General features: G+C 48.7%; 3 protein-coding genes and 2 long non-coding RNA genes across 8 annotated transcripts; 2 read left to right on the top strand and 3 right to left on the bottom strand.

Moving 5' to 3' along the window:
* Window positions 1-6,411: 6,411 nt before the first annotated feature.
* CEBPA (CCAAT enhancer binding protein alpha) lies at window positions 6,412-9,051 on the bottom strand. The gene has a single exon (XM_006173675.3). The coding sequence runs from the start codon at window positions 8,894-8,896 to the stop codon at window positions 7,820-7,822; it is 1,077 nt and encodes a 358-aa protein (XP_006173737.2). The 5' UTR covers window positions 8,897-9,051; the 3' UTR covers window positions 6,412-7,819.
* A 44,054-nt stretch (window positions 9,052-53,105) lies between these two features.
* Window positions 53,106-55,617, top strand: LOC116665712. The gene is made up of 3 exons (XR_004322360.1): window positions 53,106-53,281; window positions 53,632-53,764; window positions 55,562-55,617. It is a non-coding gene; the product is annotated as an uncharacterized LOC116665712 (long non-coding RNA).
* Window positions 55,618-82,809: 27,192 nt separating this feature from the next.
* CEBPG (CCAAT enhancer binding protein gamma) lies at window positions 82,810-92,407 on the top strand. 4 transcript variants are annotated; one of them, XM_032486196.1, is made up of 3 exons: window positions 82,810-83,009; window positions 84,344-84,440; window positions 88,869-92,407. In XM_032486196.1, exon 3 carries the CDS (start codon window positions 88,965-88,967, stop codon window positions 89,409-89,411), a length of 447 nt encoding a protein of 148 aa, XP_032342087.1. In that variant the 5' UTR covers window positions 82,810-83,009; window positions 84,344-84,440; window positions 88,869-88,964; the 3' UTR covers window positions 89,412-92,407. The 4 variants fall into 4 exon arrangements, with proteins under 4 accessions (XP_032342087.1, XP_032342086.1, XP_032342085.1 ...); XM_032486197.1 differs by lacking the exon at window positions 82,810-83,009 and adding an exon at window positions 83,432-83,804; XM_032486195.1 differs by lacking the exon at window positions 84,344-84,440.
* A 2,992-nt stretch (window positions 92,408-95,399) lies between these two features.
* Window positions 95,400-202,401, bottom strand: PEPD (peptidase D). The gene is made up of 15 exons (XM_032486193.1): window positions 202,268-202,401; window positions 194,067-194,250; window positions 192,086-192,213; window positions 183,759-183,822; window positions 177,550-177,597; window positions 176,119-176,180; window positions 169,415-169,459; window positions 159,928-160,003; window positions 158,956-159,002; window positions 119,280-119,348; window positions 118,077-118,154; window positions 107,798-107,946; window positions 99,781-99,965; window positions 96,335-96,526; window positions 95,400-95,940 (listed from the first exon to the last, which is right to left on the bottom strand). Exons 1-15 carry the CDS (start codon window positions 202,282-202,284, stop codon window positions 95,803-95,805), a joined length of 1,482 nt encoding a protein of 493 aa, XP_032342084.1. The 5' UTR covers window positions 202,285-202,401; the 3' UTR covers window positions 95,400-95,802.
* On the bottom strand, window positions 125,344-147,499 carry LOC116665711. The gene is made up of 3 exons (XR_004322358.1): window positions 147,489-147,499; window positions 146,481-146,483; window positions 125,344-129,211 (listed from the first exon to the last, which is right to left on the bottom strand). It is a non-coding gene; the product is annotated as an uncharacterized LOC116665711 (long non-coding RNA).
* Window positions 202,402-267,927: the final 65,526 nt, after the last annotated feature.

Raw genomic sequence — 267,927 nt, 5'->3', positions numbered from 1 at the left:
CCGACCCCCGACACACACAGCAGATCCTCCTGCTTCCATCCACCAGTAACAGGGGTTGGTCTCTCAGAGTTTGGGGAAGCTGAACCCCCCCTCCCCCACCGCAAAATGAGGATGCTTGTCCTCACTGACCAGGAATTGTCCTCTGGGATTCCGCATTTGTATCAAGAACCTCTTACTAACAGACTCACGGACATAGAAAACAAACTATGGTTACCAAGGGGGAAAGAGCGCAGAATAAATTAAGGGCTTGGGATGAACAGATACACATTGCTATATATAAAATAGATAAACAACAAGGACCTACTGTATAGCACAGGGAACTATATTCAATTTCTTGTGATAACATAGAATCTGAAAAGAATAGATATATGTATATGTATAACTGAATCGCTTTGCTGTACACCTGAAACTAACATTGTCAATCGACTACCATCAATAAAAAATAAAATTTAAGAAAAAAAGAACCCAAGGCAAGCCATGGGGCACCCTTGCCTGCTCTGCCGAGAGCAGGGGAGGAGGGCTTGACCTTGGGGTCAGCCTTCAAGGTCACTGGCATGGGGGCTCTGCACCCAAGGGGGACTCATTAAGGGCTTCCTAAGAAAACAGAAGACATCCTGGGGGGAAAGAAATCTAGACAACATTAAAATGACTTCAGAAATTGGGTTATTCTGGGTACAAGGATTTTGCCCTAAATTATTCAGACGGCTGTCTCCTTCCAGGAGAGTTTTTCAGGGACCAGGCGTGGCCTCCGCGCCCACTCTGCCTCCTGCCCTGGCCAAGTGTCTCACAAGTTTTGCCTGTTTACCTTTCACAACTCGATGATGTGGGGCTTGTTTTGCATACTTTTTGCATATAAGGAAACTGAAATTCAGAAAAATGAAGAGATGTGGTGAAGGCCCCACAGACGGTAAGAAGTGAAGTCTGGAGTCTGTTGGTGCCAGGGCTGCAGGCCCAACTTTGATGGCCCATTCCGACCGTGGGATGGGAGAAAGAGGACATTGCTATTTATAACCTGTGGACAAACTGCTTTCCTCCAGCACCCAGTTCAGCAGTGGGTGCATCAGGCCAGGACACCTGGGCTGGTTGCATCTGCTCAGTGAGGGCCGTTGACCTACTATGTGCCAAGGCTCTGCAGGAGGGCAGCTGTGGCCTTCAGCCCACACTCACTGTTACTGGCTCCAGGCAAGTGGCACTTGCAACGCTGAATTAGTCGTCTAGTTAAGCAGTGAGGCCACCAGCGCCTTCAGGTTGTCCTAGGATAAATCCTTCGTCCTGTGGCCTCCTGGGTTAAGGCCAATTAAACTGCTGCCAGGTAGGGCTTATTCCCTATAAATTAGTGGGATTGTGGTCACACGAATTTTAAATATCAGATTAAAATCAAATTAGTGGGAAAATTTGGAACAAATTGCCTTCAACGACAGTGAATGAGTCTATTTTTAAAATGTTGCCGCACCAGGCAAAATAGTGAAGCAAACACATTTCCTAACAGCGTGGAGACACCGTGTTGGGAGTGATTTGTCATGCTTAGTCACTGTAATTGCTCTAGCAAAACTGAGGGATCAAATAAAACGTGTTTGCAAATTGTAAATCACTTGAGGAGGCTACTTCAGACGGGTCTGAACCTGATGTTGAAGGTCACGGGTGGCTCCCTCTGGGGCAGGAACCCCATCCCTGACACCCCTGGCCCCCTGTTCTCTGAGCTGGGGCTCTGCTGCCACATTCAGCTGAGATGACTGCCCAACATGTGCGGGAAGGGCCGCCATAAATCAGCCACGTTTCCTTACCAGCCAGAGTGGCTCGGATTCCTGGGGGGTGCCGGGAGAGTGTTTGGGTTGGCTGGGGGAGGGGGAGGACTTGCTGGGGCTTCCGTGGCTGGGTAGGGTAGGGCCAGGGGCTGCTCAGGAAGCAGAGGCTTGCTTTCTGGTGAAAGTTTGGCTCCCACTTGCCAAGGAGCAGAAATAGCATCAGATCCAAGAGGGCTTGGAACAGGCCACGATGGCTCCTTTTAGACCCTGTCTGGGTCACTGGGTGACATAGCCTGGCCCTACGACATCACATTTGGCCACTGATACCCCGACTCTTGGGCCATTGTCCCTCAATAACAACTTTGCCAGTCAGCCTAGAAGAGACGCAAAAGGGGAAACAAGGGCTGAAAGACCTTTACAGCAGCAATGCCGTGACTCCAGCAGCCTAGAGCCCCGAGCAGCTTGGTCCGACAGCCTTGGGGTGCACTGCACTGCCTCTCCCCAACCCTCTCCCCTCCTCCTGGTACACTCCCCACAGAGCACCATCTCCTTGGGGCCTGGCTAAACCTGCTGGTAAGCTCATCCCATGGAGGTATTGAGGATTATCTAAAGCTGGAGAGATTACCTTTCTTAGGATTCTTGCATTTAAAACTGAACTTTGTAGAAGCAAAGACTCAACCTAGAGTGAGCCAGCACAGAGGGGCCTTATTTTCGGTGCCCTTCTGTTGCCTCTAAACCCTCAAACTTCTGCTTTGTGGACCTCAGGCCAACCCAACAGACCCCTGAATGGAGAGGAGAAGGTGTGGATGCTTTTTTAAAGGAGATGAATTGCAATGAGATCTGTGTGTTCAGACACACGTGTTGAAGACCTGCTGTGGACCAGACTCTGGATGTCCACTGGGGCCAAATCCAGCAAGAGGCCAAGAAAGGCAGGATCCCAGGCGAGTTCCTGTGATTTGGCTCCAGGAGCACATGGTGACCTTGGGGAGAACATTTTCCAGGGAGGGTGAGGGTGAGAGTGGAGGCTGGGGACAAGGAGACAGGGAAGATGGAGTCAGGGAGGATGAAGTTCAGCAAACGGCTCTCTGGGTGTGTAAGAATCACAGAGGATTTTTTTTAAACACCAATTCCCAACTCAACTTGTTGGAGATAAGGAAACCATGTCTTTAAGTCCACCCTAGGTGGGTCTTCAAATCATCGTCTGAAAAATGGGGCGATGGAAGAGTTTGACTTGTTGGCTCTGCCTAGAAAAGTCTTCGGAGCAGCAGAAGGTTCTTTTCCTGTGGGTCTCATTCAGCCCCTTCTGGGCCCCACAAGGCAGCCAGGCAGTGCAGACCCCCTGCTCCCTGCTCCCCTAGCAATCATGCCAGCTTCTGAGAGCTCAGCTGGTCTTGCCGAAAGTGTCTGCCATTCTGCCATCTACGGGGAAACTCATTGGGGCTCAGGCCTCCTTGGGGTCCCCAACACCATCTTCTGCTGTTCTCAGGGATGAGCAGTAGGCTTGGGCACAGCTAATGAAGAGAATGGGCATCTTGGAGAGACATGCACCCAGGGAGGCCTGTTTCAGGTGGGTGGGGCCAGAAACCTAGAAAAATAATAAATAATAAATAACAAAAGTGAAGAGACAGAAAGCTCTTGGGTGCCAGAATGGGGCTGGCTGAGGCTGTGGCTGCCTGAGTAATGGGTTCCACATTTGTCTGGCTCCGTCTACAGCGACCAGGATCCAGGGTGTATAGTGGGCCTTGCCGGGGCTGGAGGGGACAGCCCAGCTGTGGCCAGACCTAGGCATCCCTTTGTGATGGCCCCATCCCCAGCTGGCCACAACGCGGCTGAGACCTTGCTCTGAGCTCATGCTCCAGCACCCCAGCCTCCCCACACCCCCACCCCCACCCCCAGCTCCTGGGTCCCTGCCGGCCTGCACAGATTGTTCGAGTTATTAATGCCGTTTTCCCAGAGAGTCCATCTGGCTTTTTAATTGCTCTGGGATGGGGCTAGGATGCTTTGATATGAATTGGTATCTTTCCTATGTCTCCGCTTACGTCAAATCCTGTATCCACAGAAAGGGGTATGGGGGAGGGGAGAAGTGGAGGTGTTGAGAGAAGGCAGATAGCAATAGCCTTTCACAGAGACAAGAAAGGACTTTCAAAGGTGCTGGTGGTTTTTCTTTATTTAAAGAAAAGAAGAGAAAAGCCTTGACCCACCCATTGACATAGGGAAGGAACAGGTGGGATGCTGCCCTGTGTCTGTGGAAGGGCCGTGGGTGCCTGGAGGGTGAGGCCTTGTGGCTGAGCAAGGTCAGGGTTTCTGCTCCCCCTTGACCTGCTCCATGAGTGGCCTCCCACATCTCCCCCACCACTGCCCCCTCTCCTCCCATGAAATCAGCAGATCTCGGAGGAGGCCTGGCAGGTTCCTGCCTGGGAAGGAGGGGGCGGGAGACCTGGGAGGGGCAGACACTCCTCACCAGTCCCAATGGCTCATCACAGGTGTCATGGCCAAACCCCATGTTCACAGATTCCCAGGAGATCCAGGAGATAAGGGTGACATCGCTCAACCATCAGGAAGTATCTGGCGCAAAGGGGCACCACCTCCCTCTCTCCCTTCTGCCCTTGCTCCTTCCCTGGACGCTGGCTCCCCTGAACAGTTCTTTCAGGGGACACTGGGCTCAAGTGGCCTACTGAGCTAGGGAGGTCCCTAGTGCCTCTGGTGGGAAAGTGCAAGGCAGAGGCATCCAGGCATGTTGGACTTGGTCTGTGGCCAGGTCTTGGGTCAAAGCTACTGCCTCCAGGAAGCCTTCCCTGGTGGCCTCTAGTTCATACTTTGAGCTTCCCCTTATTGCCCCATCACCCTTGATGCACATCTTGGGGCCACCAGCCTGTGCACTCCCCTGGGACATAGTAGGCATCCAATAAATATTTGAGGTGTGTTTAGTGCCAGGATCGTGAAGTAGGTCTTAGCGAAGGCTGCCTGCAGGAGAACTGTGGGGGGCCTTGCAGTGGGTGGTGAGGAGCGGCATTCCCTGAGGGTCCCTCTGGCTGGACACAGAGCACGTGCTAGGCAGTTCACCCCAAGCTGCCACCTCCCCCTCAAGCAGGCTGCTCTGTCTACTGGGGGCCACACTGAGAACCTCGCCAGCCCCATCCCTTTCCTGGGGCTGTCTTGTCCCCAGCAAAGCCTGTCTTAGACCTCAGGATCTGTGGCAGGAGGGGTGCCCTTTTGTGCACTGACAGCTTTGAGAGAGGAAACCCCTGGAGATGGGACAGTGGGATGGGAGGGGGAGGGGTGAGGGCAAGAGGGGTGCCCCTCCCCCACTTGTCTTGGGATCTGTTCTGGGGGCAAAGGGGGAAGCCGAGGCTTGGCCCCCTCAAACAAGAAAAACTGGAATTAGCACTGAACTCAGAGAGGGTTTGCTGGGGCCTAGCAAGCTGTGGCCTGCCCCAGGCCTCTAGGCAGGCAGTGGGGCTCTGCCTCCTTGGTTCCCAGGTGGCAGGGCAGGCTGCCGCCTCCTCACTGGGCTGCTGTGGCCTTTCCTCCGCCAAGGGTGGCCATGGGTGAGGAGGTGGCAAGACACAGGACGGAGAGGGTGGGGGGGGTGTGGTGTGCGGGAAGGGGACAAGTCACCCCGTTAACCACATAGGCAGATAAAGCAAAAGCTTTCAGAATTTTAAAAGAATGTATAATTTCTCGAAACAGTCCCAGCCCACATTGGCATTTACTGTCCGCTGCTCAGGTGAACACTGTTGGGGTAAAAACAGAAGGTAAAGAGTTTTCTACCCTTAGAGAGAGTCAACTCTGACAGCCCTGCCAGCCTCCTAGGCTACTTCCTCCCAGGCCCTGTTCTTTCAGACATGAGGGTGTGCACCACTCCCCCCCAGGTGGCCATCACTGCTGCCAAGGGGGTGCCGGGTGCCTCTCCTCACCAGGCAGTCGTTGTGTGAGGGGCTTGGTCCAGGGTAGGCACAGTGGGGTGGTGGACACGGGACTGGCTCCTTGCCGGGCCGTAACTGTGGAAGGGCCGGATACCCAGTGCAGGCCTACCAGTGGGCCCCTTCTTGGGTAGGCCTGGGCAAGGTAGGTGGGGAGGGCCCCACTGAGGTTGGCTGCAGCCACGTGGCCCAGAGCAAGTGGGAAGGGATGGAGGGTGCTCCCACTTGTGGCCTCTCCCTGCCCGCCCACAGTCCTGCTGGAGGGCTGGGGCAAAGGCAGGTAGGTGTGAGTGAGGCCACTCCAGAGCTGGAGCTGTGAGTGATCTGGTTGAGTTTGGTCAAAGGGCCCCTGGAAACTGTAACTCCTGGGCCAGGCCTGCCAGAGTCCCAAAGAGGCCGCGGCCACTTCAGGCAGAGGGCTCCTTCTCTGAGTCCCTCTTCTCCTCCCAGCAGCTGATGAGAGGCCACACCAAGGCCCCGTCACACCCCTGCTGTCCACCCCCCCCCCCGGACACTCTTTCGGCTTTGGCATTCTCAGCTTGGAGCCTTGCCCTCCTTCTGCCATTTATTTGTCTTGATTGGGAGAAGTCACCCCCTTAATGTAAAGAGGGGCTCAGGATGGGTGGAGAGCTAATGAAAGTCAGGATCTCAGCCAGAGAATACGCTGTGATTATTTACAAATGTGACCTGGCCCACAGAAAACCTTGGACATAGCTTTTTTAGTTTCAAAAAGACACCAAAACTGACTTTGATATGTTTATATTATAGATATAATACATAAAACGTCTAGCATGAAACTCTCTGTTCTCCCCAAAGAAGCTGGCCTTCCCTGCTCCCAGGCCCAGTGATCTGATCTGTGTGTGCTGGCTGGAGGCCGCTTCCCTTTCAGACCGGGAGCCAGGGCCTCTTGGGGGGGACAAGCCTATGGGCAACCCGGGCCGGGGGGGGGCAGGTTGAGGCCCACAGCCACCCCCAGGGAAAGCTGAGGGGAAAGGGGAAGCCCACCTCGCCTCTTTGGTTCCCCTGGGAGCAAAAGCAATCCCAAAACCAAAAGGAAAGAGAGCCGCAGACCCTCCCTGCAGCTGCTGACGAAGAGTCTCATTTTGGCAAGTATCTGAGCAAAACCAAAACAAAACAAAAACCAAATAAAATGGTGGTTTAGCACAGACGTGCACATTCACATTGCACAAGGCACCGCTGGGACACAGAGAGGCCAGATACAAGTGTTGATATCGGCTGATAAAGCAAAATATTTGGAAAGCTTCTCATAACTTCGGTCCCTCCGGGATGGACTGATTGTGCTTCATGTTTGTACGGCAACGCTGGCGACATCCAGTACAGACAAGGCTGATGGTCCCAGTGTCCCTTCACCACCAGCCCTGCCTCCAACCCCAGACCAGATTTCTGCGTTCCCCTTCTCACATTGGGCCACCGCTCCCATGAGCATATGTCCTCATAGCTAACCCACACCTAGCTTTCTGATCTGACTGGGGGTGGGAGGCTCCCACTGGTCACCTGGTGACGCCTATCTCAATGAGTTCTTCGGGGAAGAGCCCAGTCGGTGGCAGGCTGGGAGTTAAGAGGCAAGGAACTCGGGACCCTCCACCTTCATGTAGAACTAGGGGAACAACCTTAGGTTCAAAGCCCCAAGTCCCTGTGTTGCCTCCCCTCCAAAGATAGGCACTGAGGAGTGGCTGGGGCTGGCTTATCGGATCTCTGCTCCCTGAACCCTCCTCCTACCGGGGGTCTGCATCCCTCCTTCTCTCACGGGGGACCTGCTGCAGCCTCGGGAGCGAGGCAGGAACCCACCAAATAAAATGACAAGGCACATATTTGCTCCCCCTACTCGGTAGGAATCGGAGCGGTGAGTTTGCGTTTCCAAGGCACAGGGTTATTCCTTTAATACTAGAGTTGCCGGGCTCGCGGCTCAGCCCCATGGCGCTTCCCCTCTATGCCTGACCCCTCTTAGACGCACCGTGTCCGGCGCAGAGGAAGGCAAGGGGCACGCGCGACAGGCCAGGCTCTCAGGCGGCTCCGGAATCTCCTAGTCCTGGCTTGCACGCCTCGGGCAGTCTTGAGATGCGGAGCCCCGAAACCACTCCCTGGGTCCCAGCCAGAGGCCGGCCCAGGGCGGTCCCGCCGCCGCGCGCCTCACGCGCAGTTGCCCATGGCCTTGACCAGGGAGCTCTCGGGCAGCTGGCGGAAGATGCCCCGCAGCGTGTCCAGTTCGCGGCTCAGTTGTTCCACCCGCTTGCGCAGGCGGTCATTGTCACTGGTCAGCTCGAGCACCTTCTGTTGCGTCTCCACGTTGCGCTGCTTGGCCTTGTCCCGGCTCTTGCGCACGGCGATGTTGTTGCGCTCGCGTCGCACCCGGTACTCGTTGCTGTTCTTGTCCACCGACTTCTTGGCTTTGCCCGCGCCGCCACTACCGCCGCCGCCGCCCCCTGCGCGGAGGTCGGGGTGTGCGGCAGCCAGCCCCTTGAGCGCGCCGCCGGGGCCTGGCAGGCCAGCGGCGCCAAGTGCGGGCGCTGGGTGCGGGCTGGGCACGGGCGTAGGCGGCGGCGTGGGGTGGCCTGGCTGCAGGTGCATGGTGGTCTGGCCGCAGTGCGCGATCTGGAACTGCAGGTGCGGGGCGGCCAGGTGTGCGGGCTGCGGGTGCGAGTGCGGTGGTGGCGGCGGCGGCGGCGGCTGGTAGGGAAAGAGGCCGGCCAGCGCCAGCTGCTTCGCCTCGTCCTCCTCGCGCGGCTCCTGCTTGATCACCAGCGGCCGCAGCGCCGGCGCCCCGACGCGCTCGTAGAGGGGCTCCAGCCTGCCGTCCAGGTAGCCAGCCGCCGCGCAGCCGTAGCCGGGAGGGGGGCCGTGCGCCCCCCCGGACATGACGGCGCCGCCGGAGCCCACGGGGGCGCCGGGGTAGTCAAAGTCGCCGCCGCCTCCCGCCGGGGCCGCGGCCGCCTTGGCCTTCTCCTGCTGCCGGCTGTGCTGGAACAGGTCGGCCAGGAACTCGTCGTTGAAGGCGGCCGGGTCGATGTAAGCGCTGATGTCGATGGACGTCTCGTGTTCGCAGATGCCGCCCAGCGGCTCCGGGGCAGCAGGTGGGGCAGGGGGCTGCGCGGGGCCCGCACCCCGGGGAAAGCCGAAGGCGGCGCTGCTAGGCGCGTGCGGGGGGCTCTGGAGGTGGCTGCTCATCGGGGGCCGCGGCTCCGCCTCGTAGAAGTCGGCCGACTCCATGGGGGAGCTAGAGTCCTCCCGGCATGGCGAGCCTCGGCGGCCTCCAGCCTGCGCGGGGCGCCGCTGCTGCCGCCGCCCACCCGGAGCCCCTACTCCCTCGCGCCCGCGCAGCTCCAGGTCGCGAATGGCCAGGCCCGCGGGGGCCCCGCATTTATACCGGGGCGGCAGTCGCCCTCTAGTGTCCAAAACGGCTTCGGATCTTCAGCTACAGCAGAGCGGAGCCTCCTGGGTCTTAGCGCCTGCGGTCTGGAGAGGGCGGCGTGTGAGGCTGGAGCGCAGCGCTGGCGGGGAGGGGCCACGGCGCAACGCCCACTACCCCCTGCACCGTGAGGCGAACTGTGAACAGCATGCGCGGTGTCCCACCCTCAGTGGAGTTGTCGCTCCTACGCACATGTGGTCGGTGGTGGGGCCCTTTCCTCTAGCCTCCGCAGAACACCTACCTCCAGCCAACGGCCGGGGAGCCCGGGAGCACCCAGACGCCGCGCAGGGGGTTGGTGTTGGGTGGGGGCAAGCCTTGGTCTCTGAGCTTTTGTGGCGCGTACTTGCTTTAAAAGCTAGAACCAGTGCTGTCCGGGTCCAGGCTCTCTGGAAGGCGGCGGTGTAGAGAAGGGGTCGGGGATGAGGTTGGGAGGGGCGAGGAGGCAGGGAACAGTTTGGATGTGTGGCCCCGTGCACACTGCCCAGCATGTGGAGGAGCCGAGGGGAGAGGCCCGGAGAGCGGGGATTTTGCCCTCTGATTTCTAGGCGCCCCAACAGATTCCGCGCAAAACTCTCTCTCCCCCGCTCCGCCTCTCTCAGTTCTCTGGGGTCCCATGGGCTACATACTGCTGGGCGCTAGGACCCTGCAGGGAACGGAGGGAAGGGCAGGCGCCCGCAGTCCGGGAGTTCAGAGAACTCGGCTGGTCCATCCGCCTGGGCTGGAAAACTTTTTCTTCCTAATTACTTATAGCCGGAGCTGTAGGTGTTGCTAGGCGCGCGGAGTTGGCTCTGCTGCCCGGCGCGGGGCCGCCAACTTTTTCCTGCCGGACGGGCCGAGCTGGATTCTAGGGCTGGGGTACCGGGACTAGGAATGACGCACAGAGGGAGGAGGCGAATTTGACTCTGGGACTGGGATCCTGAAGCAGGGCCGGCGGTCAACTGGATTGGAATCCATCGCCTTCTCCTCAACTTCCCATTCGGGTGGGCTCCAGTGCGGGAGCTGGGATGTCAAGGGAGCAGGGGCCTTAGAGTCTCGGCGGCCCAGTATTCAAGCACCTACTGGGAGAACCCTGCAGGATAGTTCGCAGGTCGCTGGGTCCCCGGAATCCTGGGCTACCCCTGGGCGCCGTGCTGCCTTTGCATTCACTACTGCTGGAGAAAGGGCTTGTGGCAGCGCATTTCTCCAGCCACGTGGCGCCTCGAGCGTTCAACTTCGGGATCGCGGGGACAGCCGGCTCCCATGGGGCCTCGTGGGACTGCAAGTTGCTCCCGCCTCTACCCCCACCGCCCCTTACGACTAAGTGCGCTGAAGCCCAAGGCCGCTTGGGTGCTGTTTGGAAATGTTCCTACTTGAGAATTGCCCGGTTTCGCGGGTCAAGACCCCTTCCCGGATAGCGGCCATCCAAAGGCTGGCAAGACGCCACAACCCGCCCAGAAGCCCTCAAGGAGGCGCAGCGCAAAAGCAAGGCCCGGGGAGGCCGAGCTTCCACTGTGGTCACAGTAAAGAAGCAGCTTCGTCTGGGGAACCCATACTGTGCTTTAATCAAGTTCCTATTCAACATAGTCCTGGTGATTAATGGCCCAGTTCATTTTTTTGGTCCAGAGCTCATATGTATTTTTAGCTTGATGCTTTTGGAATGGGAGTAAAAGTAGATATATTAAATAACCTATGTGAGCTGAGGAGCTGCTCTCTGGATGTAAATGCTGGATCATTTATACACCACGCACCCGTGGAGCCCTGGAGGGAAACCCAGAAACATGGATGGAGATTTTTTTTTTTTCTGCAGAGTTTAAAATAACAGCCTGTCTCAGTGCAGGAACAAAGAAAAGGCTACTGAAAGTGACCTGTTCTAGCACATACACCTGCTGTCCTGTGCAACCAGCAGGAATATCTCCTTTTAGTATCTGGGGAAACCACAGAGGCTTCTGAGGCTAGGGGAGCCTTGTTGGAATAAGGCCTTGTCATTAAGGGTGTGTGGAGGTGAGAGAGGCACCGAGGGGGGCCCACAGCCAGGGCTGCCGGTCTCCCACAGCAGAACCAGAAAGCTCTGATGTGCTCTGTGCAAGGTGCTCTGAACAAGTCCCCTAGTCTGTGGTATTTTGTAATGGCAGCCCGAGCTGACTGAGACAGGAGGTCGGAGAGAGCTTCATGCAGGAGTGGACTTTTGAGCCACACCTTGAAAGATGAGTAGGAATTTGCTAGAATGATAGGTGCAATTTGCAGAACGGCAGGTGCAAAGGTGGAGCTGCTATGAGTGCATGGCTTGTCTGGTGACAAAGGACAAGATGTTTGACAGGCTGGAGTGCTGGGATTGCCTGGGAGGGGCCTAGATAAGGCTGGATCCACAGACGGGGCTGGGTTCATGGCCAAGGCGGCTGCAGGTGAAGGAGAGAGCCTATCTCCCAGGTTTTTGCCATCTCACAGCATTTAGCAGGGGAGCGCCGTGATCCAGTTTGGATTCCTGAAAGGCCACTCTGGTAGGGACTAGAGAGGGAGCGATGGCCAGATGAGAAGCACTGGAGACCTGAGGCCCCAGGATGGGATACAGGGGGCAGGGATGAATTTGAACTAGATGTCAGGATTGGAGTCTGGGTGGGGGCTGAATGCCAGGCTTCTGGCTGGGGTTACCATCCCCCAGCATATGTAATGCAGGGAAAATAGAGGGTCCCCTCCAAGCCTTTGGGGGCCATGGGGCTCCCCTGCCTGATATGTGGTTCTGGAGGAGAGGACCATGACCTAGAAACAGCCACCAATATCCACCTCCATATTCTAGTTTTCCTTTGAGATCTAAGAGAACACCTTGGGATGAGGAGGAAGAGGTTTAGAGGGCAAGGAGTGGGTTTGTGGATGAGCTTTCCAGAGGTGAGGGAGAGTCCTGGTGCTGTCCAAGCTGTGAAACAAGAATTGGCTACAGAACCTGGGTGAGACCCCAGGGTTGGTGGATTCACTTTCCATGGGAGGTGCCCACGGCTGCAGGGGCTCTGTGGCCTGACAGGACACGTGGGCAGCCAGCCTTTGGCTGGAATCACTTGGGAAGGAGATGGTTCTGTGTCTCACGCTCAGTTAAGACAGAGCCAGTAATAAGAGCAGCTCATAAATCCTCTCTTACCACCTTTATGATCCCGCTTCATCTTGATTGATGGCACCTGGCAGTCCTTGAGGAGCACACGTGGAGGGAGGGAGCATTCCCACATAAGCCCTGGCCTCAGTGTGCTCGGTGGGGGCAGGGTGGGGTGCAGGGCACAGGGACCCCAGCTCAGACAGGCCACCAGCTCACTGGGGCTCACTTCTGCCACTGCAAGGGCCCAGGGAGAGGAGAGGTGTGCCCTAGCTCTACTTTTTGCAAAGGAGAAAATCAGTAACAGAAGTAAAAATGCATTTCATAGGTGTGAATTGTACTTGGACAGCTCAGGAGAGGAGGCTGCTGAGCTGGTGGGGAGAGGGTGGGCAAGGGCCCTCTCTTCCATGAACTGTGGTCCTGAGGTTTGGATGCTCCGGAATGGAGCCTGTTTCCAGGGTCACTCACAACGCCAACCATTTTGAGAAGGCAAACAGAGCGAGGAAGTTTTTATTTTACTTTGCTTCAATCTTCCTAATGCAATGCAGGCAAGAGAATTAGCATGGAAGTTTGAAACTCAGTCACACAGCTGGAATGAACACTTCGGATTTCGTTTCTAACTTTATCTACAGCTAAATGGATCTAAGACTGGTCACTTCAAAGCAGGACTAATTAAGATAAAAGAAAAGAGCTATAATTTTCAGGCATGATTTGTGTTCTGGCTAGAGGGCATGAGTATCTAATATAGTATATCTAATACAATGTATATCTAAAGTATATTTATCATACAGTATATCTAGTTCAACAAAATACTCTCAAAGACCTTCCTAAAACTTAAAACAAGAGTTCCTTTTTATTACAAATGCACTGGCTAATGGGTTTATACTAATTTGTTTTATGTTATGACACATAACGGAACAGTCAACCAAGAGTCTAGTGTTTCTTACCAACAGTAAGAGTGTCTGCTCCGGATACTTGGAGAAGACATTCTTATTACGCAATAAATTACATATTCTAGTTCACCAGGAGGCCTTGTGGGTGTGGAGGATTCCTCAGACCTATTAAAACCCTTACTTCCCCATTTACAGGGGTGACCTTGGGAAAGTTATTGAATTTTGCCGCTGAACCTCTGTTTTCTTTTCTGTAAATTGGGGCCAATAATTCATTGTAGGGAGCTCTCAGCTTGTCTAAGACAAAGCACCTAGAAGTCACACAGAACATTACAGGGCATAATTAATTCTGTCATCATGAGCTGGAAATGATTTAACTGTTAGGAAATCAGATGAAATCACAACCAGGAGTACTCAGATCTATAAGAAATCCAGAGGTAAGGGAGAGTCCTGGTGCTATACTTCAATCAACTATACTTCAATAACTATACTTCAATAAAAAGAAAAAAAAATTGTCAGATTCAGCTATTTCCAGTTTTCCCTCAATTTTCATCTATTCTGATGTGTGTATGGTTCCTTTTATGTGTGTGTGTTTCCTGTTTATTTTATGTGCTTGCCACTCCTCACAGATAAGTGGTAGCAGGTAGCAAAGATTTTAGAAAAAGAAAATTGAGTCAAAATTTCAAGTTCAGAAAGTTCTATCCATTATCTCAATTTCATTTAGCAAGTTGGGAAATGTCCTTTGTTCTATTTTGGTAGAAAACTCCTTTGGTAGATCATGGACCCCAGAACTGCCTATCCAGCATTTGGGGAACACTGCAGGAAGCAGTGGATGTGGGTGGACCTACCCCACATTTTTGTGGGATCTGGGATGAGATTATATATGGCAGCCCCCATACCATCTGTTGAAACATTAAAAGTTATCAATCAAATGAAGAAGCGGTTAGATAAAATATATTCTACCTTCCTGCCTTGACAAATGAATCTTCACAATGTCCTAGAATTTAGAATATGACTCTGGAACATGGTGATGTCAGGAGAGCCAGCCACCCCCTACTCTTCCCACCCCTGTGCCATCCCCCCAAGGATGGTTGGATGGTTCCCAGCACAGGGCTTCATTGTTGCCCACACCCCCGGAAAATTGCTTGTCCGTATCCCCTGAAAATTGTCCCATCACCCTGATCTTGTGCACACTGCCAAGTGCCTTTGAAAAGTGGCCTTTGTAGGCCCAGGAGGCTGGCTCTGGGATATTTGGGAAGGAAATTCCTTGGTCTGTAAGGTCCTTACCCTAAGGGAAGGGAGCAGCCTGTAATATGGGGGTCCAGCTCAGGGGCCCTCGTACCTGAGTTGAACGATGATATGGGGGGTCCAGCAGGCAAGGTCTTAGCTCCCTGGAGGGGCCAGCACTCATTCAGTGCCAGCAGGGGAGGAGTGATCCCACTGCCTCAGGCCTGCTTCTGGAGGACACGTCAGTCAGCAGTAATCCCAAACCTGTATCCCAGTTCATGGTTTCTCTCCGTCTCATGGCAAACGTCCTGCTGGCATGCTCTCTCACCTGGACCACCACAGCAAGCCTCTAACTGTCTCCCCTCTGCCCTCCCTGGCCCCCAACTCTCCCCACAGAGCAGGCTGTTACTCTTTAAACATGCACTCAGGTCAGGGCACTCCCCGACTTCACCCTCCCATGACGGCCCATCACGTGCGGAAGACGACACGCAGCGCCTCGGCCTGGGCTTGGCCGCAAGGCCCTGCGTAGGTTGGCCCTCGCCTCGCCTTACACCGCAGACTCTTCTTGGCTCCCCACTGAGCTCCCAGCCTCAAGGCACTCCCCTCTACTCTGCTGGCTCCCCAGAATGTTCTTCCCAGACGTTGGCATGACTTCTTCCTTCCTGCCATTTTAGTCTCACCTTCTCCAAGAATTTCCAGGTACATGTGGCACAACTCTCCCACCGCTTCTAAGGCCATTGTGCATTTTCTTTTCCTCACAGTGCTTTCTGGAAAATGGTCTTGTTTACTTATTTGACTTGTTCCCTGTCTGGCTTCCCCCACGAGAATGCCAGCTCCACAAAGACAGGACCTTGTCTGTCCTGTTCTGCCTATTTCCAGAGCTAGAACAGGCCTTGGCATATGGGAGAGCCTCAAATATTTGTTGAATGAACACAGAATGGATTCTATTCAAGAAAACTGCTACCCGGCCACCCTCCCAGAACTCAGTTTGTTCCCAAGCCTAGGAGGGCAGCTCAGGGGTGGCCCCAAAGGATGCTGGGGAAGACCTGACCCCCTGGGTCAGGGCTGTCCAGGACAGACCCATCCGGAGCCTCCTGAAACTGTGCCAGGCAAGGCTGCCAGGGCCTGGAGAGTCTGCTCAGTGCCTTTGGGTGAACTCGGAAGAAGCCCCCCTTGGGCACATGCAGCTCCCGGGGGCTTGGCTGAGCAGAAAGTGCCTTTGTTGAAAGGAAAAAGGGCCCCTTTCTCTGGAGAGAGGCAGCCCAGCCAGGGCACAAGGCTTGGTGAGTGGAGGCCTCCTGAATTGGGCTCGTTTGTGTTGTGCAAACTTCTCAGGCCTGCACGACAGCCCTGGAGCGCCCCCTCCACCTTGGCTCCAGAGCACCCCCTATCTGCAGGGCACTGCTGGGACCATGCCCCGAGAGAGCGCGACTTAATCCTCGGAGGTGACTGGACACCATCAGATCCACCCAGAGGAACAGGAGGCAGGGTTAGCTCCAGTGTGTAGACCAGACAGCCTCACTTCTCAAGAGATGGGGTGGGGCTCCTTGAAGCCCACTTCTGTGCAGCCACCATTTTGACCCCGTTCCCTCTCTTGTGAATTCCAAGGGTTTAGGCCTCAAGTTGCATCGTCCAAAACAAAAACAAAACTTAAATAAGGTAAGAAGCCAAATCTTTTGAAAATCAAAATGAGTTTTTAGGGTGCTGGCTCATGAAGGCCTCAATTCTAGCCCTCTTTCCTTGTGATTATACTCAGCCCCCCTCCCAAGTCTGAGCCCCTCCACCCTGTGTGTGAAACATCCCCCGAGGGCAGACATTGGAGCTACAGGAGAAATGATCTGCACGCAGTGGACTGCTTGCTATGTCTCCAAAGGCCTTATCTGTTCTAGTCCATTATTTGGGGTTAGATTACTCCCAAAGGAAGCCGTGGTGATATACTGTCAGCTTACGGAGTTTAAAAAAACTGATTTGCAAGGGTTACCATTCTTGACATGCAGGATTAATCCTTAACTGGAAAAAGCAAGTTACAGAACAGCATGTAGCTTCCACTTTTCGGGGAAACAATTATTTAAATACATATTGTTGGTGTCTATAAAGAAGTTAGGAGGAATACACACCTGTTAACAGAGGTGTTAACAGTGATGCTGCTTTGGTAGGAAGGGAGATAACTTGTACTTTTAAATTTATAATACGTCTATTGGACTTTAAAAAACCTATGAGTGTATATTTATCACTTTTCTAATTTTATCAACTATAAAAATATTTTGTTACTTTAATTTTATAGCTTAATAATTTTTATAGTTTTATAAGCTATAAAATGTTTCAAAGTTACTTGACTCTGCAAATATATAATGCTGTAATGATTTGAATAGTTTTGAAAATACTTCAAAATGCTTTTTAATGGCCCTGTTTTCCAAATTAAAAAAAAAAATCTGGAAACATGCTCTAAGCATGAATTGTTTCTGATTTGTGGATTTGCTCATATGAAGAACTACACCTAAGAGAGAAGCCACAGCCTTTACAACCTAATCTCAGAAATGACACACTGTCACTTTTCCTTATGCTATTGGTCACACAGACCAGTCCCTGGGAAGGGACTACACAAAGGTGTGAATAGCGGGAGACAAGGGTTACAGGTGGCCATCTTGGAGGCTGGTTACCACAAAAGGCATGGTCCAAATATTTGGCAAACTAGAATGCAGCATGAATTTGATTTACTGATGTAGTATAAGGAAAAAGGGCTCCATTAAAACTGCATTGTCACAGTAATAATCACAATTAAACTTTGAGAAAAAATGTAATTTTGGTACACTACTTGATATAATAATAATATTTACAGAGTCATAATAATATAAATGTTACAGATGATGTCTAATAAATTCCAGAATTGAAAATCAAAAAAAAAAGAACCACAATCTAGTTATAGACACTGAATCACATCTAGTTCTACATGTAATAAGTCATCTTTCCTTTAAATGAGAAAAGCTCATCTACTTATATATAAAGAACTTCTACAAATCAATATGAAAAAGAATCATAATCCAAAAGAAAATGGACATAGTCAGAGAGTTTATTTTTAAAAAATCAGTCAGTGCAAATGGACTTTAAACGTGTTTAAAAGGGCTAACACTCTGAATAAAAGAGAGACAAATTAAAACTACACCAGTTGGACAGGTGTAATGTGCTGTACTGATAAATGGGTAGGGCAAACAGGTAGGATTATATATTGATACCACCTCTTTTGAGGCCAATTTAGCAATGCCTATCTAACTTGAAAGCGTTGTTAACCTTTCACCTAGCAACTCCACTTACGGAAATTTAATCCCATAAACTCTTATATGTGCACATGGATAGTGACCAAAACATTGTTTATAGTTACAAACGACTGGAAACAACGAACTGTGTGTCTATTAATAGAAAGCTGGTTAAATAACCACAGGCACGCTGTTAAATACTCCTTTGTATCTCTGTTAAGAAGAAGGAGGAAAATCTGTCTATGAACAGATACGGAAAGAGCTCTGATATATTCATTCATACATACATACATATTATAAAATACACATACGCGTATGCATATGAATATATACATATATAAAGACACTGCAGAAAATGTGCTTCCATGGGTGTGAAAAAGAAGGAGGAGGGTTTACATATGTGCTATCTCTGCCTAGAACATCTCAGGAAGGGCATGTAAGCAGGGGAACTACAGAGGGAATGGCAGATGTTGAGAAATTTTTGTTATACATAAAGATAAATAAAAGAATTAAATGATGCATAAATAATAAATAATTGAGATTGCTCCAAAAATCCCAAAACATGTGATTGCTGAACATACCCGGAAAACACCAGCCTTACGGTAATGAGACAGGTTTGACTTCAGCTTTTATGTAACTGAACAGAACTAATGATCATAAAAGCCCAAATAGTACTTTATTTTTATTGTTGTCCCCGAGAAAATCTATAAGGCAGTCAGTTACAGTAAAACTCTTCTGTACAACAGGAGCCTATTTCCCCCAAATAGGGAATTGAGTTTCCTGTCCATATTGATTTAGCAGTTCAGGGACTGCAGGCAGGGCAGGGTTATGCCTCCAACTGGTTCTGTCTCTACCATTTTCAGTCAAAATTCCAAAGGTCACTTGGAAAGCACATAACCCACTAAGCTTTCCAGACACTCCCTTCTGGCTAGATAACCTCCCCCCCAACCCCCAAGGCCCCGATCCCAACTCAGAATCCTGGGAATCAGGGGAGTGCTGTGACACGTCCTTGTCTACTTGGCCCACAATTGGAAGTGACACTGAAATTGAAGAGTTTCAACACATATCTTTAGAATCCAGTTTTTATTGTAATAATTAGAAAATCTAGCTTACATTCCAAATGCAGTCATTTTTATCATAGTCAAGGTGCAATAACAGTTAAACGAAAACCAGCGTGAGTCATGCCCCCATAAAACCGTCTGCTTACAGAGTTTGGCTTTTCTCGAAACGAGGAAAACTCAAAGTCAAGCAGCCTAGAAAGGGGATGTTCTGGCCTCTTACTGGGAGACATTATTAGAAGAAAAGCAGGTCACAGGGCATCTGCCCGGTGGCTCACTGACATGGAATGCGCACATCAGGGGAACTCTGGTTGCTCAGCAGCATTTGAACCCTCTTCCAACTTCCAGAGATGTCCCATTTTGCCATTTAGAAGCCAGAAATGCTCCCTTACAGCTTCCTTTGCAGCTGGGATGAGGCAGGAGAGGAAGGATCTGACAACACACACGCTGGTGAGAGCCACCAGGGCACGAGCGAGAAGCGTGAGGAGCTAGAGCAGGGACCGGGTCTGGGGTGCCCTGGGCATTGTAAGTGGCTGCACAGCCCCCTTACTGGGTCCTCTGGCCCTTCTAGAGATGTTGCCAACTCCCTAACATACTCTCGAACTCTTCTTGGACCTCATTCTTGTTAGCTAGAGTCGATTCTTTTGGCTATACCCAGCTGGGATAAGCCTCTGACTTGGATGACTAATGAGGACTGGGCCAAGATCAGAGTCATAGATGACTCCTTCCACCTTCTTCTTCCAGCTATGGCCTTGGTCCTGTGAACTTGTCCTCCTTGCAAGCTGTGTCTCACAGCCAGACTGAGAAAGAAAATGGGCTGTAGAGTGAGCAGCCAGTTTGAATGCCGCTTGTGCCCAGTGACTTTGATAAGTGGCTTAATCCCTCTTGCTCAGTTTTCTTATCTGTAAAATGGGAACAATAAAGTCAACTTCCCCATAGTGAAGTTGTGAGAATTAAATAGAAGAACTCGTCAATTTAATAGCGCTTAGATAAATGTGGAGGATTAGCTGTCCTAGTAAGAAAATAAAATAAGACCAATGTGTGGGGAGTTAGAAAATCATATTATATGGATAAAAATAACAGTCCCTTTAACAATGAGAACAGGGATTCCTAGCCATTTTTTTCTGAACATAGGCTTCTTTAGAATCAATCAACAAAATCCAATGATATGCAACTATAAACTCTAGACAAAATCTAAAAATCAACTACCTGAAGATAATGGAGAATGAAAAAAAAAGTAGGCAGATGCTGGAGGGAAGTTGACACTTGGAAGAAAAGAACATCACAGAATGAGTTTTTTTCTTTTTAGGTAGCATTTAGCCTGAAGGCAGGCCCCAGCGTGTGCATGTAAGACAGCTAAAATTCTGATGAATTTTAGAAAAACCTGCTTCATTATTGGCTTAATGAACCAGAGGACACAGTTTAGGGCAACCACAGTCACTGAAGAGCAGGGAGAGGGGAATCCAAGAAAGGAGAGGGAGCCCAAATCTCTGGTTGACCCCTAACCTGCACACAGATGTGGCAGACACCAAACAGCCAGCTAAGGCTAACAGAACTGAACTTAAATTTGACCTGCCACCCACCACAGGGGAGAGAGAAAGTTTACAGTCTGAGTTCAGTCGGGTTAACTACAAGCTAAAATCTAAATCAGTTTTCTTCAGAAGAACCTAATGGAATCCAGAGACTCTGTAACATCCAGGGTACAATGAAAATTCCCTGGTAAACCGAAAAACAAGAACACACCACAATCTAAATTAAAAAGACAGCCAGTGAAGCCCAACTCCAAGATGACTCTGAGACAGGAAGAGGAGACAAGGACTTAAAAGCAGCTATTACAAGTGTGCCCCTGGACATAAAGGAAGTGCATTTGCCACAAATAAAAGAATAGAAAAACCTCAGCAGGATAGAAACAATAAAAAAAAAAAAAAACAAAACCAAATGGAAATTCTCAAAATTTCTCAGAAAAGTCAATGTCAGAAATGAAAATTGTAGTATCATAAATTAAAAATTCACTGAGTGGCTTTAAAAGCAGGAGAAAGATGACAGAAGGAACACTCAGTAAAGTTGAAGCTAGATCAATAGAAATTATCCATTCCGAAGGACATACACATTTAAAAAAAAAAGAGCAGCGTCTGAAGGACCTGTGAGACAATATCAAAATGTCGAACATACATATAATTGGAGTCTTAGAAGGAAAAGAGAAAAAAATGGGCCAGAGAATGTTTGAAGAAAGAGTTTGAAGAAATGGCTAAATTTGGTGAAGGCATACATTTATAGATTCAAGAGGCTCAGGAAACTCCCAAGCAGGGTTTTAAAAACAACAGCAACAGCACACCTAGAGACACTGTAGTCAAATTTCTGAAAACTAAATAAAAATAAAATCTTGAAAGTAGTCAGAGAAAATAACACATTTATACAGGGAGACAGAGGCAAATAACCTGGGACTTCTATCAGAAACAAAGGAGGCCAGAAGACATCTTTTTTATTTCTATTTTTTAAAAAAATTCATTTACAGGGAAGGTAATTAGGTTTATTTGTTTATTTATCTTTATAATGAAGGTATTGAACCCAGGACCTCATGCATGCTAAGCATGCACTCTACCACTTGAGCTATACCCTCTCCCACAACATCTTTAAAGTACTGGGAGAAAAAAACCCTGTTAACCCAGAAGCCTGTGTTTAGTGAATATATCCCTCAAGAAGAAAGATGAAATAAAGATTTTTAGATTAAAGGAAATCTAAGAGAATTTGTCAGCAGCAGACCTGCTCTATCAGAAAGTTCTTCAAACTCAAATCTACAGGATGGAATGAAGATGACTAGGAATGGTAAATAGGTGGGTAAATATAAATGGTTATTTTTGTCCTCTTAATAGCTTTAAAATACAAGTACTTGCTTAAATAAAAATTATAACATATTATGGGGTTTATAGTGTACATGGATATAATAATTATAACGACTATGCATAAAGGATAGGGGATGTAAATGGACCTACATGGTTGCAAGCTTTCTACATTTCAGGAGAAGTGGTGTAACACAAACTCTCAGCAGATTGTGAAAAACTAAAGGTATATCTTGTAACTTTAGACTGAAATATTATCACTCCAAAAAATAACCAAAAAATAAGGCAAAGAGGTATAGCTACAAGTGGACAAGTAAAAATGGAATTCTGAAACATACTCAATGAATCTAAAAAAAGGAAAAGAACTAGAAGAACAAAAAAATAAAAGGGACAAATGGAAAGCAAATAGTAAAATTATAGGCTTAAATTTAATTATATAAATAATTATATTAAATAAAAAAGATTAGGATTCTAATTAAAAGTCAGAGGTTGTTAGCATGGATAGTAATGCAAAGCACAATTACATGTTATCTATCAGCAGCGTACTTTTAATATAAAGACTCAAATAGGTTGAAAATCAATGGATGAAGAAAGATATATCATGAAAACCTCAAGCACCAGAAGGCTAGAGTGGCTATAAAAATATCAATTAAGTAGTCTTCAAAGCAGTGAGTATTACCAGAAAAGGGGATGCTTCATGATGATTAAAAGGTCAATACATTATAAAGATATGATAGTCATAAATGTGTATGCACCTAATAATAGAGCCTCAAAATACAAAAAGTAAAAATTGACAGAGCAAAAGGGTGTGGCTAGAGGTTGAGGGTGGAAAAGACATTATTTATTTTAATTTTATATACTTATTGTGGCTTAAATTTTAATACCAAATACCTGTTCTATCATTATTGTCATCAGTATCATCATTAACAAGAGTGGAAATGACGGTTGAGCCAAGTCTTGAAAGATGAAATAAGAGTTTTCCAGAGAGATGTGAGGGGAAGGCATTCTAGATGAAGGCCACCTGTGTGCCCATGCAGGGAGGCATAAAAGTGCCCGGTGTGTTCTGGGACTAGAGATTTTTGGCATGCCCGAAATAGAGGGTTGGTTTGGTATTACTGAGGAGGGATGTGCAATGGGCAGTAAGTGAGCAGAACCCAAACTTAGAAGGGCCTTTTAAGTATGCCAAGAAATTTGAACTTTACCTTGAAGACCATGGATAGTCATTGAAGTGTTTTTCAAAAGGAGGAGACAGGATCACGTTTGAGCTTTTGAGAGCTGATTTTGACTTCAAGTTAGAGGATGATTTAGAGGAGACCAGAGTAAAGGCAGAGTGACTTCTGGAAGATGCCTCAGTAATGCAGATCAGAAATGCTGGGGGCCTGAACTAGAAAAGCAGAGCAAGAGATGGAGAAGGAAGCGTGGTTTTGAAATGTACATAGGAAGCAAGATAGTGAGAATTTGGCAATTCTGGATCTAGATGATGACACACACTGACATTTATTAACTCCCGTAAGTTGGGTCTCATGAAACCACTTGATGAAATGCTACTTTATTTTTATTTCCCATAAAATAATAATAAAAATACCTACCATTTAAAAAGTTCGTTTTATTTAATTCAATCCCTATCAGACTCTCAGCTGTATCTTTGTAGAAACTGATGCACTGATCATAAAATTCACATGAAACTCAAGGAACCCAGAATAGCCAAAATAATCTTGAAAGGAAGAACAATGTTTGAAGGACTTACACTTTTTGATTTCAAAATTTACTATAAAGCAAAAGTGAGCTAGACAGTGTGGTACTGGCATAAGAATGACATATAGATCAATAGAAGAGAATTGAGAATCCAAAAATAAACCCATATCTCTATGGTAAATCGATTAAAAAAATTGTTGTTGTTGAGATTAAATTAGATTAATAATGAATGGGCTAATTATTAAGCATTATTCAGATTAAGCATTCTCCAAAGAAGATAGACAAAGGGCCAAAAGAACAAAAAAGCTCAACATCACCAGTAATCAGGTAATACAAATCAAAACCACAATGAGATACTTTACCATACCCACTAGTAATCAAAAAGACAAATAATAATTGTTAGTGAGGATGTGGAGAAATTGGAACCTCATACACTGTTGGTGGGAGTGTAAAATGGTGTGGCCACTTTGGAAAACAGTCTGGCAGTTTCTCAAACAGTTAAACATAGGTCTACCATCTGATCCAGCAATTCCACACTTGGATATATATATACCTAAGAGAAATGAAAATCTATGTCCACACAAAAACTTGTATACGAATATTTATTCTGATAGCCCAAAGTGGAACCAACCTAACTGCCCACCACCTGCTGAATGGATAAACAAAACATGGTACATATATCCATACAATGGAATATTATTTGGCTATAGAAAGGAATGAAGTATTGATACATGTGACAACACAGAAAAACCTTGAAAACTTCATGCTCAGTGAAAGAAGCCAGTTACAAAGGATGACATATTATGTAATTCCATTTATATGAAGTGTTGAGAACAGGCAATTCTTTGGAGACAGAAAATGGATTAGTGCTTTCCCAGGACTAGGGGGAATGGGAGAATTGGAGAGAGGCTGATAGCCAAAGGCTTTTTTTTGAAGGGAAAGAAAATGTTCTAAAATTATTGTGATGATGGTTTCACAGCTCTGTGAATATACTAAAAATCATTAAATTGTACATAAGTGGGTGAACTGTATGGTATGAGAATTGTATCTTAGTAAAGCAGTTACCAAAAAAAAAAAAGTTATACATATATATATAAAACAAGAAAAAAAGTTCATTTTGCTTTTAATTTTAAAAGTTATATAGCTAATATATGTATATTTTATGTTTAAGAAATCCAAAATATAGCAGGGTACAGAAGAAAAATTTTTAAATTACCTTCTTATTCCAAACTTTTAATCCTGAGAGGAAGCCACTGTTACCAGTTTAATGGATATCTTTCTTCCCACTTTTCTTTGTATTTGGATGTGTATGAACATAAGACATAAATATATAATTTAGTTCTGTAACTTAAAAACTAAGAGGGCTTGCGGTGTATGTATTGCTCTGCTGCTTGCTTTTTTCACTTAATGTTGTGTTTTGGAAATCCTTCCATATTGTTATACATAAATCTTCCTTCTTAAAAATACTGCACAGTATTTACATAGTACTGTATTCGTAAAGATGTATGTAGGCTGAATACTTAATCGTGAAATTATTGGGTCAAAGGGTGTGGGGTTTAAAATTTAACAGATTCTGAAAATTGTCCTAGAACTTCACACACCCAACAACAGTGAATATATATATACCCTCCCCTACATCCATGCAAGCAATGGACATTATCAATACTCTAAATTTTTGTTTGTTTGATAGCTGATTGTTGTTTTAATGTCTATTTTCTTGATTACCAATAATGTTGGTGGATGTGAAATTCCCTAATGTTTTCACCCTGAATTATTTTCCTGAAGATATCTGGTACATTTGTCACAGCCCTTTTTAACGTTTTAAAGTCGTTTCTATTTATCCTTTTATTTTTATTTTGTTCTGTCCATATCGCCTATGAATAGCAAAGAGTTAGATTTTCTTGATTGTAATTCTAATAGGTTTACCTGATCTAACAGCTGGTGAAAAAGGGAACTTGCAAAACTTAAGTTTGTTAGTGACAAATTGCTAAGACTAATGCTTAAAAATCTATCTGTAGAGCTGTATATTATCTCTGTTCAGTATATTATGTTTTGCTGTAGAATTAAAGTTCTAAGGTTTGTTTACTTAATACATTCTTAGTTTTATCATGAAGAATTCTATTTGGTTATTGTGATGGTTTTAAAAGACGTCCACCAATTCTTTGACTCTTCTCTCACCAAAGGTGGAGCCTAATTCTCCTCCCCAGGAATATGAGCTGGACTGACTGAGTCACCTCTAACAAACAAAATGGAGTGATGCTGTGTGACATTCCAGCTTCCATTTGGCTCTTCCTCTGCTGGGACGCTTGCCCTTGGAACCCAGCCACCATGTTGTGAGGAAGCCCAGGCCACATGGAGAGGAAATGAGGCCCCCGGTCAACAGCCAGCACCAACTGCCAGACGGCGTGAGTGAAAAGCTTTTGAGACTTTCAACTGAGGCTCCGAACACGGGGAGCAAAGACAGGCCATCTCCCGCCACTGTACCCTGTCCCAGTTCCTGCTCCACAGAACCCACGAGCAAAATAAACAGTTGTCGTATGCCACTGTGTTTGAGGGTAATTTATTATACAATCACAGAAATTAGTATATTTATTAATGAAGATAGTTTTAGAGATGGTCCTAGACACCTTCCAGTTGGGGTAGAAAAGAGAAGATAATCATGGTCAGAAATATTATGTTTTTCTAGTAACTCATTCTTCCACTTTCCTCAGTGAGATATGTTGAGAACTGTTTATACCATCTCTTTTGGGTTTTCTATTTCTGAATAGAATGATTTCTCCCCACCCCCATTTTAAGAATCGTTTATTTTCTTTGAATTAAAAGAGGTGTTTTTGTTCCATTCGTTCCCTCTGGGGATTAGAATATATAGAATGTATACATCGTCTATTCTTTTAAGATTATGATTACATTTAACAGACATTTTTCTGCCTATCAATAGCTAGAGGTAATCAGTAATTTTCCCCCCTGAATTAGACGAAGAACTTAGTGGATTTCCTGTCCCTTCCTCCTCCTCTTCCCCACTACCTCTCATGCTTCCATCAGCTGAACTGAAAAAAAAAAAAAACCAGCCAGCAATTATTCATACTACATTATAAGCACACCCTCTACCCCCATTTCTTTGCCTGTCATTGTTTTCAGTATCACATATATTTCTCACAGATTCATTTTCCAACTTGCTGGAATTCATCTCCTGGTAAGTTTTTCAGGGATGTCTGTGAGTGTCAACTATGAAACTTTTGATGGCTGAAAATGTGTCTGTTTTGTGTTTTCCATTTGAATTCTAGTTTGACTTGGTATAGTGCTTTGGGTTCAAAAATTGTATTTCCTCTCTGAACTATCTATATGGTGTTCCATCGTCTCCTAGTATCCGGTGTTGCCAATGAGAGATACAATGTTGATAGGATCATCATTCCTTTGTGTGTAATTTTGTTCTCTCTCTCTTTCTGTCTCTCTCTTTTTCTTGGAGAATTTTCTCTTTATTCTTGGCATTCTGAATCCTGAGCTGGGCTTTTTCTTCACTCTTCTTAACAATCTAAGAACCTCTTTCTTTTCTCCACTCTGTAAATATTATTCTCAGTCTCATTCTCTCTCTATCCCCATCCCCCCTCCCTTCCTGCCAGCACCCCCACTTTCCTCCCACCATTCAGGACCCCTCTCACCTTGCTGCCGTCTGATCTACAGACATGCCACATCTGCACCCATCTTCTCCTTTGCCCCTTCTGTTGTGACAAGGGAGCTGACCTCCTCCTGCCCGCAGTCAAGCCTTTCTCTCCTGCTCTAGACCCATTTGCCACCTTCTTAGCAGCCATGTTCTAGTATTCCCTGTACAACTCTCTTGACTCCACATCTTTTCCACCCACTTTCCTATTTCCTAACTCTTTATTCACAACTAAGTGTCTTGACAGAGTTGTCTCTGTGCCATCCCCACTTCCTCACCTTTTACGAATTTTCCAACTCAGTCCAATATACTCACCATGCCCCATGCACTTACTGAAACTGCTCTTGGTAAGGTGACTCCTGGGCTTCCAGATTCAATAGTCTCCTTTATTGGCACCTCCTCTCCCCTGGCTTTAAATACCATCTATCTGCTGCTTATCTCCAAATTTGTGTCTCCAACCCAGATGCCAAGACTGAGCTCCGTCCTCTAACATCTCACCTCTCTGTCTGGTGGTTTCACAGGTGGCTCAGAGTTGACAAGCCTAAGACTGAATCTTATTTTCCTTGTCAACTCCCCTCCCAATCAGATCCTCCTATCCAGTGAATCTCAGGAGCCAGTCTCCATCTCCATCTCACTGCTCCATGTCTGATCTCTCAGCATAATCTATTGACCATATTTAACTCTTCATTATGGCTCAAAACGTGTCCATCAACCTCTCCTTGTATCCACTGCCAGTACCCTCATCCAAACCACCACTGTCTCTCACCCGGACCACAACAATATCCTTTTAACTGGGCTCCTTGCTTTCAGTCCTGCTCCCTTAGTGCATTTCCCATCCAGCAGCTACAGGCATCCTTTCACAAATATATTCCAGCTCATACCTTCCACTTGCACTTATAATAAATCCTTCAAGGCTCTGTATGATCTTCATCTCTCCAATCTCCTTATGCCATTCCTCAGCCTACCCCCGACCCCCTCATTCATCCAGGGTCTCTGGTCCTTCACTTCCATCCTTTCTTACCAATGGAGACACTTAAGCATCACTCCACTTCAAAGGGAATTAGCCAGTTGAGGAGGAGATGGACAATGGGGCTGCCCAAGGAGGCAGCCAATTGGATGCATTCTCCTGTGATGTGATGAAGGCTATTTCATTTTCCGACTCAGGACTGAAGAGGGGCTGAGAAATCTATAAGGGGAAGGAACTTGCAATGCACATGACAGATGAAGGGTTAAAATCCTCAGTACACAAAAATCCTCAACTTGGGAAGGAAAACATACAATCCAATAGAAATAGGGAAGGGATTTAATAAGCTTTTCACAGGAAGAGAAATTCAAAGAGCTGAAAAACATGTGAAGAAACTGAGGTACTTTTCTTTCTACAAAAAAAAAAAAAAAAAAAAAAACCCTCATCAGATTGTCAAAAATGAAAGAGTGGCTGTTGAGAATGTGTGAAATCAGACACTCTTGTATGTTGCTGGTAGAAAGGTGAATTGCAGCAATGCTTTGGGGCACTGATCTGGCAATGTTACTAACAAGATAGAATAGTATTCAGTATATTATGTTAAGTAAAATAGGAAGATATAAAATTCTATCCACATCACTGCAAGTCTGCAAACATGGACTGAGCATATGGCCAAGGACTAGAGGACACTATGGTTGTATGCAAATGGAGACTGTGGGAAATTTTTGCCTTGAATTTTTGTTGTTAGAATAATATTGTTTTGCCAATATTGTAATTTTAAAAAACACAGATGATGAATATTGGAAGTGGTGAATGTTTATGGGGTGGAGGTTAATTTGCCTTGAAGGTCACTTGAAGGTTTTCGGACTACTCTTTGGGAAACCAGGAGTCGAAGATGGGCTTGGGGCTTGACCAGCTGTAGAGCAGTGGGGGGGTAGGGTGGCTTTGGGGCTTGGGAGTGCTGGAGGTGAGTGCAGAGGTGGAGGGGATGAGGATGGAGACTACAGGTGGGCTGGGAAGTTGCTGCCACACACTGTAGATAAGGCTAGGGAGAGGGTCAGATCTAGGGCAGCGGAGAATGATGCAGATTCAGAAAGCAAGTCAGAAGAAGAAACCACTGACCGGGTAGGTGAAGGGGAGGAGGAGTGAAGGCGATTCCAAAGGGCAGGAGGGGTGGCATGACTTCATCTACCTGGGCAGGGAAAGCTGTGCGGCCTGGGGAATTTGTCAGAGGTGGGGTGGGAGGGGCGGAAGAGTATGCGTTGGGTTTCAGACATGCTGAATGTGAACTTTGAGAGTTTTCTGAAATCAATTGGAAATGGAGAAATGTGAACATGACAAAGTTTAACAAATATATATATATCTCTCAAAGAAGCCAGAGACTGAACATTCTTCTGTTCCTTGATTGATCTGTAGAAAGATTGAACTTTCCCTCCAATAAGACAAACCTCTTTCAACAGAGAGAGTTCCAAAAATAGTACTTCCTCACTTTCTGGTAAAACTATTCCTCATTTTGCATAGCTTTATCTTCATATTTTTTTTTGTGTGTGTCTAATATTGAACTCAGGTGCTCCTTCTTAAGTCCTTGCCATATTGCTAGTAAATTTTCCCTACTTAAAACATTCCTTTTCTTTAAAAAAAAAGTCCCTTTCTGACTCTGTCCATCCTATTGTTGCACCTAGCGGACACCAATGACCCAAACTACCCCTTGGAGCTTTAGTCTTAGCTCTGGACCAATTCCTCCATTCTTTTAATAACTTTGGTTCCTCTTTGTACTGTGCCAGCCCTTTCTCTACATACTTGTGGTAGAAAGCAGCCCCAGCTAAGCACAGTTTTCTGGGTGTGGCTCTCCTGTACTTCCCTCATCTAGGCAGCCTGGCTCTTGCCAGCTCTTTCGGGTTCTCTGGCATTAGCCGGTCTGTGACCTTCTCCCGCAGAGACCTCTTTGATTCCTACTACCAGCTACGGCTACTTTCAGTACCCTCTGCCACAGGTTACAGATCTACATTTTCCAAACCAGATGTGAGCATCAAAACATCCAAACTCACCTATGAGAATGGCTAGAAAAATTCTGAAAAGGAAAATAACAAGTGTTGTTGAGGATGCAGAGAAATTGGGAGACTTATGCATTACTGGTGGGAAAGTAAAATGGTGCAGCTGCTGTGAAAAACAGGATGGTGGTTCCTCAAAAACTTAAAAATAGAATTACCATTTGATCCAGCAACTCCACTTTTGGGTATATAACTGAGAGAATTGAAAGCAGGGTCATAAAGAGATATTTCTATACCCATTTCATAGCACCATTATTCATAATAGCCAAAAGGTGGAAGCAACCCAAGTATCCACTGATGGACGAATGGATAACAATGTAAATGAATATGGTATATCCATTCAATGGGATATTATTCAGCCTTAAAAAAGGAAGGAAATTCTGACATATGCTATAACCTGGATGATTCTCAAAGATGGTTTACTAAGTGAAATAAGCCAGTCATAAAAAGACAAATGATATATGGTACCACCTACATGAATTACCTGATAACATATAGAGTCGTCAAATTTATAGAAACAGAAAGTAAAATGGTGGTTGCCAGGGGCTGGGAGGAGGAGGGAGTGGGGAGTTGTTTAATGGGTATAGAGTTTCAGTTTTGCAAGATGTAAGAATTCTGGAGACTGGTTGTGCAACAACGTGAATGTACTTAACACTACCAAACTGTACATTTTAAAATGGTAAAAATGGTAAATTTTATATTATGTGTATTTTACCAAAATGAAAAATTTTTTTGAAAAATTCTAAAAAGAAAAAAAAGTAGTGGAGCCAGGACCCAAACCCAGGTCATCTGAGGACAGTGTCTGCTCTCGACACTAGGCTACACTAGCCCTGCAGATAATGGGACCCGTGTGCCTTCGGGGGCAGATTATGTGTCACCCACTCTTGCCAGAACTTGCCCCTTGAAGGTCTCATCCCCCAACCTAAGCCGTTTATCAGTGGATTCCTTATATGTACATTCAGAGCACCACCCTTGCCCCGCCCCCTGCCCCACCCCTTGCTCCTCCCCTACCTGGAGGTGTTCTGGCAAACATGTTTCTCTATTTCTATTTGTCTTCTCATGGTTGGTGCCCTAGCAGCTAGCTGGCCAGGCCACACTCAATGAAACTGAACAAAAGTAGCACATCCTCTAACATATATTAAAGTTGAAGCTTGCAAGTGGTTAACACACAGCCTTGGTACCCACCCCGCAGAGTTCACTCACCTTTATTATTGTGTGCCTTTTGGCTTCCTGATGTCAGTACAAGTTCCTCTGAGATTTTCACGTGTATCTGAGGGACCCTTGTTCTATACCTGTGTTCACAAAAGTTTTTCTGCCTGGGCCAAGAGTTCTGTATTTTCATTCTTTTACCTTATATACCCTTTGAAGATAGGATCTTGTCCTGTGCTTCCCACAATATTGCCACCATGTTATACACCTGATAGGCATTTAAAAAAGAACAATTTATAGAAATTTTCGAACTTCACAAAAGTAAAGAGTATAATGAGTGCCCATGCACTCATCACTCTGTATCAATATGTTGCCATTCTTGTTTGCTAATAAGCCTTAAATAAATATGTAATGAGATAATAGCATTAAATGGATATAGTCCAAAAAGTGAAAAATTTAAATTAGATGAAGGAAGAACTTCTTGGCAGGTACACATGATTTTAATAGGTGACGTTATGGAACCCACTATTTCTGCTTAGCTAAGCCAGATTTTACTTTTCTGAGATCGTTTATACCTAATTTTGCCTAATGATAATCTACAGGTGGGCTAAATTTACCTCTTAATGTATTTTCTCTTTGTGTAAGACCAGAGTGCAGCAGAGTCTTCGTTTACAAGCAACAGAAACCAGAGTCTGGTTAACTTAAACCAAATAATCTGTTGAAAGGGTCTGGAGAAGCTCATGGAATCCAAGTAAAAACAGAATCACCTCGTAAAGGAGAGCAACCAGGGCAATTCCAGGGCTCCAGAGAGCGGGAACAGACAATCTATTCGGGAACAGCTGCTGCTGTTATGATGAGTTAGCTCCAATCACTCTCTGACCTTGTCACTCCTGTCACCATTCGAATTCCCAACAGACGACGTCAGTTGCTCCAGGCTGGGTCATGTGCCTGTGCAGATGTTCAGCCAATCACTGTGACTGATTCAGCCAGGCCAGGTTTGTTCCCCAAAGAACCCTGTACAAAAAGAAAAAACAAGGGATAACAAGAATGAGCAGAGTCCACCCCAAAGACCCAGGAGCACATCTTCTTGGCAGCACCTTCCAGCTTAGTGTCTTATGTAGCTTCAGACATGGCTCTAATTTTTTAAAATGTTAATAAGTTTTAAACTAACCCCTAAAATACCATCACTCTCTGTGATGTTGCCTCTCAGTCCACCTGGACCTTTTGCAGAATGCAGTGTCCAAAAGAGTGAAAATCCACTCCATCCATTTTTACCCCAGTTTCAGTTTACATAACTTTATGTAATCAACAAATGTTTGGACTCCATATGCAAGTAACTCTCTTTTGGCAAATCAAGTTGTATTTTCCTATTATCTTATTTATAATAAATAAGATAGTTTTGTCATCTTCATGTTTGACTGTTCTTTAGTAAGTGATGGTTATGACAATGGGATTTTCTTTTTGTTGTTGTAAAACAATGTTTTTTTTATTGAGTTATGGTCAGTTTACAATGTTGTGTCAATTTCTGGGGTACAGAACAATTCTTCAGTCATACATGAATATACATATATTCATTCTCATATTCTCTTTCACCATAAGCTACTACAAGATCTTGAATATATTTCCCTGTGCTATACAGTGTTAACTTGTTTATCTATTCTATGTATATCAGTCAGTATCTGTAAATCTTGAACTCCCAGTTTATCCCTTCCCACCCTCCTACCCTCTGGCAACCACAAGTCTGTATTCTATGTCTGTGAGTCTGTTTCTGTTTTATATATAAATTCATTTGTCTTTTTTTTTTAGATTCCACATATGAGTGATATCACATGGTACTTTTCTTTCTCTTTCTGGCTTACTTCACTTAGAATGACATTTTCCAGGGCCATCCATGTTACTGTAAATGGCATTATTTTATCATTTTTTATGGCCTTGTAGTATTCCACTGCATAAATATACCACAACTTCTTTATCTAGTCATCTGTCAGTGGACATTTAGGTTGTTTCCATGTCTTGGCTATTGTAAATAGTGCTGCTATGAACATTGAGGTGCAGGTGTCTTTTTGAATTAGGGTTCCCTCTGGATATATGCCCAGGAGTGGTATTGCTGGGTCATACGGTAAGTCTATTTTTAGTCTTTTGAGGAATCTCCATACTGTTTTCTGCAATGGCTGCACCAAACTGCATTCCCACCAAAAGTGTGGGAGGGTCCCCTTTTCTCCATACCTTCTCCAGCATTTATCCTTTGTGGACTTTTGAATAATGGCCATTCTGACTGGTGTGAGGTGATACCTCATTGTGGTTTTGATTTACATTTCTCTGATAATTACTGATATAGAGCATTTTTTCATGTGTCTATTGGTCATTCATATGTCTTCATTAGAGAATTGCTTTGGGATTTTCTTTATGTGAGTTAAGTGATGCTCTGTTGAATGACTATTCCATGTGAGACCCTAACCATGAGACCTTAGTAAGGAAAAGTTCTGTAAAGTGAAGCATTCTTCTCACTCTTTTTCCAAAAGAGTATTTGTTTGAGCTTCATGCATTTTTCAAAGAACATTTGTAAATAGATATTTTAGGGAAAGGAGGTAGAAGAAACTGAATTAGTAGGATAGCTACTAAAAATTTCCACTTTCCTGTTCTATGTCATTACTCCATTTGACTTCAGTCCTTTGGTTTCTAAAGTTACATGGTCTTTAAGGCAAATGTTTGTGGACTGGGTTAAACGCACACCTTCAATTATGATAAGCGTTCATTTACCCCATCAATTAAAATTGGGATTGTCCCAAAGATTTCAGGTTGCTGGTAGCATCTGTTCTTCAAAATTGTTTCTTTCCCATTGTTTCTTTTCCTTTTCATGCCTTTTTTAAAAAAAAAAAATTGAAGTATATTCGATTTATAATGTGTTAGTTTCTGTTGTACAGCATAGTGGTTCAGTTATTTATATCACTATATAAATATATATATATCTTTTTTCTTTGCTTATAGACATTTACTTTCAAAGTTTTTTCAAACCTTCTGGTTGTAGACGTTCTTAGGAAACATTTTACATGAGCTACTTTCTCCCATTGTGCCATCTACACATTGCCTGATAGAACTCAGTTCCTTTGCTTGATGAATGCATTCAGAAACACAGGCTTGGGCCACTCTAGACCAGTTGTTGTCCTACAGAAATAGAACATGAGCCACATACATAATTTAAAATTTTCTGATAGCTTCATTTAAAAAGTTAAAAGAAGCAACTGATTCACTTTAATTTAACCAAATACATAAACATATTTCAACATGTAATCAATATAAAAATTATTACTGAGATGTTTTACAGTCTTTCCACCTGTTTTATTGAGATATAATTGACACGTAATGTTGTATAAGTTTAGAGTGTACAACGTACGGATTTGATACATGGATATTTTGCGAAGTTTTATAGTCTTTTTTTGTACAAAGTATTCAAAATCTGGTAGGTATTTTACACTTAGAACACACCTCAATCTGGACACTAAATTTTTATTGGAAATAATTAGTCTATATTTAAAAGTTATAAAATTGACAGTTGAAAAATATATTCACATACCGAAGTATTTAAAAGATTTCCAGTAGTTGAATCAGGTATTAGATTTACATTTTAAATATAAATTAATTGAAATAAAACAAAACAAATGTAATTACTTAGTTGCATTAACCGTATTTCAAGTGCCAGTGTTTCAGACAGTGCAGCTCCAGACTGTTGTTACTCAAAGTGTGGTCCAGGGACCAGCAGCATCATCTGGGACCCTGTTAGAGATGTAACCTCACTCTAAATCTCAGCAGCTAGTTTCCCAGGATTCAAATGCACATTAAACCTTAAAAAGCATGCTCTACCAGTGGTCAGTAAACTTCCCATAATGGGCCTTATAGTAAATATTTAAGCTTTGTGGGTCACAGATAGGCTTGGTTGCATAGTCTTTTTTGATTTTTTTTTTAATAAACACTTAAACATATAAAAATCATTCTTAGCTCATGGGCCATTTAAAAACATGCTGCAGGCCACATCTGACCCATAGGCCATAGTGTGCTAATCCCCGTCTAGACCACAACTTTTAAAAGAACAAAAGAATCTGCAGCCCTTTCTGGTGGCCTAGTCACCTGGCATATTCTCATTATAACAAACAAACAAACAAACAAACGTAACTAAAAAGATCTCATGAATTTTACAGGGCAAATTTGTCATTACCTAACCGAATGTTACACATACCCTCTGACCCACACACTTCTACTTCTAGACATCCATTCTACAGAAACATACTATTATTCACACACACACACACACACAGAGCAATTATATATGTTTAAGGATATTTGTTGCAGCATTGTTTGTAAAGGCAAAATATTGGAAATACTGTAAATGTCCATTAATAAATGTTCTAATAAGGTATGATATCTCCTTTCTGCAAAGCACTGTAAAGTTGTTAAAAAAAATGACTTAGATCTATACACAATGACATGGAAGTATGGCCAGGATATGCTGCTAATTGGAAAAAAAGACAGTTACAGAACAGCATGTTCTCATTTCAAAAATTGAAAACACACATGTCAAACATGTGCACACACAACCCAAATTAGTTCAGTGATCACCCCTGTGGAGTGAGTCGAGGTAAAGAGGCAGAAGGGACAGTGAACTTTCACTTTTGCCTTATTAAGTATCTCTGTATTATAACAACATTTCAATAGATAGGTACCATCTCTGTCATAAAAATAATTTAAAAGGTGGTTTTGAATATATGTATGTATATGCATAACTGGGATATTGTACACCAGAAATAGACACATTGTAATTGACTGTACTTCAATAAATAATTAAGTAAATAAAATATAAAATATAAAATAAATAAATAAATAAATAAATAAATAAATAAATAAACAAAAGATGGTTTTGATTTGTGGGCATATGACTACCACCTTCCTTTATAGTCTATGCTGTTCTATTCGTAGTAAGCATATTGAGCATGTAACCAAAAATTAATCACTTCAGGCATTTCCATTTCTGGTAATGAGGGTCAGAATCTCAGAGAGGAAGAAAGTAAACTGAGATGTGCCCAACATTCTGCAGTTCTTTTCTCCTTGAGGCTTTTCCTGACCCAAAATAGTATAAGCATACCTCAGAGAGAGCAGGTTTGGTTCCAGGCTCCTGCAATAAAGCAAATATCCCAATAAAGCAAATTATGTGATTTTTTTTTTTTTTTTGGTTTCCCAGTGCATATAAAAGTTATGTTTATACTACACTGTAGTTTATTAAGAGTAAGCAATAGCATCATGTCTAAAAATAATGTTCATATCTTAATTTTAAAAATATTTTAGTGCTAAAAAATGCTGACCATCATCTGTGCCTTCAGTGAGTCTTTGTCTTTTTGCTAGCGGAGGGTTTTGCTTCAATATTGATGGTCGCTGACTAATCAGGGTGATGGTTGGTGAAGGCTGGGGTGGCTGTGGCAATTTCTTAAAATAAGACAACCATAAAGTTTGCTGCATCAGTTGACTCTTCCTTTTACAAATGATTTCTCTGTAGTATGTAATGCTGTTTGATAGCATTTTACCCACAGTAGAAGTTCTTTCCAAATTTGAGTCAATCCTCTCAAACCCTATTGCTGCTTTATCAACTAAATTTATGTGATATTCTAAATCCTTTGTTGTTATTTCAGCGATCTTCACAGCATCTTCACCAGGAGTAAATGCCATCTCAAGAAATTTCTTTACTCGTCCATAAGAAGCAACTCATCTGTTCAAGTTTTATCACGAGACTGCAGCAGTTCAGTCACATCTTTAGGCTCCGTTTCTCATTCTAGTTCTCTTGCTATTTCCTCCACATCTGCAGTTACTTCCTCTACTGAAGTCTTGAACTCATTCAAGTGAGGGTTGGATGACTGGAATCAACCTCTTCCAGACTCCTATTAATGTCCATATTTGACCTCTTTCTGTGAATCACCAATGTCCTTAATGGCGTCTAGAATGGTGAACTCTTTCCAGAATCTTCAATCTGCTTTGCTGAGATCCATCAGAAGAATCACAATCTATGGCAGCTATAGCCTTATAAAATGTACTTCTTAAATAATGACTTGAAAGTCAAAATGACTCTTTGATCCATGGGCTGTATTATGGATGCTGTGTTAGCAAGCACGAAAACATTAATTGTATTGTACATCTCCGTCAGAGCTGTTGGGTGACTAGGCGCATTGTCAATAAGCAGTAATATTTTGAAAGGAATTATTTTTTTCTGAGTAGTAGGTCTGAACTGTGGGCTTAAAATATTCAGTAAATCATATTGTAAACAGATGTTGCAGTTGTCCAGGCTTTGTTGTTCCATTTATAGAGCACAAGCAGAGGAGATTTAGCATAATGCTTAGGGGCCCTAGGATTCAGGGTCCTTGTAAATGAGCACTGATTTTGACTTACAGTCACCAAGTGCATTAGCCCCTAACAAAAGTCAGCCTGTCTTTTGAAGCCAGGCATTGACTTCTCCTCTCTAGCTATGAAAGTCCTAGATGGCATCTTTAAGGCTTTTTTGTCTATATTAAAAATTTGTTGTTCAGTGTACCACCTTCATTAATGACCTTAGCTAGATCTTCCGAATAACCTGCTACAGCTTCTACATTAGCATTTGCTGCTTCGCCTTGCACGTTGATGTTATGGAGACGGCTTCTTTCCTTAAACCTCATAAACTAACCTCTGCCAGCTTCAAACACTTCTGCTGCAGCTTCCTCACATCTTTCAGCCTTCACGGAATTAAAGACAGTTAGGGCCTTACTCTGGATTAAGTTTTGGCTTAAGGAAATGTTGTGGCTGGTTTGATCTTCTTTCCAGATCACTAAAACTTTCTCCATATCAGCAATAAGGCTGTTAAGCTTTTTTTTTTTTAATCATTTGTGTATTCACTGGAGTAACACTTTTTTTTTTCCTAATTGAAGTATAGTTGGTTTACAATGTTGTGTTAATTTCTGGTGTACAGCATAATGATTCAATTACACACTCATACACATATATATATATATCCTTTTCATATACTTTTTAATTATAGACTATTATAAGATATTGAATATGGTTCCCTGTGCTATACTGTAAGACCTTATTGCTTATCTATTTTATATACAGTAGTTAGTATCTACAAATCCTGAACTCCCAATTTATCTATTCACCCTTCTCCCCTGGTAACCATAAATTTGTTTTCTATGTTCATGAGTCTGTCTCTGTTTTGTAAATAAGTTCATTTGTGTCTTTTTTTAAGATTCCACATATCAGTGATATTATAAGGTATTTTTCTTTCTCTTTCTGGCTTACTTCACTTAGAATGATGATCTCCAGGTCCAGCCATGTTGCTGCAAATGGCATTATTTTGTTCTTTTTTATGGCTGAGAAGTATTCCATTATATAAAATATACCACAACTTCTTTATCCAGTCATCTGTTGATAGACATTTAGGTTGTTTCCATGTCTTGGCTATTGTATATAGTGCTGCTATAAACACTGGGGTGCATGTATCTTTTCAAATTAGAGTTCCCTCCAGATTTATGCCCAGGAGTGGGATTGCTGGATCATATGGTAAGTCTGTTTTTAGCTTTTTAAGGAATCTCCATACTGTTTTCCGTAATGGCTACACCAAACTACCTTCCCATCAACAGTGTAGGAGGGTTCCCTTTTCTCTACACCCTCTCCAGCATCTATTGTTTGTGGACTTTTTAATGATGGCCATTCTGACTGGTGTGATCTTAGCAGTGTTCTCCTAGGGCAGTCTACCAAGGCAACAGAAATAAAAGCAAAAATAAACAAATGGGACCTAATTAAACTTATAAGCTTTTGCATAGCAAAGGAAACAAAATAAAACAAAAAGACAGCCTATGGAATGGGAGAAAATATTTGCAAATTACGTGACTGATAAGGGCTTAATTTCCAGAATATACAAGCAATTCATACAACTCAAACAACAACACAAAACAACAAAAATCCAAAAATGGGCAGAAGACCTAACCAAACATTTCTCCAATGAAGACATAAATGACAAACAGGCACATGAAAATATGCTCAATATCACTAATTATCAGAGAAATGCAAATCAAAACTACAATGGAGTAACACTTTCAATTTCCTTCAAGATTTTTTCCTCTGTGTTCAGAACTTGGCTAATTGTTTGGTGCAAGAGGCCTAGGGTTTAGCCTACCTTGGCTTTCAACATGCCTTCTTTACTAAGCTTAATTATTTCTAGCTTTTGATTTAAAAGTGAGAGACGTGTGACTCTTCCTTTTACCTGAACACTTAGAGGCCATTGTAGGGTTATTAACTGGCCTAATTTCAATATTGTTGTATCTCAGGGAATGTGGAGACTGAGGAGAAGGAGAGAGATGGGGGAATAGCTGGTTGGTGGAGAGTCAGAACACCACATTTATCGATTAAGTTCACCATATTGTATGGTGCAGTTCTAATCCTAACCCCAAAACAATGACAGTAGTAACATCAAAGATCACTGATCGCAGGTCACCAGAACAAATATAATAATAATGAAAATGTTTGACATATTACGAGAATTTCAAAATGTGACACAGAGACATGAAGTGGGGAAATGCTGTTGGGAAAATGACACCAACAGACTTGCTCAGTGCAGGGTTGCCACAAACCTTCAGTTTGTAAACAACACAACATCTGTGAAGCACAATAAAATGAGGTATGACTGTATGGAGGTGAGACACTGAACAGAATGCAGTGGAAAACTAGGAAGCTGGAAAACCAAGCAGAACTTTTGACAAACAAATACATTTAAAAGCCACATACATTAGCATAAAACACCAAACTAGGAATAAATCTAATGAATGATTCCAAGTCCTAAAATTCTACACTAGAAACTATAAAACATTATTGAGAAAAATTAAACAAGATCTAAACATATGGAAAGAGGTGAGATATTCATAAATTGGAAGACTCAGTGTAATAAATATGTTAATTCTATCCTATATTGATCTACAGTGTCAATGTCATGCCAATTAAAATCTCAGGAGATTTTTCTGTTTTCTTTTTACTCAAATTGATAAGCTAATTCTAAATTATGTGGAAATGTAAAGGGCCAAGAATAGTCAACGTAATTTTGAGAAAGAACAAAGCTAAGAACTTACATTATTAAATATCAAAACTTAACATAAATCTATGGTAATTAAGACAGTGTGGTATTGGCCCAAGGACAAGCTGACTAGTGGAAAAATATGCAGAATCCAGAAACAGCCACACGTACCATCAACTGATCAACTGGATATCGATGTGGAAAAAAATGTGTATCTTTACTTCTGCCTCACCAACAACAAAATAAAATTTAGATGGACTGGATATCTAAATGCAAAATGTGAAACAATAAAATATCTTAATAACCTCAAAGTAAGCACAGACATAAAAAGTAGTAACCATAAGAGAAAACAATTTAGAAAAATGATAATACTAAGATTGGAAATTTCTGTTCCTCAAAGACAGTATTAAAGTGCTAAGACACAGCAGGGAGGGTATAGCTCAAGTGGTAGAGCACATGCTCAGCATACACAAGGTCCTGGGTTCGATCCCCAGTACTGCCTCTAAAAATAAGTAAGAAAACCTAACTACCTCTCTGCTCCAAAAAGTAAAATAAATTTTAAAAATTAAAAAAATAAAGTGTTAACACACAAAAATGAGGAAAGATACATGCAATACATATCTAGTCGTACACAAACTACGTCACAATCTCCTCTAAACCAATAAGAAAAATCCAGACAACTCAATAGAAAAAAGGGCAAAATACTTGAAAAACGTTATAAAAGATTATATCCAAGTGGTCAATAAACATATGAAAAGACGCTCTATTCCCTTAGTCATTGTGGAAATGCATATTAAAACCACAATGAGATACACTACATATGAACCAGAATGGCTAAAATAAAAAAGATGGAAAAATATCAGTGCTAGTGAAGATGTGCAACAACTTTCATCTTCAATTCACTACTGGTAAAAGTATAAATTATGACAACTACTTTGGGAAAATAGTTTGGCAATGTCTACTGTGGCCGAACATATGCATACCTGTGACCCAGCAATTCTGCTCCTGGCTATATACCCACGCATACAAATGTTCACCTAAAGGTATGTACTAAAATATTCCCTAATAGCACTATTTTTTAATAGCTCCAGGCTGGAAACTACCAAATGCCCATTAACCATCAAATGGATAAATAAATGAAATACTATACAGTGATAAGAACGAATTATCTGTAATCTAACAAACAATGTGGACAAATTTCACAAAAATAATATTGCACAAAGAAGCCAGACACAAAAGAAGACATTCATGGTAGTTAGAACCTAAGATGTCCTTCCATCATTTATGCCCTTCTTTAAAACCTTCTGCTTGAGTGTGGACTGGACCTCACGACTCACTTCTAATGAATAAAATGTGACAAAAGTGATAAAATGTCACTTCTGAGATGAGGCTGCAGACAGACTCTGGCTTCCACCTTGGGTTTCTCTCTCTGTCTCCCACATTCTCAATGTGAGGAAAGCCTGTTGCCATATTGTGACTTGCCCAATGGACAGGACTATGTGGCAAGGAACTAAGGCAGGCCTCAGTCCAACAACCTGCAAGGATCTGAATCCTGCCAACAACTGCGACCTGGACATTGATCTTCCCCGAGCTGAGCCTTCAGATGAGGCCAGAGTCAGAGCTGACAGCCTGACTGCAAATTCATGACAGGCCATGAGCCAGAGTTACCCATAAGCCATGTGCGGATTCCTGACCCACAGAAACTGTGAAGTAATAAATCTTTGTAGTTTTAAGCTGAGAAATTTGGGGTTGATTTTTTATGAAGAAATAGGTGACTAATATGCCATATGGTTCCAACTGACTGGCAAATACGAAAGCAGGCACAACTAAGCTGTAGTGTTAGAAGTCCTTATAGTAGTTACCCTTAAAGAGGGTTAATGACTAGAAGGGGGAAACAGTGGGGCTTCTTCGGTGCTGGTTATGTTCTGTTTATTGACCTGGTGCTGCATACATAGTTGTGTTCAGTTTATGAAAATTCACCAAGATGTACACTTAAGGTATGTATGCTTTTCTATAGCAGTGTGATGGCTAATTTTATGTGTCAACATGACTAGGCCACAGGGTGCCCAGATCTTTGGTCAAACACTATTTCTGAGTGTCTCTGTGACAATGTTTCTGGATGAGATTAGCATTTGAATCAGTAAACTGAGTAAAGCAGATCACCCTCCACAGTGTGGGTGGGCCTCATCCAATCCACTGAAGGGCTGACTAGAATAAAAGACTGAGTAAGAAAGAATTCTTTCTCTGCCCGACTGTCTTCAACCTGGTACATTGGTCTTCTGCCTTCAGACTCAGACTCAGGTCGGAATATAGCACTGACTCTCCTGGGTCTGGATTTCTCAGCCTCTGTGATTGCATGAGTCAACTCCTTATGATAAATCTTTATGTATATAAATCCTATTGGTTCTGTTCTGTGGAGAACCCTGACTAATACAGATTTTGGTACCAAGAGTGGTTCTAGAAGGACAGAATTACTAAGGTTGAGTTTTCTAAACTGGTTCTGAGGTTTCTGGAATTGGCTCTCTAATCTAATTAGATACAAAGATGCTAATGATTCTGTTTCCAGTGGTAAAGAGAGGACTTAGAGTCCATGCATGATCTGCCACTGGAGATATGCAAAATATCTCCATTTCATATTCCTAATCTACCACTTATAAGAAGTGAGGAGCTAGATTGACTGTGTATATGATACTTTACAACATTTAAAAAAATATAATATAATGAGGTTGACTAGTTGCTCCTAATGTCTCTGTATAAAGTGGTGAAAGAAAAGAAAGAGCCCAGGGATTCAAATTCCCAGCTCAGGAGCCACAGAAATGACCTGAAAGCTTCTATGCGTGCCCTGAAGGAGACCCTTAACTCCTGTAGCTGCAGGGCTGAGACTGTTGAAAATCAAGCACAGAATCTCATCCTATGATTGGCTCAATTAGAAAGCAAGTTGAACTTTCAGCCTGTACCTACGGCCTCATGGGGAGTTTCCTACCATCAGTTGACAGAGGAAGAGACTTGGGCTTGGTTTATAGACGGTTCTGCGTGATATGTAGGCACCACCCCAAAATGGTCAGCTGCAGCACTGCAGCCCCTCTGGAACATCCCTGAAGGACTGTGGTGAAAGGAAGTTTTCCCAGTGGGCAGAACTTTTAGCAGTGTACCTGGTTGTTCATTTTGCTTGAAAGGAGAAATCGCCAGACATGTGATTATACATTGATTAATGAGTGGGGTCCAGTGGTTTGGCTGTATAGTCAAGAACACAGAAGGATCATTGGAAAATCGGTGACAAGGAAATTTGGGAAAGAACTATGTGGATAGACCTCTCTAAATGGGCAAAAAATGTGAAGATATTATTATCCCATGTGAATGTTCACCAAAGGATGACCTCAGAGGAGATTTTTAATACTCAAGTAGATAGGAGGACCAGTTCTGTGGATACCAGTCAACCTCTGTGGATAGCTCTAGCCATCCTTGTCATCACCCAATGGGCTCATGAACAACGTAGCCATGGTAGCAGGGATGGAGTTATGCATGGGCTCAGCAACATGAGCTTCCACTCAATGAGGCCAAACTAGCTACTGCCAGCAGCAGAGACCAACACTCAGTCCTTGATAAGTCACTATTCCCCTGGGTGATCAGCCAGCTACCTGACGGCAGGTTGATTACATTCAACTGCTTCCATCATGTAAGGGGTGATGATTTATTCTTAATAAAAGAGACATTTTCTCTGGATATTGATTTTCATTCCCTGCATACAATGCTTTGGCTAAAACTACTATCTGTTGGCTAAACACTCACACAGCATTTCTTCTAATCTAGGAGCTCACTTCACAGCAAAAGCAGTGTGGCAATGGGCCCAAGCTCAAGGATTTCACTGGAGTACCTTATTTCCCACCATCCCGAAGCAGCTGGTTTGCCAAAATGGTGGAATGGCCTTTTGAAGACTCGATTACAGCACTAGCTAGGTGGCAATATCTTGCAGTGTTGTGGCAAGGGTTTCAAGAAGGGTATAAATGCTCTGAATCAAAATCCAGAATATGGCACTGTTTCCCCCATAGCCAGGATTCACAGGTCCAGGAATCAAAGGGAGGAAATGGGAGTGGCACCGCTCACGATTACCTCTGGTGACCCACTAGCAAAATGTTTGTTTCCTGCTCTTGCACGTATATGTTTGCTGGCCTAGAGGTCTTAGTTCCGTGGGAGAAATAATTCCACCAGGAGACACAACAATGATTCCATTGAACTGGAAGTTAAGACTGCCGCCTGGTCATTTTGGACTCCTCATGCCTCAGAATCAATAGGCAAAGAAAGGAGTTACTGTGCTCGTGCTGACTGGGGTGACTGATCCTGACTACCAAGGGGAAATTGGACTGCTACTCCACAACAGAGGCAAGGAAGAGTATGTCTGGAATACAGGAGATCCCTTAAGGCATCTCTTAGTATTACCATGCCCTATGCTTAAGGTCAATGGAAAACTACAACCCAATCCAGGTAGAGTAACTACTAATGGCCCAAACCCTCCAGGAATAAAGGAGCACCATGACCAGCTGAGGTTCTTGCTGAAGGCGAAAGGAATACCAAAAGGGCAGTAGAAGGAGGTTGTTATAAATACCAGACACAACCACATGACCAGCACAGACACGGGGACTGGAATTTCCATGAGAATTTCCTCCTTATTTTGTTAGGAATATGTCTGTGTGTGTATAGCAAATGTCTTTTTTTCTTTCCTCTCTTATACTGTTGTTGTGTGAACACAAGTACTGACTTTATATCATAGTATTTAAGCGTTGTTAATTTTAAATCATATCTTAAGCTAAAGGATATCAAGAAGAGTAAACATCACTCAAGTAATTTACGTCCTTTTCTGGGGAAGGAGTTAGTGTGTTTTCAGTTGTTCGCAGAATAGTTGTATCATGTGAGGTGGAATTACAACCTTATTATTATCATTATTTGGAGATTAAGTATGCTTCAAGAGATGCTTGTGGGTGACAAGGGTGTATTTGTGATTATTAATTTTATGTGTATGGAGAGAGAGAAAAAAATGGAAGATACAGAGAACAATGCGAAAGATATGTTAAAAATGTTTAACATCACATAATTAGGGTCCCAGGACATATACATAGATATATATAAAGAAAGCTTAATTTTCATGTATTATTAATTGCCTAAATGTAAAGGATTAAATTTTCCAATTAAAAGACAAAGATTATCAGATAGAAAAACAAAGCACAATACAACTGAACACTGTTTATGAGACACTTTCAATATGGGATACAGAAAAACTGAAAATAAAAAGATGGGATTTATAGACAAGGCAAACATCAACCTGAAGAAAGTGCGTACAGTTATATTAATGCCAGACAAAATATATGTTAAGACAGGAAGCATTACTAGGGCTAAAGAAGGATAATGAGGAAAGAGTCAATCACCCAGAAGATAGGATGATTTAAATTTATATGCATCTAATAACACAGCCTCACTACGTATAAAACAAATGAACAGAACAAAAAGGTGAAACACAAATCCACATTCATTGTGGGAAATGTTAGCACATCTCTCTCAGTAACTGACAGGACACACAGAACCAGTAAAGATATATAAGATGTAAACAACAAGATTAACAAACTGAATCTAATTAATATATACAAAATACTACTCCTAACATCTGCAGAGTACACATTCTTTTCAAAAATACTGTAACATTCACCCAAATTCGCCATATCTTGGGCCATAAAGCAAGTCTGGACAATTTTTGTGTGTGTGTGTGTGGTTCTAGGTAAATTGGGTTAGTGAGAAAGGAAGCAATATTTATGGAGCTCCAATCATGTTCCAGTTACTGTTCCAAGCCCTTCCACATACACTTTCAGTTATTCTGGTAGTCCATTAACATGGCATAAATTATTCTAATTTTACAAGTTAGAAAATAGATTCAATTGGTCAAGTAATTTAGTCAGTGTCAAGCCTAATCTAGCTCCAAAGTCCTGGCCTTCTCCACGTTCCACATTGCTTCCCTTGCAGCAAACTGTCCTATTCTAAAAATAATGTTGGTATTATTTATTGTACTAAGTGCTTTACATACCTATTCACCTCTTATTCTCAAAACAACTCTGGAAGTTTGGAATTACTATCTTCCTTTTATAGAGAAGACAAGCGAGGCTCAGAGAGGTAGTGTAAAGAACCTAAGATCATGGATACTTAGGCGATCAGAAGCCAGGTTTAATTCCAGATCTCCTGCTCTAAAGTCAAAACCACTCCCGGTTCAAAGGACAAAAGCAGGAACGCTTGCTGGGCTTGCGGGGAGGAGCGACTGGACAAATTTTAAAGTACTGAGATCGTACAGAATGTTTTTTTTTTTTAATATAATGGAATTAAGCTAGAAATCAATAATTAAAGAACAAACAGACAAAATCCCCAAATGCTGGAAATTAAGAAACACTTTTTAAAAATATCTAATGAGTAAAGAAGAAATTGCAATAAAAATTAGAAGATACTTTGAACTGAATGATTATAAAAATATGACAATGAAATTACTGGATGCAGATAAAACTGTGCTTTTTAGCACCTTAAATGTTTATGTTAGAAAAGAAGGCTGAATATCAATGATGTAAGTATAGGGAAAGAACAGCAAGTATGTAAACCCAAAGAAAGTGGAAGGAAGGAAATAATAAAGATTAGAATAGAAACCAGCAAAATTAGAAACAAGTGTATATTAAAGAAACAAAGACAAAAATTAGTTCTTTGGAAAGAATATTGAAATCTATAAAATCTTAGTAAGACGGATGAAGAGAAGAGAAAAATCACAAATTTTTGAGCCTGACAAAGAGGGTATCACAGCCGATCTTCAGACGTTAAAAAGATAGGAGTATAAACAATACATTTTTTATGCCAATGAACTTGGAAATTTGGAAAAAACCCACACCCTACCAAAAATGACGAAAGAGGAAATAGAAAAATCTGAATAATCTTACATTTATTTAATAAATTGAATCCATGATTAAAAACCATCCCACAAAGAAAACTTCAAGTCCAGTTGGCTTCACTAGTGAATTCTACCAAACAGTCAAGGAGAACACATATTTCTTTTTCTGGAACAGCTTAAAGAGGGAGCACTTCCCAACTTGTTTTGTGAGGACAAAATAACCTTGATCCTAAAACTGCCAAGGATACTATAAGAAAAGTATAAGCCAATATCTCCCATGAATTTAAATGTAAAAATCCTAAACAAAATATTATTAAACTAAACACAGCAATACAGAAAAAGGATAATATATAAAGACCAAGAAATAAAAGTTTGGTTTCATCAATTGATGTAATCTCACAGAATCAAAAATTAAAGGAGAAAATCATGGGAACATATCAATAGATGCAGAAGAATCATATAATAAGATTCAATACACTCATTGTAAAAATTCTTAGCAAACTAAGAAAACATGGAAACTTCCTCTTGCAGGGTATTGAAAAATACCTACAGAAAGGCAAAATACTAAAACCTCTATCAGAAATTGGTAGTAAGAAAAATATAAAATTTCCTTAACTTAGGAGAGGGTTACACCCCAATAAAACCATTGGAAGTTGAAAATATCGTATGTTGAAAATGCACTTAATATACCTAACCTGCCAAACATTATATCTTAGCCAAGCCTACATAAGATGTGCTCAGAAAACACATTAGCCTACAGTTGGGCAAAACCATCTAACACAAAGCCTGTTTTACAATAAAGTATTGAGTATCTCATATAACTTATTGAAAACTGTACTTAAAGTGGAAGACAGATGACTGTGTGGTACAGAAGGGTTGTAAGTCTACAGGGTGTTTACCCTTGTGACCAAATGGCTGACTGGGAGTTGCAGCTCACTAAAGATGCCTGGCGTCAGGAGTGAATATCAATCCAGTGTACCGTTAGCCCGGGAAAAGATCAAAATTCAAAACATGGTTTCTACTGAATGTGTATCGCTTTTACACCTTCATAAGGTAGAAAAATCATAAGTGAAGCCATGGTAAGTCAGGGAGCATCTGTATATTGGCTATCATGATTTATATTCAACATTGTAGTAGAGGAACTAGGCAATACAATAAGGCAAGAAAAGAAAACAAAAGGTGTAAGGATTGAAAAGGAAGAAATAAAACTGCTATTATTTTACAAACAACATGATTGTATACATAGGAAACCCAAAGAATCACGAACAGTTAAAATCAATAAGTAAATCTGACAGGGTTGTGGGATACAAAGTCAACAAACAAAAGTTAATTATATTTCTAAATTCAGCAATAGACAATTTGATAATGAAATTGTAAAGCACAAGTAACATTTATAATAGTATAAAGTAGCCAATAACTAGGTATAAATCCAATGAAAAGTATAGAAGACCTCTGCAGTGACAGTAAAAAAATCATTACTGAGATAAAAAGTTCTAAATAAATAGAGGGATACGCCATATTCATGAACTGGAAAACTCAATTTTGTAAATGTCAGCTCTCTCCAAATTCAAAGCAATCCAAATAAAAATCCCAGTAGGTGTTTAGGAAATTGGCAAGTTGATTCTAAATTTACATAATACAAGGTGCTAAAAATAACAGAGTTAGCTTTGAAGAATGAATGAATTTGGAAGATTTATACTGCCAGATGTTAAGACTTAAAATAATGTTGCAGTAACATGATAGTGGGATATTAGCACAAAGAAGGCAGACCAATGAACAGAACAGAGAGTCTGAAAATAAATCCACACACATACAGATACTTAATTTAGGATAAAAATGACAAATGCAGAGCAATATGGAAAGAATGGCTTTTTCCATAAATGGTGCTAGATTAATTGGATATCTTCAGGCGGAAAAAAATGAACATTGACCACTACCTCAGATCATACATAAAAATGAATTCCTGCCATATCAGTGATCTAAATGTGAAAGTTAGAACAACCATGGAAGAAAATACGGGAGAGGAGCTACATTAACATGAGGGAGGCAGGCCTTTTAAAAACAGAACACAAAACATAAAGAAAAAGATTGATAAATTGTATTATATTAAAATCAGGCACTTCTGCTCATCAAAAGACATCAGTAAAAGAATAATAAGACAAACCACAGAATGGGAGAAGATATTTGCAGACATGTCTGACAAAGGACCTATATACAGAATGTAATAAGAACTCTTAGAAATCAAAAAAGATATTTTAATAGAAGAAGATTTGAATTGGCAATTGACCCAAGAGGATCACTAAATGGTCAATAAACAGAAAAATTTGCTCTTTTTCATTAGGTATCAGGGAAATGCAAATTAGCAGAACAATGAATATCACTGCCCCCACCCCCCGCCAACCAGAATGGCCAAAATAAAAATGACTGACAATACCACGTGTTGGTGAAGATGTGGAATGGAGTAGATTAATTTGCTCGGGCTGCCATAACAAAGTAGCAGAGACTGGGTGGCTTAAACAACAGAAATTCATTTCTTCGCAGTTCCGGAGGCTAGAAGTCCAAGATCTAGGTGTCAATGGGTTTGGTTTCTTCTGAAGGCCTCTCTCCTTGGCTTGTAGGTAGCCGTCTCCCCCTTGCGTCTTCACATGGTCGGTCCTTCATCTGTGTGTACTTGTGTCCTAATTTCCTCTTCTTATACAGACACTGGTCATATTGGATTAGAGGCCACCATGATGACCTTATTTAATTACCGCTTCAAAGACCCTATCTCCCAATACAGTCACATTCTGAGGTACTGGGGAGTTAGGACTTAAACATATGAATTTTAGGAGGATACAATTCAGACCATAACCTGGAGCAACTGGGTCTTGCATATACTGGGAATGTAAATTGATATAACTGCTTTGGAAAATGGTTGAGCAATATTGACTAAAGTTGAGCAGACACACATCCTGTAACCCAAGGATGACTCATTTCTAAGTGGATAGACAACAGAAATGCAGACAAGTGCGCATCAAAAGACATGTACAAGGACGTTCATAGAAAAAAAAAAGAATGTTTATAAAGGTGCTCATAATTGCTCCAACTGGAAACAAACCAAATATCCACAGTGGATAAATGGATAGCTAAATTTTGGTATATTCATACAACAGAATTCTATAGAATAATAAAAATGAATTATCTATTGCCACTCCCAACATAGGTGAATGTCATGAACATACTGTTGGGTGGAAGAGGCCGGACGTGAAAATTTACATTCTGTACCATCTATAGAATTGCCTTAGCATTAAGTTGGAAGATAGGCAAAACTACTCTGTGGTGTCAGAAGACGAAGCAGGATAGTGACTGGGGAGTGGGAAAAAGGGGGCTTCCGTTCCTTGATCTGGAACCTCACCTTGTGCAATTTTCCTCAGTGTCTCAGTACATTAAGGAAAGTAAAGCACCTCAAGCCAGCCTGATACTAGTCTGCAACTGATTTTTAAAAAGCCACCTTGGCCAAGACAGTGCAATCAGTGTCTCTGTCGTCCGTCTATGCCAGGTAGGAGGCCACAAATAACAAATTGGCATCATTCTCTCCGAGTGCTGACAGCATTTGTAATTCAGCTCCTCAGCAACAGTTTGGAAAATTTCTCCCCAAAGACTACACTTCCCATGGTCAAAAGAACATTACGTGGACTATTCTTAGAAAGAGGAGCTTAGATAAGGGGCTTCTTTTCATTACAGAATTGAGAAGGGATTCGGGAGAGAAAACAACTTGCTTAAACAGAACAAGAATAGAGTCCAGCCATTTTACCCAAACACTGTCTTGATCCCAGAAGGATCAGAAATGAATTTTCAGCACAGATCTCCCTTAAGGACTTAGTTTCTTTATTCCCAACTGATTATTTAGCTGAATTTGGGCATTAGGTGTCCCCAGGCTAGCTGAGTTCTCAGTTACCATTCCCAAACCCCTGTCTTCCCTCTGTCTTCCTGGATACCATGGAGACCGGTAATCAAAAGCAAGTTTCCCCTCCTCTTCCATGTCCCGTGGGGCAGAGCTGAGCACTCAGAATTGCAGCTTTGTATTTCTCTAGTTTTGATGTAACAGGAAAAAAAAATTGAGCTAAGTAGAGAGTTACCCTTGGAATTCTGAAGATTTGGCATCTGTGTACCTCATGTGATTCTGGGAGAATTCTGTATCAAAAACAGAACTTTTTTTTTTTTTCATGACGATCTTGGTTTTTCGAATATCCCAGTAACTGCAGGTGGGGATTTCCTCCTACCCTGGTGCCTCGCTGGCCCAATGCCATAACTCTTTTGCTCTTTCAGGCTCAGGAGAGCAAAATTCTGGCAGGCTTCAAGGGAGATTTTGGAAATAGATGTGGTGGTTACTAAACCCATGCACAAGAGAACACACTCTATTCCCCGATGTATCCCACTTGCTCTTGTTTGGACTTGTTTTGGATCCATAGGCCCTCTTTTAAAAAAAATAATTCACTAAGTATGTAATTTGAGTGGGTTTCACTTAAATTTCAAATTAAAAAAAAATTTCCCTTCAGGAACAAATTTCTTGTTAAGAGAAAGGAACTTACTTTTTCCCCTAGCATATGTCTGGCTGCCTCTCTGAGCACAAACCCTATATATAATCCTTGAAAAGAAGGGCAGGGAGGAGGGGAGGAGACATTTCCCAAAAGAATAATTGTGACAATATCTACAACAGCATGTCCTAAGAGGAAAAAAAAAAAAAAAAAAAAAAAGAACCTGGCAGTTTTCAGAGTAACATGACACGTGGAGAAAACCATTCTAGATAATTTTCTTCTCATGGCACACTGCGGGTTTTAATTCTTTTGACTGAAACCCTATAAGTCTGCTCCCATGTGGAACATCTCACCGATGACCACCCTGTTTAAATGTACTGAATCCCATGTCCAGTTCTCCTTATATTTTTCCACTTTTTTCCCGACAATATTTACCACCTTTTAATATAGCGTTCAGTTTATCTCTGGTTTCTGTCTATTGTTGGTGGTCTGTCTTCCCCTGCTAGGAGACCCCAGGAAGGCAGTGATCTCCCTCTGGCGTGTTCCCTGGTGCATACCAAATGCCTAGGACCCTTCCTTGTACACAGTGAGCACTTAGTACCTATGGACAATTTGAAAATTCAGCACCTTAACTAACCAAGTGCCAACAAAGAGTTTTCATCCTCTTGCCGCAAATCAAACCAAAAGCTTTGATTAAAATTTCTCTGCTGTTATCCAAAAGGATACTTAACATATTTTCCAGACACAGGATTGGGTTACATTATCTTGTGTCATAATACCATTCAAAACAAATGATTAATGAATGTTAATCTTCTAATATCAAGGTATAAAAATTCTGGAAATTAAAAAAGTATGTATATCATACATACATACTCTATGATGTAAAGCAAATTTGGGGTTAATGGAAGATTCTCTAAGGAAGAACTTAAAGACACAACACATTTGTCTTCAATCAAGGCATGAAGTGTCTGAGGGACAGCCCATAAAATGTCCATGTCCAATTATAATTGTTAAAACTTGCACGTTGGATGCCTGGTACATGCCAGATGCTTTGCCTGCATTACCTCTAGTTTCCTCAACACCCCTTCAAGATCAGAATTATCATCCACATCCACAGATGAGAAACTGAGGCCCAGAAAGGAGAAATAACTGGCTCAAGGGCACACAGATCTCATATGAGAATATGGGTTTGCTGAGCCCCCGGGTTCATCCCCAGACACCATGCTAGTTCCCCAGAAAATAGTGCGATGTGACTTCATGTGATGCTCACATATGTCACTGGTTTCATATTCTTAGTCAACACATATGCTTCGAGTAACTGTTATGTTCACAGCACTGTGCTGGCTTCCTTGGAGATCTCTGTTAAGAAGCTTGCCATCTCGCTGGGAGGTGCTCCTGAACCTGGGGCAGAGGATGCGACATGGCATGTGAGTGAGATCCGCATAGATGCTATGGGAGCGCTGAAGAGGGAGAAGCCCTTACGGGCCGGGCTCCATGCACAGGCTGGCCCTTCACCCTCCAAGTGGGACAGGTGCCACCAGCTACCTAGGTTCTGCTGCCCAGCTGTCTGTCCGAGCACCACGCGGCAATTCTCGCGAGAAGTGACCTTTTCCCCCAACTGCGCAGTCTCCGTACAGGGCTAACCGGAGGGCGCTGCCTCGCACTGGTCCCGGATCTCCGTGGAAGCTGAAGAGGCGCCTCCTTCCTCTCTTGGATGATGAGGGGAAGTCGGGAGGCCTGGGACCCACACTCGGCCGATTACAGTCCCACTGCCGGGACCTTGGATCTCGAGTGAACGACACAAAGATGGCAGACTACCTGCCCTCTGCCAGGACCCAGGTGAGCGGAGGCCGGACCGAAGCAGCCACATCCTGATTGGGCTGCTCCTGGGATGAGGAAATGACTCAGGTCCCAGAGAGCAGGTTCATCTCCCATCAGTTCTGGGAGTCCCTTGAGACCGTCCCATAAACCTCACTGTAGTTGATACAGTCCTAAATTTATTGTCCAGTCTTTACTGGAAGAATGTATCTTTTTTCTTTACCTTCCGCCCCACCCCCTGAATTTAACATTGATAGATATAGTTCATGGAAAAAAAAAAAAAAAGACGTTTTAGAGACAATCATCAGGGAATCAGAAAGTGAAATCTGCTTTTAGGAAATTGTTTACCTGCTCTGATGCTTTCTCCACAGGCTGAAGAATGTCTGCTGCTTACTCAAAAAAGTTGAGAAATTTCAGTGTTTTCTTCATTCCTCTAAAGTTATCTGAAGCTTAGTAATCACACAAGAAGCCACTAGGAGTCATGGGAGACGTCAGCCCCTCCAGGTAGATAGAGGGGGCTCTGGATGAGGGGTGAAGGAGGATGATACCAGGGCACTGGGTGCCCTGCTGGTTTTGCTCTGTGGGATGATGCAGGGGGAACCTTCCTTGTATTTTGGCCCAGAGCACAAGATCTTATCTGCAAAACCGCATCACTGTGTCTGGTCCTGAAACTAGGAAAGAATTAAGACTGGGATGACCCACTTACTGGGTGCATGTTGTACAGCTCAACACCGTCATTATTTTCCACAGTGCGATGGGCTGATTCACAGAGTATGTTTTCAGAGCACATCCGCCCCTTTAAACTCTGCACTCAGAGTTACAGTGCAGAACTGGAACTTGAATTCATCAAAGCCAATTATTCCAGTTCCTTTATTTTTTTAAACTCGGAGTTTTTCGTTTAAAAGTTGTCATGGGAAAATAACTTAATAAATCCCTTTAAGCATAGAAAACTAGGGCAATTACTGACAGTTTAAGAATTACTGAAACATTTTTAAGTTTTTTGATTTATGTTCTAAAGGACGTAAGTAATCCTTTTTTCTTTTTTTTTCTTTTTGGAATGGCTTCAGTTAATTTCAAAGACTGACACTGGCAAACAGACAGTTCAAATCTAATTAATTATCTGGCTGTGCCCACAACGCTCACACCGTCAAAACATTGTGGTTGTAGCTGATTATCTGAGATTCTCCCCCACTGAAATAATTGCACACACCTTTTTGGCCATGACAGATACATGTACAGGGTGAATTACAAGAAGGGAAGGTGCCCCCTCCCTGAGGGGAATCAAGTTTTGTTTGTTTACTAGTGACTCATAAATTTAGTCACGCATTAAATATCCAATGTCTGATGTAAAACATTTAAAATCCTGAGGTCTTTCCTTGAAGCAAAAATACATGGGTCGGGTTAACCAATTGCCTTAGAAGCTTTGGACCATAAATTAGAAAATCCCACAGCTGGGGAAAGCAATGGGGCAACGATCCCAGGGATAGTGTGGCTCAGAAATCCATGGGTGAGCAAACCCAGTGAGGCTGGGTGGTGGGTTTCTTTTAGTTTATCATCAACAGCAAGCTGAAGGCCAATCACCTTCCACCATTGGAGAGAGTGACACGTGCCCAAGTGGCATTCACTTGGAGTTGATTAGTGTATTAAGGGGTGCATCCAAAAATGAGCACACAGTTTATGATTCATACTTACACTTAACCTAAAATTTTTATTTTTTTCCCCATGCACTGATAAACTTTAAAAATTGGAGAAGAGAAAAAAATATTTGACCCTGAAACTCCTCTTGGAACAGCTACTTAGGCAGAAGATAAAACAGGACGGCCACATGTATATCATTGCTAAGACCAAACCTTTTCAATTTACCCTGTGAAAAAGACATATTCTGCCACGTTTTAAAAAAATGCCACAAGCCTTATCAGAGTCACAACTGAGTAGTGGTATGTAGGTCTGGAGTACAAATACAAAAATAAGTGTTGGAACAGGCCACGACATGCCACGTGCCCCATCAGATGCATGTTTTCTTTCACACAAAAGTTTGGAATTCACCACTCCAGGGTGAAAACTGCTTGTCAGTCCAAACCCTGGACACTGAAACTAGGGGCCAGCCCAATGGTAACTTTTTAAAAAATTTACTTTTTTTAACGGAGGGCCTAGAGATTGAACCCAGGACCTTGGGCATGCTAAACATGAACTCTACTACCGAGCTATTTCCCTCCCTTGATGATAATGTTCATGTGTGACTCAGGTAGTTTCTAAAAGGCAAGGAGAGAGGCTCAAGTACTGTTGCCCTGTTTCCTATAGGTGTCAGCTGTGATCAGGAGAAGCTGGTTTCTTTGGAGGAGAAACCTGTGTGAGGTAAGACAGAGAAGAGCAGCTGAATTAAGGTGTATTAACAGAAAAGCTGGACAGAACAGGCCAAAGATGGACTTCCACGTGGTTATCATTGATGATTCAAGGGAGATTGGTGTTTAGACTCAAATGTCTGAGAATTACTGCAGTTCTGTCCACAGGGCCTGCGATTTGTCTAGGGCTGATCTTCTATCTTCCAGTGCCTGCTGTGCAAGGCAGAACTGAAGTTGGCAGTGTGTGCCTCCTGCTCGGAGGACTCTACCAGCACCAAGTCCTTTGGATGGGGGGCAATGCAACAGCTAACTCCATCGCTGAGTTGCTCCACTAGTTCCAAAATGCCCCCAGCTTTTTGCCTTCACCTTTTCAGCCATCAAAAAAGTTTACACTAAGGAACCAATTGCTGATGGAAGGTTAATTTGTGGGAAGGCCTCATTATCCTAGGAAAAAATAGTACCCCCCAAAAAGGGCAGGAGTGGAATTGGAGTGAATCCACTTAAAACAGGAACCAAAATTTCATAGTGCAGTGAAAAAAAGATATGATTAAGGCTTTGTCTTGAAAATTGAACAAGCATTTCAAAAAGTTAGTTTTATTTTATATTTCAGAAAATGGGTTATAATTGTAATTATCACAATTCTTAAAATGAACAAAGACTGAGTCAGGTATTAATGGGGGAGGTTCTGTTCATGGTGTGTGATGATTTCTCTTCAGACTGTCGCAGTCTGATGACAGAGAAGGCACTTCAGTTTTCCCAAGAGCCTCCCTTTACGGTTTAACGCATTCTCTTTCATGTCCATATCCTATATCCATCGATTTCCCTTCCTCAGTTGTTAACCTGTCTGAATTGTGCCCCATCCAGCTCTGTCAGTGGCTTTGCTTGTGATACAAGCAATCAATATGACTTACACAGATTGTGTGAAATCTAGGTTGGTTGGTTGGTTTCGAGTTCACTTCGTGGTAGATCTGTTGTGTTTGTATCCCACTCCATTGCCAAGAAGAGACGGACTCCTCAAAATGATAACATGAAAGGCAAAATGACTCCTCTCTTGAGTCAGGAGATATGGGAATGAGGGTTTATTTTAACCATGACTAGTCCATTTATCATAGCCATTCATATTGTTATGTTATGATTACCTTGGATTCCCTGAGCAACTTCATAAATACCAGATTTCAGATAAAGAAATCCCCCTTCTACTTCCCAGAACTGAATAATTGCCCGTTTATTCCTTTCCAATAAATAAGCCTTTAAAATTGTGAATTTTCTTGAATACCTAAAGCTATATCCTAAAAATTTAATATATACTATTCTCATAATTATTTTCTAAACATAACTGAAATGGACATTTTTTATTATATCCAAAGATTTATTATACCCAAAAGATTTTTAGGACTTTTATTTTGATTTATAAGTTTGATTATTATGTTGATCCTTTTTATTTATCATTTAGTATTATTGCACTGTGTACAGTAGAAGTTCTACTCTTCAAGAATATATTCACATTTCTTTTAGTACCTAATGTAAATTCCTTTTGTGTATGTGAATATTCTGTGGGCGTTTGGAAAGAATGCATATTCTTTGGCCAATAGAGCATTGGTGTATTTTTACCTATTAGATCACAGTTATATGTTATTATTCAGATCTTCCATGTCTTTTTAAAATGACAAACTTGTTGAGGTATAATTTAATACTATGAAGTTCACTGATTTATGGTATGCAATTCAAAAAATGTAATTTTTGGTATATTCACAGAGTTGTATAAAAAGTATCATATTCTAATTTTAGCTTAACATCAAAATCTACTTCAGATTTATAATGATTTAGTTCTAGTGAAATATAGAAATTTTATTTCTAAATAGCTCCATTCCACCTCCTCTTTATGCTGTTATTGTTATAAAAATGATGTCTTTAGTTGACCTAAAACAAATAGACTGCTACATATTTCTTTAGTAAAGATGGGTTCATTTGGGATCAGCAGGGAATTGCAATTGGGGTCAGCAACCACGGCAAGCCATGTGCAAGTCCCCATAAGGCAAGGGAGAGGGCATGCTTTTATAATGGGGAAAAGGAATTTGGGAGGGTTGTAATAAACAAAGAGTCTATGCCTTTTTACTGGCTGAGTCCTTACCAGGAAAGAAGAGTCTTTGTCCTTCCTGCTGGTCTCTGTATTGTCACAGGGCATGAGAGCTCCCCCTTCTGGTCTCCCCACTCTATTTAATTGAGGTTTCTGATTATTCTTTACACTTTATATGTTACAAATCCAACACTACATTATTATAATTAATTCATTATATACTCTTATGTGTTTTAAAGAAACAGAGAAGAAAAGAAAGCAAGTATTTATTTATAGAGTTGTTATCTCCTTATTTATCCTTTATTTTCTCTTCACTTATTACTATAGATTTGGGTTATCACCTTGTATGCTTTCCTTACCCCAATATAACTTTGTGCCCATCTTCCTTCTAGGTAACGTTATTGTCAAATATATTGTGTGCCTAAATGTTATAAACTCCAAAGTGCAATTATAGACACATTGTTTTATAAATCATTTTAGGGAATACAGGAGAAAAAATACACAGTTTTGTCTTGTTTTGAAATTACTGCATAATTACCTTTACCAATGCTGTGTGTGTGTGTGCTGTGTGTGTATGTGTGTTTGGGTGTGTGTGTGTGTTTGTATGCACATTCAAATTACTGTCTCAGGTTATTTGCTTTCTGCCTGAGTATTTCTTGTCATACAGGTGTGCTATCAATAAATTCTCTCAGGTTTTGTTTATCTGGGAATGTCTTTCTTTTGTCTTCATTTTTCAAGAGATAGTTTTACTGGGTAAAAGATTCACGTTTGCAGTATTTTAACTTCAGCACTTTGAATATATCATCCCAGTGCCTTTTGTTCTCCATTGTTCCTTATGAAAAATCTGCTGTTAATCTTTCTAGGGATACCCTGTATGTGATGAGTTGTTCTTTTGCTGCTTTCATCATTTTATCTTTGTCTTTGTCTTGCAATAAATTAACTATGATATGTCTGGATGTGAATCTCTTGGTTTATCATACTTGGAGTTGGTTAAGCTTTTGGCACTGTAGATTAGTATTTTTCATCAAATTTGTAAAGTTTCAGCCATTGTTTATTTTTTCTTTTTTTTTTTTTTTAGATTTTTTCAATGCTTTTTTCTTCTCTCGTTTTAATTGAAGTATAGTCAGTTTACAATGTTTCTGGTGTTTCTGGTGAACAGCATAATGTTTCATTCATATATATATATACACATACACATATTCATTTTCATATTCTTTTTCATTATAGGTTACTACAAGATATTGAATATAGTTCCCTGTGCTATACAGAAAAAACTCAAGCTCCCAGTTTATCCTTTCCCACCTCCTTTACCCTTGGTAAGCGTAAGTTTGTTTTCTATGTCTGTGAGTCTGTTTTCTATTTTGTAGATAAGTTCATTAGTGTCTTCTTTTTTCTTTTTTTAGATTCCACATATGAGTGATACCATATTTTGTGGTATTTTTCTTTCTCTTTCTGACTTACTTCACTTAGAATGATGATCTCCAGGTCTATCCATGTTGCTGGAAATGGCATTATTTATTCTTTTTTATGGCTGAGAAGTATTCCATTGTATAAGTGTACCATAGCTTCTTTATCTAGTCATCTGTTGATGGACATTTAGGTTGTTTCCATGTCTTGGCTATTGTATACAGTGCTGCCGTGAACATTGGGGTGCATGTATCTCTTAGAATTAGAGTTCCTTCTAGATATAAGCCCAGGAGTGGGATTGCTGGATCATATGGTAAGTCTGTTTTTAGTTTTTGAGGAATCTCCATTCTGTTTTCTGTAATGGCTGCACCAAACTACTTTCCCACTAACAGTGTTCCCTTTTCTCCACACCCTCTCCAGCATTTATCATTTGTGGACTTTTTAGTGATGGCCATTCTGTCTGGTGTGAGGTGATACCTCATTGCAGTTTTGATTTGCATTTCTCTGATAATTAGCAATATTGAGCATTTTGTCATGTGACTGTTGGCCATTTGTATGTCTTCACTGGAGACTTGCTTGTTTAGGTCTTCTGCCCATTTTTGGATTTGATTATTTGGTTTTCTTTTTGTTATTAAGTTGTATGAGCTGTTTATATATTCTGGAAATTAAGCCTTTATCAGTTGTATTCATTTGCAAATATTTTCTTCCATCTCATAGGTTGTTGTTTTGCTTATGGTTTCCTTTGCTGTGCAAAAGTTTGTAACTTTAATTAGGTCCCATTTGTTTATTTTTGATATTATTTATTTCTGTTGCCTTGGTAGACTGCCCTAGGAGAACATTGCTAGGATTTATGTCAGAAAATATTTTGCCTATGATTTCTTCTAGGAGTTTTATAGTGTCTTGTCTTATATTTAAGTCTTTAAGCCATTTGGAGTTTATTTTTGTGTATTGGTGTAAGGGAGTGTTCTGTCTTCATTGATTTACATGCAGCTGTCAGGTTTTCACAACACCACTTGCTGAAGAGGCTGTCTTTTCTCCATTGTATATTCTTGCCTCTTTTGTCAAAGGTTAATTGGCTGTAAGTCTGTGGGTTTATTTCTGGACTTTGTATTCTGTTCCATTGATCCATATGTCTGTTTTTGTACCAATACCATGCTGTTTTGATTACTTTAGCTCTGTAGTATTGCCTGAAACCTGCGGGGGTTATTCCTCCGGCTTTGTTCTTTTTCTTCAGCATTGCTTTAGCAATTCTGGGTCTTTTGTGAGTCCATATAAACTTTAGGATTATTTGTTCTAGTTCTGTGAAAAATGTCCTGGATAATTTGGTAGGGATCACAGTAAATATGTAGATTGCTTTGGGTAGTATGGCCATTTTAACAATATTAACTCTTCCAATCCAAGAGAATGGGATATCTTTCCATTTCTTTAAATCATGTTTAATTTCCTTAATCAGTGTTTTGTAGGTCTCTACATAGAAGTTCTTCACCTCCTTGGTCAGATTTATTCCTAAATATTTTATTGTTTTGGATGTGATTTTAAAAAGGATTGTTTTCTTTACTTTCTTTTTCTGATTTTTCATTGTTAGTGTAAAGAAATGCAACTGATTTCTGTATGTTGATCTGTATCCTGCTACTTTGCTGAATTCTTTTATCAGCTCTAGTAGTTTTTGTGTAGAGCCTTTAGGGTTTTCCATATATAATATCATGTCATCCACATATAGTGACAGTTTTACCTATTCTTTTCCAATTTGAATCCCTTTTATTTCTTTTTCTTGCCTGATTGCTATGGCTAGGACTTCCAATACTATGTTGAATAGAAGTGGTGAGAGTGGGCATCCTTGTCTTGTTCTAGATTTTAGCAGGAAGCTTTCAGCTTGTTACTGTTGATTATTATGCTGGCTGTGGGTTTGTCATAAATACCTTTTATTATGTTGAGATATGTTTCCTCTAGACCCACTTTGGTAAAAGTTTTTATCATAAATGGGTGTTGAATTTTAGCAAGTGCTTTTTTTGCATGTATTTGATCATGTGATTTTTGTCCTTCCTTTTGTTGATGTGATGTATCACACTGATTGATTTGCACATGTCGAACCATCCTTGTATCCCTGGATGAATCCAACTTAATCATAGTGTATGATCTTTTTTATGTATTGTTGGATTCTGTTCGCTAATAGTTTGTTGAGAATTTTTACATCTATGTTCATCAACAATATTGGTCTGTAATTTTCTTTTTTGGCAGTATCTTTGCCTGGTTTTAGTATCAGGGTGATGGTGGCTTCATAGAATGAGTTTAGGAGTGTTCACTCCTCTTCAGTCTTTTGGAATAGTTTGAGAAGGATCAGTATGAGTTCTTTGTATGTTTGGTAGAATTCCCCAGTGAAGCCATTTGGTCCTGGACTTTTGTTTGCAGGGAGATTTTTGTTATTGCTGATTCTTTTCACTTCTAGTGGTTGGTCTGTTCAAATGATCTATTTCTTCTAGATTCAGTTTTGATGGACTGCATGTTTCTAAAAACTTGTCCATTTCTTCTAGGTTATCCAATTTGTTGCCACATAGTTGTTCATAGTATTCTCTTACGGTTTTTTGTGTTTTTGTGGTGTTGGGTGTAATTTCTCCATTTTCCTTTCCTATTTTGTTTGTGTCCTCTTTCTTTTCTTCTTGGTGAGCCTGGCCAGAGGTTTGTTGATTTTGTTTACTCTTTCAAAAAACCAGCTCTTGATTTGATTGATTTTTTTCTATTTTTTAAAATCTCTATTTTATCTGTTTTCTCCCTGATCTTTATTATTTCTTTCCTTCTGCTGACTTTAGGTTTTGTTTGTTCTTCTTTTTCTAATTCTTTTAGGTGGCAGGTTAGGTTGTTTATTTGAGATTGTTCTTTTTTGAGGAAGGCCTGTATAGCTATAAACTTTCCTCTTAGGACTGCTTTTGCTGTATCCCATAGATTTTGTGTGGTTGTGTTTTAATTGTCATTTGTCTCAAGGTATTTTTTTAAATTTCTTCTTTGATTTCATCGTGGACTCATTGGTTTTTTAGTAGCATGTTGTTTAGTCCCCATGCAGTCGTTTTTTTTTTTTTTTTTTTTTCTCATTTGTTTTTCTGTGGTTGATTTCTAGTTTCATGCCTTTGTGGTCAGGAAAGATGCTTGAAATAGTTTCTATACTCTTAAATTTTTTGAGACTTCTTTTGTATCTGAATATGTGGTCTATCCTAGAGAATGTTCCATGCACACTTGGAAAGAATGTATATTCTGTTTTGGGGGGTGTAATGTCCTAAAAATATCAACCAAGTCCAACTGTTCTATTGTGTCATTTAGTATCCCCATTGCCTTATTGATTTTCTGTCTGGAAGACCTGTCCAATGATGTTAGTAGGGTGTTAAATTTTCCTACTATTATTGTGTTCCCAATCAATTTATCCCTTTCTGTCTATTAGTATTTGTTTTATATATTTAGGTGCTCCTACATTGGGTGCATATATGTTAACAAGTGTAATGTTCTCTTCTTGTATTGCTCCTTTTATCATTATATAGTGTCCTTTTTAATCTTTCTTTATGGCCTTTGTTTTAAAGTCTATTTTGTATGATATGATTATTGCCACTCCTGCTTTCTTGTCATTTCCATTTACATGAAATATCTTTTTCCATCCTCTCACTTTCAGTCTGTGTGTGTCCTTCACCCTAAAGTAGGTCTCTTGTAGGCAGCATATTGTAGGCTCTTGCTTTATTATCCAATCTGCCACTCTGTGTCTTTTGATTGGAGGATTTAGTCTGTTGACAATTATTGATAGATGTGTGTTTATTGCCATTCTTAAACTTTGTTTTCTAGTTGATTTGTTACTTCTTATTTGTTCCTTTCTTTTTGTGTGTGTGTGGCTTGATAATTTTCTGTTGTATTAGCTTGGTTTCTTTTTGGTTTTTGTGACTCTATTGTATGCTTTTGATTTGTGGTTACCCTGTTTTTCAAGTATGTTAACCCATTACTAGGTCTGTTTGCTTTAGACTGATATTTATATAGGCTCAAACACATCCTAAGAAGAATGAAAAGAAAATCTACATTTTCTTGCTTCCCTCTCCCACCTTTTATGATTCTGATGTCCTCTTTTCCATCTTAATGTTTATTCTTTTGCAGCTCATTGTAGTTTTTGCATTTCCAGCTATTTTTTTTTTTCCTATAGCTCCCTGCTTCTTTTCTATTTAGAGTAGACCTTTCAGTATTTCTTTCAGGATAGATTTAGTATTGCTGAATTCTTTCAGTTTTTGCTTGTCTATGAAATTCTTTATCTCTCCTTCTATTCTGAAGGACAATCTTGCTGGATAATCCTAGGTTGCAGCTTTTTCTCATTCAGGACTTTGAATATATCTTGCCACTCTCTTCTGGCCAGCAGTGTTTGTGTAGAAAAATCAGCTGAAAGCCTTGTGGGGGTTCCCTTGTAACTCTTTGTTTTTCTTTTGCTGCCTTTAGAATCTTTTCTTTATCTTTGTCTTTGGCCATCTTAATTATAATATGTATTGGTGTAGGTAGTATGGATTCTTCTCATTTGGGACCCTCTGTGCTTCCAGTATGGTTATCTGTTTCCTTCTTTATATGTGGGAAGTTTTCAGTCATGATTTCTTCAAATACCTTTGCAATCCCCTGTTCTCTTTCTTCTCTTTCTGGGATGCCTGTTATGCATAGATTGGCATGCTTTATATTATACCATAGGTCCCTTATATTGCTTTCATTAGTTTTCATTTGCTTTTCTGTCTCCTGTTCTGATTGGGTGATTTCTGTTATCCTGTCTTCTAAATCATTTATTCATTCCTATACATTATCTAATCTGCTTTTGACTGCCTTTAGCTTGGCTTTTATCTTCAGCCATTGAGTTTTCTCATTTTAATTGACTCCTCTTTGTAGTTTCTATTTTCTTTTTATAGTATTCTGCATTTCTATTGATAGTCTCTCTTATTTCCTTCAGTGCTTTTATCACCCCCCTTTTTGGGGTCATGATCTAGTAGACTGTCAAGGTCTGTTTCATTGTTCATTTTCTTCAGGGAACTTCTCTTGTTCTTCTAATTGGGAGTGGTTCCCCTGCTTCTTCATTTTACTTTATTTCTTGACTCTATGGATTATGGAGTTTCAGATATCTACTGTGGTCTTGAAGGGCTATTTTTTTTTTTTTAAAGTGGAAGCATTCTTTTGTTGATTTGTGTGTCTAATAATTTTGTTGCAAGAGCTGTTTTTAGTATGAATGGTTGCCATGTCTTTCTTCCATGTATGTTAGCTGTTATCCCTTTAATTGGGAGTGTGGTTGGTGTTGTGGTGATCAGAGCCTACCCTGGTTGTTGAGTGGGGCCTCCTTTTCATTCTGTGGTTGTCACAGCCTTGACAGAGTCCGGGTCTGCTCCTCTGTTGTTGGAATAGAGGCTTCCAGACCCATTGCTAAGCTGTGGTGTGTGGGAGGCAGGGTTGGAGTGCTTCAGCTGGAAGAGGAGCCACTGAGTATTCCTTCACAGGAGATGTCCCTCTGTGGGAAGTGCCTTCCGTGGTATTGTCTGTCACTTTGTTATTCAGGTTTACAAAGTACACTTTGTTGACACTACCCTTGTCCCTGCTTCAGCCACAGGAATGTCAGCAACCTGCTCTGGTGTCCCCCAGCCTCTGTGTCTGCAGAGCCACCAGTGCAGATCTGCCAATGTCAGGCATTTCAACCCACTGTAGTGAATGTGCAGTCACACACCTGTATCTATGGTGTGCCACAGGGTCAGTGCAGACCCCGGCCCCATGTCTACATACTGTATGCAGGCCCACTGTTAACACCAAACCTGTCCCCATCGTGCACCAGAACTCTACTCATTCGTCTTAGAGATGCGGGTCCATGAAGGCACCAGTGGAGCAAATCTATCACTGCTGCCTGGGGCTGGAATCAAATCTCCGTCCTGGCTGTGAAGTTGCAGGATCCCTGGGTATGGATTCAGGTTTCAGCCCCGCCTCCACCCGGGAGCCCCGCACCTGGGATTGTGTCCCTTCAGAACAAGCTGAGAAGATGGCTGTGTCTGAACCCCACCTGTCTTCTTGGGAGAACATGTGTCAAAAATAGTGCAGGGCAATACCCTTGGGCTAGCGGAGACAGCAGCTATGGCCCAGCTGTGCTGTGCCCCTCCCCATCCTGCGCATCAGCAGTGGCACAGATTATGTGGGTCCCAGGCTGTTCTGTTCTGCACACACTCATAGCCACAGCCCGCACCACACTCCAGCCCCCTGGGGCTGCCCCTGTTCAGTCAGTCCCAGTCCTCTCCCTGGGCTCATCCGAAGAAGCCCAAGCTCCAGCAGCCAGTCCCGTCCAACCCAGGCTGGATCACATCTCTTGCTAGGGATCGCAGAGACCCTCTCTGCTGGTTTCTCTCAGTTCTGGCTGCCAAGCATCTGCTGCTCTCTCCTCTGAGCTTCAGAAGCTCTCTCTCTGTCCCTGCTGACCTCCCCGCTGGAGAGGGGACATCCCAGAGAGAAGGCACTTTTCCTCCTTTGCTACTCCCTCCCCTCAGGACAGGTCTCGCATTGATTTCTCTCTTTTTTTTTTTTCCTCCTACCCATTTTTTGTAAGGAATCGTCTTACATTTCTGAAGTAAGAGATATTCTGCCAGAATTCAGTAGGTATTCTGTGCAAACTGTTCAGTCTGTAGCTGTAATTTTTGGTGTATTCATGAAAGAGAATGAGCTTTGCATCCTTTTGCTCTGCCATCTTGGCACTCCCCCAGCCATTTTTTTCTTTTAATATTTTTAATGCTCCTTTCTCTCCTCTATTTGTGCTAATCTCTTTATGTCTGTTTTGGTGCATATAATGGTGTCTTACATTTTTCTGAGGCTCTCTTAATTTTTCCTTTCCTTTTTTTTTTTTCACTCTTACTTCAGATTGGATAATCAGTATTTATCTGTCTTCACTTTCACTGATTTTACTTCCACCAGCTCAAATCTTTTCTTTGGCCTCTCTAGTGAAGTTTTTATTTTGATTATTGTACTCTTCAACTTCAACTCTTTATTGATGTTCTGTATTTAGTGAGACATTGTTATCATCCTTTCCCTTAATTCTTTAAGCATGCTTTCCTTTTGTTCTTTGAACATATTATAATAGCTGTTTTGAAGTTTTTGTCTGCTATTTCATCATCTCGGCCCCTTGACTCCATGTATTGTTCCTTGGCCTGTCAAATAATAAGAGGTATATTAAATTATCCCACTAAAAATGCGGTTTTGTATGTTTTCCCTTTATGTTTCTAACTTTTAAATTTATAAAATTTTAATGCTTCTACTATACTAGGCAATAAAAGTTTTTTTCCTATTTTGGTGTTATTAAGTATTAAGCAGCTATAAATTAATATTTGTAAAATATGAGTTATAAATAACAATGACATAACAAATATTAAAGTATGTATGCATTAAATTTAAGGAAAAGAATATTATCACCAATTTTTCACTTTTTATTTTGAAGATGATTTTGGAGGATTTAAACTACCAGATATAAAAACATATTTTTCCATAATGTGACAGTGTGATATTAGCACAAGGGTAGACAAACAGACCAATGGAACAGAACAAGAATCTGGAAATAGGTCAATACATATGTGGACACTTAATTTATGATAAATATGACAAATGCAGAACAGTAGATTTGATTTGTAGAAACATATATATTAATAGTAACCCTGTGTAATATATTTACAAATATTTTCCCCAATTTGTAACTTATCATTTAAATTTTTAGCTTAAACTTTTTCTTTTTTTGTCATACAGGCGTTTTTTGTTTTGTTTTTTTAACTTGTATGTGGTCAAATATGTTCATATTTTCTGTTTTTTGGATTATAGGTCTCATACATTATTTAGGAAAACTACAAGCTAAGCTTGTAAAAAATATTTTCCTCTAATGATTTAGAAAAGGATATAGTAGGCATCTAACAAGTAGCTGCTCATCACCTTCCTATTTGTTGAATGATCCTTTCTTTCTCCAGTTATTTAAAGAGCCATATTTTTCATCTCTGAAATTCCCTCATATAACTGTCTCAGCTTTGGGGTTCTTTATTTCCTTCCACTGGTCTATTTGTCTAACCTTGGGCCAATATCACACGGTTTTAATAGCTATAACTTAATAGTATATTTTGATTTCTGGTAAGGCAAGTATCTCTTCAGTGTATTTTCCCAAGCCTGTAGTGACTTCAGAGGGTACCCTTTAAATTCTTCTGAGTCTCAGTGCATAAGCTAAGGCCAGGCCACATAGATCAGATTCTAGAGAAATATCCTTGGTGTGAAGCTCTATAGAAACAACCATACAATCCACTGAGCAGAATTATGATCTTCAGCTTCTAATGGGCACCATATTGCTCTGAAATCTCATTCTTCTGGAGTCAATTCTCTTTCCTATTCTTAGCTCCAATTTACACACTTAAACCTCTCTGTAAACCACCATCCCTCCATTTATTCCTCCAGGATGAACTTCCCTTCCTTGTAATAGAACAAAAACAAACCATAATATGGGACATTAAAATGAGGGGAGATTCCCGCCCTCTCCCTCCCAAGCTCTATGAAGTGAGATTGGTCTCATCCCCACCCATCCCCTTAGGGAATAGCTCCTTTCTACCCTGTGTTTAAACATGCCTGCCCCTCTCACCTTAACACACACACACACACACACACACACACATATGCACACACCCTGTTTTATTCTAGACTTCCCTGTAGCTATCTTGCTATCTCCTCTTGTTCAAAGCCACATTTCTAGAAAAATTTGTGTAAACTCATCATTTCTTCTCCCACTCATTTCTCAGGCTACTGCAAAGATCGCCTGCACTTCCTTATTGTTAAATCTTTGCTAATATTCCTGCTTCTGATCACATTCTCCTTCAATCTGTTTCTCATTGTAGCAGCCAGAATAATCCTTTTTATATGGAAATTTGAATACACTATTCCCCTCCTTAAAAAGCTTTCATGACTTCTTATTGATTTCAAGAAAAGATCCAAACTCCTTGAGAGGCTTCCGTTTTCAGTCTTCTCAATCGCCCCTTCTCTCTCCAGCCCTAAACTCTGGTCACACCATGCTTCTCATTGTCCTGACTTCCTCACTATGCCTTCCCACATAGTCTGATCTTTCATTCTGCACCTTTGCCTGACTAATGCAGACTCACCTTCATTATTCCAGCAAGAAGATGAGAAGGCTTTCCTGACCACCACTCCAGGATTAGACGAAGACCTTACTCTGTATTTCCCTGGCACCTGGCACTTATCCCTACTATGTGAAGCCCATGTCACACTGTGTATTTCTCTCTGTCTCCAGCTAGACTGAAAACTCTTGAGAGCAGAGATCATTTTTTATTCATCATCTGACCCCAACATTAAGCAAAGAGCCTAGCATACAGCAAATGGACTATAGATGTTGAAATGAATGAATGAATACCTCCTCTATTAGCTTGAGAGCTCAACATCATTTCTTACTTATTTTTAACTAAAGAAGGCTGTTTGTTTAGATTATGGTAAAAAAGAAACACATGCATAAAATGTACCATCTTAACCATTTTTAAGTGTACAATTCAGAAATGTTAAGTATATTTGCAGTGTTGTGAAACAGATCTCTGGTATGTTTTCTCTTGCAGAACTGGAATTCTGTACCCAGTAAACAATAAATCCTCTTTGCCTCTTACCCCTGGCTCCTGGTACCCACCATTCTACTTCCCTTATCTATGAATTTGACCTACTTTAGATATCTCATATAATGTCCTTTTGTGACTGGCTAATTTCACATAGCACAATGTCTTCAAGGTTCATGCATATTAAAAAGAAGGGACACTTCTGAACTCATTCTGTGAGGCCACCATCAACCTCATACCAAAATCAGACGAAAGATATCAAAAAAAAAAAAAGAAAAAGAAAATTACCGGCCAGTATCACTGATGAACACAGATGTAAAAATCCTCAACAAAATACTGGCAAACTGAATCCAGTGATACATTAAAAGTGTCATATACTGCGATCAAGTGAAATTTATCCTAGGGATGCAAGGATTTTTCAGTATCCACAAATCAAGCAATGTAATATATCACATTAACAAACTGAAGAATAAAACCCATATGGTCATCTCACTAGATGCAGAAAAAGCTTTGGATGAAATTCAACATCCATTTATGATAAAAACTCTTCAGAAAATGGGCACAGAGGGAACATACTTCAACATAACAAAGACCATATATGACAAACCGGTAGCTAACATCATACTCAACAGTGAAAAACTGAAAGTATTCCCTGTGAGGTCAGGAAGAAAAGACAAGGATGCCCACTCTCACCACTTTTATTCAACATAGTTTTGGAAGTCCTAGCCACAGCAATCAGAGAAGAGAAATAATGGGAACCTAAATTGGAAAGGAAGAAGTAAAACTGTCACTGTTTGCAGATGACACAATACTATACATAGAAAATCCTAAAAACACCACCAGAAAACTACTAGAGCTCATCAATGAATTCAGTAAAGTTGCAGGATGCAAATTAATATACAGAAATCTGTTGCATTTCTATACACTAACAATAAAATATCAGAAAGAGAAATTAAGGAAACAATCCCATTTACCATCACTTCAAAAAGAATGAAATATTCCTATCTAAGGAGGCAAAAGACCTGTATGCTGAAAACTATAAGACACTGATGAAAGAAGTTGAAGATGACACAAACAGATGGAAAGATATACTGTGTTCTTGGATTGGAAGAATCAGTATTGTTAAAATGACCATAGTACCCAAGGCAATCTACAGATTCAGTGCAATCCCTATCAAATAATCAATGGCATTTTTCACAGAACTAGAACAAATAGTATTAAAATTTGTATGGAAACACAAAGATCCCAAATAGCCAAAATAATATTGAGAAAGAAGAACAGAGCTGGAGAAGTCATGCTGCTTGACTTCAAAGCTACAGTCATCAAAACAATACGGTACTGGCACAAAAACAGACATGTAGATCCATGGAACAGAATAGAAAGCCTAGAAATAAACCCAAACACTCATGGCCAATTAATCTATGACAAAAGAGGCATGAATGTACAATGGAGAAAATACACTCTCTTCAGTAAGTGATGCTGGGAAAATGGGACAGCTACACGTAAAAGAATGAAATTAGAACATTCTCTAACACCACATATAAAAATAAACTCAGAATGACTTAAAGACCTAAGTGTAAGACTGTATACTATAAAATTCCTAGAGGAAAACATAGGCAGAACACTCTTTGACATAAATTACAGCAATATTTTTTTGATCCATCTCCTAAGGGGAATAAAAGCAAAAATAAACAAATTGGACCTAATTAAATTTAAAATCTTTTGCATAACAAAGGAAACCATTGACAAAATGAAAAGACAAACTACTGAATGGGAGAAAATTTTTGCAAATGTCATGAACGGTAAGAGATTAGTATCCAACATGTATAAGCAGCTCATATAACTCAAAATCCAAAAAAATAAACCCAATTAAAAAATGGGCAGAAGAACCGAATAGAGATTTTTCCAAAGAGGAAATGCAGATGGCCAACAGGCACATGAAAAGGTGATTAACATTGCTAATCATCATAGAAATGCAAATCAGAACCACAATGAGATATCACCTCACATCCATCAGAATGGCTATCAGCATCATCATCAAATAAAAAATGTTGGCGAGGATGTGGAGGAAAGGGAACACTTATACTCTGTTGTTAAGACTGTAAGTTGGTGCAGCCACTGTGAAAAACAGTGTGGAGGTTTCTCAAAAAACTAAAATTACAACTACTATATGACCTAGCAGTTCCATTCCTGGATATATGTCCAAAAAAACCCAACCAAAACCAAACCACTAATTCAAAAGATACATGCACCCCAATGTTCATAACAGCATTATTTGCAATTGCCAAGACATGGAAACAACCTAAGTGTTTATCTGAAGATGAATGGATAAAGAAGACACAGTGGACACAGTGGAATAGTACCCAGCCATACATAAAAAAGAACAAAATTTTGCCATTTGCAGCAACACAAATGGACTTGGAGGGCATTATGCTAAGTGAAATAAATCAGACAGAGAAAGACAAATACTGTATGATAGCACTTAAATGTGGAATCTAAAAATACAACAAACTAGTGAATATAAGGAGGAAAAAGAAGCAGACTAACATATAGAGAACAAACTAATGGTCACCAGTGGGAGAGGAGGGGCAATATAGGGGAAGGGTAGTGGGAGGTAGAAACTATTGGGTGTAAGATAGGCTCAAGGATGTCTTGTCCAACGTAGGTAATATAGCCAATATTTTGTAATAACTATAAATGGAAAGTAACCTTTAAAAATTATGTAAAAAATTAAAAATAAAGGTTCATGCATGTAGCATGTTATAGGATTTCCTTCCTTTTTAAGGCTGTATAGTATTCCATTGCATGTATATACCACATTTTGTTTGTCCATTCATCCATCCATTGATAGACTTTTGGGTTGCTTCCATCCATCGGTGATTTTTTTATGATTTTCTAATAGTATTTATAATTCTGGTTTTTCACAAGTTTCTAATCCTACAACATTCAAATTCCAGATAATATATGCAGATATATGCTTTATAGAAATAAAAAGAGCTTTATTAAATATAAGCTTTTGTTACTATTATAAAGTTATTCACACTTTTTCTAATTAAAAAACTTATTAAAATGTATACATTTTAATATATTTCACTGTATAAATCCTCATTAAAAATAAACACTTAAGTTTTTATGTCAGTTTAATTTATACAAAAGAATGACTCTAATAAGACTGATCTTTATAAAGTCAGTTTTTAAACTTAGAAATATAAAAATCTTGAGTCTTAGACCATACACACACACACACACACACACACACACAAAATGTATATATATTTCCTTCAGAGCTAAGTGTATATCTCTTTTTTGAGAGAAAGAACACAAATAATTAATCTTGGTTTTGTTCAAACACTAGACAGCCCAGAGGAGAGCATTTTTAATCGACACCTGAGATCAGGTGGGATGGATAGTTCTGTGCACTAATGGTCTAATTACAGTGCAGTCCCTGCAAATAGGCTGTCAGTTCCTCAAGGGATAAGAAGACAAAAGAAAGGTGACAAAAAAAAAATCCAGTAATAATCCCGGTAATAATCCTGTTACTTTAAAGCAATTACCTACGTTAGGCATCGTTTCTTCCAAACATCTCCTTCCTTCCTTCCTACTGAATTTGAGAACTGGGTCAGTCAAATGGACATTTAGATGAATCTTCTCCTTCTGCTACCGTAAACAATGGTATCATGTACTTCCTTGTAACTTTGCACACATGTATATTGATCTTCTTAGAATAAACGACTGAATTGGAATGGCCGGGTCAAACGGTACATCAAATAACTTCTAGGGTTTTTATTGCAAATTGCCAAGTAGCCTTCCAGAAAGGTTTTACCAAACTACTTTCCCACTGGCCATCTATGAGGTGCCAGTTTCCTTACCTTTCCTTACTAGCATCATTTATTAACATTCTTTTTGATTATTTACAGTCAAAGACAACATTTGGTATCTCATTGCTTTAACTGCATTTGTTTGATAATAAAGTAATTTTTTTTTCATGTCTCAGGCTGTTATTATTTCTTTGTGAAATGCTTGTCCTGGTCCCTTGCCCTTTTTAATATTGTGATGTTCATGTTTTGATTATTGATTTTTAGGAGTTTCTTGTATGATAAGAATATTCATACTTTATTATATGTTTCTCCTTCAGTTTCTTCAGTTTCTCCTTTGTTACTAATTTTATTTATGGTGTATTTTTATATCCAAAAGTTTTAAATATTTATGTAATCGACCCTATGAATTATTTCCTTTGTCTTTTTTGATTTGAAAGGCAAGCTTATATAACCTCCATGTGGCAGGTTTCTATTCTGTAGGGGAGCAACTTGCTAACTTCTGTGTCAGCCTTGGGGCAAGGGTTGGGTGCTAGTCATGGATTTTTTTTCCTTTCTGTCCTGTGTACTTGGGGAGTTCTTGCCTCCTGCTGGCCACTGGCTCCTCTCTGGCCATGATAACCAGTGGTATCTGCTTAGAATGGGTGGTTCATCTGGGTGAGGCGGGGTGATGCCTGTCTCTTCACACAATGGCTGCATCCACTCCCAACTCCCCAGCAAAAAAGCTGATCTGACCACAGAACAATTGTCACATTTGGGAAATTAACATTGACACAATACTATTAGCAAACCTGCAGACCCGATATGATTTTCTACAGTCATTTCACAGATGTCCTTTTGCTGGTCCAGAATCCAGTGCAGCATCCCGTGTTGCCTTTAGTTGCCATGTCTCTTTAGTCTCCTCTAATCTGGGACAACTTCTCAGCTTTTCTTTGTCTTTCATGACATTAACATTTTTGAAGAATGCTGGCCAGTCATTTTACAGACTGCCCCTCAATTTGAGTTTATCTGATACGGTCTCATGATTGGATTGAGGTTATACGTTTTGGCAAGAATGCCCCAGGAGTCACATGCCCTTCACAGTGCATCATAACAGGGTGATGATGTCAGTGTGTTTTATTCCTGCTGATGTTACCTTTGATTGCTTGGTTATGGTGGTGTCTTCCAGGTTTCTCCACTGCAAAGTTATTTTTCTCATTGTAATCTTGTGGGAAGATACTTTGAGAGTATGCTGATATCTTGTTTCTCATTTTACTTTCACCCATTGACTTTATTATTATTTTTAAAGTTTTATTTATTTATTTGTTTGTTTGTTTATATTTTTTATTTTGTGGGGAGGTAAGTAGGTTTATTTATTTATTCTTAGAGGAGGTACTGGGGATTGAACCCAGGACCTCATGCATGCTAAGCATGCATTCTACCATTTGAGCTATACCCTCCCCCCCTTATCCATTGACTTTAATATTCATTGATTATTCATGCCTGCAACAGTTTTTACTACAGGGCTTATCTAATGGTGATTCTCTGTTTCAATCATTCTATATATGTTAATTGGAATTTGCTGTAAGGAAGAGCTGTTTCTTCTCTGCCATTTATTTGTTTATTCAATCATTTATGTCAGGATAAACTCATTTATTTTATTCTGTGAGTTATAATCTATTATTATCATTAATTTTGTTATTCAGATTGTCCCAGATTTGATCATTGAGAACCTCTTCAAATTAATACCTATGTTCTTTTGATATGCTCCCATCATTTTTTTCCCCCAGCGTTTCTTTACTTCCTGCCACCACAAGATGTGCCAGATTCTTCCTGTCTTTTCCCTGTGCAACTCTGGCATCACCCACTTCTCCAGTGAGCCCTAGTTCCTCTCAATGAAGAAAGATACTTAGTAACAATGTTTTGGCCTCTAAGTGGGATCATTGTTACTGGGGTGTCATTGCTTTTAGGTCCTCTGGGTGAACAAAGCTAAAGAATATATATAAAGAATATGTATATGTATATATTCTCACACACACACACACACACACACACACCTACACACACATCTATATTTCTGTGTCTGTCAGTCTGTGTGTAAACTACAAATCATAAATTCATTCTCATAACCTCTGGTTCCAATCCAACACCACAGGGTTCACTTCTAGTCTTCCTATTTTCTTTTTCATAACTCCGTTCTCCGAAGTGAGAAACCTGCTTTCATTACCCAAATGTATTACTTACTTGCTCAGTCCCAGCATACACATAAAATCGTTTCAGAGTTGCTAGCCCATACCCCTTTGAAAAGTGTAGTAATCAGCGCATATTGTGTCCAGTTCTTTTTGTATTTAGCCTATCCAATCAAAATACTATTTTCTGAAGTTACTCAGGTTAGTTCCTTTCTTTGCCACAGTGTGGTTATGTTGCTCATTTGTAGTACTGTTAGGTTATTGGTTACTCTTTGTGTTTCATTTGGGGTTCCTCCCGCATCCTGATTGGTGTTAACTATTTGTTTCTGGGGTTTATGAAATCTCACCATGGTCCTCAGAGTCAGAGCTATACAAAAAGTTATCACAGAGGTATCTCTTATTCCCTCATCCCTTCTACTCTCTTCCCACTGTCCCATTCTTTCTGTCTCAGTCCCATCCACCCCTCACAGGTAACCAATGTCTTTAGTTTCTGGTTTATTTGTCCCATATTTCCTTCGCATGACTGATCCCTTGCTAGTCTTGATGGTAAACAGACAAGTGCAGCGACCAAAACCTTAAAAGGGCATGGTAATGAAGGGTACAGATTTCTCAAGGATGAAAGTTTGGGTTACCCCAACAGGTATGCTTCTTAGACCAGAAGGGGTGCTGGCCAGGGGTGAGGGGGCCTCTAAACAGGGTACAGAGGAAGCAGGCAATGCATATTGCTGTAGCCTTGAGGCCAGCTGCAGCAGTAGGGGCTGTGCTCCACCCACTAGCTACCTTCTGGCCAATTTCTCCAGGAAAAGAGACCATGCAGAATCCTGGAGAGGCTGTTCACAAATGGCATTAACTTACCAAAAGTAATCAGCGGATTCAAGCAGTGCAAGAGGTGACTTGTAGTGGATACTGTGGTGTGCTCCCGAGGCCCCCCCATTCAGGTCGGAGACACCCATTTTCCCAGGTGTGTTTTCTGAAGCCTTAAGAGTACACGGCAAAACAGTGTATAAATAAAACACAACTTTTCCTTTCTAGGTAAGAATAGAGTATGGCAGATAAAACAAGAGCAAAAAACATGACAGCATGTATTTTAATGTTAAATTGGGTGTCACTGTGAAGAAGGAGTGAGATGAGCAAGAACTGGAATAGCTAGCCAAGGCTGGGAGTTGAGACTTGGAATGGGGCTTGAGGAATGGGAAGGATTTGGATCTGTGGAATTGGAAGAAATGGCCCACCAGATGGCATGCCAGAATTATGGGGCATTTCTAGCTTTCCTCTGTCATTCTCCACTTTTTTATGTTTATTATGCCTTTTGCTCTGCCCTAGGCAAACTCTGATCCCACAAGCCACACCTTTGATTTCATCCATGGTTGAGCCAAGATAAAGCTGGAATTTTTTTTTAAACAAAACTTACTATTTTGGATCCCAAGTTTGCCCAGTCCTCGCCACCTGTGCGTGCAGTTGGGTCTTTTTACCAATAATAGAACAGATCTCCAACCTCCATCACCAAGTAATTCTCAGCCAGCTCCAGGGCCCCACCATGATGGACGGCACCGTTAGTATCTCCTGTCATCATAGTCTCTTGAGGACAGGCCCCTCACCACAGCCTTCCCCTCAGCTTCTTCCTCACAAAGTTGGTCCCCACATGCCAAGGGGGCTGATTCCTGACTTGTACAAACACACAAATCCTAGGGGCATCAAAACAATTATTCATTCACCCCTTTTCCCACTGGGCAGAAGAAACGAGATCATTCACGATGGTGAAGGAAAAGTCACTCTCTTCATCAGGACCACAAAATAGTGCTGGTCCCTCCAAATCCCAGCTTTTTCCTCAGAAACCTTTGCAAAGAAAAAGGAAACCAACAAACCCCCACCTTTCACCTCTAGCCAAAAACCCAACACTTCTGCACACCGAGATTGGTGGCTCCACCCACCAAGCTCACACAGGAGCTGATAATTACTACAGCAGGTATCTGAAAGAAAAAGAAAATGAAAACAGAAGAAACAATGACAAAGGCCTAAAAGTGGACACAGGTTCCTGTCTGTAACCCACAGGCCCACCTGGCCTGGCTGTGCTTCCTCAGCCTCCTTCTCATCTCTTGGGCCCCAGCTGCCTGCCGCCCCAGCCCCAGCGCCTTGCTTTATAGGACTGCCAGCACCTGGGACAGTGCCTGGCACAGAGTGGGGACTCAGTAAACATCCACTGATTGAGACAGATGAAAAAGAACGAAGGAAGGAGTAAATGGGACAACAACCTCTCTCTGCCTGGGGAGATTCTCTTCCCTTCTCATTGCAGCCTTGCACTCCCAGAGACTGACCTGGCATCCGGACCTTAACGTGAGGATAGGGCTTCCTCAATGGCCCAAAAATGGCTCCCAGGGCTTTAGCATCATCTTGCAGCACCAACTAGTCTCTCTTTACCTCCTCTTCCCTCTTCATCACTCTCCTCCCCTCCTGGAGGACTCTTGTAGTTCTGTTTCCTCTCTCCGGCTCCATTTCTCTGTGTCTTGGGTTTGCCTAGCGGTCAAGGTAGGAAGTGGGGCTCAAGATGTTTGCTGATCTCAACTTCATCAATCTGGCTAGAGTCTGGGCTTACTCTGATTTGTTAATATTTTAAAGTGTCCTATGTTAAGTTAGTGTTAACACTGCTGTGCACCTCAAATGCTCTTTTCTAAATAGACTTTATTTTTAGAACAATTTGCAAAATACTGAGATCATATCAAGATTTCCTGTTTACCAGGCACCCAGTGTCCCCTATTAACATCTTACATTAGTACAGTTTATTTGTTACAATTAATGAACCAGTATTGATACCTTATCAAATAAATAAAATCTGTACTTCATTTGTATTTCCTTAGTTTTTGCCCAGTGCCCCTTTTCTGTTCCAAGATCCCATCCAGGATACCACGTTAATTTAGTTGTCACGTCTCCTTAGGATTCTCCAGACTGTGACACTTCCTCTGGCTTTCCTTGTTTTTGATGACCTTGACAGTTTTGAGGAATACTGGTACGGTACTTCGTAGAATGCCCTCCTAATGGAATTTGTCTAGTGTTTTTGTTACAGTTAGACTATCATGAGTACTTGGGAGGTCAAGTGCCATTTTCATCTCGTTATATCAACATGGTTTATGACTACTGATGTTGACCTTGGTTGCCTGGTTGTAGTAGTGTTTGTCAGGTTTCTACACTGTAAAGTTCCTCTTTATGTTTCCCTTTCATACTCTGCTCTTCAGAAGGAAGTCACTATGTGCAGCCCACACTTAAGGAGTGAAGAATTATGCTCCCCCATGTGAGGGCAGAGTATCTACATAAATTATTTGAAATTCTTCTGCATGGGAGATTCATTTCTTCTCCAACACTTACTTGTTTACTCAACAGTTTATTTACATCAACACGGACTCGTGGATATTCCTTTTATCCTTTGGGTTATAATTCAATACTACATCATTTATTTTGCCACTCAAATTTACACTGTGGCTCTTTGGGCACTGGGGTCTATTTCATTTGGCTCCTCAGACTCTTTGACACACTATTTTGCACTGAATGTTCGTGTCTCACCCCTGCCCCCCACAATCATAGGTTGAAGCCCTAATCTCAAACATGATGGTATTTAGAGACGGAGCGTTTGGGCAGCCATGAAGGTTAGATGAGTTCACGAAGCCCTCTTATGATGAGATTAGTGTCTCTTATAAGAAGAGACATCAGAGAATGTGTTTCTCTCCCAGCATCCACACAAAGAAAAGGTCATGTGAGCACACAGCGAGATGGTGGCTGCCTACAAACCAAGAGAAGAGGCCTCGGAATAAAATCTACCTTGTTGGCACCTTGATCTTGGACTTGCCGGCCTCCAGAACCATAAGAAAAATTTATTTAAGCCACCCAGTCTGTGATGCTTTGTTACGGTAGCCCGAGCTAAGATACTCATCCCCACTGTTTTGCTTTTGAGTACTTCCTTATTTTCCAGCATTGCAAGATGCTCCAGGCTCATCTTGTGTATTTCCTGCCTCAGCCCTAGAATCAGCCATTTCTGGAGCCCAGTTCCTTTTATTGGAGAATGTTATTAGAAACCAAGAACTGGGTCATAGGTAATAAATTCTTTTTGGCTGGATAGATTATTTTGTGCCTTTTATGTGCCAGGCACTATGCTAACTTCTTTTCATGTCAGTTTACTTACTCATAACAACTCTGTGAGGGATTGACTGTTAACTTTCTCTACAGATGAGGAATAGAGGTTTAGCTAGGTAAATGCTAGCCAGCATCACCCTGTTCTGTCTCCAAAACCCATCACATTGCTACGATGGAGACTGGTGTGACATACATCACAAGTAAACAAACCAAAAGAACCCACCATTTATCTTCAGTTTTCTGCTTCATAGACACTGGAATAATTTGCATTATAATCATTATGTAACAGGCAATCAGTGCTTATTCAGTGGGGTGAAGACATAACAATAATACCCTCCTGCACCCACAAGTAGATACAAAAGACCTGTCCTGATATGTAGATATCTTATGTGTGCAGATACATGCATGCTCCTCATGTGTGCAGACATCCTGCACCTGTCTTCATGTGCTCACAAGCTACACACCTATTGTGTGCACAGATGACATGTACTATTCTTAAACACATGGATAACATGTCTTAACTCATGGGATAATGAAATCTGACACGTGGAAAAGTGCTTTATAATGGACAGTCACACTCTTTGCTAACTATTCAACTTTAAACTGTGGGCAGATTTTTCTCTTTCACGCATAGGACATGCTTATGAAATCTGAGGATGTTTTAAGACAACCATTTAGCATCTTAGCTGTCATGATTCCCAATAGTGCTTCAAAAGTGAAATTGGAGGTTGAAATTTTGCCCTCAAGGATGGGGATCACATCGTATGGGACAGAACATTATCAGTCAACCAGAGTGACTAAGTCTCCATCAGAGTCACCACAGTGTGAGCTGGCATTTGAAGTGGATATTGATGGATTTGTCTGCTCAGTATCCCTTTTCCCCTGGGAAGTGTTTCTGCCATCCCCTCCATAGCTGCCAGGTTAGTACATCATGACCTACTCCTAGCCTTTTGTTCGTTCCAGGGAAGAACCCTTGACCCAGCTGGACCAGCCCGAGTCCTTGCCTAGGACTTTTCGTAACAGGAACTTAAAAGAAGAGTGAGCCTTTCTTTAGTGACTGAAGCTGTGAACACTGAGGCTCTTAGTGGCCGTGTGAAGAAAGAATAATGCCCTAAAATCTTTGACCAAATCCTTCATTACGCTAAGCCTAGTCAGCTATAGTTTTCAGTTACTTCCTATCAAAAGAGCCCTAACCAGTGTGGAATGATTGCCAATCACTGTCACGTCATTGCTGATATACCACAATAAGTATCTGCTGAGACTCAAACCTGTGACAAACATTATCTCCATTCTCAAAATATAATTGTGGTCCAGATCTGTTAAAGGTAGTTAATTTGATATATTAACTTTTCAGAAGCTTTCCAAATCATAAGTATTTACGACACATTTAAGGTAAATACTTAAGTTTGCATAGCAAACTTCTGTTGATCTGGTTTTCAAACAATAAGAGATTTCAAGTTACTAAACTTTTTCACCACTCTGTGGAAAGAAATGAAATGATAAGAGGTGGTAAGTAAGGGAACTGTTCTAAAAAACACCTTTTGAGATACCCTTACAGAGTCAACAACATCTTGAGTATTGTCTGTATTTCAGTGCCTGAATCGTCAAAGCAGTATTAAAATCAGCATGACCTAGTTTTAAAGTGTATTATAGTGTACCATAATTCTATGGATATAATTTGTTTATAATTCATGTATGAGCAACGTGGTCATAATAGCTAATACTTTTGTGCTCCTACCATGTACCAGGCAAGCACTGTTCTAGGGGCCTATGTAAATCAACTTATTTAATCCTAAAAGAATCCTATGGGGTGGGTACTGTTGTTATCCCCATTTGCAGATGACTGAGAGGTTAAGTAATTTGCCTGAGGTCACACAACCAGTAAGAGGTGGAGCTGTGAACTAGAACAGCCTGACACTAGAGTGCATACCTGTTAGATAACTAAGTAGTTAATCATAGTAGCTCTCAAGTAACAAACCTATTCAAACAACAGGAGATCCTACTTCTCAAGTCCTTTGGAGGGGATTTTAATGTACTACTTGTTTACATATTCTTTGGATTTGTAGAACATGTATTGGGTATCAGTGAGGCAGAGATCTATGCAGGAAGTTTTTCTTTGATTATAGTGGCTTGGGTCCCTGTGTCTTGCAAGAAACAACATGGTGAATCTTCTCGATCTAGAGGCAGCCTCTACCAGGCTCTCCTCATTTGCTTACAGTGAGAGGGAGTCCTTCAGAGGCTTCCCATCTCTCTTAGGGTGAAAATCAGAACCCTTCTTGCCTATCTCATCCGTTTCCTCTGGGGCACTGTGCATCAGCCACTCTGGCCTTAAATTCTGCCATCTCAAGACCGTTGGCTAAGACATTCCCTCCGACTGGCACATTCACTTCAGTTGCACCACCGAGGCAAATCCTACCATCTTATAAGGGCTTCCCTAACCCACAGACCAGGTGTGATTCCCTTCTTACAATCTCTCCCAGCATCTTGTACTTCTTGTAATAGCTGTGAAAATGGTCAATAGAAAACTGTGTGAATACTAAATGTCTGTCTCCCTGGCTCTAAGTGTAAGCTCCATGTGGGCAGGGACTGTTTGTTTGCTGCTGAATCCCCACAGCTTAGCACATAGTTGGTATGAAATAAATATTTGTAAACTGAGTAGAAGGAAGAATTGCCAGCTACCAGCTGAAGAGGAAATAAATACTCTAGTCTCCTTGGCACTGATTAGACCTGCTGAGTGTGAAAAAAGGCCTGCCCAGACAGATGTAGGGAATGCTGGAGCACCTTGGCAGAGTGGTTAAACAAACCAGGGGATAAATGAACATATCCATAGTTTCCCCCCACCCCCTTTTTTAAGTGATTAGGAAATGGTGAGGGAAAAATTATGATTTTGTGAGCAATAACATGGAACCCAGTTTTAATAGTGCTGAAGTCTGGATCAAAGAAATTTCAACTCAGAACACTGAGGGCCAAAGTGAAAGAAACATACTGATTTTGGTGATGTGTCATTCTATGAAGTGTGCTTCTATGGTTACCCGTGTTCACTTTTAGCCGCGACCCTTTTTATTTTTATATCTTTTTTTTTTTTTTTGGAAATGTTTTATCATCACTTTACTGATTCCTCGAAACAGTCTCATGCAGAGAGCTGGTGCCATGGTCTAGGTGATGAAGAAACGTTTCCTCTTTCAAAGACTCTAATTTTTGGGACGATAAGAATTGCTAAAGAGGAAACAATCAAACCTATCTGCCTCCAACCAGCACACTGCTTCCTGGCTGTAACACGCTTTCAGATCCTCCAGTGAATTGTCTCAGATAAATAAAACTGGATTGCCATTCACTTTTTGAGATCCCGTCTCGCAATCTGTTCACCTCGAAGAATGCAGAAGGGAATCGATCGTGGAAATTCAGTCCATTTCCCCGTAACCACAGTCAACACTCCTCCTACGTTGGGAAAATTTTGCTTCCTTCGTTTTTCCACAAGTTTGCAGTTGCCTTCACGGCCTTGAGATCCAAGACTTCTCTCCAGGCCCCAATGGACGGGCGCGGGCTGTCGGCGGTGAGGCGTTCGTCGGGCGCCCCGCGACCAGGGAGGCGAGTCTTGGGGGCCATTCCGGGAAATTGTCCCAGTGAGCAACGCCGAGGCGGGGCTCCCCGAGGACGTGTGGAAACCAAAACAGAAATCGGAGATTCAAAAATAATCATCTCAGAAAATTGTGCTTTCCAAAGAAATGTATTGCCTTCCCAAGGCTACGGTTCTCCAGCGCCTCCGACTTTTACAGAACCTTTCTCGCGGCGTGTTGCGCACAGTTTGGGGTGCCGCCCCGCGCCCTCCGCGGAAGAACCCCGGGCGCTGCCAAGAGCGGCAAGCCGTTCCTGCCCGCCCTGCCGCGCCGTGGGCAACGCCTCCGCCACGTGCCCGCCTCCCGCTGCCAGGTCGCCCGCGATTGGCTGGCGATGCTGCCCGTCGCGGGGGGGAGGGCGTGTCCCCCGCAGGCAGGCGCTCCAATTGGTCGTGACCGCAGCGGCGGTGCGTGCGGCCCCGGTGAGGAGGGGAAGCCGGTGGTGGCGGCGGCGGAACTGGCGGAGGCTGCGGGTTTCATAACCGTCGCTCCTCCTCGCTGACTCGCGGGCTGCGAGGCCTGGGTCGGGTCGGGCTGTGCCGCGCGGGGCCGCTCGGAGTGGAGGCCGCCTCGGGGCGGGCGGGCTGGAGGCGCAGGTAAGGAGGCCGCGGGCGGGCGGGCTGTGGGAGGAGGAGGCCGCGGCGCTGCTGACCTCTCGCGTGGACGCGGCCCGTGTCGAAGGAGACCCGGTCGGGCCCTAGGCGGCCGGCTCGCTGGGAAGGCCCCGTGCGAACCGCGGCGCGGGCGGCGGCCCCGCGCGGCGTCTGATGCAACCTGCCGGCAACACCCGACGGGGCTGCTGAGCTCATGCCTGGCGCCGGTCCAGCGCCGCGGCGCCACCCGCCGACCCCCGCGCTCCCCCGGCGCCCCTTCTGCCGGCCCGGGACGCGATGCGCGCCGGCTATGCCCCCTCCAGAACCCGGCCCTCTGTTTGTGCAACGTGCAGTGTGACACGCCAGGTTCGTATTGGCCCCTAGGGATAAAGGGTGTTCCCAGAATAGCAGAAGGTGGACCGTATCTTACTCGAGTGCCACCTGGATTATTTCCTGCCCCTCCAGAACTGCCCGGTGTCGGGTAGTCGGGAATCTTGTTGAGGAATTAATAGAGAAGTAGTCAGAGAAAAAAACTTGGTTTTTAAATACTTTACGGAAATAATATTGTGCTTTTTTTTTTTTAATGGAGCTGTACTTTGTATATCCTATAGTTTACTGTTGGAATTACGTTGGATGAAAGTGCAGCAACCACGAGTTGAATAGAAAAGAGGAGGGCAAGAAATGAGGTGCTTTGATAGCGTGCTTGGAGGGAACACAGTAAGGAAAATTGCCAGCAGAGGTGTCTAGACGGAGAGGATGGAAACGCATGTTTGAGGGGAGGATGATCTGGTCTTCCGAGTAAGCGTGTGTGCTTTTATCCTTCAGAAGGTTTAATTGTTTGACTTTCCTCTTGTCTAAGGTTTATGCTGTAATCTGTCATCTTAAAGTGGGTCAGTTTTCAGAAGGATTGGGTTTGGTGGGTTACACAAAAATTGTTAGTTGTCTCTCCCAGCCTACACGCAGTTGGATCCTTATTTGAAGAGATTGTCTGTTAATTCAGATAGGATATGGGACACTTAAATACATTCTTGAAATAAGATACTGTAAAGGCTTGCTTTACCAAGAAATCGTGCATCGAAAAGTCCTTGATATTTAAAAGGTAAAACCTGTTCAACTATTACCACTTGAGTGGTATTTGGGATAAGCTATTCTTAAAGTTGATTTGCTGTTTTGGAAAATTTAGCGTAAACAAGGCTAAATAATTACAAGATGTTAGTGAATTGAAGAATTTTTCAGTTTATTGATTCCTGCTTCTGGTAGGCGCATTTGGCTGATTCAGTCATTTTAATATCTGCCTAAAAAACATGGGTGAAAGCAAAACTTCATTTTTTTTCCAGAATATCCTCTCAGTTCTCAGGAGCACATCATGACTATCAGCATGGTTGTGTGATCTTGAAGAGGTGGTTTCATCCCTAGGGATTTAAACAGCACCGGGTGAGCCCTGGGTAAAGATAAATAGGACCTCATGGAGCTGAACTTAGCATTATGGCCTAAGATTGCCTCACCTGATCACAGAAATGGTAAATGCAGGTGGCCGCAATTCCAGGTTTATTATGTATTCTTGGGAGGGTGTGTTTCCATGGGTTCTTGTACTGATAGTTACGTAGGTCTGGAAAGCCAAAAAGGCAGGAGACCAGTCAGTTAAAAAGAGAAAGAATTGAGCAAGACTCCCTGATAAATGTATATTTATAAACAGTGTGTGTGTACTATTTGTGTGTGTGTGTGTTGTAAATGACACCAAAAGTAGATTAAAAAGTGACATTTAAGAAGGACAAATGAGCATACATTTTCTTCTCATACTCCCATGGACCACTTACGTACTCCTTGAAGGGTTGTTTGGGTCATGAAGTCTGCAGTGGCAGATAAATACAGATCCTGCTCATTTAGGTGCTTATTAACTTTGACTGCCTGCCTTGACTTCACTTGTAGTAGAGTTGTCAGGCCCTGGCAGCACATGCCTAAGAACTTGTGGTTATGGAAAACGTAACTGGGCAAAGTGGAAAATAAAGGTTCTCAACTAAAGTGAAGCAAAGACCAGACAAGAATGATGTTCATTGTATAAGCTGGAGACTAGAACTAGCCAGTGGAACTGCGTTTTTCTTTTCCTGTACACCTTTAAGAAAGACAAAAAATTTTAGGTATTAAAACCATATGGAGTAACACTCTTGATTTAATTATGGTTGTTTTAAGAGATTTTAATGTTAGGGAGCCTCATTTTTATGTTAAGACATTTATAAAACAATGTTTTCTCTTATCCTTTTGAACCTGTATTCATTCAACACATTTCTTGAGCACCACCCCTAGATGCTGGGCACGTGGAGCTGAAGACAGAGTCCTGTCTCCAGCTCATTCTATAGGTTAGCACACTAATGACCTGGCTTTGACTAGGAAACAATTGGACAGAAGCACAAAGAAAAGAGAAAGCACGGACTTTTTAGGGGACTGATAGTGGTTCAGTATTGAAGTGTGATGTGAAAGGGAGCAGGGGCTGGAGGGAGAGAGGATTAACACCTTTGGATGATCCTGTATGCTGGAGCCACAGAGGAATTTCCAGTAAGAGGGTGTGACGCACTCAGGTTTGAGTGTTAGATGGCTCTGGGGACAGTGCTTGGAGGGAACACTGCTAAGGCAGAGGAGACTGTGCCCCTGAGAGATGATGTCAGCCTAAGGTAATTCTGTGACCTTGGGATGGAGAGGGGTGATGGATGTGAGGTGTTTTGTGGGGGTTGGTAGAACTGTCAGCTACCAGTGATTGAACAGATTTGGTATAAGGAATAAGTATCTGAATATTTTGGAGTGTAGACCTTCACTGAGGAAATTTGAGTTAAAAATTTATTTTGGGGGACATGGGGAGTATCTGGTTGTACATATGTGAAAAAATGACAAGAGGATTAGGAAAATCCTTGAGAAGTTTATTTTTCCAAGTGAAACTCGAGAAAATTTTGATTTTACTTATTCTAACGTTCTGAGTTTTTAGTGTGTTGCTGATTTGAATGAACATTACTTGAATTAAGAAATTTGAATTTAAAAAGTGTTACTCATTCTGTTACTCATCTTTCTTAAGATCCATGGTTAATTTATAGTAGTGGCTCTCAAACTTCAGTGTCATCAGAATCACTTGAAGGTCCCATTAAAACCAGATTGCTCAGTCCTATTCAAAGAGCTCCTGATTGCTAGATCTGGGGCAGGCTGAGAATTTGCCTTTCTAACAAAGTGATGTTGCTGCTGCTGGTCCAGGGGCCACACTTTGAGAACTACTGGTCTTCAGTTTATCTCCTGCTTCCTGCTTGAATGATTCACAGAAAAGAAATAAGGTGCCGCCCTGCCTCCTGTAGAATGAACTTTGGAATAGTATTTGTCCATGTAGGAGCCAGACTTTCTTTATGGTTGAATATCCAGATTTGAAATAAACTTTTTTTGTCCATTCAGTAAATGTTTATGAAAGAAACAAAAGCACGGATAACTGTGTAAACTGTAAAATGTGTAACTTTTGGAGGCAGCTATTTTGCTCAATGTAAAAACAAAATTGATAATCTGTTTGGAGTTAAGTCTTAGACCACTTAGCTCTTTGACCCCCTTTACTTGGTTCATTTGCCTTGGTGGAGATTTCTTCACCCTAAGAGCTACTTTCTTGGGGTTTGGTTGAGGAAGTTTTAAAAAAATTTTTTTGTTTGGAATTATTTCCAAGTTTCCCTTTCTTACATTTTTACCAGTTTGATGATTACTCTTTGTTTTACAAGCCAGAGGACTCATTTTCAGAACCTTGCCTACTGTGTTCAACCTCATACCTCTGCAAGATGAGTCAGACTGAAATAAAAGAGCCCTTCCCTGTTCCAGTATCTTTGAGAGCAAAAATGGGCATGAACGTCATTTAGAGCCTGTAATAAGAATTTTTAGTGACTAAAGTCCATGGTATATTGTCAACGTCGGAAGGCATCTTATCATTTTACGTCCCTCATTTGCGGAGTGGGAAATCGAGGCCTACGGAGGGAGGGGCTGCATCCAGAGTGAAACGGGGGAAGCCTGAGCCAAGATAAGAGCTGACTGGTTCCCTCTTTGGATCATTGTTACCTCTGAGTTTACCAGAGATTAGCTCTAAGGATTAAAAACATAATTGATATATGAAAAAATAAGAAAAGGTGAATAAGATGAACCTAATCATGACTATTGAGACAGTCCCAGGAGAGGTGTTAAACAGGTTCTTAAAAACTGAGTAAAACACTTAGTTTACTTTATACCAAACAGATAAGCAATAGTGTAGAGGGCCACTAACAATTAGTGGTAAGGGTGGCTCAAATTAATACTGAATGGCTACTTTTAACTGGAAGAAAAAAATTGGCAGCGTGATAAATTATCAAGGGAAATTGTGAAATGTTCATTACTGAAGATAGACTTGGAGTAGATATCCATCATGATTTGGAAGGAAGCTTTCTGTGTCACCTTAGTGCTGGAGTGAGAACAGATGACCCACTAGCTCAGGGCTGCCTGTGTGGCTTGAAAACTAATTGAAAGCAATGTTATATGGCCTTTTTAAAAGCAAAGATTTTTTAAAAAGCAGACCAGTAAATAGTGTTTATACCGAAATGCCTGGTTAAAGGTTTGGGTGAAGCTACTGGTGTTGACCAGCTGGGCTTTTCTTAAGAACTCTGAGACGTACTCATTTGAGGCAATTCATAATGCTGGTTACAGGTTTTTTCCCACTGATGTAGTTTTAGCAGTTTTGTGGAAAGAGAACATAATAACACTGCTGTCTCAATTTTCGAGAGTGCTGTGACTTCTTGGTGGACACAGTTCACCCAGCTTAGCAGTTTGTCTTGAAGTGGCCTCATGATGGTAGGATAGGTATGCTTCTGACACATGTTGAGGCAGTTGTAGTGACCTAGTTGGATTCATAGTAATCCAGATATGACTAGTGCCTGAAACTGTGACTTCATTTCTACAGGCAACACTACAGGAACCCCTCAGAACTGGCATTTCCTCTGTGCTCCTTGAGCAACGTAAAGTGGGTGCAGGCGCTGCAGCTGCTTCGTCTCATAGTCTAGCCTGAGCCCTGGTGCTTGCACTTCCCTGGATGCATCGTTGGGTTGTTTTCTTTCCTTGTAGCTTTAGGTTGACTGTGTCTAGATGTGTTAATTAAATATGTCCAGAATCAAAAAACAGTATTAGAAACACAATGGGATGGGGAAGCAAGCTGGGCATCTCAGAGCTCTGAAATCTGTGGTCTAAGCAACTAACGGAGGAAATCTCTGTAAACTGTCATTTGAGGGCATTAAAAAAATAAAGCAAAAAATCACCTTTTCAAAGTATCCCATAAAGGTATGTCCTTGATGACTCACATTCTGTATATTAGAACAAGGAACACGCAGAGACCACAGTGCAGTATTCCTGATGAGTACTGAGGCTGGCTGCTCTGCGTCAGCGTTCTATTTTGACTTGAACCAACAGTGGAAACTTTTTTCCCCTTTTATTGCAGGTGTCTCTCCTATCGTAATTGAACTTACCTTTGCTGTCGTTATACCAAACATCTCAAATTTCTCTCTTGCAGATTGCCAGGTGCTATTAGTTCATATGTGCTACGTAATTAGTGGTATTCTTTTGTTTTTCCCTCCCATTTTTGCTAACAGTCACAGATGGGCAGTACCCTCAGGGATTCAGGTGGGTTGAATTTGGCTTTATGGAGCGTCTGTACTGACTTACCTCTCTGAATTAAATGACTTAGACTTCTGAAACATTGGAACAGTTGGCAGTTGTAGACTTTTCTCAACATGATCAGTTAATGTTGCCTGCTGTTAGGTACATGCAAGTTTAATCTCATTTGATCTTGTCATTTCAAATATTTTAATACAATTTGTTTTTAACTAGGTACATGTGAAGATTTCTTGGCAGTTTAGCGTGGAAACCATTGATCACCTTGCCCTTATTTCTGCCTGTTCTGTGTTGACAAGGGAGAGTGCCCAAATGAGCAAGATATCGCAGAACAGTACTCCAGGAGTGAACGGAATAAGTGTTATTCATACTCAGGCTCATGCCAGCGGCTTACAGCAGGTTCCTCAGCTGGTGCCTGCTAGCCCTGGGGGCGGAGGCAAAGCTGTGCCTCCTAGCAAGCAGAGCAAAAAGAGTTCGCCCATGGATCGAAACAGTGATGAGTATCGTCAACGCAGAGAGAGGAACAACATGGCTGTGAAAAAGAGCCGGTTGAAAAGCAAGCAGAAAGCGCAGGATACGCTGCAGAGAGTGAATCAGCTCAAAGAAGAGAATGAACGGTTGGAAGCAAAAATTAAATTACTGACTAAGGAATTAAGTGTACTAAAAGATTTGTTTCTTGAGCACGCACACAACCTTGCAGATAACGTGCAACCCAGTAGCACTGAAAATACGACAAATTCTGATAATGCAGAACAGTAAACCTCATCCCTTCCAAACTTCACAACTTGTGGCTTGAACATTAAAGGTGTGACTACCTTCACCCCTTGCATCATTGGCTGAACACTGTCTTATTCCATTATTGAGAGTTCCATTGAAGGTTGTTTTCTAGGATCAGCACTGAAGAGTTGATTAGCTAAAGATGTTAGCCATTTAATTTGAATATCTGGTTTTAAATAAGGATTTTTGTGGGGATAAAAAGAAATTTTAAGGCATATGGTTAAAAAAAAATTGCCCTAGACCTCATTATTCTTAATAAACTCTGACTTTCCAAGAAACGTTTCTTTTTTAGGTTGACAAAAGGAATGGGAAACTGGCAAGTCTTGCAGAAGGTTCTTGGTTTTAACGGATGTGGTTAATTGAAGAAAAGTTGAATGCTGCCTATGTTAATCTGTTTGTGACTTTTCTAAATTATGTATTAAAAATGCTTAGGGCTATAGAAACCAATCACTTTGTAATTTGGAGTGATTTTATATATAGCGTAAACATTGTTTTAGCATAATTAGTACTGTTCTCCCCAACAAATACAAGTTTTTGAAAAGCGATGTCAAGTGAAGTAAGGAAACCCCATTGCATTTTGAAGGCAGTATGCAGTCAGTTGGCCTAAAAATGTAAATAGCATTTAGGAAGCAAATAGGTTTTTTAAAAATGAAAGCAAAGCATATTAGAATTACACTTTTGGGATACCTTTTAGGTATAGAATTGGCATTATTTTGTTTCATTAAAAAAAAAAAAAGAACAACTCAGAGGTTTAGAGAAACTTGTGTACCAAATTTTAGTTTCTGCTGATGCTAGTAAAGTAAGCGGTTTTTTTCTTTGATGTACTATTTGGACAGACTAGTTAGTAAACGAAAACCTCTTAACAGTTTGTGGCTATACAAGATTAGGAGTTTGAGTATTAATTTCAGCTGGTAGTTTTTCCTGTGATCAAATATACTTCATTGGGTCCATGGTTTCTGGAAGCAAAAATTCTTGTGAAGGATCATTTGGTATTTGATCTTAACCAACTGATTATTAGAAAAATTCATCATCAACTCTGCCATTTTCCAAAATAATAGTCTAAGAAAACTTGAAAGTGTAAGGTTTAACCTTTAATTTATTTCACTTAAACACATCTTTGTATATTGTTTTTGTGACATTTCTTTTTCTAAGTAGTGGGCTGTTCTTCCAGACTTTTGTACCACTTTTTATTCATTTATATGCATTTATGTCCCATAAATTATTTTAGCAAGAAAACACTGATAAAACTCAGGATACTGACATTTTTGTTGAGACTAAAAAAATGGCAGTCACTAAAGACTGGAATCTCTAGGGTCTGGTGTATATCTATGTTGGTAGTTTTGATTGTCCTTGTTGACTTTTTTTTTTAAGCACAAATCTAGCTCAAGTTTGTTGATGTCTGTGTTTCTGTTTTCCTTTTTTGGGGGGTGACTGGGCTTGTGATAAGAGACAGAGTCACATGATTTAAAAAGTTTGTGTTACCAGTTATCTCATTTGAACATTTTGGGTCACGTTGTTTAATACTAGGACCTGGGACAATGTAACCAGGATGTAAGTCAAGTTGCACCCTTAGGTTGGTGGAAGAGTCCTGTCTGTGCCCTTCTTTTGGGTGGGAGGAGACATCATGGTGCCCTGCAACTCAACAAAGTCATTATTAAAGGCCAAGAGTCCCTTCTGCATGTGACAGGAGCCCAGTATTGTTCTATAAGAGCTACTGTCCCAGAAGGGTTAACTCCCTATAGAGCCGGGAGACAGGGTAGGGATTTCTGTTAGAGTCCAGCATCTTTGGAGTATTGATCTACTTGTAGGTTGATAGATGCTTTAAATAACTATGGAGGAGATACCCACAGAATCCTACTGACTCTTAAATGGCACCTCATTCAAGATGCAGTTAGGTCACTTGAATCTTTAAGCATCTATAAGAGGTGCTACAGACATTTTAATCTCTTATTTACTAAAGAATGTCTTTCAGAAATTGATGTCTCATGGAATTTATTGTTACCGATTATATGAATTGACCTAACTATCTTGGACAAGAAGCTTTAGGGAGATCATAAGGTATGTACTCCATTGTTTCAAATAACAAAATAAGATTGTAACTTTTGGAAAAATTGATTCAAGCTTTTACTTATGCAAATCAAAACTAGCACAAGCAGTCACTTATGCATAGAGTAAAAATGTTAACCATTGTCTTGACTATCTTACTGAAGTGTTTGGGAATGAAAGTTTTTAGTTTGATAGATTTATCAGTATAAAATTGAGGGTAACCAAGTATGGGGAATAGGTAAGTTTAGAGCTTTGGGGACTGAAATGACTTCTGTAACTTTTGTTCTCTAGGTTACACATTAGGATATGATCTGCCTTTGCTGGTAGGTCTAGTGGTTTAGGAATTAGGCTTTAGTATAAATTTCTAGCTGCGTCTGAGTCTTCCAGGATGAGTACTTTCTGACTGGTTTTGGCTGCAGATGGTGAGATCAGAACAGCCCTTCCTGCTGTCTGGCCCCTCTTAGTTACGGGGATGTGAGCTCAGATAATTTGGACATTCTTAATAAGAATTAGTAAGATTTTAATAAAATATGACCAGAATTCTGAAATTCAGGTCTTGAGTGTGAAATTCTCAAATTTACATAAGGAAGTAGAAGTATGTATAATTTAATATTTGGTATTAAAAGAAAGAAAATTGTAGCAGCGTTTGATGTTTCTTAATCCCCATTAGAAGTCTTGAGACTTTGTATCTAAACAACCCCTTTAAAGTACTCAGTGTTTTTGATGCCTTAGAAATAGGAAAACAATTTTGTTTGACAAAAGCTAGGAAAGAAAGTCCATTCTACAGCTGTTAGAGCTGCCTCTCAGGAAAAAGTACTTACCTTGTTCTTTTTGTTCCTGGCTTTCCTCAGTTTGTGAGATTACTCTATTTTTTTAAAATATAATTTTATTTCTTTCAATGAATTTGAAATAAAAAAACTTTGGAATAATGACTGTATTTCATTGTGGGTTTCTTTATGTCCAATACCAAGAAAGTGGTCCAAGTGTTAACCAGCTCTGAGGAGCCAGGCAGATGTCTTGCTGCCTTTTTAGTCCCAGCCCAGGGCAGAGGTGAGGTGGTGGGGGGGGTGGGGGGGCAAGCAGAGGTGCTTTTGTCCCAGCTGGATTTCCCTTAGTGATAGGAACGTAGTTTTCTCTGAATTCAGAGCGCCTCTTTAGTTGTCGTCTGTGTCACCTGGCCTAGTGTGAAAACGTGAACCAGAATGCAGACAGCAGTGACTGGTATTCTGCCTCATGTCTCGGTGCGGTCTCCACCTACGGGGTGGTGGGAAATGAGTTCTAGGCTCTGCAATAGACGGGAAGGCCAAAGCGAGGCCTTTCCCCCAAAAGCACAACCTGTAGTGTATGGACATTGTCTTCATGTACTGGTGCCATAGAACGTGTGAGTCCGAGGAGCTGATCTGAGTGTTTTAGGGAAGATGTCATTTAGATAGTTGTCTTCTGTGATCCTTCAGTTATTCTCATGTCTTGAGAAGTAGACGTCTGCTGACTGCATCTTAATGAAAATTAGAGTACGGTGATTATTTCTGTGGTAATATGTCCCATTTCATTTTTATGAATTGGTTGTAATTTAGAATCTAATAACTTACAAGGGAATTTTATATAGAGATTTGTGAAGGTGCCAGCTCTTTTTTAATAAAAGCACTTTAGACGTACTGCTCTTTGGCTACCTGTGGAGTATCTGAGGAGTTCGTATGCATTTTATGTGTACTCAGAGGAGAATACCATCCCTGAATATTCTTTTACTGCTACAGCCCTACTCCTCCCAGAGTTCCAGACCTGAAGGTTACGCAGTGGTGTCGAGAACCAGGCTTAGAAGAGAATGGAGTTAAGTGAGGCAATCACTCTCACACCTTTTTGCAGCCCAGTTACCAAGTCTTGCCGCTTCCTCTGTGGCAGCTATTACTGCCAGGTGCCTTTGCACGCCACCGCCTTTCATTCTGCTCTACCTCCTAAATGAATCTCCTGAGGTCTGCTTCACCTCCCCTACCTTCTGCAGAGCCATTACCCTCTCTTGCCTGGCCTTGGTCTCCCTGGACCATTGCATGTTCTCCAGAACCTTCTGAACCCCAGTGCACTCAGGGTGAGGCCCAGTCTCCCCAGGACATGGCTCCACTTGCTCTTGCTGCCTTCCTTGCCCTCCATTCTCTCCCACATCACTTCACTTTGGCTGCAGGGCTTGTCCCAGCTCTTTTTACCCTAGGGCCGGCCACCTTAGGACAGCTCCTAATGTCCAGAACTCCTCTTGCTTTTCACTTCCCACTCTTCCTGTCTCAGCCCACTGGCTTTCTAGACAAGGTCAAATATGTTACTTTCCTTCGTGGCACTTTCCAATGTTTGAGATGATCTATTGGTACCTGTTTGCCTAAGGGGAAGACTCTCAGGAGAATCCAGGCTCTGAGTGCAGGGATCACGTTTTTATACCACACTGGCACGTAGGAGATGCTCATTTATTGAATAACTAGCTAGACCTTTCCTGGGTTTCAGGAAGGCTTTTGGCACAGTGCAGCTTTCTTTGGAAGGGTCTCTGATGTATTTCTGAAGCTGTACAAATTTCTGCAGAAGTTGGAGACTCAGGAGTTGGATACGTCCCCTGGAACATGCAGAAGAGTAGGGAGCTGCTGCTTCCCACCACCACCCCCCGAGTCCTGTACCTGCGAAGAATGCCCTTTGTCTTACCCAGCTGGGCTCAACCAGCCAATTCCGTTCCCAGTGTCCCTCTTGGACAAAGCATTTAGTTACTGAGATTTCTACTTATTCCTTTTTATCTACTTCCTTGATAATGAGAGCAAACATTTATGTGAAATGGTCAGTTTTGGTATAAAATGTCTAAAGGAGAGGAAGGAGGGAGATGTGTGATACACTCAGCTGTTTTTAAGTTAACACAACTCAACTGTCCACTTAGAATTTCAACCTGACCATACCTGGTTTTATCCTGGGGGTGGGGTAAATTGAAACCCTGTGCACTAGAACGTGTCTATCACAGGTATGGCTGGGGTAGAGAAACATTTGGTGAACTCAGACTCCCAGTCCTCAGAAAGACGATCATTACTCAATTTGTTCATTATCATGAATAACTTAGGGACTATATCTGTGCGCAAGCTGGAAACCTTCAAAAATGGATGTAATAAATCTATGAAGCAAAAAATATAAATGGTGATTTGCACCTACTATTACTTTATTTTAATGTGGCCACATCACATGCACTTTTATATTATTGCCATAGGAAGAAATCAATTTGTACCAAACTCTTCAGTGACAAAAGATACTCTGGCTCGGGCTACAGAGTTTCCCACCGTATCAAGTTTTCATCTCTGATGTCTGTCCTTCTCACTTGTCCTTCACCTTGACTGGGAAACTCCTGGATGAGAGAGCCCTGTGCAGAGACAAACCTGGAATGCTGTGCAGAATTCTAGAAGCCGCTGCAAGGATGGAGGCAGTTCTGTGGGACCGGGGAGGACTGGGCAAGCAGAGGTAGGGCAGGTGTCCTGCTACTGGCAGGAACCAGGCCCAGCTGGCCCTGGATGGCCCTGCTGCCTCAGAGTGGAGTTTGGTCACTGGGCCTACACTTGGGGGTGACAGACAGACTCGGCAAATGGGAAAGCTCACCTTTGCCATGGCGCTGTCTTAGGTGGCAGTCTCTCAAACAGACACTGGCTTTGCTATCATGTCCTGCATGAAAAGGAAATAAAGGGCAAGGAATCTGCAAGTCTCAAATTTTAAATAACTGCGCCTCAAGTATGCTATAATTCTACCCCCTTTGGAAAGCCAGCTTTGAAAGGCTTCTTCTCTGTGTTCCCCCTTTTAATGTGTGCAGAACCAAGTTCCCAGGCCCCCAGCATCTCCACAGGGTCAGTTTCCAGGTCTGAGCACGCAGTGCTCATCTGCAAAGGGATAAAGAAGAGAGAGGGAGCCAGGCACAGAGGACCATTTCAGGAAACCTTTTATTGCAAATTCCATTCTGTGTATTGATTTTTGAAAGAAAACACCGGAAACACACCTTTCCTGAGCAGAGAATACAAATGACAAAGGCACTCGTTTAGTTGCTGGTAAAGAACAGGATTACTGAAAACAAGGAACAGGATAACTGAAAGTGAGCATTTTAAAAGCCACTGTCATATAAGCAAAGTAATAACACACTAAGGGTGATCCTGCAGAAGGTTAATAAAAAAAGCTTGTCTCTAGGAAACAGAACTGTTTGGTGTGATCAAACCGCATGTGATTTCTGAGTACTGACTCTCACCGCTGAAGGGCCCAGTTAGCAGGCCGCCTGCCATGAAGAAAGCTTGCGGCCGTGCCAGTCCCCTCCTGGGCACGCCCGCCGGCTCTACTTTGGGCCAGAGAAGGGGGCAAAGGCCTTGTCACGGCCTGCCATGCATGCTTCGATCTCCTCCACCGTGCGGGGCACGCAGGTCAGCAGCTCCATGCCACTGTCAGTCACCACGACGTCCTCCTCGATCCGGACCTGGGTCAGACCAACGGACACTCATTATTTCGGAGCTGGCCTCATGCGCTAAGTACAGGGTCCGACCCCACAGCTCCAGGCTGACCCCGCTGAGTGGGAGGAGCCTTTTCTCAGAAGCAGTCAGCACTGCTCCTGCTACCTGCCCACCCTGACCTTGCCCCTGGCCAGGTGGATGGGAGGCCCTGGAGTGGGCAGGGGTTTTGTAGAATCTGCCTCTTGGGTTGAGGGGTGAGGCACCTGTCAGGTGACAGACCATGAGATAGGGTAGACCAGGTCCTTCTCAAGTGAGGAAGTCAAGATTGTACATCCTGTCCTGGGAAACAAAGAGGTGACAGGCTGAATTTGGAGTGGGTGGTGGTATGGGAGCAAGGACACGGGGCCCGTCAGCACTCACCCCACCAAAACCACGGAAGCGCTGCAGGACCTCGCGGTTAAAGAAGCAGGCGCGGGCCGGGTCAGCCAGGGCCTCGTCCAGGAGGTGGTCGATGAAGTAAATGCCAGGCTCCACAGTGAGCACCATGCCTGGCTCCAGCTGCCGGGCGGTGCGCAGGCTCCGCAGGCCGGGCTCATCGATGCGCTCCACACCCTGGCGGTGGAAGAAAGTGAGCAGGACCCAGGAGGGGCAGAGACATATGGGCACAGAGCAGCCCTCCTCGGCCTGGCCTGTGTGCGGGCATCCGATGTGGGGGTTGGCTCGAGCCCTGTGGGTCCCCCTGGAGCTGCAGGGAGCTCAGACCAGGAGGGTCTCCAGCCCAGCAGCCGTGCTGTGCTGTTCATGGCACTCGGATAAGACCCCTCACTCTCTGCATGGCCCCCAGATTTTTCCTGCCCCTGCCCCTTGTTACCCTCAGAACTGTGCCCGGTGGACGCCCACATGTGCACACCCAGGGCGAGCTGCCCCTGCTGGCCCACGGGGCTGGTTGGGGGTCTGGCTGCCTCACCCAGGCCCTTTCCCTGCTGGGGGAACAGTAGAAGCCAAACCTGTGAAGCCAAAAAAGCTCTTACGGAGGCTGCGGGGCCTCCCAGGCTGCCTCTTTTCTTCAGGCAGCTCAAGTGGAAACCAGCCCCAGGAGCGCTGGGCCTGGTCCCCCCTACGCCAAGTCCCAGGTTTTCCGAGTGGCCTTCCAGGAGAAGGGACAGGTGCTGTCAGCAGGATGGGCCTGCTGGCACTAGCACTGGCGTCTGTACACACAAACGCACGCTCACCCCGTCTGCATGGCCTGGGGGCGTGGCCCCAGAGAGGCGCATATGGCGGCTCCATGCCATGCCCACGTGCTGGGCCCCCATGGAGCCTTGGAGACTGGCTCGGCCCTGCAGAGGCAGCCCCTCCCCAACACCCACAAGGGTGTGGCCGACAGGGCTGCGAGGGCAGGTGGTGCCTAGGACACTTGCACAAATTTCCCTGCCCTCCTCAGGTCCCTGAGGTACCACCCGGCCCTCGGCCAAGGCCTGTGAGCCAGTGGGCAGCAGGCAAGCTTTCTGGTCGGGCTCTGAGCTTGCCTTGCCCGGCTCCCAACTCTTCCCTGGAAGCCCAGCTGCTGGAGATGGAGCTGTCGTTTCTGACTGTTTGGGGGCCAAGAACATCAGACTTCAATTAGTGGTTCATGTAAGGTAACCAGAAATGGGCTGGCTCAGCCTGCATCCATGGCTGGGCACAGCAGGGAAGGCTGGGTCCCTGATTCCATGTGGGCAAAGACAGCAGGGCTCGTAGAAACTGGTGTGCATGGCCACGTGGAACCCTGAGCTGGTGTGATGAGGGGACAGCAAGGGCCTGTGAATCCTGATGGGTCATGCCTGGAGCACAGACACCCATCTGGTGTGGCACCTGACCCCACAACGCTATCTGCCTGGAGGGGTTAGGTAGGAGGGCAGGGGACACAAAAGGGCAGAGTCTGGGATGATTCTCTGTGCTCAGGTGAGAGGTGTTTGTGGGGTGGGGTGGGGGCCTGTCTCCTGCCATCTGAAGCCTGTGCCTGGCCCTGGGCAGCCCCTCCCTGTCCCTCCCTTTCATGCTGCCCTCTTAAGTGTCGTCCCCTTCTCTCCACTCCAGGGTTAAAGCCAGGGGCCTGGCGGAGGTGGAGACCTGATGAGACCTGATGAGTGGTCTCCCCGTCCCTCTGGGTCACCATGGGCTGAGCTGCAGCGGCGGTGTGCACTGAGGGTGAGGGGTTTGCCCAAACTTGTACAGACAGGCTTCCCTCCAGATTTCAGGGCCACTACTCAAACTGCAGGTGAGGAGAGAATGGAAGGGATCCTCGGGGGGCACAGGAAGATGTCCTAGTCGCCTGACCATGACCCCGTCAGAGCACCATCTCTAGGGAACCACCAAGAATGGCCAGAGCAGGGCTGGGAGAAGGATGGGGTGAAGACCCCACAAAGGGGAGAGGCCAAGCCCCCAGCCACTCGGCCCAGGGACTGCAGCCTTGCTGGGGGTGGGGGCGCCTGCCCACGCTGGGTGTGCGCTGGCTTCTGCCTGGGCTCGGGCTTGACGGGGGCTTGACTATCCTGGGCTCCGAGCAGAGGAGACCCAGATGTGTCTGTAGGCCTGAAATAAAACAAATGACTTTTATAGGAAAAGCCATATTTTTTCCACAATGTTTATCTGTCAGAAGAATAGACTCTGTGAGCACAAAGGGCTGCTTACTGGAAAAGATGAAAACAGTTTGCTGCCAATTTTCTCTGGTGGAAAAAAAAGTGCTTTGGCGACTAATGAATAACGAACCTCCGTTAACAATGTCTGGAAGGCCCTGCTCTTGGCTCCCTGCACACAATGTGATGGAGAGAAATTAGGAAATTAAAACTGATTTTGTTTCTCCAAATTTAACTGTTTACACTTGAGGAAAAAATAATTGAATAATAAAGCTTCTCTTGAGCAATTTCCCTGCCCCCCAAAATCGTCTTAGAGCTTTCAAAATACCCTGCAGCTAACAGGCCAAGCCTAGTCTTGGCTAACTGGCTGGTGGGCCCCAGGGCGTGCACTGATTGCATAATCCGCCCCCTGCACCGTGGGCATCAGGCCAGGCGGCAGGGCCGGGCTCACCCCCACCCACTGGTCCTGGGGAGGCTGCAGCCACCTGCCCGGCAGGGCCTCCCAAAGCTGCAAGCACCGTCTGGGTGGTCCTTTCAAAGGTCAGTCAGTAGGTGGGGGGCAAGGTGCGGGAAGCCTGGTCTGGAGATGCCCACACAAGCCTCCCTTCCCTGCCAAGAATGCCTCCTGGAGACAAGGAGGCCACAGGGGTGTGCTGGACCAGGGGTCTGGGTGGCAGAGGTTGTACTAGGGAGGGTGCAGGGGCAGCACTCATGAGGGGCACTGAGCTTGGCTAGTCCCAGGAGAGACCAGGGCCACCCACCACCTGGTGGAGCCTCCCCACCCCTGTCTGAGTGAAGCCAGAGGCAGGAGGACATGACGAGTGCAGTGCCAGCTCCATCACTAAGACCCAGCTTTGGGCTCCTGCTGCCCTGTGGGGACCCCATGCACTGCACACTGACCATCTACCACCTTCTCGGGTAGGGGCTGCCCACCACGCACAGCCCAGGGCTCTGCAGAGCACGCCCATCCCACACCAGGTCCAGCCACCGGGAAGGCACACTCATGGAAACACCCCAAGCCCTGACCAGGGCCCTTGGGCAAGGGGGGGCATCATGGCAGTGACCTGGGCCAGGACCAACCAGTGGGTGCCGGGGAAGGAGGAGCAGTGGGCCTTGCTGGGGCCCCATTTCTCCTCACCCTGCCTGTCGCATGACACCCTAGCCGTCTCCCAGAGACCCTGCATCCTGGGGAGGGCCGGGCTCAGCAACAGCTCAGAGGTAGGCCACTCGGGCTGATGTGCCCACACTGACCTCGGGGTAGCCTCCCACGTCGTGCACATCAATGCCCAGGAAGTGGCCGAGCCCGTGAGGCATGAACACAGCTCCCAGGTGGGCCTGCACCATAGCGTCCACGCTGCCCGTCAGGACACCGATGCGAGTCAGCTCCTCCAGGTGGATGCGGTCGGCCAGGCGGTGCATGTCAGGCCACCAGACGCCTGTGGCTCAAAAGGAGGGTGTGATGAGCTGTGGAGTCTGGCAGACTGGCCAGGGCTTGCGAGGTTTCAAAGGGACACAAAGTCTTTGCGCTGGCTGAGGCGAGGGCCAAGAGTGACGCATCCCAAGTGGGCCCCCAGGCTTCCCCAGCCACAGCTCTGGACTCAAGACCCTTCCTCTCCCTCCACTGTGCCCTCAGGGGTAGGCTCCTGTCACCCATGGCTGGGGGCAACCCAAATGCCTGCTCCCCACAGGGGCCCAGCCCATGTCGGGTCTGCCCCTGGAGCCAGGGGAGCCCAGCAAGATCCTTGGGCATCAAGAGGAGAAAAGTGATGACCCCAACAGTGGACCTGGGGCAGCCTCAGTGAGCCCCAGACCAAGGTTCAGGTCCAAATGCTGCCGCAGGCCAGGGGTGAAGGAGGGGGCTTCCCTGCACACCCCAACTTGGGGCTGCATCAACCTTGGAGTCACTGTGGGGAGCAAAGCTTTCTGGGGTGGAGGTGCAGCTGGCACAGCCTCACAGGGTAACTGGCAGGGGTCTGTGGCCGTGTCTGCTACAAATGCCAGGTGACCATCTCCATGGCAGCCCAGCTGTCCAAGCCCCAGACTGCTAATCAAACTCGTCTTTGCCCCCACGTTTCTGGGGCAAAGGTCAGCATGGAGAGCGTTCCTAGGAAAGCTTTGAGGCAGGCAGGCTCTGTTGGGGCTCAGAGGCCCTGCCCTGCCTCGGGGAAGGCCCTTGAAGGCTGGAGCCTAGGGCTCGCAAAGAGCCGCCTTCAAAGAGCCTTGGCCTTGACTGTACCCAGGGAACAACAGCCCTGCCCACTGGGTTCTTGGAGCCCCCACCTTCAGCCTCACTGAAGGGCACTGGGCACTCAGCCTAAGCACCAGACAAGGACCTCTGCTAGCAAAGCTCCCTACCCTACTCTGCGGGGGCTCAGATGGGGGCAGGCTGTGTGCTGGCCAAGGCCAGTGGCCCTGGGACACTCGGGGCTAGGCGGACAGAGTGGGATCTGTACCCAAAGACGGTGGCCAATGCTGGTCCCTGCAGCCCCCTCCATGTGAGCAGTAACCCTGGCTCCCCAGGGCCCTCCCAGCCTTGCCCTGGCCCCCATGTCCCCCGTCACCCCATCACTGAGGGTTGTCACTGCAAGAGGGGAGCACAGGGATTCCGCACCTCAGGGCTTTGCTGGACCCTGAGCCAGTGAGGGTTAGGCCACCAGGGTCTGATCCTCTGGGGCTGGCAGAGGGCAGATGATGGGCCCAAGAGACAGAGATGAGAGCCCACCCTGGGACAAAGGCCCTCCCTTCTCAGGCGGCTCTCGCTGCGCACCAGTCCCCCACGTGGGGCCCCTTCCCTGCCAGACAGCAGGTCCACCACTGGGGTCTTGGGCTGGCGGGTGCCCAGGACTGATCCAACCTCCAGCATCACCAGGATCCAGGCACCAAGCAGGTTGGTGGTGCTGCACCCTGGCCAGTTCACAGGGCAGTGGCCAGCCCGTGGCCCAAGGTGCAGGGAGGTCAAGGGTAGAGGATGCCAGGTCTTGTCCCTAGATACCGCCTCCTTGGAGCCCAGCTCCCGAGTCCAGCCCTGTTCTACCTGCCCCAGTCCAGGACGCGATGAAGTGGGTCTGGAGTCTGGCTCTGACCATAGCAGCATAAAGAGCCAAGTCTTGCAGCCCTGAGGGCAGAGGCAGGATGGGGGCCTTTCTCTAATGGTCTGGCATCCTGAAGTGGAGACATAGGTAACTGGGTTTCAGCTTGCCTGCACACCTGCTGTGTGACCTCTGTGAGCCTCAGATGCTCCTTTGTCAAACATGGCCACAATGCTGGCCCTGGAAAGCTGGCTGCTGAGGCTCCGGCATCTACTGGGGAACCAGGTCAGCATTCCCCCCAAACCGTCATTAGCTACTGTTTACCCACCATTTGTGGTCAGCCAGACTCTGGGGTCGACACTGCGTTCCTAGGCCACGAGCCAAGCCTGCCCCAGCCTTGGCCGCTGCTCTTCTCTAAGACCCACCCTCCCTGGACCAGGCCACCTCTGTTCCAGAGCACACTGAGGTCTCTCCGCACAGACCCTTTGCAGACCCTGCTGGTCTGCGACTCCTCACCCTTGGGGTTTCAGCGCAAATGTCGGTCTCTCTCTGCTGTCGTGGCTACTTCTCTCCTTGCAGCCTGTTCCCTGCACAGGTGTGCTTACTTGTTTCTCGGGTCTCCCCACCAGAAGGGCGGCTGCCTCCCCTAGGCATGCTGGGGCCTGGCGGAGCGACTGCTGGTTCAGGAGTGACCACGGCACGCTTCTCCCTAAGGCTTGCTCCTGCCCAGGACTCGGGGCCTAAAAGAGCCCCTGAACAGCCCCTGAACTCAGCTCCTGTCACTCAGCCTGGCCCCTGGGATCGAGAAAGGGCTGATGCCCCAGCCCCAGCGCAGTTCCATCTCTCCTGGGCAGGGCCTTTTCTGGTCACCAAGGGAGAGGCCCGGGAAGAGCCTGACTTCAAACCTGGCAAACTTCCACGGCGGGGCTGCGACCTCGGCCCATCCTCGGCAGAGGGTGGGAACCAGGTATAAATCAAGCTCCATGCTGGCAGCTAGCCTCCCCTCCTATCCTCGTGGCCCCTCGTTGGGGCCGGACGTGCGGGCCGCGCGGTCCCCACGGCGCCTCTAGTCTTCCTCGCCTGCACGCCCTGGGGAAGGCCTTGCACACAGCTCTCTTGGCTGGGAGTGGGAGTTTCTGCCTGTGTGTGGTTAGGGTTGTGACAGTGATTAAACCTCCAGCAACTTGGCCCCAGCGTCTGGCCCGGATGGTGGTTACGACACCCACGGCCAGGGCAGGGGCCCCTGAAGTGTGTGGAGGTTACTGTCCTTGGGCTAGGCTGGAGGGGCGGGCACAGACCAGGGGGCCTCCCTGCCCTGCCTAATGCCCAGGCCCCTCAGCCTCTGCATCTTGGAGCCCACACGCCCAGCCAGAGGCATCGGTGGTCCCCCAAGCCTACTCATGCTGGGGACGCCACGGCAGAAACTGGGCGCTATCTGCCCGGCCTGCCCTCCCCCCTCCAGCAAGCACCAAATCTCGTCCCGTCTTCCTGAAATTCCTCCTGAGCCCGGCGCCTCTGTGGGCCCCCCTCTCCTGGACCCCCGTTTCCTCTCAAGTCTTCACAAGGTCTCACCCCCACTGCACCCTGAACAAGGCCGGGACACCAGACATCTCTTTAGAACTTGGGTCAGACTGGCCCAGTCCCCGCCCCAAGGACAGAGCCCCCAGCTCCTCCGCCGGGCTTCCCTCTCCACCCAGTCCTGGGCCAAGGGCTCTGAGTGCTGGTGTCCCCATGCCTTCCACCTGCCGTGCCCTTAGCTGGGACCTCTCTGAGGTCCTCACCTTCCCAGCCTCACTCCTGTTCCTCCCGTGGACCTCTGTGTTGAGGCTTTCTCCAGGCAGCCTTCCCTGACCACCCCTTCCTGTGCTACCAGAGCTAAGCCTATGCTTTGCACTCCGAGCCTGGGGTGTGGCTTGAGGGGGAGCCCCAGCCTCCCTCGTGGTGCTCTCGCAGTCAGTGCTGTGACCTCATGGGCCCAGGATTCCGGTGTGCCCCCAACTCAGCTCCTCTGTGCGCTTAGACCCCCAGAGTGGCAGCGTAGCATCTGGGTTTGCGCCCCATCACCTACCCACTGGCTCAGAGGGACTAGAGCCTTGGTGCCCAGGCCCCACTATATATATATGTATCTCTCCAGAGCGGCCCCAAGGCACTGGCTGGTCTTCCGTGCCCACCTGGCCCCCTCTGGCCACACCTTCCCCTGCTGGGCCGGGAGCCTGCTGGGCCTGCTGCCTAGGCCAGTTCCTCGGAGCCTCAGCAGCATCCATCACAGCCTTGAGGCCTCCTGCCCAGAGTGTGACAGCCCTGGGGGCTCCGAGGCCCTGAGCCGAGCCGGGAAGGCAGCAGAGGGCCCCTTGAGCTACATCTTCACAGCCACTTCCAGACAAAGAACTCACTTCACTGGAAGACAATGGCCCTCAGGGGATGGTAGCGCGCCAGGCCCTGGGGGTGTAGGCGAGAAGGCTCAGGGCCGGGGACCCAGGGCAGGCCCCGCGGGCTGCAGGGAGCTGTCTGGCAGGCCGAGCTGGCGCGGGGCTGAGGACCTCCAGTCCATCCCACCACACACCCTTGTCTGCTGCCAGGATCTCTGGAGACCCACTCACCCTGCAGAAGAGCAGGGGCAGCTCGCGCCTGGGCTGCTGGCGCCTTGATGCTGAATTGAGCGTGGCTGCCTCACCCAGGTTCCATGTGGTCCCTCCCCCAACACTGTAGCAGAGGGGCCAGGGAGGGTGGGAACTTGCCCACTGCCTTTCAGCCAGCAGGGGAGCCTCACAGACCAGAGAGGGGACACAGGACCCTCACCAAACACAGCCCTCCCTGTCCTCGCTTCTTCCAGAGGGCGCCCATGGTCTAGATGGCGCACTGTCCCTGCACCTCTGCCTACCGGTCCCCTGCATTCCACGTCACCTCTAAGGAGAGGCCTAAGGGGAGTCCAGCCACTGCAACCCCTACCCCATGTGGACCAGGGTAGCTCCTGGTGCCCTTCTCCAGCCTGGTTACCTGGTGGCATTAACAGCATCCCCTCCAGCTCTCTGGCCCACTCTGGGGAGGGGGCACCTCCCACTGCCAAGAACCTCCCTGCCCCGCCAGAAGTGGCTGGGACCCTGACACCAGGAGCAGAGCTAGGAGGTGGGGACACCTGCGAACAACTACACGGCTTGTGCACAGCATGATGGAGGGGCTGCTCACACAGACCATGAGTGGGGCTCCTGGGGCGAATGTGCAGTCTGCAGTGCCTAGGTGGGGGCTTGAGTTGGGGGTTCAGGAGGGTGGGAACCCACAGCCCTAGAGAGGGAGGCCAGGATGGGCAGGTGAGGAGAGAGAGACACACTGGCACTGGGTGCTGAAGTGGCCGGCAAGGCTACAAGAGGCCTGGGTGCTTACAGGTGACCTCAGTGTTTCACGGTGGCTGGAGGGACAGTCTGCAGAATGGCCCTGCCTGTGGCCAGCTGACTCCACCTCTGGTGCCAGTGCTCCCTACAGCACCTCCTCCCCTCCTGAAGGCCAGGGGTCCCTCTGCGTGCCTGTGGAGACGGGAGGTCTGCACGGGTGGTCGCCTGCCCTGACATGGAAGCCTTGGAGAGTTTCAGCTCCACCCAGCTGGAAGCCAGCGCAGACCCACGGTGTCCCCTTCTACAGGGCCGGTGCGGGTAGCGGTCTCCCAGGTGCCGCAGTTGCCCAGACCACCCCTGCCCACCCTCAAGTGGTCCCTGAGTGCGCCCAGCCCTCCGTCCCTGACCGTCGCTGAGTGGCGGTGAGGGACGGGTGCTCCCCTCTGACCCCAGGCCTGCCTTCCACGACGCCAGGGCCGTACCCCAGGATCCGTGTACTCGGCACTCGCCTCTGCCTCTCCTCTGGGCATCTTGCTGTGACCCCGGCTATCTTTATTTACTCTTCCCTGGACGGCGCAGGAAGCAGTCCTGAAGTCTCAGTGGGTGTTTGTCTTGGCCCGGGAGCCGAACCCACAAACCAGGGGCATTTCCGCTAGGTCAGGGCATGGGGCTGACCTGGCCACGGCCTCCGCGCTGCTATGGGGAGGTGACCCGCCCCCATCTGAGAGCAGCTCTGTGGGCACAGGACCCCCACCCTGCCGGGCCTGCACCGCATGTGACCCACAGGGAACTGTATGTCACAATCTTAACATACTAGGTAGGGGGTGGAGGGGTTCTGTGGGGGCTCTGCTCTATCTCCGCACCCAAGGGAACCTCGAGGCCCCAGTCCAGGTCAGGTCTGTGCCCGCAGTGTGCTGGTGGGGGCGGAGGGGGGCCCTGCCCCACAGTCTGCAGGGACCAGCTCAGCTAAGCGTGGCCTGGCTGGGCCTGAGGCCCGATGACTACATCCAAAGTGACATGGCCAGGCAGTCCCACAAGACTAGGGCACCAGGACCACGCACCAGGTGGACTGCGCACCTTTTCAGCACAACATGGGGCCCTGGGGATTCTCTGTGCCTGGCCACTTTCTGAGCAGAATTGTGGTTGCTTTGTTGGCCAATCTAGCTGGCCAGGACACCAGCTGGGAGGTGCCATCCTGGTCCTGCCCAGGCCCCAGCAGGCTTTCCCGTGGGTGTGTGTGTGTGTGTGGGGTCGGCCAGGCCTTGGCCACCACCTCATTTCAGCACCGGGCCCGGGCTAAGTGCCAGGGGCCCGAAGATGGAGCTCTGAGGTGAACAAAGAGACCCAGGGGAGACACTGTCCCTCCAAATCCCCACTTCCCGCCAACCCTCCCCACCAACCACTGGCCATGTCTTGGCCCCACTCTGCCTGCCCCATCATCTTGAGCCTGCAGCATGGTAGACAGCCCTCCATCCTTCTGTACTGCAGCCCAGCGGCAGGCTCGTGTCCACGCAGGCCCACTCCATGCTCCCGGAGGGACCTCCATGGCTCTTGGGTGCACAGAGGTCACAAGGCTCACTCAGAGGCTGTCCTGGGTGAGCGCCCTCCTCCGGGGCCACACACCTTCTCTGATCAGCCCAAGCCTTTTGTAGCATTTGAAGTGTTTATCACTTAAGTGACTGATGTTCAAAGCTGAGCAGAACCTTCTATTCCTTCTCTCCCTGGTGTGAAGCAAGGATGTAAAGGGAAGAGATGAAGTGCCCCTGCTCCACAGAGCTGGGGTTTATAGGTCACAGGGCACACATTCTGGGCCTGCATTAACCCCTCCTTGTCCCTCCCGGAGGTCCCTGCATTAACGCCTCCTTCGAGGCGGGGCATGCTTTTTAAACGCAAGCAGCACAAGCTGCTGTTTCCTTCTGCGGTCACTGAACCAGGCAAGTCCCATAGACACTGCCACCCATCAGGAGCTGAGCTCTGAGGGTTCCTTCGTTGTCTCCCCTTTGGGGTGTACCTGAGTTCCCCATCCGTGGGTTTATCTGATCACCAAGCTCTGTTCCCACTGGACACGTGAGGGTGTGGGGCTGGGCCTGGTGTTCCCCCAGCGTCCCTCCATGGCTCCCTGGCCTCTGGTGGGCCCCAAGGCTGAGTGGGGTGTCCAGAAAGCCCTGCTCACAATTTGCCTTCTCTGAAGGCGGCAGCTGCTGAGGACACTCACAACCAGCACTTGGCCAGCGACGACTGGCCATCAGGCCACAGGCCAAGCCATTGGGTTCTGGGCCTGCAAGGGGCCACATGTGGGGACTTTTACTTTGGGAGCTCGAGATCTTTTTTCCTTTTTGTGAATAAAAGCGTCATGGAAGGTTGCAAATCTAACTGCCTCTCTTCGGCATGAACTCAGAGTCCAGACTTCAAAGCCTGTCTCGCCAGGTCCTCAGATGGCCCCACAATCCTGGCTCAGCTTCCCCAGACACTTGGCTCCCACCAACCCTGCCTCAGCCGTTGGCCCCAAACAAGAGGGTGCTCCACACCCAACTGGATGCCAGTGTCCATGCTGGCCAAGCCCTCTCCGGAGTGGACTCTGTTTTGGGACAAGACAGGTGATGGGGCTGACATCCCACTGGCCAGTGTGGGCATGGAGATGTGCAGGTAGAGAAGGTCATATGGGACGTGGGTGACCTTGGGCTGAGGGCCCCCACCCCTAGCTCTGTCCCTCCTCAGTGGTCAGCCCTCTTTCCCAGGAGTGGCCCTGGGGACCTGACACCATCTGGAACCTTACTGGCTACACACGAGAGGGGACAATAGATTCAGGTCACAGAGTGTGAGTCCTGCTTCTCAGAGGTGCCCTGCCACCCAGCCACCCGCATCCCCACGCCAGGTGGCCCTCCTCGCAGGCCCCGCCCCTGCCCTCACCTGGCTTCATGGCGCGCATGACGGCCCGGCAGCTCCGCAGCACCGCCTCGTAGATGGCCTTCTGGTCCTCAGTGAACTTGCCGTTGGCGGGAAAGGAGCACGTGATGTCGGAAGCAAAGCAGTAATACTCACCTCCCATGTCGAACAGACTGTAGGGAGGGCGGGGCGTGAGGCAGGTGGGACGCTCGGGGGAACCCCCCTCCCCGAACAGGAGCTTGCTCGGTGCACAAGGGGACCAAGCCCGAGCCTTCTCAAAATACGGCTGATGCAGGCAGCAGCCTGGGGCCCTCCGACTCTGATGTCTCCTCACGATGAGCGAGCAGCAAAGGGGCCGGGAGACCTCCAGCCCCAGAGCAGGGAGGGCGGGCTCTGCCCACACTGCCTGCACACCTCACCCTCAACGGCCTCTGCATGCCCGGCTTTAGGGACCCCCCTGAGGGAGAGGCAGAAATGTCTCCAGGCCCCCCGGGACACTCTGACAGACCCAGGTCCTGGGCCCACCCTGCACCCAGCATGGCTGCAGCTCCCAAGGCAATGCTCATGGGATCTGGATGAGGCCTCGGGACAGATGCACCCCCTGACAGAGGATGTGGGCTGAGCTGCATGGCCTGCCTCTCACAGGCCCCAGTGTCCCCATGAAAACCCAGCTGACAGCTCTGCTCCAGCTCCAGGGCTCCCTTGGCCAGAAGAGCGTGGCCCTCTCCCCACTGGGGTGGGACAGTGTGCTCCATGGGGCCTGAGGGAAAGGCAGGGAGAGGGTGGCAGAGGACAGCCCTCATGTCCAGCAGGGCTTTCCTGGGGCTCAGCCAGACAAGCCCCTGACTAGGGGGCCACTTGGCCCCCAGCATCCCCAGGTGGCAGAGGGGAGACCAGGCGGCACAGAAGGCGGGAGAGGAGAGTGGAGGACAGAAGCCAGGAGCTGGGAGCACGAGCCAGCAGAGGCAGGACGGTGCCGGGACAGAGAGGCAGGGCTGCTGAGTCAGGAGAAAGGCCGAGCTGAGCCTGCCCTCTGGACACCACGCGACAGGGCCCCAGTGCGGCGGGCCGAGCCTCACTGCTGCCTGACCGTGTGCACATGGTCCAGGGCAGGCAAGGATCCTGCCCCAAGCACCCAACACGGTGGGATGAGACAAAATAAGGGAGGGGCTGCCGGGTCCAAGCCTGGCTCCCACTGGGTCACCCACGTAGTTGGGGGCCCAGGATAAAAGGAGTGGGGTGCACAGACTGAGGGTCTCCCCATCCTGCCCCACCCCAGCAGGCTGCTTGACAGCAGGCACAGAGAGGGGCCCCACCAGCCACCTGACCCTTCACGGGGTCATGGCCAAGTCAAAATGCTTATGGTGACAAAACCAACTGAGGGACATCAGTCCAGCCCCGGGCCCAGCCCCTGCTGTATTCAAGACCAGGCGACCACAGAAGCAGGTTGGGCAGAGGTAGTGGCGGCTGCCCTCTGCGACCGGCTGGAGCCCAGCTCTGCTCCACGCCTGGCTCTGTCCTCAGCTCAGCTTCCCGTGGAGGACAGTCTGCCGCCGCACAAATCCCGGCAAATCTGAGCCGGGGCCATGGTGGGGGGGCGGTAACGGGTAGGGGTAGGGGCAGAGCCACGCCTCCCATGACAAGGGCCTCTCACCCAAACCCAAATTCTAATGGTAAACACAACGGCTCAACAAACATTCCAGAAGCTGCCTGTGTGCCCATCTCTGGGGACCCCTACCCCTCATGACCAGCCCTACAAGTGGAGCAAGGCGTCAGGCCCTGCAGCTGGAGGGTAGCACCCGCGACTCCACAGAAACAGGTTTCTAAACGGAAACTGTGAACGCTCAGGATCCCCAGACACACCGCTGGAATCCAAAGTCCTCACTCAGGCGCTTTTTAATCTCCTGTCTTTTTCCAATTGCAAAACACCATAAATGGTGTCAACAGTGCAAAAAGCACTAGATAACAACTCAGGTGATTCTCATGGGGAGGGGATGAGCCCCACCAGCACGGCAGGGGGACTTCGGGTTGGGTCTCAAAGCCATGGACTCTGGGGGACCGTGCCTGGGGCGGGCCAACGGAGGGCATCTGGGCCTCACTTGAGGGGACTCACTTGGCCTGGGGCGAGAGCCTGGGGAGGGAGCCGAGTATGAAACAGCGGGAGAGGCCCTGAGCTGACACGCCCAGGCATCTGCTCCTCCGGAGGTTCCAGATGCACCAGGGTGTTTGGGCCGACAGCTGTCTGCAGGTTCACTCTTGCCCGGGGCACATTCCCCCCAGAACTGGCCAGGAGGGCGGGGCATATCTTAGCCCTAAACTGCAGAGAAACTGAGGCTCTGAACACTGGTCCAGCAAAGTTCCGGGTCCCAGGGATGGGGTCTCCTGTCCTGGCTCTGGTAATCAGCCTTCAGGGCCTCAGTTTTTCCACTTTTAAAATGGGGACGCCACCATCGCTGGAGGTTCTCGTCCTCCAGGGCCCATGTGCAGGCAGCTGTGGGAAGCGGAACCTCGTGGGGCCGCAGCCCAGTTTCACTCAGTGGGCAGAGCATTCTCATTTGGGCTCCTCAGAGGCAACAAAGGAAAACAGTTTGTGGTTTGTTGTTTCAGAACATCCAGGAATGGCCCAAGCAGACAGGACTGAGCCAGGAGCGTAGGGACACAGATTCCTAGGGGCCACCACATCACAGGACAGCCTGCATCAGTAACCCCCGGGCAGAAAGTCCTATCGGACTGTGCAGATCTCAAAGAGAAACAGAAATTGAACTGTTTAAAAAGCCAGGGAGCCCACAAGAGCACTGAAAACTAGATTCCTCCCCAGGGCAGACGACACTCCCGCAGGGTCTCCAAACTCTCCTCAAAAACACAGAAAGAACGTGGGAAGGTAGATGCTGGAGCTCCTGGGCCAGCCTGACCTTATCATTCAGATTCTAGAAGACTTCAGCTGTATTTTTCTGTATTAGAATCATCCGCTTTCTGGAGAAGGAAGTGTATAGCCAGCCGGCCAGCTCCATCCTGCCCAGTGACGCCCAGCACGGGGCTGGTCTATTTTCGTGTTCTCAGTTCCCTATCTTTTTCTGCTTTTTTTTTTTTTTTTTAAATCCCCCACAGAGTTCCTACATGTATAAGTTATTCAGATTCAAGCCATTCTGGAATCCAGGGACGAAAGCCATCTCTTTCATAAATCATCTCCCTCCAACTCCTCTGTGTCCACTCCATCCGTCCTCTGGATGCACGCTGACAATGGAGGATTCGCTCATACTTTGGCTCCACCGAGAACGCAGGATCCCTCCTCCCTGGCTGCCGGGGGACACCCACTGGGGATCCTACCATCTTTGGCAGAGTGAACGCGTGTGATAATGTAAACCATCTGGGGAGATATTACACATCTCCGAGCAATATGCTGGCGTCTCATTCCTCACATGTACTCATCTGGTTCTATTTCTGGCTGGGAGGAGAGGTTCTGTCTTCCGTTGGCTTCTCCTGGGCAGCTTCAGGCCTGGGCTACCTGCCACCACTGGCCCACCCAGGCCCTCCCCAGGCCCCCCTCAGCTGCCTTGGCTGCACCGCAGGGACCAGCCAGCCCACAGGCAGAAGGCCCACGAGATGGCTGAGCCAGTCATAGAAGCCTTGGGAAGAGTCTGGGAGAAATGCTGTGGTGTTTACACAAGGACCACTGTGCACTCAGTCTGCTGCTTCATTTTAATCTCCAGGGTTGTGGCCTGGCTCTCAGCTGCCTCTCCCCACAGACGGGCACTGTGCGCGCGCACGTGCAAGCATGTGCGCACTCAGAGACTCACTCACCATGGCAGGAGCATTTCAGACCCCAACCTGCACCCGCCGCAGTCTGCTCTCCAGACCAGGCTGGGGGATTTCTAAGCTGCAGGAAACTCCTGCTTCTCTCCAGATCTCCGCGTGAGATAGAGAGGAAGGCATACCAGTCACTTTCCTGATCGTGTGCCACAGTGAGCATCCCCTCCAGACGCCTGCCCACTCCTAGCCAGACCTTCAGTGCAGTGCTGACCTCCAGGTGTGACCAGTGGGGCAAAGGCCACCACTCGGAGCCCTGGAGGCTCCCTCAGCGCCACAGACTGACTCACCAAGTCGACCTCTCCCCAGTGCCTTCTGGCATTCCTGCTCCCCAACCCAGCTACGGGACAACTACTCCTGTGGGGCCTGGGCAGACGGGAGTCACCCAAGCAAACGAGCCCCTGGACCCTCAGAGCCAGCAGTCCCCGGTGCACACGGTGACAAGAGCAGGCAGGCTGTGGGGCCCCTATGTGTGGGGATGGAGCTGCTGCTACCTGTCTATGGATGACGTGTGGAGAAGCAGAACACCAGTGTGGGCCACGTCCCCAGGAAGGACACGACGCGGAACCCGGCCTGGTCTGGGGGCGGGACATGGCAGCCACCCACCCCGGGGCTTGCTGCCGCCACAGCGCAGTGGGGCGAGGGCTGGGCGTCAGGGGCAGCGGCCTCCGCGGGGGAGGCAGTGAGTCGGCATCACGCGCACAGCACATGAGTCGTTCCACTTTTGGGGTAAGCAGTGTCCCGTGGTGTCTGTGAGCACGCGGGCTGTCTGCACTGGTGCTTTCACACTGTGGGTTGTGACGTCAACTGCGTGGGGTGCGGGGGAGGGGCATAAACAGACGAAACAGGACGGCCAGAAACCCCAAGGTGAGGGTGCCTGGTGATCATCTAGGTGTATCTACGTGCACGCTGCTGGGGTAGACTGTAAGGGGTGCTTCATCCTGGACGGCAGGTTGAAGGCCACGGCCACTGGTCTGGACAGGCGGCTGACCAGGGCTGGTGCCCTCCTGAGAGTTCTCCTGCCCCTAGGACTGGGGCATGTCCTTAAGACCATCAAATCTTCAGGATGGGGCTGGCTGGTGACAGCTGAGTTGTCCTCTGAGGAGACAGCAAGGTTGGGGAGCGGGTGAAGTGTGGGCTGGGCCTGACATCAGGAAGTCGGGCCTGGAGGTGACACTCACTCTCTAAAGCTGACCAAGGCCTCAGGGCAGCCCCTCTGCCAGCTGGGGAGGAGCCCCAGGCACAGACTTGCCCCACCATGGGGCAGCAGCACACAGATGCTAGACAGACATCAGACCAAGGAGGAGGAGCCAGGAGCCGGCAGGTCGTCCCATCCCAGTCTGCGGAGCCCAAGATGCCAAGAGGGCTGCCCAGGCCCTGGGTGAGCAGCCGGCATCCCACAGCCTGTAGGGGTCAGAGCGGGATGTCTGTGAGGAGACGCAGGCTGCTCCCTGAGGCACAGGGGCCCAGGACGGAGGGGCGAGCTTCCCCAGCAGTTTAAACTAACATCTAGTCCACAGTAAACCTGTGGAATTAACAGGGAACTAACGCGAGACCAGAGCAGGAAGGAGCTGGCTGGTAACGGTGCCGGAGCCAGGAAAAGGGTGGCCAGGTGGTGAGAGAGCCTGCTCAGGCGTGACCCCTCACGGGCCCGTCTCCTCATCTGTGGGAGGAAAGGACGGGGTGGCTCGGGCAGCCTTGCAGGAGGGCCTGACGACACCTTGGCTCAGGGAGCATGTAGCATCCACACTGCCAGCAACGCTGCGTGCCTCCTGGGTCTTCCCTGGGAGGAAATCCCTCATTTCTCTGGGCTTTTTGGTCCACGTGAGCAGTGTCCGCCCTCCGCCGGTCAGCAGGGCAAGGCCACGGCTTCAGGCTGACCATTATCAGGGCAAGGAGACAGAAGGGGCCCTAGTCCCCCGACAGGGAAGGAGAGGAGATGACACTGGCTGGCTGCTTAGCATGGGGCTGGGACAGGCCTCTCCCTGACTAGCTGGGCTGGCTGCCCCGCTCCCATGCCCCAGGACACAGGGGCCACTGCCAGCAGGGAGGAGCCTGGCAGGCACGTCCTGAGGCAACACTGCCCTCTTCTGGCCAGTGCTGGGAGGTCTGGCTTGCCACCCGCCAGCCACATCCTCTCTGCAGCTGGGCAACCCAGGCCTGAGCATCCTTAGCCTGGGGCATCTAGAAGGTTCTGAGAGGGGCCCCAGGGTACCCTACCCTAGGAACCACTTCCCCTGCCACCTGATCAGATGGTGGGAGAAGGAGGAAGTGGCAGGTGAGGAGGGGTGTCCCAGCTGTTTTCCAAGTAAGAGTCCACTGAAGGCACAGCCTGGACCCTCCCCACCTATGGCCCCCAGGGTGAGCCTACCACTGGACCCAAGGGAGGTGGGGAGTTCAGCTCAAGAGTGGGTCCAACTCTGGGTGCACTCCTTCTGTCTGGACTTAGACACCAGTGGCGCTCCCTGGTGGTCCATGGGCAGTGCATCAGCCCTTAGAGCCTCTACCCACCTTGGAGACTGGTTTCCAAAGCCCAGACTGGGAGGACAGGGCAGTGCACAAGGGCTCAGAGGACGATCAGGGTGGGGGTGGTAAGTCTGTCCACACCTGTGCTCACACCCACCAGGTCAGAGTTGATTGCATGTATGTGGCGGGGCGGGGGGGGGGGGTTCCTGGGGCTCCCATCCAGAAAGGGCCTCCAAGGACTTTAGACACCGTCCCTTGTGTGAGCACGGGAAGAGCATTCACAAGAAGTGAGCCACCCTTCTCCACCCTTCTGTAACACTGTTTCAGAAGGTCTGCCTGCTTGCCTTAAAACAAGAACAAAAAGCAACTAATGGCTTCTCTAGGACAGTGACTTGGTGATGGGGTTTCTGGTGAACCCCGAGGGCCACAGAAAAAAGGGCTCTCAGAGGCAACAGCATAGCCCCGAGAGGCCTCACGAGGGACCCTGTGCCTCTGAACCCGCCAAGAGAAAGGGCAGCTGGGACCTGAGGCCACATCAAAGTCCAGTTCCCCACCCGGGGGTCCATGGGGAGCAAGTGGGGCAGCATCCAGCCAAGAGAGATGGGGTGGGGCCCGAGGGTCTGGTGTGGTGCCAGGTCCTCAAAATACTCTTCTCAGCTCTTGGGTGATGAGTCTGACATGGAGTAAGAACCACCACATCTAACTTATAGGCCCCGATTTCCTGGCCCAGCTCCTGGGAAGCTCCTGGTATTGGAAGAAGAGAGGTGTGGAAGGTGGGCCTGGCCAGCTTCACACACCCGAGGACAGTTTGGGGGCTGGAAACAGAGCAGGCAGACCACGTGACCTGAGAGCTGTCTGTGAATAAACTAGGCCTGGCTCTGCCAGTGCCTCTCACCACCAGTCTCTGTCCTGGAACCAGCTGCTTGAAGGCAGGCCTCGGGGGCACAGGAAGGCTGCTGGGGAGCCGCCGTGTTGCAGCTCTCTCCCGCCAAAGGCCACCTGTGCCAGGCTCCACACTCAACGCTTTGCCCTTATTATCAGTGAATCCTCCCAGAGCTGGGTGCTCTCTTATCTCCAGTGACAGATGAAGAAACTGAGGCTCAGGGAGGGTGGCTACTCAGCTAGGGAGGGAAGAGGACAGGGCCTTGAACCGGAGACCCTTTGTGTTCAGGGGACATTGGGGACCAAAGGGAGAGGGATGGGAAGGGCTGGCCGCCCCTCAGCACCCATTCCCCACCTTTTCCGGTGGAGCCTGACTGCCCTGGACCAGCTCTGGCCCTCAAACAGCCCCATTCTTAAGTGTCAAACTATCTCTGGGGCACTTTAACCTGACATCAAAGCACTGGGACCCAGAGTATACCACCCCGACAGGTACCTGGAAGCAGTCCTGGCTCTGCAAGACACTCAGCTTCAGGAAAAATTCTGCACTACGCTCCTATTTTGGTTTCGTAACTTATGAAGTATCGTGACTTTTATGTTGGGATAACAGAGTGATTTATTATTTACCGAACACAGTAGGCGCTCGGCAGATCAATTTCAATAAAACAATGGATTATAAATGCCGCCAGCAATCTGGCAGGAGCAGTAATCAACAAAACATGTTGTTCTAAATGCTGCATAATAAATTGACTATAATAAACTCATAATTATTCTGCTGGCTACATTTCAAAGTGAGCACTAGAAAAATAAAATCACCAATTTGGGCTTGGCATTAACATCCATGGGACTCCCTGGATCACTTCTGCTCTAAAGCTGCAACCAGGAGATGCAGACGTCATGCTGCGGCCCAGGAGGGTTGAGGCCACAGCATCTGGACGTGTTGGGGCCTGACACATGGTGCCCCTGGTCAGCCAGGCCCCACTGCCTCAAGGTCCCCAGAACACAGCTGGATCCAGCCTCTCATGGGGTGAGGCCTCTCTTGGGACAGATAAAGAGTAGAGAAGCAGCCACTTCCTCTGGGGTGTGAACTCAGAGAAGAAAGACTCAGAGCCACATGGGCCTGCCGCAGGGCCCTCCAGCAGGGACAGCTGGGACCTGCTGGTGTGGCTGGGTCTCGGCCTTTGCCTGGGTACTGAGTTCCCACAACCTGTCCTCCTGGCCCAGCCAGAATGAGCTGCAGAGTCAAAGTGATAGGTAACGTTCCAAGAGGTGAGTCCCCAAAGACACTCGGTGGCCCAAAGGGGAGGGCCCTCCCCTCCTTTCCTTAGTCTCCAGTTGAGGCAAACCTGAGGCAGATGACCCTCTCCCCAGATCCTGCTGGCTCTGCGCCCGGATGCTCCGTGTGTCTCAGAGAGCTTGCCTGCACATGGAGGGGTGAGGAAAGGGGGTGATACCCACCTCATGGGATCAGGGTGAGCAAATCTACGCAAAGAGACGTCCTGGCATCAGGCACAGAGGAGAATCCTGTCAAGGTCGCTGCATGCCGTTGGCCCCAGGCCAGGAAGGACATTAGACACTGGGAGAGCTGCAGTGAGCGGCAGTGGCCTCTGTGGCCACTCTGGGTGTCCCTTTCTGCGTGCTGCCAGCCCAGGCCCCCAGAAGAGAGCATATCGACCCAGCACTCGCAGTCCTGATGCGTCCCTGCCGCTGCCCCATGTGGTGCCGAGTGCCGGGCACCACTTCCACCGACAGAAGAACAAACTGAGGCCCAGAGAGGGAAAAAAGTGGCTTCATTTCCCCCTGGAAGCCTAAGCTGGGCTCCTGCTGACAGTGGCCCAAGCCAGAACATCCCATCCAGCTACTGGTCCTGGGTGAGCGGACGCTGTAGCCAGTCAGGTGCTTGGCGTGCCCTGAAGCAGGGGCACCTGGGATTGGGCAGGTTTCTGAAGCACTCGGCAGTGGCAGCTCAGAACAGGGTGGCTGATGGCTGTGGGCCCGGGACCCCCAGGCGCAGGCGCCCTCACTCCCTGCAGCAGCCCTGGGCTACACCTGCGTGAGGCTGGGTCCTGGACAGTGTGCGGGTGTGACGGGAGCTCCAGCTCGAGGACTGAGTCTAATGGGGCAACACATATGACCCAAGGGGGAGGCGGCACTGGCCGGAAGCAGCCCTGGGGGAGCTGACTCAGGTGCCCCAGCAAGAGGACGGAAAGGCACCAAAGGACCCGGTGGGACAGTGTGCACTCCCCACCCGCCCCTCGTCTGTGGGTTGGTGACCACCACAAGATGTCTGCAGGCTAGGACAGGGGTCCCCGTGGGGCCTGTGGCCTCTGGGTGGCTCTCAGTAGCCCTCAGCAGCCAGGACTGGTCCTGCTGGATGTCTGGGTGGTGGAGAGGACAGGCAGGGAGTACTGAGTGCCCACGAGCTGAGGACAGGGCTGGCCCACGTCAGTAAGGCATCCACAGACCCCTGCCAAGGCCAGAGCGGCCACCCAAGAGGTGGGGCATGTGCCTAGTGTGAGCCCTACACACTGGGGCTCTGGGAGCAGGATGTGTGACTACACCAAACATCGGAGGGTTGGAGGCTGTGGGTCCCGCCTATATCTGCTTAGCCCCAGGTCCACGAGGAGTGGTGAGTGCATCACACTGCTCAGGGAAGCCCTGCAAAGAGCCTTGAGGGTCAAGCACCACCTCTGACCTCCTGAACTGAAGACCACTTATGCCGAGCCGTCCTGCGGCTGAAGCCGGCAGGTTCAGTGGGCGGGAGGCTCCCTAGGGGTCTTCCCTGCTCCAAACTGAGGTGCCTGCCCTCCCAGAGCTGAGACGGAGACGTGTGCTGGGCGCATCTGGGAGCGTAGTGCGTGCTAGGTGCCCGTGCAGGCCCTTCTCAGAGGTCGTGCCTCACCCCACAGCACAGGGGCTCCCACTCCCCTCCCACAGTGCCTCCTTGGCCCTGCAGAGGAGGCACCATGCAGGCCAAAAGCTTTGGCTGACAAGTCTGGGCCCAGAGCAGATCTGGGGACCTCGCTGTGGTCAGCCTGAGGTCCAAGAGCGAGACCAAGAGCCCCTGGTCAGTCACCTTTGGGATGAGTACTGCCATGGCCCCGCCATTCACACAGAGAGCCAGGGCAGCTTGGGGGCGAGTCTCACTCACCACATGTCTCCGTCCTGGATGGTCCGGTCGTTGGGGGCCCCGGCATGTCCATAGTGCAGCACGGCCGAGTTCTCACCGCTGTGGAGTACCAGGGGGAAGTCAACAGCCCATCCTCACCCAGCAGGCCCGGGGCTGGTGCCCCAATCCTCTGCCCCATGGGCAGGACCATCCACCCGGCAGCCACAGCTGGCGGCCAACCTCTCGGCTTATGGCAGGGCCTCTTGTGGTGCTTCCTCGGCCGAATGCTGGTCAGGTAGGTGCCCCAGAGCTGGGGATGTGGGCCTGACATGGGAGCAAGGGCCTGTGGGCCCAGGAAAGGGACTCCAAGGAAGCCCTTATCTCCTGGTGGCTAAAGGGGGAGAGGAGGCCCTCTGGGAAGGGCCCGAACTGTGCTAGAAGCTGCCATGGAGGCCCAAGGGCCAGGGCCACGGACAGCGAGCTAGTGGCTCCTCACTCCTCTGCTGGAGAGCGCTTCCCTAATGAGCGATGCCTTTAAGAAAAAAAGGACTGTTAAGTCTGTCCAAAGGGGGGGGGAAACCCACCTGGGTGTAATATTTATGGCCCCGTTTGGGAGTCTCAGGAATCATAAAAGTAGAAATAATGATTTTTCTCTCTATCCACCAGAAAAGAACGTTGCCAAGGACTGAGAGGTTCACATGTATTATTCATGTGCCAAGGACGTGCGCATCACCAGAGCTGCCGGCTCCATCCTGGTCGGGCAGAGGCCTGACCCTCTGACCCACGGGGAGGGCACAGGGGACTAGATGGGGGTGAGCCTGGGAGACGAGGGGCCCCCCTACAGCCAGGACGTGTCCCTCAAAGACACACCTACAGTGATACACACTCACAGCTCTGCACACCTCTGGAGACCACAGCAGTGCACACTCACGGCCATGAGCTGCCCCTATATTCATGGTCAGTTCTACCCTGTGCCTCCAAGCACACCCAGCCAAGGGCAGGTGACACACACAGACATACACAGAGTCCCCCACCTGCAGCCACAATGTGCCACACACACACCTATAGTGACACCCCCCACCACAGAGCCCCAGACCCACCCATAGCCGTGCTGTTCCCCACACAGCCACACATACGCGCACGTGCGTGGCCTCCTGCAGATACAGCTCCTCCGAGGTGGGGTCCCTCCCCTTCCCCCAGCACCCTCTCACGATCGTTCCCACGTGGCCCAGGAGGCCCACTTACCTGCCGCAGATGCAGGTGTAGGAGCTGTGGCGCATGCCACCCCGGGAGTAGCAATAGTGCTCGAAGAGGCTGCAGGGAAGGAAGATGTGTCAGGGCGAAGTCACCAGAGCATGCACACCCCTGCCCCGAGACACGTCCTCAGCCAGGCCTTGCTCAGCTGCGCCCGCAGGAAGACTGAACCCCCCAGCATGGGTCTGTGAGGCTGGCGGCCTGGAGCGCAGGGTTAGCCACAGGCACAGAAGCACAGAGGTCAGCGCTTCCAATGCCACGCCTTTCAGGCCCACCAGGGGGACAGCCTGGCCCTGTGGGGAGATGGGCAGGGGCAGAGGCCGCCTGTTTCTGCAGGGCTGGAGGGAGTGTCTCCCTGTGACTCCTTCACCAGTGGCCACATCCTACCACAGCAGGAGGGCTGGATGCACAGCCAGAGAGGGACGTGGGCTCTCCCGGCCCCAGTGCTGGACTCAACCCGGGGCCCTGAGCCTGACCCTGCGGCAGTTCGCAGGGAAAGGAGAGCAGGAGCTGCTGGGCTCTGGTCTGGAGAACAGGGTTGAGGGGCAGGCCCTCGCGCAGACAGGGCAGGGCAGGGTGGGCTCCAGGTGGCTGAGAGTCAGGGTCTGGGGGCAGGCCTGCCCTCCCCCTACTTGGGACGAGCAGCAAACTGGCTGGCTCCCTGTACACGCTAACACACCCTGAGCAGGGGAGGCCAGGAGCAAGGTCGAGAGGGAAAGACAAGACCCCAGCGTGGGTAGCCAGTAGACTGCCCCTAGGCTGAGCCCAGACAGAGCCAGAGCCAGGGGAGGCCTCCAGGATGCAGCAGAGCCTGGCAAACCCAGGAGTGTGATGAGGGTCAGAGGGTGAGACAGCCTTGACAGAGGCCTGGGGCAGATCCTGGAGATGCTGCAGGGGCTGGTGGACCAGCCCCACCACATCATCACCCCACCAGCAGTGCTGATCCCTTGGGAGACCATGCTGCCGAGAGCTCTGGAGAGGCCAGGACCCTGCCTGCCCCCGCCTGCAATACGCCCCAGGATCTAGGGGTGGAAGGTAGATCGTCTGAGTGGGGGACTCGGCACTCCAAGAGCTCAGCCTCTGCAGAACCCAGCTGGGGAGGGGGGCAATGGTCGGGGGGCTGCCCTCACCCCCTCCCTGAGACCTGGGCAATAGCTCAGGCCCAGCCATCTGGGCGGCCCCAGATGAGAAGCAGGCCCAGGTGGACCCCACCCCACCTACCGACCACCAGGGCAGGGGAGACTGACCACAGGGTTGTGCTCAGAACACCAAGGCCGCCCGTGGGCACACTAAGTGGCAATCCTGCCCCACATGTTCTAGGCCTGTTCTAGAGAATGTCTGTGTGGAGAGAAGTCTAATCTTCCAGACACTGTAAACACTAATTATATATAATTGTTATGATTGGGTATTAAGGAGCTGTCAGGCAGGAACGGTTCTGCTATATTCCATCAGCTTTCAGACTTGCTTTACAAATCTCACAGGATAATTGGGGCTCTGCAAATGAAGTATTTCCTCAACACAAAGGATTTCAGGACCTGCCAGGGAGGCGAGGAAAGCCACACGCTCCCCTCATCAGCTGCCCCCGTATTCACGGCAGGAGAACTTGGGGGACTGCAACCAACTTTGGCCTCAGGTCAGGGCCCTGAGGCGGCTACACACTGCCCGCCCAGACACCAGGACCCCACATAGCAGCCCACGGAGCCACAGGGCCCCCCGAGTAGCCCTGCCCGGACGGAAGCAGGCCTCAGGGGACCACACAGCCATTCTCTCGGTGATGGGGACCGTGGGCCTCTGCTGGGACTGGGGACAGGCAGGGGGCAGTGGAGGAATGAAAGGAAACATTCTATAGCAGCCGGAGGAAACAGGGTAGGGTTGGTTGCCTCGCCCACAGCCAGTCTCAGCTGCCCTGTAAGCTACTGGATAGAACCAGCCTTCATTGCACATCCTGGCTTCTGTTTCAGTAAAAAGCCTTTTAGAGTAAAAAGCATGGCTTACAGAAGCACCGGACTAAGGAACGGAAGGCCCAGTTTTCACCTACAAACCGCAGCCCAGCACTGGGTGGCTTCTGCTGGCCACGCGGACAGTCCCTCACCCCGACGAGGAAGAGCTAGAAAGGGGAGGGGACGCCACGTGCTGGAGATCCGCTCTCCCTGGGTTTAAGTCCTTCACACTGGACTTCAGCACCTAATTCTGTTTCAAATCAATTTGTCTGACATGACGTGAGGACAAACTGGTGCTTTGGTGGTGTTAACAGGTGGACGCAACGGGCCCCATTTCTGCTCACACGCCTCAGGGGACCCTCTCCCTGGGACCTCTGGTCTGGGTCCTGGACACCCAAAGGCGTCCAAATTCTGAGGCAGGTGCTGTGGCCCAGGGGTCTGTGCCAAGATGCGAGCCTGAACTATTTCTGATTCTCAAGGGGTGGGGGGAGTGAGGACGCGCAGAACTGGGGCTCCTGCACAGCCCGTTCGGAGCTTGGCAAGAATGGGCCTGGAGGACAGACGGCAGCAGAGCCACCCCGTTCCCACTGGAGGGCTCACAGACCAGGCGGCAACAGCAGGACGCTTAATAAAGACCTCGTGTGATCTTTACAGAAGACATGGCAAACCGCGAGCCAGGTGAGGGCCCAGCCGACATGCAGCTGGAGGGGCTTAACTGCTGTCGACAGGCATCTCTGGCCAAGTCCGGCTGCGAGGTACCGATCAGCAACTCTGCAGCCACAAGGAGATGATGGCCCTGAGTACACGGTCAGAAACCGTCTCACCCCCAACCCTCAGAGGTGCTGATTAAATGGAACAAGCAGAGCCCCGTCCACAGGTCAGGAAGGAAAGCGAGGCCAGAAGGGAAGAGGGAGCTACCAGTCTTGTTAACCTGGAGGCCTTGGCGTGCACTGCTATGTGCGGGCAGCGACGAGGCCTCGGGCAAGCCAGGGGTAGGGGACCAGAACGGAGACCTCTCCTCCCACAAAGCTGGGGCCCGGGCAGGGATGCACCCTCGGGGGAAGGACGGACTTGGAGAAAATTCGCCAGCATAAGAGGCAATCAGGAAGCTTTCTTAGGCTCTGGGAAAAAATAATAAACATTCCCTCGGAATTCACAGCATAGGTCTGTCCATGGGGTTCAGGTTCAAGTGTGAACCACCTGCATGGTTTGGAAACCTGCCAGCCAGGACATTAACAGAAAACTTGGTCCCTGACTGATGATACCTGGAGCCAAATTGACAAAGCCAAACTGGGCAGCCACACTCTCAATTCAGGCAGGACAGCCACCGTCTGTGCACCGGCACACGCGCGCGCACACACACACACACACACACACACACACACACACATACATACAGGTACACACATGGGTACAGATACACATAGACATACACGCCCCACACACTGAAGATGAACTCACAACCTGAAAATAGTCCACAAGACTGTCAGACATAGCGAGCAGCGGGCTGAGACCCCCAAGGACTTCCGATAACAGAACCATCAGATGGAGACTATAAACCATATAAGAAAATTAACACCTAAAAGTACAGTATGAAAACAGAACAGGCAGACTTTACAAAGAACCAACACACAGCTGCTAGGAGTGACCATTTATCCATAAGAGGATGGCAGACGGGGAGGCGGGCAGCAGTGTGAGCATCTCCCCTGGCTCTTGCAGTCCGTCTGACTCTCACATGCATTGCTGGTGTCAGGCTAGGCCTACCTGCCCCTGCTCCCTCCTGCTCACCTGGATGGAGGATGGGTGGGGGGCACCCCGACTAGGCACATGGCCCACAGCCTCTCCCAGCAGCTGGAGGGGCTCCCTGACCAGCAGAGGGAAGGGCCGGGTCCACCCACATCCTTGCCCCTAGCCTGGTGTCGGTCCCCGAAACTCCCCTGTGTGGCCATCCCTTTAACACCCTTGCTTATAAATTTCTCCCCTGCAAGACACTGGTAGAAAACGCTTTGTATCCAGGAGTAGATGAGAACCTTTAAGTAACTGGGAGAGTCTGTGCTGTGAATAGCGACGTGGATTGAGTTCCTGCAGTGACAGTGGGGCAGGCCCATTTGTCAGTGCCTGGAGATGACGAACAGGGCAGGGACAGAAGATTCCAAGGCCCAGATCCCACTGCAACGTTATCTCTCCAGGGACCATACTACTGGGCCACCCCAAGGGCCTGCAAATCCATCCCATGGAGCCTTCCAGGGCACACGGCTCAGCTTCCGCCCTCTGAGGTTTACCATCTGCTGGGGAGATGGCCACGGCCCCAGAAAAATGCATCAGCCGCCCAAGATAATGGCAGAAGGGCTGCCCCAGGCAGCAGCGATTGCCAAGGTATCCGTTCAAGGGTGAGAATCAGCAGATCGGCCAGCCAGGGAGGTCAGCAGGGGCTGTGGGTGACACTGAGCACCCTGTCCCCCTCTCAGGTTGGGCTGTGATACATATCAGGTTCCCACATGGCCTGAGCCACCAACAGGAGTGTGGAAGGAAAGATGGGAAGGGTGGGAGAGGCCACTTGGATGAGCAGAGGGTCTAGGAGAGCAGGCAGCTAGGACACAAGGTCATAAAGGTGGGCAGAGGGCCAGAGCGTGTGGGCCTTCTGGGGAGAGGGGTACTGGGACTCAGGGGTGAACTGGGGGGCTGCTTCCTCGCCTTCCTCACTCAGGGCCCCCCGGCGGGGGGGGGGGGGGACACACTGCACGCCAGGGAGCCACCACCTAGGCTCTGAGCAGGTTTTAAATAAGCAAGTAGCATTCACACGGTCTGTCATCAAGAAGGGATTGATTTAAAGCCTTGGACTAAACCCAGAAGTGCATTACTGATAAAACCAGAGCTCATAGCACAGCTTTGTGGCCCAGCCTGCACAGATGCAGCACCACCAGGGACACAGGACCATCTGCAACCCTGGCCAGACTGGGGGTGACCACGCCTTCCCACCCAGGACCTCCCTCAGACCCGGCCAGTAAGGAAGCCCTAACAGCCACCTGCAGTATTTGGTGTCTGCAACAATCCTTCACTGATGAGGAAACTGCGGGTCAAGGCAGTGGTGTGGTGGGGTCAGGGACCCCCTCCAAAGAATCCCTTTGAGTTTAGAGTCCACGCGGGGTTCTGAACCCCAATACCCTCAAAGCCTCAGGTCTGTCGGCAGTGTGGCTGGAACAGCACCTGCCTTCGGTGGGGCCAGGCTTCGTGTTCCTGAAAGACCACTGGTGGAGGATGCTGTGTTACTCCTTCTGCAGTCCTGGCCTCACATCTGCTCACGGGGCCCAGACTGAGCCAGGATGGTCTGGAAGGACAAACAGCCCTCAATCCCAGCTGGGCTGGTGGAAGGCAGGAGCTGGTGCTCCGGGAGGGGCCCCGGGAGATGCAGAGGCCCTGGAAGGGAAGGACCCACCAACCAGAGGCAAGAGCAGTGCAAAGACGGCGGTGGTCAGGGCAGAGACGGGCAGCACCGGCGGGAAGCCACTCACTCTCCCCGAGAGCAGCCTTATCAAGATAATTAGCATTTTAATTGGATGATAGAGAATTCTGAGTTGCCTATCTTGTATTAGGCATAACTGAGGACATAACATGACATTCAATTAACAAATATTCCCCTTTTTTCTTGACATGCTTGGTTAGGCTGAATTCCTGAGTTCCTGGGTATTGCTTTTCTGGATAAAGCACTATATCCTTTGAGCCGTTAAAGCCCTGGCCGCACCAGACTGCTAATAAACCTCAAGTATAAATACATTTGCACATATGCATGTAAAATGGAAAAGATTTTAGAAATCTTCTATACAAAGGAAAAAAATTTAAATCACCCTTAATCTTACCGCTGAGAAATAACCTCTATCAAATATTCTGTTGAATATTCTGCCAGATTTTTTTAATGCATAAACACAGATTTTTAAAATAAAAATAAACTGAACTTCTTTTTTGAGAGTCACCTCTTGACAAGTCTGACAAACACACAGAAAAAGACCCAAATCATAAGGACGGGGCACAATGGCCTGTTGCGAGGTGAGCATCTATGTGCCGAGCACCCAGAGCCCCCCCCCCAACCCCCACCGGTTCGGTCCTCCCCGCAGCAGGAGCCTGACTTCCAAGACGGCAGGTTAGTTTGGCCTATTTTTGAACTTGATGTAAATGGATTAAATGATGTGAGCAAGGTGAGTCTGGCTGGGTCTGGCTTCCTCCGCTGCTCCACATCACGCTGGTGAACCACCCATCCCTGTGGCGGGTCGTTGGCATTTGCTCCTTCTCATCACTGGCAGCGTTCCGCCGGGTGAGTGTGTCCCATTTTTGAACTGTCAGTGACCAGATCTCTCTGTGGTTGCTGGATTGGAGCGGTGGTGACTAGTGCTGCCGAGCACGCTCTCTTGCGGTCTTTTGGGGCACGTGCGCACGCATCCCCGCCAAGCACAGAGCCAGGAGTGGAAATGCTGGGTCGCCGGACTTCGTATAGGTTCAGCTTTAGCAGAAAAAGCCAGCCTTTCCAGGTAGCTGGAGCCATGTATTCACTGGCTTCTAAGTTCTTCCACGTCATCCCTGTGCACAGGGCCCAATTGAGCTGAAAAGGGTCTGAGGGAAGGGTATAGCTCAGTGGTAGAGTGCCTGTTTAGCAGGCACGAGGTCGTGGGTTCCATCCCTAGTACCTCCATTAAGAATAGATAAATAAAACCCCCTGAAAAAAAAGTTTTTAATTGTTTCATTAATGGGCACATTTGAACATGCTTATATGTTTATTTCCTGGTATTTCTTCCTTTCTCAGTGGCCTGCTTCTATTTTAGAAAACTGAACGTTCATCTTTTTTTTGTTACTGATCTTTAAGGAATTTATACGTGAAGGAAACCAGCTGGTGGTTCTGACCGTCATCTATGTGGCGAGCAGCTGGCCTGCTCTGATCCTCTGCGGCACCTTCTTTGCTGATTCCCCAAAAGAAGGACAGGGCGCCTAGGGCAGGTGCTGCAGTCACAGGCGGGACATGACTGGTACCCAGGATGGTGACAACACACAGGAGGATGAAGAAGCCTGGATCGGCAGCACACAGCTCAGGTGGGAAGATCTAAGACCTGTGAATCCAGACCCCTTTGGGGCTGGCACTCTCAAACAAGTGAGAGGCCCCAGCTTTGGAAGGCCCTGGAAGAGCCGCGGAAACACAGGCACAATCCGCCAACTGCTCTCCGCCTCTGTAGGAGATCGACGTCTGCACTCAATGGTTCTTGCTGATGTCAACAAGAAATCCTTTGTGGCCCCAAACAGAAAGCTTCCCCTTTAAACATGTCCCAGGCCACCCTAGGAAACAGCCAGGGAGGCTCAAACCACCCGACCAAGAAACTGGTGAGGGGAGATAATCCTTGTTCAACCCGATCTAGAGGCTACTTTCTCTCCAAGGGACGCCAGCACCACCCCCTCCCCGGGAAGGCGCAGGGCAGGGAAGCTGGGACACAGGGAGACTCCGGGGGTGGGGAGAGGGAGGAAGGGCCTTCTCTGAGCTCGTATTTCCCAAAGCATGACAAAAGTCCGTGCAAGGACATTATGGGATGGGTTACAGCGATAAACAGGTGTTACGCATCAGGTGTTAATTCTAAAGTATTATCTTCTACTCTGGCACATTATTCTGGGTTTCACTCATGATGGAAATACCAAGTTTCTTTTAAAATATATTTCAAGAAAAAGTAAATAAACTATTAAGCAAATAATACAAGGACTTGGCAGAAGTTCTCGGAGGAAAAGCCTGTTTTTAGTTCTGGGTGGGAGCACATTGTCCAGAAGCTCTCTGTCCCTAGATGTCCCCCAAATCTGCCAGTCTTTGGAAAACAGCTGGTGGGGTGGACTCCAGCAGAACCCGGCTCTTTCCTGTGCCCCCACTTGCTCCTGCCCGCAGCTCAGCAGCCTCAGACACCAGGTCAGTGGGGACCCCTGGACAAGGGCCAAACTGGCCCTCGGTCCTCAGCACCTGGGGTGCCGAGGGGTCTCAGGGAACAAAGCCCACCTCCGGCAAACCTGGTGGCTGAGGGTCTCGGACAAGCAGATACCAAGCTCTCACCATAATATTCTGCTTCACTGCCAAGTGCAGGTTAAGTGAGAGCTTCCCCTAAACCCAGAATCCTGGCTGAAGCCTCACTTGACACCATTCCTACCTTCTTTTATCATAAAGTCAGGTCATTAGGCGGAGCCTGGTCAAGGCCATGACCGTCTTGCTGGATGCCCGCATCAGACCATGGTTGTACAGCTCCTCGGGTGCCCTGGCAGCTGACTCACTCCACCCTGGGGTGTCCTTGTGGGCACCAGCTGCCATGACTCTCCTCACTCCATGAACTCCCTTCCCATCCCCGGTGGAAGAAACAAAACCTAGAATCCTCCACCAAACAGGTGCTTCATGAATACCAATCCTGCAGGAGACAAGGGCCCTGGATTCCACACGGCGTAGTTAGGACAGGATGCCCTGGCCAGCCCTTCTTTCTTTCTTTCTTTCTTTTTTTTTTTTATCTCTTCTTTCTGAATCCCTCTAGGGTGTTTTGTTTCGTTTCTATAGATTCCAGTGCTACTTTACTTCCAAACATCAAATTCCTTTCTCAGCCTTACAATCTTAAAATAGTTCACAAACATGTTGTTTCAGATAGAACCATTTCACATCAATGACTTTCTAACATGGCAGCCCCAAGCACCGGCTCCCTCCCCCCTACCCTGGCTCTGGCTCTGGGCAGCCTACCTCCCCCCACCCCAAACCCCGTGGCCCTCATCTTCTGGGTCGGAGACTCGCAGCCGGGCCCGGCTGATTCTGGTTCATCTTCTGGGTCTCATGTCCACATCCTCCCTCCCAGCTGTCCCCTGTGCCAGGCTCTGAGGGGAGAGGAGAAGAAGCGGCAGGCGCCGCCCCTGCCAGGCCCAGCTGCACACAAACCACTCTTGGTGTTTCAAGCACAGGCCACTGGACAGAGGGAACTGCTCACCCAGGCGGTCAGTGTGCAGCAGGACCCCGAGGCTGGAGGGACTTGGGTCACTGCAGCCCAGGACTGCAGGCCACAAGAACTGCAGGTGCCTTGCTAGGTGACTGCTACCCGGGGTACCTGTTATATGACGTCTCTTCTTTGAGAAGATTCTCCTAAGAGCCCAGGAGCCACAATGACCAGGTCAAAGCCAGAACAGCAGCGGAAGGAGGTCTGGACACCGTCCAGCAGGGCCTGGATCGGCCCTTGGTGGCAACAGCCCTTTTCGACCTGCATGTGGCTGTGTTGTAGGGCACGCTACGGGCTGTTTTGTGTGAGCCGCTGAAGACCCCTCCTCTAACGAGCCTTCCCACCCCTACTCACGACTCCAGATGTTATTTTAGTCACATTCGGCTGAAGGAGCAATAAGAATGCCATTCATCACTTAGAAAGTCGTCCTCCACTTAAGATGATAAATGGGGGTTGTGCTCCCGCCACCCAGATAGAAAGACCAGCCCTTAAAGGAGGAGGTGCAGGCGGTGGGGACTCTCTCCGAGCACTGGGTGGGGGTGGGGGGAGAAAAAGGGGCAGGGGCCTGGCAGGGCCGGCAGGGCCTCCCACACTGTGGGGACCGCATCTGTGCTCCGGTGGGAACCCATCAGTGGGGCCTCCCTCAGACACAGGCCAGCACAGCGAGGACACGGTCAGGGAGAGGTGCCACCTTCCAGGGCCTTGGCACCTGCTCATACCACGGAGGCAGGAGGTGGGGGAGGTGAGACAGCCACAGGTGCTCCTCACTGCCCCCAACCTGCCGTGGGGTGTCCCCACTGGGTCCACAGAGGACAGATGTGATTTAAGAACTCACTCACGTGGTCTGAGCCTTTCACCTCCTGACAGCCCAGAGCTGCAGGCCAGGTCCCTAAAAGTACTCCTCTAACCCCCATGAATTCAAAATCTTGGTAACTTAAACCTAATTATCAGTAGCTAATTAGTAAGGTCTAAGTCCCACGATAACAGGGTGATTAAACTGTTTCCAAAATAATCCATTTTTAATTAAAATGATACCCTCTCTTGGTTTCTGGATAGATTCAAAAGAAAGCCTTAACAGATGTCTTGTTTTTAAACACACATTATATAAAGCCAATACGTAGAAGAATTCATGCTTTTAATTGGATTTTAATTATTCTTTGCCTATTGATGCAAAGTTAAATATTCTTTCTTCCTTGTACTAACACTGCTAACCAAAGCCAGCAGACAACTGGCAGGAACACTTTCGGGTGTGAACTCCCATTGAGGGAGCTGTATCACAGCAAAGGTACTACAGGAACTCTGCCCTCGTCCTGGCAGACGGCAATCTAATTACAGTGAACTGCCTGGTCTGGAAGTGCCCTCCTGGGTCACGGCCTGTAAGAGTCACGCTCCAAGGTGGACACACCAGTCAGGTGATGAGGGTCTGGGTTTCCCCTTCTGCTGTGCAGCCACGAGGCAGAGAAGTCCCTTGACTTCTCCACTCTCCCTGCACACCCTGCAAAGCGTCGCAAAGAGTTAGCTACATGAGGAACCAAATCACCTGCCAAAATTCAGAAAGTTCACAAAACGCAGTGAGAGCTTAAGAGGATGAGGAAGAGCGGGGTCTCCCTGAGATGGTGTGTTTTCTCATCTGCCACGCTGGCTACCACAAGAAGCATCTATACACTACCGAGCATGCCCTGAGCTCTCTGCTCCAGGATCTGTCCCCAGCACCACCCACTGCCAGCACCCCGTCAGGTCCCCTCTCCCCGGGACCACTACCGTCCCTCCTCATGGCTCCTTCCAGTCCACCTGGCTGCCCTGCTAGCCTTAACCAGGTCCCCTCAGGACCCACCCATCCACCCAGGAGGGATGGAGGGTAGCTGGAGGGAGTTCTCAGTGATCTCTCCCTGTCTCCCCATCAAAAGTCCTTCATTGGTAAGCCCCCCTCCTCCTCTCTCTCTCTCCCTTATACACACACACACACACACACACACACATCATCATCATCATCATCATCATCATCATCATCATCATCATCATCATCATCATCATCATCATCATCATCATCTGTTCAGGCTGAGCCCCGGTCATGTGCTCACCACTCCAGTTCCTCATCCTGGGCACATTTCTCAGCCTCCCTGCAGTTAGGCTGGGACAACGGGACTGACTCGCCAGTGGAGTATGAAGGGAAGGGACGTGAGCTGCTTCTGGGCAAGACTTTTAAGTGTGGAAGTAAGTTCTGTGTGCTTTCTCTCTCCCTTCTCAAAGAGGGCAGAGTCAGGCAATGGAGCAGCCCCAACGCTGCTGCAGGAGAGCCGTGGGGCCCGCTCAGACTGCAACATAAGTTAGAAATAAACTGTCACTAGGCTGAGCCACTGAGATCTGGAGCTCTGTTATTACGCAGCAATGGCTATCCTATGCTGACTAACACATATAACAGTTTAGAATACAGTGAAGGTGGAGTTTTAAGTCAGTAGGGCAAACACATTATTCCAAAGACAGTGGATCTACTTGTCATTTTGGGAGGGCAAAAAACCCCAGAATCCTTGCTGGCTCATCACTCTCAAATGCACTTTATCTAAAGAGTTAAAAATTAAAAAACGAAATCACATGGATACATGGATGTATCATACTACATACATCAGTGTTGAAATATTTCATAATAGTACAGAAAATATTTTTTAAAAGAAAATCATAAAATTATAAAGATCGAAGAAAACATGCAAATGATTGAATTGTACTGAGGTAGTACAGATGGTCTACATAACTATCCGAAAGGCATAAACTATACAAGAAAGGATCAATTTGACTTTATATTTGAAATTTCTGTATATCAAATGGGGAAAAATACTTTGACAAACAGTAACATGAAGAGCCTTATTATGAAGTGCTCCTGTAGATCAGTAAGTCAACCTACAAACGTCCCAATAACAAACTGCCAAGGACAGACAAGCCACAAAGGCAAATGCCCAGAAAATACCTGTAAGAGAAGTTTAACCTCGCCAATAATCAAAAAAGTGGAAATAATGGTGCGGTATTACTTTTCCCTTATCAGAGTGGTAAAGATGACTAATAATAAAAACAATATGGTTAACTTTGAGGCCCGAGTGGACACACAGGCTTTCACAAGTGTGTGTGTGTGTCCAGCTCAGTAGCTGAGAACTCGGTTTCTGGAGAGAGGTCACCTGGCTCCTCTAAGAACCATCTGCCTGCTGTGAGATCTTGGGCCAGCTCCTCAAAGCCTTCCTGGCTCTGTGTGCTGTAAAGTGCAAAAGACTGCCGCTCTGAACCTCATGGGATTAAAATGAGAGAATTCCCAGCAAGCACGCAGTACGTGCTCACCAGACACCGACATTAACGCCACCCAAGCTGTGATGGAGAACAGCTTCTAGAGGGCAGTGGGCTTTGTGCATCAAACTCTCCACCCACCCCTCAAATTTCGTTAGCAGGAATCTACCCCAAAGAGATCATCAGTTAACACCCAAGAGGTGGCTAGATAAGGCTGATCATCACAGTGTTATTCACGCTGTAAAGTTGGAAAGCACCTGGCCGCCCCGGTGGAGGGCTGCTAAACGGATTACGGCGGAGCCCCGCAAGTGCAGAGTGCCCGAGTTGAGTTCACCGACAGCAAGAGATTTCCACTTCACAAAGGAGGAGGAACGACTCGGCCTAGCGTGGTCCCAGCAGATCCAAGTCTGTCTGTCTGTGCCGCTGGAGAGCCCCAGAGCATGTCTGCTAAAGTGGCAGGGGCTAGTGAACCTTTGTATCCTGGACTCTTTTCATATCTTGTCTGTGATGCTCAGTGTTGACCGAATTTCCTGCTGGCACATGTAATATCTTTTTATCCGAGAGAGTTGTTTTCCTTTTAGAAAATGTTTTGGAAGAAATGAGAGCTACCTGTTGAAGACCAGCTTCCCTGGACCCAGCCTTGCCCCACTGGCCCCACCAGGCCGCTTCCCCATGTGCTGGGCCCACTGGACAGGACCCTCACAGCCACAATCCAGGACGACTCTGCAAAGCTGCCACAAGGGGTCGCAAGTGCACACCGCCTGCCACCCATGCGGAGCACCTTGAGAAACCTTCAGCCTGGCTGGAGGGACAACGCAGAAAGAAACTCTGTAGACCAGGCTCTTTGGTATGGGGTGTGGAATACAAGCCACAAGAATGTCTGCTCAGCCCTGCTTCGAAAGCCCGCCTGTCTGTCTTCTCTGGAATGGGATTCTGTCCCCGTGAGGAAGCTTCCCTCCGGCAGCATGAGTCGGGGATGTCAGAGACTGGCTGGAAAAGAGTCTCACCTGTTTCCTCTGGCTGCCCACCCCACAAGTGCTGCCCTCCGTGGACCCCCCACACCCAAGGAAAACAAGAAGGGCTTGGCCTCCTGATGAGTGGAGGGAGCCAGTGACAGAATAGGGCTGTATGTGCAGCTCTGAGAGGCCAACTTAAGAAGCAAATTTGCCCCTGGGAAACCCCAGCTTTATCCCCACTGGGAGCAGAAGGAAGCCTCTCTGCCTAGAGGACAGTGCTGCTCCATGGAAATGAGCCTGCCGCTGTCAACAGATTGAGCAGGTACAGGGCAAACCTCCCCTAGGACGTATAAAGCATGACAGCCACCCAACGCCCCTGGAAAAGGCACCTGGACTCAGCAAACAGCTCAGATCTGAAGGATTTCCATTCACAGCTTCTAAACCCCTAATGCAATGCACTGCTGCATGCAAAGGTGAGAAGTTGGGTCTCCCAGAGGCCCTTGAGCCCCCTCAGCTGTACTGCCTGTAGCTGCGATTGGGTGTGTGGCGTGAGACCCTCCAGCCACCGGCCTGCAGCAGGGGGAAGACACTTTAAAGGGAATTGCTTCCCACTCCCCGGATCTGGGACAACTGGTGGGCCCCAGGGCCCCAGGAGCTACAGGAACACTTGTATGTGGTACCCAGTCAATTCCACCCCAAGGGAATCCAGCTATCTCTCCTGGCCTTCCTTGCCCTGGTCACAGGACAAGGCTGGTGAGGTCACAAAACGCCAGCCTCCCCAGAAACTTCAATAACTAGGAAAGAAGACTTCATGAAATTTTTGTGGGCTGGTTGCTAGCTCTCGCCTCTTCCAGCATGAGCAGGTGTTTCATCCTTAAGGACGGAGCCTGAGCCCTGCTCCCTACTCTGCACACACACAGGGCACACCGAGGCCCTTCAGAGTGTCTTAGAATAATGATGCCCACTTGGTACCTCGAGGGCACTTAACTAATTTATAAGGCAATTTTAATAATAACTATATATTAATTTTACATTCCCTTTTTACCTATTTCAGTGACTACGAACTGGTAGGAATTAGGTAATATATTACAATAGGCTTCTGGGGACTTTTTATTAACTAATGCCCCATATTTAAAAACCTTCCTGTCAAATGAGAAACATTAAAAAATGCTGTCCCTTTTATAATTGCTTCTAATAGACTCAATATTCAGGTCCTGGCCTTAGCAGACAGCCCAGGCGGTACTTTGCCAAATTACACTTAACTTTTCATCTTCTCTCTGTCATCGCCAACAGGATAATTCTGAAAGCACACAAATGGTCATCTTACTGTGTCTGCCTGTAGCTCCCGAGATGCCTATAAATTTGCAAGGTACAAGGGCCACTCAGGACAAGAGACAAGCCCATACTGTTGCAGCAGCTGCCCTGCTTTGAAGAGTTGTTTTGGTTTTTTCCCCCTAAACCTATTTATTGAAATATAATATACACACAACACACTGCACACATCTTAGGTGTCCAGATTGACGAGGTTTCACAAATGTACCCTTTAGATCAAGATGCAGAATCTTTCTAGTCCTCTGGCAGGCGCCACTGCTGCCCCCTGCTCCTCCATCACCAAAGCTTTGCCTGGTGGGGAACTTCAGGCAGTGGAATGATTCTTCCTTCTCTTGACCCTGCCTTCACGGGAACGCCCGCCCCTGGCCTTGGGTGCAGCAACAACCTGTTCGTCCTCACTGCTCAATGGTGCTCATCTTACAAACATACTGCAGTCCACCCATATCCACACGAGGCTTTGGGTCCTGCCGGTCTTAGAGAACTCCCAGCCCACATACACAACATTCTCGCACGGGTCTCCTGCTGTGTCTGCTGTGTGCCACGTGGAACTGTGGGTCACCAGGCGTGGGATGCTCAGCTTTGGGGGTTGTTGCCATTCATCCTCCAGTGACCATTTCAGCGCCTGTTTTCATGTTTGCTACTTTTTCCCTGGCAGAGAAGAAACACTGGAACCCATCCTTTTATGAACTAGAGGCTTGAACCCGAGCGTCTCACCAGGCCTGGGTCCTGCCTCCCTCGGCCAGCTTGGGCAAAGCAGGCAGAAACGGCCTTCTAAAGTCAGACCTACCCCGTGGGACGACAGCATAGCTGGCCTTTCCCTGGCCCCAGAGGCGGGAACACGTGTTTCTGCAGATGGACTCTGACGCCCCTCATCTATAAGGAGAGACCTCTGCAGAAATGGAAACTTGATCGGGGACGAGGCAGAAGGAGTGGAAAACACAAACCGGTTCAACTCGGGGAGGAAGGTGCCAGATGGGGACATGCAGAAGTGGCTGGGGAAGGTCCTGCCCTCTGAGTGTCCACTCAGCCTCGGGAGCAGGATCAGGACAGGAGGAAGTACAGGGAGCGACATGTGAGGTCCAGGCCTCCCTGCCCTGAGTGAGGGACTGAGACAGGGCCGCCGGGGGCCACACAAGCACTGGACAGGTCCAAACATTTGAAGAGAACCAGAAAGAGGGAGCCTGGGAGATACCAGCTTCCCAGGGGAAGAAGCCCCGATGTGCTGGCCTGCTGCGCATGCGGGGCACTCAGGACCAGGGCACAGGCCAGAAGAGATGCTGAGGGACGAGGTGGGACCAAGCAGGTGGCAGAGAGGGGGTGACCAAGTACAGGCAGTTGAGGGGACAACTTCTTGTCCAGCCGGCACTTCTAGGCAGAGAGAACAGACCCAGCCTCTCTGGGCTGCCAGGAAGCCACCAAGCCCAGGGTCCTTTGTTTTCATTTCCGAATTCAAAGGGCCCTCAGCCAGCATCAGCCAGCGTCTGATCCCGGCTCAAAGGCACAGCGGATCTCTGGTGAGCCCGACACAGAGAGCCTCAGCTGTGCCAGCCTGGGGGCTTGGAAAATTAAGGCCGCGGAAGCCACTTTTAGAAGTTTATGAATAATAAATGCAATTAATGTGATGAAAAACAGGATCTGGAAGCCAAGCGGAGGCCCCGGGGTGAGTGACTCAGCAGGTCTCCTCCTTTGTCATTTCCCGCCGTTCAGCCCCTCAGAACAGACAGGTAGTCAGGAGGTGGGGGCACCAGGCCCCTCACCTGGCCACACCCAGGGCAAAGAACAACTGGTGCCTGGGTCTGGCTGGGAGACAGAGGCCCCACTACCCACCCCCTGGTTCAGTCTCAGGCAGGGCCCTCCCTGGTGGTAGTGGTCCTGGCTCCTGAGCAGGCCTCTCTGGCCTCAGTCCCCTCACCTGTGAAATGGGAATGACCACCATACTTTGGATGTTGTCACGTAAGTGCTGATGCTATGATCCTTCGCTCTCACTCATATCAGCATTCTGGGGGTCAGAATCTCCAAGGGCTGCAGGCAGAGGGCTGCCTCCAGTCCCTCCTACCACATTCTCACAGTGTCCCCCACCTGGTCTCTGCCACTAGCCCCACCAAGGTGCTTGCACTAGTCCAAGGCCCATTTGCAGGTCTGCGTCCCCCCCAGGCTCTCAGCAGATCCTCTGCTGGCCTGGTACCTGACACTGAACATCCCTCAACAAATGTCACTGGATGATGGAGCAGGTGTGGAGGAAGAGGCTGGCCTCCAGGAAGCAGAGAGGAAGAATAAAAGGCGGGTCAGAGCTGGGGGAGGAGAGGAAAAGCTTGAGGTCAAACTGGCCCAGAGCCTCCCTAACTTCTTGGCTCCCAGCTTGGTTTCAGGGCTGCTTCTAGCTAAGAGGAATCAGAGAGAGGAGAAAAGGTGATGGAGGAGTAGGAGGGAAAGGAGGGAGAGGTGGGAGAGGTCGGGGGAGGGGGAAGAGGAGGTGAAGGAGGAGCAGTAGTGGAACAGGATGAGGGCTCGGACGGGCAGCCTTCCCCAGCGGGCCCCACCACCTCACATGGAGGTTAGACCAAGCCCCCTCCAGCATCTGCCACTGGCCCAGGACAGGCTGTTCTTGCCTGACCAAGACCAGCGGGGCCAGAGCTGCAGTCCTACCCATGCTGAGGGGACACCCGCCCCAGAGTGGGCCATGAGCCTGATGCCCACCAGGGGGAACTCGGGCGGCTGCCACAGATGAGGTCGCCCGAGTGACTCTGTCTACTGTCCTTGTAGGGGCTTGGGCCCATCAGTGAAGACGGGTAAGGAACTGCCAGGAAGGTTCTCTTACTTACTATAAATTGCACCTTTATGGGAAAATCAATGATATTGCCTCCTCGATCTTCCCCACTTGTTGCTGCTCTAAAGTAATTACTCCGCAGGGCGACGGGCCAAAACCAGGCCAGTGTTCCCTGGCGCGCCCACCCGTCCCCACCCCTGCATTCCTGGAGGACCCAGGAAGGGAAGCTGCCAGGAGAGACCCATCACACCCAGCTCCCTGGCTCGTTCATCAGGCTATCGTACACCTACTATGCGCCAGCCATGATGTGCTGTGACCATGGGATGAGCAGGGCAGACCCAGGTCCTCAGTCCACGGAGAGGCTAACAGTGACCGCGTGAAGCTGGACAAAGCAGGAGCCACGTGCTGCAAAAGCACAGCCAAAGGGATGGGACTCTTGGGAAGACTTCCTGGAGGAGGGGGTCTGCAGCAGAGGGCAGAGCAGGCAGGAGATCCCGAGGTGGAGAAGCAGGACACATGAGAGGAGAAGCGACAAGGCCTGAGGAGGCCGCCAGAGCTCGGGGGCTCTGACTCTCAGAACATCTGCATCGCCCGTTCCTGGCATTCTGGTCGCCAACTTCTCAAAACAGTCTACTTTTTTTCTTTCAAGGTTCTTGTAAACGATAGCTTGTTTAACTACCAACATCAATTGGCCAGCAATTCCATGAACAAATGGTTCTCTGCTTATCTCCGAGTTCAATCACTTTTATTTGTCCCCAAGTATTTGGCAGGAGCCACTTACATCAATAAAAAGACGTCAATTTTTAACAGCCACGTGAGACGCAAAAGCTTCAGATGGATTTTCCGTCGGCAAAGAGGGCGCCTGGAGGACTGTTATTAACAGCCATTAGAGACACACGGGCAGGCCTGGGAGACAGGACTCCAGATTTAGACTGGATTAAGGAGATCCCGTAGACACTGGACCTCTCAGTGTCATAAATAATGCTGAAATTTTAGACTGTGGTTGAACTCTCTGTTGTCACAGTCATTTAGGCCACGGTGTGTTTGATGTTCTATAGCAAAATGACAAATCTCTTTCTCAACTGCTAAGTACAGAGAGCCCATCGGAATAAATCCAACCAAATTGCCCGCTACAGGTAAGCAGCCAGTGACATGAGGGGGTGGTAGGATCAGAGCTGCTGCGACAGTGATTTCTGGAGGTGCGTGGGGCACGTGGTGAGGGGCCTGTTTTCTCGCTGACCCTCACCACATCCTGTCATGTCATCGCATTGTCGGAAGAGGTGGGGTTCCCAACGCTCGATAACACACGGGATCAGATACCCAGCTCTCCCCAGCAACCACCAAGGCACAGCAGAGCCAGTGAAATGGGCAGAAAGAAATAATGCAGGAGGAGTGATGGAGTGAAGTGTCCAGCCGTGAAATAAAAGGAGAGAAGTGCATTAAAGCAATGGGTGATCCCCGCCCTGACAGCTGAAAATCATCCTCCACATCCCGCCGGCTGGCACACTGCCCAGAGGCAAGCCCCGAGGATGTCGCCAGCCAAGATTTTGTGGAGCATTCAGGAACCAGGAAGGGCACTCAGAGGACAGCCCCCCCCGGGGGGGGGCAGGGCTTCTGGCACAGTGAACAGACCCATCGGCTCCCTGGGCCTGGAGAACTGTCCCAGAGGCAGGGGCACCACACCCCAACTCCCATGCTGTGCCCATTCAGCAGGAGAAACAATGCCGGTCTTACAATCCTGTGCCAGCTCACAGCCCCAACCAACACGCCTGGCTGCTCCCTCTCTTGGGCCAGACTGGCCCGCTTTGGAGTTGCCAGAAAAAGGAGACTGCAGGGCATCAAGAGAAGAGGCTGGCCAAGGGTTCCACTGGCCCTTTAGCCCTATTACATGCAAGGCTAAGACCTTTGCTGGGGGCCACGATGCCCCCAGACTCATCTACCACTGAGCTCTACCACTGTCCAGCCGGCCACGCCAAACTGGAGTGGCCCTTGGGTGATGGAGGTGGGTACAGCAGGGTCCTGCCCACATCATGGTCAGCCCTGGCAAGGCAACTGTTCTGGAGGAAAATCCTCTTCCCTCACTGATCGCTCTCCCTGGTGCAAACCTGTAAAGCCTCAACCAATGACTCCTTTGGGGCTGAGGCATTCTCTTACAGGAACACAGGAAACTAGCAGAATGCTCTCTAGCAAAGAGGGACCTGTGCTCTAGGACAGGCCAGCGATACAGTTCTCCTCCTGGGCAGTGTAAAAGTAGCTGCTCTTGGAGGGGCTCTGGAGTGGAGGGTTAGGGGCTGCTCCGAATGGGTCATGGCCTGGGGACAGAAAATCATGATCTGGCCAGAGCTCCCAAAACCTGCCACGTCTCACATATACCCATAGGACCCAGGGTGTACTGGTAGTGCCTGGGGCCTGCACCTCCTGGCCCCACCTCCCCTCAGCTGGGCACGTAACACAAGAGGTCCCCGCTGTTGGTGGCCATGACTTCTGCCAAGTTTGGGGAGCAGCATCAGACCCCCCGCCCCATCCTGTCCTGGAGGGACCAAACCTTGGACAAAGAGAGGTCAGCACAAAGGCTTTCTCCTCTGCCCAGGGCAGTAGGGAGGAGGACTGGGCACGGGGCAGGCTGGCACACCCATCAAGCCTGCCCAAGCAGCTGGGTCTCTGAGGGGGGCCCAGGCAGTTGGTTCCAGATTCCTGGGGTGCTCTCCGAAAAGAAGAATCCCAAGGTGAGAAGGATCAGCCAAGAGATGACCACCACAGCTGGCTCGTCAGGTGTCTGCGGGTCACGCAGCCCAGCACCATCCTCGGGAAGGGTGGCTGGCGCCCCCAGCTGTCAGCGCCTGTGATTGCACCTGCTCACAGCCTCCCAGGTGCTGCCACACTCAGGCCTTGATTACGCCTTTCATATGCTCCCCAGAGCAAACGTCAAACTTTACCAGACACGGCTCCAAGAAATGTCCTGAATGATTTTATGCTGGCTTTTCCTTATGCATAGCAGTGGTTCATTTATAAAAATTCTAAATGAAGTCCAGGGGGACCTGTCACAAGACGGGTGACCCTGGCTGGAGACGACTCTTTCCCCTGCTCTCCCCTCTGCTGCCCCAGTCCCCCCAGGCACAGGTGGTCTGGACTCTACCCCCAGCCGGTCTCCCCCACTCATTTCATAGCGATTCCATCCTTCCAGGCACTCAAGTCGAAACCCTGGAGTCACCCTTGATCTGACAACAAATCCTGCTGGCCCTACCTTCCAAATCACACGAAGACCAGGTTCCTCCATAACCACTGAGTCTTTGGGTTCACCAGGCCTGGCATAAAACATGCCCAGAACCTGCCGGCTTCCCATCTCGAACGTCCTGACTCCAGGCCGGGGCCCTGTCAACTCCTCACCACTGTCACCTCCTCACCGGGCCACTGCAGTCTCTGCTCAGCACAGCCGCCAAAGGCCGCCCTCCACCACCAGACAGTCCCTCCTCTGCCCGATCCCTCGCCTCTTGGCCCTCGTCCCCCAGCCCTCTCTGCTGCCCCTCTCCTCCTGCGGCCCCCTCTGGGTCTTACTTGGCCCCAGTATCACCCTATTCAAAACCACAGATCACTCCCAGGACTCCCTCAGTCATCTTTCCTGGTTTTACATTCTCCACAGTATTTGTCAGCATTGAATACACTGTACGTTTTACTTATTTTGTTTCTCTTCCCTCTAGAGCTTCACAAATAGGTTTTCCTCTCCTCTGTCTCCTCACTCCTAGAAACTGCTTGGCATCTGTGGTTCCCCAATAAATGTTTGTAATCCAACGAACTGGCCCAGGCAAGCTGGGGGTGAGCCAAGGTGCACTGGCCGGAGGGCAGGGTGGGCCAGGGGTGGCCTGCTTGCTAAGGACAGGCAGCGTGTGGGGCAGCACCTGTCAATCTGATCGGCCAAGACCAGCGAGAGGGTCTGGGGGCTTGTGCTGTCCTCCCGGGGAACCCTCTTAACGGTCAGATCAGAGCTCTCTGAAATGGACAGCCCTAAATGGAGTTCCTAGCCAGTTCTGGCTGCACTTACTACATCTGGGAACGGTTCTGGAAAATCACGGTCTTGAAGGGGCCATGAGCCTGGTTGGTGCAGGTTCCACCAGGCCCACAGAGGTCAGCTCTGGCTCACCCAAGCCTCCCGAGATGGCGTCTTCAGCCTGCCCTCTTATGAACATCTTTCCAGTGAGGCTGGCCTTTGTCTGGCCTGGGGACCACCTGTGAACGATTGCCACACGCGCCTCATTGCGACACCAACATGCCCCTTATCTGCCGACCCAGGGGCATGGGCCCGATGCCTTGATAACCACTGGGCCGCCGGGCGCACCAGGGCGGGTGACCACAGCCACAGGAAGCGAGGCTGCCTGGGGGAGCACACAGTATGGGGTGGGATGGGGCGGGGCACAGCCTCTCTCTGACATGCATGACTTTGGCCCCAGCCAGCTGGACACTCCTTGGACCCTGAATCCTCCAAGGGTTGAGTGAGGAGCTGGCCGAGTCCTCCTCCCCCTCCTCAGGAATACTTACTGAGCGCCTGCTGGATACCAGGCTGCCGCAGGGCCTGTTCCCTCTGCTCTGTCTACGGTTCCAGAACCATCCATCCTGGCTGGTGACCTCTGCCACCCCTCTGCGCCCTCTTCATGTCTGCCCCACCTCTCCCTGCCCAGGCTGTCTCTTTGCTCTGGACCTGTTGTCTCTAAAGGGCCAGAGAAAGTCGAAGAGGCTGCAGTAACCTTTGAGGGCTAAGCCTTAGCCTCAAGACAATGGCCTCCTGGGCGTCCTGGCCGAAGCTGACCTTGACCGGGGGGGGGGGGGGGGGGCAGGGGGAGGGGGTTGGACGTCCTGCCATTTCTTAGGCAGTCTCTTTCCACTTTAGGAGGCAGAACCTTCTTCCTTACCTAGAGTTGGCCAGATTCCCCCAGGATTCTGGCATGAGGTTCTATGTCATAATTCATAAAGTGATAAGTATTGGTCGTTTTTCATTTTTATGGGTATTTAAAAAATCAGAACTCCCACAGAAGGTAACTGGGCCTTTCTGGCACCCTGCGTTGTCCAGTGATCACTGCCAGGTCCAAAGAAGCAGGCCCCCATCCCCTGGGCAGCGGTCGCTGCCGCCAAGCAGCCAAGATAGCAGGCCCCAGAGCATTGGCCAGGGTTCAAATCCTGGCTCCTCTGCTTGTCAATGGGACAGCCTTGGACAAGTTTCTGAGCCTCTTTGTTCCTCACTTTCTTTGCCTGTAAAAGAGGTTTAACAATAGCCCTTACACGCAGAAGGTTGCCATGAGGATGAAACACACCGTACCCTCACTTGGTCTCAGGAGTACCAGGGCCCAGGTCTCTGGAAATGATGTCCACTGCCTCTCTCCCCAGGACGAGCTCCAGGGGGGAGGGCCTCTCCTTCACTGCTGCACCCCGGGGGCTTTAGAACAGTGCCTGGCACACAGTAGGTGCTTAATAAATGCTTGCTGAACAAATGGGCCGAAAGAGGAGTGGTCTGACTGACAGACACTCAGGGGTTTTGTCTCCTTGAGTGCTCCCTGGCTTCTCCTTGAAAACAACCAGCTTCCTGTCCACAAAGGTCACTGATGTGTCATTTCCAAGACCCCAGACCCACTGCCCCTGGGCTCCTCCTCACTCCTCCAGATGGTGGCCCCACGAATCTGCCCTCTGGAGAGCTGGCCCATTGGTGTCATTAGACTCTCCTGCCCGAGGCCTAAGGGAATCTGCAAGGGCCAGGCCTGTGTGCTCTCAGGTGGGCAGAGTAAGGGGGCACACACACACTGCAGGGGTGTGCCTACCACATACCACACACACACACACACTAGACACACGCACACCACACAAACAGCACACACACACACCTCATAACACACCACATGCACACCACAGACACACACCACACACACACCTCACACACACCTCATACATACCACACGCACAGCACACAAACACAGCACACACACACCTCATACACACCACACGCACTCCACACAAACACAGCACACACATACCACACACACACACACACCATACACTCAAGGTGGGGTCATGAAATACAGCCAGGCCCTGAATGAAAGTGCAGCAGGGCCCCAGGGATCTCTTTCCCTTCCAAATTCATGGACCTCATAAAAGCACAGCCCGAAGGCAGAGTTTCTGTTTCAGGCCAGAACGACAATGGTTGGGAGGTAGGAGGCAGGAGCAAAGGAAGCAAGCAGTCTGGGAACAAGCACCCGGAGCTGCCTGGACCAGACTTGCCTGTAATGGGACGACAGGCAACAGACACCGGGAAGCGTGACTCGTCTGCACAGCAGGCCCGGCACCACCAGGCAGCAGGTCAGAAGCCCAGGACTCCACCACTCCCCTCCCAGCCCTGACATCCCATCTGTCGGCGAGTCCTCAGATCCAGCCCCAAACATCCTCCAGCCCACCCTTCTCTCCTCCCGCAGCCCTATACCCAGCCCGGCCCCCTCACTGCCCTCCTGCTACCGCCTCTGTCCACTCGCCACCCAAAGCCACAGTCTCACCAGGTCAAGTCACTTGGCTCACAGACACTCTGAGGGGCGTCTCACCGAGACCTCAGCTGCCACCGGCTCCACTCTTACCCACAGGGACCCGCCCTCTGTGCCCCTTGCCGAGTGGTCAGTGCTGGGCTGTCAGCTCCCTTTCCCTTCCTGGACTCCAACTTCTCCCCACAGGTAATTCTGCCTGTCTGCCTTCCCCTCTGGCACATGAGCTGTGCGTCTGGTCCCCGAGGCTACCCTGAGCCCCCCAGAAAGTGGGTCCTTCTAAGTCACTGGTTGTGAACCGGCAGACACAGAACCAGGCCTGATTTCTCCAGGGAGCAAAGGTATTCTTATAAGCCAAGTTATGTGCCCCCAAAATTCATATGTTGAAGCCATAACCCCAGTGCCTCAGAATGTGACTGTATTTGAAGATAGGGCCTTAGGGCCTTTAAAGAGGTGATTAAATTAAACCGAGGTCATTATAGTGGCCCTAATCCAATCTGACTGACATCCTTACAGGAGGAAAAGACGAGGGCACGGAGACACCAGGGATGTGCGCCCATAGAGGAAAGGCCATGTGAGGACACTCTGCAAGCCAAGGAGAGAGGCCTCAGAAGAAAGCAAACTTGCCCACACCTTGACTTTGTCTCTTCCAGCTCCCAGGACTATCAGAAAACACGTTTCTGCTGCGTAAGCCCCTGGGCTGCGGCATTTTGCTATGGCAGCCCTGGCACACTAACACAGGTGCCTTCAGGCCAGAGGGATGAGAGGCCCCGGAGCTCTCAGAGAGGCTGTGGCTGCAAACCTCCAGGGCCTAAATCACCCTTGACCCGGAAGCTGAACCAGAGTCTTACCAGGGTCAAAGCCAAGACCTCAGAGGCCACAGAGAGGATGTGAAGAGCCCCTCCCCCAAGCCAGCTCCAGCCATAGCACAGTCACCTGCCAGGAGGGGCCTGCGTCCTCACGGCAGAAGGGAGAAGCAGAGCCCTCAGCAGCCCGCCCCCCTGGCTGGGGTTCTGGCGCCCACCCCCACCCCCACCCCCAGGAAGGGCTGCCAGTCCGAACCATCCAGACTGCAGCCTCTTAGAGATTCACTTCTTTCCTCTTCAAAGCATTATGGATTGATTGCCAAGTCTTGCCGTAAATCAAAAGAAAGTCACTACTCATTACCTACTTAGAATTCCCTGAGTTCTTCCCAGGAAACCATTTCTCAGCTGTTTGATCTCTGAGCCACCAGCACTATCTCCAGGCACGCCACCCATCACGGCAGCCACCAGACACTTTTTTCTTCCAGGCTCCTTTCTCAGCACCTAGATGAATTTTTACCTTTCTCCAGTTTCAAGAAGAGCTGCCAAGATAAATGATTCAAAGACTCCAGCTCGTGCTGAAAATATATGGACTGCAGAGAGCCTGTTCTGAACAGCCCCTCACTGAGGCGAAATGTGGCCACCACACTCCAGCCGAGACTCGCTCTGGCATCTGCACACTCCTGCCTGTGTCTTTTCATCTATGGGGGAGTGACACTCATCCAGCTGCAGCCAGAACCAGTGGCCTGTGCCTCCTTGCCTCCTGCCCCTCAGCAGAATGTTGCCCAGGGCCCAGGGACACACGCCAGCTGGCTGTGGCAAGAAATAGCAAGGAGGTGCCCCATTTGCAAACTGTGTGTTCAGGAGGACCCCCTTTCCCCAGTGCTGCAGCTGGGACCCCCTTTCCCCAGGAACCCCTACCTCACAAAAGGCCTACTCACCACCCAAGGGGTCAGGGCCCAGCTGACATCAGCCTCCTGGACCCAGAGTGCTCATTTTCAGAGCCACCAGCCGGCTCCAGGCTGAGCAGTCAGACCCTACTTCTCTTGCTGGAATGAACACCAAGAAAAAGTGAAACAGCAGAAACAAAGCCCAGCCAGGCCCTGAGCCTAACAGCCATCAGGCAGGGTCGCCAGCAGCGGGATGGGAGCGCTGGACAGGCAGGGCTCTCCACCAACCAGCCCCAGTCACCCCAGGCCTGCCCTGGAGGGATGGCTACAGCTCATCTGGCCTTTGCCAGGACACCCAGGAGAGCAGCCAGGCAGGCTACCGTGCTGCTTCTGAGGGTCATGCCATGAGAACAGCCCCACCCCAGGCCAGGACACAGAAGGGAGGCAACCCCCATGCCCAAGTGAGGGAACCCAAAGTGCTGTCACGAGTGCAGCCCCCAGGGTGGGTGTGGCATGCTCACAGGGGCGGCCACAGGGGGACATACGATGCAGGAGGAGAGGGGAATGAGGAGGTGTGGGCACCGGGCCTCGGCCACCGCAGAGCTGGCTTTTCTAACCCAACAGCGGAATTAACGTGAACGCAGTCAGCTGGATCTGTGAGCAGCAGTAACCATGCCAGGTTCCCACAGGTGCCGAAGCCAGGAAAAGCCAGCCTTTGTGGCCAGGGCCTCGCCCACAGGCAGAGGCCATCGTATCATCTGGTCAGAGAAGCAGGGGCCAGGAGGGGACTTGGGTCATGGCAGTGCAGGGGACTGAAGGAACCCAGGACACTCCACAGGAATGACATGCTAGCCCAGATCCCTGGCCCAAGGCCTGTCACCAACATCGGACACAGACCCAGTCACCCTCGTCTCTTCCACACCTCAAACCGTGCAGGGACTCCCAGGTCCCTGAGAGCTGCAGGAGCCCCTCTCTGACCGTCCACCTGACCCTGCACCTTTCCCCTACTCTTCTGGGTTGGCTGAGTGAGGTGGAGGCCACAGCCAAGACCATGACATGCCCATCCACAGCTGTGAAGGCTCAAAGGCTCACACTGCCCACCCTCCACACCACAGACCAAGGGGAGTCACGGCGCAGGGCACAGAGGCCAGCCTGGCCCCAGGGGCTTGTGCGCGACACAACTCTGGCTTCACAACAGCTCCAGGACACGACACCTGTTGTTGGGACCTCTAAGTGGGAAATCCTCTCTGTGGTTCCATCATAAACTACCTCCAGGTTTTAAAAGCATACGTGCCTGCTGGCAGATACAGAAACGGCTTTCAGAGTTCTTGGACTAAACCCTTCATGACATCTACAGAATTCAGAGTTAGGAGGGAAAAACTCGCAGCCTAGAATAATTGCTCCCATAGGGAGCGTCTTTCTGTACCAGAATATAAGAGGTCTGGATGAGAATTTTCTAAAAATCGGCACCAAACCTTGCAGCAAAATCACAGCCGTCTGCTTGCTCTGGGAGCCAAACAGAAATGACGGCTCCTACAGGGTAATGCCCCGCCAGATGCTCCTGAGACCTGGACCGATGCTTTCTGATCGTTAGGCTCAGACAGGACCAACTCCCCTCCAAAATGGGCCCCTGGTCCACACCCTGCATCCTCACCCCTTCCTATCTGCCACGGCGCTCCTTCACAGGGTGTATAGAAAAGCAGGAAAGCTATTCTGGGTTGGGGGTGAGGGAGAACCAGCTCAGAGGCCTGGGGGCATCTGGCAGGTAACTTGTAAAGGAGTAAAGCTGACCAGAGATTTACACACAAAATATGAGAAACAGTCCTTTTTATTTTTCCCCCATAGCTCTCTCATTTTTCTTGAAATACATGACCCTTTGACTATCTTTTTTTTTCTCCCTTCTTTTGATAGAAACACTGATATGAAAAACCTTTCTCAACTATGAAAGAAGCAACAGCATGGGAACCATGACAAAGGGAGATAAAAAGGGTCTGCCTTGGTGCTGGGGGAGGCAACAGGGAGGGGCATGGCCTGCGGCATATTCCCCAAAGGCTATTCCACCCCCACTGGGTTGCTGCTCTATGGGAGTTCCCAGGATACTATAAATTTCAATTTCTAGGGAAACCTAGAAGCCTCGATTTTTAATTGCTGACTTAAAACAACTAAAACAAATTAAAAAATCCCATTGTGTAGACCAAACTAAAAATGCTGCCTGTGCCCTGGGTCCAGCCCAAAGGCTACCTATCAGTTAATCTCTAGACATTGTCTTGCTAGAAAATTTCTCCTGGGAAGTGAGAGACAGGGAAACCAGAGGTTCTCCCCCAACATGATCCTAACCTGACAGAAGCTTCTGGAAACCCATAGGGGCTGCAGCCCACTCTCCCTGGGGCCCCGGGGGGAAGGCAGGTCGGCTAACGGGGTATGGCCAAAGCCAGCACCAGCAGTGCCCAGTGCAGGGGCGATGTCTCCCACCGCCAGAGAGAGGAGGCCCTGCCCTGCAGCACCCCCTGTGTGGCTCACACCCTCTTCTCAGCTCCTCTGGGTGGCTCATCTGGACAGCAAATCCACAGGCAACCCAAACCATCATCCTGCCTTCTGGGCCTGAGCAACAGCACCCTGCGTCTTGGGGGTCAGTCAGTCAGCTCTCGGTCAGTGGTGCAGAAGGAGGTCTCCCTGTGGGAAACGGGAGGCAACTTGGAGAGAGTCTCCAGCCCACGCCTTTGCGGGGTCCATGAGGACAGCACATCTGAAGAGCAAGAGCAGAGACGTGGATGGAGAAGGGGGCACGATTGGAAGGGGCTCTCTAAGATGTCAGGCGTGGTGGCTGAGTTATAAAATGGGCACCATCATAGAGCCTCAGAGCTGCTGGAGGAGGGTGACAGGAGGTGAACGGGCAGACAAGTTGGAGAATTTCCCACTGACGCAGAAGTGGGAATTATGAAAGAAAAGATGAGAGCCCAGAGGCAGCGGCCAGGGACCCAATACGTGTGAAACAGGAATTTCAAAGGCGGCCCTGAGGTGAAGAAAGGTTTCACTTTTCAGATTAGAGAACCGGTTCCCAGACCTGTCTGCACAGCTGCTGGCGCCTAGTGGGTCACATTAGCTCCTGTGACTGACAGGAAACACAGAGCCTGTGACACTGTCACTTGGGTGTGCACATGGCCACTGCCTCTGGCCTGTCCTCTGTGGGCAGCCCAGCCTCGCTGGTGGCCAAGCTGCTCCCAACTCCAGAGCGCTGGGGCCACCATCACCGGACCTGTCACCTGGATCACAGTCAAGCTCGTCTGGTCCGTGTGTAGGTGTGACTGCTTCTCTGCTCTGCCTCTCACTGGCCTAGGTCAGAATACACCTGATCTGCGTCTCGCCACCTGGGTTGTGCAGCCCCCCACAACAACCCGCCGCCCGGCTAGAGAACCGTCGGCCCAGCTCATGCCTCTTCTCAGGGAGCGGCCTCCAGGGCCCGCAGCCCAGCGGGCGAGATGGTAAGTCCCGAAGCACGACTGAAACATAGAATCCACAGGAAACACTGCTACTCTCCGGAATCCTATAAGCGCCAGGCAAGAAAATTAAAAGTTCCCTGGAAAGGGGAAGGAATATGATTTGCCTAAGATCTCTGGCAACAATGGAGGAAACGTTTTCATGGAACAAAGACTCAATACCCAGTCAAGCCATCCTTCACATGGGAGGCAACGAAAGGACTCTCCAACATGCAAGGTCAAACTCAATGCATTAGAGGGACGAAACAGGGGTCCACACTGGATTCAGTAAGATAATGAAGTCTAAATAACTGTTATTAAAATAATTATAAAATAATGCAAATGCTGAAAATAATTGATGGAGAGAAAAGTTATTTAAATGCAAATTCTACAATAAAAGTGGAATGCATCCACTTTTGATCAATTAAAAAGAGATCAAAGGAAATGTTGCCAACTTTCCAAAGACAGAAAAAAAATTTCAAAGCCAGAAACACAGAACAGAAACCAGAAAGCACCAAATGAGACTCTAGATGAGAGCACAAACATACTTGTCAGTCATCATGACAGATGTGAATGGCTCTCCTAACACTGGGAGGGGCTCCATTTGGAACAAGTAAACTGCAGCTGATGAACAAAGTTGAAAATAAAGCAGTAAGCAAAGATACACCAGGAAAAGGCAACAAAACATTTAACAGGAAAACCAGTAGCAGAGAAAGTCAGATTTCAGACTTAATAGGCATCAAACTTTATGCCTCAAGCAAGTCGATATGGAAATGAATCAAACAAAATCTACTAGGAATCACAAAGAGGGATTTGTAAAACCATCTCTCCTCATCTTAAATATGCAAACATAAGGAAGAAGGCAGAAAACTGGAAAGATAAAAAAAAACCTGATTTAATGTACACCAAAATATGTACTCTACAAATAAAAAATAAACATTTCCCAATACTCCATTAAATGTTCACAAAAATATTTCTAAATAGGCCACAAAGAAAAATCTCAAAATTAAGGAAAATAAAATTTACATAGCCTGCATTCTTTCACTACAACGGTGATAAAACCAGAAACTAATAAACAAAAAGTTAACCAACCACATCTACCTAGAAATGAAAAGAAATGCTCTTGGTTCATTTTTGGGGTCAAAAAACAAATCAATCAAACTTCTCAGAATAGAACAAGATTGTACTGTATAGCACAGGGAAATATATACAAGATCTTGTGGTAGCTCACAGTGAAAAAGAAAACGGCAATGAATATACGTATGTTCATGTATAACTGAAAAACCGTGCTCTACACTGGAAATTGACACAACATTGTAAACTGACTATAACTCAAAAAAAAAAATTCTTAGGACATGATCAAGGCAGCATTCAAAAATATATTAGCTAAAATTCACTTATATTGAAGAAGGAAAAAATGAAAATAAACTAAGATTCAACTTAAGCACATTAAAAGATCGATGTTCAGAACAAGGTCAGGAAGGGAGGAGAAAAGAATTAATAATAAAACAGGGACTTTGTGAGTTAAACAAGCATAATCAATAAATATATTTAATAGCTGATTTTACGAAAATACCAGTAAAACTGGTACACTTCTGGCAATGCCATCAATAGAAAAAGAACACGAATGCATAATACTAGTAACGAGAAAGGAAATACAACTATAGATATAGAGAGGATATTTTTAAAACTTAAGAGAATAAAATCGATAACTCGGTTTAAAGAAGTTTAAAATCCTTGACGAAGAGAAAAACTTTCCTGGAATATGTACTGTACTGACTCTAAGAGGGACAAAGTCGGAATAAAACTCTCTCATAGGAAAGTCTGAAAAGGTATCAAAGAAATTTTCCCCAAAGAAACAACAGGTTCTGATAGTATCAAAAGACTTCTTTATACCTTCAAGGGACAGACAGGCCCTATGGGTTTTTTTGGGGGGGTAATAATTAGGCTTATTTATTTACTTTTTTTAGTGGCGGTATTAGGGATTGAACCCAAGACCTTGTGCATGCTAAGCACACATTCTACCACTGAGCTACGCCCTCCCACCCTATGCTTTCTAAATTGTTCCAGAAAACAGAATAAAGTGGGGAGCTTCCCAAATCATGATCTCAAAAGCTCTGACCTCAAAATATGGCTAAGAAAGGTTTAAAAAAAGTTGCATACCTCAGTCCCCTATTTTGAGCCTATATTCCATGCTAGTAAAAAGACTAACATCAAAACAATCAGTATGATGCTTACTAGACGTCCTGTTCTATATATCGTACATACATTAATTCACCAAATCTTCCCAACTGTCTTACGAAGTGCTATTACTATCCTTTCTTCCAGAGGAGGAAACTGAGGCACAGTACGTGGCACAGCTGGGATCCAAACCCAGGTCACCAGTCGCTAAAGACCGTGCCCTAACTACTAAAGAATCCTGCCTCGCCATTTCGGTCCTGCAGTGTATTAAAACAGCAACCCACCGCAACAAAGCAGGGCGCGCCAGGGATCCCACGCTGGCTCTGCACCGGGAGGTCTGCCCGTAATGTTCACCTATGGTACACCCAGCGCCCAACCTTGGTATCTAAGACCATGCTCCAGTAAAAGGAACCATGGCTCCTTGAGGAAACGGCTGATTCAAGGGTGGAGCAAGGGATGTACAAGATGAGCCTGGAGCATCCTGCAGGGCCAGAAAGTAGGGAAGTGCTCAAAAAGCAAAATGATGGGATGTGTCAGGAGCCAAATGAAAGAGCCCCCAGTGGCCAAGCTGGAACGATTTAAGCAACAAAATGATACAATAATTGGATTATAACCCAAAGTATGAAATACATATCCATGAGTCCATACAGATATAAGTAAATAAATGGTTGATAAATAGATGAACAGGAGACAAGAGACAAACCACCCGTACAGAAGAATTATAGTGAATGCAGATACCCCCCGCCTAAGTCCCCACTCCTTCAGTGCGGGCTGTGTACAGTGACTTCCTTCTGAAGAGTACACGGGGAGGGGGAAAATGAGCAGGTCTACAGTGGAGAAACCTGACAGACACCACCTCAGTCAGGTGACCAAGGCCAACATCAGTGATAAGAGATAAGGCTGATCACATGCACCCTTGATACCCTGAGATAGAAGTGGCACTCTGCCTCTGTGGTCCTCTCCCAGTGACACGTATCTCCAGTCTAACCATGAGAAAAACATCAGAAAAACGAAAACTGAAAGACAGTCAACAAAACACCTCACCCGTACTGCTCAAAACTGTTAAGGTCACTGAAAACAAGGAAAGCTGGAGAAATGGCCACAGCCGAGGGGAGTCGAATGTAGGAGACACCCAAATGTAATGTGGGGTCCTGGAACAGAAAAAGGATATTTGGTAACAGCTAAGGAATCTGGAATAAAGCATGGGTTTTTTTTTTTTTCCCAGGGGATAATTAGGTTCATTTATTTCTTTCATTTATTTTTAATGGAAATCCTGGGGATTGAACCCAGGACTTTATGCATACTAAGTATACACTCTACCACTCTATGCATTCTATCATTGAGCTATACCCTTCCCCACTAAAGTATGGGTTTTAGATAATAATAATGTATCAATACTGTTTATGAGTTGTGACAATGTACCATAATCATATTAGCAATAAGGGGAAAAAGAGAACTGTCTGCAATATTCCTGCAACTTTTCTGTGATCTAAAACTGTTCTAAAGTAAAAAGTTTATTAATTGCTTAAAACACACACATAAAAGGCCAAGGGAGACGCTAAAAATACAGCAGATAAAATTCAACATCCTTTCCTGATAAAATCTCCTACCTAGTAAGCCAGGGAGAAAACAGTACTTCCTTAAACTGATGATAAATATTTATCAAAAATCAACAGTCGGCACCAGGTTCAATGGTGAAACGCTAGAGGCAAATCTATAAAGATGCCTGCCGGCTCCACTGTTACTTGATGGGATTCTCAGGGGCAATTCCCCTGGCATCTGAAAAGAAAACACCTATTTCGGTTGGCTTTGCCCCCAGAAGCTCTAATTAGGGCTGCACCAACCAGACTGCGCGTGTGCAGGAGGCTCTTCCCTCTGGCTCTCTGCTCAGCTCTCCCGCTGGATTATCAGGCTAGTTTGCACCCCAAACGTGCCCATTTCGCAGTTACTTGTCGAGGCAGAATGAGCAATCGCAGCTTTAAGTCACGGATCCCCACAGCCTCTCTGCCCTCAAGGCTCAGCTACACTCTCAGACACTGTGCTCTGCCAAACCTCATGGTTCCACTCTCTGATGTTAGGTCTGTAGACAGAGCAGGACCTGCCCTGCCTGGTACTGGTGGCCCAGGATGAGGGAGAGGTGGCTCAGAACTCCCAGGAATTCTCCACCAGGGATGGCCCTGACTCTCACAAAGGGCTCGGCTCAAATACACCGAGGTGTGGCTGGCGGGGTGCAGGGCCCGGGCTGCCTTCCTGAGGGGTGCACCAAACAGCTGGGGGTTTCCTGGCCCTCTCGTGGTAGGCTGTGTGTGGCCCATCTCCAACAGCTGAGGAAGTGCTGGCAGGAAACCCGCATCAGCCTCACAACACCAGGCGAAGAGCCGGTTTCGCCACATCGAGACCTGGGGGTCTCAGCGGGCCCGACCGCAGCCCCCTCCCTCAAAGTGGCAAATGAGAGTAAGTGAGAGCTGTGTCTGCTGCGGAGAGAGCAGGGCACTCACTGGCCACAGACAGTGACCAGGCCCACGGACAAGGCTCCAACACGTCTGTTCTTACCCAGGGGCTCTGGTCTCAGAGGTTGCCTGGACCTAGACCTGCCTTAAAGGCCCCAAGCCAAACTCTAGCACCTTGCTAGGGTAGGTAAACTGAGGGTGGCCTCACTGAGGTCCAGGCTTGCCTCGGCTGAGACTAGATTAGGTTGGACCAATCCCAGGTAACTGGAAGCTGTCCATTTCCAGAACCTCCAGAAGGCGGGAAGTAAGGGCCTCTTGGTGACATCTATCATCAACGAAACCTGGATCCTCAGCATGAGCCTTGTGGGGTGGCCAGAGACGTACAGGGCCATGTGTGACCACCACGCCCAGCGTGCCGGGCAGGGAGAGCCCGGGGCCAGACCCAGAGTGAGGGAAGGGTGACGCAGGCCCAGGCCTCTGAGAGACGGCCCCTCGGGGGTTACAGTGTACCACGAGGGATGGACAGCGAAAGAAGAGGGTGCTAACCTGCAACGGCTCAGTGGTCTCCCAGCGTGGGAAACGCAGCTCCTGCAGATCTGACAGAGAAGCTGGTCCAGACCAGCAGGGGGGTGAGGGGGGATGCAGAGAGTAAAGGGTAGGGTCAAGGGTCAGCTGTGCCAGGAGAGACCAGAAAAGGTCTGCCACAGCTGCCTGTGCTTTCTGCAGCCACAATCACCATGGCTTAGTAGGGCTGTGGGGTTTCCCATCAACTCTCCCACCTTCCAATTCTCCTCACTGGAGCTGAATTTTCTAATCCTCAGGAAAAACAAAAAACAAACAAAATATGGGCCTTGTTTAATAAGAACACATTAAGGGTTTTGCAACCTGCTCCCTGGGGTGGGTAAACTGAAAGATCAACCACCTGATCCAGCCCCACGTGGCTGGGAGGGAATCTGTGTGCGGCGTGGTGTGTGGTATCCGTACGTGGTGTGGGGCATGTGTGAATGGTGGGGGGGGGGGTGTGTGTGCGTGCATGTGTGTGTGTGTGTGGTATAAGTGGTGGGGGAGGTGTGTGTGATGTGTATGTGTGCGGTGGTGTATGTGCAGGGAAGACCCCTCCACCTCCAGCCTGGGGAGAAGCCCCTCAGGCCGGGTCCGCATCTCCTCACCCACAGTCCGGACCCAGCAGGCACACTAAACACACAAGAGTTGTGACTCACTCCATCTGGCCAAAGGGCAGAGAAGAAGCAAGGGGACTTTGAGCACAGAGTAGCCTAACCTGGCAGTTTGTCATTAACAAAGATCGAAAGAACACAGGGGAGTATTATTGTGGGCTCTGCCTGTGACAGAGCACAGGAAAACCCAGGTCTTGTCAAGAGTCTCCAGATGGGGTCAGAGGGGTCTGCCCAGAAGGACCCCAGGCCAGGGAGGAGGACGACACCTCACAGATCTTCTGTCTGTTAAATGCCTCCCTCAACCCCCACGGAAGCTGCCATGAAAGGGCCGGAAAAGTCCCATTCACAGCCTGGAGAGAGAACGAGCGAGCATGATTTCAATTATGGTCCCAGACTGTCAAAAACATCAAGTTATTAATCTCCTTGTGGCAAATGTGAACCGGGACCTGCTTACACAGCCAATTGAGCATGCTCTAAATTAGTGTTTGCAGGTAATTGATTCAGCTGCCAGCCCCATGGCCAGCCAGCTACAAGCTGGTGACGCCGCTAACATTAAATAATACAAGGCGGTAAAATGGACTGCCTGATTGGGCCTGCAGTCAGATGCTGTTAGCGCCCGATTTACCCAAACATTAACATCTTATTGGCTTAACGCAATTTACTACACCTCAATTGTGGAAAATGATTTTCATTTCCTCTGGAACCCGGCTCACGGGCACCGCACAAAGGAGGAGTCTTAATAAATGCCATCAGCTCACTTCCTTTTTTCTAACGTGCCCTCAAGATTTTATGACAAACCTTTGATAACAGAACAAAACAAAACCAAAAAATGAGGCTTAGAACTGGGTCTCTTGGGGAGGGAGGGTATAGCTCAGTGGTAGGGCACGTGCTTAGCATGTTCAATCCACAGTACTTCCTTATAAATAACTAACTAAATAAATGAAAAACCTAATTACCACCATTTCAAGTTAAAAAAAAATTAAATTAAATAACTAAATAAACTTAAAACAAAAAAACTAGGTCTCCTAGTCAGCAGACCCTGTCTGAGTCTGAGCACCACTATCACAATGGTACACCCTCCTTCCAGAAAATCAGCCCCGTCTCCTCGCCCACCCCCACCCTGACACAGGAAGTCCCTGCCCTTCTTGTCCTGTGTCCCTCTGTGGGGCTGGAGTTGGCCATGCTCCCAGAAGAACGTCCAAAAGGTTATAAGAAGTTCTTTTGACCCAGGGATTGGTGGCCTCACCGGAGTCGCTGCCCTGGGCCTTCCCAGGCATCAGTCCAGCCTGTGTTAAGAGGGCTACGCCCCCTGGGGAGCTGCCACCTACTTTAGAAGAGATTTCATGTTCCCACTGGGTTAAGAGAATGCTGAAGTTCACAGTGGCAAAGAGGACAGCAGAAAAACGGTTCGGGACATTTCCTTCTCTCTTCCGTTCACCCATCTAACCCACCCACTCGTGTTTCCTGGCAGCAACTATGGGGCGGATGCTGCCAATAAATGAGATGGAGCCTCCAAGAAGAAGCCCCCAGGCTCTCAAGGATGCAGACACAGAGCAGCATCGCCCGGCTACCTGGGCAGTGACAGAGACGTGCCAGGGGAGGAGAACGAGCTGGGCAGAGACATCAGCCCACCTGGCCACTGCAGATGCCCCCCGGCTTTGGCTGGCACTGGCAGTGGGGGTGGGGTGTCCTTCTTAAATCTGGCCAGAGACACCCCAAGATGCGACAATGTCCTAGGACAACGATCTTCCCGCTGTCTCTTGGAGGGTGACACTGTCTGTCCTCAAGGGTCACCCCACCCTTCAGGAAGAGATTGTACCTCTTGTTCTCAACATCTCTGCCTCAGCTTTTCCCTGGCGGGAAACCCCTCTCCACACTCCACCCCAGGAACCCCCCTGCTCTCAGCTCTCAGGGACCCACGGATCAGGTGGCCCCCCTGCTGGGCTGAGGCTGCGAGGGCAGGTGCTGTGAACTCTCTGTATCCCCTCTGCCAGCCACAGTGGGGGGCACGGCACATAGTAGGTGCACAGTGGTGCACACGGGCACGTTGAGCTGGACTAATGCCACTCAGGGCAGCTGCTTCTGGCCGAGAGCCTCAGGATCATTTCTCTGAGAGCCTTGTCCTCAGAGGAGGCAGCAGTGGGGCCGACCTGGGATGAGGGGTGGTGGGAGAGGCTGAGCAGTTTTGTAGTCAAACATAAGATCTCCCCAGAGCTCAGCTTAACAAGAGACTCTCCACCAAATAACAGCCAAATGCAATGTGTAGACTCTGGATCCCAACTCACACAAATCAACTCTAAAAGATAATTTTAGACAATGTGGACCAGACGTTGATAATATTAAGGATTGGTGTTAAATTACTTAGATGTGATAATGACACATTGGTTATGTGAGAAGGAAAAAAATATCCTTATCCACTGAGACACCCACTGACGCATTTACAGGTGAGATGACATGATGTCTGGGGTTTGGTTTTAAATTCCCAGCAAAACAAAACTAAACAAAAACATCCTGACGGGGACTCTGTCATTCATTATTCTATTCTATGGGGGGGGGCAGCTATTTAGAATATTCCAACCAAAGGAAAAAAAAAGACCTCCATTACCTTGGGTGGGGCAGTAGGGAGCTGGGGGTGGTATTCCCTGGACCAGAGCTCACACGCAGGCCTGTCAGGCTCAGGGACACTGAGTGGGAGGACGGCCCAGGCCCCTCCCAGGAGCCACCTTCCGAGCTAAACCTCCTGCAGCGCGGGCACAATGCAGCCCGTGGCAGGACTCCACACTGGGGCAAGCATGTCCTGCTCCACCTTCTGGGTTGTTTCACTAGAAGCATCAGCTGTGGGGGAATATGGGCAAATTCAGTTGGGAACAGGTTTCTGGGGCAGTGCCAATCTGAGGGACCCACTGTCCAGCCCACCTTCCTACAGCCCCACAGAACTCCTCTTGTCCCCGCTTTGGGGGAGAGGTAGGGCCAGGATCCTGGGACTCCCAGAGCAGACACCGCACTGCAGCAGGAGACCACAGGGAGGCGAGACCTGGGATGGTGCCACGTGCCCTTCCCCATCCTCCCCTGCGGGCGTGATAGAGTTGGGTCCTCGTTCATGCCCCCTTCTGAGAATCCACGGCAGCGGAGCCATCCAGGCCATGTCAATCTCTTACGTCTCTTAAGAGCAGAGAAATATAGAAGCTCCCTGTTCAGAACTCCTTTCAGGGCTAGACTTTGAGAAAGACACCTCTTCCTGAGCCACGTGTTGGTGGCTGTACACGCCCGCGATGCCCACTGCCAACTCCGTCCGCACCTCACCCTCCCCTGCACTGTTAAGGCAGGCAGGCCAGAAAGGCTGGGGGACGAGGGGGCAGAGCACGCCCTGGGGGTACCTGGGGAGGACCTGGGTGGGGAAGGGGCAGTAGACCTCTTCAAGCTCAGACAGCCCAGGGTGGAGGATACAAGGTAAAAACGCAACACTTCTGACACCAAATGTGTAGGTTTTCCACACTAAAGCAATTCTCCAATTCTCCCTCTGACACTTACTGCCGGAGTTAGGACAGACCCCACAGGTTACGGGCCCAGTCCCACAAAACTGCCCCCCCTTCAAGGCACCAATCACAAGTCCGGGCCCCCATTACCTCTGACTGACTGGCCTTTCATCAGGGGTTCCCACAAAACCCAGCTTTGGGTTTCATAATGGGCTAGAATGGCTCACAGAACTCAGGAAAACACTTTACTTACTATTACCACTTTATTATGATGGATACAACTCAGGGAGAACCAATGGCAGAGAGGCACAGGCACCATGGGGGAGGGGCACGGAGCTTCCTCTCCAGGTGCTCCACCCTCCCTGGCACCTCCACGTGTTCACCAACCCGGAAGGTCTCCAAACCCTGTGGTTTAGGGTCTTCCAGGCAGTTCAATTATCTCCTGAGAGGCAGGACTGGTTAAATCATCGGTCAGAACTCAACCTCAAACTCTAGATCCTCTCCTCTCCTCTCCTCTCCTGGGAGTTCGGGGCGGGGCTCAAAATTCCTGCCCTCTAATCACCTTGTTGGTTCCTCTGGCAACCAACCCCATCCTCCAGGAGTCCCTCATTAGCATAAACTCAGGTTGGGTGGAAAGGGGTTTATTATAAATAATAACAGACATTCCTCTCTATCACTCAGGGATTTTCAAAGGTTTTAGTGCCAGGAACTGGGGGCAGAGACCAAATTCGCATTTCTTATTATGTCACAGGGGGAGAAATGGCAGCCTCTTTGGTGTCCTCTCCCCCAGCGGGGCTTCCAGTCGGGGCACTCACTGGTGGGAGACGCTGGAACAGGGACTTCCCGCCCCAGGACATAGGCAGGAAGGGAGCCACTGGAGCATGCTGACCCCGGGGTCCTGGAGCAGGGCAGAGGGGCTGGCCAGACCACACCCATCATAGCAAGGGCATCGGGGAAGGCCCCTGGGGGGCACCAGGCTTCCGGCAGTTTAATTGGAGCTGAAGGACGATGGAGATCTCCAGAACGCTTTATGAGCCACTTAACCATCCCGTGACCCAGCAGTCCAAGCACCACAGACATAATGGCAGTGTTTACACATAAAAATGGCAAGCTGTTTTACTAGCGGCTTTCAGAGTCACAATAGCGGCTATTTGGTAAAGTTTCCTGCAAATTGCAGAAACGAAGTCCAAGAGTGGAGTGATGGGGCACTAAACCACCCTGAAAAGTCATCAAAGACCATTACCATCAAACACTCTGCCAAGAGCCAGGGAGGTGGCCACAGTGGGAAGAAAAATCTTCTTTGCCCACAATGCCGAAGCCCGGCTCCTAATTCCTACTCAATCTGTGTGTGGTGGTGCTGCGTCTCATCTGTTACTTGCTCAGGGTCATAAATTGCTGAGGTTTTTTTTATTTTAACATTTTAATCTTTACCCAGAGAAACACAGGAGCTTACCTTTCCATCTCATATTCTTTCATTCCCACTTTTACAGCCTTCATTACCTGGAGGATGGATATTAAGCACAGACATTTGTATTATGGAGATAAGTAACACTGCCTTATAAATAATGTATAGTACTTTTTCAAAAGAATCTCTTCTTTAAAAAAAAATATGTGCACACAGTGATGCAGAAATGTGACAAATTAGAACTTTTTTTTGTAAAGATCCAAAGCCACACAGTTTATTTAAACCACTCTGGAGCATTTATATTCGGAAGCCGATAAACACCTCACTCGGCAGGCAAGTAAAGATTTAACCAAGGCGTGTTTGGTGAATCCTTAATGCTCAGGGGGCTGTGACAACTATCCTAAAAGGGTCCCTTCCTTATAAAGCACAGAGAAAATGAACTCACACAAGAGATTCTGGTGCTTCCAATGACCCCCGTCTGTCTCCTGACACAAAGCAGCAAATGTCAGTGAGCAGGCGCTGGGCTATCCCAATCGCCAGGACCTTTTTCAAGCAATCCACTTCCTTATTTGCTCCTGCTCCTCAGGTATTGAGTGTGAAGGTTTGGGAAAGAACCATGAGAAGGTGTTTTCAGAAAACGGAAGATGGTAATAAATGAGCCTGAATCACGGTTAAGGACCAAAGATTCTTTAAGAGAAGCTGACACTGCCAGAACACCAGGAAGGAGACCCCTATCCTTCTGGACTTCTGGCTGGGAAATTCCCTGAGGGTGGGTCCATTACGGTGAGGAACTGAGGCAGGGCCTCTGCCCCCACTGCCCTGTCCCCACTGGGGAGCAGTAAAGACTCAACACCCCATCTCCAGCCTGCAGCGACACTTCCTGCCTGCTGATGTGGCCGTGGAGACCAGAGTCACCCCAGAACTGTCCATCTCAGCACTGTCCTCTTGCCCCACACAGAGCATTGCTGCTTCCCCAACCCACCCGAAACAGCATCTCCAATGAGCCAGTGCCCAGCTTACCTCCCGGTGGGCATCGCTGGAGATTTTATTGGTGTAGCGCAGGACCTCCAGCTCCATGTCCGTCTTAAAGACCCGGCTGCAGAGAGGAGAAAAACGAAACAGCAAGTCAGTGACTTCCAGCAAGAGTTGGCGGACCCCTCCAGGGAGACCTCCACACTCTGTCCAGCCTGGGAAGGAGCCCAGGGCTGCAGATGGGCTGCTGGGGCGTGGGGTGGGGGTAGGAGGGGCCACCAAGCCGCCGGAGTGAGAAGCTGCACTGAGCATGGTCCATCCCCACCCAATGCCAGCCTCAGGTGTGCAGGATGTCTCCAGGTACAAGATCTGGAAGCCGCTGTGGGTGGCAGAAGCCCAGATTCTGTAGCCAGACACACCCTGCCTCGCTGAGACTGTTTGCTCATCTATTAAATGGGGATACAATCTACATGGCAAGGCTGTTGGACCTGAGTCTTAAGTGTGCTGACTCCCAGGACTCTGCTCAGATGGCTGAAGAGTCCTCCCATTTCCTCCCCATCCCACCCCACCCCCATCTGCCAGAAGGTGCTCTGGAAAACCCTGGGACTCAGGCCCCCTGAGTGAGGCAGGGTGGGGGTGGGAATGGGGGTGGGGCAGTGCTGTCATTTCCAGCCCTGTGTGCAAATTGTGAACGTGGAAACAGGGGGTCTGCAGAGAAGCAGGAGACTAGGAGCAATGAGGGAGGGCGCTTTCTGTGGGGCAAGGCAGTGCAACCAAGAGAACCTGCTGTCCCTTCAATGCTCAGCTGGGCCTCCTGCCAACTGAATTCCAGGGGAGTCCTCACAATAAACTCATGTTAATTTGCCCAAATTTAGTTAGCTTTCCAGTCTTTGCAATCAATCTCAACTCCAAGACTTCTTCAGGGAAGCTACATAAATAGTCACTTTTATACTTCTACCCATTTCATGTAAGCAACATTTCATGTAAGCAGCCCTACCCAGTCCTTAAGTGCACAGAGTCCTTGGTGCATCCCCATGGCCCACTCTGCTCCCTTTACGAGAGGTGACCTGCCTTCACTAAAGCTCCCACATGGCCACCTCCCCCTCTCACAAAGGGAACGCACTCAAGATCAGCAGAGCTGAATGTCTGACGGTGGCAGGTTAGCACCTGCATCTCCGTCCATAGTGTACCTGTCATCCAGCCGCCGTCCACCTCTGAACTGTGATGGCCCTGAGCTGGCCTCAGCCCAGACAGGCTGAGGACAGTGGAAAAGGGGCTCCCACCCCCATCACAGGCAGCCACTGACACACGCTGTCTCCATGGTGCCCAGCTGGGACAGCCAGCCACTCGTCACTCAGGAAGTGAGGAAGGCATCTTCCAGCACAGTGACGCCTTCCTAAGACTGTAAAATCTTCCGAGGACTGTGGGAAAGACAAACCCCCAACCCACTGAGACTTTGTTCAAAACTTCTTTCTCGAGGCGCAGACCCTGAAGCCTAAGCCTGCTCTTTATCATCAGAGAGGTGCCCCGGTTCCACCTCCGGGCACTGGGAGCAGTTCCACCTGGGGGAACAGAAAGCTGTTCCTGTGCCCCAGAGGGTGGGGTCCAGATCCACATGCAGAAAAACCTAGTGGCCCCTGGTGCTTCGTTCCTGCCCTGCACGAGCCCGAGGACCTGTGGGCGGGGAGCGGGCCTCTCTATCCTCCGATGCGGTAATGACCAGAGTGACAACACAGGTGGGAACCAGGCCCAGGCAGTGCCGCCTCTGACTCTCTGCCTCTCTCTCTGGCCTGGAGCCCTGGCCCAGTCTCTAGCCACCGCTCTTGTCAGCACCTTAGACCCCTAGGCCCTGAGCCCTTCCATCCACGCTGGCTTGGCCAAACCCCGACGAGGGATGAACCGGAACCCGTGCCTGGGCGTGCAGGACACGAGGGTGGACAGGAAATCACACAGCTGGGCGGGCGGCCCAGGCAGCCCCCAGGGGCCTCGGCAAGCCTCAGCTCTGCCAGGAATTACTCGGAGCAGGCAGCCTCCTCTCCACTGGCTCCACCTCGGAGCCCTCCCAGGGTTCCTGCTCAAGTGAATGAACTCCACTGCTTCATGGAGAACACAGAAGCCAGCGGGTGGGCATATTCTCACCTCTTCTCCAAACTCCCATGCCTTCCCCTCCTCCACCCTCTCCTGCCCCCACCCCTTACAAGGGAAGGGATGCCCTCCTGCCAAGGAGGTTCAGTCCCTCCCAACATACACACACCTGGGCTCAGATCCCAGCCCTTAGCCACCTCCGTGCACCTGCCCCGCTTGCTGGAAACTCCGTGACCACTCACTCACCTCCTCCTCCTCCAGCAAGCTTTACCCCTACTACCCAGCCAGGTCTCTGGAAAGGAAACCCTCATGGTCCCTGCCTTGGAGAGGAAGGAAAGCAGCTTTCACGGACCTTCCCCGTCTTCTCACCAACCCTCTCCCCTCTCCTCTTCTCCCTTTACCCCTCACCACTCTGCCTGCCCCCCCAAACCAGTGTGTGGGATAACGACCCCCAAGGCTGCCAAACCCAGAGGCACTGTGAGCCCTGCCTCCGCCAGGCACGCGCTTGGCTGCTTCCCCTCCTCTGTCTCTCCGACAGGCCCTCCACCTGCTGCCCCTCAGCCTTGCCACTGCATTTGTTTCCAAACCCCTGGCCCTGGCACCGGCCTCTCAGCTGTGTTCTACCTGCAGATCCCCAGGCACCTCCAGCTCAGCAGGACAGAAATTCCCACCTTCCTCAGGCTCCCCGGCCCCTGCTGCTTAATGCAGAGAGCTGGGTGCCTCCCTCCCATCTGGCAGGCACTCTCACATCTAACTGATGACCAAGGGCTGCAACTCCACCTCTCCAACCACCCACGCCTCCCTTCTCTCTCCATCCAGACCTCACTGTCTCCAGCCTGGACAACCTCTCCTGCCTCTTTGGGCCTCCAGCTCTGTCTGCTCCCTGACAACGCTGCGGACCTTGAGGCAATGCAAATCTGATCGTGCTTTCCGTTGCTTAAAACCTTGAGCAGCCTCTAGATGTCGTCTGGATGAAGTTAAAACTACGAGGTGACCAGGAGGCTCCCCAGGCCCCACCCCGTGTGTCTCCACCACTTACCCCATCCACCCCCACAGGGACTGGAACTGGCTCCTGTCCTCTCAACTTCTATGTCTCACCTTAAAATGCACCTTCCTCAGAAAAGGGGGGTGGGGAAGGCTCTCTCCAGCCCCTCCCCAGGCTAAATCCCTTCCCTCTCTTCCCTGGGCAGGCTATGTGAATCCTCAGTAAGTTATCACACTTGTCATTTCATTTTCATTTAAGTTTCCTCCTGGGCCCACAGCCCCAGAGGGCAGGGTCCCAGGGCCAGAACAGAGCCTGGCCCAGAGCAGACACATAGTAACTACAAGTTAGGAACAGTGCCTGGGCATTGCACCGGAGCTGGAAAACACCTACTCCAGTCAGGAGAGATAATGGCTCATTTCAAAAAAAAAAAAGGTCTCTTGCATCCTGCCCATGCTGGGTAGCTCACCAGGTCAGCATGGGATGTCGTGCAGCCTGGCAGACCCAGGGCAGGACCTCCCCAAGGCCTCAGCAGCTCAAACTCCCACCACCACTGCCTCGCCCCCAGCCACACAGGTAGGAAGAGGCAGCCCCAGCATTTGAACCCCAGGAGCCCACCTCACAGGTTCGCCACTGGGCCTCCTCCCTGCAGCGTGAGCACCTCTCATCCTGAAATGAGCCAGGAAAAGACATCATCCAACCAAGGAGAGAGGACGCTTGGGGCCCAGACCACGCTCCCTGCCCGTCAGAGACGATAAGCATGCTCAGCCATCGAGGCCCACAATCCTGCTTTCTTTTCCAGTTTTACTTTGGGGAAGGTGACAAGCTAAACCTCTAGCTGGTTTGCTCAGGCCCTTTGGCCTGGCTGAGTACTGGCCTGGCCCAATTTAATCCAAGCTTTAAAGGCCCTGAAAGTAGATGGCTGGCGTGTGCTGGCTTCACTCAATTATCCACAGGACACTCTGGGCCTGAATTCTCGCCCTGGCACCAGGCGTCCCAGCCTGGCCCAGTTATCCCCACGCCACCAGCACCAGAAACTGTTTCTGAGGTTACTGCAGAAAGCAGTAAGACTTTTCAGCATTCGGCAGTTTCTCCTTATCTGCTGGAAGAAGTCACTGCCCTGAATCTGATGAGGCCACCTCCTTTACTCCTGAGCACAAAAAGGCAAGGAGAGGGGACTCCACCCTGGTTCAGCCTCTGGAGGCCTTGGAGTGAGGGGTGCTTCGTGTCACACTCAGCCCCAGCCGTCTCCGGCCCGAGGATGTGTAGGGTGGTAGTTAGAACTAATAATCCATGAGCTTTCTCTCCCCAGGAGAGGATGAAGGCCACCTCCGCCATGAAGCATCAGAGGACCAAGGCTCAGGACAGGGCAACACGGATGCCACTCAAGAAGTCTGGGCAGAAGGCAGTCAGGCTCTTCCATCAGCAAGAGGAGGTGCCTGATGTGTGCGAAAGACGCAGACACTCAGGCAGAGTCCCAGGCTCGTGGCCATGCTGGTGAGGATCCCCACACCAAGGAGAAAAGCAGCACCATGGGCCAGGGCGGGTGGGCGTGGGGGGCGGAGGCTCCTCCCCAACACCAGTCCAGAGTCCCCTGCTACAGGCATAAAACGGCAAAAACTGGACTAGGCTCAGATTCATTTGTGCAACCTCTTTTTTTTTTCCCCCTTAAATATTCCCAGGTCACAAAACTGCCTCTGGGCATTAAACTCAGGATTAAGACATCAATTAAGTGAGGTCTGAATGCTCCACTGATTAAAACAGCAGCAAGACAGGATGAAGGATTTCCAAAATCAGTCTCTAAGTATCAAAGTGCCAGTGTTGAACAAAAACCCATTTGAAGGGACAGGAATTCCATCTCTCCTGGAGATGTATGTGCAGGGGCTGGTTCTGAGGGAGAGGTGGGTGGGAATTCAATACCCTAGGAACCCCACGGCCATTCCCTCCCTACCCCGTGACCCCAGGATGCAAGGGGTAAAATCCCAGAACAACAGGAGGGATAGAAAGGAAAGAGCTGGCTGGAATTACACAGGCCCAGGAGGCTCAATCAATAAGTCCTCTCAAAGAAACCAGAGCCAGGAAGAAAACGGTGGTTTAGCTCAGCTGTGAGCTGAGGGTGCCTGAGACCTGACCGGGGCCAGGAAGACATAGATCACATGCAGGAAGACCCGGGACTGGGGCCTGACGCCCCCACATCCTGTGTCTGACCTTCTGGTGCACAGTAAGCCGGGTGTACCCCCCACTCTCTGATCCTCTCTTTCCTCTTGGCTTTCTCGTTGACTTAGGATTCAACGCCTATTCATCGGGAGACAAAGGCAGACGCCTGTTGGAATACTTTCCATATGCACACCAAGAATCTAGGTCATCATCAACATACCTTTTCTCATTTCGGACACGTTACCCAGGACGCAGGACCCTGAGATGCGTCTGCCCCAAACCATCCACACCTCACCGTCTCCAGTGCACAGAAAGTTAGGGGAGTAGAAATAGACAGGTTACCCCACTGCCTGATGAATGCGCACAGGACGCCTTGGCACTGTGTAATCAACAGCTCTAACACCAGCATGTGACTCAGGTTAACATGGTCGCACTTAAAACCCACAAAGGTGCCTGGCGATGGCTGACATGCTTGTTTTGTGATGCTTCCAGAGGTGCTTAATTGAAATCCATGGCGCTAAGCTCTTAAGCAGTATAGAAGTATCTCCTTTTATTTCCTACCCCACCTTCAGATCAGTTTCATCATCTGCCTAACAGGAAAGCAGAACCACAGCCTAAATTATGGAAGTGAGACGCCTGCCCTTATTAAGTTTCAGTTTTCGACCTCCACTTTCAAGCTGCAATACCCAGCACAAGGAAAAGAATGATCAGTTATGATCTCATGTTTGTGGGGAAGAGGAGTCTGATTATAGAGGAATTTACAGGAAATCAAAAAGGCACTGCTGGAGAGAATAGAAAACAATAAAGCAGTCACAGAAGGGAAATGAGTGACACCCAAACACAAATGAGAGTGGAAGCTTCCCCTGTGCTAGAAGAGGCTGCTTGCTGCCTCCCCATCAGACAGGCTCCAGGAAGAATCCCAATTCCCCAGCCCAGCTGCCACCGGGGAGGCAGGACGCGGTGCTGGAGGAAGTGCAGAGGCACATCCCAAGGCCCTCCACCCCACCACACCCTGGCCTGACACGAGATCTATTCTGGGGTTTCTGAGCAGGTCCAGTGGCCAAGAATGAACCCAGAGACAGGCTGACACTCAGACAGCTCCCCATCACCCCCAAATCCACGATGTTCCTCAGAGCCACACAGGGCAGCACAAGGGCCTAGAACCACTGGCCTGGGCTCAGCTCCTGGCTTTTTCTTGGGCAAATCCCCTCCCCCTGCCTCAGTTGGCTCATCTGTAGTACGGGGATAATCAGAGCCCCTACAAATGAAATACCTCTTTAAATAAGGTGACGTGTATCCAGTGCTTAACACGGCACCCTGTACACAGAAGGTACATCTCAAAAGGTGATGGCTAATATTACTGGGATGTGTTAGCACTTGAGCTATGCTCTCACTCAATCCTTGAGCCATCCCTCGAGGGAGACCACTTGCACTTTTCAGGTGAGGAAGCTGAGGCTTGGTGCTGTACACTGAATGTTGTGCTTCCTCTAAAATTCACAGGTTGACTCCTATCCCCAGTGTGACAGTATTTGGAGGTAGGATAAAGCTTTGGTGGGGTGGGGTGTGGCTTGGGTCATGATGGAACTGGTACCCTTATAAAAGAGACCCAAGAGAGCTCCCTCGCCCCTTCTGCCATGCAAGGACACAGCAAGAAGTTGGCCATCTATAGACCAGAGAGTGGGTCCTCACCAGACGACAAGTACATCAGCACCTTGGCTTTGGACCTCCCAGCCTCCAGAACTGCAAGAAATCAATTTCTGTTGTTTATAAGCCACCTGGTCTACGGTAATTGGTGGGCAGCATGAGTCTTCACATCCACACTGTGAGTCAGGCATTACTACATTGCAATTTCATAGATGAAGAAGCTGAGACTCAGGAAAGTTAAATGGCTTCCTGAGGAGGGTTGGGGGTGGGCGGGGGTTAGGATTTGGATATGCCCGAGTGGACAGTTTTTCCATTACCCGAGGCAGCCTCTCTCTAGGGGCCTAGGGAGAGGGGGTAGTAAAAGCATTCAGGACACAGGGACCCAAAGACACCTCAATGAGTCGTAATTCAACACCATGGAAGCCCAGTCTCTCCTGTAAATGAGGGGCCTGCCCGCCATCCCCTTCCCCAGTCCTTCCTTCAGTTACTGGAGGGGAGCGATGACTGTGACCCCTTGGATCTCGCCAAGAATGACCACAGTCCCTGCAGAGGCCAGAACCCATGCTGCTAAAACACACCCCTGAGGCAGTTAAGGACAATGTGACATTTCTAAAATAGTTCTACTGCCATCAAATGCCAAATAAGTCCTTCTGCTGCTGGCTTTAATAAAATTGGTAAGTATCTTATGAACGCAGACTCTACCTCAGAACCTTGGAAATGTCACTGGAATTAAAGCATGCTTGTTCCAAAGTGACAAACTAATGACTTGTCCCTCGGGAGATGTGGGGGTGCACAACCCAGACCTGGTCTCCAGAGCATCCGGACTATAAGCAGCTGTGAGGGATGTCACATCTGGGGCATAAGGGGACAATGGCCCATTCCTGAGTACCCAGGATTTGTTCTTCTGCCAAGTGGGGGCTGCAGATGGGCCAGGCATTTGCTGCTTTACAAAAACAAGGAGAGGCAGCCAGGAACAGGATCACAGAGTGTGTGGCCACTATGGGCACTGGGCCACAGCTGCCAACAGAACTGCTAAACGGCCCACCCTCCAGCTCTCCCAAGGGTGCATACTGGTGCCTGAAGACAGCCCTCAGATCTTCGTCTGTGGCCCAGCCTCTCTCCCACTGGCACCTGCCTCAAACTCAACATACCTCCAAGCCCCTCATCTGCCACAGCACCTGCCCCTCCCAGCTGTTCAGGACAAAAACACGGAGTCACCTTCCACTCCAGCCTTCTCTCAGGCATCCAGGTTAGCTCCTCCCAGGAGCATTCCCTGTGACCACCCCTTACTCTCTACTCTGTCACCACCCCCTCACTGCCACTGGGACCCCGCAGCAGCCTGCTCCCACTCCTGCCCCACAACTTTTATTGACTGATTGACTGACTGAAGTAGAGTTGATTTATAACGTCATGTTAGTTTCTGGTGTACAGCATAGTGATTCAGTTACACACACACATGTATTTCTTTTCATATTGTTTTTCATTATAGGACATTACGAGCTATTGAATGTGGTTCCCTGTGCTATACAGTAGGATCTTGTTCTTTGTCTATTTTGTGCACAGTAGTTTGTACCTGCTAAGCCCAAACCCCTAACCCACAACTTTGAAAAATGCAAACCCGATCCTACCATTCTCCTGCTTAAATCCTTTAGGGTTTCCCCTGGATCCCATTTCTCTCAAGACGACGTCCAGGCAGACACCGTGGCCGAGCTGGCCCCTGCCCATCTGACCAACATCAGGCACCACTTCCGCAGTGTGTGGCTCTACACTGTCCACACAAGGCCACCAACCTTTCTCGTCTCCAACCTTGGAATAAGCAGCCCCTTGGCCCGGATCATTCTCTCCCCTTCTCCCCCACTCTGCACTTCCCTCAACCTCACCAGCTGACTCAGACTCAACCTTTAGGTCACAGTGTCCCCAAGCTCCAAGCCTAGGTGAGCAAGGTCCCCCAACCAGACAGGGAAACTTGATACTCGGCCTTTGGGTCAAACGTGAGACATCCACACACCTCCCAGTCAGGGGATGATGTGGCGAAGGCCCTGCCTCTCCTCTCTTCTACATTCAGAAGACGTGCAGCCAGACAACAAATTTTAAAAACAGTTTGGTGCTATCAAAGAGCAACTCGATGGCTTAGGAAGAAAACTGGTAGCACATCAGAGTTGGAGGGCCTCTTCCAGGGTCCACAGAGGCGATGCTCAGCCAGAGACAGCTCGCCTGAAGTGACGTAACAGAAACCATTCTACACGAAGGGGCTGCCAGCACCAGCAAGGGAAGAACGCAGGCAACACAAGACGTGCAAAAAGGATGCCAACTAGGAAAGACATACACGTGACATGAGGAAAGTATGTTTACCTCCTGGCAACAGGATTACGTATGATTTTCTTTTTACTTTTTTCACTGTCTACTTTAACTGAGCTATGTAAGTTTGGCTTATTTATGGTAGGATTTTTTTTAAAACTCCTATATAAAGAAAAAGAGAAATTTTATTAACATTTGAGTAACTCACGCCATTCTGGAAAAACAGACCAATTGACACAGGAAGAAACCCAAACAAAACAGAAGAGGGGCTCTCTGAGAGGGAGTGGGTGGGAACAGCCTGCTGAACAGTCTCTCACCCTCCTGAACGGAGCACAGCAAACAGCCAGGGTGGACACAAGTCCTACTCACCACTCAACAATCTCTGGGTGAAGAATGGTGTTGTTGACCTTGAACCTACAGAGAGAAAACAAGTCAAGCCCATTAGTTCAATGATCTATCATCTCTCAGCAAGAAATATGTCATTCAAGACATATTGAGAGAAGGGCCCCAAGCTTTAACTTCATGACTCCCTGGACCATGGAAGGCCTGCTGCTCACTTCCTGCAGCAGACCTGGCAGCCCGGGCCAGGTCCCCCAAGTGTAGTCAGTTAGAGACCAAGCTGCTTGGCTGTAAAACACCATCCTCCACCCTCGCTAGGCAGACACAGCATAGCCTCTTCTATCAAGTACACCAACATATACATAATAGGAGTCCCGGAAGAAAAGGAAAGAGATAATGGGGAAGAAGAATATTTGAAAATATAATGGCTAAAAACTGCCAGTTTAATGGAAAACATTAATGTATACACAGCCATAAAGCTCAATGAACTCCATGTAGGATAAACTCAAAGAGATCCACATCCAGACATACAATCAAACTGTCAAAAGAAACATTTAGACATTTTAGACTCAAAGACACAGATAGCTTAAAAGTGAAAGGATGGAAAAAGGTATATTGCGCAAACAGAAACCAATATAACCACAGACTGGAATATTTTTCAGCCATAAAATAGGCAAAGTACTGATTCATAGTACAACATGGCTGAATTTTGAAAACATGCTAAATGAATGAAGCCAGATACAAAGGGCCACGTACTGCATGATTCCATATATATCAAATGCTAGAGCAGGAAATCCTCAGAGACAGAAGGTAGATGAGTGGTTGCCAGGGGCCAGAGGAATGATTGCTAATGGATACAGGTTTCTTTTTGGGTGATGAAAATATTCTAAAATTGATTGTGATGATAAGTACGCAAATCTATAAATATACAAAAAGCATTTAATTGTACAGTTTAAGTGGGTATATTGTAGGGAATGTGAACTATATCCCGACAAAGCTATTTTTAAAACTTTACTGAATTATACACATAACAAATTTTATTATATGTAAATTTTACTCCAATACAATTGATTTATAAAAACTGACAGAATAGAAATAAAAAACAGACAAATCTACAAGCATAGTTTGAGATTTCCACATACCTCTTCTGTTGACAGAACAAGAGAAATCATTAAAAATGTAGAAGATATGAACAATATAATTAACCAACTTGATTTCATTGATATATACACAACACTACAGCCAACAACTGCAAACTACATACTCTCTTCAAGTACACATGAAATATTTATCATAGTGATCACAGGCTGGAAGTTCCAACAAACTTCAAAGGATTGAAATTCAGAGAATACTGATTGATTACAGTAGAATTAGACTGGAAATCTGTAACAGAAAGAAAACTATAATGTCCAAAACTGTTTGAGAATCAAGCAATAAACTTCTAAACACCTACTGTTAAAAAATAACAAGGACATTAGAAAATAAAAACATGAAATAGCATAACTGGTGAGCCGTAGTTAAAGCAGTGCTTTGAGGACAATTTATAGCTCTATGTGTATGGAATAGAAAAGAACACTGAAAATCAATGATCTGAACTTCTCAGAAATACCCCTTTCTTCTTTCTCAAGAAGGTAGAGGAAAAAAACAAACGAAACCTAAAGAAATTAAAAGGAAATTTTTAAAAGCAGAATTCAATGAAATAAAAAGCAAACACACAATAGAGAAAAACCTATAAAGCCAAAAGTTGTCCTTTGATAAGATGAATACAACTGAAAAGAGAACCCAGGAGACAAAAGAATCAGGTTGGGGTACATCACTGACATTCGTGTCATGTGTGGCCCAGAGCTCAAGAAATCAGTTGGTGAGACAGCTGGGGAAGCACAACGTGGCCCAGCACAATGTACAAGCTTCAGCAGAGAATCCTTGGCAAGCCTTCAACCCTTGGGATTCTGCCCCCAGCTGCATCTCAGTCACGATATTACACATGGGGCACACAGACTTGTGACCAACTGGGGACTCTCCACGGCCTCGTTGACTGGTGTCTGAAGACACCTATCTAATGCCGTGGGTGTGCAGCTGGCACCCCTACTCCTGGCTGAAGGAGGGACAGGGAGAGGAGAGAGAAGGGGGTGATAGCAGGCTGAGAGAATTCCAGATCTTCAAAGCTTTCAGGATCCCTAACTACACAATTAAGACTACTTAATTCAAAGTCAACTAAAATGTTGTAGAATCAAGCCCTACTTGTGAAATATCAAAGAGACCACAGACAGCCAAGTGGTTCAGAGTGAAGAACAGAGCAGCGGATGACATAAACAAAGACGGCAACACAGACTCCGACTCCCATTCTGCCAAATGTCACTCTGACGCCAGGAAAAGCAGCGGCCTGTCTCCTCAAAAGCCAAACATGACAGTAAAATCTCACTTTACAAAATGTACGTATAGACACACATACACCCGCCCACGCGCACAAGCAGCAAAATGACCCAGCACACAGACACAGATGCAAACACACACACACACAGAGATGAGCATACACTTAGCCTAACACACAAAGATCCACACCCAAATACACACACACACAACCACACAGGCTCACACAAATGCACACTCAGACACAAAAACACTCAGAGAAACACACGCAGAAGAGCCCAAAAGACATGCACTGTGGTGGTGACAGTTTAATTCAGGGTAATGGAACTGGAACACGCCTTACTTTTGCCTATGTGCCAGTTAAGAGTTTTCTACAACCAGCACGTGATAATTGTGCGAAAACAACTATGAAGCCCACCAGAGCCCATGACGGTGGGGAGTGTCCTGGAAGCAGAGGGTAACTCCCTGGTGGGCTCTACCTGTGGGCTGGGTGATGAAGGCTGAGTCGTGTGGGACCGGCCAGCCCTGCCTCCCTGCAGTTTCTAACCCAAGGATGGAGAGCAAGCCTCAGGAGGGTCCCCTCACCTGCTGGGGGCGGGTTCTTATCTCTTCAGGAGACTCATGGAGAAGCCCAATCCTAAATATTAACTTGATACGTAAGTTAACAGTAACCAGAAAACCAATGGTCCCCACACCACAGACTGGCATTTTATTGTGACTGTCAAATTTTAATGATGTCCCTCTGTTTCGTGGGTTTAAAAATTCACATCACTGAATATTAATATTCCTGCATTAATAACTGCCAAAATCAGCAATTTCATATTTAACTGCTTATTTAAATGGAATTAATTTGTAACCAATTGTCTTCAAATATGCAAGGCAATTTAAGTAAATGCCAAAAGATAAGAAATATGCTTATCCTGAGCACCCAGCTGATGTAAAATATCGACCATATTTCTCTGTCAGACAGTGGCATGAAACAGAGCCCTCAGCACTCACTGCCCCCGCCCAGGGCCCCTCGGCAGTCTGCATGCCTTGGAGGGGACTGTCTCAGGCCAGGAAGGCAGCCCACAGGCCACCTGGCCCCTGAAGGATAATCTCTTTCCCTTCATTGTCAGAGTCTGTCTCTGTCTCTCTCAGGAAAATCCGCTCTCTAGTTGACCTCCTCAGATGCTAACAAAGATTTATCATGTCTGCCTTTGCACCCAGGCTGCTGCTCCAGGCAGCTGTGTTACCTGCAGCCCCCAGGAAGAAGCTGTCTTTACTGCAGGGCTACCTTCTCCACAAAACAGCCCCGGCCATGCCTCGCCAGGACCTGGCAATGAGCGCCTGACCCTATCCCCTGGCCAGAGCCCAAACTCAGCATGAGGACTGTGGACTGTCCCCACCTGCTCCCTTCACCCCAGCATAACCACAGCCCTGGCTCTCTGGGAAGGATAAAGCCACCCCCTTGGTGAGTCCAGGGACCCCAGGCCATGAGGAATCTCTGGGTACGTCTCCCACCCTCACCCTGCCTCTGCCTCCCTGCTCCTAGTCTTCTACCAATCCCATCACTGTGACACCTGGCACACTCCCTGCAGGGGGCAGCCGGTGGCCTGGCCCTGATCCGGGAAGGCTGAGGGAAGGCTGAGGTCTCCAAGGACCAAATGCACAGCTCACAAAGGTGACAGACCTGAAGAAGCCAACCCTGAGGAGCCACCCTTGGAGAGAAGGTCACAGGAAGACCACTCGACTGGACCAGGGCCCAGAGGGTCTGGCAGGTGAGGCCACTGTTCCACCACAAGCTTCCCCCACCTCCACCCCCAGGCCAGGAGATAAAGGCAGCCTGGGTTGGCCCAGCAGGACACACTGAGAGGCCAAAACCCAAACTTCTGTCAGAGCAGGTCAATCAAGGAGTCAAGGTGGGAAGAATCACAGAGAAGTTCAAAAGGGTCAAAAACAAAAATTCCAGGAATAAGACACTTCATTAGGACAGTGAGGAGAGACCAGTGACAGAAGCAGTTGAGCACTGGAAAGCAGGACGACAGCAAGATTCATCTTGCTTAGGAAACAGGCTATTATTATCCCCGCAAACAGCTGGAGAGGCTCTCGGCAGGCAGGTGAACGCGGTCACCCAGCCGCAGCGGCTCTGGAGGACAAGGGCCTCCCCAGGCTGGCACAGAGGCTAGAAGGTGGCAGAGCTGAGGTGCTGGAAGCCGGGTGGGTAGGAGGCAGGGGCTGAGCTGCACCTAGACCCCAGGAATACAGACGAGACTTTCTGCAGGAAAAGTGTCGGCAGGGGGCCCAAGGTCAGCGGTCATGGCATGGGGGGTAGGGGGCACCCAAAGGGAGCAACCCCTTGGGGTGGAGCTATATGAAAGGTGCCACAGCGGGATGTGAGGCCCGGAGCAAGGTGTGAGGGGACAGGAGGGCAGGAGTACCATAGGCAGGCCAGGGGACCCCAAGGCAGAGAGACACACGTGGGGGGCTCTCACTTACAGTACATTCTCCAAGTCAGAAAACCTAGCCCGACAGGAGGGTGTGGAAACAAATCCCCCATATGGGGGCAGGCGCTCAGCCCAGCAGTGAGGGGCCTGCGGGGCAGCCCATCGTCAGCCCGTCAGGACTGGTCCATGGGTTGGGGAGGGCCAGCCCAGTGTCTGGGAGAGTGTGCACAGTTAAGGTAAGCCCTGGCTCTCCAAAAAGCCCCCCAAATGCTGATGGGGGGGTGGGTATTGGCCAAGCATGGGCTCCTCTAGGCCCTTGGCAGGGACTCTGGGTCCTCAGGGAGCAGCAGGAGACAGAGGCTGGGGTCTACTCAGTGGAGGGAGAAGTTGGTTCACAGTGGGACTCCTCCCAGGAGGAATGGCGACGAGGCCTCAGCTTCCACTGCTCACCAACAGTGATCGTGTCCCTAGGAGCCCCCGGCCTTCCCCCAGAAAACCTTAGGGAGCAGCCAGGAGAGCTCTGCTCTCAGGGACCACATCCTGAGCTCCCAGCCAGGAGCCATATCCATCACACCACCCACCAGACCTGTGCTTCCAGGGTGCTAAGGAGGTGTTCTCCGCAGCAGAGACCTCGAGGGAGTAAGGGGAAGGCAAGGACACCATAGCCAAGAAGCCCCACGGCTCTCTGACATCCAGGACTCTTGTCATCAGAGATCCTGAAGTCCACTGGCCCACTACACAGCTGGGGAAACTGAGGCCCAGAGGGGCATCAGGGCATGGCAGGGGTTTGCTCACAGGCAACTGTTTCACTAAGTACCAGCTCCAAGCCAGTTGGGATGAGCAGGATCTCACTTCATCCCATGGCAACTCCAAGCAGCATCATATTACATGGGGGAGGGGAGGGGCAGCTGAGGCTCAGAGGCAAGTTTTGCCAAGGTCACAGAACCGATCAGTGTGGCAGCCACCAGGGCTCCCTCCTCCCAGCTCAAGGACCTCCCAACAAGGCACAGACCCCAGCCAAGGCCAAGGGGACCAGCCCATGGGACCACAGACACTCCACGGTGTTGGTGGAGGCAGGCGAGCAGGGCACGGGAGCCCTGGCACCTGGCAGTGCTGGGGGACCAGGAGGTCTCGGCCCAGGACAGGCAGCAGCCGGCTGCGCCCCGCAGCACCCTCCTCAAGGGCCTGGGGAAAGAGCGGCTCCACGGCCGGCATCTCAACGAGCCGGGCTAATCACTGCCGGTGTGGGAGGCAAGGCCGCTCCGGGGAATTCCCAGAGGATGCGGAGATTTGTGCGGTGAAAAGAAGCAAACCTGATACCCGCTCCCCCTGCCCCATCGTGCTTACCACTGGGGGACGTGATACATATTTATAAGCTCATAATCCCTCCTAATCACCCTACATCACACATACGCACAAACCCCCGTGGCTCAGGCTCATGCATAATTATAAGGCGCTTCCTCTGCCACCGCCTGGGTCCACCAAAGGACAACAGAGGACACAGCGGTGCAGAGTATGTGTGGTGGGGGAGGGGCTGGGGCTGGAGGTACAGGAGACCCGGCGGGTGGGAGAGCTCGCCACAGTCAGCAGCCGGAGGGAGCAGGTGCCTCCCCTCAAGGCTGTCTGCTGCAGACAGACCCCCCTGCAGGGCCAGTCACCAGCCAGCCCAGGGACACAGGCACAGCTGGCAGGCGGCACACTCCAGGGGCCAGGGCGTGAGGATGAAAGCAGGTGAGGCGCCGTGCTCCGTGCGCCCAACACCTGGCCTTCTGCGCAGAGGCCCAGAAGGGGGAACGGGGCTTGGGGGCTCGACCTGGGGCTAAACTGGGGAGTGAGGGCAGGTAAAGCGGAGGGGCCCTTTCTGGGACTGGAGCAGCTGGTGAAGATGTGAGCTGGTGGAGGATGAAGGAAGACAGCTCTCGGGGCCCCAGCACTCACTTGCTGATGCCCTCGAAGGACGCCTCCCTGCAGACACTGCCGCTGTCGGTGTTGACGCCGCGCTGCGGAGAGAGAGGGAGCTTGAGGGCACAGACCAGACACAGAGGTAAGAACGGGGAGCCCCCACCCCAGCCCGGCCAACCCACCACTTCCTGCCTTTCAGGTGGCTCCAAGCCAGGTCCCAGCAGAAGGGCAGCTTCAAAAGCAGAGAAAACAAGGCTTCCTCCATCCAAGCCCTTGGCTGACCCCAGCTAGGGCTGCTCGGCCACTGGGTGGGGCTGGGGGAGAAGAGTGCAGACCGGCACCATCCCCAACCACAACCTGCCCTCCCAGGCTGGCCTGTCTCCCTTGTGCACGCGTGTGCGCACAAGCTCCCCACGAACAGTGTCCCGACCAGCACTGTCAGATCCGGCCCTTCCAAAGATGGGGGCAGGACTGGACTCAGGCAGGATGGGCCTTTCTCGATGACACCAGGACTCTGTTACCTTTCTCTCCTTTCCTAATCATAAGGAGACTCCAAGTGGAACTGAGACAAAACAAAAGATTCAGAGGAAAACCTGCCATCCCCTGAGAGGCAAGGCCTTCTAAATCACCACTTCGTCCACCAGAGCTGCAAGGTCGGTGTCTAATTGTATCCCCCTCCCCACCCCGATAAAACACACTGGACCCTCTGTGACCACAATCATCTAACCTTTCTTCTCAGCCACCAAAATAGTGGAGAGGGGAAAAGAGACCACGCGAAGTGCTAACAAAAATAACCGAGGGGAACTATTTCTGTAAAAATCAATTAATGAAGGAGAGAAGGGTCACTCTGGGAGGAAAGAAGGGCTGCACACTCTTCATATTTGAAGCTCCCCAAGGTTGAAGAAATATAAGAGAGCAGGCTTCTCCGCTGAGCCATTCCACAGCCCAAACACCCTCAACACCCTGCTAGGGTGCACCGTGCACCCCTGTCCACCCAAGGCTGCAGCAGGACCTCGGTCATTCAGTGCCCCAAGTCCAAATCAGCGTTACTGATGCCACACAGCCCAGGATCCTCATGGCAGATGCAAAGGGTGTGTTTTTCAAATTCTGTTAACAATGGAGGAGACGCAGGGTGGAAGCAAATTGATATTCTGCATCCACAAATCCCACCAGCTCAGCCTGACAGATAGATCACAGCTGGGTTTTAACCCTTGCAGTGTGTGTGGCGTCTTGTCCACAGTGGCCTCAGGACAGGACACAGCACATCCCAGGGCGACTGGAGAATCAAGGACATGGTCTTGGACATATTCAACTGTTCACACTGAAGTGTCACTACTTATCACCAATGATTGTTGCTCTCAGTTCTCAGTCCTCCCCTACAGCTCTGACCTCTGTAGGGGCAAGCAGCTCCCTGAAGCCCCTCCCCATAAAAAAATACTGCTTGGTCCCTGGACACAGGCCACTTACCAAAGTGAGGAGGACAGAGGGGCTCCGTGACGTTAGGACACTGGCAATCTGCAAGGTCAGAAAGAAAAATCCACTTTAGCACAACCCACGCGAAGTGTGATGGAGATGACATAGCAGCGTTACTAAACAGTGACAGCTCACATGGATCAAGCAGATCCGTAAAACAGGAGGCATTACAGAAAATAAGGGACTTCTGAAAGCCACACAGCTCTCAGTGGCAGAGAGGGATTCAAATCTGAACTCAGCATACCTCCCCACATGTTGCCCTGCCTCCACGTCCCATGCAGGTCCCAGCTCCAAACAGCTGGACCCACCCACCCTCCAAGGCCAGCACCTCTGTCCATCTGCCAGGCCCCTCCTGAAAGACCCCTTGTGGCAATCTCTCAGCCACTGGCCCCACCAGCCTCTGATTCCCAGGTAGATGCCTCTCCTTCCTGCCCTCATTCATCTCCTGGACCATGTGGGGTTAGGTTTCCTCCTTCCCTACAGCCCACTCAGACCTCATACCCGCCACACACACCAGTGGCTTCCTACCTAGCCCCCCAAAGGAGCAGGCCACAGAAGCTCATCTCTCCATGCCTTCGCCAGGGCTCTTACCTCCGCCTGGGATGCCTTCTCCCCATCTCAGCTGCTTCATCAATTTGTACTCAGGGTGGAAGCCCCTGCCTGCTGGCCTCCCCTATCCCCATGCAGCAGATTGGTTCATTCCCTCCTCTGCTGCCCCCCGACAGGCCTTCCCGTGGCCAAGTGCCCATCACACAGCATCAGCCAGTGACATCCATACCCCAAGGGTGCCCACCACCCTGGTGGGACCACTTTCCTCCTCCCCTGGCCCCACCCCTCAGCAGGCGCTGCGTCTTGGCTGCTGCAGCTCCTACTGTACTTGAGCTCCCTCCCGACACCCCACCCTAAACTTTTAACACCCTGACACAGGGAGAGAGTGAGGAGGACTTCTTGTTTGTTGTTTTAACAGCTTTATTGAGCTATCACTGACATCCTCTACGCTGCACATATTTAAAGCGCACATTTTGGTAAGTTTTGACATACGTATATATATGCTTTTTAATATTGAGAGGCTCCCAGAGTAAACCTGGAAGATATTGAAAACTATAAAAAGATGAAATACACCTACAAAAACCATCCCCCGAGACTTTTTATCTCTGCACATAAAAACAGAGATCTGTAATGACATTTGGATCATATGAAGTTACACGCTTCGCTTATTTCCTGTCATTAAGTATTCTTCAAACACACCATTTTTACCAGTCACTGCCACTGGGGATGGTAAACGTCCAGGGAGCCCGGGATTACAGCCTGTGCCAGTCATGGCGGACACCTCTCACATAACCACCCACGAAGGTGGTGCCACAGACGTCCAGATTTCACAAATGAAAAAGCTTATGGGTTAGTCTGCCCAGGTTCAGAGCTGAAAGAGGGCACAGCCCAGAGTTATGCCTATGGCTGTATAAATAGTCTCGTAACAGACCTGGTATAGGTCATTTATTCATTCCTCCACCGGGCACTTACATTTTTTCTGATGATTATTATAAATAACATCCTGATGGATGTCCTCATATATAAGTTTTTATTTCCTTAAAATAAATTCCTTAAAAAAATGATTTCCTTAAAAAAAAAATCTGACCCAGTGAAACTGCTGGATGAAAAACCACATACTTCATCAAGGTCTCAATGCTCACAGTCAGATGACTCTCCCGATGTGCACCAGCTGCCCTCCCGACACCCCGTCTCCCTGCACCTTCCTTGTCTGCTCAGTAACTGCTCCGAGGACAACTGAATCCCAGCCTCTGAGCTGCACAAACAACGGTGTGGTGAGCGGCTGGCACTCCCCAGGCTCTCCTCCAGGAGGGGAGGCTCATTAAGAGGAACAGGAGCCGCACTTGTGGGGCCCTGGGTGTGCTGCTACGTCGACGCGAAGGGGCTACATTCATCAGCACAGAGTGGGTCGGTTACGGCAGCAGAACCGGAAAGCGAGCAGGCGCTGGGGGACTGCATGTGCTATTGTCCTTGGGAGAGGGAAGCAGGATAACAAATGTGTGAGCTGATGGTTTTTCTCTTGGCTACGACTCAGGACGTGCTGGCTGGGGATAATGGGGGAGAAAACAGACGGAAGGAGGCCTGATGCAGCAGGTGCGGCGTCTGCAAGTCCGGGCAGAACAGCATCTTTTATCAATCACAGTGGACCACGTGAGTGGGCCCTGGTTACCTCTGTGTCTGCAGAGCCTCCCCGAGCCGGGCGGCTGCACGTGCCCTTCCCGGCAGAGACCCGTCAGTGCTACACTCTCATCAGCACACCCTGATCCCATGGCTCTGAAATTAAGGTGACATGAGCAGCTCTATGTCATGAGTTGGAAATGTACACAAGGTGGCATGGCTCTGTCAACACAAGGCCTCATTTCCACAAAAGGTGGTCACTGGGGACCCATCAGTTCTCACAACCGGCGCTGTGAAACGCCCCTGGCCTTGCTTTATGCCACAGCACCATTTCCCAAGTAGCTAAGCCTCTCCGGCAGGTTGAGGTGGACGGCACACACAGAACTTTCTAGAGCCCTGCAGACAAGGGTCCTCTCCTGGGGCTTCCGGTGGACACCTCACACGCACTCATGGCCAGGGCTCCAACGAGGCCTGCAGGCCATTCTTCAAGGGTGATGATCCAGAAAAAGGGGCTAGACAATCCTCGACCTGTGCTGTCAAGAAAGCCTGCACTGCTCCAGGGAGCTAGGATCCACCATGCAAAAAGCAAAGCTATTAAAAAATGAACCTTTTTCACGGCAGTCTGAAACAGGGCTACACACTGGTGGCTGGCAATGCATTTAAAATTTTCAATTTGGTTCTTAAATTTAAACATCAGGAAAGACCACAGACAATACGGATGTGCAGCCACTCCTGAACAGCTGGAGTATCTAGTAACCTTGCACCAGCAATGTCACAAAACGTAGCTGTCTGTTCAGAAAGCCTGCCACAGACCCCACCACTCCCTGATGCCTCAACCCACCGGGGCGGAGAGGCAGGGGCATCCATCACTGTGCTGCCACCAAGGTCTCTTATGTCCATCCTGCCTACATCTGAGCCAGGGACCCTGGTGCCCCCCAACATTCACCAGGTGCCACAGAGAGCACAGAATGTTCCCTCCCCCTGGCCAGTTCCTGTCCCTGTGAATCCCGGCCTTTGCACTGCACCTTAATGGCAATGCCTTGTAGCACCTCTCAAGGTTCTCCTGAGCGCCCCCCTCTCTACCATTCATGGAGCCACCATTCACTCTACCTTCTCAATAACTAAACTCAGGATCACCTATGGGAGGAGGGGAACGAAATAGCCAGGTGTGCTGCATCAGACACCTGCATTTTACATGCTGTATCAAGTGACGGTCCATGACCTGGGGTGAGGGCTTCCCATCTTCTTCCAGAGGAGACAGTGTCAGCTGCTTCCTGTCTGTGATTTGTACAGATGGCCAAGGCTGCCCGAGGTTAAACCAAGCTGAGCACCAGAGAACTGGTCCAGGGAGCCCTTCCCCAATATAAAAGGGCTTTCTGTCACCTTCCATGATGGAGCAGGCCCCAGGCACCTCTAGCCTCCTAGCCCAGGTGTCTGTATTTTTGTCAGGCTCCATTTTGAGCCACAGAAAATCAAAGGCACTTGGGAGCCTTGTCACCTCCACAGGCATGTCCTGCAGCACGCCCCCACTTCTGACAGGGCAAATGCAGAGGTGGAGGGCAGGCCTCTGGGGTCCAAAGGTCCTGGGGTCGCATCCCAACTCTGGCACTCCCTGGTTGTGGATGACGCCCTTCACCTCTTTGAGCCTCAGCCCCCTCTGTCATGGGGAGAGAGCTGTCGCCCACCACAGGACAGGGTGGGAGGGAGGAGGGGAGCCGTGGGAGCTGTCGAGGTTACTGGAACATGCAGGTGTCGGCCTAGACTGAAGCACCTGTCCCACAGTCCACAGGAGCCCTCATTTCAAATAAGAACCATGGCAGTGATGGGCACGACAAAGCCAATTAACGATGACAGTGACAATGGTGGGGCATTGCAGAACGCTCCTGTGCCCTGAATTCCACTGAAGCCTTCACTTAAGATTCCACTTCATAAATACAGACTCAGGATGAGCTGATCTGCAGGCTGTAATTCTACACTATCATTATAGGCTTTTGTGTCCTGACACTCAAGACCTCCTCTGTTTCACTACATTTGGAGGCCTCTCCCCAGAAATCACAGTGTAAATGGAGTTGTTTTCCCCAGGCATAAACACAAAAATGTCAGATTGCAGCTGGGAGGCTGTAGCACAGAGATACTCTGACTGTGCCACATCTCAGGCTGCCCTCTCCACGTTTCCCGCCGACGAGACCAGGAAGGTCAAGGTCCCAAAGAGCAATAGTGTTAAGATGCAGTTTACAGAGGCAGGAGGGATACACCTGCCAAAAGAGAGGGTCAGAAGAAAATCAGAACTAAGGGTGGGCATCCCTCCCTCTCTAGCAATTGGAGATACAAGGTAAGTGGCAAATGACCTCGTCAGGAGCACGCAAATAAATGTTCAGACTACTTGAGCTCCTATACTAAAGAAAACAATACAACACGTCACATGTATATTAACAGACTCTTTAGATGCTATGTCACCCCTCCCCCAAAAAACTCTGTATGGAATCACATGACATAAAATAAAGATCCACTAAAAGTGCCCCCTTGCTTCACAATCCAACCAGGCAGAAGGAGCTGCAGACACAGGCCCCGAGGCCCCAAGGATGTAAGCAGTACTCCTTCAGGCGGGCCTCCTGACCGAGCACCACCACACTGCTGACTATCCACCCGCTCATTCACCTTCTGCACCAGATATGCCCCTGGCTGCTGAGTTCAGCCCTGGGTCCCAAACACTTCTGAAGCCTACCCGTCCCCATGACTGAGCAGGCAGAGAGCGTGCTAGTGAACTTTGGGGGGAAAGAACTGGGCCTCAGCAACAAAGACAAGACAGTAAAGGGCAGGGCACAGACCAGAACACAGCTAATGTCCACAACGGGTCCCAAGAGCCAGGGGAGGGTTGTCAGTATGGACCAGAGTCGGCAGGGGACACAGGGGGCTGGTACAAGGCCTTGGAGGATGGGTAGGATATGGACAGAGAAGTGGGCATGGCATTCCAGGACAGCAGAACCTAAGGAGGACTGTCCTCTGTGTAGGGTGGTACTGATGCTGGCCTGCCTGGGGCAGGCACACGTGTTCATCAACGTGAGCTGTCTGCCCCCAAGCAGGCTGGGCTGAGACACCCTGGTTCCACACAGCCCTGCGTGTCTGGCCAGGATCCCCGAAAAGCAGCCTCTCACTCAGTGCTGTCTTTCCCTGAAACAGCCTGTGTCCTGCCCAGGGAAAGAAGGGCCGCTCAGCCTCCAGCTGGCTGGCTCTGCCAGCAACTTCCATGCTGCACCCAGCTCTGTGTATGACGACCTCTGTCTGGGGAAATGTGGCACAGAGGGGCCCTGTCCCAGCCGACCCTGCCAGGCCGGGGCTGCATCTCGGGCAGCAGGCACTGACCTCTCAGTGTTTATGATCTATCCAGCACTGACCAGTACAGAGCATGAGGGCTAAAACAGTGTCCAGGGATGGAGCAGAGGCCCTGTATGTGCCTGGTGGTGGTGCAGTATTGCGAGGCTTTGGTTCCCAAGGAGACCCCAGGGGCGCTCAGCTGTGGTCTCACCTCTGCTACGGCCCTGCCCTATCAGCAGTGGAAGGCAGGGGCTGCCTCTTTCGACTGCCTGCACTGGGGACAAAGTCAGAGCCCCAGGAGGACAGTCACATAACTATCCAGTCCACATGGGCAACCACTGGGAAGAGAATTAAAGCCAGGGGACCTCCAACTCCACCCTTCTCACAGTCTGGGCATCCTCTGATGACGGCATCTGCAGCTGATGAGGGCCTGTGAGAAGGGTCTCCCGACACGTTAGAGCCCAGCCAAGCCTGATCAGATCTTCACTGAGAAATCCTCTCCCCCGTGCAGCTCAGCCACATCCCAGATACTGACACTTTTGGCCACCAGTCAGGGGCACTGCCTGGGCCAAGCAGGGGCCTCCCAGAGAGGTCTGAGATGCATGGTTCCTGCCTGTTCTTTCCAAACAAGAGCAGCACTGAGGGGGCTGGCGGCCAGGTCATGGTGTCCCTCGACGTCCAGCCAGGCTCGGCTAGGGAGGAGCAAAGGGATGACTACTGACCTCATCTGAGTACTGGACGTCGTCCACGGCGTACTTCTCCTTGAAGTGCTCCTTGGAATGGATCCTCAAAGGGAAGCACAAGGAATGCTGGGGTCAAGGTTTGGTCACGGCTGGGCCTAGGCTGCCTTTCCCCCAAAGCCCAGGCCAGTGAAGCCCCTGGCCCATCCCTGCTCCTGCCGGCACCTAGCAACCAGCCGGTCTGCCCAACCTGGCCTTGGGGGGACAAAGGGCACTGGCCAGGGAGTGACCGCTGAACCCCACCTCCTCCCTCCACCTCCCCCAGCCAATCTCTGCTCCTCCTTCCAGTCTGTGACCCTGGCTACCTACGGCCGTAGCTGCAGACAAACCTCCCTCCACCGTTAGTGAGAGCTCAACAGGCAGGCAGCCAGCACACCCCACTCCTTAGGGCATGAAATAAGCTGCCTCCCCTCCCAGGCCCCCACGGTGCTTCTTTAAAGGAAAGTTTAAAATGTAACATTTTCAAGAAGTCAGTATCAGTATTACTCACTAGGATGAGAAAAATTCAAGCTTACTCATCATCCCTGAAAAATCAGCCCATGAGATCACAAAGAGACAGTGCGAAGGAGGCTGGCAGCCCTTGCCCATCTTACCTGGTCACGGCTGCACTGGTCAGGGATCCCGTGGCGTCCAAGTAGCACCACCCCTGCCCCCCAGCCTGTTGGTCAAAGTATGAGTCAGTGTCACTGCTGGTGACACAGCTCGCATCAGGAGCACTAGTAGCCTGGGGGGAGAGTGCCCAAGCCTGAGTGTGGTGACGCACACACACCGTCCTGCGCCATCCCACGCCTGTGCACCACGTCAGCTCGGGAGGATTTACGCTGTCCTGCCTATGATTGCATGGTATTCTAGTCACCAAGTGTTAGATCCGAAAGAGGCCTCAGAGAAAACAGCAGATGGCTTTCTGACTGTGCTTCCTGGGCTCTCCAGGGTGAGCAGATGCCAGGGAGGTGGAGGTGCCAAGGACAGTGTGCCTGGGGAGGCCCAGAGGGAACAGGAGAGGGAGCACGCATTGGGACTTGGAGATGACCACCTCTGAGAGTGGGCCCCACGTGCCTCTGCAACACCAATGACCAGGAAACAGATTCCCACTTCCCTCTCTGAGCCCTGCACCATTTCCCTCTCCACCCAAACAAGCGTCCCAGACAGGATCGTGGCCAGGAAGCACAGAGAAGGACAGAATGGAAGACAGAAGGGTGGGCCTCAGGAACAAGCAACAGGGAGCTCACAGCCGCAGGCGGTGAGCCAGGCTGGGGAGACCACGGTCCACTGGCGATGGGTGGCTCAGTGCCCCAGAACCCTTTTTGTTTTATCTCCCATTTGGCTTCCCTGAAGTGGGCACTGGATGTCAAGCTCCTGTCATTAGTTAAATTCAACCAATCTAGCTGCATTAGCTTCCTCGTTTGAAATACGAAAGTTAAATGGCCAAAGTCTGGCTGCCTCCATTAGCACCGCCTGAAGCAGCTATGGAGCAGGGACTAATGACAAGCACTGTGCCTGGATACTGGAGGCCCCGGTTCCAGGGCTTACTGCAGAGAGCTCGCTGACCCTCTGCCACCAAGCGGTGACACTCTCAGCAGAGCTGACCCTGCAGCCATGCACAAAAGCACGTGCCAGAAGGGCCAGAGGCAGGACCATCAGCGTCATCACCACGTTCACTCTGACTGCCCTGCTCCAGGACCAGCTCCAGGACGATGCCCAGGTCCCCAATTCAGTTGTGGTTCCCAGTCATTTCATCACCTCCAGCTGCAACAAGCATCAAAAGTAAACTCCTAAAAGATTCAGGAGGAGCCAGCCTCGATGACCCCTACAGAGGGGCGTCTCGGCCATTAGCCTGGGCACTAACCTTTCACCTCCCCTCCCATCAGGGACCCTAACCCTCCCAGCTCACTGAAGCCATCTTGCTGAGGGACCTCCCAGGAAGGTGTTCCTGCCGGCCCTGCCCAGGAGTCTTGGTGACCAGGACTCAGCAGAGACCTAGGATACTTGAGACCTGGGAACATCTCCATGTATTCAGGCTGATATCAAGGTCGAAACAAGGTGGAACCAGAGGAGGTAGGGGGAGGAAGGGCAAAGGAGGGGAGCACACAAGGTGGCTGTGATCTGTGGGGGCCCCACGGCTTTATGCTCAATTGTCCACCCTCATCAGGCAGTCAAGAGCCATTTCACTCCCTACAAGAACCAAGGAGGGGCAAGGGCCAGCCAGCCCATGGGAGAGCCAGCTGCTACCAGCCCGATGTCCGAGAGGAAGTGAGCCCCGGTGCCAGCCCCACCAAAAGCCCTTTGCCCTCCTCAACGAGGTCAGACGATGCAGTCCAGAGCACACACTGGGCCTTACGGGCCCAAACTGCCCAATGAGCCACAGGCCTGGTTCTCAACAGGAGAAACCATTTGACAGATACAACCTGAAAAGCTGTGAGCATCTCTCTCTGGCACTTTGCGTGTCCTTTTTTTCTAAATGGCAGGGATAATTAAGTTTGAATAGTACTTATTTCTCATGTTTCGGGGCCAATTACAGTAAAAATCATTTAAATGTCATTCTGAGGGATAATAAGTGTGCCACGTCAAGCCAGCCGACAGAGGCCTGGCAGCCACGATCTGGCGGGTTGACTAGGGAAGGGGAAGGCTGTGGAAGTCACCAGCCAGCTATGTGCCCACTGAGGGCCAGGCTGGCAGTGGCCACGCAGAGGGCTACAGGCTACACTGCCCCAACTTGAGTCCGGGGTCCAGCAGGGCAGCTCGTGCCAGATTCCGGTCATATGGGAGATCCAAGTAGAAGCAACCGACTGGGAGAGGGTGGGTCAGCAGGGAAGCCGACCCCACCCCAGAAACTCTCCCTTCTAATGGAAGGGACAGCTCTGGCAGGAGCGAGGAGGGAGTGGCCCACTCAAAGGGGCCTGTGTCCAGGCACCCGGCCCACGCAGGCCTTCACCATGGACAGTTGGGCCTGGCAGGAGGTGGGGGAGGCCTTTCCCAGAAGTCACGGTCAGGGTGAGTGCAGTGAGTGCCAACACTCTGTGCGGGGCCTCCTGTGAGAAGGAAACTTTCAATTAATGCCCACGGTGCAGACATGATGGAGCCCTCTAGAAAACGAAATTTCCAAGCACCATCTTACCCAGGCTAGCTGACCACTTGCGTGCGGTTAATGAATAAGTAATAGAGCCAAATTACAGCCGTCATCATCAATTTCCCGCAGCCGAGTCTGCTGGCGGCTACCAACAATGCCGCTGCCTCTCAGCCTGCTCACCGCAGAACACCCCGCACTTGCGAATGAAGTCAGCAACCATTTCCCGGTTCTATTAGCGTGTCAGAGAAAAGCAGACCTCTCTGAGGCTACGCAGGCGCCCGATCCTGGGGGCCGCGCCCATGATCGAGATGGCGAGGCAGACCTTCGCAGAGAGGCCGGCAGTGGGAGACCCGCCCCGCGGGAAGGAGAGGTGATGGAGAGGAGGCCCGGGTCGGTGGAGCCCAGGAGAGGAGCCCGGGAGAGGAGCCTGGCTGAGCTTTCTGGTAGATGCCTAGTCAGGCTCGGGCCGCCAGGGATCAGACTCCCCACAAACCACCCAGGGAAGAGCCAAAGGAATTCCCTCTCCTCCAGGGAGGCCTGCACCCCTCACCCGTGCCCCCCATGCCCTCCTTGAAGACATAGGGAGCCAGGGCCAGGCCACCAGGCAGGCCGCGGCAGCCTGTGTCCTGTGACCCACGTGTGTATGGGGTGGGGGGCAGTGGCTGTGGAAAATCACACTCCACACACCCCTCACATACACAACGTACATACACACCACAACCACACACCATACACACAGCACAATCCACACACCCTACGCCCCACAGCCTACATAAACACACATCACACTGCACCCCATGTACACACACATCACACACAAGGCACCACACCGCATACCCCCCACATACACACTCCCACACACACCGCACCACACATACCACACATCGTCCCACACATCTCCCCCCACACTGCACATGCAGACATACCACACACACTGCAGACACGTACACACATACTGCACCACACAGCACACACATACTACACAACACATCACATTCTTCACCCCCACACACCACACACCACACACACATTGGTTCCCATACCAGGAAATACAGTGCTCAGGGCCTCAAGGCCTCAGCCCTGAACAGAGTCCCCTCCTCCCAACAAACCCCAGGCCATTCACATTCTCATATTCCAAACCCGAGGTCTCAGCCCTGGACAAGAGCAGAACGCAGCCAGGCTGCAAAGGTTCTAGGAGGGTCCCCCAACTTGGCCCAAAGTCGCTCACCCTCTGACGGCGCCAAAGCTGCCCAGGCTTTGAATCACAGAGACAATTTCCTGCCCGTTCAGAGGACCCTCAACACCCCGGCAGCCAAAACTGCCATCAGCTGAGCCTGATCCTGACAAAAATGATGGGAAACACTCTCACATCAAAAAGGCACCAGACTTTTGCAAGCACAGACTCCAAATAAAAACAAACCAGAAGCTACCAAATGCCCATCCCCAGAAAGGCCTGGGGTGAGAACAGGCCGGGCAGCAGGCTGCCCATGGGCCCTCGGCAGTGTCTGCAGCCCTGACAACGGGACAGGCTGTTTACACAGGAAGTGGCAGATCTGCAGACGGGGGTGTTGTTTCCCTGGGCGACTCTGGACTGCAGTATCTGCCAGATGGATTTTCAAAAGCCATCAGATAGTGACTCAAAAGGAAGCTGAGGAGCTGAAGGTCAAATGTTCAGTCTGGTGGGTTTTGACTGCAAAGGCCAGGTAATCCCCATCAGCCTGGCTCCTGCCCTATTGATTACGAGTGTCTGGAAACAGCTACACACATCAGACCTGGCCGTTCCAACTCCAACCCTTCGCGACCAACCAACCCCCTACCCACTGCCCTGTCTCCATTGTGCCTTCTCTCCGGAAGGCTGAGAACATGGGGACTGGAGATGGTCACACCAGAGGAGAGGGAGGGAAAGGCCTGCTGGGGGTGGGCACAGAAGGGAGCCAGGTCTGCAGGAGACAAGGGGCTAGCTCTCTGCGGTGGAGCCAGAACACCCCGTGGGAACTGCCTGCTTGGTCTGCACACCACACACACTGCAGCGCCTGCCCAGAGCCTACGTGGAGGCTTTCCAACCAGGAGACCTACCCTGCAGACCCATTTGTACCCTCAAAAGTCCTCACCAAACAATCAGCTGCCCTGGACAAGCAGAGACAGACTAAAAGAAAACTTTTAAGAGTGGCTCTGAAACCCAGCCATGGCCACAGTGCAGAACGTCATGCTTGTATTATTGGAGATTACGCTCCGGGATAGCCAACCGCTAACAGATGCTCCCTGACCGATCATTTTTGAGTGAAGTGTTATTTAGCCCCCCAGATGGTGGATTTGCTCAATTTCCCACTGGACAGTGGAGTCCTCGAGGCAGGGCCCCCCACCCTGGAGGATGTCCATCCTCCACTGTGGACAGGCACTCCCTGACTTCTCACAAGAGTCAGCTTGGCATAAGAAGCAACACAGACCGAAAAGGTGGTGCACTCAGGGCCCCCCATTTCCTGCCCTGCACCTCCCTTCACGTCCATGCCCTCATCTCATGATGCTGCATCTCTGACGTTGGTGCTGGCTCCAAGTAGTGGGGCATCTCAGCACACCCAGAGCCAGGAGGCAGGGCCAGGGGGAGGCTGAGAGGGCACAGGGGCCTGGCTACTCCCAGACGCATCACTGGCAGGGAAGGCTGAGGCTACAGCTCTGTGATCATCTCAGGGTGCAGGAAGGGCTCTGGGTGAATCCTCTTACCAAGACAAGATCTAAATTCTCACCAGGGAACTCCTCCAGTTAGCAGGGCTTCATGACAAACCACCCTGACATGCAAGGAAGTAAAAAGGCATGTATCAAATTCACGGACTCTGAAGGTCGGGGCTCAGGACGGTGCTGGTTGTCAGCCGGGGCTCCGCTCCTCTCCACGTGGTCCCTCCGCAAGGGCAAGTTTGGGTTCCTCACTACGTGGCAGCTGGGCTTGAGGGAGAGCATCTCAGGAGGGAGAACCAGGTGGAAGTCATAGAGCAATTTACAGTCTAGCCTCAGAAGCCACACAGTGACCTGGCCATGGTCATGCATCGGGGCAGTCACCCCGGTCCTGGCTGAGTCAAGCAGGAGGGACACGATTCCAGCTCTCCATAGGGAGTGTCCACAAATATAGCTGTGGCCGTCTGGACACTACAAGCTGCCTGTCCCTGGCACCCTCACTATCTCATTTCAGTGTCACAAATGTAGCCACCCCACAGTGACCATCGCTCACAAGGAGTGTCATGGCTGTTCCACAGATAGGACATCGGAGGCCGTGACGGTGGCCAGACTCGCTCCATGAAGAGGCCTGCGGAGCCGTCAGGCCAGCTTCCAGCAAGACCAGGCCACGGGAGCCCATGTCCTCTTTAAAACACAGCCATCGTTGTAAGGATTCAGACAGAAATAAAGGTCAACAGAAAAGGTCCCGACAGGATGGGAGGCAAGCGTTGGGTGAGGCAGGAGCCACCTTCCCAGGAGCACCCGCATCTCCTGGTCTGATCTGCTGATGCTACAGGATGAGGGGCCGGGGTGTAGGCACCGAGGAGAGCCCACACCAGGCCAAATCTGAAGCCAACTTCTCTGTAGGAACAAGACACACTGTGGCAAAGTGAGCAGGAAGGTCCAGAGGACAGAGCGGTCTATCACACCGGCCTCCACTCCACACCCCGACCCAGGCCTGGTCAGTGTGGAGCCTACAGGGCCCTCACGGAGTCCCAGCTCAGCCGTGCCCGATGCCCGGCCCCTCCCTCTGGGAAGAAGGCAGCACAACCCGTCAACGCCCACCCTCACCCCACATGGAGGCCAGTGGGAGCCTGCTCGTTCCACAGCAGAGACACGTTTACATCATCTGCCCCAGGAGCCTCCAAGGCAGCCAGAACCTAAGTGGCCACCCAGGCATCCATCCCAAAGGCCAGCTGGATGGGGCAGGTCCACTCCCCGCCTTCCCTCCCCAGGGCCAAGCCAGGAAAACACCCCACCCACCAAGGGAAGCACAGCTCACTTCTCTTCTGCTGCCAACTCTGCTTAAAGCTGAGTCTTCACAGCAAAGCTGAAGGCCAGGGCCAAGGATCCTGCCAGGCATCCTCAGAGCAGAACTGTTACCAACTTGAGAGCTGAACCCCTCACCCCAAGACAGCAGAAGAGGTACATGCCAGGCCAACAGAGGAGGCTTTGGCGTTTGCACTGACGGGCCAGTGGGGGAGGGCGGCACATAGAGGAGGAGGTGTGGGGGGCCATGCCCCAGGTCTCTGCACAGAGCGGGGTCCCTGCAGCAGCCAAGTGCCTTCTCATTCAAACCAGCCACAGACCTGCCAGCCACCTGGTAATGAGCATTTGGGGCCAAGAGGCAGTGAAGGCTGCAATTTATACATCAGCCCAGAATAAGCACTCTCCAGGCAGAAATGAGAAGCTGGAAGGTGGTGAGATTTTAGCGCGATCCTCTCATTACCTCAAGCATCCCTGGTTAAGTACAGCTTCCGTCTCAGTGCCTCTGAGCAGGCAGGAATGGCTCCTGGGAGGGGCAGACACGGCCACGGGCCCTGAAGCTGGCAGGCACCATGGATGACGGAGAAGGCAGCCTCTCAGCAGCACTCAGGCCTCTGGTCCCACACTTCTCACACAGCACAACCTTAGAGCATGACCCTGTCTCCCAGGTGGGCCAACTGAGGCAGGGCCTACATCTGCAGCCCTGCTTAGCTTAGCCCAGAGGCAGACTCAAAGGAGGCACCTAGTTATACCCTACACATCAGAGATGAGCCTCAGAGCGCGGGCCCAGGCTGCTCTCCTTAACCCGAGCCAACCCCACCACACTCAGGGAGGAGCCCCCTCCTATCCATGCCATGCAGGAGTGATGCGTCCACCGGGGCCAAAGCCTCAGGTATTTTTCTTTTTTAATGGAGGTACAGGAGATTGAACCCAGGATGTCGTGCATGCTAAGCATATGCTCTACTACTGAGCTATACTCCTCCCTGGAAGCCTTGGGTATTTTAACAAGGCTGGGAATCTGGAATTTCAAGATTAATAAATAGTACCTCAAAACAAACATGACCACAGTCCGTGGCTCTGGCTATGAAACCCCTACCCAAGGGTTCAGGGCTCTGGACCAGAGCAGGCCGTTAACAGGTCTGACCACTAACCCTCCTTCTTGCTACTCTTTCTCTCCTTGCCACCCACAGGCCTTGCACTGCCCACCAACCCCCACCACCAGCCAGCGGTCGGCAGGCACCGTCACACGCCCTGGAGTGCTCCTTACTTTCCCATCCAGGTGGCATGGCTGGGAGGAAGTCTGGGCACGAACAGAGTCGACTTCCCGGTGTCAACGTCGATCACGCCGTAGCAGCCTGGCTCGGTGACACCGAATGCCCAGTGAAAGAAGGACTCCTGTGGAGGAACAAGGACCCAGGTCACCCAGTCAGCAGGACTGAGATGCTAGGAGAGAGGAGGGGCATCTGACTGAGCGCCTTCCTTTCCGCATCTCAGAGAGTCAGCTCAGGCCGCCGACCTCTCAGAGACTGACCCCCACCCAGCCTCACACCGCACCCCTACCTCACCAGCCCTCAGGCGCCTGGCAGCACAGGCTAGGACATGGGTGCCCACCAGCACCACAGGTGTGGCTCAACCCTGCCCACACCCCCCCGCCACCCCAGCTCTCTGAGTATTCCCACTGCCCGCACGCTGGCAGGATGCCACCTTGACTTAGACGCCCAGGCCGGACGTCTGCTCAGAAATGGATTCCCCCTTTTAGGACGTCTTCCTTCCTTTCCCACCCCCGGGGCAGCTGATGACTTCAGCGTTTAGCATTAAACACGGAGCTAAAACCGCGTTTTAAAGGTACGAAGTGGAGGAGGCTCTCTTCTAAAATTAACCTTGCATAACATCAGTAAGGGAGCCAAGAGCTGAATTTAGGAGATCGGTTTTTAAGCTACAGAATACGGAAACCTCAAGAAGCATCAAGGCTAGTCGGAAGAAAACTTACTTAGACCTCCACGTCTCTAGCAAGCCGGGGATGGCAGGCTTGCGGCTGCAAGAACGCTGTGGCAGAGGGAAGCCCTCCAGTAGGAGGCACTTTCCATAGAAAACACCATGTAGTGGCTGTTGGCAGTGGAGCTCAGCCAGCCTGTGCCCTGCGGGGAGGACGCTGCCCAGCTGGGGAGGCCATGCCTTACCACCCACTCTCCACACTCAGCTCCCCTTCCCGTTCCCCTGCCTCCTCCCTGACAGGGATGCTGGACAGCCATGTCCCCAAGGCTCTGCCTGCCCAAGGGAGTTCCCAGTACGTCAGACCCCTGCTCCGGGCACCAGACTTGGAATCAGGCGATGGGGCTCTAATTAATCCCAGTTCCACCTTCGGCAAGTCATTTCCCCTCTGAGCCTGTTTCCTCATCTGTACAGTGGATGCCTTACTAGCATCAATAGAGGGGCCAGCTCAGGGCCTCCCTGGTTTTCTAAAAGAGTCCCTCTGTCCAATGTCCTTGTTCCTGTTCTTGGGAACTGAGTGATGCCAGCAATTCTCAGCTGAGGCCACCACATCCAGGCTGGTTTCCTGCAGCTGGGCAACCCGCCACCCCACAAGGTTCCAGTACTTTGAGGAGCCCCTGGGCCATTTCCTAGGTGGGGAAACAGAAGCCCAGTGAGGGTCACAGAGTCAGCATTGGCCAAGCTGGGACCGATTACCATTCCCCCGACTCCTGCTCAGGCCCTGCTCACACGTCTCCTCCCAGGATGTCTGCAGCCCCTGTCCTCCTTGCTGTGGCAGAATCTGGCCCCAGGAACTCAGCCCTCCCCATCTGCACCTCTCACAGGCCAGGGAAAGCTGCCCAGTCCACTCTCTGAGGTCCAAGCCTGTGGATGCCATCTCCCCACCTGGTACACCCACCCTCAGCTACACCTTTAAGAATTCATGCTGGTCTTCAGGGCCCACACCAAATACTGCCTCCTCCATGAAGCCTTCCCTGAATGCTCCCCTAGGAACACCATCTCTCGGTACTCTGACCTGAGAGAGCTGAGGCTGGCTGGCAACAGCTCTGCCCCCAGCCACAGCTGGGAGGGCTCTGTCCCCCTGAATGTGGGCTCCCTGGGTACCCAGGCCTTGACCTGCCTTCAGAGAGCCTTTTCAGGGTCCCCCAGGGTCAGAGTTGTCCAGGCTCACCAGCCCCAATGCTAGAAAGGAGCAGACAGCTCACAGGAGGCCCAGTGCACACTCAGAAATGCAGGAAGCTGCCAGGTGGGCTCACCTGGCGGAAGAGGACGCCGGTGTCGGTGCAGTAGCGCTGAGTCTCCTCCCCACCCTGCAGCACCACGACAGAGCCGGCCTGCATGGCTGGGTTCCTTCGCAAACGCTCACACAGGCGCTGCCTGTTCAGGGCAAAGAGCGCCAGTGGCACCTTCAGGGTCTCATTCCCCAGCCAAAATGAGGGTCTGCAAAGACATGAACACACATCACCATGTAGGCTTCTGTTAGCACCTCCAAGCATGTCCCCCATGCACAGTCCAGTATCGCTGGGGGACTGAGCCTGCCATGGGACCCCAGTAGCACGTGGCAAGCTGATACAACCTCGACCTGCTTGTGACTCAGAAACAGCCCCTCACTGAGCCACCCAAAGACAACAGGGGTTCGTCAACCACATCCTCCCCTCCTATCCCTGAGTGCTGGACCAAAAGTGGGGATGAGGGAGAGCTGGGTCTGTTTAACCAGGAGAGGTGAGGCCATGGAGGGAAAGCCTGCAACGGTGTGGAGACGCACCCTTCCCCAACACCTGCTGACAAGAAGCTTCCCATCTGTGCGAGATCCAGCCCAGATGACACTAGGTCCCTAACCACGTGTCTGCACGCTGCCCTCTTCTCTGCAAGTCCCAGACCCGGCAGCCTGGGCTGGCTGTTCCTCACCTGAACCGGGCACCCACCTATCCCCAACACACACACACACACACACATCCAGGGCACTCAGCACCAGGCCCTAAGCTGGGCCAGGCTAGCACACGCCAAGTGACCGAGGGGGACCCATGGCGAGATGGACCTGGGAGTGGCAGCCACTAGGGTGCTGACCTGAAGCAGAGCAGCCAGTAACGGATGAGCTGCTGAGACCTGATTGAAGGCTGGGCGGAGCCAGGCCTGACAGAGCAGGTCAGTGTCTCTCCCTATCCCCACCCCATCCCCACCCAAGGCTTCCCTTTTCACTAGGCAAACACTGCCTAGCCTCCTGGCCCCCACTCCCCAAAGCCCACCTGCCTCAGAACCCTCCAAGCAACTGCCCCCACCTGAGGCTTCCCCTCCATCTGGGCGTGGCCAGCCCTGCCCCCACGCCGAGTTGCTCCATCATAAATTTTCCCCTCAGGATCATTTTCAGCATCCAGCATCCAGACACACAGGAATCTCACCTGGCTTTAAAATAAATAAATAAAAGCACTTCCCTTGATTCTCATGCCCTCCAGCAGTCTATTTCTCTTTCCTTTTGCAATAAATTTCCTCTGAAGAGTCACCCAGGCCCGTCTCCATATCCTGGCCGCCCATGCTCTCCTCCATCCACCCAAACTGACTTCAGCCCACCCACTCCCGCACTGCAGCCCCTACCAGGCTACAGTGACCCCAGGCTCCTGGATCTGCAGGTAGGTGCCCAGTCCTCAGGGGGCCTCAGTGCCCAGGACATTAGAGGCTATGCTCTCTACTGAACCCCTGCCTAGCACCAGCCCCTCCAGGCCCCTCCATCCTCAGTCTCCCTCCCTCCTCAGCTCACCTCCATGCTGGTGCCCATCTCCAACTTTGGGCCCCCGGACAACTAACTACAGGAACTCTCAGTGGCTCTCAGTCCCAGCTTCCCCTACAGCCTGGTCTGTACCCACACAGAGGGACCCTTAAAAAATGCAAGTCCCAGCAGGTGCTCCCCTGCTCAACCCCTCCCCACTTTCGAGGGCACTTGGAACACAGTGCAGACCTCCTCCCAGCTAGGAGGCATTCCGGCTCTTCCCTAATCGCCAAGGACACTCCCACTTGGGGCCTTCCCAGCTGCTGTTCCCTGAGGAACACTCTCTCCCAGGGCCTACCAGGCTCCGTTCTCACTTCACCCAGGCCTCTGCAGAAATGCCCTCTCTTCCCAGAAGCTTTTCCAACAACCCCATCCAAACCTCCCCACCACTCCCTTCCCTCCTCTCTAGAGCACGCTGCCTAACAGTATATATTTACTTGCTTGTTGTCTCCCCAGGTAGAATGTAAGCTCTGTGAGGGTCTCGGCACCTAAAGGGGGCTGCATGAACGACTACATGGAGGAAGTGTGGTCCCCGCGAGGGGGCTGGGGGCTAGCAAGGCCGGACCCAGGGCATGGGAGCTAGGCAGGTGTGTGTGGTGTGGGCTGGAGGAGGCCCTGCAGGCTCTGGCCAGCAGGGAGCAGGTGGGCATGGAGGTGAAGAAGGGTAGGGGCAGCCTGGAGCTGGTTCGAGAGAGGGAGCTGGTGCGAGAGAGGGAGCCGGGCCTGCGACTGCGGTGAGAGCCAGGCCGATGGACCCTCCCTCCTGGCCCAGGGGCACCTCCCGCACTCACCTGGCCCTGGGACCCTCGGAGGCAGGTGACACCTCCTGCACATCTTGGCTCGATGCCACTTTCTCAGGATGGCTCTCCCTGGCTTCCCGCTTTAACCCTGCAGCGCTCTCCCCGGCCTGTCTCCCCACTTCGCACTGGGCTGTGTCCTCCACTTGTGCTCTCAGTCCCACCCCCCACCCCCACTCTGCCCAGGCCTGGCCTGCGAGGACTTCGTTAGCTTCAGGAGGATTTAGCCACTGAGAGGCTGGAGAGTGGGAGACGGGGCAGGACAGAGAATCCATCCCCAGCTCCCTCCCTGGGGGAAACTGGAAGTACAAAGGCAGTGTGTTCCCTGACCCCAACCTGCCCACATCTCTGCAAACTGACCCTGCAGTACACTCTCCCCTGTCTCCCCCTTAAAGTGAGACTCGTCCAAGTCTCTGCTGAAATGACACATTCACTTTCCAACATACTTGTGTGCTGGTGCTCGCTGGTGAGGTCGGCCTCCGACCACTAGAATGCAAACCCCGTGAACACAGAGACCCATGCCTGCTCTGTGCTGGGCACGCGGCAAGTGCTCAGTAAATATCTGCTGAGTGAACAACTGTCACAGCGTGGGGACACACACAGCTGTGCAGGTCAGAAGCTGCCCCAACAGCCCCAGCAGAGCAGGAAGCTGCACCCTCGGGCCAGCCTGGCCAGGAAGGGTGGAGGGGTCTTGCCCACCCCACACATGCTGACAGGACAAGAGCTGCCCTCCCGCCCTCCACCCCGGGCACGGGCCCTCGCTCACCCTCCCAGAAGGGTGGACACCAGGGGGCCAGAGCTTCCTCTAAGCTGGGCCACTTTCCTGCCGTGCTCAGCCACAAGGATGAAAGGGCAGAGGTGACAGCTCGCTAATATGCCTGCATCCCAGCTGGCCGTGCTGGCAGGAACTGAAAGTGCCAGCGCCAGCACCCCTGCACAGTGTTCCCCATGTCCCCTGATTCCCCTCACTCAGCAAAACCCACAGAGAGAGGGGGCACAGGGAAGAACCTGGTCTCTACAGATTCCCAGTGGCACAGATGGAGCATCTGATGCCAATGGCCTTGGCCAAAGTTGCCTAGATTCGTGCAGACTCAACAGCACAACTGCCTGAAAACGCCATCTCAGCCCCAAGCCTGCAGAGCCCCACCCACCACTCCTTAGCCACAGCAGGTGCCAGCTTCACCTGGACTGCCAAACCCCACCCACCGTCCTACCTGGAAGGCTCTCAGAAGGGCTGGGCTCTCAGAACCTTCTGAGAGACCTAAATTCCTCAGGGTACCTGGACAGGGGCCTTCTGGCCCAAGGGCCAGGCAGCACAAGTCAAGACAGGAAACTTGATAAAGCACCCTCTCTGTGAGCTGCTACTGCAAGGGAAATCTACAATCCTTCCTAACCCTCCATGGATCTCAGCCAGGACAGAGAAGGGCAGGCCAGCCAGAGCCTCCAGGCAGGCCTGATGGCTGCAGTCATTCCTTACTGCAGGGCACCCCAGAATTAAGGTTTATAGAGACATGCCCTTTGATTTCTCATGGCATAAACCAAACCCCCAGAGAGAAATGCTGGGCCCAGAACCAAGGCAAGTGACTTCTCCCTGCAAGTTCAGCAAAAGCAGCTCTAATAAAATATCTCCAACTGGATTCTGCTGGAGCTTTTGCTAACTGGTATCCGGAATTTAAAAGGCAAAAGCCAGGTCCTAGCGTAAATAAGGCACACTTTACTGCAGGCAGCCAAGGGCACAGGCAACGCCTGGGGAAGACCGCAGGGGCTGGTGGACACATCAGAGAGGCCCACAGGACAAGCTCTGGCCCCCAGGGGCCAGCCCACCCCCTGAGCCCAAGCCCAGGAAACTGACCAGTGACCAGCCCCTAGGGAAGGGGTGATGCCGCTGCCCCTGCAACCCGTTCCTGTGCTCCCAAATCAGTACTGAGCCACCTCTCCCTTCACCCTCAATGGTCACCTGCAGGCTTCTCACCCAAGGCCCATGGATCCTTGGGGATTCAAGCAAGGAATTTAGGGATTCCATCTACTTGGATGGGAAAGCAAATTATATCTTTATTTTCTCTAACCTCTCCTTCAAATTAACATTTTCTTCAATTTTTAATGTAAACAGCTAACCCCAATATCAGCAGTGTGTGAATCTGTCACCCACAGAAATCAGAGGTGTTTTCAAGTTGTATTATTGATGTTATAGTCTGTCAAAACACCACTTTTACTCATCACTACTTCAAAATTAAGGTGGTTTTTAGAACTGCTGCTTTTATTACTCAACATGTTAATAAAGAAGCACATACTACCATACCACAAATTTATTTCTTAACATCTTTATAATCATATTTCAATGTAATTGGTTTTCCTTATAATCCTCTGTATTTTATTTCACATTATTTAAAAACATCATGCTGAGAAGGATGCCAAGGTCTCACCAATGCCCTTGGGGTCCACAGCACAGATGAGGACACGATCCCTTCACTAGAATGTAACACCACTTCTGGATGAGGCCATGCAGCTAAAGCTCCCAGCAAGAGAGGCCAGTCAAGGACCCGCCTGCTTCCCCAGCCTCAGCCTCCATCTCAGGCCAGGCACCGAGCCCTTTGGCAAAAGCCCTCTCACCTTGGCTGGTGGGGCCTCATGGCCTCATGGCAGCTGGTCAGCATCTCCCACCCTCCCTCCCTCCCTCCTGAGGAGGGTCAGATGGGCTAAGTGTACACAGAGACCTGTGTGGAGTCAGACCAAGCCTGGGGAAGGGCTGGGAGGGCAAAGAAGGGCTCAGTGGCTGGCCTGCCTCCCACAGACTCCCCCCACCCCCAGCCCCCAAGGTCAGTCTGATGCCTCTTCTCCAAGAGCACAAGGTTCATATCAGGGTGGGGATGGGCTCTGATCCAGAACTTGACTCCTCCAGATAACTTCTCTCCAGAAATGCTGACTCCAGCGCAACCACAGGTACACACCCAGGGCAGCTCACATGCTATTTCTCACTGGGCAAAGGCCCTCTGGACAGCAGCTTCCCTGGGAGTCACTCAGTTAAAGAATTAAAGATATTTCTTCATCCTGTTCAGAGTTCTGTTCCCACTCCCACCCACAACTCCTTTCCTCAATCACTGAGAGCCTCTCTGGAAAGCTGGATGGTACACTGAACTAATTTAGAGTAAATCCTCCTTTTATTCATTTGGCAGTGTGTCATCCAGCACCAATCACAGAGCAGACACATGGCCCTGGAGATACAGACTGAACTGGTCCCTGGGTTCCAAGGATGCTGGCAGAGGCATGAAGGGAAGCACCCCCTCACCCAACCATGATAGGCATGCATGCAGATGTAGGAAAGCATATGCTGCCAGTGGGTAAAACTGGGATTCTCTAGAGTTCTGAGCAGGAAGCCTTTACTGGAGGTCAGAAGGGGAGAGGGGGTGTCAGGAAAGGCTTCGAAGAGGAGGAATCATCCAGCCTGGGTCTGCAAGTTTGTGAACAACAGATCAGAGGATGAGGGCACTCTGGGCCAGCAGATGAGTGGACAAAGGGAGGAGAGAAAGGAGGAGGGCAGGTGAAGCAGGTCTGGCTACAGCAGAGAAGTCTCTAATCTGTCCATGGAAAGCTCAAAGCACGACTGAAGGAGAAGGCAGGGTTCCCTCCCACCAAGCGCTATGGGATAGGGGGTGGAGGCATGGAGGTGATCTCACAGCAGGCCCTCTGGGGACTGAGGGACCCTCTGACTCTAACTTGAAGTCCCTGCCCAGGCTGGCAAGACAGAGCAAGATTAACCCTGAAACACATCCCAAAGGAGTATCTCAAATTTCTAACTGAATCTGAGATGCTAGCTTATGACTTCCACTGCTCCCCAAATCACAGGGAGCACACTCCAGGCTCCCCAGGCCTCTCCTGGCCTCCCCTGGCCCAGGCAACCAAATCCCACTCCCGGGGAGCCCGTGGCCATGACTTCATGGTGCGACGCCTCATTACGCCTGACACTCTGATCTGTCCTGTGTGTGCAGCTGGGCACCGAACTTTGCTGGAGGCACATTTAAAACGTCTTCCTCTTAAGGAAGCTGCTGGGCTTGACCTCGGGCTCAAAGTGTCCAGCAGGGCAGCTCGTACCAGCCTGGGATGGCTCTTGCCAAGGAGGCCCTGTCAAGCTCTGGAAGCTACCTGCACCTGTCAGGTCTCCCTTCCAATTACGCACACCTCTAAGACCTCAGTCACTCAGTTGTACCGCCCCATGGCCCAGAGAATCTGCTTTGCTGTGAGAGCCCTCCTCCCAGGATTCAGCCAACTCCAGGCTCACCCCCAACCAATCACCATCCTGGCTCCCCTGTACCTTCAGGAGAGCAGCAGACCTCAAGCTAGCATGGAGACCTGCACCTAAACCCAGCCCCTAGAACTTCCTATGACCACCTGGCAGCCTAGATATAGGGGTAACAGACCCACTTCTGGGCTCTGGCCTACATCTACTGCTTACTCTGCTCTTTAAGACAGGGTCACAGGCTAGGTTCAAGGATCTGACACTGGGTTGCTTGACACTCATCTGGGACTTTGCAAGCACAGTTCTCTGCCTGAGGGGTGCTCAAAGACTAGCACAAATGTCATCCAGGAAGTGAAGCCTACTTGCATTCTCCCCTGAGCTCAGAATCCATGCCCTTCTATGGCACACACAAATACCAGAGGCAGACAGATGGATGACATCTGCCCCAGGGGCCAGTGAACACCTAAGTGTAGGCCCAGTACTGTTTCTGGAATACAGCAGGTGCCCACTAAATATCTGATTTGTATGTCCTAAGCTCTTCCAAACTTGCAGGCCAACTGAGGGGGCCATTTTCTGTTGCCATTCTCCCTACCTCCCCAAAAGAGAGACGTATTTAGTTTACCAGTTATCCCATCTGATCTCAGTTTCAGCCTGGCATCCGGGGCAGTGCCCTCCCTCTATCACTACCCTTCCCAGCCCCCAGCAACATCAAGCTCACGTGCTGTCCCCATAATTGGGCCTTGACCTGAACTCACAGATAGCCCAGGGGGCAATCGCCTAAAAGGCAGATGTGAGCAGATTAAAATCCTTGGAAGTCTCAGTCCCTTAGGGGAAAGTCTGTAAAAGCCAGCTGGGACACCACACCCTCCAGCACAGGGATGCACTCCCCTGCCCCTGTCCCTAGAACACTCTGAACTCTCAACCTTTGCTCGGATGTTCCCTCATCTGGGACTCTCCCCAACGCTTCAGTAAGCCTATCTGTCCACACTTCCTCCCACTAGGACCACTCATCCATTCTCTCATTCAGCAGAATTTATGAAGCAGCTACTGTGTGCAAAGCACTATGCTAACAAGGCTCAGGAGTGAACCAAAGGCCTTGACCTCACACTCTAAATGGAGAGAAGACAAGAAACAAGTCCTTTTTGTTGTTCATTAATGTACTATATAGCTTACCAGGTGGTGACAAGGGCTACAAAGAATGGGAGAGCTGCTTACGGAAAGTTTCTCTGAGGAGGTAACACCTGGTCCCTGAAGGGAGTGGGGAAGTGCCCCGATGGGGAGGGGATTTCAAGCGCATCTCTAACACTGCCTCCTCCAGGGAGAGCTAGGGTCCTGCAACACCGCCTTCCCACCTGAGGGATGTGGCCGTGACCGCGCGTGTTGACCCGAGCCCCGACCTCGGCCGCGGAGTGGGGACGCCACACGCGCGGGTGGGGCCTGAGGGCCACGGGGTCACCGAGGGCAGTGGGCAGCAGCCGGGGGGCTGACTCGGACGCGCAGCCAGCCGCCCCGCGCTCGGACGCCAGACCCGCGAGAAGAAGCGCGCTGCCCGCGGCCACAAGGCGCGCGCGGCGGCGGGGCCCTCACAGACTGTGCAGCCTGGAGGCCCAAGCCCCCGGAGCGCACAGCGGGGCAAAGGCTGGGGACAGCAGCAGCACTCACCCGGTGGCCGCCGCCATGCTTGCCCAGCTCCAGCGTCACGTGAAGTGCGGCGTCAGCTGAGTTCCACCGGAGTCCCACTTCGCGGGGCGGGGCCTGGGCGGGGCCTTAAGCCCCTGCCCCGCCTCTTCCAACACTGGGCTCCGCGGGGCCAGGAGGGGCTTAGTCCGGCACAAGGAGGAGAATCTGTTTATTCAACGGCCTCTGGCAGCAGGCGAGGAGCGGGGCTGGGGCAGAGGCCTTTCCAAAATAAGAAGGAACGTCCTGAGGCAGTAGATACCTTGATTCAGCCCTACCTTCCCAGCCCGCCCAGGGGGAAGGTCACCAAGGGGCGGGCAGAGGTGACAGCTTTTGCTGAAGAAGGGAAATGGCTTGAGCAAAAGCCGAGGCAATTGGAGTAGCCTAAAAGTTCAGTGCCCAGGAGAGGGGTGTGGGAGTGAGAGGTGCAGCCTCAGGGGTAAGCAAGGGTCAGATCTCGCAGCGCCTTAAATATGGCACTGGGGAGTTAATTCTGGTAGGACCTTTCCAAGCTCCCTCAACTGCAGAATGAAGAGGGACCTGGAGGCAGAGAGGCCAGTGAGGAGGGCTGGGAAGGCATAGGCACATGGAGGGCACAGTTGAGGAGGGAGAATCTACCAGAATCTCTGCCCTTCTGTGCAGTCGTGTTGGATGCAGGGTCCTCCAGGGAGTTGGGGAGGGGACAGGGAGGGGGATGGGAAGTAGATGTTCCAGGGGAGCTCCCTGTGCTGTGCGTGCCTTGGAGTAACAGTAGTACTAACCACTACTGCCAACAAATACGGAGCAGTAATTGTGTCCTGATGCTTTGCAAATGTTAGTTCTTTGAATCCTCACAACAGCCCTGTGAAGTAGGCTCTATCCTTAATGCCATTTTACAGATGAGGAAACTGAGGCCCAGAGAGGTAGGTAACTCGCCTGAGCTCACATAGGGGCTGAGCTTGTGCAGCAGTGGCTCTGGGGTGACTCACACTGGCTCTCTAAAGGAAGGAGTCCCAGGGCTGGTAGGAGGGGATACCTCTTGAGTTTTGGGCCCCACGAGGGTATGCAGATGTGTGTGGACAGGAAGGAGGCTGTGCCCATGGAGCCCCTGACCCTAGTGCCTAGCTATCTCACGGCTGGAAGTAACTTCTGCTTGAAGAGCTTATTTCTTTGTCAGGACAAGTATGTGGGTCACCATGACTGAACTAGGAAGCATCAGGGACTGCAAGATGGCAAAACAGCTGCTTTTTGACCCTGTAAAGCTGGGAACAGAGCAGGCCCCTTAAATAGGGAGAGGAATCAAGACAGAGCATAAACAGGATGGACGACACAGTTTGCCTCCTTGAGTCCCAGCATCATCCCTGGTTTCATCATCTGTCAGGTGGAAGCTAATGGTACTCACCTCATGGGGCTGCTGCAAGATTTCATGAGCAAATATCTAGGCACCTCTAGCCTGTGGCACAGCTAAAATGGCCCAGAGCTGTAAGGAGGAAAGTGGCAGCCCTTCTCACTTCCCTTACCCAGAGAAGGCTGAGGAAGAGGGGACCTCGAACCTTCCTCCCCCTTCCCACTTCCTCCAGGCAGGACCCCAGAGAGGATGGATCAGCCCTCTTGTCAGTTTCCAGGGAGCAGAACAGAGGCCCAGGCCCCACACTCTACTGGCCAGCCCATTGTCCTGAGGACTTGGACCCCCTCTTCCCATTAAACAGTTTCTCCACCTTCAGCTAAAAAGACTTGATTCTCTAATAAGAGACAATTTTTAAAAATAAAAAGGGTGAGTAAAATGATCTTTTCATGCTATTTTGCGGAAGGAAAACCTGCCCTGGAGATAATCACAGCCCCTCTACCCTTTCTTTTGACAGGAAATATGTCAAAATTAATCCAGCTCTGAGTGTTTATTAATATGAAAAAGAAGTAATTAACCTAAACATTCACAAAATAATAGGGGGAGGGCATCTGCCAAATGGATGGAGAACCTTTGTTTGTGAGCAGTGCTGGGGAGGACCTGCCCACACCTCCTGCCCACTCAGGCCTGTCTGGACAGTAGGCCTGCCCTGCCCATGTTAGGTGAGCCTGGCACAGAGGGCTGGCTGCCACTGCTCACCCCTCCCATCAGAGACTTTGGCAGGGCTGCCTCCACTCCCACCCCTTCTCATCAGGGCTCTGGCAGGGGCTCCAGGAGAAGCAGCCCTAGGAGTGGGAGAAGATTGCATAGTTACTCATGCAGGGCCGACCCTGAGCGCTGCCAGGAGCCAGGAAGCAATTGGGGAAAGATTGATTTTAGAGAGTTGGAACTAGAGTGTGTAAATCAGCAAGGGAGAGCTCCAGCCAGCACACTCGGGCCTCACGCGGCGTCCCCTCCGAGGTCACGGACCCTTGGCTGAAATAGTCTCCTCTCGTAGTGACCTACATGTGGCTGAGAAGTGTTTGTGCTCAGCCGGCCCAGTAACCAGAGCATCACGTCTCCCCAGAAGTGCCCTGCTCCGGTCAGAGATCCACAAAAGAAACTTGGTCGTGGGAAGTCTCCTCCTTAAGGCCCCCAAGGCTCCCTTTGTCCCTGTGACGCTGTGTCCTGCCAGGTTTCCCTGCTCGGCCCACTCTGCCCAATCCAGTTACCACGGTGTTGCAGCTCCATGGACACTGCTGACAGCTGGCTGCCTGGAGATGGTAGGCTCAGAGTTGGCGACCAGCCAGACTCTGACTTGAGGCCTTGCAGGGGCATCCCTGGAAGAGCCAGGACACAGGCTCCGTCCATCTCCTGCTGCATACTGAGGACACTGGTCGGCCAGAAGGCTCTGTGGGACCACATAGGAGGTGACCTGGCACCAGGTCTGCCTTTGCTAACAAGCTGTCCCATGGTATCACTGTGTCACACTATGAGGGGATGGGGCTCAGACCCTGCCCTGTCCAGGAGCAGAGAAGGAAAAGGGGCCCTTAGCCCTATCCCCAAGGAGCCCACCATCTGGGAGGGCCAAGAGAAGAAGGAGTGTGTGATGAGTGGGGCGTCACTGAAGGATCCTCAGCAGGAGAGCAGTGCAGTCTGAGCCCTTGCCAGGAGTAAGGAGCTCGGGAGGCTTGGAGGAGAGAACTAGAAAGAGCTGGCAACAGGCTCTGTGCCAACTGCATGGGGCACCAGCCTCAGGGGGTGAAACCCCCCAGGGGACATTATGTGGGGGTTTTGTGATCATTTGCTTTTGCTGAGACCAGAAGACTGGGCTCAGAAAACCAGCACCAAGTAGACTGAGCAGAAAGAAGAGCGGGGTATGGGTGTGTGTGGGTGTGAGATGGGAGGCAGGGGTGTCATATTCCAATCCAACCTCATCTCGAGCAGGGAAGGAAGGAGTGTGATGGAATGAAATGCCCAGGAGGCCGCCTCTCCATCACGGTTCTGGCAGATCCCAGCCCTCAGCCTTTGCAACATCAGCAGCGGTGGCAGCCGTGGCTCTCCCACTCCAGGGGCCAGCCTGGCCTGCTCCTTCCTCCATGCTCCATGCCACAGCTGTCACCAGCATCCGTCAGCCCCCCAGAGGAGCCCCCACACCACGCCACCCTCCTCCTGCCCTTCATCACCCCACCCAGCCCACCTGGGTATCCATCTTCCCGCAGAAAAGAGGCAAGCAGCAGCCAGGGGAGGGGTGGGGGTGCCCCTTCCCTAGGAAGCCCCGTCACCGCCTCAGATGAAGTGGTCCCCGCTGAGTGCTTTGCCAGGGTCTACGAGGCAATTCAAGATGAGAAATGGAACGGTGGCTTCGGAAAGTCAAATCATTCCAATAGCACCTTAAAAACATCGAAGGAAACAAGCTCTTTGTGTGTGTGTGTGTGTGTGTGTGTGTGTGTGCGTGTGTGCATTTGTGTGTGTATTGTGTGTGAAAATGGGGAATATATTGTTTTCCACTGTTCGGAAGACTGTTTTCTCATCTTGAAATCACAAGCTGTTTTCTTCTAGAGAGACTTATAAATACATCCAGTTATCGACATCTGATATAGGAAATAAAGTTCTGAAACAGTTTTCCTCCGTGCACGCGGAGTGGGCTGGCCAGGATGGGCAGGTGATAATTACTTTCATTTCTTAGGAGTTGTATCAGTGTCGAGTGGCTGGTCCCTCCACCTTTTATTGCTTTCACCTTTATTGCATTTCCCATGTCGTGCTGGGCTATTCATCGGTGTAACTTTATTACCACATTTCAAGATCTTGATAAAATGAATGAAATTCCAAAGCATAAGGGTACAGTCCCAGAGCAGGGAAACTGGGTTCTGTGGCTTGTGACCCAGGGCATGGGCTCTCCCTCTGTGCAGCTCCAAGATAATGAATGTCTCTGACATTCCTATTGACATTCACAACTGCCCCTCTCATTGGTGTCATTTTAAGGAGGATGCTTTTCAGCCCATAGACTATGTCCCCAGTAGCCACCTAGCCTGTCCATGCTACGTGCAAGACTGGGGTCACCTGTGACTCCTTGCTCTCCTGAACTCACACCTGTCTGCTCTTCCTCCTCAGTGCCTGTCGTCCCCCGCCCCCTGCCATTTCCACCCCCACATCTCCCTTCCTGCTGCCCCTTCACCACTCTCCCGTGTGACTGCCAAGGCTGCTTGTAGTCTCTTCCCATTTTGAGCCCCATGCTTATCAGGGTTCTTTGTAGCAAACAGCCCCCGAGTCTGGCCATCTCCAGCAGAGGAGGATGTGTTGGGGAATGTCCAGTGGCACATTTGAAGGCAAGGCAGGCTCAGAAAACTGGCAGGAGCCAGGCACACTGGTGGCCAAGCACACAGCCAAGCCACACCACACACTGCTGCCCCAAATTGTTGCCACCACCCCTACTCTTGGACATCACTTTGGACTGACACGGCATCCAGGCTTCTCTCCCTGCACAGCCAAAGCCTTTGGTGGGCAGTGCAGTCACTTGCAGAGCCCAAGCCTCATGCCCACTCTCTGGCCATCTTGTCCCTTTGGGTTTCTGCAGGCAGGAGGGGAGGGTTGGGGACCTGGCATCTCACCCAGTCTTATTCTCAGAACAGATCAGGGTTAACATGCTGGGAGATATACACAAACTCCTAAGACACATAGTCTTGTGGGTACCAACTTGGGGTGCCAGCAGCTCCCCCCAAATAAAACCTTGGAAAGTTTGACTTGAACAAACTTGTCCTTAATATTACGATCAAAAAGTGTAGAATGGAGCGATTTTCATTTCAGCACAAGTGTGAGTTTCTCGTTTCATGGTTTTTCTTTGCAGTTTACACAGGAGAATACATCATTTTCATTTCTTCAGCTCGCCCTGCCTCCATATCATTGCCAAATAAATAGCCCAAAGCACCAATGGCCCATTAGAAATCACATAGGGGAGAAAGAAAAGAAGTGTGTGGACTTCAGAATCGGAAGCCTGGGTCCCGTGACTTCTCTGGACCCCACTTTCCCCATCTGGAGGCAGAGACAACAAAGTGCCTTTGTTTCCCTTAAGAGGCAGTTGCAAGGGGCAGAGGATTCCTTGAACACCAGGGCTGGGGGACAGTTTAACACTATTCAAGTGAGGCAGTGGTCACTTCCCTTACTCTGATACTTATCTTACAGCATGTACATGGAGGTTAAGGCTGTGGATGCAGGAGCCTAGGTCTCATTCCTGGCTTCTTCTTCTTTTTTTTTTTTTTTTTTTAATTTGCTCACTGTGTGGCACTGGGCAAATTACCCAACCTCTCTGAGCCTCAGCTGCGTCCTCCATAAACTGGATGTGATGGGCCTCAGCTCGGAGGACTGTTAAGGAGATTAGGTGGGTGGTCCTGTGAGACACTCAGCACAGCCCCTGGCTCGGGGTGGCTGCCATCCTTATTTCAGTGCTAACGTAAGAAGTACGGGCAGCAGGAAAGCACCAGGACCCTTATCCTCAAGGCGTGCAGGTGGGTGGGATGCCCCACGAAGTCACTCTCAGTCCACGTCTAGAGCAACTTTGACCCAAATGGGTGAACCCATAATCCCAAGCCAAGGTGCTCAGAGCTGTGCTTACTGCCTTCAAGAGGACTGGCTGGGTCCTGGGGCTGCCTGGCTACCAACCTTGAGCCAGCCCTGCTCCCTCCGCATGAGCTGGCAGTCTGGCTAAACACAGAGATGCTGAAGAGATGCAGGGAAACGAAAGTGAGTGGGGAAGGCCGCAGAGAGGGCATCCCTGGCCGTACCCAGGGCATTTGGCCCCACCTGTGAAGCCCACAGAGCTCTGCTCGTAGGTATAGATTTGCATGTAGGGAAGAAGGGCGGCAAGGAGGTTTGTGAGAGGGGTTAGGGACATACAAAGGATTGCAAAATCCGCCTCACATTCTCTTCCCTGCTGTGCCCAAGCCCTTGCTTAGTGATGCTGCAGCCCCTCTCATCCAGAACTAGAGTCTATTTCACAAGCCCTTGAATCTGGAGTGGCCACATGACTTACTTTGGATGATAAGACATTCACAAAAGCAGAGGCCTTGGAAAGGGCTCACCCACTGGGGTTGAACCTCTAGCCGCTCTGGGAAGCCCTGGCACCAGGTGAAGATGCCCTAGTTAGCCTGCCAGGGTATAAGATACCTGTTTGATAGCCTGCCAACCAGCAGACATACAGGCAAGGCTAGCTTAGATTATCAGCCTCCAGCCAACCTGAGGGCTGACTGCAGATCCACGAATGAGTCCAACAGAGACCTGCCGAGCCACCCCCAGAATCCTGAGCTATGTAAATGATGGTTTTGAGCCATTACATTGGGCAATTTGTTATGCTGGGTTATCACACAGGGCAGAGGGAGAGGGGCCTGGGACCACGGCCCTAGAGGGGAGCCTGGGGACAGATGTGGTAGGGGCTGTTTTCACAAGGAACTCTGGGAGGTGCAGAGTCCCAGCGGAACTGCTGGGGGACCCTGGGGAGAAAGTATGACCTTCACGTCACCTCTGCCTGGTGCACAGCCTGGCTGTAGGGACCTCGATTCCGCCCAGCACCATGTGGTTGAACTGCCTTGGGGGCCCCAAGAGGCAGCACCCCCACTGGGCAGCGGTGGTGCAGAGACATGGTGCCCCTAGTGGGGCTTCCTGGGCAGCTGCCTTGAAGCACAAGAAACGGGAGGATTCTGAGTTTCTGTAAGAATCCCTCTGGGGACCCCCGGAATACGTGGAAGAGACTTTCAACGGAACTTGATGACTCCTGTATAGAGATGGGACTGGTGCCAATTAAATCCAAATGATTATGTTAGTAGAGCCTTGAGTGCACCGAGAGCCAGTGAGCCTGGCCTGGGAACTTGGCCTGCAGTGTCACAGCCCAAAGCAAGGCCAGCGCAGGGTGTACACAGCATGGGATTGTACCTGGGTAGCCTGGATGGGTAGCTGAGAGGGGACAGTAATCAAGGCTAAATGAGGTCATCAGGGTGGAGCCTTGGTCCAATAGGATTAGTGCCCTTATTGGAGGAGACACCAGAGAGCTCCCTCTCTCTCCCCACCATGTGAGGGCACAGCAAGAAGGCAGCCATCTGCAAGCCAGGAAGAGAGCCCTCCAGCAGGGAGTTCACCTCGAGGCCAGCCTTGCTCACACAGACCCAAACCTCGTGGGAGGCCAAGCACAGAGCACAAGGAGAGCCTTGCTCCTCCCAAAGCAAAAGCACCTTCTTACCTAAATGAAGACAAGCATCCTTCTGCAGAGACGCCTGCCCGAGTCCGAGGCTCGGACTGTCCAAGCTGAGCACCCACCACACTTCCAAGCGCTAGTCATTCTGTCCGGAGCATCTTTTAAAAAGACTTGCAGATACCCAAGGCGTTGCCACTGCTGTACTCAGTCCAGACAGCAGCACAGTCTCTGAGTCAGACGCTGAGTTAGCCGGCAGCTTCATGAGACGGCAGGGGTCTCGCTCGCTTCCCCATCCTGTCTGGATGTTCCGTTCAAACAGTCTTTGGGAAAATTACAATTTTATTTCCAGAGCTCAGAGATCAATATTTAGGGCTTGAGGGAAAATTTACTGAAAATCATCTCACAGTGGAAATGCCAGAGGCGGAAGCTTCTGCACAGGCAGCTCCTCCCAGACCACGAATCCTCCTCCTACAGGACCAGCTGCCGGCCCAGCACAAGGCCTCCCCCAGCTGCCTCTGGGGGAGGCCAGGCAATCAACCAGGGCTTCCCAGAGCCGCAGCAGCAGCCCGGGTCGGGGGTGGGCAACCAGGGCTTCTTTACGGGGACCTGAGAGGAGGATGGACCTAAAACTTCCCCCTGGCGGCAGCTCTGCTTGAGGGAGGAGGCGGCCCAAACTGGGTTGAGAAGAGCTCCGGGCTTATTTGCGGATGCTCCCTAAACTCCGTCTGCAAAATTGGCTGAACGGAGAACCAGTTTTAGCTTTGGATCTGATGCCAAGGGCAGACTCTGTCCCTTCTGTCACCAAGGGCACTTGCTATGTGAAGACTTAGGGCCCCTTCTCAGGGGGTCTGTGTCTGCTGGGGAAGGCTCACCCACAGAGGGACAAGCCCTCAGCTCTCTCTGTGTGGTTTTTGGGGGTGGTGGGGGGTACCCACCAGAGATCCTGAGTTGGTGGGATAAAGTGTGGCCCAGGAGCCTGGACTTTTAACCAGCACTCCAGCTACCTGTGGTTTGCGGCCAGGTGTGGGGTTTACTGTGTGGACAGCCACCCAAGGCAGCTCAGCCTCCATTGTGTCTTGAGTTCACATGTGCTACTCTGCCGGACCTGTCTACTGCCTCTCCAGGGAGGAGGCATGGGCCCCAGGCATCAGTCCTGAGTTCATCACCCCATCACCCACACATTTATTCCCTCCCTTCCCTGCAGTAAGGGACCTTTCATGCCTCACTTTCCCACCCCTTCCTTCCCGCCCCACTCCCAGCCCAGACAGGAAAGCTCGCTGGCTCCACCAAGGGACCCAGCCCCTGCTGGCTAAAAAGCCCGCAGCTCAACCCTCCCACCCCAAAGTGGGCATCAAGTAAGAGCTTGCTGGGACCAAATGTTCTAAGGTTGTGGGAAAATAAACTGGAACGCCTACTTTGGAGAGCGCTTTGGGAATATCTCTTAAACCAAAAAATTTTAAACTAAGCCTTCTGACTTGTAATTGCAATTCTCATTATCTACCCTAAAGAAGCTCCACCTTGTGAGTACAAGAAGCTATAAACCAGCACGCACACTGAAGAATCATTTGCAGCAATGAAAAACTAGAAGCAGTCTGTGTGTTCATCCACACGTGAACCCTCATCTGCACGCACTTGAGATCCATTAAAAGGAATGTCCTAGATCCACAGGTATCTCCGTGGAGAAATCTCAGTGGCGCTCTGTTGAGTGAAAGAGTTGAAGAACGGTGCATCTTGTGTTACATCATTATGTTTACAAACCTGTGAAACAATAGACATCCTATGAATTCTCTACGGGCACATGTTTATGTTGTAAAAAAGCTGAGAAGGTCTGGAAGAAGATACACCAAAGTGTTGTCTTTGGGGATGGGGGAGGGGGTCGTGTGAGGATGTGGAAGGGACTATACATTTATCTCATGGTCAATTTTTTTAAAAAGGAGAATATATTCATGCATTTGTGTAATTAAAAAGAAAGAAAACCACTTAAAAAAAACCCCTCTATCTCAGGAATGCTCTGCAGTCCTTTGCAAACTAGGGAGCTTGCTTTAATCTGGGAACCCGGAATCTGCTGGATCCTCCCCCAGTGCTCCCTGCACCTCCTACTCTGGCCTGCCGCCCCCCCCCCCTCCCCGTCCTTAGCTCCTGAGTCACACAGACTGTCTGGGAGGGGAGGTTGGTTGGTTTGTGTTTTGAAGGAAAAGGCCTGGTTATTACTTACGAGGATCACGGACAGAGCCCTCCGGGGCAGTGCCAGGAGGACAGTTGGGTGGTTGGGGCCATTGGGGGTGGGGACAACCCTGGCTCATGGGAGCCCAGGCCCGGTGTAGCCAACCCCACCTTCCCAGCCCCTGATCCCCAATTCCTGACCCCTGCCTCCCAAACTCTGCCTCTCTCCACAACTGACTCGCATCTCCCAACTTCCCAGCCCCAGAGCCCTGCCCCCTACCCTGACCCTTGCCCCCAACCCCAGGGCCTGCTGGCTCCTCCCAGAGCAACAATTCCCCTCCCGATGTCCCTTCCCTGCCCTGGAGAGAAATGGGAGCCCAGCCCTGGGGTGGGGGGAGGTGGCTGCCACTGAGAGAGAAATGGTGTTTCAGGCTTTTACTCATTGAGGAAGGGACTGTCCGCCCTCCCCCTCCCCAGGGTTTGCAAGACAGTGCTCAGCCCCCTCCTTCCTTCTGATTTCTGCCTCCTCTGTGGTTTCCATGGATTCAGAGATTTCTCCCAGCACCTGAGCCCAGAGTGAGGGGGAGGGAAGTGAGGGAAGTAGCCCAGTCAGCTGGGGAGGGAGGGGGGCTGCTCCACAACAGTCCCCACAGGCCTCCCTGCCTGCTCCCTCCTCCCAGAGACCTGGAGGGGCACCTGGGCTACGGGGGGGGGGGGGGGGGATGGCTGGGGACTCCCTGGGATCCTGACATGCATATCTCATCTTCCTGGGTGGCCCCAGGGGGTTCCAGGAAACATGTTCTGCCCTGATCGACCTCAGAGCCAGCTCACTGAGGGACTGCCACGTCAACCACAAAATGCCAATAGTGACCACAGCAAGAGGGGACACTGTCCAAACTGTGTGGTAAAGGTCACACTGTTGGTGAAAAGAGTGAGATAGTTTAGGGAAGGGGCCTAGGACACTGCTGGTCAATCTCTGTTCTGCTGGACCCAGGGGCCCAGCTAAGAGCTCACTTGGGTCCCATGTTTCTTGGGGCTTAAGTACTGGCTGCAGAATCTGGGCCACTGGAGAGAAAGTGGGGAGTCACTGACCATCAGCCACTTGGGAGTATCCATCCCGCCCAGTTTAGCCCCTTCCTGATCAGGCAGAGAATTCCCTGCCCCACCCCCACCCTGCTAGCACTCCTGGGCACTGTCACCACAGCTGCCCTGTGCTCCAACACACTTTTCTCCTTCGAGGGCTGCTGGGTGTGCAGGCTCCAAGCATAGCCAAGCCAGTGCCCTGCCCAGGGCTCCGCTCAGGCAGAAAAGATTCACTCGGAGCCAGCGCTGACAGCTGGGCAGGCTGCGGAGGGAGCAGGTGCTGTAGGCTGCCCTCCGGGGGTTCCTCCCCAGCCTGGGTCTCAGCAGGTTCCGAGAGCTGCCTCACACCCTTCCAGGAGCTCCTTTCCGCATACCTGTGTTTAAGTCCATTTTTGTCGTTTACAACGGAGAGCCCTGCCGGACACAACGTTTGCCAGAGGGTGGGTGGTCTTCAGTGGGCACCCAGATTCTTGGGGACCAACTGTGACCTCAGGGACCACTACTGCATGAGGCTTTGTGGTCCTCTTCCCTGGCTCCCACTGGAATCTCCCGGACAATCTCTCAAAGCTGCTGGTGACAGAGCTTCACTGCATACGCTGCATAACAACTGAATCAGAATTTCAGATTCTTTGAAAATTCCCTGGTTGATTTTGCTGGGAGCCAGGACCAAAAAAGTTTCAAGACATAGTCCTCCCTGGCACTGTCAGCAGGGACAGTGGGATAAGGGTCCCGTAAGAGGGAAGCAGCGGTGGTCCACGGGCAGGATCTTCTCTCTCCCGACCAACTTCACACTAGTTTCCCCACTGGGTCCCCACCCCTCCACTCTGCTCCGGCCTCCTGAAGGTGGCCGAAGGGCTCTGCTCCCTCATCCTCTTGTCCCTCCACCACTCACCCCAAATTCTGTCTCCATTTTCACATTCAGCCTAGACAACTCACAAAACCTGGAAAAGAAAGCATTCATTTGCAGCCTTAAAATAGTGCTCACCTCTGACCCAATAACCCTACTCCCGGGTGAGCGAGCACCCAGCAGAAATGTGAGCATCTGTCCATCGGCAGACACGAGCACGGCTGCTTGTAGCTACTCTGTTTGGAAAAGCTGCAAACTAGAACTACCCAAATGCCCATCAGTGGCAGATGGGATAGAGTGATGTTCTTATGCAGCGACTCACGGGGGGAGGGTATAGCTCAGTGGTAGAGCATATGCTTGGCATGCATGAGGTCCTGGGTTAAATCCCCAGTACCTCCTCTAAAAATAAATTAAAAAATAAACCTAATTACTTACGCCCCCCCCCCAAAAAGGTAAGCTTCCATGCAATAGAATCCATGCTGCAAAGAGAGTGAACCTCAGATAAGAGGATGAATCTCAGAAACACTCAACACAGAAGAGCATGTGCTATGTGAGTCTATGGCTGTTTTTGCATGACAGCTGCAGACCTGAGTAATTGCCACAGAGACTGCAGGTCCTGCAAGCCTAAAATATTGATGATTTGGCCCTTTTCAGAAAAATTTACCAACATGTGATTTATAAGGTAGGTGGAATGGAAAAAAGACAGGTGGAAGGCAGACTTCTCAACAGACACACTCTTTTATGTCACTTTGGTTTTTGAACTGTTAAAAAAAAAAAAAGAAAAAGAAATAACAGGCCAAAATGGAGTCACCTGTGCTCAGCCTCAGCGTCAGCAAACAAAGACTCAACACCTAACCTAACTGCTGTTTCAGCCTCTCCCAGGAAGGTGACCTTTAACCAGTCAGCCGGGAATGACTTGGTCAGCACAGGTGAGGTAATCTGGCTGATAGACGCCCCCTTCCCCCAAAGGAAGTTGACCTTGCCTGAAACAATCCACTCTTTGCTAGAATAACTTCTTGCCAGACTCCTTCTGCCCGTAATAGTCTTCCATTCTGTACAGCTCGTCAAAGCTCCTTTCTGTCTGCTGGATGGGATGCTGTCCAATCCATGTATCATTGAATAAAGCCAGTTAGAGCTCCAGATTTACTTGGTAGAATTTTGCTTTTTATCAGGACTTACGAATGAATATATTGCCTGTTTATAAAAAATAACGTAAAAACAAAATCAAAAAAAGGGAAAAGTTTAAAAAGAACACTGGAAAAACTCATCTAAATGGTTACAAGTCAGAATCAGGCACCTATGGTCAGTAGTGCCTAGAAGAGGGGACAGGAGAGACTTCTGGGACCAGTGAGGTTGGGTTGAATTCATTGGAGTGGTTCCATTAGTGTATTCAGTTTGTGAAAACACATGGAGCTGCACACTTAGGATGTGTGCACTTTCCAGCCTGCGTGTTAGACTTGAAGGAAAGGTTGCTGTAATTAATCAGGCTGCCCTGGACAGGACACGAAGAAGAGGGAAACATTTGCATTCCCTCTTCCTGAGGCAGAAAAGGAGAAGAAACCTAAATTCTGAGGTATACATTTCAGTGTGGTGGGAGCAGTATTTAGGTTTATTTACTTATTTATTTATGGAGGTGATACTGGGGATTGAACCTAAGACCTCGTGCATGCTGAGCATGTGCTCTACCACTTGAGCTATACCCTCCCCCCGAGGTTTCCATTTTAAAGCCAGCTGAACATTTACATCCTGCTGGAGATATCTCTCTCTGTGCCCCCAGAGCTGCCTTTTACCCTGACCCCTGGGCTGCCTGGGGTTCCAAGTAGGAGGCAAGCCTCAGCCTGGGGGCCTGGAGGTGGGGATAGGAGGAGAGCCCACCCAGCCAAGCCCAGCCTAGGCTCCTTGTTCTTCCAAATCCATCAGACACCTTTCACCCTCGTCCTGCTCAGCCTCTTGGCACCTTACGGGAGGTGACTGAGGATGACTCTCTCCTTCTTGAAACTCTCCCTTGGTTTGTCTCCCACCTGCCCTCCCTCTCTGAACTTCCTCCTGCCTCTCTGGCAAGTCTTCCTCCAACTGCTGAGACTCAGCCCATCCCTCCAAAAACGGAGCCACCCAGGGCTCTGTCACAGGCCCTCCATCCTCTAACTGCTGCCCACATGCTGGCAACCGCAGCAGCTTCCTCCCCAGCTGAGAGTCTCCCCTTGGCCCTATTTCTGTATCTCCCAACAGCACGTCTCAGGTATCACTGGGCAAGACAAACAGTCACTACTGAATGCTCCCTTCCCATTGTGATTCCTCATCTCACTGGCCACGCAGCCAGCTGTCCCCACAGAAATCTGGTGTCACCTCACCTTCACAGGTACATCCCATCTGTCTCCAAATGCTGCCAGTCCCCCCCCCCCCACCAGGTATCCCTGGAACCCTTCCTCTCTCCCAAGCCCACTGCCCTAGACCAGGTTCCCTCTTCCCTCCCCGGGTTATTGCTAGAAACTTCAGCGAGGCTCTGCCAACTTCTGCCCAGGGATCCTTTAAATAAAAGAGATCCAACCTTGTTCCTCCCGGCTATAGCCCTTCAGAGATGTCACATTACCCTTAGGCTAGAGCACTCAGGTCTCAAACAGGGCTGCATCTTATAATCACCCTGAGAGCATTTGGCAATGTGGTATCTGCATCCCACCTCTGGGCAGAGGGCCCCAAACGTTGGGACAACTCCACCTGCCCCCTGTTGTCAGCCTGGGTCCATCTTTCACTGCCCGCACCCACCTCCCCTAATTCTACATTCCTGCCACCCTGGCTCTTCTGCTCCCAGGCCTCACACATCAAATATGCAGCCCCCCCACCCCCACCCAGCCACACTCCCTGCCACCTCTGCCCTCATCACCTTCAGGTACAGCTTGGACTGTCCCTCCTTCCCTGAGGGCCCTGACTCCTGCCTCATTAGATGTCCCTTCTCTGTGTGCCCCGACCCCACCCCCAACTCCCACTCCTGCATTTTCCTCATCACCCCAAGCTCACCCAAGGCCCCGAGGCCCTGCCCCACCTGGAAGATTTGCCTTCACCACTAGAACTCCCTGCTGGGAGGGCGGGGCCCGCATGTGTTTCCATCTCTTGACAAAGACTCTCACTTTGGCAGAATTCAGGCTCCTCTGAACCCTCTTGTCTACTGGCCCCAACCTTGGCCCTTAAGGACCGCAGCCTCTCAGCACAATTTCTTCCACTCCCCACACCAAGAGAGCTGTAGCTCAAGGCCGTATCTCTGGGATACCCCGGCCCCCCTTAAGTTCCTGCCTGGGAAAGCTCAGGGCTGCCAAAAAATGCACTGTCTGTTCCAGCCGACAGTCTCCCAGTCTCTGGGGGAGGGTGGGAGCCTACATCCCAAAGCTCCAGTGAGCAGACCCAGAGGCTTGATCGCCTTGACCCACCCCACCTTCTTTTTGCAGTTTTTCACTTCCCTGACTGCCCCAGCCCCTGCCCATTCCCCTGTCCCTCCCTCTTTCTCCCTTTAAGATGTCCAATGGCCTCTACACCAGGAGCTGAGCTCAGTTCTACACCCGAGTCTCTTTCTCCTCCTGCAGTGTTTCCTCAATAAGATCTATCTTTGCTGCCTTTATCTGGTGTCTAGCTTTGCAGCTCTTTGACATCCTCTAGAACTTACACTTGAGTGAAAGACAGGCAGGGCGAGAGCAGGCTCCCTCCCACCTCTCCTGAGCCCATATGGGAGAAAGTGACACATAGCTGGCCCGGCCTCTGGCCCCCGGGGGGGGGGGGGCTCCCCAGATGTATTGAATTCCTCAGACCACTGTAACAAATTACCACATATTGGGTAGCTTAAAACAACAGAAATGTATTATGTCATGGTCTTGGAGGCCAGAAGTCCAAAATCAAGCTGTCTGCAGGATTGGTTCATTCTGGAAGTTCTGAGGGGGAATCGTTCCCAGCCTCTCTCTCAGCTTCTGGGAGCTGCTGGAAGCCCTTGGCGTTCCTTGGTTTGCGGTGGTGTAACTCCAATTTCTGCCTCTGCCTTCACTTGGCCCCCTCCCTTGGGTTCTGCATCTTCTCCTTTTCTGTCCATTATAAGGACACTCAACGTTGGATTTATGATCTCATCTTGAGATCTTTAATAAGGTTCGCAAAGACCTTTATTCCAAATCAGGTCATATGCCAAGATTCCAGGTGGACCTATCTTTGGGGGACCAACACTCAACTCACTACACCGGACTCAGTGAGCACACATCCTTCTTTCTGGCACTCTGCTGGGCATTCCCAGGATCATAAAGCAGATCCACGGGGGAGAGGGCCAGTCAGGGAAGTTTCAGGAGTGTGGAAGGGATAAAGAAACTGAGACCCCCCCAAGTTCTGGTCCACAAACCCTCCCGGCCTCTGTCAACTCCTCCTCAAAGGTGAGCACTCAGCTCAGAGTCAGGAGACCTGGATTCAAGGCATGGCTCTGCCCCTTGACTTGCTCTGTGATCTCCGGTAAGCAGGTCCCCTCTCTAGGCAGAGATGGTGCTCCAGTCCCTCCTGCAGCCCCGGCTCTGGGACTGTGCATGTAAGCTACAGCCCCTCTGTTCACATCTCAGAGAGCCTGGCATCCCGCACATACCCCGGCATAGAAGGTATGAAATGAGTGTCTCAGTGTGCCTGGGGGTGGGATATGCCTGAACTGGGCATGTGGCAGGGCTTGGGAAGCCCCAGAACTTCCCAGATGGTTGTGTTCCCATGGTGGCTGGATGTGAATAGTTTCTTCCAGCATCAGTTGAGTTCCCTGCAGGCAGTGAAGGATGACACATGGTGACCAGGCACAGAGCAGGATGCAGTCAGCCAGACGCCACGGGGAGTTCAGCTCCTCTAGTAACAAGGATGGGGTTGTGAGCCTTCACAGCTGGGCCTCCTATAAAGCCACAAATGGGGGATGATGTCCAAGTCAGGACATCAGGGGACTCATCTCCAAAGGAGCCTGTGGGTTACGGAGGACCTGGGGGGAGACAGGAGATTCATTTCCAAGACACTTACACTGACCCGACCCATCTTAAGGTGTGCAGAGTGAGAGAGAGAGAGCACACATCTGTCCAGCCCACCCCCACATGAGATGTGCAGCCTTTTCTGCATGGAGGTGACAGTGCCTCCCAATACACCACTGGCAGCTCAGGGTTGGACCATCCACGTTCTCTTGATGGAGGTCTCAGGACATGGGGCTCAGCCAGGTTCAGAGGTGTGTGGCTGTGCCTAGGTAGTGGTCAAGGTGGGAGGGTGAGGAGAGGACCAATATTTCCCAGTTCCGTCTCATTTCAGTCTCCTAATGTACTGATGAAATAGGTACCATTATTATTTCCATTTTATAGATGAAACTGAGGCTCAGAGAGGCTAAGTGACTTGCCCAGGATCACACAGTTCTTAAACAAATAGGGCAGGGCTCCAACCATGTTGGTCTGGCTTTAGAGTCATTCTTTATCACCTGCCTCACCCTTGCCTCAGAGGCCTGACCAGGGCCTCAGAATAATGAGTGTGTTTCACAGGATCATCAACCACATCAAAGACTCTGCCATCATTTCCCCCAAATAATACTTTTAACAACAGTGATGTTAGGATCTGGGACTTATAAAGGATATTCATCTGTTTTCCAAATGTTTGTTAGTGTAGTTATGTTATCTTTATCGGATAATCATCACTCAGAAGAGGTTGCTCAGGAGACAGGCCAACCATTCACAGATTCTCCAGGCCCTCAAAAGTTACACACCAGCACTACAATTCTCTGCTTTCACACAGAGCTGTTTTTACCAGACTACATCTGTGCCCTCAGTTTCTGCTGAGGACCAGTACATGCCATGCACACGTGTCAATGGCCTCTGCATTTTCCATATGACTGCTCCCGTGGATGCTGTCTGCTGTGATGTTCACAACCCTCTCAAAGATCCAACTGACAAACTCTGATTAGATTTACAGCTCAGGGAAACACTCTCTTGATCAACCCCAAAGCTCCTAAAGGGGCCAGCCATGTCTGTTTGCACTCACGTTGCTTCCAACATAGTACTGGACGTTTACTAACTGCTCAAACATTACTTGTGGAAGAAGAAGAGAGGAATTTATTGACTTGCACAACTGAGAAGTCCAAAGGGGTTGTCTTGCTTCAGGTACGGTGGGATCCAGGGGTTCCAAACGATAACATCAGGTGTCCACCCACCCTCTTTTGGCTCTGCTTTCTTGTGTTCTTGGTTTCATTCTCAGACAGGCTGACTCCCTTTGGCAGCCAAGACAGCCACAAGTGTTTCCTAAAGCACTTCCACATATCAGCTTGTGATCCCAGGAAAAGAGAAAGCCTCACCCCTTGAAGTCCCCAAAAGGACTCCTCTGGTTGGCTGGCTTAGGTCACGTGCCCATCACTGAGCCAGGGAATGAGGTCCTCTCATTGGCCAGGTCTGGGTCAGGTCCCACACTTGAAGCAAGGGGTGGGAGTCAGTAAGCCCGGAAAGGACAGGCTCTGTCACCAGAGGAGGACAAGAAGGAAGCACACTGAGCAGACAGGAACTGAGGCTGCCCCAGTCCAGAGAGCGTCCCAATACTGGATTTTGCCCCCTCTAACCTGTACTTCCCCAGTTCGATAAATGGTATGACCACCAACTACTCTGTTCTCAGAGCCAGAAAGTTATAGACTTTTTTCCGTTCTTTTCTCTCACTCCCCTGTGAGTTGATGGAAACTCGGGGCATGTGGCTACCAGGCCCAGCCACCCAGCAGTCCAGCCCCAGCCCAGTAACTGCTTGACCCCCAGGCCCTTCACAGCCCTCACTCACAGCTCTGAGAAGCCGGGAGCAGAGAAGGCATTATGCCCATTTCATGGATAATACCCTGAGGCCACATTGAGCTAATGATGTCTCTCTTAAGGACCCATAGGAAGCTTGTGGCAAAACCAGGGCAGAGTCCAGGTCTGAGACCTGTTAAGAAATAAAATACACCCACTGCAGCACCACCCTATGGCAATGGCCCTGTGCACAGCAGACCAGCAGTACCAACAAGCCAGGAACTCTCATCCAATTGTCCCCCACCCCCTACCAGCCAGCCAGGGCCATGGCTTAGGGGCACTGGGCTCCCTCAGCAGGGAGGGGAAGGAGGCAAGTCTCCCGTGTGGATAGGGACCTGCAGCCACTGCTGGGACAGCACTGAGGACATCTTCCCTTGGGAGTTCCTGAACACTGGGTTCTGAGGGTAGCCATCACCACACCAGGCTGCTGGATGCCTGGGCAGCTGCCAGGTGTATCTGCACATGAGCTGGGCTCTCCATGAAGCAGGCTTAGAAGACCTCAAGCCAGGGCCAGTTGCTGCTGGGGACAAATGTGCTATTGTTCATCGGGTCCCTGGAGTTGGGACATTTTAGTCTCTGAGACGGGAGAAAGGTAGTGCTGTGATGCAGAGTCCACCACAGCTCGAGTGGCCTGAGACCCACAAGACGTCTGGGCAGGTGCGAGGCACAACTCCAGGCAGTGCTGCCCGCTCTGTTCTAGGTGGCAGGTGCCCCAGGAGTCGTGCTTCCTGGCCTGGCATTCTCACCTTCTTCCTGGCAGCTCCATGAGGACAGCATCCTGTCATCTGTGCCAGATGGGTCCTCCAGGAAGCAGGCGCAGGGAGGGAGTGAGAGGTGAACAGGTTCATTCGGGGGTAATATATGAAATGATATGATATATGATAACAGGAGAGCAAGTGGTTGGGCAGGGAGAGCCTCAGACCCCAATGGTGATGCAACAAATTTTCAGCCAACCTAATGGAGAGCTCCCCAGCGAAAATTGCCTGCTAGAGGACCAAAAAAACCAGACAGGTCCTCGTACCACTGCCATCCTCAGTCACCAGCTAAGGGATCCTGGGAAGAACCTGGCTGTGGCTTGACAGCTTCCTGCAGCTCAGTGACAATTTCTGAAGGGAGATAGGAGGCACTCCATGGCAGCCACGAGACCATTCCACAGCTGCAGACTCTGGGGCCCAGAGAGGGCGATGACTCCCCCAGAGGCACACAGTGCCGTGGCAGAGCCAGGCCAGCGTGGGGAGCCTGGCCCAGACCCTGCTCTGGCCAATCCCTGGCAGCGCCCGGCTCTCAGCTGCTGGGACGCCGTGCTCAGAGTGGGGCCAGTACTTGGGGTTTAATCTCTGTGGCCACCACTTTATAACTTTAATCTTTGAACTTGTGTTTTGTAAGTGAAGTTCAAGGGACAATGGAACATGTGCTGGGGCTTGGAGTCCCCTCCTCCCCCCACCTCCCACATCCCAGGATGCATTCCCAGCAGCCTACTCCCCGCCCCTGCCCAGTGACTGCTCCACCCTCCACTCCCTGTGCACAGGCAACAGGAGGCCGGGTTAAGCACTGAGTTGCAGGCAGGGGTACTCCGAGCACCCCTTGAGGATCTGCTTCACCCTCCAAGGTTCCCCGTGCTCAAGGGAAAGCAGCATTAAATAGCAAATTAAAAACCACCATGACAGGTGGCCAGAGAGACTGTGGAAGAAAGGAAGACGCTTTGCCCTGCTCTTTGAACAATGGGCCCCACAATTACGGAGACACTCTGCCTCCAGGGGCCACTGATGATTTTTTTTGCAGACCCTCCAGGGCTCCATCCAGGGCTTCCTACTGGCTGCACCGCAACTCCTTCCCTGAGGGCTTCCTCTGGGGAGTGTGGGGGCTGCTTTATGCAGCAACCTCACCCCCAGCTGCAGAAGACTGTCTCCCCCACCCTGTCAACCTCTCAAAGCTCACACTCTCCACTTTCCCCTCATTCCCCACCCCTCAGCCTCTTTCCCATCCTCCCCACCTTGCCATTCCCTTTGCTTAGCCTGCTCCTTCCAGCCTATTCCACGGCTCGTTCCTTGGGCTCCCACTTCCAAGGCCTGTTTCGGAGGGGCCCTCCTGAGCCCTGTCGCACTTCCTCCATAGCACACGTCTGTCTCTGAAGTTCCTTTCCCGTTGATTGGATGATGTGCCTTGGGTGCCCTGCCCCTCACGCTCCCTCCGCACTCCCAAAATGCAGAGCTCTTTCTGTTCGGTTCACCGATCTGTCTCCAGAACAGTGCCAGACACACGGTAGGAGCTCAGTAAATATTTGGGGAAGTTGCAAGCAGAGGTCTGGCTTAGTATTGGGGCTGTGAGTCTCGGTCTAAGGGATGGATGATTTACAAGGTGCTGGACCAAGACTGAGCTGGATAGACCCCCATCAGGCTGGCCAGAGCAGGAGGGTGAGCTGTATAGGACTCATTATAAAATGCCCACCTCGTTCTGCAACCCATTCTTGTCAAGGTGGCAGGGAACACCAGTGGCCCAGAGGGAAAACCAAGGCTGCTTCATCTTGAATGACGAGGGAGGAGGCGAGGTGTTGGACACACTCAATTATCACCCCAAACCCTATCATCGCTCATAATCTGCCGGAGATAAATCACAGGCAGGTAATTATTATGTCAGGCCAGGTAACAGAGAGAAGTTTGAAAATAGCAATCAAAGAACTTCCTGGTTAATTCAAATCCATCCTGACTCCCTCCAGGGGACAAAAGTGCTTTGGCTGTAGAATTGACCGGGTGTAGAGAAATGCTATTGCTCCACGCATTATGGGGACTCCTGGACTTAATGTTTCTCTCTGTCAACTTTCAGAATAGTGCACCTGTCAGGAGTCCTAAATCAATGATCACTCACCCGGAGTAAATCACATCGTGGTGATGTCCTATTTCCTGGGTGTTAAATCCAAACTCCCCAGCCTGCTTGCCAGTCTCCTCCCACCTCTGCTTCTGCCAGGTCTCAGGACCCAGGCTCACTTAGTCTTGCCTCTGGTCTTTGGTCCCTGGGCGTCCCACACCAGCGTGTCTTCCCCCATCCAAATGCCACCAAGGCCCAGTGCAAGTCACTTTGCCCCCAGGCGTCCTGCACCCCAGGCAGTCTTGAGGCGCATCCCTGGATCTGCCTCAGGAGCTCCCGACTGCTGTCCGGATCCTCGAAGGACAATGCTGGGTTTATCTCTCCCTGCTCTGGTCAGAACCCTGGGCTTTCCTGGATCTGGGTATCCCCCTTCTTGTCCACTTGAACAGAGCAGCCGTCTGCCTCCTCTGCCCAGCAGCAGAAATTGCTTTGGGCTAACTTAAGCCAGAAGACTGGGAGAAGGTTTGCTGGAAAGACGTTGGACCTGGGGAGGTCTCTTGGGGTGGCCAGGGGTGGCACACCCAGCCCACTCCGGACTCAGTCAGTCCAGGGCAGACTGGCGGGGTTAGATTCAGCCACTATCTCTGGACTTTGGACTGTGGGCTCCAGCTGACTCTGTTGCTGACATTCGTGGGTTCCACGTAGGGGCAAGGTCGTTGCTCACACTGGTCCAGGTGCGGGTCTATTAGGACATGGTGGGCACCACATGCCAGTGTCTCAGACAAAAACCCTGGGGTTAGTTCTAATGGGGCCCAGCCATGCGGCCAGAGTCACATCCACACCCCAGGGCCCATCACCGTGGCACAGGAGAGCAGCATTCTGATGGGCTTGAGGCCTGGGTCACAAGCTGGCCCCACGTAGCACAGCTCTATCCACAGCATGTAGGCTGAGAACACAGGAGGAGTGAGTCCCATGGGGGAATCAGGATCCTGAGAAGAGGGAACGGGTGCTGGGCAGCCCCACACTGACAAACACCGGGAAGGTGGGTCTCTGGACCAGGGAGGGCTGAGCAAAATCAGAGTGGCCTGAAGCCCTGCAGGCTGGAGTTCCTGGCTCCTCCTCTCCTGAGGGCTGGCCATGAGCAGGCCACTCAGTTTCACCACCTCTGGTTCCCGAGAGAGAGAAGATCCGCTTGGCCAGGCCTAAGTCCCGGGCGAGGCTGCCGGGGCCTGGCTGGCTGAGTCCTGGGGCCTTCCCAGAGAAAGAGCAGGGCTCTGAGAGCAGGGAGACATCCCACCAGCAGCTGCTAAAATGTGCATGCTGCTACCACTGCAATCCAGGCCACCTTAACATTTTTTTCCCCAAATTGAAAATTGTGCGCTCTTCCTTTTAATGTCACCAGTATGTGATGCAAGTCCATGATGAAGGTTTATCAGAGCAGACAACTGCCCTTGGAGTATATCCTCCCCTGACTGCTGGAGGCCTGGGCATAGCCAAAGCCACAGCAGGGATGGGTGGTCATTTTCTCCCCTCCCTTAGTGAGGAGGATCCATATTTCTAACTGGTCCAATCCAAATACCATAAATTTATAGGTGGTGGACAATCCCAGAGAATGTTCTCAGCTCCCCTTCTCCCAGGTCGTGATCTTTCTTATGTGCGCACCTGCCCCTCACCCTCAGCCTGAGACCCTCCAGATCTCAGCTCATTACCTTGGGCCTCCCTGCCACTCCCCCATCTGCCTGCAGCATCAAGTCCTCTCCCATCCAACCTGGAATCCTGGGACGTGGGTGGTCAGTACTCCTCTTACACCTCTGGGCTGCTGTTCCCCCATCTGTCATGCTCTTCCCATCTTTCCACCAGGTGACCCCGACCTGTCCCCACAGTGCTTCCCCCGTCACAGAGCCAAGCAGGAGGGGCTGCTCTCACCTTCAAGCCCAACAGCCACCTCACCTGCCACTGCTGCATGTCTAAACCATGGACCCAGGCCGATCTCGCTGCACTGTGAGTGCGTGTCCTCCCTCATCATCATCTGGTCTTCCTGGACCCGCAGTTGCTGTGCTGGATGTGGCCAGTAGTGGGTGCCCATTAACACATGCTGAGTGGGGGATCAGATGGCACAGCTGAGACGTGGGACCCCGGTTCTACGTTCCAGGACTCCAAGGATCACGGAGACCACCCCTACCCTAGGCTGGGCCTGCCACCCTTTGTTAGGGATCACCCAGATGGATCATAGATCAGGAAAGGGGTTCATCCCTGTGGTCAGCACTGTGGCACCCAAGGACCTAGGAGCACTCAAGAGGAAGTACATGGGGACCAGTGAGGAAAATGTCCCTTGGAGCCCCCAACACAAGGAGCCCTCAGAGCAAGCGGAACTGGCCACCTCCATCCCCAGCCTGGCCCTGGAGGCCCCTGAGAAGAAAGAGAGAGTCCGGGGAAAGGGAAGGCATTTGGAAGCATGGGCTTACTGAGGACCAAAGCGCCACCTCTCTAGGAAGGCCGGCAGGTGTGCACGGGACAGTGAGCCATTAGGGCTTCATCTCTGGGGCTTCACTGAAAAGCTGGAGGTGACCCCTCTATCCATGAGTTTTAAACAAAAGTTCTTGGCCAACACGGTAAGACTGGAAATGAAGAAAAAGGAAACTAAAGATTAGAAAGGAAGAGAATGTTTTCATTCTTGGCAGACAACCTATTTATGTTTACCTAGAAAATCCAAGAACATTAACAGCACAACAATTAGAGCCACCAAGAGAGCCTGGAAAGTTGGGCTGACGGAGGATACACCGAGAAAAATCCACAGCTTCCTCTTGGCCAGTGAAATGAAAAAAAAAAAAAGAGCCTCATTCACAACAGCAGTAAAGCTACAAATGATATAAATTTAACATGAAACATGCAAGAGCCAGATGAAGAAAACTCTAAAACACTGAAAGGACAAATAGATATGCCTGACTAGAGAGAAATAATTCTTTCTGGGGTGGGAAGTCTCACTTTGTGAAGATCCTGGTTCTCTCCAGGTTTATCAGTGTTCTTACCGCAATTCCAGTTCTTTTTTAAATTTTATTTTATTGAGTTATAGTCAGTTTACAATGCTGTGTCAATTTCCAGTGTAGAGCACAATTTTTCAGTTATACATGAACATACATATATTCATTGTTGCATACTTTTTCACCATGAGCTACCACAAGATCTTGTATATATTTTCCTGTGCTATACAGTATAATCTTGTTTATCTATTCTGCATATGCCTGTCAGTATCTACAAATTTTGAACTTCCAGTCTGTCCCTTCCCACCCCCTCTGCCCTGGCAACCACAAGTTTGTATTCTATGTCTATGAGTCTGTTTCTATTTTGTATTTGTGTTCCTTTGTCTTTTTCTTTTCTTTTTTAGATTTCACATATGAACGGTCTCATATGGTATTTTTCTTTCTCTTTCTGGCTTACTTCACTTAGAATGACGTTCTCCAGGGACAACCATGTTGCTACAAATGGTGTTATATTGTCATTTTTATGGCTGAATAGTATTCCGTTGTGTGAATATACCACATCTTCTTTATCCAGTCACCTGTTGATGGACATTTAGGCTGTTTCTATGTCTTGGCTATTGTAAATAGTACTGCTATGAACATTGGGGTGCAGGTGTCTTTTTGAAGTAGGGTTCCTTCTGGATATATGCCCACGAGTGGGATTACTGGGTCATATGGTAAGTCTATTCCTAGTCTTTTGAGGAATCTCCGTACTGTTTTCCACAGTGACTGCACAATACTGCATTCCCACCAGCAGCGTAGGAGGGTTCCCTTTTCTCCATACCCTCTCCAGCATTTGTCATTTGTGGACTTTTGAATGATGGCCGTTCTGACTGGTGTGAGGTGATACCTCATTGTTGTTTTGATTTGCATTTCTCTGATAATTAGTGATACTGAGCATTTTTTCATGTGCCTATTGGCCATTTGTATGTCTTCATTATAGAATTGCTTGTTTAGGTCTTCTGCCCATTTTTGGATTGGGTTTTTTTTTTTTTTTTTCTTATTAAGTCGTAAGAGCTGCTTATATATTCTGGAGATCAAGCCTTTTCAGTTTCATCTTTTGCATAAATTTTCTCCCATTCTGTAGGTTGTTGTTTTGTTTTGTTTATGGTTTCCTTTGTTGTGCAAAAGCTTGTAAATTTAATTAGGTCCCATTTGTTTAATCTTGCTTTTATTTCTATTGCTTGGGTAGACTGCCCTGGGAGATGTATGTGAGATAATGTTTTGCCTGTTTTCTTCTAGGAGGTTTATTGTATCTTGTCTTATGTTTAAGTCTTTGATCCATTTTGAGTTCATGTTTGTGTATGGTGTAAGGGAGTGTTCTAGCTTCATTGCTTTACATGCTGCTGTCCAGTTTTCCCAACACCATTTGCTGAAGAGACTGTCTTTATTCCATTATGTGTTCTTGCCTCCTTTGTCAAAGATTAGTTGACCAAAAGTTTGTGGGTTCATTTCTGGGCTCTCTATTCTGTTCCATTGGTCCATATGTCTGTTTTTGTACCAATACCATGCTGTTTTGATTACTGTCATTCTATAGTATTGTCTGAAGTCTGGGAGGGTTATTCCTCCAGGCTCTTTATTTTTCTTCAGTAATGCTTTGGCAATTCTAGGTCTTTTGTGGTTCCATATAAATTTTATTATGATTTGTTCTAGTTCTGTGAAATATGTCCTGGGTAATTTGATAGAAATTGCATTAAATCTGTAGATTGCCTTCGGAAGTATGACCATTTTAACAATATCGATTCTTCCAATCCAGGAACATGGGATATCGTCCCATTTTTTAAAGTCTTCTTTAATTTCTTTAATCAATGTTTTATAGTTCTCCATGTATAAGTCTTTCACCTCCTTGGTTAGATTTATTCCTAGGTATTTTATTACTTTGGGTGCTATTTTAAAGGGGATTGTTTCTTTACTTTCTTTTCTTGTTGATTCATCATTAGTGTAAAGAAATGCAACTGATTTTTGTATGTTAATCTTGTAACCTGCTACCTTGCTGAATTCTTCTATTAGTTCTAGTAGTTTTTGTGTGGACCTTGCAATTCCAGTTTTCAAAATCCCCAAAACATTTCCCCTGGAGTTTGAGAGGAAAAGGCTCAAGTTCATCAGAAAGAGCAGGCATGGCCAGGCTGAGGGGCACTGCTGTCCCCACACATCAGACGCGTTCCTGCCCCACCCCAGCCCTGCAGGAACATTGTGGCCTCACACAGCCACAGTGTCACCATGAGGCCAGGAAGTGTGCCAGCTCTGGGTCCTCAGGTGTTGATGCTGTTTCCTGGGTGGGTGGCCCAGGACAGACGGAGTCACCTGCAGTATATACTGAATTTGAGGCAGGAAGGTGAGGGTCTCCTGAGGGGAGTGGCGGTGGGCCCAGCGTAGGGGCTTCATGCCTGGTGAGGTCTCCTTGGCCTTGACAGGGCAGAGGGGGCTGGATTGGACTCACAGGGGTCTCAGTGGCTGCACAGATGCTCAGAAGAGAAACGGGGGGAAGGGCAGGGCAGGGAGGACTGTAAGGACCTAGCTTCCCCGCTAAGGACTGGCTGTCCCCACTCCATCCTGCCCTCTTCTGTGGCTTCCTGGGAATGGGTTGCAGAGCTTGGGGATCCCCCTGGTCAGCCACTTCTTTTGCTGTGTGACCCTGGACCATTCTATGCATCGATGTCTCAGTTTCCCCATCTGTAATATGGGGGAGTTGGCTGGATCTCAGGGTCTGGGTCTCTCCAGCAGGACTGCCTTTCTCAGCAGGTGGAAACCATCCTTTTATAAAGGGGATCCTGGGTGTCGGGCTGGCTGGGAGGGCTGAGTGGGCCAGACCAGAGCCGAAGGCCCAGGAGAGCCTGGGAGAACGACCCAGAGCGGGGCTATTCCCGACCCTGCAGGTCTCAGGCCGCTACAGAGGGACCGACAGGCACACTGACTGCAAGTGGGGCGGGGACCCGTAAGTGGGTCAGTGTCCTCAACTCCACGTACACATTTCCTGCAGGGCCTGCAGGCCTTCCCTCTCCCAGCAGGCCTGGGACCAGCTGTGGGAGATGAGGCCTGCCACAGGCAACCCAGGGAGCCTCCCTCCCCTTCCTCCCGGGCTCCTGTCCCCAAGCTGGAACCGGGGACATTCTGCTGCAGGATTCATGGCTGGGCCAGGCGGGAACTGCTGGCTTTTCTGCCTTAGAACTGAGGTTGATCTCAGATTCATGGGAGCCATAAACCCGCGCCCTATTTCTGCTCTAATTGAGGCTATTTGTATTGTGACTAAAACAATCAGAGACAATTTTATTGGTGTATTTAAAAAAATAATTGCATCCTGTATATTTAAGTTATGTAACTGCAGGGAAAATCTGATTGGGCTCCCAGGGTCCGAGCTTGGAGCCTGTGCTAGAGGACCCTGTCCTACCCTAGCACCCTGCACCTCCCAGAATTGAGAGCAGAGGTGACAATGACATAAACGGGTCCCCAAGGCTTGGGCCACCATCAGGGGCCATGCAGTAAAGATTTAGGGGCAGGCATGCCAGCCCAGTGACCCCAGAGCACTATAGGGAAGCAGAGATGTGGGGCTTTCTGGAGTCTGCCCAGACCTCGGCTCAGATCTGGCTTATGTGATGGGCATCTGTGCTTTGCCACCACGCCAGGAGTCATCTGCCTCCTGGCCACCCCATTCTTCCCTTGGGAACACCCACGGTTTGCCCTCTGGCTTCTGGAGCCACTGACACTCTGGCCAATCAGAGCATCACACTCCTCAGCCATGGTGATCGGTTCTGGGCTAAGCATGTGACCGCTCAGAGCCCTGGGGCTAGGGCTGATCCTGGACGGTATGGCTACTTCAGCCAGCGCATTCCACTTTTGCCTAAGCCTGTTTGAGCTGGGTTTTCATCCCTGTAACTGATATAACTTCTGTAAAGGGGGAGAGCAGTAGCACCTGCCATGTGGGTTTGTTACGAGGATGCTCGCAGAGGAGCTTGTACAGTGCCTGGGACAGCACCCAGCACAGCGCCCCTCTAAACAGCCACCATGGCTGTTGTCAGGGGCATCGGGGAACACGGATACTTGTCCCCAGTGTAAAGAAGGAAGACCAAGTTGAGCCTTTGAGGGGACTTTGCAGCCCAGGAGGGACTTGCGTCTTGCTGGGAGGCCCCAGCCCACGTGCTCCTGGGTGGCAGAAGCAGCTTTTCTGCAGGCTCGGCAGCACTCCCTTGCCTTCTCCATCAGGGCCCCTCCCACGTGGGCCTAACTCGGCTGATGGTGCTCAGCCCAGCGCCCCACTAGGCTTCCTCTCCTCCTTCCTCCTCAGCATCTCCTGGCTCTCGGCTGAGCTGATGGATGCCTCAGTGTTCCCACCACACTGCGAAGCTTCTGGGCCCTGCATTTAGAGCTAAGCAGGCCTGGCCTGCGTGCCCACCAGCCCCACAGTACCGCCAGCCACCGTGGCCAGAAGTGACTCTAAACCCCTACCCACTCTGAGCAGGTTTTCTCTCCCAAAGCAGCCATGTGCCCCAGGAAGCCACATCTGTCAAAGTTGCTAACAGGCAGCGGGAGCCTTGCCACCCTGCTCCAAGAAAGCTTTCTCTCTCTTTGCTGGACTCAGACCTGTCTTGGTCTTAAATGGCAGTGGGAGCTGCGGGGAAAGCCTCCACTGTCTACCTGGGGGAGCAACACTGGGGCTTATCCAGTGGGCCCACTGCTCAGGGAAGGAAAGGCCAAGAGAAGTGCTAGCCTGGGACATCCAGCTGCCTCCTGGGACTCACTCCTGGTCCTCCAGGCTGCATGGTTCAGCAGTGACACCCACACTCGCACACGTGCACACGTGCACACAGGCACCTTCACGTACCCCAAAGCACTTGATCTTTCTGTCTGTACGAGAGCAGACAGAGCTCGGCAGGCAACTGTCTGTGGCCCTCTACAGCAGTCACGAGTCCCAGGCATGTGGGAGGTCAGCCTGGGAGACCACCTTCTCCTGGAAGTCCCAGTCCTCAGGGTCCCCAGCCTGACGTAGGTCAGCTTCAGTTATCTTTGCAAACATTGACTCCACCGACCCAGTGAGATATTCTCTCCACCTGGCCCCAGGAGCCTCACCAGAGGTCCCTGATTTCAAACCTTCTTCTCTGTCATCAGCCCTTAGGTGTCATAGATGGCTTTGAAAATCCAGCCACCCTCACCGGTCCAGACATGAAGGTACAGAGGACACCAGGCCCAGTAGGATATAAAATCCTTGCAGTCACAGGGAGACACGCAGACCTGGGGGTGCCTGTGGTACAGCAAAGCCCCCGGGACTCTGTGTGTGTCTGATGGAGGCACCTCCGCCTCTGGTCTGCATTACAGGTCTCCCCTTCTTTGGGTCCCCGAGGGCACAGCCCGGCAGTGGGCACACCCCTCCCTCCCCCAGCAATGACTTCATTCCTATGCCCACAGTGATGGCCTTGGGGATTCCTAGTCGGTACCCCTCCCTCTGAAGCCCTCCCCCCAGCTCCCACAGAGCCATCCTCCAGACAGGTGGACACACAGACCCCTCCGACCACCATCTGCACACCCAGGACAGATGGTGCCCCACCCAAGGCACTGAGTAGGTTCCTCTCTGCCCCCTGTTGTCACCGTGGGTCCAGGACATGAATCTTTCTGATCTCAGATATTACCATTGGCCCCACCAGCCCACTCTGGGAAGAATTTCCTCTCCACCCCAGTGCAGCCCCCCCCCCCCCCGAGGGGGCCTTGTGTCTCCCACCCACATGTGACCAGTGGGTCTGCACAGTTCTTCCCTGACTTGGGTGTGGCAGAGATCAAGAAAAATGGGAGTGCCCTGGGGGACCGGGCAAGCCAAGAGTCCTTCTTGGAGGAAGGGTCCCCACCCCCTTGGCCTCCAGACCAGCAGGAGGCCTGGGTTATGATGGTCAGCAGTGTAGCCTGGGGCAGTGGGCAGGGACCCAGGCCTGCAGGAGGGCAGAATCCTGAGGTCCTGCCTTCAGGCCCCTGATATGGGCTCTTCAAGGGCTCTGGGACATTATCCTTGTGCCCTGCTGGTGGGGATGGCACACACAACCTGGAAGTGCCTAGAAGAAAGAGAGAGGGAGGGAGAGAGAGGAAGAGAGAGAGAAAGAGACCCTCGGAGAAGCTGACGTGCAGACTAGGGGCTGGAGAGGTATAAAGGGAGCCCAGGTGGGGCCCCTAGAGGGACAGGCAGAGAGCAGATTGGACCACTACCCCTGGCTCCCCATCTGGGCCCCCATGGAAGATGAGTAGGTCCACACCAAAAAGGGCCCTGAGAAGACTCTGCTCCCAGGATGTCTGGGCTGACAGCCCTAAAGCCCCCACCCCAACCCAACTCCTTGTACAGAGACGGAAACTGAGGTCCAGAGGCAGGAGGAGCTCTGAGTTACACTGTGGGTCGTGGGTGTCTAGAACTCAGACCTCCAGTCTCCCAGTCCTGCACTGGGCTCACACCAGTGACTGCCTCACACCACGGTGCCTTTCCCTCCCTCAGTTGTCCTCCTCTGCAAAATGGAAGCATTGGGCCAGAAGGCTGCAGATGGCTTTTCTGGCTTGGAAACCTAAAGACTTAAGACCCATTCCTCCGAGTCTGTGGGAGTCCAGCAGGTGCCCTGACGGGTCCAGAGTCCCCTCTCTTCCTCTGCTCTTACGACTCAGGATCTGACCCTTTTTAAAAATCAGCTCTGTCAGTTACACAGGTCATCACCTGCCGGCTTGTGAACCTATCTCCAACAGCCCAGAAGATACACAGTGGAAGCTGGAAGTGCCTCCCACCCCAGCCCATATCCACCAGGAGTCTGTGGTCTATGCAAATACAGCAAACCCTCCATTATCTTTCTAGGCCCCTCTTTCCGCAGAGTCGAGGATAGGCTGGAGTGGGTGAACCCGGGACAGCCCTGAGCCCAGCCCAGTGATCCCACACGCCAGCCCCTGCCCGCACCAGCCCTTCCCTGTATGGCCCCCCTCCTCCTGCACCAGCCCCCTGCGCCGAGCCCAGGGACAGGGGCTCATTATCCCATCCTGCCTGCTTTGGATGCTGCAGAGTGACAGCTGTTCCGTGTTTAATTACTGATGGGCTGCGGCTATGCCGACCCATGAATAAAATTACAGTTGTTCTGCAATGCAAATACCACGGCGCCGAGTCTGAGGGTCTGTGAGGTGCTTGTTTTGATTGGCTGGCTTTTTTTTTAATGAGAAAAGTTTTATTACATTTTAAAGAACATTAGTAATGATGAAACTCGCACACCTAAAGATTTATATAGCACTGCAAACAAGCAGCAGAGAGAAAGGAAGTTATTTATAACTTCAAATATGCTCCTGCCGTCTGATTGCATTGTTTTACAGAGCAGGCAGGGCATTTTTTAGCTGATAATTGTTTTAATGATAAATGTGGAAACTCAAGAACCAAAATATCCGAAGGGTCTTTAAGAGGCAAAGCCTCAGCTGAGACTGGGGTGAGTGTACCTTATTTAGGGGAGGGGATGGAGAAAGCAGAACTTGACCTCACCAGGGTGCATGGGATAAGAATACATTACGAACATTTGGCATTTGCAGACGTTGGCCATCTGCAGGTGCCCACTGGGCACAGGCTCAGCCTATGGACATGGAAACAGAGACGTGACATCCTTCTGCTGGAGCCACCACCATGGGAATATTTCCCTTCTGTTGTCATTGAACGTTTCCCTTCAGAGTGATGTATCCTTGCCCATTTGAGCCAAAGCTGGATGATAATACAAAGTTTTGAGCTAATGAACTGAAATTCTTATAGATTTGAACACAGAACATCTGATCTTACGTGCCCTTTCACTTAGAAAATGGACCTTCCTGAGGAAGGTGGGCATTTGCAGATTAAAGGAGATGGCGTTTCCCTTGCTAAGTTTTTCCTCCAGAGCCTCCCCTCTGGGGACAGAGATGAACTCAGAACAGTATGGCAGAGAGGGAAGGTTCTCCAGCCAGCCTAAGTCCCTGTCTCCAAACAGAACAGAACTGATTTCAACTTAGCACCTTTGGTATATTCATTTGTTGATTCATTCCGCCAACATCTATTTATTGAGGGCTTACCACCAGCCAGGCTCCTGGCATCTTCAGATGAGGAGGATGGAGCCTGTGCTTCCAAGAAGGGCTTAATGGGTATGGCAGAGAAAACGGAGCCACACTGAATGAAGGTGTGAGCAGAACAGTCCCGGAGGTAGGGACACCCAGCTCAGGAACAGCAAAGAGACAGCCTGGTGAGGGAGGGGGGCACCAGAGAAGGGGCCATCCAAGACAGCATGGAGGGGTACATAGGAGTCTGGAGCTGGTGCCCACCACCTGGAGGTCTGGGGGCAGAAGAAATACTTGACGTGCCCAGAGCACAGGGTAATGTCCATGAGGGGGGCAATTTGGGGTGAGTGGAGCATTTGGCCAAGGCAACAGGGCTTGGTCTTAAAGGCATCTCTGCAGCTCAGAGCTGGAGTTCAGAGTGACCTGGAGGTTGATCCCCTGGGGGGCAGGGAGGGAGCCTGGAGAGAAGGCCAGTGCGTGTGAAAAATAGAAGGCAGAATCAGCGTTTTCTGCTTCCCTTCTCTTGGAGGTCAGCCAAGCCAGAGTGTCTCCTGTCTGTTCAGCCTGGAACGAGGCAGCAGAAGTAGTTGGGGCAGGAATCCCAAACCAGCTTTGGGTGTGGTGCATGCAGCCTTGTTTCTGTGCTTACCTGGGTGCATGTCTCTCTACAAGTGTGCGTGTGCATGCCTGCACACGCTTGTGTTTGTGCTGTGTGTGAAAATGTGTATGGCATGCTCACATCTGTGTGAGTACATGTGCATGTGTTGGTGTGTGTATCTCTCATGTGTGAGTATGTGTGCTTGTGAGTGCATTCACATGCGCAATTGAGGATTCATGTGTGTAAAGGATGTGTGTGTGCATGCACATTCACCAGAGGATCCATGTCTAGACCAGACTCTGGGTTTTTTTTGTTTTTTTTTTAATAAAGCCTGACACTCTGGAATTGACACAGACAGACACCACCACTGGAGCTTCTCAAATGAATCTTGTACAGCTATATGCACCACTCATACCCTTGGGCGGCTCGTGTTGCTGAGGTCTCCTTGGTAAGAAGAAGAAAATGGAAAATGAAATAACAGTGCTGCCTCCTGGGACTGCCCAGGCCAGGCTCCGGGGGATGTGGGGGGCGAGAGGGCATCTAAGGACAGTCAGGCGGATCCTGCCCCGTTGGTCCACCCAGGCCCAGGGGCAATCTCAGGGGTCCTGCAGACAGGAAAGGCACCCAGATGCCTGTGTGCCTGTGTCTGTGCACATGGGTGTGTGTGGTGCATGTGTGTACATACACATAAGTGTGCATACATGCATACCTGTGTAGGGTGTGTATGCACAAAAGTGCGTGTGTGCACACAGATAAGCATATTGGTGCCTGGATTTGTGTGTGCTCATGACCTGTGTTTGCTGATCCAGGAATATCTGTCTTTGTTGACCACAGAGTTACCCAAAGTTGCATCCAAAGAGGGTGGGGATGGGGGTGCGGGGCACATGTCTGCACCTGCCCTCCCTTACACTGGCCTTCTGATCCAACAGCGTCAGTGCTGTTCAGGGAACAGACTGTGCTAAGGGCTGGAAAGATTGCCCAGCGGGTGCAGGACAAAGCTCAGGTACCCTGTGGCACACCACGGTGGGATGGGAATCCACTGCCTGCACTGGAGGCCCATTCTTTTCTTAGCAGCTTGTTGGGCATTAGCGAATGGCAGGGCCTGCAGGTACAGGGTCATTGCTAGGCTTAAGGAATCTTTCTTGGGCAGCTGAGTCACCCGAGTTCTGTTTCACTTCCCTTGTTCAACCTGAAGGAGGTGGAGGGGCGGGCAACAGGGGGTGGTGGGGTGGGGGGTGGGCAAGGGACTTGGTGATTGAGTGGAACTGTTCAATTTTGGTGAAAACAGCCAGGCTGTGCTGTGACATACCAGCTGGAGGGAGCCAGGGAGTGTTTGGGAGGGGAGTAGGTAGAGTCACGGGTGTGACATCTTGTCAAGTGGCCAGGCCAGAGGAAAAGGGGGAGGTGACCGCCCAGGCAGGACTCATAGAGTTGGTCCATCTACAGAGCACTTCTCCCTACACATGTCCTCTTCACCCCGGAGCAGTGCTGTGAGCCCATATCACAGGCCAGGAAACCAAAGCTCAGAGAGGTTATATAGCTGCCTGTGGCCTGCACTGAGGTCAGCTGAGCCTACCCTGCCACCTCCTCCATGAAGCCCTCCTCTCCTGCCACTCCAGCCAGACAGCAGGGCCCAACCAGGACCTCAATGTGCTGAGACTTCCTAGCTCAGAGTCCAGGAATGGGGAGACACCCTGGTACAGACACTGAACAGCTGTGATGCACAGGGTTTTCCTTTTATCTCAGCCCCAGGCCACACATCCCTGTTTGCAGAGTTGTCTCCATTTGCCAATTTTGCTCTGAGGGGGGAAAAAACTCCCTTATTTTGAATTTTAGGAAAAAGGCGGAGCTCTGGGCTATATTCCAGGATTCAGAGGTTCTGAGGGGAGAAGGGCCAGACTCCGGGTCCCAAAGAGGAGCCTAAACTATATTCAATGTGGTTGGAAAAAGGATTCAAAAGCTAGGTATAAATTAGTCCCTCTAAAGTCATTATTATGTATGTATATACACATATATAATATGCGTATATAATTTATATATATGCATATACACATATATGTGTGTATACATTTATATATGTATTTGTAACATATATATGTATATGTAAACACATATTTATTTATATACACACACATATAAAATTATATACCGACATTTTTCATATATATTTACATATATAAAATATACACACATATATATGTATGCATATCTATGTGTGTGTATCCATGAGTGCGTATATATAATTTATTCTTCCTCGAGAGTGTGGGGGCAAGATTAGTTTTATAGGATAAACCTAAATAGCACAGTGGCCTTTCACGTCCCCTAGGAAGTGGTATACTTATCCACTGATGTTCTTTAGTAACAGCTTGAATCTGAGGTAAGAAGATAATCCCATCCTTAGGCTATCTGTATTTTGGAGACTTGCAGCATATATCACTGTACATACAGAATGCGATTTCACCATAACATAGTGATTTAACCAAAGGAGGTCGTGTTATAGCAGGAATAGGAGTGACAACTTTTATTATAATAAATAAAGCCTAAGTGCCACTTATTGATCGCTTCCACGCGCTGGGCACTGTTCTAAGGGCTTCACAGATATTGATCGTCTTAATTAATTCAAGCCATAGAACCTGAGGTAGGTGCTGTTATTTTGCTCCCTTCAGATAAAGAAGCTGAGTTTATCTCCACATTTCCCAAAGATACACTGTCAACCTCATTACAAAAAAATGTTTTTGTCCCTTATTAAAGTTTCATTGGGATAATTGCTCAAACTCTTTAGCCATTGACATGTGTGGTTAAAAAGTATCCGAGGGCCTTGAAGGACACAGCACATAACAAGCATGAGACGTGTAAAGGGAGTGTTGGGAAAGAGCCCACAAGCTGAGTCTCAGCTGTTCAGGGTTTCCCAGAAGGAGGTCCCTACCTGAAAGTGGAATTTGGACAGATAGAGACCAGTCCTTCTGCAAATTCAGGTCAGTCGATGAGATAAGCCCTGAACGGCAAAAGTCATGTAGCTAATTTGTCATATTTTAGACCAAATGGCGTCCTGCTCTCCTGAGCCAGGAAGGCCCACTGGGAACTCGCCCAGGCTAAGCTGGATAAAACTTAACAGGGTGGCCAAGTCCCTGACCACATACCTACCCTATGACCCAGGGAGAAACCAGATGGCATCCTCTGCAGTAACTGTTGCCTGGAAGGATAAGAAACATAATTAAAATCTCAGGTGTTTTTCCCAAGGGTCATTCCAGCTGGAGAGCCTAAATATCACACAGGGTATGAATGTGCTGCATGTATTATTTTCACCATGGAGACGCCCAAGAAAATTGACCTTTTCAGCTTCAATAAAAACGGATTTTCCTGTAGATCCTTTGACAGCAGCTGCAATCATGAGTCAGGACTGAAACTCAATATCAAACACCAAAGAACAGAGAAAGGAAGTGCCTTCCCTTCGCCTGTGAGGGTAGTAACACCTGTTTGCAGGCAAGTGTGTGGGGGCCTGAACCCAGCTCAGAGGAGAGGCCCACCACTCCTCTTGAACCCTAAAGGTTCAGGCACCCTCCTGGCATCATAGGTGCCTGTTATTCATGCATTCAGTTCAAGGCAGTTTAGGCACAGAACAAAGCCACAGTAGCAGGCTGCTTAGGAATTCAGCAGGACTGCGTACTGGCTTGTTTAGGATCTAGTGTCCCCTCCTGTAATATGCCAAGGAGCCCCCAGACATCTCACTTTGACTCATCTTTCCCTAAATGCAACTCAGGGCTGGCTATCTTGCCATTACATGACCACACTGCTGGGCAAACCCTTGCAAACTGCCTATTCCACCATTTCTCCTGACCATGATAGCCAATACATAGAGGAACACAATGACAGTCAAACAGTAACAGTGCTGCCTTGCACTAGAACAAGGTGTTTAGCAGTAGTGAAACCTGGTGTGAGTTCCTGTTAAAAACCAGTGATGTGACCTCAGGCATCTTCTCCTCCCCATCCCAACCTTGAAAGTAAGGCAACTTAAAGGGGGAATAAACCAACAAAGACAAAGACGGTTGAGGGAATAGTAGCAGTGAGAGGTTTCAATAAATTTTGGAAGGCAGAAAGTAGAGTGAGGAGTGCATTCTGATTGAGCAGAGCAGAGAAAATAATGTCAGAGGTGCATTGGAGGGGGACACTGGTGAGCAAAGCCACAGAATGCCTAGGCTCAGGAAGGGAGGGGCTGGGTTCTAGAAGCTGGGGCTGGGAGTGTGCATTTAGGGTGATTAAAAACAAGGGGGGTTAGTAATGTCACTAAAGATGGCAGGGTAAGAAGCTACAGAAATCTGTCCCTCCATCCACACAACTATTGAGCTGGTTGGAGTTGTCTGAAGCAATCATTTTGGAACTCTAAAATCTAGTTGAACACTTGCAGTGTCCAGGGGAGAGCTTGATGAAACTGGTAAATTGCTGTAAAGTCTCACATTTTACATAGTTGTTACTGTCCTCCAGCCACCAGCCCCTTGGCAGGCAGTCCTGGGGATGGCATTCCATGTTCCTAGCATGGCTTGCTGGTGCCAGGATAGGCAATAAGGATCTTGTCCTTCAAGAACAAGGGTTGTGTGTTTTGATTGCTGAACACTGCTTCTGATCACTGAGGGGCTGGCACAGTGGTCAATCATTGTTAGAAGCCCCATGAACTCAAGCAGCTTCCCCACCATGAGGGGTAGAGAGTACTCCCCCTAGATATCTAAGAGGATCTTTGTCAGGTCACTGACTGATCACAGAGACTATGGAACAGAAATTTCAGTGTTCACACAACAAAGAATACACACTTTGCATAAATAGTTTGAAGAAATCACAAATAGATGGCCTCGGCCCACAGCATGCAAAAATCAGCAATCTCTGAGGAGTGGGAAAATCTGAGTAAAAGAGTTACCACAACATAATACTCAAAATGTCCACTTCTCAACAAAATATTAACAAAACATATGAAGAAACAGGGAAGTGTAGCCTATTCACAGGAAAAAAAGAATTTTATAGAAAGTATTCCTGAGGAGGACCAGACATAGGAATTATTAGTCAAAGACATGAAATCAACTGCCTTTATTACATTCAATGAGCTAAAGGAAACCATGGACAAAGAACTAAAGAAAATCATGAAAATTTTGTCTTAAAAATGGGAATTTCAATAAAGAGAAGTTATAACAAGGGACAAAATAGAAAATTAAAGTATAAAAATACAATAATCTAAATGAAAAACTCACAGGAAGGGTTCAACAGAAGATTTGAGTAGGCAGAAGAAAGGATCAGTAAACTTGAAGATAAGACAATTAAAATTATTCAGTCTGAGGAGCAGAAAGAAAAAAGAATGAAGGAAAATAAACACAGACTGAGGGACTGATGGGACATCATCAATATAACAATGTATGCATTATAGGACCCACAGAAGAAGAGAAAGAGAGAAAGGCAGAAAAATACTTGAATAAATAGTGGTGACAACTTCCCAGATCTGATAAAAGACATGATATAAACATCCAAGAAGCTCCAAGTAGGATAAACTCAGAGAGATCCACACCAAGATACATTATACTCAAATTGCTGGACCCAAAGAAAAAGAAAGAATTTTCAAAAGCAGCAAGAGAGAACCAACTGGTCACATACAAGAGATCTTCATGAAATTAACAGCTGATATCTCACAAGAAGCCATGGAGAGTAATCAAAACAGTGTGGTATTGGCACAAAAACAGACATATGGGTCAATGGAACAGAATATAACCCAAAGACCCATAGTGAACTAATCTTCGACAAAGGAGGCAAGAATATACAATGGAGAAAAGTTAGTCTCTTCAGCAAGTGGTTTCAGGAAAACTGGACAGTAGCATGTAAATCAATAAAGTTAGAACACTGCCTCATACCATACACAAAAATAATCTCCAAATGGTTTAAAGACTTAAATATAAGACAAGACACAATTAACTTCCTAGAATAAACATAGGTAAAACATTCTCTGACAAAAATCTTAGCAGTGTTCTCCTAGGGCAGTCTACTCAGGCAACAGAAGCCATGGAGGGCAGAAGACAGTGGGATGGCATATTTAAAGTTCTAAAAGAAAAAAAATGCAACCAAGAATTCTACATCTGACAAAACTATCCTTCAAGAATGAATGAGAAATTAAGTGATTTCCAGATAAAAACTGAGCAAAAACATTACCAATAGACTTTCTTCCAAAAAAAGAAAAAAGCCAAAGAGAGTCCTTCAGGTTGAACTAAAAATATACCAAAGAGTACCTTGAAGCCATAAGAAGAAATAACACTGGTAAAGTTAACTGCATAGGTAAGTATAAAAGCCAGTATTATTGTACTTTAGATTTGGTTTGTAACTCCTCCTCCTCTTTTCCTATATTATTTAAAAGGCAAATGCATAAAACAATAGTTGTAAATCTATGTTAATGAGCATATAATTTAAAAAATGCAATCTATGAAAACAATATAAAGGAAAGGGATGGACATGTATAGGAGCAGAGTATATACTATTGGAACTACGCTGGCATTATTCAAATTAGATTGTTATAAGTTTAAGGTGTTAATTGCAATCTCGAGGTAATCACTAAGAGAATAACTTTTAAAATATACAAAAAAAAAAAAAAGGTAATCAAAATGGTACACTACAAAAAATCAACCAAATACAAAAAAAGCAGTAGTGAGGAAATTGAGGAACAAAAACTATAGAAGACATACAGAAAACAAATAGTTACATATTTGTTTCTATTTACAGAAATAATACAGAAAATGGCAGGAGTAAATCCTTCTTCATCAGTAATCACATTAAATGTAAATGGGTTAAACTCTCCTACTAAGAGAAAGAGATCGGAAGATTGGTAAAATAAGACAAGATCCATTTATATGCTGTCTACAGGAGACTCACTGTAGATATAAGGACACAAGAAGTTGAAAGTACGAGGATGGGGAAAGATATTTCATGCAAAAAATAACCAAAAGAGAGGTAGGGTGACTATATTATTGTCAGACAAAATAGACCTTAAATCAAAAAAATATTAAAAGAGGCAAAGAAGGAGAGGAGAGAGAGAGACAGAGAGGGAGAGAAGATTCAATACAATAAGAAGCTGTAACAATTATAAACATATATGCATCTAATAACAGAGCCTCAAATATATGTGGCAAAAATTAACAGAAATGAAGGGAGAAATAACTCTATAACAGTAGTTGGAGACTTCAGTGCCTCATTTTCAATAGCAGATAGAACAAAAAGATAGAAGATCAAAAAGAAATAGAGGACTTGAACAACACTATAAAGCAATTAGACTTATAGCCATATACTTAACACTCTATTCAACAACAGCAGAATACCCACTCTTCTCAAATGTACATGGGACAATACCTAGGGTAGATCATGTGTTAGGCCACAAAACAGGTCTTAATAAATTGAAAGATTGAAATCATACAAAGTACCTTTTCTGATCACAGAATGAAACTAGAAGCCGTAACAGAAGGAAAACTGGAAAATTCACACATATGTGGAAGTTAAACAACACACTCTTAAAATACTAATGGGTCCAAGAAAAAAACCACACAGGAAATTAGAAAATGCCTGACACTAATGTAAACAAAAACATGATATATCAAAACTCATGAGATGCAATGAAAGCAGTGTTAAAAGTGAAATTTATAGAAGCCAATACATACATTTAAGAAGAAGAAATATCCCAAATCAATAACCTAACTGTATACTTTAAGGAACTAGAGAAATAAAAGCAAATTATACACAAAGCAAGTAGAAGAATAAAATAACAAAGGTTAGATAAATAGAGAATAGAAAACTAAATTCAATTAAACCAAAATTGGTTCCTTGAAAATTTTTTAAAAAATTGATGAACTTTTAGCTAAACTAACTAGGAATAAAAAGAGAGTCAAGTTACTAAAATCAGAACTGAAAGTGGGCACATTACTATGGATTATACACAAGTAGAAAAAGATTATAAGAGAATACTATGAATGAACAGTCATACAGCAACAAAGTGGAAAACCTAGATGAAATGAATACATTTCTAGAAGCACATTAGTCTACCAAAACAGAAAAATAAAATCTCAGTAAACCCATAATTAGTAAGTAGACAGGATCAGTAATTTTTTAAAAAGGCCATAACAAAGCAATCCCAGGACCAGATGATTTCGCTAGTGAATACTATCAAACACTTAAAGAAGAAATAATATCAATGTTTCCTAAACTCTTCCAAAAAACTGAAGAGGAAACACTTCCTAACTCATTCTATGAGACCAGATTTTAATTACCCAAAGCCAGTAAAAGACACTATAAAACAAACAAACTATAGACCAACATCCCTAATGAATATCAATGCTGAAATCAACAAAACACTAGCAAACCAAATTCAGCAGCGTATAAAAAGGCTTATAAATCATGACCAAGTCAAATTTATTCCCAGAATGTAAAGATGCCTCAACATTTTTTAAAAACCAGAAAAGCAAAACAAAACAACCAAAAAATCCACAAATAAAACCAATCAATATAGTATACCACATTAATAGAATGAAGGAAAAAACTTGATTATTTCAGATGATGCAGAAAAAGCATTTGACAAAATTCAGCACTCTTTCATGATAAAAACACTCAGTATATCAGAAATAGAAGAGAATTTCCTCAATATGACAAAGGCCATAAAAGAAAAACTCACAGCTAACATCATACTCAATGATGAAAGGCTGAAAACTTTCCCCCTGAGAACAGGAACAAGACAGGGATGTATGCTTTCAACAGTGGTATTGAATGTCTAACACAACTTCTGTTCAGTAGCATTGGAAGCTCTAGTCAAAGCAATTATGCAGGAAAGAGAAACAGTGCATTCAAGCAAAGAAGTAGTGATCTCTGCTTACAGATGACATGATCTGGTATGTAGAAAACTCTCAAGTAATTAAAAAAATTTAGAGCTAATAATCAAATTTAGCAAAGTTGCAGGGTATAAAAACATGCAAAAAATTTTGTTTTTCTGCACACTTGTAATGAATGATTCAAAAATGAAATTAAGAAGACAATTCCATTTATAATAGCATCAAAAATAATAAAATATTTAGGAATAAATTTGACCAAGGAAGTAAAAGACTTGTCTATCAAAAATTACAAAACATTGCTAAAAGAAATTAAAGGAGGCCTGAATGTGTTCATGGATTGATATTACTAAGATGACAACACTACCCAAAGTGATCGACAGATTCAATGCAATCCTTATCAAAATCCCAATGGTCTATTTTACAGACATAGAGAAACATTCTAAAATTCATATAGAATCTCAACAGACTGGAATAGACAAAACAATCTTGAAAAGAAAAGTTTTCTTGGAAAATTCATACTTCCTGATTTCAAAACTTTCTACAAAGCTATGGTAATCAAAACAGTGTGGTACCTGCATAGGGAAAGACATAGAGACCAATGGAATAGAACAGAGAGCTTAGAAATCAAATCTCATAATAGACGATCAATATAGTCAATTGATTCTCAACCTAGGGTGCCAAGACAATTCAATGGAGAAAAGACAATGTTTTCAACAGATGTCTTATAAAGAACTGGAAATTAGAATGGCATCAGACTTTTCAATAGCAACAGTAAAAACTACAACACAATGGAGCAATGTTTTTAAAATTCTGGGAAAAAATTATTTTCAATATAGAATTCTATACCCAGCCAAACTGTCAATCAAGAATGAGAGCAGAATAAAGGCATTTTCAGACCTTCAGGCACTAAAAAGATTGATTTTCCAAATCCCTTTTATTTTTTCAGGAACCTGAAGGACACAGTCCAGCAAGATGAGAAAGAATATGGCATCTGGGAAATGGTTGATCCGCACAGGACAAGAGTGAAGGCTGTTCCTAAGGTGGCAGCTTCACAGCAGATTGCAGCAAGAACGAGAAAGTTCCAGGAGGGCAGTCCTCAGGAATGAGACAGAGTGTCTGTATTACAGCAGAGGTTCCCAGATGTTCTTCGTTCCTGGTGTCCTTGTCTTGGTCATTTTTTCTTCATAAGTCTAGGCCAAAAGAAATACCTAATGGTTCTATTTACTAAATAATTAGGCCTGAAAAACTGACTCAATATTTACATCCTAACAACACAGTAGTCTTTTGAAAAACCAGTACACATAAATTGTAATTAAAATATTTGAATTTCATTTTTAATATCTATTTCCTATTGAGATGTATACCCACAACTTTTCAAACTTTTGAATCAGATTATACACCTCCACCCTAATTTTCTGTTTCACATTGGTATCTACCCAGTACTTGCATATTATCCTAGTCAATGATGAAAACCATCTTTGGAAAAATGTGACATCGCTTTAAGGAATGTAGTTCATGCTAACATTGAAACAGTGAACTGCTTTGTGCTAGTAGTTTGTGCTAGCTAACAAATATTGATTATCACTGCATTTCTCTCACATATTAAAAATATCCCATGATGCTTCTGTATTTTCACTCCAATGTCCTGGGGTGTGTTGGTGCAGTTTGGACATGTGATATTATAGTGTGTCAAAAAATAATGTTAATAGGCTGTGGCAGAGGTTTCAAAACACGTAGAAAAAATTAATGATAGGTACATCCCAAAGAAGACATACAGATGACCAACAGACACATGAAAAGATGCTCAACATCACTAATTATTAGAGAAATGCAAATCAAAACTACCATGAGGTATCACCTCACCCCAGTCAGAATGACCATCATCAGAAAGCCTATAAATATTAAATGCTGGAGAGGGTGTGGAGAAAAAGGGAGCCCTCCTACACTGTTGGTGGGAATATAAATTGGTGCAGCCACTATGGAGAACAGTATAGAGGTTCCTTAAAAAACTGAAAATAGAGTTATCATATGATCCAGCAATCCCACTCCTGGGCATATATCCAGAGAAAACTCTAATTCGAAAAGATACATGCACCCCAATGTTCATAGCAGCACTTTTTACAATAGCCAAGACACGGAAGCAGCCTAAATGTCCATTGACAGATGGATGGATAAAGAAGGTGTGGCATATTTATACAATGGATTACTACACAGCCATAAAAAGGAATGAAATAATGACATTTGCAGCAACATGAATGGACCTAGAGATTATCATATTAAGTGAATTAGGTCAGATGGAGAAAGACAAATATCATATGATATCACTTATATGTGGAATCTTTAAAAAAATGATACAAGTGAACTTATTTACAAAAAAGAAATAGTCTCACAGACCTAGAAAACAAACTTTTAGTTACCAAAGGGGAAGGGGGGAGGGATAAATTAGGAGTTTGGGGTTAACATATATAAAATAGATAACCACAGCACAGGGAACAATATTCAACATACTGTAATAACCTATAGTGGAAACGAATCTGAAAAAGAATAGATTTATATATTTATGTATAACCGAATCACTCTGTTGTACACCTGCAACATTGTGAATCAGCTATACTTCCATTTGAAAAAATGAGAAAAATTAATGATAGGTATATTGAAAACCAGGCAAATAAAAAAGCAAAGCAATTAATAACTCTAGAGGGAAAAAAACAAGGTTGGCTAAGAAAGGAGATGAGATGATGATATATTCTTGACTCAACAATAAACAATATTTGTAGTCATAGTAATAAACACTGCCCAGAATATTAACCGGAAGTGTGATGGGGGATGTTGGAGAAGTAGGGAGGGGGTGCCCTGGGAAGGGGGACTCATTCGCATGGTGGGATATCAAAATAGAACAACAGAACCCACGAGTGAAGAATCAGCCATGGTTGTGAATGTGGACTGGAAACACGGAGGTGAACACGGGAGGGAGCAGGGACAGGAGGTAAAAGCTCTGTCTCTGGGAAGAAGATTGGGATGCAGGGAAGTAAAGCCACTGTTCCTTATTATAATTCTTTTGGTACTATTTGACTTCTTGAGCTAGGTGCATGCATCGCTTTAATAACAACATTTAAAAATTAAACCAAACAATATTAAAACCTAACAAATGTAACCCAGATGCCCCTTATGGTCTAAATACTATTTCACATGCAACAGAAAGTCTCATAACTCTCCTGAGAGTTCTGCACGTTGGAGCCTGAGAGTGGGGGTGAATTATATGCTCATGTCGCTTCAGGCTCCAGCTGCAGCCGCTGCTGAATTCTTGTCCTCTGCTCTCTGTCATGCCTCTGTGATTTAGTCATCATGGTCTACCCTCCCCAGCCTCTCCAAATCAACTGAGAACACAAGCGGAGGCCTGCGACCGTGTGGACCTGTGAGGAGGGGCTGCCTGTTAGACACCCCTTTTCTCTGTGTCTGCCCTGGGCTCCCACTTTCTGGCCACGACCTCTGCCCCCTGCCCCCTACCCCTGTCCCAGAGGTGGCTACCCCCAGGAGTTCAAGCTCTTACTCCCACAGGCACTCCCAGCCCACCATCGCTGTGCTGAGCACGCACACACACACACACACACGCACGTGAGGGTCACTGGGGCAGAACCAAGAGCAGACCCTCTGAAAGAACGGTGGAGACCCTCGGATGGTCATCTTTCCTTCACCAGGCTCCGCACCCCTCCCAAGAATAGAATGATAGTTTTAAGCTGCAATTCTTTTCCTCCACTGCGTGTTAACCCCCCTACAAGATTAACAGCAGCTGTGCTGAGACCGACTCACAGCAGTCTGAGGATGTGATCATAACAAAGCTCTTCCCTGACAACTGGTGATCCCCATGCCCTGGGTGCCTGTGAGTGGGGAGCTGTGCGGTGAGGCCTGGCCGCCGCACACCTCAGTGGAACACTAAGATGAATGATGAATGCACTGACGCCCAGACTTCAATTTCAGCAGCCCCAAATGACTCACTCGGTAGGCTCCTGGCGGGAAGCCCGTGCCCACGTTTTACGTGTATGGAGTTGTGCCTTACTCACCCAGAACAGCTGAGATAGGACTTTGGATCCCTCTGGCGCTCCCGAAGGGAGGGTCTCCTTCCCATGTGGACCAAGGACCCCAGTTTGGAGACGCTTTCTCTGTCCCTGAAGCACTCTCCTGAGCTCGTGGAGAGTGGCACTTTTGCCTTTCCCTCCTTCTCCCTGGCAGCATTTCCTGCAGCCCTGATGTGCATGTGGAGGCCAGTCCTTCTTTCTGCCCCAGCTTCGGCCCTCCTGGGCTCCCTGGGGATGCCGTCTACACCGATGTTCCAGAGAGGTGCTGCCTCGATGGCAGCCGCCTGGCCCTTTGGCTGGGTTGGCTCACAGGGGAAGCTGCAGGTCCCACTTCTCCTCCAGGGGGCGCTGCCAAGGCTCCCCGCGGACCCAGCAGCCTGTGAGAAAAGGGCTCAATGTTCCTGGCCAACCCAAGATCTTTGGGCTGCGCATTCACATGACCCATGTTTAAGTGATCCTCCCCACTCTGTCCGGGGCGGCTGCAAGGAGAGGGCACTGGAGGGAAACACCCAGCCTCCATGATAAGGATAAACCTCTGGTGTTGGCCACAAAGGGAGCATCCCAGATAGAGCACGCCTGGAGGCTGCTCCCAGTAACTGCTGGCCCAGCTGGGGCTCCTTCTTGGGCCTGGTGGGTCTGCTCTCCTCCCAGCTGCCGGCCCACCTCCATGAGCATTGTCGGCCTGGGGCCCGTCATCTGGAAGCCACATCTCAGGGCTTTTGCCTCCTTTAGAATCTGCCTGCCCCTCCTCCCCACCTCTCACGCCTCCCAGCTGAGCAGACACAGTCTCCACTTGTCCGGGCTTCCCTAAATGAGGCTCTGAAGGACACTGGAACCACACTGCTCTTTAGGAAGAAGTTCTGCCCTACACACCCCAGCCCCACCCCCTCCTCACGAGGACCTGCTTCCTGAAAATCCAGCCACCACAAGGCAAGCAAAGGGGAGCTAGGGGCCACTGAGGATGCAATGCCAAAGTCCCACACATCCACAGCTCAAATATTTTCCCTGGAGCAAGTCTTATAGCCAGCATCAGACACTCCAGGGCACATGGGCTGGTGTTGGGTCCTCCCACCTGCAGGACTGGTGTGCTGAGCCGGGTGACTGATGCTCTCCTGAGCTGCATGCAGTGGGACTGGTCCCTTCCATTTCCTAGGATTCCCCAGCTCGTAAGTCCACGGAACCCTCTTTGGCTTTGGACCTGGTCTTGCATCCCAAAGGCATCAGCTCTAACTGCCTGAGCTACCGCTCTTGTGCCCCAGCCTAGCACAGGGCAGTGGGGGAGCACATGCTGTCCTGAGACGTTCTGCGTCAATTAAAACCTTCAGTGTCTGCGAGGCAAGAAACACTCTCCTTCCACAGGTGCGCCTGGTTGTCACCGGCCTCCGCACCACTGCAGGGCCAGAATCAATACCAGTGTGAGCGGAGCTCCGTTCTGAGTTGTTAGTTGTCCTTTCTGGTTTGGGGCGTAATCCATAATGTTTGGCTCCTGGTGGCTGGCTCCCCACAGGCTCGGGGGGTGTGTGTGTGCAGGAGTGGGGTGTCCAGTTGGGGTGGAGGGAAATAGTCCTGGGGGCAGTTCTGGGAGAACAATGAGGGGCATGGGGGCTGAGCTCCTCCAGCAAGGAGCCTGGCTGCTCCTGATGTAGAGGGCACACGAACTCCTCTCCCCCACAGTACCAGATGCCTGGATCCTCCCCAGACCTCCTCATGCGGCTGAGCTGCCCACACATCCCTGTCTGCAGAGCTTGCCGAGGACAATTTGTTAAGAACCGTCTGTTCAGCCAATAATGAGTCTCGGCCCTTCCGCTCCGGCCCTGGTCGGGGGTATTTCAGGGAAACAAGCTTTCCAGGGATGCTTAGGCAGGGCCGTGCCGTATCCTGGCAACCAAACCCAAAGCCAAGTCCTCCTAAGACCCCGGCTCCAGCCCAGTGCTGGGCAGCACAGGGAACAGCAAGAGCACACACCCCACCTCTTGGCTGGACCCAAGCTTTGCAGGGGTCCACACCCCTCCCTGGGTGGCCACACCCTGAACTGGCCTGCTTTTTCCATCACCGCCTCTCTGGGCTCCCAGGGTTGCCTTTGGCCATAACCTCATCTGTAAAGGGGCGGGAGGCAGGCGGTGGGGTGGGGTGGCGGGTGGGGACAATTCCTCCAATTACTACCCACACCCCTCTGCCACTTCTGATTCTCTGGATAATTTGTTTATAAGCAACAGCAGTTGAGGTGATGGGGATGGGGGTGTGGGGCCAGAAACACACCTCTCAGGCTCGAGACAGTCCTTCTCTCCAAGCCAGGCCAGGCCTGGTCATTCCTGGGCAACTCTCTCTGCTTTTCTGATCCAGCAGCTGGAAAGGGAAGCAACATGCTCTCAGCCACAGGCCCCCCACCCTCTGTGGGAACCCTTCTCAAAAGGTAAACCTGCCACGGTCTGCTCAGCCCAGAGAGGGGCAGAGCATTCGCTGAAGTCCACCTTGCTCAGGCTGGCTGACCGCCTAGTCAATCTACTCTGCTTTCTACAGCAAAGCTCTGGAGAGACAGGCCCCAGGCTGGAGCGCCCCAACTCTAGTGTTTCACCTTTGACCCTTAGTGTTCCCCCTAGCCAGGTTTCTGTGAACATCTCCTTCTCTGATATCTCTCCCATTGGCAGCACCCCCACCCACCCATCCCCGCTTCCCTGGGGCTCCAAAGAAGGAATCTCCTTGAGGGGTGAGTCCATGCCAATGGCCTTGGATCTGCGGCTCCCAGGGCTCCCCCTCAGCTCCTCTCCTGGGAGAGTCACAGCAGCCGGGAGTCTGCAGGAGAGGAGATGTTCCCATCTCTGCATACAAGGGACACCGTTGTGCGCCACCCAGACCCCCTCTACAGGGCCGACACCGTCACCCCTCGGCTGCTGGGAATTTCACTGTGTCCTTCAACAGGCATTACCTCGGCAGCCAGCAAGCACCTCTCCTGGAGCGATTCCACAGCCAGTGTCTGGCTGATGCCAGGATACAATGGCTTATTCCTTGCATAGATTCGGGGGCAACTCTGAAGGGTTGTCCCAGCTCCAGACCTCTCTGTGGGACTGGCTGAGGTCTTGGTTATAACTCCACTGGGGTTGGCTTCTCTCTCTGTCCACTCCTGCACTCTTCACTTCCTTACAGGGGTCTGTCCTGAAAGCCCTCAGCACAAACTCCCTGCCCTGAAGATGCCTTTGCTCCGGGGCCAGCTGGCTGTGGGTGTGAGGGCCTGGGGGATCCCATCATTTTGGAATTTTCGCTGCAGACTCAGAGTTGTAACTTCACGTCTTGACCTCCAGCTGACCATGGCATTGGTCTGACCCCACAGGCCTCCCCCGGCCCCCACCTCTGTGAAAGCCTCCCTCCGTGGTCAGCACAATTGATGTTCCTCCCAGAGCCTCTCGGAGCCCCTTTGCCATACCTGGGCATCTGTGCCCCAGTCCTGTGAGCTGTACCTGCAACTTCTCGAGGCCTCCCTGGGTTACAGGAGCTGCTCCGCCCCCAGACACAGAGAGGTCATGTCCCTTGGGCAACCCTTAATCAATGACTGACAGATGCAGGCATAGGAAAGCCCAGCTTCTTTGCCTCAAGATGGAAATAGCTGGGACTTTGCCTGAGATGGTCATCTTCTCTAGCTTCTGCCCTGCCCTGCCCTGCCCTCTTCCCTCAATGCATTTCCCTAAGAGTGTATCCTTAATAAACCACACGGATTCTCATCTTGGGGTCTGCATTTGGGGAACCCTATCTAAAACACTCCTGTCTTATAGGAAAAAAAGTGGAGTGCAGAGAGAACCCACACGCCCGCCCTTGAGCCCGGGGGCCTTGGATTTTGTAGTTTTCATGTTTATCTCACACATGAGCCACCATGTGAAGATCATGCACGCATGTTTCCTTCCATTATTTTTGAAAGCTTCTGTTGTTATAATTAAACCTTTAACCTACTACTTGGAATGTATTTTGGTGCATAGTATAAAGAAGAAAACTAGTATTTTTCACAAACAGTTAGCTAATTATCATAGTACCACTTATTTATTTACTTATGTTTAAATTAAAAATGAATTAGTATAAGAAATGATCTCTAAGATGTTATTAAGTAAAAAAATAAAAAGAACAAACATCAAAGTGCCAAACAGTGTGTATAATATTTGTTTTAAAAACCACGTACAAGTGCTTCTCTATGCATGGACGGTTCTGAAAGGGCTTATAGAAAACCTTTCTATAAACTGTTAATGGTGGCTGCCTCCAGAGAAAGAGACAGGGGTCTGGAGTTGAAGCCAGACCTACTTTTTCTTGACTACCCTTTGACCTCTTTGAATTTTTTATCATGTTCAGTTATGACCTTTTTAGTAAAAAGTAAATTAATTTTGAAAATTCAAGACTCTGTAAGTTGCAAGTAAAACATAGCCGGAGCTAATTTGAGCATAAGGGGACACCTATTTTGAAGGAGGCAGTAGTCAACCCTGGAGTTCCAGGCTTGGAGGGCAGCCTGTAGTAAGAGGCCTGGAAATAGGGACGTAAAGCTAACAGGACAGCCCCTCCTGCCTGTCCATCAGTCCCCAACCTACATCGGAGGACTTCCTCCCAGTGGAAAGGTAATTAAAACTCACCTGACCCTGCCACCCTGATGCCCTAGGCAGTGACAAGGCTCCTCTTCTCAGAGCTCACCTTCTTTTTCTAAGGAGCGGGTCACTTGACTACTCCATCTATGCCCAGTGCCACCCTAGGCTGACATCCCAGTTACAGTGCTGAGTTTCATTTAGAAGAGGGGACATGTTAAGAACCTTCTAGAACAAAACTGCACCCCTCTCAGTTGCCAATCCAAAGCAGATACCATTTCTTCCTGCCCAGAAGGAACATGGGAGTGATGGGACCAATGGATTCTTGCCTTCCACAGGTGTTTGGTGGCTCGCTTCCCTGGCCAGCAGCCACCCCAGGGTGGAATTCCTGGGGGGAATTGGGGGAAATTCCTGATTCAGTGTCCTGTGGGGACCCTCCGAAATGGAGCAGTGAGGAAGAGTCCCCCAAGGAAGTGACTGCCTTGATGGTTCTCTCCCTGCTAGAGCCCAAGCTCAGAATTGTGGATTTTTTGAGGGACTAAGAATTATAAGCCCCTGTCGGCCAGGCTTGCTTTCTTTCTTTTTTTTTAAGGAAATTTTTAAAAATTTACAATGTTGTATTAGTTTCCGGTGTACAGCATAGTGATTCAGTTATACATACATATATATACACATATACACATATATACACACACACACACACAAACACACACATATTCTTTTTCATATTTTTTTATTTCAGGTTACTACAAGCGATTGAATATAGTTCTCTGTGCTGTACAGTAGGACTTTGCTGTTTATCTATTCTGTACACAGTAGTTTGTATCAGACCAGGCTTTCTTTATCTGGAAACACATCTCTTGTGAAAACCTGAGCCATCTAACTATAGGCATGTCCTACAGCCTTGTTCTCTGTTAGCCCTTAATCCTAGACCCAGGGGCCAACAAACACCATCATTGCTTCTCTAATATTTAACCCAACTGGGAGGCTTCTCAGTGTTGGGCGGGATACCTCACTGTGGTCATGTCATCTTCACTCTCATCCTGCCTTGTCTTTCAAGGACTGTCCCCTTGTAACTCCTCTTCTGGTGCCAAGGTTATGTGTTAATATTCCTCTGATTATACCATCCAACTAGAATAGGCTTAAACAAAAACATGGGTTTTTCAAGGCTACAGAACCTGTGAGCAGGAACCTTAGGAAGGTCCACCACTTAGAGCCCAGACTCCCATTGCCACGTGGTTAAAAACATGGCTTTCCACCTTTCCTGGCTGTATAGGTTACAGGTGTAGCCACGGGAAGGATTGAGTTTCTCAGCCTGAATCAAACTCCTGGCCGGAGGATCCTGACTGGCCCAGCTTGGGTAACTGCTGTTGACTGAAGTTAAATGCACAACCGAAAAACTGCAGGTTATGTTTTTATTTAGGGACCTTACTGAGGACAATAGCCCAGGAGACAGCCTCTCAGATAACTCTGAGGAATTACTCCCAAGAGGTAAGGGAGGAGACAGGATGCACAGGAGTTCTTTGCTGGAAAAAATGTAATCAAACATCAAAAGATTACTGCTAATCACAAAAAACAGACATTTCAAGTTAAGGATTTTAGTGCTTTTCTGTATATGTGACGATGCAAGAGGCTGATCTCTTTGAAATTATCCCTTAGATATGCAAGTTAACTGTCTAGGGCCAGTTCTGAAGCACAGGACGCTCCCTGTTTTTCTCCATCCTGAATTCCCCTCAGGGTGCACAGGGTGGGGATGGGAGGGGTGGAGGGGGGCAACAGTAGTGGCTGCTGGCTTGATCCTTGGAGAACTAGAAGGGTGGACAACATTCTTTGTTTACTGGAATGGCAGGCAACGTTCCCCCGTCCACACTGCCCACCCCTGGTTCAGCTCCTCAGGCCAGGATGGAGGTAGGTAGCGTTGGGGATTGGAAGCAGGTAAGCGCATGGTACAAGATGGTTGCTAGACACCCACCAACACTGTCGAAATAAGGGCTAGGATTAGAGATGATTTTGAGTTGAGGAGACACCTCTGAAAGGCAGACAACAATCTAAGTGTATAGAGGATTGTTTCTACTTCAGAAGAAATATATGTAAATTACAGGAAAAAATCATGAAATTCAAGAAAACAGGAAACATCCTTGATCCTTTCTATTCAATTACTATTAACGTCTTGTTCAACTCTCCTGCCCCTCCTCCACTTTGTCCTTGGGTGCACATCCCTCCAGTCTTTTTTCTCTGTTACTTATAATACATTTTACGTATATGTGGTAGCAGACTATGCATGCTCAGCCTGCTTCATTAAAGAATCTAAGCTCTTTGATCTTTTTTCTTTTTTGTTGCATTAGAGAGACAGAATGCAAATATTTCATCTCTCCTCCGGCAAGGTCTGCATATTAAGCCCTTCCTGCCCTTGAGGAGAGAAAGGGTAACCAAGTTTGGGTTGCTAAATGATGGGCTTAATGGCTCATCAAATCAGGTCTATTGTGAAAGAATGAGAGAAGATGAGGTGTTCGTTGGCATTTGAGGTGAGCATTAAACAATACTCTTCTCTCCCTATCAAGTTTTGAACCAACTGTGAAACAAAATTCAGTAATCAGACAGATGGAGTTGAAATCGTCAGCTTTGGGCATGAGGAGGCTGATGTGAATTTCCAAGGATCTGCAGCCCCTGTTGGGCTTCCTAATATCATACCTGCCACCAACCCCCTCCCTAATACTCAGGACAGCTGTTCGTGACACCCTCTGCATATGTATCTACAAAAATGGATCTGATCATATTCAATTTGCTCTGAAACCAGTTTTGTCTCTTTGTGAAGCTCCATTAATTGGCGTCTGAGGTGTTTTAACATGGGGACTACAATGAACATCCTTATTCGTATGTTGCCTTCAACCTGTTTGACGAATTGCTGATTTCCTTATGATTATTCCAAAGAGTGGATCACATTACATGTAGGTATACATTGCTGCTATATTGGTCTCAGAAGGATGGTAATAATTCAGAATCTACCTAACAGGGTATACAAGTTCCGGTTTTCCACCCATGCTCATCAACATTGGTAATTATCCTTTTTCACTCTTGGCAAATATCAGAGACCAGAAACATATTATTTTAATGTATATTTCTGATGATATTAAAGTTGAATGTCTTAATGTTTGTTGTGTAGTTCTATTTCTTTTGGAATTGATAGCATTTGTTTGTACATGTTTCTCTTATTGATTATTAAGGGCTCTCTACATGTTGAGGACAATAACCTTTTGCTCTCTGTAATATGTTGCAAATCACTGCCCACATACACATTCCAGTCGAATTTTGTTTTCTGGTTTTTCAGATGGTGTATGGGAATCATTTAGAAATTTTTCAGTATTCACATGCTAACTACATTTACTAAGTATTTACTATGTGACAATTTACTATATGGCACTGTTCTAATTAGTTCACAGTTATTAACTTATCTAATCCATACAACAATAATCCTATGAGGTACATACTATTATTGTACCAGTTTTATGGTACATAAAGTACCATACTTTATGGTATGGAGAAACATCTTGCCCAAGGGCACACAGCCAGCAAGTGGAATTTAAGCCATTGCCCGTCTACGGGTTCCTTGTTCTAACCATGAGGTAATGCCACATGTATTCACTCTCAACCCTGGAGAGTCTGAAATATTTCCTTGGGATGTGACTGGTATGTGCATATTGAAAAAGCTCCCCAGGCAGTTTTCACATATCCTTGGGACTGAGTACCAGTTGTTAGTGGTGTTTTATTTGTTTGTGTTTTGCTGTATGGAAGTCTTGCATTTTTACCTAGCCAAATTTATCCTATTTTTGTTGTCACCAAAAATTTAATAGTCAATCTAAGAAAGAGTGAAAAATTCTATTTGAGTCAATCTGAGGATTATAACCTGGGAGACATTCTCTCAAAGAGATCTGAAAACTGTTCTGAAGAGGTAAAATGGGAGGCCAGTATGTAAATGATTTTGTCAAAGGGGTCCGTGCAATCAAGTTCACACCTTGGTAGAAGGTTGCCCCTAGCCATGAGGAAGACATCTTAGGTAATTGGTTTAGTGCTTTTCTAAGTATGGGAAGATGCAAGAAACTCAGTTCACAAAATCTTCTCCTGAAAATGTCTAACTATCTGAGGGCCAGTTCTCAGTTTTCCCAAAGCACAAAGCACCTCATCCTGATCGTCACCCTGAATTCCTTTCAGGGTCCACTGTAGGTCAGCGACTGCAGTGGTTAATGACTTGATTCTTACAGAACTTGACAGTGGACAGCATTCTTTATTTTACAAGTCCCTTCCCTTTTGGCCTTAATTTCTACCAACGTTTGGGAGGCATTTCATGACCAATTTGTCCCATGGTGCTAGAAATGCTCGTTCCTAGGTCAGGCGAGGATTTCGTTGACAGGTCACTTGATGTGATTAACAGTAGCCAAAGGCCACTGGACCACCTGTCTTACTAGTTGTCATGGTCCAGGAAACAGTCCCCTCTTTTTGCTTCTCCCATGTCTAGAATTACACCAATTTTTGATTACCACAATCATTGGTCTTATAGAACTATATTTTAATCAATCATTTCAAGTCACCTAATCATTATTAATTTTATCAGAGGCTCAGTCACTATTTGGAAATGCAAGAAACAATAATCTTGTAACATAGACAGACTACAAGTAATATAGCTAGTAACATAATATGGTCATAATTAAGCATTTAAGCCAAGAACTTTCTTAGGTGCAGCCCAGTATCTCCCCAGGTCATCTGACCAGTCTGTTCTGCACTATCTTTAGGGGAAATGATATATTAGCGTTGTAGATAAAGTTCACCAGAGATGTCTGCGCATACAAGATGAGCGCAGGGTCATCGTGACCCCTTACAAGATTGAGAAAAGAATGTTATCATCTAAGGAGCTACATGGCTGGTGCCAGAATTTTAAAAAATGATCTTTATGGCTGAGGAGGTATTTCTGCCACCGGGGAGGTCTGGTTAACGCATAAAGCAGGTGCACAATTCACACTGGAAGGGAGAGAGGAGGCCAAAGGGCAGAGGAAAAGTTTTCTGTTTAAATTGTTCTTGTCTTGCCTTAAAATGTGAATTTTTACTTCATCACCATCTATTTTTTCTTTACTACTGCAGAAAGAAAAAATAACCTTCCTCAGTCCAAATGTATCAGTTATCCATTGCTGCACCACCCTTCACTCCAAAGCATAGTAGCTTAAAACATTAACCATCTGTTCTTCGTTATGATTCTCTGAATGGCATTTGGGTGGTTTTTCTGCTGGTCTCACCTGGGATCACTCATGTGGCTAAAGCTGGCAGTTGTTGGTTCTGGCTTTGGGCTGAGGTGCTTCCAATACACGCCCTCTCCTACTCGAAGAAGCTAAACTGGCCTCCTTCGTGGCATGGTGGTCTTAGTGCTATGAGAGGGTAAAGTGGAAGCTGTGACTTCTCTCCAGTTGGATCAAGAGGATCTAGACCTGGCCCGGTGTCACTTCCCTGAACTACATTTGATGGAAAGAACTACTCTTGATGGAAAGAACACTAAAATCACATGCAAAGAGGCACAGCCCTAGGAAGATGTGATTCAGTGTCCATTACAGTAATGTCCATTACAGTAATGCCCTACCACAATATGTTAAAATTACTCTTTCTGCGGAGTCCTCTAGTACATTTTTTTTTAATTGGGGGTGGTAATTAGGTTTTATTTATTTAAAAAAATTTTAATGGAGGTACTGGGGATTGAACTCATGACCTCGGGCATGCTAAGCATGCACTCCACTACTGAGCTATATCCTCACCCCAATACTTTTTTTTTTTTTTTGAGGTAAATTTCACATAAGATAAAATTAACCATTAACCATTTTAAAGTGTATAATTCAATGGCACTTAGTACATTCACAAGGTTAGGAAACCATCATCTCTATCTAGTTTCCAAGATATTTTCATCACCCTAAAAGAAAATGCATATTCATCGAGCAGTCACTCCCAAATTTCCCCCACTTACTCTCAGCCCCTGGTAGAAACCACTGCTTTCTATCTCTATAGTTATTTATTCTGGGTGTTTCAGCTAAATGGACCTGTTCAACATGTAGGCCTTTTGTGTCTGGCTTCTGTCACTCAGTATAATGTTTTCAAGTTTCATCCACATCATAGCATGTGTCAGTACTTCATTCTTTTTCATGGCTGAATAATATTCCATGACAGGGCCATGCCACATTTTGTTTATCCATTCATCAGTTGGTGGACATTTGGGTTGTTTCCACCTTTTGGCACTTGTGAATAGTTCTGCTATGAGCATCCAATACCCTTGATTCCATATCTGGGATTCAATTTTGTACCCGATTGAGGTAGGAAATCTAATTCCATTTTCTTCCTTTTATCCTATTGACATGTATTTATAGACTATCCTTCTTACACCAACTTTATCTGTCACTCTTAACACGTAATGGCGTGTGCCGTTGGGCAAGTTATTTAACCTCTTTGTGCTTTTGTTTCCTCATCTGTAACTTGGGATAGTAATAGTAACCAACCTCACAGGGTTGTCATCAGGATTAAATGAATTAATACACATAAAACGCTTAGAACAGGGTCCAGCGCCTGGGAAGTACTCAGTAAGTAACTATTATTATTCTTAGTAACCCCAAATTTCTACATAAGCCAGAATCCATTTGGGGGTTCTTTTCTGTTCTGTTGTTTTATTTGTCTACTTCTATATTTAAGGAGCATCCTTTTATATTCTATTTCAATAGCCAGTAAACCAACTCTACCTTCCTTGTTCTTTTTTAAGAAGTTCTTAGTTCATCTTGGTTGTTTGGAATTCTTCCAACTGAATTTTATCAAGTTCTTCTCCCTAAATCCTGCTGGGATTTTTATTGGAGTTACATTTATAGATTAATTTAGGGAGAATTGAAATATTTTTATTACCAAGTTTTTCTATGCCGTAACATGGCTCTTCATTTATTAAGCTCTTATTTTATATCTCATAGTACAGTTTTATAGATTTTTTTGGTACAGTTATTGCATATTTCTTTTGGTTTATCCCTGGATATTTTATATATTTTGTTGCTATGGTAAATGGGATTTTTTTCATTATATTTAATGAGTTACTATTTGTATATAGGGAAACTATGGATCTCAGTTCTTTTTTTGTTGCTACAGTTTTTTTCTCTTTTTTCTTTTTTTTGGAAAAGCACAAAATCTTCAAATAATTACCTTCTTTTCTCTTTTTATACCATTATATATACCTATATATTTTTTTCTTGACTTATTGCACAGGCTAAGACTCTCACAACATTATTGGATAAGAGGCAGTAGCAGGTGCAAGACGGTACTGAGGAGAGGCAGTGGGTGGCACGGGAGATATTTCAGCAGAACAGCATGAATGGGAATAGGCATGAAGAAAGCAGGGATGTGTCTAGAGAATGGGGCAAAGAAAGGAGAAGCTGGTCTTAAATTCCCAGAGTGGGGATTATGGATTTGACGTGGCAAGTGGTGGACATCTGACTGGTGTGACCAGGTTGTATTTTAGAAGTATGGGTCAGATCATGATGGAGGGTAGACCACAGGGAGGTGAGACCCAGATAGGGTGATTAGTTAAGTCCTCACCAATCATCAACGGGTTGATGGTGAGGACAGGAGCTGTGTAGTGTCTGCTGGTGCCCCCTGTGGTAAGCAACACTAAGTCTTCTGTTGAGATTAGGGTTAGGTACTAAAACCCCAGGGCCCCATGCAGCATGGGGAGGTTCGTGTTTCCTCCTCCAGAGGGTCAAGTGTGGCAGGATCAAGCTGATAGCCTGCCCCAAGGGCAGCCTCTGCCCTCCCTATCTCGCCCTCCAGAAGAATGTCTACATCCTCAGTTGTACTACCCAGTAGAGACGGGGTTTTGTGGAATTTGTGGGTGTGTGTGTGTGTGTTTTTGGTTAGTGGTTGTTGAATGCATAATAACGTAAATAGTAATCCATAAAAACTCGAGATTTCAGGCCTCCAAGGGCTATGGCCCCAGCCTTCAGTGTAACATCTGAGACAACAGAAAGCGGTGGTAACTTTCTCCTACTGTGGTCAAGGCTTCCCCACCTGCCTCTTCGATTATCTGACCTTGGCTAGTTCAGCCCCATAACAGTCTGGGACATCAGTGGACATCTCTAAGTTAGTGGGGATGGCTGGACCTCAAGGGTGTGGTGTGAGAATAGAAGCAGGTCTGGGAGAGACTGACTCACTGTGGTGCCAACACCTCCCCACTCCCCCCACAGTCCCCAGGGCAGCCATTCAGGCTCCTTCCTTCCCCTCCCTATCCAGCCATCACAGCAGCAGAAGTGCAGAAGGCAGCCAGAGGATGAGCCCAGACCTGGAGACTGGAGAGAAGGCGGCTCAGCACCAGCACCACAGCAGCCGGGGCAACAAGGAGCAGGCGGGCACCAAGCAGGCAAGGGAGGAGGGAAAGCCCAGAGGGGCAGAGAAGTGGGTGGAGGGCAGCCCTGTGAGGAGACTGGGAAGTGGGCTGTGTGTTTGAAAATGGGCGTTTGACTGGGGAAACAGGGACACTTCAAAGTCCTTGAAGGGGAGTTGGGGGTTTTGAGGGGCACGAGCAGCTCGTTCTCCTTGCTCAGCCCAGCAATAAACTTTCTCTGATCAAAAAAAAAAAAAACCGTCCTCAAGGGAAATTAACATGGGGGAGGACAAGTCCTGGCACAGACTCCTTTGCTCCTCTGACCCCAAACTCCACTAAGAAGCCAGAGCCCCGCTGGTAAGGAGTCTATTTGGACCCCACTCCCAAGCTTCTCTCTGGTTCGACTTAGCTTTCTGCTGTCCCTAGTCATCTTTGCTCACGTAAGCATTAGAGCAGAGCAAGTGTCCCCAGCTTCTGAGACAACAAGGTCCAAGAATGATGGTGAACAGGAGATGGACCCTGATTTTCTGCCCAAGCCCAGCCCTGGATTCCTAGTTGGGAACTTTGAGTTGATAGTTAGCAAATAGGTATCTGGTGATGATGCAGGTGGTGGGCTGCTGGATGAGCAGGACTGCTCCACCCACACCTGCTGAGGCTCCACCCACACCTGCTGAGGCTCCACCCACACTTGCTGAGGCTCACAGCCTCATCTGGCAGTGCTCCTGGACTTACCTGGGTAGGGCAGAAACCCAAATCTATTTCTGGCAATAAAAGGTGCAGACTTTTTTTTAGAGGCATCCAAAGCAGACCCCAGACTCTGAATAAGGTGGGAGACCACTCACCCTGGCAAAGTACTCGTTCTGATCACAGGGATCATGAGCTCCGCTTCAGGGAGGGGCTCTGAAGTTGCAGCGTTCTTTCTCTGTGCCAGCCCTTGGCTCACAGACAGTGCCCCCACCCCATCTCTGCTTGGCTTGTCGCTCACAGTGGGCGTGAAGAACCAATCCAAGTTTGGTTTTGGCTTTATTTTTGTGCACTTACATTTGCTGGGAGGAGAACCTATTGGAAATCAGCATAGAGGGAGCATTTTAATTAACGTAGCTGGTCTGAAACATTAGACTGACGCAACTTTGCTCCATTCTAGGGATGATCACAGTTCAACATCAGAAGAAAGCAATGAAGGAAATAGATCAGATGAGGCAATACTGGGAGTTTATGAATCCTGTGCATTTTCTTCTGGCTTCATAGTGATGGCTTTTAAACTGGCTGTCACTCATGCATGAATTACGGCCTCAACCTGGGAGGATGGGGAGGCCGACAAGATATACACCCCCGCATAGGACATGGGCACTCACCCGGCTCATAATTCTTTCTTAGGCTGCAAAAGTGGAGAGCACTGTGATGGCAAAGAGAGATGTGACCCTTATGATGTCTTTGGAAAGAAAAAAAAAAAGAACCAGAAAACAACCCTGGGGGCAGGGGAGCAAAGAAGAGAGCTAAGAAATAAATAACAAAGCGGGATGCTATTTACATACCCAGGGAAGGCCTCTGAGACTGCGCTCAGTGCCTTGGATGTCAGTAATAACTTGGTGATGGAAATAAAGAGACTCGGCTGCAAACCCAGCTCGCCCAAGATGGTATCAGCACTGTTTTTCCCTTTGTTTCCAGACACATTCCAGCACAGCAGTGGGCAAGACAGGCCCGTCAAAGGAAAGAGTGAGGTGGGGGTGCTGGTGAGGCCGGTGGTCCCCATGAAGACTCAATTATGTTGGCTGTGAAGAGATTAATTAGAATTGAATTTTCTATTGATGTAAAACTGCCTTTTGCACCTGCTGCTGGCATCCTCATTACTGGTTTTCTATTACAAGGGATTACATGATGCAGTGAAATAAAGTTTATGCTTCCTGAGAGATGCTCTTAAAATAGGTTTACTGTACTTAACTGGTGGAGAAGAGGGTTGGTTACCTGAGTACCTGGGAGATATATGTCAATCCATTTTTTTCCTCTTCTTTATTAAGCAAGGGAACATCTATCCACTTCTCGAAATTGTGATGCGCAGACGTTCTAATGTCCTGCTGGTCAGGGGATAAGCTCTGCGAAGGGAGGTCCAGGCTTGTCTTGCTCACTTTGTGCCTGACATTTACTAGGATGATGACATTGAAGGAGTCAACTCCCTACATTTGGATGAGTCACAGCAAGTGACTCTCTGGAACAGGAGGCCCAGAGATCTGACTGTAGGGAACCGGAGACCCTGGGATTTCTATAATTTATCTCTTGGAAAGGAAGGTGGAACTGTGCGCGGAGGGGCACGCGGCATCCGTGGTCTGGGAAGAGAACTGCAAACAAACGCCAGGTGAGTGGAAACTGCCTCCTGTCCCTTGAACCACCCGCTCCTCTTTGCCAAAGTTGAGGTCGGAAGGTACTGGGGTGAGTGGGACCATCCCTGCCCAGGACGGGCTCAGTAAACTTTTGTTAAATGGAAACAGAGGCATCACCCTCAAGAGCCCTTAATCCTCTCCAGTTGGGATAATGACTAACCCTTTGGCCTCTGCTGTCCCAGCTGGTAAGTGGGCATAAACCAGGATAAAAGGGGCTATGGGAAGCAGTTAATTCCAGCAATTTTGTTGCTGAGAATTATTCAGCAACAATGCTACCTTCCAAACTTGCTCTGAATTTGGGTCTCCAGGGATGCCAACGGTACCTTGTTTGTATGCAGGTGCACCCGGAATCGCCACATTCTTGGGGACATCTTGGGGCAGGGACGGGAAGCAGAAGTGGCACCACCAGTGTCAGCCCATGTTGTCTTTCCCTTGTGTTTTCAGGAGGAACCCTCTTGAGCCCCAGAACACACAGATATCCCTGCTTCTCCTGAGCAGTCACCATGGTGAATGCTTCTCCAGACAGGGGGACATGGAGACCTGGGCAAAGTCTCTGAAGCATCACCAAATTCTGGTTCAGAATGAAGGCGAAAGATGATCCAGCCGCACACCTGGCCCAGCCTGGCCCCCTCTTCCTCTAGGAGCAGCAAGGCATCCTTGATAGCTGTGGTTCACCAAGGAGGTTCACCTCATCCAAGTAGTGGGAGGGGTGGTGTGCAAAGGTGGGCTAGGAAGTGACCTCAGAGATACAGATATGACTGACTCAGAAACAGCGAGGAGCAAGGCCTTTTTATGATGGGGTCACAGTATCTTTTATGTGACTGATTATACTATACATTTCACCCCGACAGAGTGAAACCTCTGAGTCCAGCTTGTGTCATACAACCATTCAACGAGTATTTATTGAGCACCTACTACGTGCCAGGTGCAGCTGGGCATGCAGCTGTGAACCTGGCAGGCATGGTCTCTGGCCTTGTGGAGTGTATATCCTGGTGGGTCCATGGGTCTCTCTAATTAGACATTCAGCGTCCTTACTCTGGAGCAAGATAGAGCCCTAAGGCATCATATTGGGAAATCAGTCACAGCCACAGCCATTGCCTCTGGGCATGTGGAGAATGAGGATGAAACTGGGGATTGGGAGAAGTTTTTAAAGAAGTATTTTCATTGTAAAATAAAACAGACAGAAAAAAAAATCAGCCAACCAATTTATAGCTTAAGGAGTTATCATAATAACCACCACCCAGATCAAAGAACAGAACTTCTCCAGCATCGCTACAAGGTCCTCACATGTCTCCTTTCGATCTCAGCTGCCTTCCTCCCTGCAGAAGTGACCGCTCTCTAGGACCCCAATAGAAATCTGGTCTCTGTCTTCCTTTATGGTTTCATCACCCGACTGCCTTCCTAGACACGTGTTGTAGTCTTGCCATTTTTCAAAATCCGATCTATCTTTTGAGTCTTTTTTAATCTACAGGTTTTCCCCCTCCATCCCTTCCTATTTTTTACAATTTATCTGTTGAAGAATCTGAGCCTTTTGCCCTCACTTTTCCACTGTCTGGATTCTGCTGATTGATACTCTTGGTGGAGTTCAAGGTGTTCCTCTGTATTTCCTGCAAACTGGCAGCTGAATCCAGGGGTTGGATCAGACTCCAGTTCAGTCGTTTTGGCAAGACCATAGGTGGCGGTGTATTCTTTCCTCAACAGACACATAATGTCTGTTTGCCTCGCCTTTTGTGAAGTTAACAGCTGTTGCTGCACAATATCTAGCTCTGTTCATTCACTGGGGGTTTAAAATGGTGATAATTCTATCATTTCTCTTTCATATATTAACCTGAGTACCTCTAGAAAGCGATGCTTCCACTCATCAACTGTCTGGCTACCCAGTGGCACAGTTCACATATTAAAGGCAGGATAAATGTTTGATTCTTTCCCTTTATTTACCAGTTTCTGAGAGAATAAATTTGTTCTTTCTCCTCTGAAGGTGACTATGCTTTAAACAGCCTTATGAATTAAAGGTTTAAATACACTTGATGGTTTTAATTCATTATAATTATAATCTTTATTAAAGCTCAAATGGTTCCATATTTGGCCACTGGGAGCCTCTTACAGATGGTTTCCGTGTCCTTTTGGCATGATCTTTTAGTCTCTGACAGCCTCCTTACTATCTGCTAGCTACCTAGCCTCCTTGCTCTCTGTAGATAGGGGACTCTATCTACCTATCTGTCTACCTACCTATCTTTTTAAAAAAAAAGTCAAGAAAATGAGAAGACAAACCATAAACTGGGAGAAAATATTGTAAAATACACCTCTGAATAAAGGACTGTTATCCAAAATGTACAAAGAAATAAAAAGAATATCATAAAGATCTATGAAAAAAACATAAACACATGTTGCTAAGCGAAGGAAGCTAATTTGAAAAGGCTGTGTCTGTATGGTTCTGACTATACGAAATTCTGGAAAAGGCAAAAGTACGGAAACAGTAAAAAAGATCAGTGGTTGCGAGGGGTTCCGATCAAGAGGCGGTGGGGGAGGGATGAATAGGAGGAACACAAGGGATTTTTAGGACAATGAAAATATCCTTCGTCACTATAATGGTGGATTCATAACATTATACATTTGTCAGAATCTGTAGAGTGTACAGCACAAAGACTGAACCCAAATGTAAACAGTGGACTTTGGTTGATGTTGGTCAACGTTGGTAGGTGGATTGTAATAAAAGTCCCCACTGACACTGATGGTACAGGAGATTGTTGGGTGGGGGAAGGGGGTATCGGGGAACTCTCTGTACTTTCCACTCAATTACACTGTGGACTTAACTCTTAAAAATTAATTATATTAATTTAAAAATCATAAAATGCCTCACGAGTGTATATCAGTTCTTCCAATTCAAGAATTATCGAGTGTTTAAAGTCTTCTTTCTTATGCTAAATTCCTTTTCTCACCAAAGAATTGTAGTTCTCAAGAGCACAGGAGATGACAGAATTAGAATATCCAACAATTACTTATTTACTTTATTCCATACTATACGCAAAAACATCTAAAGCACTAACACTACTTTAATCAACATCATTATTGAAAATAATTTTTTAAAAAGAAAAATAATTTAAAAATTTCCGTGTGCTTTCTTCATTCTCTTATTCCTCCCATTTATAAATAGCTGTACTCTATATTTTCAGAGCGTACAGCCATTATATACTACACTCTTTCCTTTTTAATCCTCATTTATTCTTAATTCCATAAACAACCAAATATTTGGTGTTCATTTCACTTCCTTATGCTGACATTTCTCTAGTCACTTTGGCTCACTGAAGCTCAGTCTCTGGTAGATTCCGCAGGAAGGGCTCAATATTTCCTGAATTTTGGGGTAGTGGTAACAGTTTGTATCCTTTATACTTTTTTTTTCAATTTTTTTTTTTTTAGATTGGGAAGTAATTAGGTTTATTTATTTATTTTAATGGAGGTAGTGGGGATTGAACCCAGGATCTTGTGCATGCTAAGCACACACTCTACTACTGAGCTATGCCCTCCCCCTGTTCCCTTTATATGTAAAAGTCAATTCTCCAGATCCTTGGTTAGTATGTTATTTTGCTGAGTATCTTCAGTACAGTACTTAATTTTCTTGTGGCACAAGTGTTACAGTAAAAAAGTGGACGATAGTCCAATTTTCTGTCCTTTACAAATCATATGCTATATTCGCTTACTCAAAGGAATTTTATTTTTCTTTAAAGTTTCATTATTTTACTAAAATTATATAAATAAGTATATATATAAAACTTATATATATATATATATATATGTGTGTATATATATATATTTATAATTATATGTTGGCCATTCTGGGTCCATATTCTCAGGAATGTGGTGTGACTGTTCAATTGTAGTTTCAACCCTTTCTTATTTCTGAAAGGTTTTCTTGAATTATAGCTTTTAATATTTGTTCTGATCCCTACTTTTGTTTTTGTTCTTCAGGGAGTCCTATTCTCCGTATATTGAGTCATCTTTACGTGGCTTCAACATTTGTCACTTTCTCTTGAATCTTTTGTATCATGATCATTTCTTTGTGCTTTTTAATATTTTCTGTTTTTCCCATCTCCTATTTCTTCGAAGGCATTATCTGTCATGTTTATTCAGTCCTGGATTCTTTATGATTTAGTCTTAATTTCTGAAATTTTTTTTTCTTTTAAGCCAAATTCCTCCCTGAGTCTGTCATTTCATTTCCGAGTTTTTTTCATTTCTGATTTGTGTTGTTTGTTATACTGTTCCCTTAATTTCTTATAGCTTTTGGAGGGGGGGATAGTAGCTTATTGCTTTTTATTTGTTTTGTAGGCATGTCTTTCTGAATGCTTTTTATTATCTGTAGACATGGTATTCTGCTCCTTTTTCTCCTTTTTCTTATTTTGTGTGGGATATGACATTGATCCTTTTCTTCCGCTCATTTCTGTAAAGATGAAATTAATTTTTCTGAACTTTTAGAAGGCGGCTTAGTTCAAGATAGCTTTTCTAACTTCACAAAGCTCCCTGTTTCATTTCATGCGATTAAAA

This window comes from Camelus ferus, chromosome 9 (assembly GCF_009834535.1).
Source record: "Camelus ferus isolate YT-003-E chromosome 9, BCGSAC_Cfer_1.0, whole genome shotgun sequence".
Lineage (NCBI taxonomy): Eukaryota > Metazoa > Chordata > Mammalia > Artiodactyla > Camelidae > Camelus > Camelus ferus.
This window is presented reverse-complemented; position numbering and strand designations above follow the sequence as displayed.

Bases quoted from the DNA above. Each gene is read 5' to 3' on its own strand.
- CEBPA (XM_006173675.3), bottom strand. From the start codon at position 8,896: ATGGAGTCGGCCGACTTCTACGAGGCGGAGCCGCGGCCCCCGATGAGC.
- PEPD (XM_032486193.1), bottom strand. The intron at 176,181-177,549 runs GTAAGTGGCCTG...CTCTCTCCGCAG, and splicing joins CCTCTGTCCTCCTCACTTTG to CGCGGCGTCAACACCGACAG. The intron at 96,527-99,780 runs GTCAGTGTGGGC...TTCCACCGCCAG, and splicing joins ACGTGGGAGGCTACCCCGAG to GGTGTGGAGCGCATCGATGA.
- CEBPG (XM_032486194.1), top strand. From the start codon at position 83,304: ATGCGCGCCGGCTATGCCCCCTCCAGAACCCGGCCCTCTGTTTGTGCA. The intron at 83,373-88,868 runs GTTCGTATTGGC...GTTTTTAACTAG, and splicing joins CGTGCAGTGTGACACGCCAG to GTACATGTGAAGATTTCTTG.